Raw genomic sequence first — 258,025 nt, 5'->3', positions numbered from 1 at the left:
ACTACCAACAAAGGAGTCTAGAAATTTTCATAAATTTAGATAGGCTATTTTTGATCAATTTTCGCTGTCTTCTCAACACTTAGAAATAAATTCAGAAATAAAAAAAAGATAAATTCATAATCTTAGAAAAAATCCAATTCAGATGACGGGTTTAGGGTTTAAAGCGTTTAAGTATGGAAACTATGGCACCCTGAAGATACAGAGAAATTGAATCGGTGACTTGATTCGCTACCACAAAACAAAACGCTGGAGCATTCTATGAAAAATACTCTCACCCACTTAAAAATTATTTTTTGAAATATACAAAGGAGCAGAGAATAATCGACAAAATTGATGAATTAGCAGTTCATCGCTATTATTATCACTATTGTGAGTGGACTCACTAAAATAGATGCCTTCTTGTTTTCATTACCGTTTTAAATTTTTGGCCAACTGGGTAATTAGGTAGTGATGGGCTGATTCCAAAATCATACCACCATTTTAATTATAATGAGGATTTCACCTTGATGTCTTGGTTCTATTACTATTTCGATTTCAAAAATACTTTTTTTTACAATATCGATAACAACTACAGATTTTAGGCAGCCACGTTACTTACTCAATTTCGCAATAAAAATGTTTGTGATGCATTATTTGAATACAAATACTTTGCTGCTTCCTTACTCCGGGTTTAAAAACTAATGGAAAAAAACAACCAAAACTTCACCCAGTGCCTGGAAGTCGAAGTTCCTTTTCATTATTGGTAGAGCTAGGAAACCACGAACAAATTACTCTGATCCTCAAAAGGGCTGTATTTTTGGTATATTTTTTGACAGCAAATTTACTAGCTTATTGCGCTGAAATGGGATGTGCCTGTAGGCCTGTCAATAGTTTATATTTTGTATTTTTTGATAGTATTGATTCAAACTATAAACTAATTGTATTTCAAGCATACTGAAGGAGTATACTGGAGAAGATAAGGCAACAATTCCTTCAAAGATGAATAATTTGTAGAATAGTTCGTAAAGTTAAGTTTCATAGTCCAGGAGCTAGAAAATCAGAATCATCTTTTGTACCAGTCAAGGTACAAAAGATCCCTAGCTTGCCCTTGATCGTCATAAATCAAATAATGGGAAAGGTCAAGAATGCCAAGCTCCATATAAATAACAAGGTAGGCACTGCTCCTAGAGTGTAGATTTTAATTTAAAAAAAAAACAAAATGGTGCTCAGGTATTCACCGACGAAGTATTATAAAATGCCTCATTAAGATTTTCTTTTATGCTTTATAAATTTACTTCCTTTGAGTAACTCAATTTCTTTAAAGGTTTGAATCTTCTTTTGTCCAATAAATCTCAAAGACTGAATAAATCTCAAGAACCTGAGATGGTTCTTGATGGTTCCATCAAGAACCATCTCAGAACGAGAACCATCAACCATCTCTACCATCAATAACGAGAAAGCAAGATAAGTTAGTTCCCGTTAAAGCAAGAATAAACCGATATGTTAATTCTTTCGTCCCGGTTTTCTTCAAAATGTATAATAAGAGTTAATATTTATAGTTTGATTTATATTTACAAGCGTAGTTTGATTTTGTATATGTTGTAAAGAAACACAAATCAGTGATAGCTGTCAAGTTTCTGATATTAAACCTGTCTACTACTACTACTAAAGGGAAATCAAACTTACTCCGATTTCGTAGAAAACCAGTATATTTGAATGTCCTAAGAAACTGCAACACTAGATAAACAAGTAAAAAAAAACTACCATAGATGGAAAGGTAGAGATTTGCTAGAATTGAGCAGGAAGGACGGAACAAGTCGTAATGAGAAGAAACAAAGCTAAGAACCAAGACGAATATGAGGAAATCTTAGAAAAATAAAGGTTGTTCGTTTGTCAAGTTTAAGATAATAGGAGGAGGACTTCTGGTGAGTGCCTATTCTTTAAAATATGTGGATATCTTTTGAGGAACCACACCTTTGGCTGACTAGAGCAGTAAAACTCTTTAAAAACGCTTGTAAAACGCAGATAAATTGAATTCCCTCTAGGAAAAGGACACCGGCAGAAATTGTTCCAGGGGGGGGGCAGACACCAAAAAAGCAGTGGTGGTTGGGTGACAATGAAAATATTTCAGGATATTTTTTTCGTAGGATTAAGTTTATTTAAAATACGTTTAGTAAAAATTTCTCAAATAAAAAGAGCAATTAAATTGCATGCAAAACGAAATAAAATAATGTAAATTGTTAACGACAATGATTCCTGGAAAAGGGACCAATTTATTTAATCAATAATATATTTAATTATTGTGCATTTAATCTTAAAAGGAAATCAAACTCAAACCAAAATTACAGAAAGGTTTATTGTTTCCGCAGATTATAACAGATGTAGACTTGCCCTTATGCAATTTCCTACGCCTTATAATAGTTTACAGAAGGAGTAGAGATACTCAAAAATCATCCTGTCTGTAGAGATAACATGCTTTGATTCAACAACGGCCATGTAAAGTGGACAAGTTTGATAACAGGACAATTCTTCTCCTCGAACGTAAATCTCTTATATATTTAGAATTTCAATAAAATAGAATAGCGAAAGAAAAAACAAAATTTAAATTTACTATCTCGCTGTCAAATTGACCCTCTTTTTTATTGTCCTATTACAATGAATAAAAACCCCAAGAGGAAAAAAAATTCGTCACAAGAAAATATTATCAAATAGTTTGTAATAAGAAACTGGAAGTAAAAAGTGACTTGGACCAATATTCATCAAAACTAGAAATGGAATTCTCATAGAAATTACTACACCGCTACCCTTCATAGGTAGCGGTAGACAAACTGCTTACTCTTCATGAGGCTTCAGATAAATGTTGAAAGAGGTAAGGGGAGTATGAATTAATTAAAATGCTTTTCTATACAATTGAAATGTTACATTCCCGTATTAACCGCCATAGAGGTGGAAAAGGAAAGGCAGGTTATCATCAGCCCCGTCAGGAAATCTCTTTGGGACGGCAAATACTGCAAGGATCTTAGTTTTTAGTAATTTTTAATGGTAATATTTTTCTTTTTCTGTTTATATGAAGCACTTCAAAGTATTTAAATAAACGTGTTTGATCCAAATTTAAAAATTTTGAAAAGTATTTAAACTAGTCCAGTTCTGAGCTAGTTTTCAAAGTGACAACATATGAACTAATCGGATTATTTGTTACATTGTTCATGATCAGGGCTAGTTACTGCTTTGAATTAAATGTGTTGTTGTAAAGGATCTTTTAATTACTTAAATAAGTTTTGCAAAATAAGATTGAAGTTATTTTCATTTTGACGATTATTTGATTGTGAAGTTGGCAAATTGTAGGCCCTGTTTTTTAACGTGCACTGTTCAGTGATATGCAGGAAAGTGTTTTGGGCTGACGTCATACAGGTCGGATTGGAATCCACTTGTATGCATTTGTGAGGCTCGGCCCTCACTCAAAGATACGTCTTTTTATTCTGTTTATCCATATCTATTTATAAGATACTGTTAATTTGGCGGTGTCTCAAGTAGTTTGATTTTGCGGTGGCTAAATTCAAGAACTACCTATGGCCCGTGAGAGTTGTGCAAATAGGACAGGATTCAAGCGGAAAGACGACTTGTCTGGTATTTTCTTGTGATAATCGCGATTAATTTAGGCTAATAGATACGAATATTCAAGAGTACAACCCCAAGAAGACAGACTCATCCACGCTTGCTGAAAAAAACATTTTTGGAGCTTTCTAATACCCCTGAAATTTACTAAGCTCTCTCTAAGACTTTTTATCCCTGAAAGTAAGTGATAAATTAGGGTCTAACTCGGTTTCTTCAAGTATCGCCTCGATTTACGAACAATTAAATGCAACTGAAGCCCAGCTGGAAAAGACGAAATTGATCTGCTGGGAAATTTAATAAAGAAAGTGACCGAAATCTACAATGACGCAAGGTCACTGAAAGAGGCTACTGAACATATAGTCAGCCAGGTTTATAGCTCTGTCACGCTCGAGTTTAATCCAAAGTTTGCAAAAATTGAGCAGGCACTAAGTAGTCTGAGAACTCAAATTGAAAATTTGGACGAGAGAATTGGTCGAACAGAAAGAAAACTTAATGATTATGATCAAGACTCCTTGCATAATATTTTTGTATTATCATGGGGTAAAGCAGTTACCTTGTGTAGACACTCGTACGACAATATCTTGCATTATAAATAGCAAAATATATGTGACTGACATCTCGTCTTTTGATTTGATTAATGTATACCTTCTCCGCTTGAGTAATCCGTGTACACACCATAGAAGAGAGTTTTACTAGAGTTACTCCGATCATTGTTAAATTTTCTAGCAAAGATGTTCCCCGAAAAGTGTTTAAAGCAAAAGCTATTTTTACTTCAACGGGTGTTTTTGTATCAGAGTCTCTAATATTTTGAACGCAGTGAAAGAGAAGTATGGTCAGCGAAATCCATGGTCAGATCAGGGTCGGATTTGACAAAGCCCAGTGTTGGGTCAGCAGTCAAGAAATTCCGCTCTATTGCCGACTTCTTTAGTCTCAGATGTTATGATTAGTGTTTTTTCATTTGTTTATTTTTTGCTTTGTTTTTGTTATTTTTGGCTTTTATTTATTTTTTTCTTTTCTTTTTTTCTTTTATGCGTATTTTCTTTTTTACTGGTAAGAAATGGTCGGGTCTGAAGTTGAAACATTTAGCCTGGAGGATTGTTCATGTCCAGGAATCACCCATGATGACGGTTTCTCTATACCCCAGTTAAATAAATAAAAAATAACAGTGTGAATTTTGGTCAATACAGAATGACCAATGTTTGTATTTATGTTCTTGGAATATCCATATGATATGAAGTTACCTAGATATACTCCAGTTACTAGATGGTTTTTCTTCCCAGTTTGATATCGTAGGGCTGTTTGGAAGTTTTTTGTGCGTAAATCAGTCTCTTTTGCTTTATTCATTTCCAGGGTTCAACCTACATATCAAAAATCTTACTTCACAAGGCCGTGATTGAATTACAATTTTGGTGAAGGAAGAGATCAGGAGTGGTATAGGGGAGGATCAAAGTATATGGAGAGAAGGTAAGATGGAAATTTTTTTAGTATATTTTGAATTTAAAAAATTCTATCAAACAGTTCGTGGTAACGAACTGTAGTAAGGAGCGACCCAGCTCAATAGTAACCAAAACTCTAAAAAATAGAATTTTGATGCCAATACATACATCAAAAGAATCGCATTTTAATGCTGATTTTAAATATATAAGTTTCATCAAGTTTAATCTTACCCATCAAAAGTTACGAGCCCGAGAAAATTTCAGTTATTTTAGAAAATAGGGGGAAACGCCCCCTAGAAGTCATAGATTCTTTACGAAAATAGCACCATCAGATTCACCGTATCAGAGAACCCTACTGTAGAAGTTTCAAGCTCCTATCTACAAAAATGTGGAATTTTGTATTTTTTGCCAGAAGGCAGATCACGGATGCGTGTTTATTTGTTTTTTTGTTTTTTTGGTTTTTTTTCTTTTTCCCAGGGGTGATCGTATCGACCCAGTTGTCCTAGAATGTTGCAGGAGGGCTCATTTTAACGGAAATGAAAAGTTCTAGTGCCCTTTTTAAGTGACCAAAAAAATTGGAGGGCACCTAGGCCCCCTCCCAAGCTAATTATTTTACCAAAGTCAACAAATCAAAATTCTGAGATAGCCATTTTATTCATCGTAGTCGAAAAACCTTATAACTATGTCTTTGGGGAAGACTTACTCCCCCACAGTCCCAGTGGAAGGGCCCGCAAGTTGCAAACTTTGACTAGTGTTTACATATGCTAATAATTATTGGGAAGTGTACAGACGTTTTCAGGGGGATTTTTCTGGTTGGGGGAGGGGTTGAGAAGAGGGGGATATGCTGGGGGAACTTTAGATCGATAGTTTGTCATGGCGGAAGAAAATCTCCATGAAGGGAGCGCAGGATTTACTAGCATTATTTAAAAAAAAATGAAAAAATAAATATGAAAAAGTTCTTTCAGCTGGAAGTAAGGAGCAGCATTAAAACTTAAAACAAACAGAAATTATTACCCATTTGAGGGGCTCACCTCCTCCTAATACCTCGCTCTTTACGCTAAAGTATTTTTAGTAATTTCAACTATTTATTCTACAGCTTTTGTGATTCTGGGGTCATTCTTAATGAATTGGGACAAAATTTAAGCTTTAATGTAAAGAGCGAGGATCTGACAAGGGAGGAACCCCCTCATATATGTAATAAAAATATGAGAATACAAAAGTTCTTTACTTAAGCTAATTTATAAGTTACGTAAATATTTTACTAATAAAAATATTCGTAAAAAATCAAAAATTCTAGTTGCCTTTTTAATTAACCAAAAAACCGGAGGGCAACTAGGCTTCCTCCCCCGCTCTTTTTTTCTCAAAATCATTCGATCAAAATTATGAGAAAGCCATTTAGCCAAAAAAAAAAAATGCAAATTTTGTTTTAATTATTCCTCTGCGGAGAGCCAAAATCAAAAGATGCATTGATTCAAAAACGTCCAGAAATTAAATAAAAAAACAAGTTTTTTTAACTGAAAGTAAGGAGCGACATTAAAACTTAAAACGACCAGAAATTACTTCGTATATGAAAGAGGCTGCTTCCTCATCAACACCCCGCTCTTTACGCTAAAGTTTTTTACTGTTTGAAAAAGATGAATTGAGAGAAAGAGTCAAACTTTAGCGTAAAGAGCGAGGCGTTGATGAGGAAGCAGCCTCTTTCATATACGAAGTAATTTCTGGTCGTTTTAAGTTTTAATGTCGCTCCTTACTTTCAGTTAAAAGAACTTGTTTTTTTTTTATTTAATTTAGTATGAATGAATGAATGAATGACTGTATTTAAAGCCATTTTTCAGGCCGTATATATAGATATACAACTACAAAGAAACTAAATCATGTAACACTCGACTTTTGAATAATAAGACCCTTTCGGACAAAATTTCTCACTGCTACTATATTTATTTTCGACGTCGACTTCAAAGTTCCAAGAAAGGGCTCACGACCACCCCCAAGAAGAAGGTTCCCTCTTAGCTCATTTAGCCCCTGACACCTGAAAAGAAAATAGTCCAGCCCATCAAGATCACCACAAATCGGGCAAGTATACTGTATTTCCGGGTGACACCTATTTTTCCAAACACTATAAAGAGGGAGACAAGGCCTCGGGGATTCTTTTGGAATCCCTAATTTAAAATGTAACTCTTCGCCATAATTTTCTTTCACCTTGTAGTAAAAACTTAAGTTTTCCGACTGGCTACGATTGTTCCACCATTTCTAAATTTCTTGGTCTTCTAGCCTTGTTTGGATCTCTGACAGAAAGACTATGTGATCTGAGATTGTGCCATCTCCTCTATCCCATGCATACGATAAACCTGTGGTGTCCAAGAGTTTTTTTGATATGGAAAAGCCATGAAGATCCTTGTCCCAAGATAAGCAATTCATCATACGCTGCACTGATGAGTCTTGAGGAAGGACATTGCAGTATTTTCAGCTAAAACTCAATTAATTGGATCTGTCTATGTTTTCTCACGGAGAAAAGTCCCAAATCTCCATTGATGAAAAGTGTATGGGTTGTGGCGTGCAGACATTGCATTCGTTTATAATATTGTAGCTGTAGAGTTTCTAATGAATTTGCCACTTCTAAGCCCCATACTTCTCCTCCATAGTGGAGGATTGGCCTTATTTTTGAGTTGAGCACGTTTTTGTGCATCTTTAAGTCACCTGTTCTCGTTCCTGAATAGCGTTGCCATTGCTGCTTTTCCTCGATTTGCCATCTTCGAAATATGATTGATCCATCTTCCGTTCGATGTTAAATGAAATCCTAAATATACTGCCTGAGAAACAACCTTTCACGGCTTCACCATTCAAATAAAAACTTTCTTCATCTTTATTTCCTGTTGATTGTCTACGGCAAAAAATCATCACCTCTGTCTTTTTTGTGTTAATTTCCATTTTCTTTTCCTCTAAATATTCAGCTGTGGAATCTAACAGACTTTGTAGCTCCGAACTGGACCTGGCGAACAAGGCACTATCATCGTCAAATAATAGCAATGACAATACTTTATTTCCAAGGTGTACAACTGGTGCCCTTCTATTTTCAAGGTATTCGGCAAGATCATTTATAAAAATAACAAAAAGTTTCGGTGATAGGGTACAACCCTGTCTTACACCTTTTACATTAAAAAAAACTCTAGATATACTGCTTCCTGCTATCTTTACCACATTTCTGGTCAAACAATACATCGAAAGAAGAACCCTTAAAAAGGGTGGCGGAATTCCTGTTCCTAAAAGCGTTCTAAACAGAATTATACGGTCAACATTGTCAAATGCTCATACTTAAATCAAGAAAAGCCACGTACAACTATCTGTTTCCCTTGCAATACTTACTAATCAATGCACTTAGAACAAACATTCAATCAGATGGTGAGTACCCTTTACGGAAACCGGCTTGCTCTTCTCTAAGAATTTGCCTCTCATCCAGTCATAATTCCAGCCGTTTATTTAAGATTTTGTCCAAAATTTTTCCAAGACAGTTTCCTAAGCTGATTGGTCGGTAATTCTCGCACGAACTTGCATCACCTTTCTTAAATATGGGGATAACTACAGATATCTTCCAAGTATCAGGCCACTTTAATAAAACTAAATAAAACTGCTTGTAGTACATCCAAAGCCGTTACTGGAATTCCATCTGGTCCTGGCGCAGACCCACCTAAAGTTTGTTTTATGGCATCTTCTACTTCTTCGCGCTGGATTTGGCGACAAAGGGTTAATCGTCTTCCAGTAGGGGGTATTCAGTGTCGTCACAAGAGGGGGATCCGACTTCTTCTGCCAGTTTTTCGAAATCGTTTGGGGGCTGTTGTGTGCCAGATGCTGTACCTGCTTCTAGTATTTCAAAGAAGGGGGACACTGGTCCACCGGCGGAATGCATTTGGGAGCAGTCATTTTTTTCTTATGAATATAACCTCAAATTATATTTTCGTTAAGCTTGGGTATGATTTGGAAAACAACCAAAAATTAGATAAAAAAAGAGCATTTAAACTGAAAGCAAGAAGCAGGTTTGAAACCTGTTTGAATTATTTGTATGAAGAGGACTGTCTCCTTCTTAGCTCCTTAACCTTTACTGTGAGGTTTGGCTTTTTTCCAATTTTTTAAGGAAACTTGTAATTAAAGTAACAGAGTTCAAAATAGGGATGATACCTTTTTATTGACAGTGAATAGATATGATGTTAATGGGATAAGGCTATTGCATTGCTTTGAGGTTATCTTCACATTGATATATACCCTCTAATGATAGATGTATAGTTAAATTTATTTGATAGATTTTCTCCAGTTCCTAGAATTGGTCTTTCTCTCTGGGTATTTTTATTAGTGTCATCTTTTTTCTCAAGTAGACTGGCCCGCCATCTATATTGCGAAATTCATAGAGTGCCATCTTTGTTTCTATTTCATTAAAGTGCTGATTTTTTCTCAGAACAACCCCCCTGAAGTGCCGTACTGTACCCGCCTGTATTCAGTTACCCGTAAATTGCGGCGAATAGGTGAAGGGGTCCATACGCTTCCCTTGTTCCTGGGTGATTTCAGTAACTTGCTTCAAGCATGGGGGATACTATAATACTAAATCCTGTGTTGAACTACATATCGCGTTCAATGAATAACGGGATAAAGAAGGAAGTATTTTTGAAACGAGCTGTGGAGTTTTTTTATAAGAGACTCAATCGAAAAGGCCAAAGAATTGTTGACTAAGGAGGCCAAAACTGGTGATCGATTTTCGAAATGCGTCCAAGATGAGGACAATTTAATGGATATTGCTAAGTTTTTGCAAGATGCGCTAAAGAAAGAATAGAACTTCCCAAGTTCGTCATATTTGATCCTCAAGAAGTACCGGCCATTGGAGCAGAAGTAGGCACATGTGTCATATCGACAGTGAATGAAATGCGACGGCAGTTCTCGGGTTTTCTCGAGCGCTACAACCAAGTCCCAATCCCATGGCCTTCCAGCAAATCTGTAAGTGACGGAAACCAACCCAATCCTGCACCAGATAGACTTTCTCCATTACCCTATTCCGTAGTTTTGAAGAACCCACCCCCCACTACCACGCCAGAGGAACGAAAACAATTTTTGATGAGTATGTGTGGAGAAGACCTGTCAGTCGATGATGTTGAATTGAAAAGAAGTCGATCTGAATGGCGGCTTGTAGTTAAAACGAAGGTCAAGGCAAACAGCATTGCTTCTTCTATCAACCAGAAGTCGCAAAGTGCAGAAGCTAGGGTAAAATCCCCAGTTTTTATAGGCGTGATCAAAAACATTCCAACTACATATGATGCCGATAAGGTGAAGAACTGCGTTTCAGGCTGCGAAAGGGTAGAGCAGTGTGGTAGAAGTCGAACCTATAAGTTGTACTTTTCTTCCCACTATCAGCTTGGTCTGGCCATGAAAAGTCCGCCAAAACTAGAGTTTGAACGTTTTCCGATTGAAGAGTTTGTGTACCTTCCAAAACGATGCTATAACTGCCAGAAATTCGTGTCACATTTCAGCGGTGTGTTCCTCTCCCCAGTTTTGTCCCCGTTGCGGTGTCCTTGGCCATACGTCCAATGCTACTACCCCCTGCACGAATCCAATTGGCTGTGCAGCATGTAAATCGACAAAACATACCTGTCAGTCATTCCAATGTCCTGAGATGAAAAAGAAAATTGGAAAGCAAAAATGCTCCGATGAATGAACAGCATGCAAGTACTAAGATCGTGTCGTGGAACATGAACGGAGGTGTGTCTCACAGAATCCCCTTAATTGAAGAATTATGCCGGCGAGGCAATAGTCTATGCATCCAAGAACATCTGCTGACAAGTCATAGTCTCAGCCTGCTCAAGTTTTCAGACAATCATACATTTTATTTTGTCCCAGCAAAGTCTCGTCAACGTGGAAGACCCTCTGGCGGACTATCGACCGTATATAACTCTGCAGTTAATTCCGAGAGTCTTCATACAGCTGAAAACTTTATGGTTATAAGAGCTGGGAATCTTGTGACCGTCAATGTCTACTTCCCCACAAACTACAGCGACGAAGAATCAGATAACCGACTTTCAAACGCAGTGCGTGCTCTTGCAAAGTGCCTCAAGAAAATTATGCTGTCCAAACTGGAATGCGTTATAATCGGAGACTACAACTGTGATCTAGCCGACGACTCGTCTCCTCGGTCCCAGTTGATCCTAAGCATATTGGAAAATCGGTATCGTGTGCTTCCAAAAGACAATGATTTTACTTTCGTACACACTAGTGGTTCAGTCTCAAATATAGACCATGTCGCATGCACATTAAACGTGAGTGGCACAGTTAGCGTGCTAATGGGAAGTCACTCCACCGACCATATCCCCATTGAAGCATGTGTTAATGTGTGTATTCCTAAGGAAAAAAGTTCTTCACAGTGGTACGAAATAAAGGACTGGTTAAAGGCCGACTTTACTCTTTACCAGACAGTGCTCGACAAGACGCTGCAGAAGATCAATGTACCATATAATCTCCTACAAGCCAACTTGCAAAGGAATAACCAAGAAACTAAAACACAGGTCAATAACTTTTGTGCTGAAATCACCCATGCACTACTAACTGCAGAAAAGGCTGCTGTTCCCGTTAGGAAAATTCGTAAACATACTGAAATCCCTGGGTTCTCAAAAAATCGAGAGCTAGTGAAAGCGTGTCAAGATGCTAAGTTTTGGTTCTCGGTATGGAGGGAAGGCGGTCGTCCAAAATCCTGCGTTTTGAATTGTCTCCGTAAACACACAAAACGTAAATTTGATAAAGCCCTCAAGCAGTATCGTACAAATGTGAAACATGAATATACAGAGAGAATAATAAACGATCCAAGTCGTCTATGGAAAGATCGCGTGAAAGACCGCCAAGAAACGCCTAAATCCATGCCTTGTGACCCAAGCGACTGGCAATCCTACTATACGAGCGAATTTGGTGCCCCAGATCCCAGTGTAGCAAGGCCATATATCGAGCAACTTGAATCTGTGTTATCAAATTCGAGTTTTCTGGACTTTACCGTAACTGTTTCAGATGTAACTGCAAATGTCTTTAAATTAAAAAAGAAAAAATCGTGTGGATTTGACGGTTTGTGTGCACTTCACCTTGTGAATGGTACTCGTCTTTTATATGAAATGTTAACATTATTGTACCAGACCATATTCGTAGTCGGTATTTTGCCCGATGTTTTCTGTAGAGGACAACTTACGCCCATCCTGAAAAAAGGGAAGCCAGCTAATATATGCTCTTCCTATCGCCCAATTACTGTGTCGCCAGTTTTATGTAAGCTTTTTGAAATGCCTATATTGCCGAATGTTAGAAACTGTTGCCAAATGCCAAACTACCAGTTTGGCTTTACGGTAGGTTTTGGTTGCGCTGATGCTCTGTTCGCCCTTGCAAGTATTTTGTCCGATTCTGAGGCAACGGGTGACCCATTAGTTATTAGCTCTTTTGATGTAAGCCGGGCGTTTGACTCGTCGGTGCATGCGCAGATCCTTTTAGCAGCGTATAAACAAGGGCTAAATCTGTGTATTGTCAGAGCTATGTATTATATGTACAGTAACCTTAGAGCGCAAATTAGAATACCCTCATGTCCGACTGAATTGACAGGTCTGCCGATCGACTATCGAAGAATTTTGATGTTTTGAGTAGGAAATATAATAAAATAGGTTTATCATTTAATGTGTCTAAATCGGCCGTACTGTTCTTCAACGCGGGTTATTATGAGAATGAAATTCCTTTAGGTGATTCAGCTGTTAAGCCATGTGAGAGCATTACCTACCTTGGTTTACCAATCGGTCGAAGCCTCTACTCGACAGGAACGTTGCTTTTACGACACGTAGAGGCGAAAATCCGGATTGCTTACGGATCAATCATTGGTAACAGACATCGATTCTGCCGTAGATTTCTTACGTCGCTGTATAATGCCATCGCCCTCCCACATGTACTGTTTATAGCACCTTTTTGGAATTATTTGTCTTCCGCCCAATGTACAAAAGTGAGAGTTCTGTTTTTTCGATTCGCGAAGCTCCTTCTGAGACTTCCTCCGTGGACAAAGAACTCGCATATCATGCGTAAATATGGAGTGTCCGATCCAACAGTTTGCGTTTGCACGAACCCGTGGCTAGCTGTCATGTGTCAGTAGTTTTGTTAGTGTACATAGTGTGTGTTTACTTATGGTTATGTTCGTAGTGTGATTTTCTTTTTTTTTTCCATTCGTACTCCGATGTAATTCTAGTGAATTTTCGGGTAATAAAAGTACTTACTTACTTACTTACAGTGTTCATCATCAGCAGTAAAAATGTATATGTGTTCGAAATACCCAGTTAAACAATTTTATATCTATTCACTGTCAATAAAAAGGTATCATCCCTGTTTTGAACTGTTTTACTTTCGTCATGGAAAGGCAGTGTGGTCTTCGAAGTTATCTAAAACTTGTAATTAAAAAAGAGAAAAGATTTTACAAAGCGCTAAAAAACTTTTGTTTAATGAGCAAGGTGTTCAGAGGAGAGCAGTTCCTCTTATCTGCAGAATAATTTATATTTGTCTTAAGTTAAAACTTGCTCCTTACTTTAGTTGAAAAGCCTTTTCTATTTGTCTGATTATATTTAATGAAAAAGTATAGTTCTATGAAAACAACACTTTTGGTAATGTAGAAAAAATGATCAATATTTCAATGATCTCTGTTTGCATTTGCATGGGTAATCAAACAGTTCGTGGTAACAAACCGTAAGTAAGGAGCGACCCGGCTCAATAGTAAACGAAACTGTAAAAAATAAAATTTTGATAAAAATTAATATATCAAAAGAATTGGCTTACTATGCTGATTCCAAATATATAAGTTTGATTGTGTTTAATTTTACCCATCAAAAGCTACGAGCCTGAGAAAATTTGTCTTATTTTCGAAAAAAAAGGGGAAAGACCCCTTGAAGTCATAGGATTTTCATGAAAATGACATCACCAGATGTAGCGTATTCAGGAACGCTCATGAAGATGTTTCAAGCAAATATCTGCACAAATGTGGAATTTTGTAATTTTTGCCAGAAGAAAGATCATGGATGCATGTTTATTTGTTTTTTTGTTTTCCCAGGGGCGAGCCTAGAACATCGGGAGAGGGCTCGTTCTAGTTAAAATGAGAAGCTATAGTGCCTTTTTAAGTGAACAAAAAATTGGAGGGCTACTCGACCCCCTCCACGCCACTTTTTTCCAAATTCGTCGATTAAAATTTTGAGATAGCTTACTTTTGTTCAGTATAGTTGAAAGGCCCATAACTATGTCTTTGGAGATAAAATTACCTCCTTCAGCCCCTGGAGAAAGTTTTTTAAGCCATACGAATTTTCCCATCGTTTCACTAGTTATTGGGAAGCATGCATTCATTTTTTGCGTGGGGAGGGGAGGACGAATTTTCTGCTGGTAGGATTTTTCACGGAGAGAATCGTCAATGGAGAGGGAATTTTCCAAGGGGTTAACTTTTCAGGGGTAATTTTAAACTGGGGAGACTTACCAGAATTCCTATTCGAAATTTCTTTATATGTGTTACTTCCTCTTTTCCGATTCAAGTAGTTTCAAGCTTTTTTTTTCATATTCCTTTTTTTTGTCGTTTTGTCTGTATTCTCCGTCTCTGTTTACTTTGTATTGTATGACGGGTTAGAAATACAATAAATAAATAATAAATATCCGCACAAATGTGGAATTTTGTAATTTTGCCAGAAGAAAGATCATGGATGCATGTTTATTTGTTTTTTTGTTTTCCCAGGGGCGAGCCTAGAACATCGGGAGAGGGCTCATTCTTGTAGAAATGAGAAGCTAAAGTGCCTTTTCAAGTGAACAAAAGGCTGGAGGGCTAATCGACCCCCTCCATGCCACTTTTTTCCAAAGTCGTCGATCAAAATTTTGAGATAGCTTTTTTTGTTCAATATAGTTGAAAGACCAAATAACTATATCTTTGGAGATAAAATTACCTCCTACAGCCCCTGGAGAAACGTTTTTAAGCTTTAAAAATTTTCCCATTGTTTTATTAGTTATTGGGAAGCTTGCATACATTTTTGGATGGGGAGGGTAGTACGAATTTTCTGCTGATAGGATTTTTCACGGAGAGAATCGTCAATGGAGAGGGAATTTTCCAAGGGGTTAACTTTTCAGGGGTAATTTTAAACTGGGGAGACTTACCAGAATTCCTATTCGAAATTTCTTTATATGTGTTACTTCCCATTTTCCGATTCAATTTTACTCGTGGAGATGTTAAGGATAATTATCGGTGGTAAATTTTCGCCAGAATTGAACTATTCAGAGTATATTTTGAAGGGGAGGGGATTTATTGTGGAGGTGGAGCCAATTATCTCGGTTTTATTAAAAAAACAATGATCAAAAATTAAATTAAAAAAAAAAGTTCTTTCAACTGAAAGTAAGGAGCAACATTAAAACTTAAAACGAACAGAAATTATTAAGTATATGGCGGGGGTTGCCTCCTCCTCAACACCTCGCTCTTTACGCTAAAGTTTAAATTTTGTCCCAATTCTTTAAAAACCACTCTTAAAACACAAGAGTCGTTTAATTAGAACTATAAATAAGTTTTTTTAACGTGCCAAAAAACTATAGTGTGAAGAGCGGGATGTTGAGAAAGGGGGCAGACCCTTTCATATACGTAATAATTTCTGTCCGTTTTAAGTTTTAGTTCTGATCCTTACTCTCAGTTGAAAAAACTTGTTTTTTTTTATTTATTTATTTTTTTATTTAATAAAGTTTATAGAGAAACATTTTTCTAAAGGCAATAGAAAAAGTATGTCAATTAAAGTAAAAGTATTTAAAACTTGTAATTACAAAAAAAAAATACACAGAACAATAGCCCACTTACTGAAACTAAGATACTAACTCCCAGCATTCAGTTCTGTTTCGCAATGCCGAAGTGTAGGAAGGACATTTCTTAAACAATATCGACAGTTTTGAACTCAAGCACCAAAATACTTAATGTCTTTAGTACGAGAAAAAACTGGATTATAATGATTCTTTGCAATCTTGTGTTTTTTTCTTTTACCTTTGAAAACAAGAGCTAAGAGCTCATATGGCACTTGTGACGAGGTCGGAAGAGCCGAGAGCTCATATGGTACGAGGTCGGAAGAGCCAAGAGCTCATTTGGACGAGGTCGGAAGAGCCGAGAGCTCATATGGTACGAGGTCGGAAGAGCCAAGAGCCAAGAGCTCATTTGGCACTTGTGAGAAGGTCAGAACCTAAAGTTAAACTTTATAGCACAAGATCCTTCTAAATATCAAATTTCATTAAGATCTGGTCACCCTTTCGTAAGTTACAAATACCTCAATTTTCAAAATTACCTCCCCCCTCCCAATTCCACCAAAGAGAGCAGATCCGGTCCAGTTATGTCAGTCACGTATCTTAGACAGGTTTCTATTCTTCCCATCCAGTTTCATCCTGATCTCACCGCTTTAAGTATTTTCTAAGATTTCCGGTCCCCCCAACTGCCCCCCCCCCAATTACGTTTGATCCGGTTGAGATTTAAAATAAGATATCAGAGTTACGAGGTCCTTCTAAATATGAAGTTTCATGAAGATCCGATCACTCCTTCGTAAGTTAAAAATACGTTATTTTTCTTATTTTTCAGAATTACCCCCCCCCCCCCCGCAATTGAGCGGATCCGTTCCAATTATGTAAATTACGTATGCAAGACTTTTGCTTATTTTTCCAACCAAGTTTCATCCCAATCCCTCCAATCTAAGCGTTTCCCATCATTTTAGGTCTCCCCACCCCAAACTTCCCCCAATGTCACCAGATCTGGTCAGGATTTAAAATAAGAGCTTTGAGCCACGATATCCTTCTAAAAATCAAATTTCATGGAGATCCAATCACCCGTTCGTAAGTTAAAAATACCTCATTTTTTCTAATTTTTCAGAATTAACCCCCCCCCCCAACTACCCCAAAGAGAGCGGATCCGTTCCGTTTATGTCAATCATCTATCTAGGACTTGTGTTTATTTTTCCCACCATGTTTCATCCCGATCCTCCACTCTAAGTGTTTTCCAAGTTTTAGGTTCCCCCTCCCAACTCCCCGCCCCCATCACAAGATCTGGTCGGGATTTAAAATAAGAGCTCTAAGACACGATATCCTTCTAAACATCAAATTTCATTGAGATCCGATCACCCGTTCGCAAGTTGAAAATACCTCATTTTTCTAATTTTTAAGACTTACTCCCCCCCCCCCCAACTACCCCAAAGAGAACAAATAAGTTCCGATTATGTCAATCATGTATCTAGGACTTGCGCTTATTTTTCCCATCAAGTTTCATCCCGATCCCTCTACTCTAAGTGTTTTCCAAGATTTTAGGTTTCCCCCCTCCACCTCCCCCCAATGTCATCAGACCCAGTCGGGATTTAAAATAAGAGCTCTGAGACACAATATCATTCCAAACATCAAATTTCATTAAGATCCAATCACCCGCTCATAAGTTAAAAATACTTCATTTTTTCTATTTTTCCGAATTAACCGGCCCCTACTCCCCCCCCCCAGATGGTCAAATCGGGAAAACGACTATTTCTAAATTTAATCTGGTCCGGTCCCTGATACGCTTGCCAAATTTCATCGTCCTAGCTTACCTGGAAGTGCCTAAAGTAGCAAAACCGGGACTTTAGGTTTTCCCCCTCCGACTCCCCCCAATGTCATCAGATCCGGTCGGGATTTAAAATAAGAGCTCTAAGACACAATATCATTCCAAACATGAAATTTCATTAAGATCCAAATACCCGCTGATAAGTTAAAAATACTTCATTTTTTCTATTTTTTGCGAATTAACCGGGCCCCCACTCCCCCCCAGATGGTCAAATCGGGAAAACGACTATTTCTAATTTAATCTGGTGCGGTCCCTGATACGCTTGCCAAATTTCATCGTCCTAGCTTACCTGGAAGTGCCTAAAGTAGCAAAACCGGGACAGACCGACAGACCGACAGACAGACAGACAGACAGACAGACCGACAGAATTGGCGACTGCTATATGTCACTTGGTTAATACCAAGTGCCATAAAAAACTAATAATTAAAGTGAGGGAGGCTGTAAAAATGCCTTATTATACTCTTTTCTCTTTTTCTCTTTTTATTTATCTGTTTATTCATTTATCTTTCTCTTTTTAATTTATCGATTTCTCTATTTATGCTTAATAAATTTAATTCCTTAGGCTGCTTCCTCATCAACGCCCCGCTCTTTACGCTAAAGTTTGACTCTGTCTATCAATTCTTCTTTTTAAAACAGTAAAAAACTTTAGCGTAAAGAGCGGGGCGTTGATGAGGAAGCAGCCTCTTTCATATACGAAGTAATTTCTGTTCGTTTTAAGTTTTAATGTCGCTCCTTACTTTCAGTTATAAAAACTTGTTTTTTTTTTATTTAATTTCTGAATGTTTTTGAATCAATGCATGTTTTGATTTTGGCTCTCCGCAGAGGAATAATTAAAGCGAAATTTGCATTTTTTTTTTTTTTTTGGCTAAATGGCTTTCTCATAATTGTGATCGAATGATTTTGAGAAAAAAAGAGCGGGGGAGGAAGCCTAGTTGCCCTCCGATTTTTTGGTTAATTAAAAAGGCAACTAGAACTTTTAATTTTTTACGAATATTTTATTAGTAAGAGATTTACGTAACTTATAAATTAGCTTACGTAAAGAACTTTTGTATTCTCATATTTTTATTACATATATGAGGGGGTTCGCCCCCTTGTCAGATCCTCGCTCTTTACACTAAAGCTTAAATTTTGTCGTAATTCATTAAGAATGACCCCAGAATCACAAAAGCCGTAGAATAAATAGTTGAAATTACTAAAAATTCTTTAACGTAAAGAGCGAGGTATTAGGAGGAGGTGAGCCCCTCAAATGGGTAATAATTTCTGTTTGTTTTAAGTTTCAATGCTGTTCCTTACTTCCAGCTGAAAGTACTTTTTCATATTTATTTTTTCATTGTGTTTTTAAATAATGCTAGTAAATCCTGCGCTCCCTTCATGAAGAATTTCATCCCCCATGACAAATTATCGATGGAAAGTTCCCCCAGCATATACCCCTCTTCTCAACCCCTCCCCCAACCAAAAAAATCCTCCTGAAAACGCCTTTACACTTCCCAATAACCATTACTATATGTAAGCATTGGTCAAAGTTTGTAACTTGTTGCCCCTCCCATGGGGACTATGGGGGAGTAAGTCGTCCCTAAAGACATAGTTATAAGGTTTTTCGACTACGCTGAATAAAATGGCTATCTCAGAATTTTGATCCGTTGACTTTGGTAAAATAATTAGCGTGGGAGGGGGCCTAGGTGCCCTCCAGCTTTTTTGGTCACTTAAAAAGGGCACTAGAACTTTTCATTTCCGTTAGAATGAGCCCTCTTGCAACATTCTAGGACAACTGGGTCGATACGATCACCCCTGGGAAAAAAACAAAAAAAAACAAAAAAACAAAAAAACAAATAAACACGCATCCGTGATCTGCCTTCTGGCAAAAAATACAAAATTCCACATTTTTGTAGATAGGAGCTTGAAACTTCTACAGTAGGGTTCTCTGATACGCTGAATCTGATGGTGTGATTTTCGTTAAGATTATATGACTTCTAGGGGGCGTTTCCCCCTATTTTCTAAAATAACGCAAATTTTCTCAGGCTCGTAACTTTTGATGGGTAAGACTAAACTTGATGAAACTTATATATTTAAAATCAGCATTAAAATGCGATTCTTTTGATGTAGGTATTTGTATCAAAATTCCATTTTTTAGAGTTTTGGTTACTATTGAGCCGGGTCGCTCCTTACTACAGTTCGTTACCACGAACTGTTTGACTCAATTTCTGCAAAGGCTGAATCTTCTTTTGTCCATTAAATGTCAATTCATCAGAAATTAAAATCAACCCAACTATTCAAATACCTTAACTTAAAAATACTTTCGGATTGGATATGGACAAGTTGTGAATTGTAGTGACATCTTTTTGATTCAGAGAATAGCAAGCACTGAATGTCACAACACATTGGAACCATAGTAAATAACGAGAAATATAACTTAGTCCAATTTCTTATAAAACTAGAATATTTGAATGTCGTAAGATAAACCGATAATATTTAGATAAAGAGATAAAAAACTACTACTAACAGAAAGTTACGATTGGCTAGATTTTATTATGAAGGACGGAACAAGTCATAATTAAACGAGTCAGAGTTATGAACCAAAATATCATACTTGGATGTGTTGATTATTCGTAGCACAGATAAACTTAATTTTAGTATTTACAGAAAACCAACACAAAACAATAGATATCTTCATTTTAAATCCAATCACCCTCCAAAAGTTAAAAGAGCTGTCGTAATCTATTGCGTCGATCGTGCCGTAAACATTTGTTCTGATTCCCCCATCACAGCAGAACTAAATTTTATCAGGGATGTACTTTTGGAAAAGGGTATCTCATTTTACTTATTAATAATACAATTAACCATAGACTAAAAAGTGATTTTACGTGATTTTACTCCCGTAAAATCAATCATATTTTACCATGTGAGAATCCTATTTACAAAAAATTTCAAAGTCATGAATTTCCTAAATTATGGTGAAGATAAAACCCCAGTTACTCGCCGAAGAAGGGTCTATCAAATACCATATGACTGTGGCAAATACTATGTAGATAGAGCTCACCAGTTTTTAGAGAAACGCCTACAACAGCATAAAGATCATTTCACTAAAGCTCTAAATTCTAATATTGCCAAGGTTTTTTTTTATTGCAGCCACGTATTTGAAATCCCCAGCCAAAAAAATACTTTTCAAAGAATCCGCCCTTATTCGCAATGACCTAGGCATAAGGCAAGTTGTTCGATAAGCAATTAGAATTACACTTAAAAGTAATAATAATATTTCCTTAAATAGGGACTTGGGTGAATATTCACTATTTAATCTATATAGAAATTTAATGAAAAAGGATCTTCCAAAATATATTAAAAAACCAGTAGACATTATTAAAGAACCAGTTTTAAGTACGAAGTTAGTTGCTGAAATTCTTTAAATATCTTCGGAAACCAACTGTCTTCTCTCAATTTCTCTAGATTTACAGTTAAAATAATATTATAGTGCCTTTTCATCACTTTTTCAAACCGAGACATCCAAAAATTTTGTGTTTGAGCTGAATTGTCAATTAAAGACTTTTGAACTTCCTATTCGTTTTGGCCCTCTTGGCCCTAATTTTAGTTAGAGTCGTATCTTCCCTTTTGAGAACCCACACTATTGGTTGATTAAAGCAATAAAACTCTCAGATAAACCAAAGTCCCTTTTGGATCTACTCTGATTTAGTCAGGTACTCTAATTCCTTTTATTAAAGTATTTTCAGTCTATAAGGCTCTCTCCTGCTTATGGAAAACTGTGATTTTCTTTTAAAAAATTCGCGATCCCTCTTAGATTTGACTTTAATCCGGTTGCGTGTTTTTTTTCCTTTTCTCCCTTTTTTTTAGTTATAATGCTGAGTCAGTCAATTTATGGCCATAGTGAAACATAAATCAATCTGAAATTTGATTAATCTTATGATTTTTCCCTTTCTTTAAACGAGCATTAATGAATCCATTGGTTTCTTTCACAGAAACTAAAGTTATTATTAATTGTACAATAGTGAGAATTAACTCAGAATAACCAGTCATTAAAGAGATGGGTAACTTGCAACAAGGAAGCGCAGGCTGAAGAAACTTTTTTCTCCTTAACCTAATGACTGTTGGAACTTCAAGCTCAGTCTTTATATCTCAGTCTGACACATATAGTTGAATTCTCTTAGATTGTATTTTTCTGTATACCTCTTCTAGTCAGCCACTGTTGTCAATACGGTGGAGTTTGAACCTTGAAGAGGGTTCTGTGTCCCCATCCCCCCAGCTCACTCTTTAACCTACCCAATTTTTTTTTCTGCGGTCTGTACAGCTAGGCTATTCGTTTTGCCTTTACAAAAGGGCAAGGGAGGGACAAGTGTTATTAGTTGAGCTAGAGGTATGCTAGGGAATCTAAAATTCCATCCACATAATAGGGAAATCCAGTCAAAAGTATCTTCTTTGTTCAAGTTATAGTTTACCTAAGGTTCAATGGGCACTTGTACTCGTTAAGTGAAGTAATTGGTAAATACGTTTTTCGAGTGTAGTTGAAAAATTTGATTCCAATCATTTTTTGGTTGTTCCAAATGTCATAGCTCCCTTTCGAAACCTCTTTCCTTTCCTTTATCTCATTTTACTTTAAATACTTCTGAATAGTCAAATAATGCTTGAAATAGTAGTGCCCCCACTCTCAATTAGTTGGTAGATTTTACCGTACCAGACAAATTGGATTAAAAGATTCTAGTACCTCCAGACTCTGACCTTTCTGACCTTAATCTTCCGTATATCTCAAAAATCACAACGAAATTAAAAATTGTTTGCACAGAAAATACGCTGTATGTAGTTTTCTCTAATAATTTTAAAATCGTTAATTTCTTAAACTCCGGTGAGGATAAAACCACGGTTACTCGCCAAAGAGGGGCCTATCAAATACCCTGCGAATGTGAAAATTACTATGTTGGCAAGACCCGTCAGAATCTAGAAAAAGGGCTAAGACATAGACAAGGCCTTAATTTCAAATAGTTCTAATAACCCCTTTGATTTTGCTTTAGATTGGCATATATTTAATAGTCCCTCACAGACGATATTTTTTGAAAAATCTTCACTCATTGATTTGGGGATAAAAAAAAGGTGGTTCGGGAATCAAAATATCAAAATATTTGACTAAGCCAACTTATAATAATATTGAGCCAGTTACAAAAGCCCTTTGAGGCAAGATGCCAAAAACCTAAGATTAGCTTTGAAAACTTGCATTGAATCATTTTGTTCTGTTTTGTTTGAATGAATTTATCATCTCACTTCATTGTGTTTATCAGTCCTGGTTGAACTTGGTTGAAGTAAGGATGCTAAGGCTGTTTTTTTTTTTAAGTTTAAAAAAAAACACCATTAGTTTGAATTCTCTCATTTCAATGTAAGTTTATATATAAATGTTTATATAAATATATATATATATATATATATATATATATATATATATATATATATATATATATATATATATATATATACATATATATATATATGTATTATATATATATATATATATATATATATATATATATATATATATATATATATATATATATATATATATATGTATTATATACATATATATATATATATATATATATATATATATATATATATATATATATATATATATATATATATATATATATATATATATATATATATATATATATATATATATGTATATATATATATATTCTCTCGTATTGTGCGGAAGACAACCCTTGGATATTGGGCCGAAATACCCACTGAATTGAATTCCACTGACTTGAGAAAAATTTCCCTATTGTTTCTACTTTGTGTTTCTTTGAAAATTCATACTTAGTAAAAAGGATTTCTTTTATTTCTCTCTTGAAAAAAGAAATATCACTATTATTTCTAAAACTCTGATCTAGATCATTCCAACTTCTAATCCCCCTATGGAGCACAGAAAACGTCGACCGGGTCGAAACAATCATGGAATAATTTCACACTCAGCGAAGGTCGAAATGTCTGGAGGGAATTCTACGGGGTGTTATTTTATATAAGAGAAACTGTCTACAGAGAAGCATCTCGTAAAGGGAGGGAATTTTTCATGGAGGCGAGCCAGATTTACCGGCATTATTTGAAAAACGATCAGAAATTAAATTGAATTTTTTTTCAAATGAAAGTAAGGAGTAACATTAAAACTTAAACGAACAGAAATTATTCAGTATATGACAAGGTTGCCCCCCTTCTCAATAACTTGCTCCTTATCCAAAAGTTTGATTTTTTGTCCTAATTTTTAAGAGTGACTCTTGAAATACAAGGGCTGTTTAATTACATTAAGAAGCTTCTTAACTTTAAAAATTTTTAAAATTTAAAAATTTTAACTTAAAAAATATTAAATTTAACTTTTAAAAATTTTAAAATTTACCGTCAAGAGCAAGGTATCGAGGAGGGGGAAAAACCCCTCAAATACATAATAATTTCCGTTCAGTTTGAGTTTTAATATTGCTCCCTGCTTTAAATTGAAAAAGCTTGTTTTTATTTAATTTCCAAAAAGGAATGACAATTTTTCTTCAAAGCTTTGAACTTGTATCAGTAACTAATTAAGTGAAGGAAAGCCTTATGCAAAGAAAAAGGTTGAAAAAAAATGTTTTGAACAAGAGCTGGCCCATTTTTACATTAGCCTATGATTCAAAATAATACTTTTTGTTCAGCCCAATTCCTTGACTTCTATTGTTTTTTATTATTCCAGATGAAAAGACTAAATGGGGATGGGGAAGTAGCTTGCGCAGCTGTGTTGGTCTATAGTAGCCTTGTGCTGCAACTAGCTTTTAGCAGTAGTTCTTCCTAAGTATGTCTTCCTTAGTTCAAAGGATGATTTGCTTTCTGTGACCCAAATTTCTAATAGCACTACTAATAAAGGAGAAAAGTATAAGCTCCATTTTCCTTAATAATAGTGGAATCCCTAGATTTGGTTCAAAACATTTTGCCAATTTTCTCTTGGACAAACCTACTAGAACATGTGTCCCCCCACCCTAAAATGTATGCATACATTCCAGTAAAAAGTACGCGCAAAGAATGGGAAAATTTTTCAACTTAAAGACCTGTTGTTGGGTCTGCGGGGGGGGGGAGGGTCACGTTATACCCAAAGGCAAAGTTATTGGACCTTTCAATTATGATGAACCAATTGGCTATCTCAAAATTTTGATCAGACGATTTCTGGAAAAAAGGGGCGGGGGAGGGGGCCTAGTTGCCCTCCAATTATTTGGTCACTTAAAAATGGATCTAGAAATTTTAATCTCCATTTGAATGAGCCCTTTTCCGATATTCTAGGACCACTGGGTCGATACGATCACCCCAGGGAAAAAAACACGCATCCGTGACATTTGTTCTGGCAAAAACTACAAAATTCCCCATTTTTACCGATAGGAGCTTTAAACCTATGCAGTATGGTTCTCTGATAGGCTGAATCTGATGGTGTGGTTTTCATTAAGGTCACTTGACTTCTAGTGGGTGTTTCTCCCCCTTTTTTTGAAAATCAAGAAAATATTCTTAGGCTCGTAACCCTTGATGGATAAGACTAACTTAATGAAATTTACATGTTTGAAATCAGCATAATTAGGTAATTCCTTTAATAGATAGATAGATAGATAGATAAGTGTATTTCAAAAACCCGTGGGCCATATACACAAAAAAATAAATAAATAACAAACAAGCAAGGAAATTAACAACAGTACGAACACGCACAAAAAAACAGAATTCAACGCAAAAGTACCTAATCTAACTACAAAAGAAATTAATCATATAAAACTTTTTCTTCTTATTAAAGATTTATCTATATATACTCCCACTCGAAATATTGTGGTTGGGTTACTATTTTGTAGAATACCCGGAAGCATCAAATTAATCCCATGCAAATAAATTTCCAAGAGCACCGGGCATTTCCGGAGAAAATGGTCCAAGTTTTCATCATCATCTTTACAAAGGGGACAAACATACCGCCTATCAGGACCAACTATCATTTTATTTTTGTCGAACGTTTTTTGCCTGTTCTGGATTGGAAGACAATTTGCCCTAAACTGAATCCAACGACGTAGAATCATAGCCGGTAAGTTAAATTCCTTTAATATATTTATTGGTATCAAATTTCCGTTTTTTAGAGTTTCAGTTACTGTTGAGCCGGGTCGCTCCTTACTAGCTATGTGCCTCGACCTAACAAATACCTTTTTTTAACTTTCTTTTAAACAATCTCAGGGGCTGAGCCGCCTAGTTACTTAATGTTAACACATAAGGTTTTTATGAAAAAGATTTTTGTATGAACTTGGGGGGGGGTATGCTCATTCGACTGGAAATCAAAAGTTCCAGTGGACTTTTTAAGAGTTAAAAGTGATCGCAGGGGTTTCACCCCCATTCTCTTTTTTCCCCAAATACATCTGATCGACAATTCTGAGATGACTATGTTATTTAAAACAGTTCAATGATTAAATAACTATGCCTCCAGGGCTCATAACCTCTAGCCCCTGGTGCAACGGCTGTACGTTATGCAAGTTACCTATTGTTAACATACAGGGTGTTTTTTAAATGAAGAAAAGAGGACAGGTTTGATCTTACAAATAAAAAAAACATGGATCATTAAGGTCAAACCTTAGGGAAATGTCAAAAAGAATGCCAAAAAAAGTAAAAAAACACTTTTCCATTTGTGAAAAGGAAATACCAACATATTTACAATGGCTGATGGTATCAGCCGTCCCATCTTTCGAAAAATGCTTAGGAGCATCTTCAACTAAATTAAGAGGTACTTAGTGCTTACAGTTTTAAAAACAACGTAATTGCAATGTGAGGAGAACAGCTGAGGGTATGTATCTGAGCGTATGAAGTTTCAACTTCATAAGCACAAAGTACCTCTTGCCAGAGTATGTTGAAGGAATGTTAAAAAAGGCTGGAGTACAACCAGTCCCCCTGCCATATTCTTTTTAGATGCACGACTGCCTGTCCATGGACCATCCTTTGTGGTTGAATGTATATGGCTATGTTGTTTGATCTATGTAATTGGATGGTGAGTAGGGTTAAGGCCTCGGGTATGTCGTTTGCTTTTTTTCTATGATCGTGCTGTTCCATTGAAGATTTCTTTTTTCACTATACATATGTTGATTATTTAACACCCAGAAAGGTCTGATTCATCTGAAAAAAGGGAAATAAATCACCTTTAATGGTTTGTGACATAAGATCTTCTTTTTTTCTTGCAAAAATAAAACAAAGCTTTTTTATGAATGACCTTTACAGGCGTTCATATCATGACTTTAAGAAAAAAACAATTCCAACAAGGTTATACATATAAGAATTCTAGCTTGTGCTTTGCCCAATGATATTGCCTCATATTTTTGGAATACTGGAAACCTGAGTTCAGTGTTTCAGTTGCACGATAATTCAGTTACACGAGGGCTCAGTTGCAAGGCGGTTCAGTTGCACGAAGCTTCATTTACACGGGAGTTCAGTTAAATGGAGTTGAGTTGCAAGGGGGTTTAGTTGCACGAGGGTTTAGTTAAATAGTTTACAGTTACCCGGTGGTTCAGGTACACGAGTTTTCAGTTGCACTGGGCTTTGATTATAGAGGGGTTGAGTTGCCCGGTGGCTCATTTGCACAGATGTTCAGTTACACGGTGGTTCAGTTACAGAGGTTTAGGTGCTTATGGTCCAGTTACTCGGCGGTTCAGTTATACGCACACCGCAATTTTTCTGTAAATTCTAAATATATTCAAATTCTTCAAAATAAAACCATGCGTTTTATTGTTGGGTACGTTGAAGGTGTGGATAATACTGCAGCTTGTTTCAACAAGACGCAAGTGCTTGATGTAGGTCAGCCTCAGGAAGTTTGTTGTGTATATCAAGTTTGAATTTTTGCCTGTCATTGTTGGTATCTCTTAAGTCTTGCGTTCTTTCTCATTATTTTTAGTGACAAAAGGTCTTCCCATCATTATGAAACTTGTCATACTAGTGATTCCATCATCCCAAGTCGACGTATAGCCAGGACCTGCTTTCCTATTAGATTTTCATGGCCTGGTGTGTGAGACTCTATTCCAGAGAGTATTTAGGTGGTTTAGCAGCCTCTTCATATACGAAGTAATTTCTGTTTGTTTTAAGTTTTAATGTCGCTCCTTACTTTCAGTTAAAAAAACTTGTTTTTTTATTTAATTTCTGAACGTTTTTGAATCAATGCATGTTTTGATTTTGGCTCTCCGCAGAGGAATAATTAAAACGAAATTTGCCTTTTTTTTTGGCTAAATGGCTTTCTCATAATTTTGATCGAATGATTTTGAGAAAAAAGAGCGGGGGAGGAAGCCTAGTTGCCCTCCGATTTTTTGGTTAATTAAAAAGGCAACTAGAACTTTTAATTTTTTACGAATTTTTTTTATTAGTAAAAGAATTACGTTACTTATAAATTAGCTTACGTAAAGAACTTTTGTATTATAATATTTTTATTACATATATGAGGGGGTTCGCCCCCTCGTCAGTACCTTGCTCTTTATGCTAAAGCTTAAATTGTGTCCCAATTCATTAAGAATGACCCCTGAATCACAAAAGCCGTAGAATAAATAGTTGAAATTACTAAAAATATTTTAGCGTAAAGAGCGAGGTATTAGGAGGAGGTGAGCCCCTCGTATGGGTAATAATTTCTGTTTGTTTTAAGTTTTAATGCTGTTCCTTACTTCCAGCTGAAAGAACTTTTTCATATTCAGTTTTTCATTGTTTTTTTTTTAAATAATGCTAGTAAATCCTGCGCTCCCTTCATGGAGATTTTCTTCCCCCATAACAAATTATCGATGGAAAGTTCCCCCGGCATATCCCCATCTTCTCGACCCCTCCCCCCAACCAAAAAAATCCTCCTGAAAACGCCTGTACACTTCCCAATAACCATTACTATATGTAAGCACTGGTCAAAGTTTGTAACTTGTTGCCCCTCCCACGGGGACTGTGTGGGAGTAAGTCGTCCCCAAAGACATAGCTATAGGTTTTTCGACTATGGTGAATAAAATGGCTATCTCAGAATTTTGATCCGTTGACTTTGGTAAAATAATTAGCGTGGGAGGGTGCCTAGGTGCCCTCCAATTTTTTTTCCATTTAAAAAGGGCACTAGAACTTTTCATTTCCGTTAGAATGAGCCCTCTTGCGAAATTCTAGGACCACTTGGTAGATACGATGATCCCTGGGAAAAAAACAACAAATAAACACGCATCCGTGATCTGCCTTCTGGCAAAAAATACAAAATTCCACATCTTTGTAGATAGGAGCTTGAAACTTCTACAGTAGGGTTCTCTGATACGCTGAAATTTCCAAGACAAAAATTCCCCTGAAAACGTCTGTACACTTCCCAAAACCATTACTAAATGTAAACATTGGTCAAAGTTTGTAACTTGTAGCCCCTTCCCCGGGGACTGTGAAGGAGTAAGTCGTTCCCAAAGACATAGTTATTAGGTTTTTCGACTATGCTGAGCAAAAAACCTCAAGGCCTCGCTCTTTACGCTAAAGTTTTTACTGTTTTAAAAAGTAATATTGAGAGAAAAAGTCTCACTTTAGCGCAAAGAGTGGGGCTTTATATATATATATATATATATATATATATATATATATATATATATATATATATATATATATATATATATATATATATATATATATATATACATATTATATATATATATACCAAAAACATGCATATGATATTTTAATTAAGAAGGTCTCTACTGAGCCTGTACAGCTGCTGCTTTAACCAAGAAGACAACATGAAATGGAAAGTGAGCTATTTATGATAATTACTGATTGCGCAATAGAGAACCTGAAAAATGTCTTCGTGACCATTCCGTAGTATGAAAAACCCCTGTATTCCCAGACTCCCCCACGTATTAAGTTCAATAAACTCTGAAATAAATGTAATACCGGGTTTCAATTTAGCACAAATAATAGATCTGAATTCGAGAAGTCTCTAAATTGCATAATGTGAAATTTCTCGTGGTATTTTTTGGTACCTTGTTAAAACTTCGGGTTTTCACTAGTCCGAATTTTGTAATCCATCTGTGTAAGTTACATATAAAAAGTTCTACTACTTGATTCTCACAAAATATGAAATTCACAATCACAATATATTTTCAGCATCGAGATTGAAATTGCTACAATCTTGACGAACACTTCACGTGTGGCAAATTTGTATAGACGACCAAACGTTATTTTTCAGCTTTCCACACATTTGGTCTTTAAAACACCAAACTATCGTTTTCAAACCCCGCCAACCTGAAACCGAGAATTAGAAGTAAAACTTCTTTCGGTTTGCTTAAGAACTTTCCGCAGATTAGTGTGTTGGATGGAAGAAAATGGAGTATATTTCACTTTTTTCTTGTTCTAGCAGAATAAAACCTGTTGTATACACCGTATTCATGAACAGGGAATAAAAGCTTACAGCAACAAAGAGATTTTATACAGCGGCTTTGGACTGGAACAACTTGATTCTATTACGTTTTGAGTTAGCAGAAACAAATTATATCAGGTAATTTTATTTCGTTCTCGTTATAAATTGTGTCTTATCAAAAGAGTGTATTCGTCTCCTTTATATCATTTGTACTTTGTTCATTCCCCCCTCCCTGCAGCATTTGCAATTAGTTTCGACTTCCTGTATTTTATAGTCATGTTTTGTATTTCCCACCAGTTCCAAACGATTAGTGCAACGAGGAGAAAAATTACGTTCTTTCTTATCGGAGAAAGTCCCAGGTGTCACCAAAGCTCCCAGGAAGTCTTGCGCAAAGAACTTTTAGTGTTTTTCCGAAAGAAAAATCGCTTCTTTTCCAGCCGTTTTTTTTTTCTATTTCCATAAAAAAAAGTTGTCTGGAGAAAGGCAAAGATCCTCATCAAGCCAAAAGTGAGCAAACATTAAGTCAAATAATAATTCAAGCTTAAACCAAAGATAAATAACTATCAACGAATAAATGAAACCCAGACAGAACAAAATCATAATAGAAAACAAAGCCAAAATTAAAAGGAACAGAAATTAACACAAACGGGAGTAGGGTAACGTCCCTTAAGCCTTCTAAAGAAGAGAACGTCATTTTGCAGAATGATGCCATCAACTGAGCTGTCAACTTTTCCTGAAAGCTTTAACTTAACATCCTTAACCACTTCTTAGGTATTGCCGATACGTCATTTTGACAACCTTTGCACGATTGGGGCATTTTTATTTAATTTAATATTTCACCTCACATTCCCTGAAATTGTCAACTTAATACCTTAGGAATTCCTTAGATATTGCAAAAGTGTCCTTTTGACAACCTGGATGCACACAGTGTCTTTTGACTTAGTTCAATATCCCCTTAAAGACGGTGTGTTTTATTTATTTTGGCATGCACTGAAAGTTTACACCCTATGTGTTCCTAAAATGTTGTATATTGGCCTTTTTGACAACAAGAATGCACGTGGCGTCTTTTAATTTAGTTGAATAGATAGGTCCTTTGGCCGCCTTTTTGCACATAGTGTCTTTTTATTCAGTTTAAAATCCCCTTGCCTTTGACTGAGGTTTCAACTTAATACCCTATACCGTTCCTGAAATATTGTATCTATGCCATTTGACAACCTAGATGCATATAAACTCTTGGGTTTAATTCACTATTCCTCTCAATTTTCCCCTTAAATTTCATCTTATTACACTTAGCTGGTCCTGAGATATTATAGATATGCCCTTTTGATAACCTGGATTTACCTAGCGTCTTAATACCCTTAGCCATTCCTTAAATTTTGTAGATAGAATTTGCAGATAAAAGTTTACACTTACTTTTCTTAGCCACTATCAAAATTTTGCAAATACGCCATTTTGACACCCTGGATGCACACAGTGTCTTCAAGTTTAGTTCAACATCCTCCTCAACATTCGCTTAAAGTTTCAACTAAATACCTTCTGTTATTCCTGATAAATTGCAAATGTATCATTTTGACAATGTGACTGTACATAATGTCCTTTGATTTTGTTTAGTATACCCTGAAAGGTTCCCCTTTCAGAGGAGTTGGAATTGCAGATGCGCGGTTTTGAAAACATCGATGCGTATAGTGTCTTTTACTTCAGTTCAATAGCCCCCAGATCATGCACTGATAGTTGCAATTTCATGCCTTTGGCCCTTCCTTAGATTTTGCAGATATGCATTTTTGACAGCATTGAAGATAGTATTGTCAATTGATCCAATTTTACCGTTACCGCAATATGCCATTGAGATATCTCAAATGTGCCTTTTTGACATCAGTGGATGCACTTAGTGTCTTTTGGTTTGATCCGCATCCCCTTCAAAACAAAGTTTCAACTCAATACCCTTAGCCGTTCCTGAGATATAACAGATACACCCTTTTGTCAACCTGAATGCAGATATTGCCTGTTGATTAAGTTCAACATCTTCCTCAATATTTTCTTAAAAAAAAAAACACTAATATTTTCATTTTTAATCGAAAGAGCCCCTCTAAAGTTTTTACGACAATTCCTTCCATGCGAAGTGGCCTGCTGAAAATAAAATAAGTAGAAAATACTTTGAAGCCATATCCCTCTTTCAAATAGTTCGTGGTAACGAACTGTAGTAAGGAGCGACCCTGCTCAAAAGTAACTAAAACTCTAAAAAATGGAATTTTGATACCAATACCTACATCAATAGAATCGCATTTTAATGCTAATTTTAAATATATAAGCTTCATCAAGTTTAGTCTTACGCATCAAAAGTTACGAGCCTGAGAAAATTTGCGTTATTTTAGAAAATAGGGGGAAACACCCCCTAGAAGTCATAGAATCTTAACGAAAATCACACCATAAGATTCAGCGTATCAGAGAACCCTACTGTAGAAGTTTCAAGCTCCTATCTACAAAAATGTGGAATTTTGTATTTTTTGCCAGAAGGCAGATCACGGATGCGTGTTTATTTGTTGTTGTTTTTTTTTTCCAGGGGTGATCGTATCGACTCAGTTGTCCTAGAATGTTGCAAGAGGGCTCATTCTAACGGAAATGAAAAGTTCTAGTGCCCTTTTTAAATGAAAAAAAATTGGAGGGCACCTAGGCACCCTCCCACGCTAATTATTTTACCAAAGTCAACGGATCAAAATTCTGAGATAGCCATTTTATTCACCATAGTCGAAAAACCTACAGCTATGTCTTTGGGGACGACTTACTCCCCCACAGTCCCCGTGGGAGGGGCAACAAGTTACAAACTTTGACCAGTGCTTACATATAGGAATGGTTATTGGGAAGTGTACAGGCGTTTTCAGGAGGTTTTTTTGGGGGGAGGGGTCGAGAAGATGGGGATATGCTGGGGGAACTTTCCATCGATAATTTGTTATGGGGGAAGAAAATCTCCATGAAGGGAGCGCAGGATTTACTAGCATTATTTAAAAAAAAAACAATGAAAAACTGAATATGAAAAAGTTCTTTCAGCTGGAAGTAAGGAACAGCATTAAAACTTAAAACAAACAGAAATTATTACCCATATGAGGGGCTCACCTCCTCCTAATACCTCGCTCTTTACGCTAAAATATTTTTAGTAATTTCAACTATTTATTCTACGGCTTTTGTGATTCAGGGGTCATTCTTAATGAATTGGGACAAAATTTAAGCTTTAGTATAAAGAGCAAGGTACTGACGAGGGGGCGAACCCCCTCATATATGTAATAAAAATATGAGAATACAAAAGTTCTTTACGTAAGCTAATTTATAAGTTACGCAATACTTTTACTAATAAAAAAATTCGTAAAAAATTAAAAGTTCTAGTTGCCTTTTTTATTAACCAAAAAATCGGAGGGCAACTAGGCTTCCTCCCCCGCTCTTTTTTTCTCAAAATCATTCGATCAAAATTATGAGAAAGCCACTTAGCCAAAAAAAAAAAAAAAAAATGCAAATTTCGTTTTAATTATTCCTCTGCGGAGAGCCAAAATCAAAACATGCATTGATTCAAAAACGTTCAGAAATTAAATAAAAAACAAGTTTTTTTAACTGAAAGTAAGGAGCGACATTAAAACTTAAAACGAACAGAAATTACTTCGTATATGAAAGAGGCTGCTTCCTCATCAACGCCCCGCTCTTTACGCTAAAGTTTTTTTACTGTTTTAAAAAGAAGAATTGAGAGAAAGAGTCAAACTTTAGCGTAAAGAGCGGGGCGTTGATGAGGAAGTAGTCCCTTTCATATACGAAGTAATTTCTGTTCGTTTTAAGTTTTAATGTCGCTCCTTACTTTCAGTTAAAAAAACTTGTTACGAAAGCTTTATTGGGCTGCCTGTGATAAAAGTAGCCAGAAATTACGAAAAGGCGAAAGTTGACTACAATTTAGCTAACTTTTAGGTTGCTTTGTTCGTCTGCTTTTGATAAAATTAAAAAAAGAAGAGTTTTTTTTTCGACTGAGAGTAAGGAGCAATATCAAACCTAAAAAGAAACCGAAATTATTAATTATATGCCTCCTTATCAATACATCGGTCTTTACACTAAAGTTTTTGTGAACCTTAAAAAAAGCATATTATTCTAACTAAACGGCCATTGTGTTTCAGGTGTCGTTCTTAAAGAATCGGGACAAAAAGTCAAACTTTAGCATAAAGAGCAAGGTAAGGAGAAGGGTACAGCTACCTCATATAATTAATAATTTCGATTCGTTTAAGTTTTGATTTTGCTCCTTATTTTCAGATGAAAAAAACTTTTTTTTCCAACTTAATTTTTGATCTTTTCTAAATAATGCCAGGAAATCTGGCTCCCCACCTATGGAAATTCCTTCTCCCCAAGTTATTCCTATGTAAAATTCCACCAGGAAAATTTATCCTAGACAATTCTATTTTAGCTAAAAATTCCTCCGGAAAAATTCTTGCGGACTGTTTCAGGTTAATTTTTTTCTTATCATACTTTGACTTGGAAAAAGATTTTTTTTTTTTATCATTCCATAAGCCTCCTCCTCCGTGGAAAAGTTTTCCAGCAAATACCCCGCCCCTTATTAGAAAGTTACTTCCGCAGAAAATTCCCTCTGGAGAGTTTACCCCGTGGAAAACTCTCCCGCGGTGAACTCCCCCCATGAAAAATCTCCCCTCTTACGACAGATGCTCAAGACAACACCAACCCGGTAAAAAGTTTCCTCCAAACAATTCTCTTTAACATTTCCACATGTAAAATTGAGTCGGCAAAAAGAAAGTAATACTAATAAAAAGAAATTCGAATAGCAAATCTGGCAAATTCCCCAATGTAAAACTTCACCTGTAAAGTGCACCCCCCGGAAGCTTCCTTCCCCATGGAAAATTTTCTCCGTGGGAAATCCCCCTAGAAAAAAATTCAACTCCCCTCCTTGCTCCCAAAAATGTATGCATACTTCCCAATAACAAATACTATACGTAAACAATGGGCAATTTTTTTTTTTACTTTACTCACCATTCCCAGGGGATGTGCGGTCATGTTATCTCCAAATGCATAGTTATTGGACCTTTCACCTATGCTAACAAAGTGGCTATCTCAAAGATTTGATCAGACGACTTTGAGGAAAAAATGGTGATGGGAGGGGGGTCTAGTTGACCTCCAATTTTTCTCGGCCTATTAAAAAGACCACTAGAACTTTTTATTTCTGTTTGAATGAGCCCTTTCTCGATATTGCAGGATTATTGGTTCGATGCGATCACTCATGGGAAAAAATAAATAAAAAAATAAACACGTATCCGTGATCTTTCTTCTGGCAAAAAATGCATAATTTCCACATTTTTTCAGATGGGAACTTGAAACTTCAACAATAGGGTTTTTTGATCCGCTGGATCTGATCATGGCATTTTTATTATGATCTCCTGACTGTTGGGGGCGTTTCTCCTCTTTTTTTGAAAATCAGGCAAATTTTCTCAGGCACGTAGCTTTTGATGGGTAGCATTAAACTTAATGAATTGTATATTTTTGGAATAATTATAGCAAGCCAATTCTTTTGATATATCTTTGATATCGAAGTTGCGGTTTTTAGAGTTTTGGTTACTATTCACATAAGAGGATTATTCAGTAGAGGTCTATTTTAAACACCGTCAAATATTGAATATGTTTAGGTTTACCAACAAACCAAGATAAACAAAGCTCACTTTAAATTGTTTTATTTGTAACGGTACGTCTGTATTAGTTTAGGACAGAGCTTCTTAAACTTTTTTCATTCACGACCCCATTTATGATTCTGAGTTTCCTGGTGACCCCATATAGATATATAGAGCCATATAGAGCCAATAATTTAGTGCAGTTCAAACAAAGTGGTTGTTCCTAACCCTTACAGTTTTGAAATATAAAGCCAAATCAAACACTTCGTGGTAACGAACTGTAGTAAGGAGCGACCCGGCTCAATAGCAACCAAAACTCTTAAAAATGGGGTTTTGATATCAATAGCTACATCAAAAGAATCGCATTTTAATGCTGATTTTAAATATATAAGTTTAATCAAGTTTAGTCTTACCCATCAAAAGTTACGAGCCTGAGAAAATTTGCCTTATTTTAAAAAATAGGGGGAAACACCCCCTAAAAGTCATAGAATCTTAACGAAAATCACACCATCAGTTTCAGCGTGTTAGGGAATCCTATTGTAGAAGTTTTAAGCTCCTATCTACAAAAATGTGGAATTTCGTATTTTTTGCCAGAAGACAAATCACGGGTGCGTGTTTATTTGTTTGTTTTTTTGTTGTTGTTTTTTTTTCCCAGGGATCATCGTATCTACCAAGTGGTCCTAGAATTTCGCAAGAGGGCTCATTCTAACGGAAATGAAAAGTTCTAGTGCCCTTTTTAAGTGACCAAAAAATTGGAGGGCACCTAGGCCCCCTCCCACGCTCATTTTTTCTCCAAAGTCAACGGATAAAAATTTTGAGATAGCTATTTTGTTCCGCATAGTCAAAAACCATAATAACTATGTCTTTGGGAATGACTTACTCCCCCACAGTCCCTGGGGGAGGGGTTGCAAGTTACAAACTTCAGCCAGTGCTTACATATCATAATGGTTACTGGGAAGTGTACAGCGTTTTCAGGGGATTTTTTTTGGTTTTGGGGATGGGGTTGAGGGGAGGGAGCTATGTGGGAGGATATTTCCTTGGAGAAATATGTCATGGGGGAACAGAAATTCAATGAAAAGGGCGCAGGATTTTCTAAAATTACTATAAAAAAAACAATGAAAAAATAAACATGGAAAAGTTTTTTCAATTGAAAGTAAGGAGTAGCATTGGAACTTAAAACGAACAGAGATTATTACGCATATGAGGGGTTCTAAAACTACTTTAGCATAAAGAGCGAGGTATTTAGGAGGAGATAAATACCTCGCTCTTTATGCTATAGTATTTTTAGTAATTTCAACTATTTATTCTACGGCCTTTCGGATTCAGGGGTCATTCTTAAAGAATTGGGACAAAACTTACGTAAAATATACAGGCTTTTCAGTGCGTACACAAGGGGGAGTTTTCAGTCCTGTACCCCTCTCAGTAAATATGTGCCCTCTGAAACAATTATTTTTATTTGTCTACTGAATACGGTACATATTTTTTTTTTAATACTTCAATTTCGTCCAAGACTTTAAAGTCAATTTTAATTCTAAGAAATAGTTTAATTTGGAACTGACTTGGGACAAACGACTGAACATATTATCAATGACTTCAGTTAATGGAAATAGTAGGCCTAGTGTATGAGCCTCGGAAGGGACAAGGATGGAATCAGCTACCCTGGTAGAATTATGGATGAATTGGAAAACTGTACAGATGAGTGAAGTCAGTCATTTGAAGAGGCTATGGTTCAAAAAACCTTTCTACATAGCTTTGTCGATAGACAGGACCTGTTGAGGATTGCAACCCTAATTCGGTCTCAGAAATATCCAGCTCATTTTTATTGGGTGGACGGAGGGTATTTACGGAGAGTTTTTTCCTCTACAAGAAAACAAGAAGTCTCTCGCTCAACTTCTGACCCAGATATACTGTCATAAACTCCCAGCCAGGACTCCCATTACCCAAATCGCGGGTCACACTGCTCCCACCATTCAATATAATAAACTAATTTATAAGCCGTGTCAAAGCCAAAAATCCGGTTCCAAGGCCAAGGTTGACATATGACTGGTCGGAGGCAAAAAAGAGAGCATTTTCTTTTTCTTTTCTTTTTTAAAATACAAGGAGATAATTTTCAATTTCAACCTCATAAGCGAGTCCTCGTAAAACAAGCCTTAATTCGAGTCTTTATGTGCTAATCTTGGTGGACATCAAATATAGCTTTATGAATTGTTCGTTTAATCTATTTTTCTTTCGAATAATTTTGGAGCTTCAAAATAAAAGATTTCTGCAATGGTGCATATCGAAAATCATTTCAAAGTGTCGACTAAGGGAGGTTTGTGTGAGTATTTACTCCCTACCTATCTGTAGAGATGGGAACATCATCTTCTAACTCTGGTGAAAATCAAAAACCAAATTATTTCCTTTCCTTTGCATCAGTCTTTTTTGCCCCAAAAACTTATAATTTTGAATTAAGATGTAATCGGAAAATAAGTTCTATTTTTGAATGGCTAGGACTCAGGAGTGTAGGTGTTCCCTCACCCCATCGCCATTCTTTTTACCATTTTGTTTAAGAATTAACGACGCTTCTTGACTACTATGGTCCCTGCGTCGGCCCTGCAGTGCATTCCTGCAGCGTGATTCGATCTCTGGGCCCGTATTACCAATCTAAGGTCAAATCCACTGCGCCACCACAGGACTTCTTTTTACCATTCTTTTTACCTTTGTGCAATTTCGAATATTATTTCAGTTATTTTTTTGAAGGAGGAATATTTGATTACGATGACATTTAGGTCAACAGCTTTGTGGCTTAGAATGCAAGGAGAAATAAAAGAAAGACAAAAAGAATGCAAAAACAGATAAACAATAAAAGAAAATAAAAAACACAACATACACTAAATCACTGGTTATTAGAAATGAAATACAACATAAACCCTGTAATTATGGTTACGGTAATATTTAAGTAAATGGCTTTATGGCCGGGAATGCAGGGAGAAATAAAATAAAAACAAAAAAGCAAAAAAGGAGAAAGAAGAAAAACAGCATACACAAAGTAACCCGTTATTAGAAACTAAAAACTATATGAACCCTTAGTTCTGGTTACGACGATATTTGAGTCAATTGCCCTATGGCCGGGAATGCAGGGAGAAATACAAGAAAAACAAAAAAAATACAAAAAAGCAGAAAGAAGAAAAAATATTTAGAAAACAGCCTACAGAAAATAACCTGTTATTAGAAAGTAAAAACGATGAAGCCTTTGGTTATGGTTACGACGACATTTAAGTCAGTGGCTATGAAGAAATAGAAACTTTATCTGTGGTGATGGCAGGTATATAACCTGCGATTAGCTTTACATAGGAGTGTCGATGCTATCCCTCTAATGTTGGAATGACCTTCAAACTGCCTTAGATTATACAAAGTTTTTTTTTTTACGCAAGGCAATAAAAATTCCTTGAGACGACTTCAGGTTTTTTACTAGGCTTGTTTTCTGCTTAAGCGTACCATACTCAAGGCCTGCGTATTAGCATTGTAATGAAACACATCCGTCAATGACCCGTGATTTTTTGAAGGAGGAATATCCCACGTAATTCATCTATTTTTCGCGTTCATTTAAATTTAACCTTTCTGCCGAGTTTTGACTTTACCCCCCCCCCCCCCACAGAACATACATATAAATCCTGGGTATATCACACGGTTTATGGCTAAGATGAAGCAATTCGATTTATTGCCATTTTCAAAGTAATAAATTCGCAACCCTTCTAAAACTGTATTAGTGTCTGCTCCTATGGAAAAAATGAAAATTCTCTTAACCAGTAATATAACCCAAAAACCCAACTTCAGGTGCACCCAATTTTGGGGAGCCTTTATCGTTGTGATCAGTGTGAATGTGCATATTTCTTGGGTATGCATTGGATTATTATATTCAAAATGGTATCCTTAATTTCGGCTGTCTCATGCAAAATTTTGACTTTATATTACCTTCAAAAGTTAAAATATTGCAAAAATTGGCATAGAGTTCGGGAAAAAACATGCACATGTAACGTCTGACGTGATTTGGATTTAATTCCTTTTTTTGAAATGATGCAAGGAGTGGTACTAAAACTTTGAAAAAACAGTTTTTGCCCTATATATGAGGGCAGATAAGAGGGTAAGAAGTTCAGAGTTTGAAAATATTGCAGCAAACTCTAGTCTGTCGTCCATCGACAGTCTATCATTCTGTAGAAACTAAAAATATTTAATTTTATCTTAAAGCAGCAAACGCTAACCAATAAGCTATTTTGTTCTCGAAGCATTGTAACGAAAATCTTCCTTTACCTCTTATCATATTTTGCTCTTGTATATGAGAATTTATTCTTCAAGCAGTGAGAACAAAAAAGCCGCACTTTAACGTAAAGAAAGGTCTGTTTGATCAATTTCCAAAATTTAAACTAAGAATATTTCCGCTTGTACCATATGACTTGCACCCTCCCCTCGTACCCTTTGACTCCTTATAAATAATTTAAAGTAGAGTGATAGTAATTAAGTACGAGTGGGAGGGGGTCCTGCAGCCATGAGGTTTCCTAGACTGTTATGATATAAATAACCCCCTGCAAATTCAATCAATGCATGGAAACCTCTTAAAGAGCTTTTAGGAGCCTAATAGATAAATAGATAGAATCATATTTATTCATAAACAATCAACAAACAATAGTAAACAAATGGAGCGTGCGCAACATCAAATAGCAAGGCTCTGTAACCGGAAATGCAGAGATAAATATAGGAAAAGACTAAAAAAGCAAAAAAGGAGAAAAGAGAAAACGAAAGAACAGAAAAACAGCATACGCAAAAAGCCTCGATATAAACCATGCGGTTCTGGTTGTGACGATATTTAAGTCAATGGCTCTATGGCCGGGAATGCAGGGAAAAATAAGAAGAAAAAACGAAAGAAACAAAATAGGAGAAAGAAAAAAATAAAAAAACACAGCATACACTAAAAAACCCGTTATTAGGAAATCAATACGATATAAGCCATGTAGTTATGATTACGACGACATTTAGGTCAACGGCTCTATAGCCAAGAATGCGGGGAGAAATAAAAGAAAAACAAAAAGAAAGCAAAAACGGAGAAACAAAAATAGAAAAGAAAAAACACAGCATACACTAAATAACCGGGTATTAGAAAATAAATACAATATAAACCCTGTAGTTATGGTTACGGCAATATTTAAGTAAATGGCTTTATGACCGGGAATGAAGGGAGAAATAAAAGAAAAATAAAAAAAAGCAAAAAAAGAGAAAAAAGGAAAAAAACTCTTAAAGAAACAGCATACACAAAATAACCCGTTATTATTAAGTAAAAACGATATAAACCATGTGGTTCTGGTTGTGACGATATTTAAGTCAATGGCCATATGGCTGGGAATGCAGGGAGAAATAAAAGAAAAAATACAAGAAAAAAGAAAAAACACTTAAAAAACAGCATACACAAAATAACCTGTTATTAGAAAGTAAAAACGATATATACCCTTTAGTTCTGGTTACGACGATGTTTAAGTCAATGGCTCTATGGTCGGGAATGCAGGGAGAAATTAAATAAAAACAAAAAAGCAAAAAAGGAGAAAGACAGTTAAAAAAAACAAAGAAAAAACACTTAAAACACTTAAAAAATAGTTAAAGACACAAAAAACTTAAAAAACAGCATACACAAAATAACCCGTTATTATTAAGTAAAAACGATATAAACCATGTGGTTCTGGTTGTGACAATATTTAAGTCAATGGCCATATGGCTGGGAATGCAGGAAGAAATAAAAGAAAAACAAGAAAGAAGAAAAAAACACTTAAAAACAGCAGACACAAAATAACCCGTTATTAGAAAGTAAAAACGATGAACCCTCTAGTTCTAGTTACGACGATATTTAAGTCAATGGCTATGAAGAAATCGAAACTTTATCTGTGGTGTCGGCAGCTACATAATCCGCGATTAGCTTTACATGGGAGTGCCGACGCTATCCCTTTAATGTTGGAATGACCTTCAAACTGCCTTAGATTATACAACGGCTTTTTTTACGCAAGCCAATAAAAATTCCTTGAGACGACTTCAGGTTGTTTGTTGGGCTTGTTTCCTGCTTAAGCGTACCATACTCAAGGCCTGCGTATTAGCACAGTAATTAAACACATCGGTCAATGACCGGTAATTTGTGTCTCCATATTTATTACAAAATCATGGGTTGTAAAATGCATACTTAAACAATGACCAGGCACCATGCGTAATTTTTTATTAACAAGTGTCAATTTCCTTGGTACTAATTAATATATCGTAAGCTGGTATTTTGTTCTTCCTAAAAATAAGAAAAAATGGTTGCTCTTTTCCAGTCATCGGCCTATAGTTGTTTTCAAAGAGACCTCTTGCTTGGTTTTCTCTCTTTTTCAAACAGTTTGTGGTAACAAACTTATGGAAAAAGCGACCCGTGCCAATAGCAACCGATGCTTTAAAAAATCAATTTTTAAAGCAAAATATACATCAAAAGAATCTATTTTTACTTCTGACTAGAAAAAAAGCTCAAGATAACACTAAAAAATTATGAGCTTGTGGCAATTTGCGTAATTTCAAATAAAGGGGAAACACCCATCAAAATTAAAATCGGTCAGATGAAAATTAAACAGTCCGATTCAGCATATTTGAAGACCCTAAAGCTGACACTCCAAGTCCCTATTTTCAAATATCAGAGTTTTTTTTTTCTCGAGATGAATGCATGTTGACAGATGATAGGAAAATTTAAGATTTGGATGGATTCGTCGGTTTTTGTTTTTTTTTTTTTTTTTTTTTCTTCAGTGTGGGTTCTTTGATCGGAAATATTTTATCAGGGCCCATTTAAACGGGAATTGACTGTACCCTTTTTATATAATAATATAAAAAAAAATTCCGAAATAATAAGTTTTCAAAAAAAGGTAAAAAAAAACGAATTTAAACCTAAAACAAGAAGAGACAAAGTCAAATAACACCGCAAATTTAGAAATGAACAGAAATTACTACGCATGAACTGATAGAAATGAAAAGGAACAGAAACTAAAATGAAGAGTCTCTCAAACATAAAGAAACCAGATACTGTAATGGATGAAGAGATAAATGCAAAACGGAACACAAGTCAAAATGATAAGCAATTCAAAACAAAAATGAACAAAAATTGCCGTGAATAAGACTAAGGCTGCCTCCCCTAAAACTTCTAAAGGCTAGAACGTGATTTGCACTTTGCTGAAGACGATTTTTGTTTTGAGAATTATTTCTTTGTATCTATTATAGCATCAAAAACAACATAACAACAATATAATATGACAGTTCCATTGCAGCTGAACCACCATGTAACTGAACCCCAAGCAACAAAACCACTATAACTGAAGCACAATGCAGCTGAACCATCGTGCAACTGAACTCCATTGTAACTGAAAAGTCGTGTAACTGAACCCTTGTACAACTGAATCCCATTTAACTGAGCCCTCGTGTAATTCAACCCCGTAAAACTCAACCCCATTCAACTAAGCCCCCGTGCAACTGAGCCCCCTCTCAGCCGCATCACTATGCATCCGGACCACCGTGCAACTCAACCACTCTGCAACTGAACCCATGTATAACTGAACTCTCGTGCCACTCAACCACCGAACGTACATCGGGTAAAGCACAAGTTAGAATCTTTACATGTTCACCCTTGTTGGAATTGATTGCTTTTTAAAGCCAAGATATAAATGATTGTCAAGATGGTAAATAAAAAAGTTCTGTTTTGTTTACCTCCCTCCCATGGAAAAACCCTCCCCTCGAAAATACACCCTCGCAAAAAATATGGTTTTCCGAATTTGAATATTTTATTTGAGTTCTGTTATTTTTTACATTAGTTGAGAAGTCTTAAGGAAAGTGGAAAAGAAGAACTTCTGTGTAAGTCCTGCCCCCCCCCCCCCGTTACAAACATTCTTCTCGTGGAAAACACTCCACCCCCCCTACCCCTCAGAATATTCCCACGTGAAAAATGTTCTTATGTTTCTAAATAACGAACACTACATGTAAGCAATGAACAAATTACAAAACTTGAAAAGATACTTAAACTTCTACGATGGGGTTATCTGATTATTTTGTAGCTAGGGAGAGAGGGACCCTATATACCTCAAAGGGTGCATTTTAATGTCAAGACGTCTCAGCTCTCATTGAGCCTTCGAATAAACACAGAATCAGCTCTAAGGAAGAGACGAGAGGAGGATTGAGGTAGAAATTGTTCTTATAATTTCCAGGCAGTTCTAGTCTTCTTTTGTAAGTCAAAAGTGATTGGATACCAACCAACCGCAAGGAATATTTTTCGGGGGGGGATTTTTCACGGAGAGGTATTTTGCAGGGAGAGGGGGGTGCATTTTCTGCAAGGAGGTATTTCCCAGAGGTATTTTCCACAGAAAGTGCTATCGCCGGGGGGGGGGGGGCTGGCTGCCCTCCAATCACGATTGACTTTTAAATAGGGCGCTAAAAATTTTAATTTCCAATCGAATAATAAAAAGTTATTAATAAACGTGATAAAACGAAAAAAACGAGAGCCCTTGGGGCAAGGGCTGTAGGTTATTGCGGGTCACTCCTTGTTAAAATTTATGGTTCTTATAGAAGGAATAGTCATACAAATTTTGGAGAAGGCTCATTCGATTGGAAATTGAAATTTCAAATTCAATTTTAAAGAAGCAAAGGTAATCAAAGGACAATCAGTATCTCCCTCTTAATCGCCACCCCCCCCCCCCCCCCAAACATATCCAATCAAAATTATAAAAAAAAATCATTTGTTCAAAATAGTCTAAAGGTCAAACAACCATGCCTCTGGGGTTGAGAATCCCACCAGCAGCTCCTGGAGCAAGGGCTGTAAGTTAAGCTAGCTACTCAATGTTAACACATAAGGTTTTTATGGAAAAATTTTTTGTATGAACTTGGGGGGGGGGTACTCATTCGATTGGAAATCAAAAGCTCCAGAGCACTTTTAAGAGTTAAAGGTGATCAAAGGGCTTCCACCCCACCCTTTCTTTTCCCCAAATACATCCGATCGATAATTTTGAGATGACTATATTATTTAAAACAGTTCAAAGGTTAATAACTATACCTCCAGGGCTCTCAACCCTTAGCCCCTGGCGCAAGGGCTATAAGTTATGCAAGATACCTATTGTTAACATACAAGGCGTTTTTTCATCAAAAAAAGAGGACATGTTTGATCCTACAAATAAAAAAAAAAAGCATGGACCATTAAGGTCAAACCTTAGGGAAATGTCAACAAAAATACCAAACACATTAAATTTTTTTCCTTTATTAGTTGTGAAAAGGAAATACCAGTAATATCTACAATGGATGATGATATCAGCCGTCACTTCGTTCGGTAAATGTTTAGGATCATCTTCAACTAAATCAAGAGGGACTACATGCATACAGTTTTACAAGACGACGCATCTGCAATGTGTCAAGAACAGCTGAGGGTATAAGCCTGAGTGTATGAAGTTTCAACTTTCAGGGCATGTTGAAGGAATGTTGAAAAAAGGCTGGAGTGCAACCATTTCTCCTTCCATATCATTTTTAGCAGCAATCTCCTCAAACATTTATGATTAAAATTCGCTATTTAGAGTCACAAAGGTCAAATATTTTCAACACATATGTTGATTACTTAACGTCCAGAAGGATCTGATTCATCTGAAAAAAAGGAAATACAATCAGCTTTAATAGAGAGAAAGAAGCTTGAATAATTTCACATCAACAAAATCAATTAACAAACATAGCCACTACTAGAAGGTTAAATATCCTCTACGTAGTGACTCAATTATTTAATTAAATGACGTTATCAATAACATATAAATAAATATACAAAAAAAACTAATAATAATCATAAAAAGAAGAAAGAGAGAGAAAAAACAACTAATACCTCACAAGAGAACCGCTCTCACCTTGCATCTCGACCAAGTAGGAACTTTTTGACTTGTGATTTAAATGGAGAAACTGATTCAGAGTCCATAATGCTGTCCGGGAGGCTATTCCAGAGGCTTACACTCACATGACGAAACACATGAGCTGATCTCACTGTATTTCTTATCTCAAATACTAGCTTATCCACATTTCTAGTATGATACGAATGATATTCAGAATTAGTAGGAAAAAATATCCACAAAACAAACTGGTGAAACACCATTTAAACATTTTTATACCAGTGTTAATAACTGGTGATCACGTAACTGACCAATATCCAAAATTTTAAAATGGGAATAACAAATATGTGTATAATTAAAATTAGAACATTCCCCCAAAAGACGAACTGCTTTATTCTGAATTGTCTGGATTCTTCTATAATTAGCATAAAAATTGCTTGCCCAAAGGGCACACCCATATGCAATATAAGGTTGAATAATCGCACCATAAATAATCTTTAAAACAGAAATTGCGAAAAAATTGCGGAAACGACGAAGTAAACCTAGGCCCCTTGCTGCCTTGGACGATACAATTTCACTGTGTTTTTTCCAATTCAAATTACAGTCAACAAAAAATCCCAAATACTTTGTTTCAAAAACTTGATTGATTATTGTATCACCAAAGTAAATACTATTCAAAGAATTTATAACAACACCAGTACCGCTAAAAATCATATAATTAGTTTTACTAACATTAATACATAAAGAACTCAGACTAGTAAATACATTTAGGTACTGCAGGACATCATTTGCGCGAACTACGAGATCTAAAAGTTTTGCCTCTGCAATTGTTATTGCTGTATCGTCTACTTATGCTGTAAGAACTGCACCAGGAAGATAAAATCTTAGCGTATCAACATATACTAGAAATAAAAGTGGTCCCAAAACAGATTCTTGTGGAACTCCACAATATACTTGTGATGCAGTGCTTGTACTATCATTAATCACAACTCACACTGATCTTCCATGCAAATAGGATCTATACAACTGAAGACAATTATCCCTCATACCCAAATCACTAAGTCTATGCAACAATAATTCAAATTCAGCCGTATCGAAAGCCTTTTTAAAATCAATAAAAATTGTTAACAGAATCTTTCCACTTTCAAATACAATGTTGACATTATCAACCAAATGATGCATCACATGACCCTTTGAGTGGCCCTTTCTAAATTCAAACTGAGTATTACATAACGATATTTATATAGTCGTCCATGCATGATTTTCTGAAAAATTAAAAAAATAAAGGTAGGATTGATATTGATCTCCAAATAGTCATCTCTTGCTTATTTCCACCTTTGTGCAGTGGCATGACTCTTGCCTTCTTTAGAGCATCCGGAAATTGGCCTTTCTCCATTGAAAGATTAATCAAAAGTAGCAGAAATGGTAATAAATAGCATTCTACAGCTTTAAAGCCTTAAGACTTAAGCCATCTATCCCGGCAGAATTCGACTTATTTGTCTTAGTAATATTTTTAAGTTCATGTGTAGTACAGGGCTCAACAACCATTGCGTTTCCAGACCCTCTTTCATCAATGAAGCCTTCACCCACAATTACATCACTAGACTGAGCAATATCACTTTTAATTAAAGTCTCAAACTTTGAAAAATATTTAACAAACTCATCAGCAATATGCTTTGGCTCAGTCACTCGTTTTCCTTCCACTAAAACTTCATCAATTCTGCAAATCTTACATTCACCCTTCAATACGTCATTTGTAGTTTTCTAGGTACCTTTCATATCACCGGCATTTTCTCTAAACTTTTCAGAATAATAATTTCTGGCACAGGACCTCCTTAGAGAATTCACTAAGTTCCTGGCTCGCTTGAAATTTTTTAAGTTTTCTTGCGTACTAAATTCCAAATGCAAACGGTAAAGATAGTTTCTTTCTTCAATACTTCCTGTTATTGCAGCATTAATCCATGGTTGTCTTGGCTCTCTTTTACTTCTCTTCAAAATTTTTATCGGGCAATAAGAATCATAAATCGGTAAAAGGACATCTAAAAAATTGTCAAAAGCAACTGAAACATCGTCTTTTTCTTCTAAAACTTCATCCCATGATGCACAACTAATGGCCTCTTTAAATATTATCAAATTGGCCGAATTAAGTTGCCTTACCTTCACTTCATCTTGACTCCCAGACTTTCCTCTATTCAAAGACTTGAATGAACAAATTATAGGGAGATGATCAGATCCTGGTATAATCACAACATCGCAAACGCATTTAGAAATCAAACCACCAGGCACAAAAATATTGTCAATTAGAGTTGCTAAATGATCAGTTATTCTAGTTGGAATTCCAGATGTGGGAAATAATTATACGAAACCTTCAAATTAAAAAATCAAGATTCACCCCACTAAGATTTAATCGGTAAAAATTAAAATCCCCCGCACAAATGCAATCTAAATTACTCGCTCTTATTCGTGACGTAAAACTTTCAAAACCCTCAAAGAATTCCTCCGAAACAGCACCAGGAGGCCGGTACACCAGGCAAAACAGAATCTTCCTGTTTTCAAGATGCACCTCTACCGCAACAGTTTCAATCTTACCTTCAATCCGACAAGTCAAATCGTCCCGCTCCCTATACCTTAGCCGATGTTTTTCTTTCTTACGAACGATATCAAAATTCGTACAAAAGCATTTACACTCGAACGACACAAGCGGGATAGCTTTCAGTACACCAAATGCTTTTATCCTATTCTTAAATATAAGGGAGACATGAAAAACCCAATTTTTGAGCCAGTAGTTGAACTCGTTGGACGTCTGACCATGAACTGGAAGGTCAAAATACAATGATATTTCAATTATTTATTGCTAGTAGCACATTTTTAGACTTTCAACCCATTTTCCGAGCATTGAATGAATTAATGAAGGGTAGAAAAATGGCGAACACGAACAAATAAAAGGAGCTATTAATACTCCATTTGCGTAGAAGGGAGGTAAAATGATAATAAATAAGAGGCATGGTTGTGGCAACAACCGAAACCTAGTATCTAGTAACTAGTTAACTTTGGTTTGTAGTAATCGGTAATTAAACAAGCGCTAAGAGCTCATATGGCACTTGTGACGAGGCGAGAAGAGCTAAGAGCCAAGAGATCATATAGTATGAGCTCTAACAAAATTCTATGAATCAATAGATTGATTTAAAAAGGAAAATAATAGGCTTAATGCCGGTCAGGATTTAAAATAAGAACTCTGAGTCACAATGTCCTTCTAAATATCAAAATTCATTAAGATCTGATCACCTGCTCGTAAGTTACAAATACCAAATTTTTTCTAATTTTTCCTCTCCCTTTAGCCCCCCCAGATGGTCGAATCTGGGAAAACGACTTTACAAAGTCAAATTTTGCAGCTCCCTGACACGCCTACCAATTTTCATCGTCCTAGCACGTCCAGAAGCACCAAACTCGCCAAATCACTGAACCCCTCCCCCCAAGTCCTCCAAAGAGAGCGAATCCAGTACGATTCTGTCAATCACGTATCAAGGACATTTGTTTATTCTATCCAGCACGCTTCATCCCGATTCCTCCACTCCAAGTGTTTTTCAAAGATTTCCCCTTCCAACTCCCCCCAATGTCAAAAGATCTGGTCAGGATTTGAAGTAAGAGCTCTGAGACATGGATTACTTCTAAAAATCAAATTTCATTAAGATCCGATCATCTATTCATAAGATAAAAATACCCCAATTTTCACGTCTTCCAAGAATTCCGGTTTCCCCCTCCAACTCCCCCCAATGTCACAGGATCTGGTCGGAATTTAAAACTAGAACTTTAAAGCACAAGATTCTTCTTAATATCAAATTTCATTAAGATCTGGTCACCCTTTCGTAAGTTACAAATACCTCAATTTTCAAAATTACCCCCCCCCCCAATTCCACCAAAGAGAGCAGATTCGGTCCGGTTATGTCAGTCACGTATCTTAGACAGGTTTCTATTCTTCCCATCCAGTTTCATCCTGATCTCACCGCTTTAAGTATTTTCTAAGACTTCCGGTCCCCCCCAACTGCCCCCCTCCCAAATTACGCTTGATCCGGTTGAGATTTAACATAAGAGATCTGAGTTACGAGGATCTTCTAAATATGAAGTTTCATGAAGATCCGATCACTCCTTCGTAAGTTAAAAATACGTAATTTTTCTTATTTTTCAAAATTAGCCCCCCCCCCCAATAGACCGAATCCGTTCCAATTATTTAAATTACATATGTAAGACTTCTGCTTATTTTTCCCAACAAGTTTCATCCCGATCCCTCCAATCTAAACGTTTTCCATGATTTTAGGTTTTCCCACCCCAAACTTCCCCCAATGTCACCAGATCCGGTCAGGATTTAAAATAAGAGCTTTGAGACACGATATCCTTCTAAATATCAAATTTCATCGAGATCCGATCACCCGTTCGTAAGTTAAAAATACCTCATTTTTTCTAATTTTTCAGAATTAACCCCTCCCCAAACTACCCCAAAGAGAGCGGATCCGTTCCGGTTATGTCAATCATGTATCTAGGACTTGTGCTTATCTTTCCCACCAAGTTTCATCCCGATCCCTCCACTCTAAGTGTTTTCCAAGTTTTAGGTTCCCCCTCCCAACTCCCCCCCAATGTCACCAGATCCGGTCGGGATTTAAAATAAGAGCTCTGAGACACGATATCCTTCTAAATATCCAATTTAATTTGAGATCCGATCACCCGTTCGTAAGTTAAAAATACCTCATTTTTTCTAATTTTTCAGAAATAACCCCCCCCCAACTACCCCAAAGAGAGCGGATCCGTTCCGTTTATGTCAATCATGTATCTAGGACTTGTGTTTATTTTTCCCGCCAAGTTTCATCCCGATCCCTCCACTCTAAGTGTTTTCCAAGTTTTAGGTTTCCCCTCCCAAATCCACTCCCCCCAGTGTCACCAGATCCGGTCGGTATTTAAAATAAGAGCTCTAAGACACGATATCCTTCTAAACATTAAATTTCATTGAAATCCGATCACCCGTTCGTAAGTTAAAAATACCTCATTTTTTCTAATTTTTCAGAATTACCTCCCTCCCTAGTTACCCCAAAGAGAGCCGATCCGTTCCGATTATGTCAATCATGTATCGGGGACTTGTGCTTATATTTCCCATCAAGTTTCATCCCGATCCCTCCACTCTAAGTGTTTTCCAAGATTTTAGGTTCCCCCCTCCAACTCCCTCCAATGTCATCAGATCCGGTCGGGATTTACAATACGAGCTCTGAGACACAATATCATTCCAAACATCAAATTTCATTAAGATCCCATCACCCACTCATAATTTAAAAATACTTCATTTTTTCTATTTTTTCCAAATTAACCGGACCCCCACTCCCCTCAGATGGTCAAATCGGGAAAACGACTATTTCTAATTTAATCTGGTCCGGTCCCTGATATGTTTGCCAAATTTCATCGTCCTAGCTTACCTGGAAGTGCCAAAAGTAGCAAAACCGGGACCGACAGACAGACCGACAGACCGATAGAATTTGCGATTGCTATATGTCACTTGGTTAATACCAAATGCCATAAAAACTTGTTTTTAAAATATTTTTGGTAAGGTTGTAGTTGAGGGGCTTCTTACTATCTCGGAAAGGGGTTGGATTAGGTGAATGAAACTGTCAGGAATGAATCCAGAGCTGAAATATACCCTTTGTAAGCATTGCCAAGCCACTATTTCTACCCTTTTCTGATCACTAAGGCTTAGCAGATTGCATACGTGGCAGTCCTATCCTACCTAACTCTCTAAACTCATCCAAAACCTGAATAAAAAGCGTAACCTGTTTATAAAATAGTTTTGGTAAAACTGTAGTATTGAGGGGTTCCTTACTATCTTGGATAGGGGTTAGTATTGATTCATCCTTGGAACTGAGAGGATATCAACTGGTTTTATAATTGACATCTAATTAATTTATAATTACACATCAAGTGAAATTGTACACTTGAAAAGCTATGAACGACTTTGCCGGTGTTCGCCTTTGGTGCCAATTGGTATTGAAATAGACTGGCTACTAGTGGATTATATATTGTGGAATCTTGGGAGCACTGTTTCAACCAAATATATCATTGAGGTTCTTACCTTATATAAAGATAAGTTTCTCTCACTTTAGTCCTCTCCTTAATTGAAAAGCCTGCATTTCAAGAGTTTGATATTGCGTTAGCTAACTTCAAAAATTATCCTTGTTGGCCAGTAAAGATACTAAAAGTGTCCAAGGATAGCAAAGGAAGGCCATCTTATTTGATTTTTTGCTATGGGACACACGATGAATATAGACTTGTTGAAGCCAACTTGTCAGAGCATAATGCTAGTGTTAGTCGAAATTCAATAAAACCAGCTGCAGGTGTTAAGGCTGCATTTGAGGAATTGAGAAATTTACCCGATATTTATAAATCGTTTTCCAAGATCTATGATGCATTAACAACTAAGGAATCTAATACAGGAGAATGTGCCTCGTTCAATGATAAAGTCAATTCTACAGAACCCGACCTAGAAAAAAACTAAATATATGACGCGATTTCGCTTTATTATCACCAAGTTTGAAAAAATCGAAAATTCGCTGAAAACTCTTCGCAACCGAATTATTAATCAAGTAGAGAAAAAAGTGAAAATTGAGATGAAATTAAATGCATTCGAATAAGAGTCGCTTCTTGATTCGCTAATTTTGCATGGTGTTAGGCATCAGCCAGGATCTGACCTCGAATCAACAATCCTGAAAGTTTTCGTAACCGAAAAGAACCTGACTGAATAAATATTGATCAGGAATATCTACAGGTTCAGAATATCTCCTGCTCTAACCGATACCTCCCGAAACAACAAAACCCCTCCTGTTTTAGTTAAATTTGTGAATAGGGATATAGCGAGGAAAGTCTTCAAAGCAAAAGCCAGATTGGCTTTAAGTGAAATTTTCGTATCGGAATCATTGACAAAGAAGCGGCGTGAGATCCTGAATGCCGTAAAGGATAAATTATGCCATAGAAGTGTCTGGACTGATGGTGGGCAGAATTTCGTAAAGCCTAACGGTGAAAGTGTCATTAGAAAAATTCGTACTTTAGCCGATTGTGTTTGAAATAGGTTTTTTTTTCTTTCTTTTTTTATTCTCTAAGTGATTATTTTTAGGTATGTTTGGTATCTCGTCATTCATATATTTAGTGCATTTTATACTTTTTCTCTCTCTCTTTGTGTGATTAAATAAAAAAAAAAACTGATTTTTTTAGCTGAAAGTAAGGAGCGACATTAAAACTTAAAACGAACAGAAATTACTCTGTATATGAAATGGGTTGTCCCCTCCGCAATCCCTCGCTCTTTACGCTAAAGCTTTTAATTGTTTTAAAAAGTAGAATTGTGGCAAAGAGTCAAACTTTAGCGTAAAGAGCGAGGGATTGCGGAGGGGACAACCCATTTCATATACAGAGTAATTTCTGTTCATTTTAAGTTTTAATGTCGCTCCTTACTTTCAGCTAAAAAAATCAGTTTTTTTTATTTCATTTCTGAACGTTTTTGAATTAATGCATGTTTGGTTTTGGCTCTCCGCACATAAATTATTAAAATGAAATTTGTATATTGATTCTTTTTTTGGCTAAATGGCTTTCTCTTAGTTTTGATCAGACGATTTTGAAAAATAAGGGGTGGAGAAGGAGGTCTAGTTGCCCTCCAATTTTCGGTTACTAAAAAGGCAACTAGAACTTTTAATTTTTAACGAACGTTTTTATTAGTACAAAATATACGTAACTTAAGAATTCACTTACGTAACAAACTTTCATAATCTTATATTTTTATTATGTATACGAGGGGGTTTGTACCCTCGTTAATACCTCGCTCTTTACACTAAATCGTAAGTTTTGTCCCAATTCTTTAAGACTGACCCCTGAATCAGAAAGGCCGTAGAATAAATAGTTGAAATTACTAAAAATACTTTAGCATAAAGAGCGAGGTATTTATCTCCTCCTAAATACCTCGCTCTTTATGCTAAAGTATTTTTAGAACCCCTCATATGCGTAATAATTTCTGTTCGTTTTAAGTTTCAATGCTACTCCTTCCTTTCATTTGAAAAAACGTTTTCATGTTTATTTTTCATTGTTTTCTTATAGTAATGCTAGAAAATCCTACGCCATTTTCATTGAATTTTTCTTCCCCCGTGACCGATTCCTCCAAGGAAAGATCCTCCAACATAGCCCCCTCCCCTCAGCCCCACCCCCAAACAAAATAAATCCCCCTGAAAACGTCTGTACACTTCCCAATAACCATTACTATATGTAAACACTAGTCAAAGTGTGTAACTCACAGCCCCTCCCCTAGGGATTGTGGGGGAGTAAGTCATCCCCAAAGACATAGTTATTATGGTTTTCGACTATGCTGAACAAAATGGCTATCTCAAAATTTTGATCCGTTGACTTTGGGAAAAAAATGAGCGTGGGAGAGGGCCTAGATGCCCTCCAATTTTTTTTGTAACTTAAAAAGGGCACTAGAAATTTTCATTTCCGTTAGAATGAGTCCTCTTGCGACATCCTAGGACCACTTGGTCGATACGATGACCCCTGGGAAAAAAAAAAACAAACAAATAAACACCCACCCGTGATTTGTCTTCTGGCAAAAAAATACAAAACTCCACATTTTTGTAGATAGGAGCTTGAAACTTCTACAGTAGGGTTCTCTGATACGCTGAATTTGATGGTGTCATTTTCGTTAAGATTCTACGACTTTTAGGGGGTGTTTTCCCCTATTTTCTTAAATAATGCAAATTTTCTCAGGCTCGTAACTTTTGATGGGTAAAACTAAACTTAATGAAACTTATATATTTAAAATCAGCATTAAAATGCGATTCTTTTGATGTAGCTATTGATATCAAAATTCAATTTTTCGGAATTTTGGTTACTATTGAGCCGGGTCGCTCCTTACCACAGTTCGTTACCACGAACTGTTTGATTCTGTTTAAGGATATACTTACGTTCCAATTAACTTCAATGAAAGTTATGGATTGTAATAATTATTCTTTTTTGCTACTTACCTGTTCTCACGAGTCATTGCATCATCGGAGCGTTGAAGAGGGAACAGCCCCTTTCATATACGAAGTAATTTCAGTTTTTTTAAAGTTTTGATGTCGCTCCTTACTTTCAGTTGAAAAAAACTTGTTTTTTTTATTTAATTTCCGAACATTTTGAATTAATGCATGCTTTGGTTTTGGCGCTCCGAACATGAATAATTAAAATGAAATTTGCATACTAATTTTTTTTTTTGGCTAAATGGCTTTCTCATAGTTTTGATCGGGCGATTTTGAGGCAAAAAGGAGTGGGGGAGGAGACCTAGTTGTCGTCCAATTTTTTGGTTACTTAATAATGCATCTAGAAATTTTAATTTTTACGAACGTTTTTGTTAGTAAAAAATACACGTAACTTACGAATTAATTTACGTAACGAACTTCTATATTCGTATGTTTTTATTACATATATGAGGGGGTTAGCCCTCAATGCCTCGCTCTTTACACTAAAGCTTAAGTTTTGTCCCAAATCGCTAAGAAAGACCCCTGAATCACAAAGGCCGTAGAATAGATAGTTCAAATTACTAAACATATTTATAGCGTAAAGAGCGAGGTATTAGGAAGAGGTGAACCCCTTATATGCTCAATAATTTCTGTTCGTTTTAAGTTTTAATGCTGCTCCTTACTTTCAGTTGGAAAAACTTTTTCATCTTTATTTTGTCATTGTTTTTTTAAATAATGCTAGAAAATCCTGCGTCCCCTTAATGGATATGCTCTTCCCCCAAGACAAATTCCATAACAAATGAGCGTGGGAGGGGCCCTAGGTGCCCTCCATTTTTTTGGTCACTTAAAAAGGGCACTAGAACTTTTAATTTCCGTCAGAATGAGACCTCTTATGACATTCTTGGACCACTGTGTGGTCCTAGAATGGGGGAAGATAAGGGGGGAGGTACCTCAAATACCTTGCCAAGGGATCATAAGGGATCTGGCTCCTTTCCTGAGAGTTTCATTCATCTAACTCTACTACTTTCCAAGATCAATAAAAGCCCCTTATTTAAATTTTTGCCACTCTTTTTATTGTTGAAAAATGTTTCACTTACTGACTTGAAAAAGGTAACTATTATTCAGGTTCGAGTCAAATCCAAAAAAAAAGTTTTAAAAAATTTGAAAGAGTTTGAAATCCCTCAAGAATTATGGTGAGTCAAATACAAGCGTATCATTAAAAATTTCATGGCCCAAAATTTTTGACCGCAGATTAATCTTGAATACCAAGGAAAATAACATTTTGGCATGAGCAGCACTGCTATGTCTTGTTTTTATTTTATTTTTTTTCCTTCTTTATTGTATACTTTGAACGTGAATTTGAAAGTAACTGCGTCCCTTTTAAGTGGCATAACAAATCGCGGCAAAACAAAGTTGCCATTCTCCCGTTCAATAAAATTTTGACTGAAATGAATCCTATCAAAAATTAAAGATTTTGTGCCGTAAAACAGATATCTTGGCTTCTATAGAACCAAATTGCCAATTTAATTTTTATAATATGATGACATTTTTCAGGGGGGGATCGTATCAAACTAATGGGCACGGAAAATACAAAGAATAACTTTCGATGTTTTGACAATTTATTATGGATTGAAGTCATTGTATGTAAGACATTGTTTTTCGTTTAAGCTTTACTATGGAGACATCTTTTGACAGTATTGCAGTAAAGCCTTCATGCACAAGAAGGTCTTGGGATCTATAACTACTCCCCTTCCAAAGATCTGCTATTTCTAAAATTTTCCATACACCTCGCCTGTTTGAACAGAACGGTATTTACCTTAGACATGATTGTGGTATTTTAAAACTGGAAGTTGCAGAGTGTAAGCAGATTAACCAATTAAATGCAGTGAAACGAAACCTGCGAATTAAAGTATGCCTTGTAGTTGGTTAGAAACTAGCCTCGAAATATCCTTAGATAAAGAATCAGACAAAACCATAATTAAATTTCTGCAAATTGCGTTAGCCTACCTACCAAGACACTTTGTTTGCCCTTGACATACTTTTGCAGATCAGCCTCGGGGGGCATGGCTACTTCATTTCTGGTTTTCCTAGCTTTACTCAAGTTCCCCCAATTGTATGTTTTTTTTCTCTTTCTCGATTGCGGGTCAACGCTCGGGTTTTCATTGACAACTAGAAGAAAGTTGTACCTGTTGTATTACGGCAACCTCTTCCTTACTTTTATATAGTTTTTTTTACCAAGAAGCACACACATCCCTGAATGTAAGGTATGAAGGCGGGACTAAAGTGGATGGAAAAGTTACAAGAGTAGAAAGTGGCGCGAGTATCGAAATGGAAAATAGCCATCTATCGTTTGGCGACTATGCTCCTTTTTTAGTTTACTCTTAAATATTAAACACTTGTCTTCCCGGGTACTTTGAAATGTAGGGGAGGGTAATGAAAGCAAAATTTTGTGACCAGTAGACCCACTAGTTAGTTTAAGCTCAATTATTGTACTTGACTAGTAATTTTTTTTCCAGCTAACATGCAGACTGGATTTTGACCTAAGATAATTCACGAAAAAAAGCAGATAAATTATCATTTACAGAGAATACATATTTAATCCTATAAAATTGAAAATATATCATATCAATTATCTAATTCTCTTTAAAAATTCTCATCTTTTATAATGAAATTGCCAGACGCTGCACTGTCTGTTGCTAGATGTTATTCATTTCTCTCTTTCCATGTTAATTTGCCGAAGATTCAAACATGTGTAAGTTTTCATTTTCTACCGGAACATAAGGTTAGACAGTCACAAATAGCAGGCATTCATACTCTAGCAGAAGTGCCATGGTTCACCTGTCCCTGAAATTCCTAACCTTTTCTTTAATTTTTGTTGGTAATCCAAATTAATTGTTGTATGATTAGCTTTTTTTGCTGTATTTGTGAATTCCCCCCCCCCTAAAAAAATAAACACCCTTTTCCCACAGAAAATCGACTGTGTATGTCTCGTAAGAAGTCTGATTGAAGCAGGAAGTAACACCCATGTTAAAAGATAATGTGAAAACAAACATTAAAATTAGATTGTTTGTACAATATACTCGCTAGAGGTTTGTTTTTATTATCGTTATTTTAGAACTTCAGTGGAAGACGGTAAGCGTTGAGAAAAACTGGACGGTCTTAGTTCTACTAAAAAAAAGAAGCTTTTCCACAGTCTGAGCTTGGTATGTTTTGTTATAAAATGCTTGATTGTGAGGGTACGTGCGACATCCGGTGCGGTAAGTTAAGATAGTTTCCTGTCTCTTGGACATGTCAACTGAGTACATGTTGTCAGGGTATCTAAGCCTCGTTTGATTTATTATCTCTGTCGACACGGTAAGGAAATTTGCCGTTTAATTTGATCTTCTATCGACACACAGCGGGCGTTCGATTTGTATAGAAATTACAAATTAAAGTGGCAAAATAAAATGGAAGGTGAATTGATGACATTTTTTTTCTAAATGGTGGTTGTTTAGGCATAAGAAATTAAGGAACATTATGAACAGTTAATACACTGAATAAAATTTGACAAGTGTTTAATTCATTATTCAATAGCAGTAAACAATTTGATTTGAAATTACCGCCAAAAGAAATCGGCTATACATAATCACACATCAAACGCCAAAGAGAAAAAGGTCGACATGATATCAATCGTCTCTTGAACTGTAAGATTTAGTGTGAAACAGCTTTATGAAAATGTTACATTTGATTGTAATGTTTTGAAGCAACAATGTTTTAGTATCTCAGTAGGCTATAGACTCGCATTACAATAATCAAACGGTTCTTGGTAACGAATTATAAGTAAGGAGCAACCCGGCTCAATAGTAACCGAAACTCTAAAAACTGAATTTTGATACTAATTGATACATCAAAAGAATCGGATTTTTATGCTGATTTTAAATATACAAGTTTCATCGAGTTTAGTCTTACCGATCAAAAGGTACGAACCTGAGGAAATTTGCCTTATTTTTGAAAAAAGGGAGAAACCTCCCCTAAAAGACACGGAATCTTAATAAAAATCACAGTATCAGATTCAGGGTATTGGAGAATCCTACTGTAGAGGTTTTAAACTCGTATCTGCACAAATATGGAATTTTATAGTTTTGCCAGAAGAAAGATCACGGATGCGTGTTTATTTGTTTTTTTCCCCAAGGGTGATCGTTTCGACCCAGGGGTCCTATAATTTCACGAGAGGGCTCATTCAAATGGAAACTAAAAGTTTTAGTGCCCTTTTTAAGTGACCAAAAATATTGGAGAGCAATTGGTGTACTGTCAGTGATTCCGCTTGTGTCGTTCGAATGTACATTGATTTAGTAAGAAAGAAAACCATGGAAGATTGATTCACATACCAATAACAAAAAAAGCGTATCAGACACTCTCGAAAATCGGTGGTTGTGTTTCGAAAATTTCCCTTGTGGGCTGCATTTGGAGCACTTGGAGGTATATTTCAGCCCGTGTTTTGATTTTTTACATATATTTGAAAGTATCTGAAAACAATGAACAGAAAAAAAGCAATGTCTGATGTTTCTACTTTTCTACACAATTCTGATAATTCTTGTTTACCAAGTGATTTATTGAAGAGGAATAAAAACATATGAATGTTCCGTGGTTAGGTTATTCAAAGAAAAGATTTTGTCCCGACCAGCTCTAGAAACATTAATTTCCCTCTCTTTAAAAATGTTGAAATGTCAGTTGGGAGTTTTTACTTTTAGGCATAGGGCCTCTTGTTCTTAATTTCTTGGAATTCAACACTAGACTATGTGCATCTAAACCTTTTTACAATCTTTTCTTTTGCAATTCAGGTTTTGAGAATTCTAATTCTTTTGAGAGAAATTTTAGTTTTTGGGAAATATTTCAGGGGACACAAAACTACCCTCCCCGCAAATTTTTTTGTTAACTATAAAATATGTGTATTTTCTATTTAGAAGGAAGCAAAAATGGTACTTATGTATTATACCAACACACTCAAGAAGTGAAGTTAGGTGAATCATACTGAAATATACCAAAACAATATAAATTGAGCTATATATTTTCACATAAGGGGGGAGGGGATAAAGTAACTTAACCTTGCCCACCCCCTAATGCGTAAAAATATAGCCCAAATTATACAAGTCTAATGCATTCTGTCACCCATCATTTGTCTTTGTGGCTATGAAAACGGTTTTCTCAGATCTTACATTCAGTAAGCTTCTTGACTGTATTTGGTATAATACACAAGTACCGCAAAAAAATATTTAAAATCTTCATCTTAACAAGAGGTTTTTGAAGAAAAGGCCCTATTAATGTAGCAACGAGAAGAAACCGAGCCAAATAATAATAATCCAAACTCAGAATGAACAGAGATCATTACGATATCAGTAAATAATTGAAACCCAAAACGAACAAAAATGACAATGAATGATCAAGTCAAACCTAAAACGAATAATAATTACTACAAACAGATGTATCTCTGTTCATTGCGTAAAAGTAACTCTATTTTCATTGCGCAAACGACCCTACTGCGTTTAGAAAGGCTAACTCATATTTTTGTTTGTAGTGATTTCTGTTGGTTTCAGTAATAAAAACATGAGAATAAAAAGTTCTTTACGCAAGCTAATTTATAAGTTACGTATATCTTTTACTTATAAAAAGATTCGCAAAAAATTAAAATTTCTAGTTGCCTTTTTAATTAACCAAAAAACTGGAGGCAACTAGGCTTAATCCCCCGCTCTTTTTTTCTCAAAATCAGTCGGTCACAATTATGAGAAAGCCATTTAGCCAAAATAAAATAAATATGCATATTTCGTTTAAATTATTCCTCTGCGGAGAGCCAAAATCAAAACATGCATCGATTCAAAAACGTTCAGAAATTAAATAAAAAAAAAACACGTTTTGAAAGTAAGGAGCGACATTAAAACTTAAAGCGAACAGAAATTGCTTCGTATATGAAAGGGGCTGCTTTCTCATCAACGCCCCGCTGTTTACGCTAAAATTTTTTTACTGTTTTTAAAAGAAGAGTTGAGAAAAAGAGTCAAACTTTAGCGTGAAGAGCGGGGCGTTGATGAGGAAGCAGCCCCTTTCATATACGAAGCAATTTCTGTTCGTTTTAAGTTTTAATGTCGCTCCTTACTTTCAGTTGAAAAAATTTGTTTTTTTATTTAATCTGAGAAGAAAGATCGTTAGCGGGTGTTTATTTATTAATTTTTTTTACCAGAGGTGATCGCATCGAACCAATGGCCATAGTAGATCAGGAGAGGGCTAATTCAAACAGAAACAAAAGCTCTACTACTCTTACTAAGTGATCAAGAAGATTGAAGGGCAACTAAACCCTCCAATTCCCACGCCCCTTATCCCCCAAAGACATCCGATCAAAACTGAGATAATCATTTCACTCAGCATAGTTGAACGGTTAAATAACTACGCCACTGGGTATGTCATGACCCCCACAGTCCCATTGAAAAGGGCTGTAAGTTGAGCAATTTGCCCTTTTTTACTAATCAAAGCCTTTTTCTATCCCGATAAATACGTAATTTTTTTGGGGGGGGATTTTCCTTAGAGAGAAATTTCTGTTGGGAAAAAACGTTTGTGGGGGAATTTTCAATGGAAAATTTTATACGAGAGAAAGGAGATTTCTTGGCATTATTTGAAAAGTAGTCAGAATTTAAATAATAAAATGTGTATTTTTCAACTGAAAGCAAGGCGCAGCATTACAAATCAAAATGAACAGAAATTGTTCAATACATGAAGGAGCTAACTCCTCCTCATCCCTTGCTACTTACGCTAAAGTTTGACTTAATGTACCAATTCTATCTGAACGACTCCTGAAAAACAAGGGCCGCTAAACTTGAAAGAGAAGTCTTTTTCAACAAAATTTAAGGCCTTAGGTAAAGGATGAGGCGTGAGAAAAGGGCATCCCCCCTCCTCTACGGAAAAACTTCTGTTGGTTTAAATTTTTAATGTTGGTCTTTACTATCAGGTGAAAAACTGTTTTTTGTTGTTGTTTATTTAAAAATACATCCAATGAAAAAGAGATTGAATACTCTAAACTAAGGTTAATCGTTTTATTCAGATTTTGAATGAGTTTAAGAGAATTAGGTAGCATAGTACTGTCATGTATGCAATCTAGTAAGCCTTAGTAATAAGAAAAGGATAAACATAGTGGCTTGGCAAAGCTTACAAAGGGTATATTTCAGGCTCTGGATTCATTCCTGACAGTTTTATTCACCTAATTCAACCCCTTTCCAAGATAGTAAAAGCCCCTCAACTACAACCTTACCAAAACTATTTTAAAAACAGGTTTCTATGGCACTTGGTATTAACCAAGTGACATATAGCGATCGCAAATTCTGTCGGTCTGTCGGTCTGTCTGTCCTGTTTTTGCTACTTTAGGCACTTCCAGGTAAGCTAGGACGATGAAATTTGGCAGGCGTATCAGGGACCAGGCCAGATTAAAATTAGAAATAGTCGTTTTTGTGATTTGACCATCTGGGGGGGGGGGGGGTAGTGGGGGCCGGTTAATTCGGAAAAAATAGAAAAAATGAAGTATTTTTAACTTACGAACAGATGATGGGATCTTAATGAAATTTGATGTTTAGAAGGATATCGTGTCTCAGAGCTCTTATTTTAAATCCCGACCAGATCCTGTAGCATTGGGGAGAGTTGGAGGGGGAACCTAAAATCTTGGAAAACGCTTAGAATGGAGGGATCGGGATGATTCTTGGTGGGAAAAATAAGCAGAAGTCCTAGATACGTGATTGACATAACTGGAACGGATCTGCTCTGTTTGGGGGAGTTGGGGGGGGGGGGTAATTCTGAAAACTAGAAAAAATGAGGTATTTTTAACTTACGAAGGAGTGATCGAATCTTAATGAAATTTGAAATTTGGAAGAATATCGTATCTAAGAGCTCTTATTTTAAATCCCGACTGGATCTGGTGACATTGGAGGGAATTGAGGGGGAGGAACCTAAAATCTCGGAAAACGCTTAGAGTTGAGGGATCGGGATGAAACTTGGTGGGAAAAATAAGAACAAGTCCTAGATACGTGATTGACATAGCCGGAACGGATCCGCTCTCTTTGGGGGAGTTGGGGGGGGGGGGGGTTAATTCTAAACTTAGAAAAAATGAGGTATTTTTAACTTACGAAGGAGTGATCGGATCTTAATGAAACTTGATGTTTTGAAGAATATCGTGTCTCAGAGCTCTTATTTTAAATTCCGACCAGATCCGGTGAAGGGGAAGTTGGGGGGGCTAAAATCTTGGAAAACGCCTAGAGTGGAGGGATTGGGATGAAACATGGTGGGAGAAATAAGCACTAGTCCTAGATACGGGATTGACATAACCGGAATGGATCTGCTCTCTTTGGGGGAGTTGAGGGGAGGGTTAATTCTAAAAAGTTAGAAAACATGAGGAATTTTTGACTTACGAAAGAGTGATCGTTTCTTAATGAAATTTCATATATAAAAGGACTTTGAAACTCAGATCTCTTATTTTAAATTGCAACCGGGTTCAGTGTCATTAGGGAGGGGGGGACCGGAAATCTTGGAAAACGCTTAAAGCGGAGAGATCAGAATGAAACTTGGTGGAAAGAATAAGCAGAAGTCCAAGATAGGTGACTGACACAATCGGACCGGATCCACTTTCTTTGGTGGAGTTGGGGGGGGGGGGGGTAATAATTCGGAAAAATTAGAAAAAAAGAAATATTTTTAACTTACGAACGGGTCATCAGATCTTAATTACATTTGATATCTTGAAGGATCTTGTGCTTTAGAGCTCTCATTTTAAATCTCGACCAGATCCGGTGACATTGAAGGAATTGGAGGGGGAAACAGAAATTCTTGGAAAACGTGGAAATCGAGGTATCTTACAAATGGGTGATCAGATCTTAATGAAACTTGATATGTAGAAGAATCTTGTGTTTCAGATGCTCCATTTTCAATTCGAATCGGATCCGGGGACATAGAGGGAAGAATAATGGGAAGAATAAGCACAAGGTATAGTTACGAGATTGACATAATTGGTACGGATTCGTTCTCTTTGAGGGAGCTGGGGGTTGTTAATTTGGAAAAATCAGAAAAATTGTGGTATTTTTAACTTAAGAACGTGTGACCAGATCTTAATGAAATTTGATATTTAGAAGGAACTCATGTCTCAGAGCTCTTATTTCAAATCCCGACCAGATCCATCGACATTAGGGGGAGTTGGAGGGGGAAACTGGAAATCTTGGAAAACGCTTATAAATGTCGTAGATACGTGATTGACTTAACCGGACTGGATCCGCTCTCTTTGGTGGAGTTAGGTGGTGGGGTTCAGTGTTTTGGCAAGTTTGGTGCTTCTGGACGTGCTAGGACGATGAAAATTGGTAGGCGTGTCAGGGAGCTGCACAAATTGACTTGATAAAGTCGTTTTCCCCTATTCGACCATCTGGGGGGCTGAAGGGAGAGGGAAAATTATACAAATTAAGGTATTTTTTACTTACGAGTGGGTGATCGGATCTTAATGAAATTTGATATTTAGAAGGACCTCGTGACTCAGAGCTCTTACTTTAAATCCCGACCGGCATTAACCCTCTGATTTTCCTTTTAAAGCAATGTATTGATTCTTAGAATTTTGCTAGAGCTCATACCATATGAGCTCTTGGCTCATCCGACCTCGTTACAAGTGCCATATGAGCTCTTAGCTCTTTTTTAATTATCGATTACTACGAGCCAAAGTTAGCTTAGTTACTAGATATTAGGTTTCGGTTGTTGCTGCAACCATTCCTCTTATTTACTACTATTTTACCTCTCTTATACGCAAATGGAGTATTAATAGCTCCTTTTACCTGACCGTGTTCGCCAGTTTTCTACCCTTCATTGATTCATTCAATTCTTGGAAAATGGGTTGAAAGTCTAAAAATGTACTACTAGTAACAAATAATTGAAACATCGTTGTATTTTAGCCTTTCAGACCAGTTCATGGTCAGACGTCCAACAAGTTCAACTAGTGGCTTAAAATTGAGTTTTTTATGTCTCCTGTAGATTTAAGAATAGGGTAAAAGTAATTGGTGTACTTTAAGTGGCCCCGCTTTTGTGTTCGAGTTAACATACTTATGCACGAATTTAGATATCGCCCGTAAGAAAGAAAAAACATGGAAGATCGATTCACACACCAATAACAAAAAAGTGTATCGAAAACTTTTGAAAATCAAAGGTTGTGTTTCTAAGAATTCCCTTGTGAGCTGCAGTTGGAAACAGTGAAAAGTGCCTATCTGAAAACAGTGAACAGAAAAAAGGCCATATCTGAAGTTTCTACTTTTCTATACACTTCTGATAATTCTTGTTTACCAAGCGATTTAGTTAAGAGGAATAAAAATATTTCGTGGTTAGGTTGTCAAAAAAAAATGTTGTCCCGAGCAGCTTCAGAAACAGTATTTTTTCTCTCTTTTAAAATGTTGAAATGTCAGTTGGGAGTTTTTACTTTTAGGCATAGGGCCTCTTGTTCTTATTTTCAACTCTTTTTTTTGCAATTCAGGTTTTGAGAATTGTAATTCTTTTGAGAAAAATTTTACTCCTTAGGAAATATTTCAGGGGACATAAAACTACCCTCCCCAGAAAAAATCTTTTTTTAATTATAAATGCTGTACATTTTTTGTTTAAAAGCAAGCAAAAAGGTTCTTATGTATTATACCAACACACTTAAGAAGTGAAGTTAGGTTAATCATAATGAAATATACCCCAACAGAATGAAAATATAATACTTCGATTTATATAATCATATAGTTTGAGCTATAAACTTGCACATTAAAGAGGGAGGGGGGGGGTAAAGTAACCTTACCCCCCTCAAATGATTAATATATAACCCAAATTATGCAAGTCGAATGCATTCTGTCCCCGTTATTTCTCTTTGTGGCTATGAAACCGGTTTTTCAGATTTCACATTCAGAAACCTTCTTGACTGTTTGGTATAATACAGGTGCCGCAAAAATAAAGTCAAAGAAAACTATTGTGCAGCTAATCAACTTCTTATCGTCAGGATGAGTAAACCAAAAAGAGAATATATCTATGGCACTTCAGGTGGCTGAGCACCTACACTGATACGTGACAGGTATATCCAAATAGATATGCCTATCAGGTATATCTCAACGTCTAAATAGCAGCATTGTCAGTTTATTTTGGCCTGGCGAGGTAGCTTGAATGAAAAATTAGTTTTTTGGGTAAAACTGAACCAGACTAAAACTTGTACAGGGTCGTGTGGTGCAGCAATCCAAAAATTTGAAATACAAATTTTGCGGTGAGACCACTATAAACAGAATTATATCTTCGATTTTGTGTCTTATCGAGTCGATATTGGTAAATTGATCTTTATTGCCACCACAGCTAATTCCTTAAGGGAGAATTCAGATAATATTTGGAACCTTTTTCATTTCCTGAAAGGGGTGTCTTTTCTGTTCCCTGAAAAGCTAAAAAAAGATGTTTAATGAAAACTCGAAGAATATAGTGATTACATAAAAAACTTGAAGAATATAGAGATTACAAAAAAAAGTACACGAACAAGGACTTGTTTGGAGATCACATTTGGGAAGGGGGAAACTCTTCAAAAGAAAAACACTGTTAAATTAAGCAAAAAGGCAGGAAGTACGTGTGGAAAGTCATAAAAATCATTATATTTTCAAAGGCTTGAATGTGGGCAAGTGTCGATTGTCGTTATGTTCAAAACCAATTTTTTCTTCCGTAGAACTTATTAGAAATTAGATAATTAGAGAAGTAAATAGCATTGTCGGCCATTGGTTTTGTTAAAAAAAATCTGAGCAATAATTTACATGTTTTTTGTGCATCAAAAGTGGCTGGAAAATCCCTAGTCTCCGATAAATGCAGATTCTTATAACATAGATGAATTGTATAAAATGCAGCTGAAATTGACTGTCATTGCAAAGAAAAAGCTCTGACGAGCGAAAATTGCTATTATAATCGGAACCTTGATTTAGAGCCCCAGTCAGTAAAATTGGTAAAAAACACATCTGGGGAAGTTGTTCCAGCTACTAAAAATTAAAGATATACTCTTGACTTTCCTAACCTACGTTTGCAATTTGTAACGCATCAACGCTTACTTCTTTTATTTTATATGAATAGTTTAATAGTTTCCTTTGCAGAGGATATGCTAACCCAAACTGAATGAACCTACGACAAAGAGCTGCACATGTTTGGTGTGAATGAACTGCTGCAATCATGGCACCAGCTAGGTCTAGGTAGTCCTGTAAGGTAGTAAATAAGAAAAACAAGTTTTTTCAACTGAAAGAAAGGAGCAACACCAAAAATGAAAACGAACAGAAAATTTTCCGTATATGAAATTCTCCTCAATACCTTGTTCTTCACGCTGAAGTTTATAGCACTCTTAAAAAAGCTTCCTATTCTAATTAAACGGCCCATGTGTTTCAAGAGTCATTCTTAAAAAATTGGGACAAACATTCAAACTTTTGCTTACAGAGCAAGGTATTGAGGAGGGGGCAACCCCTTCTTATGCTGAATAACTTCTGTTCATTTTGAATTTTAATGTTACTCCTTAGTTTCAGTTAAAAAAAAAAAAACTTCGGTTTTTGTTCAATTACTGATCGTACTTCAAATAAATCCGGTAAATCTGGCTCACCCTCCATGATATTGTCCCTCCTCTCGTGAGAAACCTCTCCGTGGAAAGTTGCTCGCACGTAAAATATATCCCCCTTGAATTTTCTCCGGGCAATCCCATCCTCACTGTAAAGTCTCCCCCTCCCCGTAAAATATCTGCGGACAATTCAGCCTGAAAATTTCTCCTAGCATGCTTTCATTTGAAAAATAATTTAATTGCTAATCGTTTTTCCGATCACTTCGGAAATGTCCCCTTCCGTGGGTATTTTTTCTCGGAAATCCAAACCCGCTGAAAATTTTCTCTGGACAATTCCCTCGGAACATTTCCAAGTGCAAAATTGAGTCGGCAACGGCAAAGTAAGACAAATAAAAAGAATTTGTATAGAAATTCTGTCAAATCCCCACAGTAAAGATTTCCTGTGGAGGGTTCACCATCGGAAATTCCCCCCCCCCCCTCCCCAAAGAAAACTCCACATGGATCCCAAGCAAAGACAACCCCCCCCAAAAAAAAATGACTGCATACTTTCCAATAACATACAATGGGCATTATTAACATTCCCACTAATATTCTGCATACTAAACAATGGACAAATTTTATAACTTAAACACATATCTCCTATGGGGGTCAAGTTATCTTCAATGGCATAGTTTCTGGACCTTTATCTATCCTGAACAAAATTTCTATCTCAAAATTTTGGTTGGACGATTTTGGGAAAAGGAGCGAGGGAGGGGGGTTAGTTGCCCTCCAATTTGGTCACTTAAAAAGGGCACTAAAAATATTAGTTCTCGTTCGAATGAACCCTTTCATAATGTACTAGGACTATCAGTTCGACATTATCACTTTTTGGGAAAAAATAATAATAAACACGCATCCGTGATCTTTCTTCTGGCAAAAAATACGAAACTCTACATTTTTTGCCGATAGGAGCTTGAAACCTCTACAGTAGGGTTTTCTGATACGCTAAATCTGGTGGTGTAATCTTTACAAGGAGTGTTTGACTATTGGGGGGTATTTTCCCCCTTTTCCAAAAATCGAACAAATTTTTTCAGGCTCGTAACCATTGATCAGTGACACTAAACTTAATAAATCGTGTATATTTGGAATCAGAATAATCAGACTCTTATGATTCATTTATTGATACCAAAATTCTGTTTTTTAAGAGTATCAGTCGCCATTCAGCCGTGTCGCTCCTTACTTACAGTTTGTTACCACGAACTGTTTGACACTAGAAACCATGTATCTACTGTAGCCTTGGGAAGGCATGACATAGCAAACTTTTATTTTGCTCGAATCAATGGATTAATCGATCAATAGATTTATAAACTATGGTCCAATTTTTGCCTTTTTTCAATCTTTTGGATAAAAACATCATATTTCTACTCATAGTTCAACAAGCTGGACGATTAAAACAGGAAGCCACTGAAGGGTTACAAATGAAATAGGTCCGAAAGCAATAAACAAGCGAAACTTTAAAGGCAGGAATGTCTCTCTCCGTGGGTACAGTCACGTTCTAGAATTGACCTTTATTATCAATATATAAATATTATGATAATATCAAAATAGTAAAATGGGCATGATTAAGAAACAAAATCCTTTAAAACCTAATTATAATATTAAAATTTTAAATCATATCAAAACCTAACAAAAAACTAGAATTACTATTCCAAGTTCGTAATGTGTTTATAATCCGCCAGAAATCCGCTTCTATAAGTCCAGTGTCCGTAAATAGTTGCTTATACTATGCAGTACACACCACCATATTCCAGGTTAATGAGTTACTAGGGACCCTAGTGAAAATTTACTGTTGGGAATTTATAAAGATTCATTATATAAAGAGCGAAACTTCAACTACGTGTCGAAAAACAACTTTCACTACCTGTGGTCTCCCACGATATACAGGCCCAAAACACCTTGAGTAAGCATTTAAAGGCTTAATATTTTTTGAATGAACTAGGATTTTTTATTCAAAAGTCATTGACTTGATACAAGTTGTGTTTAAAATTTGCTGTCTTTTAGGTCGGACCGCAAGCCACATACCTTACGGAAAATGACCTTTCCTATTTGTGACGTAGCAGGAATTTTTACTCGAGTCTGATGGTGACGAACTCGTATCTGTTCTACTCCGTGAGGAATCAAGAACTCTTGAGATACGAATTAGCTAGATACAAGGGAGTATAAGAGAAATCCTCCTTTTTTACTTGACCTTGGTGAAAATTCGTTTGAAGTTTTCGACTCACATACTGTTTCGACATAGTTTAATCGCTCACGATGATCCGTCGTGTCTTTATCGCATTTATTGCCTGTGCGGCAGGTGTTGAGTGTATTAAGTATGTAGTGCAGTTGATAAAGGTGTACCATAAGGTGAAACGGATACCCGGACCAAAAGCTTATCCAATTATTGGCAATTTATTAGACGTTATTGCCAATCTAAGAGGTTAGTTTTTACTCTTTTATCTTGTTTGAATTATTTTGTTTTATTATTTTACTTAAACAGCATTGAGCAAAGCAGTAGCCATTTTAGGCCTCATAATCTGGGTGGGGGAAAGGTATACCATTAAAAATATAAAATGAAATGAAATTAATGTCAGAAAAACTGGGGACAGCTGCCTCCCTGCCCAGGTCTTGAACCTCCACTGGAGAGGAGTGGACTTTTTATTCTCTTATGGAGTTTTAACTTCTACAGGATTCAAGCTTGGGGCTTCTAGGCTTTGTTCCTTATCCTGGTTTTTGCGTTTGGTAAACATATAGTAGAGCATTGTAAACAAATAAAAATAGTACCATTAGATGACTTTTTTTTATAGTATTTCCAATATTTTGGTTCCTTTTCTGACATTGCATCCCACCCACCCCTCTCCCCGATGGTTCTAGATGTAGCCCTAGGAATTTATAAGAAGCTAAAAAAAGCTTCTTCTTTTATTTGTTTAGCATATTTCCTTCAGCAGTCGCCAACCAAAATATATTTACCTTGCGTTTTTTTGCATAATCTTTTGTTGAATTTTGCACAATTTTCTTCCTTTTTTTATTATAATGCACCCTTAAAAACATTCCTCCTACTGGTAAAATAGTCTGATATCATTATGTCAACGAAGCAATTTTGAAATCCCAGTTTACGTGTCTTATTATAGTACCAATCTAGACTTTGGAGAATGACCAATTCTAAAAGAAACATTAAAAAATTCTGAAAACTACTGTCAAACATTCTTAAATACTTATATCCCTCCTAAAGGTGGCTTTGCTTCTGTCCCTCCCCCCTAACGGACAATTATATGGCCAGAACTGAATATACTATTCGTATCTACATAAGCGCGAATCATTGCTTCTTAACTATTTAGCGGCAAATGATAAACCAGTGGCGGAAGAAGAGTCGCATACTCGCATTATTGAAAATACAATGAGTATATATATTTTGGGCTGTATATTTTGTTGTTATGGGAGCGGGGGTATAAAGTGAGGAAAGTGACATTTATGAATTATATAAGTAAGTATTTTAGAATGTTTAAAATAGTTTTCAGAAGCAGTCATGCAGTAGACCCATACCATCTTTACTAAAATGCAAGAACCTGGGTTGTAAATAACTGGCTAAGATCTGACAAATCCATGATGCACTATCGTGACAAATATTTGTTTTTGGAGATTTTAATTTCTATGCTAATTCGCGACAGATTTTGGTTAGAATTTATATTTTTAACCAAAAATATTGCACCTCCTGATTTGATCCGGTACTTGTGTCTTAAAGCCACCACACTAAAGTTCTCTCGAGATATTGTATCGCGAACAAGAGACAATAACCGGTTTTCTTGGTCCTTATACCAAACAATACTAGTTTTGACTCGGTGGGAAACTACATTGTAGCTATGTTTTAATTAAATATTTAGTTGGTATTTTGGTTAGGTTAGGTAAGATTAGTTTAGGTCGTATTTAATATAATGCCGTCAGGGCGCCCCCCACTCCGTAATTCTTTGTTGTAGTTTCCATAATTTTTGCTACTAAACTATTATGTTTTCATCATATTTTGGCATAGTTCATTATGATTAACCCAACTTCACTTCTTGAGTGTGGTGACTATAAGATGCGAGTACCCTTGATCCTTTTGGCTTAAGTAAGAATGCTTGCTTGTAAGATCTTTGTCACACCGAAAATCCTTAATAGCTCGACAAGCTCATAAAAATTTGTATTAATTGTGGTTCTCAATTGTACTGCAGCTGTGGTTAGTGTGTATGGTAGAATTACTTTATGCTAGATACAACTGAATAAAAAAAGCGCATGGCTAACCCGTGTAACAGCATAACCATCATAGATTATCATTTACTAAAGTCTATTGTGTCGTAATACTCTGTATCTTGTCCATGTGACCCAAGCCCGTATTTAGGGGTGATGTTAGGGGGTTTGAGTTCTCGCCCGAAATCTTTGTCCGACTCGAAAAACGTAACAAAAATGCAGACAAACAAGATGGGCTCTTTTAGTATCCCCCCCCTCCACCCCTGAAAAAAAAGCCTGGATACGGCCCAGTAGCGACCCGATACAAATATTATACATTTTCTCAGACAAGAAGGTAAATATATCGTAATAGAGTACTTTTTGGGAGTAATGTAAATTTAGAAAAAAAAAATAATGAACAGTATAATGATTTTATCATCAGATTCCAAAAATTGTGTTTCCTCATGGCATAGGCCTATTACTCCCTTTCTTGCTATAATCAATTTTCAAGCTACCATTGAGAGAAAATTTACTTTTTAGCGGCATAATTTTGTCGACTCCGTAGTAACAGAAATTTTTCAAGATTTTTCGCGTTAAGATTTTTCCAAATTTGGTCATTTCTTAATCCGATGGCACAGCTAAGTGTATTAGGCGTCTAAGCCAATTCTTCTACAGTTGTTAACCGCGAAATTAATTTATTGCATTTATGCTATTTATTAAACTAATGTTGCAACACCGTAAAAACATCTACGTAAATACAAATATCTTTAGAGGCCATATTAATAAAGCGTGTATTACGTCTATGTTTATTGTGGACATCTTTTCCCAAAGAACATTTCAGCTGCCACATTTGCATGTCTGTGATACATTTCGAGCACGCAAATGAAGACTTATCGTTCAAGATGTCTGCAAGGATCGTCTTACACGATACTCCCTATGCTGATAGCATAATGAGACACCTCTTTTGCATGTGTAAATTCAACGTTCGCCGCATGAAATACCAATTTGCAACGAAACTTGCTTACAAAAAAATCCATTTCATAATATGATTTATTTGTTTCTCAAAGAAAGAAATTAGTTTATGCATAGACCACCAGATAAACATTTATGTCCCAATAAAATTTGATTGAACTTGGCAACAGATACGCAACATTTTATGCTATATATAGTTTTTACTATTGAGCTGTAATGACAGTGGTTAGAAGCTAGCAAACTCATATTTTTGCGGGCAAACAACAACAAAAAACAGATATTATTACAGCATTGAAAGCGTCTTTTGAAGCGGAATTACCCAAATGTGAAAGATTTCAGTCAGTCAAACTGCTTATGGTAATAAACGGAAAGTAAAGAATACACCCTGGCAATAAAAAGTGCAATTCTAAAAAGCAAACTGTTAAAACAGTGGACTTGAAAAAAGAATTCTATTTTTTGGGCTGATTTTACTAGCTGCAAAGCTGCTTACCAAAAAGCCACTAGCAGAACCCAAGGCTAATTTGAACGAAAATTCTAGTACCAGGGCTTTAAAAAGAAAAGAGGTGAGACCACTGCAAGATGTTGTTGTCGGCAATTCTTCACCTCAAGATAGCAATTTTTGCTGGTTTCGTGTTCGCCGTGTGATTCTTCTATTCTTAATTACTCTTTCAGGAAATCATGCCTTACCTCAAAACAAAATATGAATAGTTTTATGGTATGTTTTAGATAATACCAAAGCCAGGGGGGTTGAATTACTGTATCTTAGTGCGATTGTTAGGCATTTCTTTTGCCCCTAAGGCTCCTTTCACGAAATAACACTTTAGTTGAAGCATGAAATGATCCTAACTTGAGCTCAGATAGCTCAACACTTAACGCGTTTAAACGCAATTACTGTAATGTGCGACTCCAGCCTACTGAGATAATAACCATAATGACTCGGTATTTTATTGTTGCTTTAAAACGTTACAATCTAATGTAACATTTTCATAAAGCTGCTTTAGACTAAAACAGATCAAGTGACAATTGACATCATGTCGACCTTTTCTTCTTTGGCGTTGGATGTGTAGCTATCTTTATATAGCCGATTTCTTTCGGCGGTAATTTCAATTAAAAAGTTTACTGCTATTGAATAATGAATTAACCACTTGTCAGATTCAAATTTCCTTATCGTGTTGACAGAGATACTAAATCAAACGAGGCTTAGATACCATGTCAACATGCACTCAATTGACAAAAGACAGGAAAGTGTACCCCACCGGGTGTCGCGCGTACAGACATACCGCACCGGGTGTCACACGTACCCTCATAATCAAGCTTCTTATAACAAAACAGATCAAGCTCAGAGCATGGAAAAGTTTTTTTTTGGTTTTTAGGAGAACGAAGACCATCCAGTTAAGATGTCCAAAAGACAGAAAACTATCTTAACTTACCGCACCGGATATCGCACGTACCCTCACAATCAAGCATTTTATAACAAAACATACCAAGCTCAGACTATGGAAAAGCTTTTTTTTGGTTTTTAGGAGAACTAAGACCGTCCAGTTTTTCTCAACGCTTACCGTCTTACACTGAAGTTTTAAAATAGCGATAATAAAAAAACATTAAAAAAACATTAAAATTTATTAATTTATTAAATAATAAATAATTTATTAAAACATTAATTAAACATTGACATTATAATAACGATAATAAAAAAAAACATTACAATTTTAATGTTTGTTTTCACAATATCTTTTAACATGGGTGTTACTTCCTGCTTCAATCAGACTTCTTACGAGACATACACAGTAGTTTTTCTGGGGGGATAGGGTGTTTATTTTTTAGGGGGGGAATTCACAAATACAGCATAAAAAGCAAATCATACAGCAATTAAAAGAAAAGGTTGCAACTTTCAGGGACAGGTGGGCCAAGGTATCTGTGCTAGAGTATGAATGCCTGCTAGATGTGATGGTCTAACCTTATGTTCTGGTAGAAAATGAAAAACTTACAAAGGTTGGAATTTTCGGAGAATTAACGTGAAAAGATAGAAATTAATAACTTCCAGCAACAGACACAGTGCGGTGTCTGACGATTTCATTATAAAAGTAGAAAATTTTAAAGAAAATTATATAATTTATATGGTTTATTTTCAATTTAAAGGATTAAACATGCATTCTCTATAAATGATAATTGACCTGATTTTTTAGTGAATTATATTAGGTCAAAATCCAGTCTACATGTTAGCTTGAAAAAAAATTTACAATTCAAGTACAATAATTGAGCTTAAACTAACTAGTGGTTCTACTGGTCATAAAATTCTGCTTTCATCACCCTCCCCTACATTTCAAAGTACCTGGGAAGACAAGTGTTTGATATTTAAAGGGTAGACTAAAAGAGAAGCATAGTCGCTAAACGGTAGATGGTGATTTTCCTTTTCTATACTCGCGGGAGTTTCTACTCTAGCATCTTTCCCACCCACTTTGGCCCCGTTTTCATACCTTACATTCAGGGATGTATGTGCTTCTTGATAAAACAAAAACTATATAAAAGTAAGGAAGAGGTTGCCGTAATACAACAGGTACAACTTTCTTCTAGTTGTCAATGAAAACCCGAACGTTGACCCGCAATCGAGATAGAAAAAAACGTTTGCGGAACTTGGATAAAGCTAGAAAAACAAGAAATTAAGTAGCCATGGTCCCCGAGGCTGATCTGAAAAAGTGTGTCAAGGGCAAACAAAGTGTCTTAGTAGGTAGGGTATTGCAATTTACAGAAAATTTAATTATATATTTTTTTTCTGATTCTTTATCTAGGGATATTTCAAGGCTAATTTTGAACCAGCTACAAGACACACTTTAATTCACAGGTTTCATTTCTCTACATTTAATGGATTAATCTCCTTAGATAAGATAAGATTTATTCGTCACGATACACACATACAATATTACATTTTACTATTCCCCTAAATACTATTTGGCCTGTAAAACAGAAGGGAAATAAACAAGTCACTTACTCAGAGAAGAAGAAAAAAAATTTAAATAATCACTTACTCACAGAGAGAAGAGCAAAAAGGAGAAGAAAAGAAAATACGAATAAAATAAACACTATAGAAAACAAAACTAAATAGACTAATAGATTGAATAGACTAAATTAATTATGTAGAAATAATAAGGAAATACATATACATATACATACATACACGCATATACACGTATAAAAATAGATAAATAATTTCTAAGAAGCCGGGCAACTTGTTCATTACAATATGACTCGCAATTAAAGGATTAAAGTCTGACCTTCCACGATGAGTAAAAGGAACTTGAATATGATTTTCGGTATTGCGAAGATTATAATTAATCCGATCAGAGGTGAAAGACGGCGGAACACTTAGGGGATGGGGAAGGTCACAATGAAGTTGAGAAAAAGTAAAACATGCACACGAAAGAATATACAGTGACTCGAGATCAAGTAATGGGATAACTCTTAAACGGTTAGTTTCCTTAACGAGGTTTCTAGCTTTATTATAAACCTTAGGAAGTGGTTTTAACAGTGAAGGAAAGGTTGACATCCATACTATTGGACAGTAGGAAACGTAAGATTGGATCAAGGAGTGAAAAATGATTTCCAAAATTGATCCAGGGAAAATATGTTTAAGTTTCCTTAAAATACCAGGACTCCTGCATATCTTCATTTTAATCAAATCAACGTGACGCTTGAAAGACAAGTTTTCATCAACAAGAATGTCCAAAAAACGAACATATCGATCTTTAGATCTATGAATTATCCTATTTGGCTGATAAATGTCTGATAACTTGGGATAAATCTGAGAAACATGCGAAAATATCAAAAAACTGGACTTGGAATAATTTAGGGTAAAATAATTGTCATCAATCCATAAAATTACTCTCTCAAACAAGTATTCCAAATTTAATCGAAGCTCGGATTCACAGTTTCCCGATGTGCCAAGTGTGCTATTATCAGCAAAACAAACAAGGACATCAGAAGATGGCGAACTATAGCTGGCACTATGGGCAAGGGAAGGTTTAGGATGACAGAGTCTACAACAATTAATAAGTTTCTGCTGTTTTACTGCGTAAAAAAGATCATTACATAAATTAAAAATAGCACTGGCCCTAAAACTGATCCCTGAGGAACACCAAAATTCACTTGTGAGGGTGAACGGAAAAGTGGATCGACAGAAATTAACCTATCATTCAAATAAGATTAAAACCAAGAAAATACATTACCCCTAATTCCAAAATGAGACATCTTCGATAGAAGAATTTCATTGGTTAAGGAATCGAATGCCTTGCGAATATCCAGAAATATAGCAGCCGGAATTAGTCCCGAATCCAATGCAGAATGTATAAAATTCAAAAGGGTCATACAGGCATGCTCAGTGGAGTGCTTCATTCGGAAACCAAATTGAAAATCATGAAGAAACTTTTTAGATTTTAGAAATTTAAGGAGACGAGAAAGCATAGCCTTTTCGAAGATTTTACTAAATACTGATAAAATTGAAATCGGTCGATAATTTGCTGGATCATTTCTTGGTCCACCTTCATACAGAACAATAATCCGAGCACGCTTGAGAGCATCCGGAAAAATGCCATATTTAAATGAAAGATTAACAAGTTTTGTTAGAGGCACACCTATTGAAGGGAGAATAGATTTAACTACCTTAGTAGGAATAGAATCTGACCCAGATGAGGACGAGTTTTTCAGGCCATTAACAATTTTAGTAATTTCACTTTCTCTTACTGACTCTAGAAACATAGACTTAACAAATGACTGTCCGAGGTAAGATCTAAAGTCCGAAATAGACCGAGATAAAGTAGCTGTGGAAGCAATATTTTTACCAATACTAGCGAAGAATGAAGTGAATGCTTCTTGGACATTAAGCTCACCCTCTACAGTTTCATCACCAATGACCAGACTCTTAGGTAAAGAGCTAGATTGAGAACCAGGTTTAAGGACAGAATTTATTACCTTTAAGTTTTATGAATATTCTTGTCACACGCAGCAAAATTATTTAGATAATAGAGAGATTTGGCTTTCCTACACAAGAAATTATATATATTCCGGTAAATCTTGAATTGACAATGACGAATAGCATCGCTGAAAGTGTAGCGCATTTATAAGACCTCCAGAGATTATTTTTCCTTCTCCAGCTTTTGAGAAGTCCGGATGTCATCCATGGGTTTAGAGGAACACTCTTTTTAGACCTGCGATTAGAAGGTGGTACTTTACAAATTCTAAGAATAGCCTCTTTTATGTTTCCAAAAAACGACTCAAATAAACAAGAAAAATTCTTATCAATATCAAATAGGCTCCATGAAATTTTCGCTAATTTAGAACCAAGAAGAGATAACTCATTCTCACCAAACCTAATAGAATAGGAATCAAACACTTGAGCCTGGTTATTCTTTCCCCGATTAAAACTAAACCAAGAATATATGGAAAAATGATCGGAGATATCAGTATCTAAAATTGAGTTTCCCTTCAAGCTAAGCGTAGAGAAGATATTGTCAATCAAAGAAGCTGTAACATTAGTTACTTGTGTGTGGATGGATGTAGTTGGTAGAGTTCCTGCGGTAAGCATGGTTGAAAGAAAATCAACTGAAGCCGAAGAATTTGAATCTATAAAATTTATATCAAAGTGACCCCTTATGACTAACTGACACGGACGTTTCAATATTATGTCAAGTATATCCTCAAGATTCCGAAGAAACAACGAAACGCACCACTAGGAGAATGATAAATATGGCACATCATTATATCAATACCATTAAAGAGGGTAAAATACCACAATCATGTCTAAGGTAAATACCGTTCTGTTCAAACAGGCGAGGTGTATGAAAAACATTAGAAATCTCAGATCTTTTGTAGGGGAGTAGTTTCCGGTCCCAAGATCTTCTTGTGCATGCACCTGGGTCCATAGGCCATACTGCAATATTATCAAAAGATGTTTTCCATAGTGAAGCTTAAACGAAAAACTATGTCTTAGATTCAATGACTTCAATCCGTAATAAATTGAGGAAAGATCAGGAGTAGTTTCATCAGGATGAGGAGGGGGTTACTCCTCCAAAACACCTAACTCATTACGCTAAAGTTTTTTAATACTTTTAAAAAAGCTTCTTATTGTTCTAATCAAACGCACTTAGTGTTTCAGGAGTCGTTCTTAAAGTATTGGGACTGAATTTAAACCTTAGCGTAATAGGTGGGTATTTTGGAAGAGCAATCCCATCATATGCGTAATAATTTCTGTTCGTTTCAAGTTTTAACATTGCTCCTTACTTTCAGTTGAAGAAACTTGTTTTTTTAAATGTGATTTCTGATCGTTTTTAAATAATTCCAGGAAATCTGGCCACTCCTCCAGGGAAAAATCCCTCGTCCCCAAAAACTTATTCTCTAGACAATTCAATCCTAGTGAAAATTTACCCCGGACAAATACTCTTAATATCTCGACGCGTAAAATTGAGTCGCCAAGGAAAAAGCAAGACGAAAGAAGAATTTCGTATAGGAATTCCGGCAAATTCCCCAGGTATAAAATTTCCCCTGAAAAATTCAACCCATGAAAACCTCCCTCCCCATGGAAAATTATCAACTTGGAAAATGCTACAAGCAGAAAATTCCTCCCCCTCGTAAAATGTATGCATACTTCTCAATAACAAATACTATATGTAAACAATGGGTAAATTTTGTAACTTAAAGTTCTTTTCCCAGGGGCTGTGGGAGGTTCATGATATGCCCAAATATATAGTCATCCGGCCTTTCAACTATGCTGAACAAAATGACTACCTCAAAATTTTGATCGGACGATTTCGACAAAAATGAGCGTGGGAGGGGGCCTAGTTGCCCTCCAACTTTTTTGGTTACTTAAAACAGCTACTAGAACTTTTAATTTCCGTTCGAATGAACCTTATCACGATATTCTAGGATCACTAGGTCGATAAAATCACCCTTGGGAAAAAACACTTATCCTGGCAAAATCTACAAAATTCCACATTTTTTTTTTTGAAACCTCTACAGTAGGGCTCGCTGACATGCTGATCCTGATGTTGTGATTTTCATTAAGATTCTATGACTTTTAGGGGGTGTTTCCCCTTTTTTCAAAAATCAGGCAAATTTTATCAGGCTCGTAACCTTGATGGATAAGATTAAACTTAGTAAAACTTATATATTTGAAATCAGAATAAACCTCAAATAGTTTTGGTATGTCTATTGGTATAAAATTCCGTTTTTTAGAGTTTCGGTTACTATTGAGCTGGATCGCTCCTTACGACCACTAACTGTTTGATCTATGAAACTGACGAGATCTGTTTCTGCCACCAAATCCTGAAGCCTAGCTTGGGCTTCTCAAGGACCGAATTTACACATTAGTTGAATAGAGTTGGAAGAGAGAACGCGGCCTAGTTTTACTCCAAACGTAACCAAAAATTATTTTCGCTATTCGTCTTAGACCCACACTTGGCTGAGTTATTGGTCGTGAAATGCCTTAATGAGCTGGAGAAAGTAAACTAGCATTTCGTCATTATCTAGAACTATCCACAGTTTCTGACGAGTAATTCAGTCAAGTCAATAATGTTAAACTATGAAAAAAGTACCTTTCAAATTGCAGATTGATGAGCCAAAGTGCAAGGTTTTTGCCAGGATAGCCCCCACCTAGCAGAAACCAGCTTAGTTATCCTGGGTTCTTCGTTTTCCTTGCCTCCTCGAAGCAGTTTAGCTGTATTATGCCAAATATTTTTTTTTCTATTGGATTTTTCGCACGGTTATTTCTGCTTTCATCCCTTTTTTATAGACAGATATCCAAATACTGGATATCTTACTGAATTTATACTAGATTTATTGGAATGAGATCCAAATTGTAATAACAGGTTACATTTGAGATAGTATAATTATCATTAAAATTTATGCATTTAGTACGTATACACGCTTTAAAGCTGATCCTTGTCGTTGAAAAAACCGTTTTAGGACACGTAATTATCCTTATCCAAACCCTTTTCCGCTTTCTTCTTTCCTTTTGATATTGTATGTGTCTAACGAAGAAATATTCACATACTTGGGGGTTAATCCGATTCTCAGAGAATATGAAGTTTTTTATAGAATTTGAGGTTCTCCCCTAAATTGTTTCGTATATGCATTCAGTAAGTCAGGATATGTACAACAAAGCTTTGCTGAGTCTAATTTTATTGGGTCGAAAAAAATTGATAATAATCAAGGTAAAATTCAGTATAAGCTCTCGGCCAACATCATTTTAAATTCATTGCCAAGTACGGGTTCTTTTTTTGGTCTTTAAATTTCTTTTTCATTTGGAAGTCTCGTGATTAAGCGCAGGGTATACCGCTCTTCGCAACATGATTAAAAGATCTGGATTCATGGTTCGATGACAATTGTATTATAAACCATGACCAAATGCAGCAATATTTGTAATGACCATTTCTTTATGCTGAAAATAAAGTACGGCTCAGCAAATGCTCAATTGACGGTACATCCTTTTTTACTCGCATTTACAAAAACTTGTACTTTTGTATACTTTCTCTTTTCTGCTCCCTAATTATTGTATGACTTGTTTTTTTTTTCAAGACCTTCAAAAAAAGATAGGTTGTATGGGCAAAAAAAGAAAAGTTTGATACTTGAATTTTGTAGAAAAAACGGCATTGTGAAATTCTTAAAGGCGCAACCCTTGACTATTTACAAAGGCGTCTCTCCCAAAAGAATCGATGTATTCTGCAGGGAGTCATCCTGCAGACCTCATAATATATCAAATTTTAGTAATAGTGACATTAAGCTGCTAAACAAAAGTATATTGACTCAAATATCCTTTGAGTCAAAAGAATAGTCAATTCGTCTTCAAACCGAAACAGAACTAATTATGTAACTGGCTTGCTTTCAGCAGGTGTAACCAAGATTTGGCTCTAGAAATGGCCAACAACAGTGATATGACTATGCGAAAATAGTTTATATAATTACCAAATTTAAAATAGAAAGGTCAAAAAGTCGTATAGGGCCAATTCATAGTTTCTGAACATTGAAAGAGCTATTTTCAGGTCATTAAAATAAAAATAAATTTTTGTTCAGAGATTTATCAAGGAACCTCTCCAATACAAAATGAACATTTCTCAATAACTTCCGGCCCTTACCCCAGGGGCTGCATAAGATGTACTATCTTCGCATAGATTTTTTATATACTGTGATATTTATGATTAACGTGCCTACCTTAAAATTTGGATAAAATATGGTTTTGGCTGCGAAGGACTACGGGGACAAAACCTGGCGTTTGTGGGGACATCGTTGCCCTCCTATCCCTTTTAACTCGTGAAAAAGGTGCTAGGACCCGCAGTCTCTGTTTGAAAGAAGCCCTGTAAGAAATTTCTACGACCAACGGCTTGTTACAGTCAAAAAAGGAAAAACAGCAATAAAACGCACCTACAACACGTTAAAAAACAAAATTTGCAAATTCATAGCTATAGAATTGAAAATTCCGTTAAACAGTTCTTTAGCAGACAAAATATGGCGGTTTGATTTTTACGAAGAGCATATTATTCTTGGGCGGGAGAGGAGGTGCGTTCTTTACTTTTTCTTAAATTTGTCAAATGTATTTATGCTAATAGTCTTTAAAGAATACCTCAAACAAAGAAATATTTTAAAAAAATTTCTATGAAAAGTCATGAGTAAATCTAAAACTAAACAGAAATTATGGTAGAAAGGAATTTGATTATAGAGTATGTCAAACCTCAAAAGAGCAGAAATCACTAAGAATGAGAGGGTGATTTTAAATGAACTGACATTTCTGTGAAAAATAAGTTAAAACTTACGACTATCATAAATTGGCAAAAAACGAATATTCGACTTTCCCGGATGAGGTAGCTTTTGGTGTACTGACCACATAAAGGCCGACCAGCTCATGAATGAGCTTTTGAAAACGCCAAAGGTGCGCCTGAGCGTTTCACCTTTCCATTCATTGTCATGAGTGTCACCACTGTTTGTCAAGCAAACAAAAGTCATTGGTTACGACCTGGCGGGTTTTTGGTAGGTGTAGAACGGCACGGTACCGAGTGACTTCATCTCATCCCCACTTACTTCTTTTCTTGGCACTGAAAGCTCCGTTGCCGGTAACTCAGGTGTAGATTCTTCAATAAGTCCCATTCCATGAAAGCTATTCACGCCGTCGATAGTAGCAATATCATGATCGACGTTGTCTCCTACATACTGAAAAAATTGTGCTTTCTCTTCGGACTCTCCCAACAGCGTTAGATTTACTGCTGCACATTTCTCAAATTTTTTTTTACCTCTGAGTACGAAGAGCAGAAGCCAAGATTGTGCAGTGTGTCAATTAAAAATAGGGATGAGAAATGGTGATGCAGCTGCGAAGCCAGTCCTATTTGTACAGGAGACATTAAACCACGTGGTCTGCATGCCTGCATTATAACCTGTCCGATAGAAGATATTAGACGAGGCGTGTCGACCCCTATCGATGAAAGCAGTAGACAAAGAGATGGGTACACGAAGTTCAAACAGTTCTTTACTGACGATATCTTGTTAAGAAATTTGTAGGAATCCTTCCTTGTCGTAATGGATTTGATTTTCACTTCTTATCTTTCCAACGACTTTGATGAGCTGATCCCTTTCTCCGTTTTCACTACCTGTTTTTTTCTCTTGGTGAAATTCTCGTAATACCCTGTCAACCGTGTCTCTAAATATTACGAGTGTCTCTTTCCCATTTGAATCGGACACAACCACTTGTCCGCCATACTCACTGACTAGCCAATCTTGGCTTGACGAAAGCTGTAGGCCAAACTATCACAGTCAGTTTCAGAGAGAATATGAGCCTTTTTCCTTAAAATGATTGTCAGAGGTACATATTCTTCACTGTTGGCATAGCACCGAAGCGCTTCTTCAAGAGGGGCTTTCCTTGCACTATCGCAGGGTCTTCCCTTCCGTTCCTTTGGTGGAGGCATGTCACTCACTTCTTCTTGACCATAGAATTTTTGTGGAATCTCTTTTCCTGTCCTGAAGTTCACTGAGCATATTTGATGATAAACGACATCCTCTGCATGAGGGTCAGAAGTCTTTGAATTTATCCGACCAAGCACTGTCATGGCCCACTGATCGTCCAAGCTCTTACACATTTCACTAATCAAGTAGTCGAAGCTATGAGTTCGTACTGCAAAGCTTCAGCGAATTCACGACTTGTGATCTTGCATAATTTCACTGCTTGACCACAGAATAGGCAGTTCTTCGAAAAATCAAAGCGTGGAACTGAAGATCTGTTCGGGGGGCGGAGGCTGCAACCGGTTCTTTCCGCTCAAGTTTCCTTTGAGCGTTCTTTTCTCTGTCGATCCGACGTCTGTCACAGAAGTTACGACGACACACGGTGTGGACTTCATTTCCAGTCGTCAAAGCTATGCTACTACCTCTTTCTTTGCTTGCGTTATTCACGGCATCGGCTCCTTTCCCGGATAATGCGGCAGTGTTTTCACCGGGTTTGATGCTGCTTTGGCATATCGGGCAGACCATGTTCTCTTCATTGACGCTTCTAGAAGAAAAAGAGACTGATTATTTCATGCAACTTGTTTGTTCAGTAAATCCAGGCACAATCCAATCGGAATTCAACCCATCGCCAACTAGAAGAACAAATTCAGCTTGAATGATACACAGTAGATGGCATTGCACAAATGAAGTTGAAAAGTAGAAATGAATATCCACTCTTTTCCAAAATCAGAAGCATAATCTTAAACACTATCTCACTAAATATTTATAATCAACGCTTGCGGATCCCAGTTTATTATTTTGTCTTTTCTTTGCGGAAGTAAATAAAACGGCAAACACCTTGTATATAGCCATGAACACGCCGATCATCTAGCAAGTACTATGGTAGATGGATCTACTGATTAGATCAACTAAAGAATGACACTAAGGAATGGAAACCGCAAACTGGAAGGGGAGTTTGGAATGCTGGTTTGAAATTAGACTGTTCGAGACTCATATTCTAAGGCGCCATTCCTAGCTTGATAGGAAATGGTGAATCAACCGACAAATGATTAAAATAACTAGTTCACGTAGGTCAACTTTCACAGCGGATTTAGGTAACTTGATTTAGGTACTTGATCACGTAAAATCAAGTTTTTAGCTTCATTTTCGAATTCACTGTCATTGATTCCAAAAGAAACGGCCAAATAATGCAACAACCTCTTGATTTGGAGTTGTGCCCCCCCTCCGCTCTTTAAGGGTGGAAATGGGCATTAGGGTATGGAAAAAGGAAAATCTGAATTCAGATTTGGAGTCGGCATACTTGATTTGATAGGAAACGACTATTTATACTCAAAAATATTTATAAACACAAAAGTCCGATTCTTCCCCTTATTTTTCCCCTTCAAGGGCAGATTTGGGATACTTGTGCAAGGGGGATTCGGGAGGATTTTTTTTTGTGTGATTAAACTGATTTTTCTGAGCATTTTGGTGTAAAAAAAAAATTCTGTTGCAATTTCCCCGAGGTTTGACCATTTTTATCCGTATCTTTCCTCCACTACTAGAGAATTGAGAGACAGAAGGCTACCCTAACTTGAATTTTGAACATCGATGTTTTTAAGTTCACTTAATCACGACCTTAATATTTACTCTGTTTTTTTCTTCTTTTTTAGATACCATTCCTCCGTTTTTCATTGAGTATCCAAAAAAATATGGAAGGTTGTACAGAATGTGGCTTGGGCCTCAGGCGAGGATCGCCATATGTGGTGCAAAATATGCAGAGGTAAGATAATTTGTCTTCCCTTTCTAATATTAAGTAAAAAAAAAAGATTTTATGAACTGGAAGTACGAATCAACATTAAAACTCAAAACGAACAGAAATTATTCGGTATATGAAGAGGTTGTCCCCCTCCCCAATACCTAATTCTTTACGCTAAAGTTTTCATCAATTTAATAAAAAGCCTCCTATTCTAATTAAATAACCCTTGTTCTTCAGGAGTCGTTCTCGAGCAATTACGACAAACAGTCATACTTTAGCGTAAAGAGCAAGGTATTGAGGAGGGGCAATCCCTCCATATACAGAATAGCTTCTTTTCGTTTTGAGTTTTAATGTCGCTTCTCTCTTTCAGTTGAAAAAATTTATTTCTTAAAAATTAATTTCTGATTCTTTTCCAAATAATTCCGGTAAATTTGGCTCACCTTCTCTGAAAAATTTCCTCCCCGTACAAAAGGAGGAGAGGTGGGCACATTTTGAGCCGCACTGGGAAAATTTTGTGGGGGGGGGGTGTTAAGTGCCATCAGGAGCAAAGATTTAAATGGGAACATTTCATATTTTATTATCTTTAACCATTTTAGGGTCTGCTTATTTCCCAAGGTAGGGAAGCATTACCCATTGACCCCCCTGCCGGCATCCATGGGGCAACTGTGAAAACGGAAATCATTTTTAATAGGTCAGACCCCTTATCCTAAGAAATGTACAAACAGGCGCAATTTTTCTTATGTATGATTATCATTCTCAGCGCATTGCTACACCAATAATAAACTTGAATGCACAGAAAGGGATTAAAGGAGGGAGTGGTAATCTCCCTTTAGCTTAAGAAATCCCTAAATCAAACATTTCAAATAGCAAACAGTATATAAATAGCGACCCTTGTCAACAGAAACCAAAACTTTTAAAAACGAAGTTTTGATTGTGCAACAACAAAATCTGAAATTCATGCTTTTTCTACGTATGCACAAATTTATTAGTTTAAGCTGGCCATCAAAAGCTACAGGTAGATAAAAATCTGTATAAACTAAGATATAGGGATTAAAACTCCCTCTAAAAGGGTTTAAATATTAGGAAAATTTAGGGGGAAACTGGAAATCTTGGAAAACGCTTAGAGTGGAGAGATCGTAATGAAACTTGGTGGGAAGAAATTCTTAACTCTTGGCTTTTCCGCCCTCATCACATGTGCCATATGAACTCTTGGCTCTTGTTTTTTTTTTCAAGTGTGGTCATATATTTTTCCAATTGTTTTTTTTTTCCAAGTGTCGTCAATGAAAATTATCGCTTAATAGCACTTGTCCCTGCTTTAAGTAAGGTTTTGAGAAAATATTAGATACCAGGCTTTCCAATTGGTTAAATAAAAATAATTTAATACATGAGGAACAAGAAGGTTTCAGGACAGGGTATGGGACGACAGATAGTGTGTTTATTTTAAAGGCATTAATAGATAAATATGGAAAGGGTAAAACTTGTCTTTATGTGGGATTTCTGGATCTCCATAAGGCTTTTGATAGTGTCGACAGAGAGTTATTGAAGGATGCCATGCTAAATATTGGCCTTCCCCATTCATTTGTTAGATTGATAGTGAGCATGTATACTTGTGTGAGTGGAATCATTCAAGTTGGTAATAGGTTTTCGAAGCTTTTTGATATTAAGCGGGGAGTAAAACAGGGCAGCACCCTTTCACCTAAGTTGTTTAATATTTTTATTAATGATGTTGTTAATTTTCTAGAGAATAGATGGGCTCCGAAAGTTAGCCTAGGGACTCAAAAACTATCTCTCTTATTATTTGCAGATGATATTGCTTTGGTGGCTAATAAACCGCAAGATCTACAGACTCTTTTGAATCTCATAGAAGAATATTTGCATATAAAAAAGTTAAGGCTGAATACTGAAAAGAGCGAAGTTGTTATTTAAAAAAAAGGAAGAACGATGAAAAATATACATTTAAATTTAATAATAAGGAACTATTTATAAGTAAAAGAATAAAATATTTAGGCTTTATCTTATCGGAAAATGGAAGCCTAAGGAGTCATGTTGATGAAATAATTAAGAGAGGTAGGGTGGCCATGTCAGCATTATTTAGAAACCCGACGATAATGGGGATCAAAAACCTAAAAATGCATAAAAGAATATTTAACACAAAAATTTTACCCGTGATAGAATATGGAGCAGAGATATGGGGTGGAGAAACGGTGCAGCAACTGGAGTCCCTTCAGCTCCAGTATTATAAAAGAGTGTTTGGTCTACATCAGACAACTCATTCACAGATTCTGAAAGGTGATATGGGCCTGTTTTCTTTAAAGCTACGTAGGTATATTTTAATGCTTAGGTTCTGGTTGAAGTTAACTAAGAGTAATGAAGATAGACTAGTAAGAGCGGCATATGAAGAGATGTTGAAATGTGGTTTAAAAACCTCGTGGCCATCCCAAATTAAATCATTACTAGAAAAAGTAGGAATGCCTTATTTATGGAATAATGGTCTTTGCTCTCGTGATGTACCAACAAATTTAGAAAGCCAGGTACGATTTATATTTAGAGAGTCAGGAAATTCAGCATTGGCAAGGGCTGGTTTTTGGTTCTACAACCCTGCAACATTATAATCAGGCAAAACCTAGTTTTGGGGAGGAAGTTTATTTTAAATTTAACTTACCGGCTATGATTCTACGTCGTTGGATTCAGCTTAGGGCAAATTGTCTTCCAATCCAGAACAGGCAAAAAACGTTCGACAAAAATAAAATGATAGTTGGTCCTGATAGGCGGTATGTTTGTCCCCTTAGTAAAGATGATGATGAAGACTTGGATCATTTTCTCCGGAAATGCCCGGTGCTCTTGGATTTACGGGAAATTTATTTGCATGGGGTTAATTTGATGCTTCCGGGTATTCTACAAAATAGTAACCCAACCACAATATTTCGAGTGGGAGTATATATAGATAAATCTTTAATAAGAAGAAAAAGTTTTATATGATTAATTTCTTTTGTAGTTAGATTAGGTACTTTTTGCGTTGAATTCTGTTTTTTTGTGCGTGTTCGTACTGTTGTTAATTTCCTTGCTTATTTGTTATTTATTTATATTTTTGTGTATATGGCCCACGGGTTTTTGAAATACACTTATCTATCTATCTATCTATCTATAAACCACTAAATGCTGTTTACTGAAAGTTTTCATTCGAATGGATATTTAAAGGTCTAGTGCCGTTTTTCAGTAACAAAAGAGATCGCACCAAAGTAAACTGCCACATTCTAGTATTTTTCACTAGTAAACATAAATTTTGGTCTAAACGGGGCAAAAAGATATGGACCGAAAATTCTGAGAACTATTGTTACTGCATTTATATAGCTTCAAAATCTCGGAGACCAAAATGATGTGCGGCATACCATTCGAATGAACACTTTCAATAATCAGAGTTTAGTGGTTTATATGACCACACTTGGAAAAAAACAAGAGCCAAGAGCTCATACGATACTTATGATGAGGGTGGAAGAGCCAAGAGCTAAGAGCTTCTTTCCACCAAGTTTCCTTAGGATCTCTCCATTCTAAGCTTTTTCCAAGATTTCCAGTTTTCCCCTCAAAATCCCCCCCAATGTCACCAGATCCAGTCGGGATTTAGAATAAGGGTTCTGAGACACGAGGTCCTTCTAAATATCAAATTTCATTAAGGTCTGATAACCCGTTCGTAAGTTAAAAATACCTAATTTCTTCTAATTTTTCCGTATTAACCGTCCTTCCACCCCCTCCCCCCAGACGGTCAAATCGGGGAAGCGACTATTTCCAATATAATCTTGACCCGACTAGAATATTATATCCCCGCAAAAAATGTATGGGAGATAAATTCCTCTCTACCAAGTTAACGCTGTCATGTTCACAATGACAAGTAAAATTTAACCTGCATAATCACCTGCTTAAGAACGAGACGCAGTGTCACCTTGAAAACTACTTTATTCTTTTAAGGCTTTTGTTTGTTTTGGACCGATTTTTTTTTGGTTTGTTTTCTTTTTGGCCCTATTTGGGACAGAAAAATGGAAAACGGCTGTTCATTGTCGTGTAATTTTTGCCACCTAAAAGGGCACTAGAACCAAAGAGTTCGAATATGTCGTCTTCCCGTTTTAGTAAGAGTATTTCAGGTTTGTTGAGGCAGGTTCTTGAACTGAAGCTGGTTTCCAATGAAAAAAAAAATGACCGTGGATTGTCAGTTTAATTGACACATACTGACATTTCTTACTTAAGGTTTTGATATTCTTTTATTTATGAAACTAAGGAAGGTGAAAACATTTCAAACGTATTTTGTCAAACAGTTCGTGGTAACGAACTGTAATAAGGAGCGACCCGGCTCAATAGAAACCAAAACTCTAAAAATGGAATTTTGATACCAATAGCTACATCAAAAGAATCGCATTTTAATGCTGATTTTAAATATATAGTTTCATCAAGTTTAGTCTTACGCACCAAAAGTTACGAGCCTGAGAAAATTTCTGTTATTTTAGAAAATAGGGGGAAACACCCCCCTAAAAGTAATAGAATCTTAACAAAATTACACCATCAGATTCAGCGTATCAGAGAACCCTACTATAGAAGTTTCAAGCTCCTATCTACAAAACTGTGGAATTTTGTATTTTTTGCCAGAAAGCAGAACACGGATGCGTGTTTATTTGTTTGTTTGTTTGTTTGTTTTTTTTTTCTTTTTTCTTTTTCCCAGGATTGATCATATCGACCCAGTTGTCCTAGAATGTTGCGAGAGGGCTCATTCTAACGGAAATGAAAAGTTCTAGTGCCCTTTTTAAGTGACCAAAAAAATTGGAGGGCACCTAGGCCCCCTCCCACGCTAATTATTTTCCCAAAGTCAACGGATCAAAATTTTGAGATATCCATATTCAGCGTAGTCAAAAAACCTTATAACTATGTTTTTGGAAACGACTTACTCCTCCACAGTCCCCGTGGGAGGGGCTACAATTTACAAACTTTGACCAGTGCTTCCATATAGTAATGGTTATTGGGAAGTGTACAGGTGTTTTCAGGAGGATTTTTTTTGGTTGGGGGGAGGGGTTGAGAATAGGGGGATATTCTGGGGGAACTTTCCATCGAGGAATTTGTCATGGGGGAAGAAAATTTCCATGAAGGGAGCGCAGGATTTACTAGCATTATTTAAAAAAAAACAATGAAAAAATAAATATGAAAAAGTTTATTTCAGCTGGAAGTAAGGAGCAGCATTAAAACTTAAAACGAACAGAAATTATTACCCATATGAGGGGCTCACCTCCTCCTAATACCTCGCTCTTTACGCTAAAGCATTTTTAGTAATGTCAACTATTTATTCTACGGCTTTTGTGATTCAGGGGTCATTCTTAATGAATTGGGACAAAATTTAAGAATTAGTGTAAAGAGAGAGGTACTGACGAGGGGGGCGAACCCTCTCATATGTGTAATAAAAACATGAGAATAAAAAATTCTTTTCGTAAGCTAGTTTATAAGTTACGTATATCTTTTACTAATAAAAAGATTCGTAAAAAATTAAAGGTTCTAGTTGCCTTTTTATTAACCAAAAAATTGGAGGGCAACTAGGCTTCCTCCCCCGCTCTTTTTTCTCAAAATCATTCGATCAAAATTATGAGAAAGCCATTTAGCCAAAAAAAAATATGCAAATTTCGTTTTAATTATTTCTCTGCAGAGAGCCAAAATCAAAACATGCATTGATTCAAAAACGTTCAGAAATTAAATAAAAAAAACAAGTTTTTTCAACTGAAAGTAAGGAGCGACATTAAAACTTAAAACGAACAGAAATTACTTCGTATATGAAAGGGGCTGCTTTCTCATCAACGCCCCGCTCTTTACGCTAAAGTTTTTTACTGTTTTAAAAAGAAGAGTTGAGAGAAAGAGTCAAACTTTAGCGTAAAGAGCGGGGCGTTGACGAGGAAGCAGCCCCTTTCATATACGAAGTAATTTCTGTTCGTTTTAAGTTTTAATGTCGCTCCTTACTTTCAGTTGAAAAAACTTGTTTTTTTTATTTAATTCTCAGTAAAGCACAAATTGTATTCTGGTCTTGAGAAGACATGGGAGCTATCAGCCCTACTCATGTTAATTTTTGCTCCTTTTGAGTCTGACTCGGCTATTTATTGTAATTTCTGTTTGTTTGGAGTTTCATTTATTAATTGATAGTGATTTGTGGTAATTTTACGACTGGAAGATTATTTGACTTTGTCCTTGCTCATTCTTGGCTTAATGGAGCTCTTTACTTTTCTTTGAAAAACCTTTCTTTTGGAGAAAGTCTTTTTTAATTAGTTTCTGTTCGTTCATTATTGACATAGGGTTCTTCTTGGAAAAAGTAATATTGTATATTATTTCAGTTTTTTCTATAACAATCTATTGTAGGTTGCTATTTGTATGTTGGAGAAAATTTTTCAACAATTTTTATCCTGACAAAAACAATTTTTTTTTTATTTACTTTTTTTAGCTTCTGACGTTGACCTGAAAAAATAAAACTCAATATCATTCCCAAAACATTCTATCTATGCTCTTTGACAACCTGGATACACTTAAACTCTTTTATTTATTTCAATTGTTAGAGCAGAAGTAGTAGTAGTTGTATCCCCAAAAGTTTCAACATAATACCCTAGTCGTTCTCGATATATTGCTGGGATGCCTTACTGGCAACCATTAACACAATGCCTTTGGTTTATTTTAAAGCGAAATTTAGTTTTAAAGCATAATCGACCAATTGTATAATTTTTGAGGGTTAACATGCCTATTGTCTCTAAAGACATAGTTGTTGGACCGTTCTACTATACTGGACAAAATGGCTGTCACGAAATTTTTACTGTATGTGTTTGGAAAATGAATGGACTTGAGGGATGGGCTGCATGCCCTCCAATCTCTTGTTACCCTTAAAAAGGATACTAAACACTCACGCTGTAATTGGAGTGCAAGAGGAGGACTTCTCCTTTCACATATCCAGTAAAAACATTTTAAACAAGTAAAATAAAGTGAAAACATTTAAAATCCATTTTGGTTTCAGAAAAGTTCAAATTATGTTCTGGTCTTGAGAAGGCATTTTGTCTTAACGTTTTAAATGTTTTAATTGTTTATGTTTTAATGTTTTAACTTTAATAAATAAAAAGTTATTAAAATTTAAGGAATATAGGCCTACATCAGTATATGTATACTAAACTGACAGTCCACAGCCATTTTTTTCAGTATTAGATAAAAAAAAACAAGTTTTTTAACTGAAAGTAAGGAGCGACATTAAAACTTACAACGAACAGAAATTATTCCGTATATGAAAGAGGATGTCCGCTCCTCAACGCCCCGCTCTTTACGCTAATTTGTTTATTGTTTTAAAAAGTAGAGTTGTGAGAAAGAGTCAATGTGAGAAATGACTGTGAAAAATAACCAATATAATGAGCCCCCTCCGAATATTATACGATCATCCTTTCTATGTAAACCTTATACCGTCGGGGCATATCCTGCAACCCTAGCGCTGAGGGCTTAGGAAGGGGGAGGGTGTCATCCTATAAGACGACATAACTTACAATCTTTGCCCTGAGAACTGTGTGGAGGGGTTATCCTCCTCAAAGAAATAATTTCTGGACCTTTCAATTACATTGAACAGAATGGCTATCCCAAAATTATTATTGAATGTGTTTGAGTAAATGGTGGGCATGGGAGGGGAGTTAGTTGCCCTCCAATCACTTTCGACTATTGAAAAGGGCACTAGTCCTTTCAATCTCTAATCTAATGAGCTCTTTTTACTGTTTCTAAGAAAAAAATTGCCATCTCAAAATTTCTGTCAGTTGCATTTCGAGAAAATGTGAGATGTGAGGGGGGGGATCCAACCTCTGATACCTCTGATTCTTAAAAAGGGTACTACAACTTCTGATTACCAATCCAATGAGCCCCCTTCAAATTTTATACGATCACTCTTTCTATAAATACCTTGTATGCCCCCAGGGCATAACTTACCACCTTTGCCTTGAGGACTGCGCGGGGGTTGTCATCCTTAAATACATAATTTCTGGATATTGTTACTACGTTGAACAAAATGGCTATCTCAAAATTGTGATTGGATGTGTTCGGGGAAATGATGGGCGTGGGAAGGGGGTTAGTTGCCCTCCAATCACTTTCGACTATTAAAAAGGGCACTGGTCCTTTTCATCCCCAATCTAATGAGCTCTTTTTACAGTTTCTAAGAAAACAAATGGCCATCTCAAAATTTCTCTCAGTTGTATTTCGAGAAAATATGAGGTGTGAGGGGGCGGATCCACTCTCTGATCACTCCGACTCTTAAAAAGGGTACTAGAACTTATAATTATCAATCCAATGAGCCCCCTTCAAATTTTATACGATCACTCTTTCTATAAACACCTTGTATGCCCCCAGGGCATTATTTACAATTTTTGCCTTGAGGGCTGCGCAGGGGTTGTTATCCTCCAATACATAATTTCCGGATCTTTCTGCTACGTTGAACAAAAAGGCTATCTCAAAACTTTGATTGAAATGTGTTTAGTGAAATGATGGGCTTAGGAGGGGATTAGTTGCCCTCCAATCACTTTCAACTATTAAAAATGGCACTAGCCCCTTCAACTTTCAATTGAATGGTATCTTTTTGAAGTTTCTACGACAACTAAAAAAAATTATAATAAATAATACATTGTGCCCAAATCGCTCTTTACTTAGGCAGCGCTATTGCACTGCCTAATATTCAGGGGATATGTACCCGAGTTTAGCATCATTTAGCAATTTCTCTTAGTAGAGAAAAGCTTTTTAGTCGTTTTCAGTCCACCCTTAATCAACATTTGCTAGATAAAGTATGGAAATTTAGGATTAAAAATTTTCCTTAGTCAGTTCTTAATTTAACTTTTTTGTAGTTTTCATCGAACAAACATAAGCCAATCCTAAATGATGATAATCATTTTTTTGCCTCTTCTTAATTTACTTGTTTGACGAAACTTAATCTGTGGACACATTTACGTGAAAGTATTTAATTTCTCTACCATTGAATTTGGGTTGAAATGACCTCAGGATGGTCTTCTCAAATTTCTTTAATGAGACATTTACAATGACAAGCAGTTTTTCACTGTACTCTCCTGTAATCAAACTTTTAACTCTCTGGGTTATCGAATTTTCAAAGGACTACAAAAAAAGTTATCACTTCAAAATTTGAATGCTTTTTTTTAAGACAAATGGCAATTTATATCATTCTGGTGCCTGCGTACACTACTACTGAATGCTGGTGACGCATTAATAGCATATTACCACAGTCAAATCATTGAAATTGTAACAGGCAGGTGCGCACAAATTTTTACTCGGGGGAAGTCTGAAGCCTTGAAGTAGAAGTGTTACGCTGGCCCCAACCCTTCTATAGTCAAAACGGCTAAGCCTGGGAAACACAGGAAATTTTGGGGAAAATTGTGAAGAAGTGGAAAGTCGAGGGGGAAGCCTGATTTATATTCCGACACCTATAAATTAGACATATATATTCTAGTATGTAAAATTGAACAATCTTGGACAATTAAGAGGGTTTTGACATATACCTTAATATGACTTAGTTGAGGTACATTTGAGGTTTGGGGTAAAACACTGCAAATATTCTGAGACCATGTAAAATAGACCTTCATCTCCAAGATAACAGCTATTTGATTTTGTCTACTAACATGAGTGCTAACAAGAGGTGGAGGGAGATTTCCCTGCTTGTAAGGTAAATTGTTATAAGAAAATCGTTAAATATGGTAGCTTTCGGCAAAATGTAAACAGTAAATTTAACATACACCCCCCTCTCCCTCTACACAATTGAAAATTTCTACAGTTTGCCCATAAGAAGGTTCCAATCGAGCTAATTTCACATAACGCGTATTCAAAAATATAAAAAATAAACATAAAATAGATTTTGCACATCCATCTTCAGTAAAATGGAATTAAAAAAGGAGGTATTCAGAATCTTCTAGGAGGTACTGAGTGCATTTCATATCCTAGAGAACAAGTATCTTGGTACCTTTCATTCCGCGGGCTAGGAACTTTCGTGGGTGTGTTTTGAATAATTCTAAGTTCAGAACTCCACACAAAGAAGAAAAATTCAATAGTTTTAGTTTTAACTATTGGAAACAGCAAGACCTTCAAGGCTGTGCGAAAGCTTCATGTGGTATCTATATAAATTAAGCGCATCTAATATATAGAACTCGATTCTAGGCGTTTACCCCCCCTCCCCCGAGAAAATACCCCCGAAAAAGTCTCCCCCCAGAAAGTACCCCCGGAGAAGACTACCCCAGAAAATACTCCCTAAGAAAATATCCCCCGGAAAATATACCCTCGGGAAATACCCTCCTGCGGAAAATACCCTCACTTCGAAAATACCAATGCAGAAAATACCCCCGCGGAAAATACCCCCCGAAAAATATCCCCGTCTCTACCCCCGTGGAAACTAAAAGAATTTGAGAATTTCACTTGATTTTTTTTTGTTTTAAGTTTTGTTGAAAAGTGCTAAGGAACGGGAAAAAGAGCAATTTAGGCTACACACCGTAAGTATCTTAAAAACTTGAAAAGACTTCCGTGTGAACTTCTGCAATCTCTGGCAGTAGCGGGCGCCAAATTAAAAAAAAAAAATGAAGAAGAAAAAATGATGGCGAACAATCATTAAAATTAAGCTAAAAAAATATGTCACCACAAACTTTAAGAAGGTTTAGCTCTCCTTTGAAAGGATTGCTGGCTTTGGAAACCAACAGTCTTATTGTTTAAGTTTTCATGGACGAAAGCGTTTCCAAATTCTACAAGTTTGCTTTTCTTTTCTTCCAAGTGTAAAACTACCACAAATCACCATTAAAAAATAAATGAAACTCACAACAAACAGAAATTACAATAGATGACCTAGTCAAACTCAAAATGAGCTAAAATAAAGAGGAGTGGGGCTGACAACACCAATGTCTTCTCAAGACCAGAACATAATTTGCACTTTACTAAAAAAAAGTGTGTTGTCAGTTTAATATTCATATTCTGATATTTATTCCTTATAGTCGTAATATTTCTTTATCTATTAAAGTCAAAAAAGTGAAAACATTTAAAATGTATTTCGTTTTCAATCAAGTGCAAATTATGGGTCTTGGGAACGGGCGGGTTTCTTCAGCCCTTCTCATGTTAATTTTTGCTCGTTTTGAGTTTGAATCGGTTATTTACTGTAATTCCTGTTCGTTTTGGATTTAATTCATTTATTGATAGTGATTTGTGGTAGTTTTACTCTTGGAAAATTATTTTAATTTATTTCTACTCATTTTTGGCTTAATATGGTTCTTTACTGTTCTTTGATAAACTTGCTTTGTGGAAAAAATGTTTTAAATTATTTTCTGTTCATTTTTTATTGACATATTCTCTCTCATAGAAATTTACATCTTTTTTTTCTATTAGACTCCATACTTTTTACTTCGAAGGTTATTTGACCTTATTTCTGCTCACTTTTGGTTTAATGAGGCATTTTACTTAAAAAAAAACTTGTTTCGTGCGTTTCCCATTAGCAAATACTATCTATAAATATATAAATAAAAAACTTGTTTTTCAACTGAAAGTAAGTCGCAACATCAAACCTTAAACGAACAGAAATTACTACGTATATGAAAGGGGTTGCCTCCTTCTCAAGACCTCGCTCTTTACGCTAAAGTGTTTTTTAGAGAATTTTAAAACAAAGCTTATTACTATCTTAGTTCTATAACTATCTACCTTAGTTCTTGTGCCCTAGGAATGACAAATGGACGGATAATAGATATACCTATCTATTATCAAATGAACTAACATCATTTTTACACAATCCTAATAAGGGGGGCTAATGCCAGATTTGCCTCGCACTCAATCGGACTATTTGTCTTAGCTTTTTCTGCGATTAGTCATGGCTTGATGCCCACAACTATTCGATTTTCAAACAGTTAGTGGTAACGAACTGTAGTAAGGAGCGACCCGGCTCAATGGTAACCAAAACTCTAAAAAATCAAATTTTGATACCAATAGCTACATCAAAGGAATTGCATTTTAATGCTGATTTTAAATATATAAGTTTTATCAAGTTTAGTCTTACCCATCAAAAGTTACGAGCCTGAGAAAATTTGCGTTTTTTAGAAAATAGGGGAAAACACCCCATAAAAGTCATAGAATCTTAACGAAAATCACACCAGCAGTTTCAGCGTATCAGAGAACCCTACTGTAGAAGTTTCAAGCTCCTATCTACAAAAATGTGGAATTTTGTATTTTTTGCCAGAAGGCAGATCACGGATGTGTGTTTATTTGTTTGTTTGTTTTGTTTTTTTTCCCAGGGGTGATCGTATAGACCCAGTTGCCCTAGAATGTTGCGAGAGGGTTCATTCTAACGGAAATGAAAAGTTCTAGTGCTCTTTTTTAAGTGACCAAAAAAATTGGTGGGCACCTAGGCCCCCTCCCACGCTAATTATTTTCCCAGAGTCAACGGATCAAAATTCTGAGATAGCCATTTTATTCAGCGTAGTTGAACAGCCTTATAACTATGTCTTTTAGGACGGCTTACTCCCCCAGAGTCCCCGTGGGAGGGGCAACAAGTTACAAACTTTGACCAGTGCTTACATATAGTAATGGTTATTGGGAAGTGTAGAGGCATTTTCATGAGGATTTTTTTGGTTGGGGGAGGGGTTGAGAAGAGCGGGATATGCTGGGGGAACTTTCCATCAAGAATTTGTCATGGGGGAAGAAAATTCCATGAAGGGAGCGCAGGATTTACTAGCATTATTTAAAAAAAAACAATGAAAAAATAAATATGAAAAAGTTTTTTTAAGCTGGAATTAAGGAGCAGCATTAAAACTTAAAACGAACAGAGATTATTACCCATATGAGGGGCTCATGTCCTCCAATTACCTCGCTCTTTACGCTAAAGTATTTTTAGTAATTGCAACTATTTATTCTACGGCTTTTGAGATTCAGGGGTCATTCTTAATGAATTGGGACAAAATTTAAGCTTTAGTGTAAAGAGCGAGGTACTGACGAGGGGGCGAACCCCCTCATATATGTAATAAAAACATGAGAATACAAAAGTTCTTTACGTAAGCTAATTTATAAGTTACGTAAATCTTTTACTAATAAAAAGATTCGTAAAAAATTAAAAGTTCTAGTTGCCTTTTTAATTAACCAAAAAATCGGAGGGCAACTAGGCTTCCTTCCCCGCTCTTTTTTCTCAAAATCATTCGATCAAAATTATGAGAAAGCCATTTAGTCGAAAAAAAAAATATGCAAATTTCGTTTTAATTATTCCTCTGTGGAGAGCCAAAATCAAAACATGCATTAGTTTACAAACGTTCAGAAATTAAATTTAATTTTAATTTTAACTGAAAGTAAGGAGCGACGCTAAAACTTAAAACGTGTAGAAATTACTTCGTATATGAAAGGGGCTGTTTCCTCACTCTTTACGCTAAAGTTTATTACTGTTTTAAAAAGAAGAATTGAGAGAAAGTCAAACTCCTTACTTTCAGTTTAAAAAACTTGTTTTTTTTTATTTAATAATTCAAAAGAGCATGGTCTTGTGGAAGGGAAACTCATTTCGTATACGTAATAATTTCTGTTTGTTTTATGTTTGAGTTTGCTCCATACTTTCAGTTGAAAAAACTTGTTTTTTAAAACTAATTTTTGATCATTTTTGGTAAATAATACCGGGAAATACGGCTCTCTCTCCATGAAGAATTCCAGTACTTGTGCATTATACGCCACTCACTCAAGTTTACGCTGTATAAAAGTCGAGAACAAACCAGTTTCTTCGTTAGTTTCTTCGTTACTTTAGAAACAGATTTAGGCTATATATTTGCACATTAGGGGGTGGGGTTAAAGTTTAACGGGTCTGATTATAAAGTAAGAATTATTTTCTGATTTCAAATTGTACACAAGTACCAAAATTCCTTCCCTCTATGAAAAAAAAAAATTAAACTCAAATAAGATTCTCAAATTTCGAAAAGCTCATTTTTCACGGGGTAAGGGGGATATTTTCCACAGGATATTTTCTTGGGGAGTACTTTCCACCGGGGGAATATTTTCCGCGGGGGCATTTTTCGTGGGGGGGGGGACGCTGCCCACTGTAGAACTCGTTCTTAAACTGTATTTTCAAAGAAAACTTTGTATAGATTCAAGCAAAATACACATAGCCATCATTTTTTGGCATAAATATACACATTTAGGTAGAAGTCTTTTAAGTCAATTTTTTACTCATGGCTTCAAAACGAGCAAGTTTGAAAAAGTGGAAGGGGCTTGTGGGGTCTTGAGACTCAGTATAGTATGGAACAAAATACATAGGCCTATAGCCACCGTTTCTTGTTCAAATACATAGTTTTTGGTAAACCTCTTCTAAACTGGATTCTTTTAATTTGTCCGTTTAATTTGTCTATGTTTGGTACTTTTTTAAGTTTCCCTCCCCCCTCCAGCGAAAAAACTGCCGCCATGCCTGCGTTCAAGGGTAGCTTCGAACAAAATGGCTTTTCGGGTTAAAATGTCCTAAACTTATCTAAAAGGCGCTGAAATATGAATATAACTTAATGGTAATCAATATAGGATTTTCAGAATACAATTGATCAGTTAATATAGTTGTTTAATTAGACCCGATTAATATAGTTAGTAGAGTTATCTATTCAACGGATTTGAAGATTTAAATGACTTTGTGCAACTAAATAGGCCCGTTTTTCTGCTTATCAGTCTGCAAAGATGTCACACAGTGTGACAGAAAACGATGTTCTTAAGAAAAGCTGAGGACTATGATATTAATTTTCAGGCCGTTTTTATTTTCTCAGAAAATAAAAATTCATTCGGCTCAGATAAGCGATCCAGGGTAGTTTTGGGCGATATCGGATATCAATATGTCGATATATCGAACCGAATATCGATGTCGAATATCGAAACATAAATATCGATATCGGAAACGATATAATTTCGGCTTTTCCCGGTATCTACCAGTGGATGTCTAGCAGAAAAGATCTAACATAGAAATTTGTTTCGCAAAGAGCCGAGAGAAGATTAATCCATTCAGTATACTGACTCATATAAGAAGATGCACAGCATGCACAACTATATCCATAAGATGGCATTGCCTGTTCTCAAACTACGTTAAGTGAGGGTGGGCTCTCAGATGTTGCTGAGAATCTCCAAAAGGCTAGGCTAGATAAAATACCTTCTAAGCATATAGGCCTTGTTCAAATCACACTCTCTATAAATTGCATATTACCCCTGACGATCTTCTCCAAGTTGAGAATAAAATAGCAAAATATATGGATTGGGAATATGTACAGTTGGGAATCTGTATCAGTGGATACAAATGCAGAATTAAGAATCAAGACAGTTTGTGGGGATCACATGATGAAATTTCATTATTCAATGCAAGGCAAACTTCGTCAGCAGCTGCATCTGTCACGGGTCTCTAGATTGTCAGTAGGAAGTCTTTAGTTTCAAGAAAAACTGATCCACTCAGGTCGTAGAAGTCTTGTAATAGGGGGCTCAGAAATACTTGTGCAAAGTTTTCATAAAATTATTGTCCATGTCCGCCACCAATGTCCTTTCTGAGTGTGAATCCCAAGCCTGATTAGCTAATCAAATAGTTCATGCCAACATACTGTAAGTAAAGAGCAACTCAGAAACTGTAAAACACAAAATTTTTATAACACTAGATATATCAACTGAGTTTGATTTTTTTATGCCGACTCCAAATATATAAAATTCATGAAGTTTTATGTTGCCCATCAAAAGGTAAAAGCCTGAGAAAGCTTGTATGATTTTTGAGAAAGGGCGGGTTACCCTTAAAAATTCAATTTGTCTTAAAAAAAAATTACAGATTCGGCTTATCAGAGAACCATACTATAACCCTGGGTTCCCATTAATGCGTGACCCGTCAAATTTCTTCCGTTTCTACTGCAAGTTTATAAGCCACAACGGTTCAATGGCTGCATTTAAATATTTCTACTGAGCCGTTGAAAATCGCATCCGTTATTCTGAATTGATGATAGCTTTGTATACCCAAAAATTGCAAGTAACGGAGAAACTAATCAAATTTATCTGAAGTTTTCCGTTAATATTTGACAAAACATTTAGCCCTTCACAGTTTAGCCCTTTGAATGTTCTTCTTGGTTTCTAGACCTTGATTTAGCATATTACTGTGCATTTAAAAGGTAAAAAGGTAAAGGATACGGTATTAGACTTTACAGTCCGTACCGGCGGTGCTGATCTCCGTTTCTTGGCCATTCAGCCAGGAAGTGCAATGGGGGGTTGGGGGCCAGCCATCCTGTGCTTTCACACACCCTTCCTGTTTACCTTCCCCAGATTTCTCCAGGTACCCGTTTAGAGCTGGGTCGACTCTGGCTAAGCTTACAGAGTCACGCCACTGACCCCCGTCCCAAACTGAAGAATTGGGTACACTGGGACTCGAACCCGCGTCCTCTCAGACAATGGATTTTGAATCCTGTGCACCAACCCACTCGGCCAGGACGAGCATTTACCTTTTAAATATCTTGTAATATTGTTTGCCGTTCAACGGCCGCAGTTAACTGTTTCCGTGTGAACATTTTTTGCGATTTTCTGACATCCGCTGTCCGCAAGCCGTTTTTCATTAAAAACAATCGCATCAATGGGAACCAAAGAAAATATTTCCAAAGGAAAGATTTTCCATCTGAGGATATGTGAAATTTTTGTAAGTTTTGAAGAAAGATCACGGACGAGTATTTAATTGTTCTGTTTTATTATTTTTTTTTTTTTGCCAGGCAGATTGTACCGAACTAATAGTCAACTAAAATCGGGAGAGGGCTCGCTCGAAAGGAAATTACAGTTCTAGTTTCCCAATTCACGAACAAACTGATTGGTGGGCAACTAGATTCCCCTCCCTCCTATGGTGCTTTTTTACCCAAGTCATCGGATCAATATTTCGAGATAGCCATTTTGATCAGCATAGTTGAAAAGTCTAGTATCATGCCTTGGGTATGACACGACCCTGCAAGTCCGTGGAGAAAATGGTTATAAGCTATGAAATTTGTCTAGTGTTTACATATGGTTTTGTTATTGAAAAGTGAACAGACATTTTTGGGGAGAGTGAATTTTATGTGGGGAATTTCCTGTGGGGGGATTTTCCAAGGGGAGAATTTTCCATAGGGAGGGAAGTTTCCGAGGGACAACTTTCAAAGGGAAACTATACACGGGGGAATTTATCAGAATTCTTATACAAAATTCTATTTTATACAAAATTCATTTGATTTACTTTCTTTTTTGCAAATTTAATTTCAAATGTGGGGATATTCCAGGAATATTGCCTCGAGAAAATTTTCAAAGGAGTTGCGATTGTCTGGGGGATTTTTTCGTGGGGAGGTGAGATATTCTTCGGGAGAGATTCTCCGTGGGGGAATTTCACGGGGACAAATTTTCCATTGAAGAAATTAGGAGAAGAAAATTTCCAGGGAAAATTTTTTACAAAGGAATTATTTCTGGCATATTTTGAAAAACGGTTAGAAATTAGAAGAAAAACAAGTCTTTTTTCAAACGAAATTAGGCTAAAAATTACTTTTCTGATGGAACTGTCTGCAACAATTTCTGTTATTGTAAGTTTTAGTGTTGCTCCTTACTTTCAGTTGAAAAATTTTCATTTATTTAATCATTGAAAGCCTGAACCAATTTTCAGAAGAAAATATTGACAAGTTACTGATTTGAATAACCAAAAATAGCCAGTAGCTTATTTTCTTTGTCCTGAGTCCTAGGAATTCCAAATCAAGGTTTTTGTAATATTTGTTCATGTAATAGAAGTTCTTCTGTATTTTGTTCAAAAGTTGGAAAAATATTGTGCAAAATTCTCATTTTGTTACTGAATTCCTTTGTTATTGAATTTTGCCAAGCCCTAAAGGTAATCTGAGTAAAAAAAAAGAATAAAAAACATCGAAATCGATATATTGATTATCAAATATCGAAGTAAAAATATAGATGTATTGATATATCATTTAATCAAATTATCTCCCAACACTAATCCAGAGACTTTGATGAGAATAGCAACAAAATGCTCTCTTCAGTGTCCTATTAGATAAAAAAAAATTCAGTGAGCCTAAAATTTATCCTTGCAGTACGGGAAATTCTACTTAAAGCTAAAATAAAGGGAAGCGAAATGTTTTCTTCCGGAATAATTTATCTTCCTTGTTAGGTTTTGGGCTCGTCAACAAATTGTGAGTCACTTGGAGATCCGTGCTCCGTATGCAGCTAGGTCTAAACTGGGTTCATTTGATTCTAAGACACAATTTACCCTCTGCTATGTATGATTAAATAAAAATAAAAAAGTATTTTCAACTGAAAGTAAGGAGCGTCAAAAAATCTTAAACCGAACAGAAATTATTCCGTATATGAAAGGGGTTATCCCCTCCTCGACGCCTCGCTATTTACGCTAATATTTTTTATTGTTTTAAAAAGTAGAGTTGTGATTTGGTTATTCCGTATATGAAAGGGGTTGCCCCATTCTCTATGCCCCCTCTTTACGTAAAGTTTTACTCTTTCTCACAACTCTACTTTTTAAAACAATAAAAAACTTTAGCGTAAAGAGCGAGGTATCGAGAAGGGGACATTCCTTTTCATATATGGAATAATTTCTGTTTTTTTAAGTTTTAATGACGCTCCTTACTTTCAGTTGAAGAAACTTGTTTTTTTATTTAATTTCTGAACGTTTTTGAATTAATGCATGTTTTGATTTTGGTTCGTCGTAAATGAATAATTAAAACAAAATTGTGTATTACTTTTTTTTGGCTAAATGGCTTTCTCATAGTTTGGATCGGACGATTTTGATAAAAAGAAGGGGTGGAGGAGGAGGTCTAGTTGCCCTCCAGTTTTCGGTTATTTAAAAAGGTAACTAGAACTTTTAATTTTTTTACGAACGTTTTTATAAGTAAAAATATACATAACTTACGAATTAAATTATGTAATGAAATTCTATAGTTGTGTATTTTTATTATGTATATGAGGGGGTTCGTTCCCTCGTCAATACCTCGCTCTTTACACTAAGGCTTAAGTTTTGTTCCAATTTTTTTTTAACAATGACCCCTGAATAAGGTCGTAGAATAAATAGTTGAAATTGCTAAAAATACTTTAGCGTAAAGAGTGAAGTATTGAGGAGTAGAACCCCTTATATACGTAATAAATTCTGTTCGTTTTAAGTTTTAATGCTGTTCCTTACTTGCAGTTACAAAAACTTTTTTTTATTTTCTCTTTTTTTTTAAATAATGCTAGAAAATCCTGCGCCCTCTTCATGGAAATTCTCTTCCCTCGTGATAGATTCATCCATGGAAAGATCCTCCCACGCAACCCCATCCCCCGACCCCCCACCGCGAAAAAGTCCCCCTGAAAACGTCTGTACACTTCCCAATAACCATTACTATATGTAAACAATTGCCAAAGTTTGTAACTTGCAACCCCTCCCCCGGGGGCTGTGGGGGATTATGTCGTCCCCAAATACATAGTTATTAGGTTTTTCGACTATGTTGAATGAATTGGTTATCTCAAAATTTTAATCTGGTGACTTTGGGAAAAAATGAGCGTGGGAGGGGGCCCAGGTGCACTCCAATTTTTCGGTCACTTAAAAAGGGCATTATAACTCTTAATTTTCGTTAGAATGAACCCTCTCGCAACAGTTTAGGACCACAAGGTCGATACGATCACCCCTGGAAAAAAAAGAAAAAAGAAAAAACACACATCCGTTATCGGTCTTCTCGCAAAAAATACAAAATTCCACATTTTTGTAGATGAGAGCTTGAAACTTCCTCAGTATGGTTCTCTGATGCGCTGAATCTTATGGTGTGATTTTTTAAAGATTCAATTACTTTTAGGGGGTGTATTGGTATCAAAAGCTATTGGTATCAAAATTCTATTTTTTGATATAAAAAAATTATTGATATAAAAAAACTATAGCTATCAACACACATCCGTGATCGGTCTTCTCGAAAAAAATACAAAATTTCACAAATTTGTAGATGAGAGCTTGAAACTTCCATAGAAGGGTTCTCTGATACGTTGAATCTTATGATGTGATTTTTGTTAAGATTCGATTACTTTTAGGGAGTGTATTGGTATCAAAAACTATTGGTATCAAAATTCCGTTTTTTAGAGTTTCGGTTACTATTGAGCCGGGTCGCTCCTTACTACAGTTCATTACGACGAACTGTTTGAGAAACAACACCAAGTTCTCACTAAGAGTACAAGGTAAAATCCCTTGCAATTGCAAATAATTTAATGTGCCAAATAAGCTGGTCATTGGATAGGTTTTTTTTTTTTTTCTTTTTTTTTCCTGAATTGAAAACTAGTCTAGCCGGACTTGTAACCATTATATTATTCCAGATGCTGCATACCTTCCTGTCAAGAAAAAAGATATGTTAGCTAGTTTTAAAACAACCTAGGAGCTTTCTAGTAGGCACTCCTTTATTCACTACAAGATCGTAAAAACAAGTTTGTCATTATAATAAAGGGCAATTTCAACAATTTGAGTGAACAAATAATACCCTGTGTAACATCATTCACACGGGACGGTTGTTAATGCCGTTCAAAGGGGACGAGGACGATCTGGGCAGGATGAGCTGAGGGTATCTTCGCCCCATTTTCCAGTAGCTCTAGGAACAGCCCTGGGGGCCATCCTCTTCATATGCCCTAGAATGCAATCAGAGCCATTAACAGTGTAAGTGGCAAATCTTTCATAAAATATAGGGCATATGTATTTTTTGAATTGAGCTCAAATCGATGCAGTACTCGGGGATAAGTGTATCCCTTTGCCCCCTTGCTGCGCCACTGCCTTTTTTTAGGAATTCAATAAAAAAACAAGTTTTTTCAACTGAAAGTAAGGAGCGACATTAAAACTTAAAACGAACAGAAATTACTTCGTATATAAAAGGGGCTGCTTCCTGATCAACGCCCCGCTCTTTACGCTAAAGTTTGACTCTTTCTCTCAACTCTTCTTTTCAAAACAGTAAAAACTTTAGCTTAAAGAGCGGGGCGTTGATGAGGAAGCGGCCCCTTTTATATACGAAGTAATTTCTGTTCGTTTTAAGTTTTAATGTCGCTCCTTACTTTCAGTTGAAAAAACTTGTTTTTTTATTTAATTTCTGAACGTTTTTGAATAAATGCATGTTTTGATTTTGGCTTTCCGCACATAAATAATTAAAACGAAATTTGCATATATTTTTTTCTTTTTTTGGCTAAATGGCTTTCTCATAATTTTGATCGAATGATTTTGAGAAAAAAGAGCGGGGGAGGAAGCCTAGTTGCCCTCCAATTTTTTGGTTAATAAAAAGGCAACTAGAACTTTTAATTTTTTACGAATCTTTTTATTAGTAAAAGATATACGTAACTTATAAACTAGCTTACGTAAAGAATTTTTTATTCTCATGTTTTTATTACACATATGAGAGGGTTCGCCTCCTCGTCAGTACCTCTCTCTTTACACTAAATCTTAAATTTTGGCCCAATTCATTAAGAATGACCCCTGAATACAAAAGCCGTAGAATAAATAGTTGACATTACTAAAAATACTTTAGCGTAAAGAGCGAGGTATTAAGAGGAGGTGAGCCCCTCATATGGGTAATAATTTCTGTTCGTTTTAAGTTTTAATGCTGCCCCTTACTTCCGGCTGAAAAAACTTTTTCATATTTATTTTTTCATTGTTTTTTTTTAAATAATGCTAGTAAATCCTGCGCTCCCTTCATGGAAATTTTCTTTCCCCATGACAAATTCCTCGATGGAAAGTTCCCCCAGTATATCCCTCTCTTTTCAACCCCTCCCCCCAACCAAAAAATCCTCCTGAAAACACCTGTACACTTCCCAATAACCATTATTATATGTAAGCGCTGGTCAAAGTTTGTAACTTGTAGCCCCTCCCACGGGGGTGGTGGAGGAAGTCGTCCCCAAAGACATAGTTATAAGGTTTTTCGACTATGCTGAATAAAATGGCTATCTCAGAATTTTGATCCGTTGACTTTGGGAAAATAATTAGCGTGGGAGGGGGCCTAGGTGCCCTCCAATTTTTTTGGTCACTTAAAAAGGGCACTAGAACTTTTCATTTCCGTTAGAATGAGCCCTCTCGCAACATTCTAGGACAACTGGGTCGATACGATCACCCCTGGGAAAAAAAAAAACAAAAAAAAACAAACAAATAAAAACGCATCCGTGATCTGCCTTCTGGCAAAAAATATAAAATTCCACATTTTTGTAGATAGGAGCTTTAAACCTCTACAGTAGGGTTCTCTGATACGCTGAATCTGATGGTGTAATTTTCGTTAAGATTCTATGACTTTTAGGGGGTGTTTCCCCCTATTTTCTAAAATAACACAAATTTTCTCAGGCTCGTAACTTTTGGTGCGTAAGACTAAACGTGATGAAACTTATATATTTAAAATCAGCATTAAAATGCGATTCTTTTGATGTAGCTATTGGTATCAAAATTCCATTTTTTAGAGTTTTGGTTTCTATTGAGCCGGGTCGCTCCTTACTACAGTTCGTTACCACGAACTGTTTGATTGATTCGAAAATGACTCCTATGCTGAAATTATTTAGGCTGCAAAAATGTTCTAGTGACAACTTTGTTCCTCAGGTTTCACATTTTTTCGAGAGTCCTTGTATGTTCAAAGTTAGCTAGCATGCTTAATGACAAGACTAATCAAACTTGACTTTTGATTGCTTACTCAGACAGATTTGGTTGCTGAGCCTTCAGAAGGCTGAGCCTTTTTTTAAATTGACAGTTGATAAAATAAAATAAAGATTAAATCAGGAAATGATTACAAGATACAACAGGAATTCTCAAACATTTGAATTTTGTGGCAGGATTTTTGCTTGAAACATAAAGGCTTGGTTACCCTTATGGTGGGTGATTAATCCTCACTCTTTAAAACTGAATATTATACCAACTAAAGAATTAATTATGGTACTTGTATGATATACTCCCAACCTAATATTAATCTGGTATGTTTCTCTGACGCTCAATCCTAATGAAATATACCTAAGTATGATAAAAAATATAATACTTTAGGAACACATTTGGGCTATATATGTGCACATTAAGGGGGATGGGCTGGGAGTAGAGTATAGCGGGTCTGCATGCATGACGTGTTAGGTACAATTATTTTGCATATTATGCAGTACTAATTGTTTTCTAATTTCAAACTGTCCAAATACTTTACTACCCCCCCCCCCTTCATGTGTAAATATAAAGCCCACATTATATATTTTCCTATATCTATTCTGTCACTTTTCTATGTCTTGTAGTCTCACGCTAAGCTAAAAGAAACTAGCGAAAAAACCGATTCTGCAATGCTTCAATGAACGAACAACTTGAGCGGTTGGGGGTTTACCATATAAGTACCTTAATTACATGTATTTTGAAACCTATTCAAAAAGAAAGCCCCAAATTTTCAGATTCTAGTTAATTTTTGTGTGAATCAAATGTTATATCTTAAGTTTAAACCACTAAAAAATACGTTATTTATGCTTTGTCTCACAATTTACTTTTAGCATCTTTCTTTTGTTATATGCTGTTTTATTTCTTTGCACACAATATTCTACCAAAAACATCTTAGGTATTTACGAATTTGAATTGGAGCCCAACTAACGAGATTGCTTCACCTACAAGAGAAAGTCTTGACGACTTACGTCTAAAGATAATTATGGATTAATTATTGCGGTGTAGGCCAGTACAACTACCTATTAATAAAATCGGGATTTTCAAGGACAAAGAAATACAAACTTTTGCATAACACTTGTAATACACATACATATGTTGTGGTTAAATATATCTGAATGCTGTAAAAATATCAAGGCTTAGGCTTATAGTCTCACTGTTCAAGCCTGAAATACATACAAACAAGACGTACCAACATTTAAAAATTAATAGCCTGCACTATGTACTAATTTTTAATAAGACATCGTCCATTCCGTGTGCTGATTCGTCATTCACTCAGTTAATGAAGTCGTTATTCAGTTAAATTATTCAGTTATTCAGTTAAATTATTCTAAAATTAAGTCTTAATTCATCGAAATTCATTTTTCTAATATTCGTTCATTTCAACGCTGATTCAGAAACGCTATGACCCTTAGATAATCTAGTGAAACCGAACGGAAAATCTTTAATTGCTGAGAATTTTCATTGACAATATGAGCTCAAATAAGCATTTACAAGCTGGCGCTTTTAGGGCTTGTATTTCCTATGTAAGGTTTTTGTCCCATCTCGAGGACGTGCTTCCTTTCTTTGCTCTTCATGAAGTCCCTGGCTGCACAAAAAATTGATTCCAATCTTACACGCAACTGGAACGACCTTCAAGTTTCAATTGAACAAACAGTCTTAATTAAGCATGGACATTTTCCACTTTCCTTATGGTCGCTGGACTTTGAGCATGATTTATTGTAGTATAGGCACTCCTTTTTAATATTCTTGAGAGCTTGTTTGGTAAGCAAGTAAATTTGCGAAAGAGAAATGGAGAGAAAATATGACGTAAGTCCAGATGTACTGCCCACTGTGCAAAACGTCTGTGTATTATTGGTAAGAAGAATTAGCTGTCAATATTGGCTTTCTGAAGCTTTTGTTCAAGAAATCTTTCAACAAAATAGCCGTCTTCCCACTATAAGCATTTTCTTAAAAGCTGACTAGCCAGAAAACTGGGATTGCTGGATTTTTTCTAAGAACTAAAATTATATTAGTAAATTTACCAATATCATGGCCGGTGAAAACTTAATGAAAACGTTTTATTTAGTCTCGTGTTCTCTTCAGGCTACTCAAAAACTTTCTAGTTGTAAGAGAATATTTTTTTGGGGTGAATTTTTTGTTTTTAGGAAAGCACTACTTTTTTGAATTCTGCTGAAAAAGGGGAATATTAGGAGTCAGTTTATTTGAGCAATTTTTTTTGTACACATATGCTGTATAAACTGTGAAACATTAATTTTTGTCCGTTTTAAGTTTCAACTTTACTGCTAATTCTATTTTTTTCAACTTAATTTTTTTTAAATCTTAAAAGCCTTAGGATTGGGATAGATAGCCTTAGATTGGAATAGCCTTAGGATAGGATACATTGGAATTACATTAACTTCTTTCTAATTAGCTAATCTAAGATCAATGTAAGAACTGAATTGTGTTTCTCTAGCACGAGACACCCAGGGGGGGGGGTGCAGGGTTTGAACCTCCCCTTGAAGTTTTTGTCCGACTCGTAAAAACGTAATAAAAATACAAATCAACAAATTTTTCATTTGTTTTTTGAAGTCTCATTGTGACCCCCTCCCCTTTCCAAATATAAACCCTGGATGCGCCACTGTGTGTGGCAATGTTTATTATTGTTTAGTCCCATCATAATTAATCTCTCAGTGTTACCAACGCATCGAAGGAAACTTAACCAGTTCAAAACAGTTCGTGACAACGAACTGTAAGGAGCGACACGGCTTAATAGTAACCGAAACTCTAAAAAACGAGATCTCGATATCAATAGAAATATCCAAAGGATAGGCTTATTATGCCGATTTTAAATATATAGGATTCATTAAGCTTAATTCTACCCATACAAAACAAAGTGCTTGAGAAAATTTGCCTGATTTTCGAAAAAGGGGCGAAACAGAAAGACTTTCCTTTGACTTTCCCTGAAAGTCAAAGAATTCTGATGAAAATCACACCATCAGATCCAGAGTATCAGAAAAACCTACTGTACAGGGGAAATTTTCAGCGTGTTTTGATTTCTGGGAAAAATTTCCATGGAACCGGAAATTTTGGAAAAGGCTTACAGCGGAGAGATCAGGATGAAACTTGGTGGGAAGAATAAGCACAAGTTCAAGATCCGACTGACATAACCGGACCGGATCCGCTCTCTTTAGGGGAGCTGGGGGGGGGGATTCGAAAAAAATAGAAAAAATGAGGTGTTTGTAACTTACGAATGGGTGATCAGATCTTAATGAAATGTGATATTTAGAAGGATCTTGTGCTTCACAGCTGTTATTAGAAATCCCGACCAGATCCGGTGACATTGGGGGGAGTTGGAAGGAGAAACCGGAAAATTTTGGAAAACGTGAAAATTGAGGTATCTTTATCTTACGGATGGGTGATCGGATCTTAATGAAACTTGACATACAGAAAGATTTTATGTCTCAGATGCTCTATTTTCAATTCGAATCGGATCCGGAGACATAGGGGTTGGAGAGGGGGAAACAGAAATCTTGAAAACGGGAAATCTTGGAAAACGCTTAGAGTAAAGAGATCGGGATGAAACTTGATGGGAAGAATAAGCACAAGTTCTAGTTACGTGATTTACATGATTGGAACGGATCTGCTCTCTTTGGGGTAGTTGTGGGGAGGCATTAATTCTGAAAAATTAGAAAAATTGAGGAATTTTTAACTGAAGAACAGGTGACCAGATCTCAATGAAATTTGATATTTAGAAGGAACTTATTTCTCAGAGCTCTTATTTTTAAATCCTGACCAGGTCTGGTAACATTGGGGGGAGTTGGAGGGGGAAACCGGAAATCTTGGAAAGCGCTTAGTGTGGAGAGATTGGGATGAAACTTGGTGGGTAGAATAAGCACATGTCATAGATACGTGATTGACGTAACCCGACTGGATCCAATCTCTTTGGGGGAGGGCCTCTCTTAGGCGTGTCAGGGACCTGCACAAATTGACTTGATAAAGTCGTTTTCCACGATTCGACAATCTGGGAGGGGGCTGAAGGAAGAGGGAAAATGAGAAAAAATGAGGTATTTTTAACTTACGAGTGGCTGATCGGATTTTGATGAATTTTGATATTTAGAAGGACCTCGTGTCTCAGAGTTCTCATTTTAAATCCCGACAGGCATTAAGCCTCTGATTTTCTTTTGAAATCAATCCATTGATTCTTAGAATTTCGATAGAGCTCATACCATATGAGCTCTTGGCTCTTTGCTCTTACGGCCTCGTCACAAGTGCCGTATGAGCTCTTAGCTCTTGTTTTTTCACACTGGGTAATATTTTGAGTCAGTAGTCTTAGAAATTACGAAAATTAGAGGGATGTGTGCTCGAAACGAAAACTGGAAACTCTTTTGCCTTTTTAAAGCGGAAAAAGCGATCGTGCCACTTTCAAATGCCCAATCAGCAGGACATGGTTGAAAAGCAGTATGCCATACTTACCATTTTCTGAGCACATGTCAAATGGTTTGTGCATCCCAGACATAATTAAATGCTTTTGTAGGCGATCATTTGGCAATTGATTAGTTCGGTTCATTTGGGACTTCAGTCATTTGTACGCATCAATGCAGTAGTGAAACACTAATTGTAAGAGCTGGGGAGTAGCTATTTAAACTAGAGGAACTGGTGCCTGAAGTCTTAGGTAGTGCTATTTTAAATCAGAATTCCCATCTTTTTGGGAGAGGTTTTTCAGGAAGTGACTATTCTCTGCCTGCATTTGGCATCCGGGCAATTTTCGCTTACATTTATACGAAGGTGACGAGCCAAAAAAAGTTATAAAAGTGTCAAAATAATTTTGTAAACACACACTTAAAAGTCACAATTCTAATACCTTACAAATTCCCCCCCTGCAAATTAATTAAGCATTAAAAAACTTTAAGAGTGGGGCGGTGTAGCACTTTTGGAATCTAGGGTAGTCCAATTCTGATTATTTAGATCCGTACTTCTTATCGAAAGAACGCACTTGAGACCCCGCCTACCTCTCCAAAAAAGCCAATAGCCATAGCTACTTCTTGCATCATGAATGCCATATTATAAACGCGTCTTTGGTTTTTTAATTTTCTGAAGATTTGGTCTTTGGAAATTTGATACTTTGTTTCTAGACAGGCAAAGTTAAAAAACAAGTTTTAATAATGAATCTACTTATGTATCATGAGTAACTTCAAGTAGCTCAACTAATTTCATGCAGTCTCTTAGTGTGGCTTAGCTGCATAAATTAATATTTATAAGTAGTGTGAGAATAAATTAATCTTGTAATATCTGCAAGCTTGTTGCTTTATAACAGTTACATGCAAGTTTCCTTACCCACCGTCAACGGTTTGTATGCTTCCCTACCTACCTAGAGCATAGTAGAATGTCGTAATTTTGTCCTGCCTTTAGCGGCAGAAAAGAAAAATATATCTTTAAAAAAAAAAAAAAAATAGAATTTCAACCACCATACCATACAAGCTTCTTTGTCTTAGATTTGTGAAAGAATGTATCTTTGTTAATGTTCCAAAAAATTTTATTTTCAGACCATATTCAGCAGTCAGAAATATATGGAAAAAAGTAAGGATTACGACCTTTTGAGACCGTGGCTTGGAGATGGTTTGCTTCTGTCTTCAGGTGAGTCCTTGGCGCTTTCGACCTTAATATTGTTTTAATTATAAAAAAGGCATTCAAGTAGTTCGAGGAACAACTACGATGATTCCAGGGGCACCCATAAGTGGGGCAGGGGGCACCAGCCCCCCTGGCTGAATGACGCTGCCTCATATTTTTATATTTTTGTTTTGAGATTTCTATTATACAAATAAACTCCGGCGCCGTGCCGATAAGGGAATATAATCGTCACTTTCAATGTTAGATATCGGCCTCGGCTTGGCAGCGGCGGTTGCATCGAATGCCTTCAACGAGAGGCCCAGTCGACTGCCAACAAAGTTTCGTAACATTGCCGGCACACCACCATGAGCCCAGGTGGTGGCGTTCCACTGACTTTGAATTAATTTGAGTCAATTCTTCATTGAATCAACTGCAAGGTTGCTTTTCTTTAAACGTATGGTTAGAGATTTCGATTTTCTACTTAGAAATAAAGTGTGGTTTTCAAAGATTAAACAAATAAGTGCTCGCAAGAATAGCAGCAGCGGCACACCGCTGGCACGATCATTGTTGACCGCAAACATTTTGTTTTCATTACTCTTTTTCAAATCCCAGCTTTAATTTACATCAGATTTGGGCCTATTCATGAGTTAGAAACTTAGCGAGTCGCTGGCTGGACGCTGGTCTTCTTCGTTATTACATAAAAAAAACTTGTTTTTTTAACTGAAAGTAAGGAGCGACATTAAAACTTAAAACGAACAGAAATTACTCCGTATATGAAATGGGTTGTCCCCTCCGCAATCCCTCGCTCTTTACGCTAAAGCTTTTAATTGTTTTAAAAAGCAGAATTGTGGCAAAGAGTCAAACTTTAGCGTAAAGAGCGAGGGATTGCGGAGGGGACAACCCATTTCATATACGGAGTAATTTCTGTTCGTTTTAAGTTTTAATGTCGCCCCTTACTTTCAGTTAAAAAAACTAGTTTGTTTATGTAATTTCTGAACGTTTTTGAATTAATGCATGTTTGATTTTAGCTCTCCACACATAAATTATTAAAATGAAATTGGCCATATTAATTCCTTTTTTGGCTAAATGGCTTTCTCTTAGTTTTGATCAGACGATTTTGAGAAATAAGGGATGGGGAAAGAGGCCTAGTTGCCATGCAATTTTTTCGATTACATAAAAAGGCAACTATAAATTTTAATTTTTAACCAATTTTTTTATTAGTAAAAAATATACGTAACTTAAGAATTAACTTACGTAACAAACTTTTATATTCTTTAATTTTTATTATGTATATGAGAGGGTTTGTACCCTCGTTAATACCTCGTTCTTTACACTAAATCGTAAGTTTTGTCCCAATTCTTTAAGAATCACCCCTGAATCAGAAAGGCCGTAGAATAAATAGTTGAAATTACTAGAAAATACTATAGCATAAAGAGCGAGGTATTTATCTCCTCCTAAATACCTCACTCTTTATGCTAAAGTATTTTTAGAACCCCTCATATGCGTAATAATCTCTGTTCGTTTTAAGTTTCAATGCTACTCTTTACTTTCAATTGAAAAAACTTTTCCATGTTTATTTTTTCATTGGTTTTTTTTATAGTAATTTTAGAAAATTCTACGCCCTTTTCATTGAATTTCAGTTCCCTCATGACATATTTCTCCAAGGAAAGATCCTCCCACATAGCCCCCTCCCCTCAACCACACCCCCAAAACCAAAAAAAAAATCCCCTGAAAACGACTGTACACTTGCCAATAACCATTATTATATGTAAACACTGGTCGAAGTTTGTAACTTGCAGCCCCTCCCCCAGGGACTGTGGGGGAGTAAGTCATTCCCAAAGACATAGTTATTATGGTTTTTGACAATGCGGAACAAAATGTCTATCTCAAAATTTTGATCTGTTGACTTTGGAGAAAAAATGAGCGTGGGAGGGGGCGTAGGTGCCCTCCAATTTTTTCGGTCACTTAAAAAGGGCACTAGAACTTTTCATTTCCGTTATAATGAGCCCTCTTGCGACATTCTAGGACCAGTTGGTCGATACGATGACCCCTGGGAAAAAAACAAACAAATAAACACGCACCCGTGATTTGTCTTCTGGCAAAAAATACGAAATTCCACATTTTTGTAGATAGGAGCTTGAAAATGTTGCTATAGGGTTCTCTGATACGCCGAATGCGATGGTGTGATTTTCGTTAAGATTCTATGACTTTTAGGGGGTGTTTTCCCCTATTTTCTAAAATAAGGCAAATTTTTCCAGGCTCGTAACTTTTGATGACAAAGACTAAATTTGATGAAACTTATATATTTAAAATCAGCATGAAAATTTGATTCTTTTGATGTATATTTTAGCATCAAAATTCCGTTTTTTAGAGTTTCGTTTACTATTGAGCCGGGTCGCTCCTTACTACAGTTCGTTACCACGAACTGTTTGATTGATCAAGAAGTGCAAAAATCTGTTAGAAACGAAATGGCTGTGATATTCAAAACTCTTGAATAATAGTTGAAATATGTAACAGCTATGTATACCTAACAGAATTAAGTCATTTTAAAATTAGAAGCATTTTTTTTCCATTGACAACCGTCACCATCGAGAAGAACTGTAACCATTTATATCACAGTTGGGTTAATAGGAAAATCTTCCCCCTTGGCTTTCATGCCATCAAACATCCAGAAGGGATTTGGAAGGTGTATCCCCTTTCAATCTAGATTATTTTGATAATGAAGATCTCTGCTAGTAAATACAGACCAGCAAAATGTTTTTTAGCGCATGAAACTAGTGACAAATTACCAAGCCTATCAGAGGTTCTAACTCCAAGCCTATCAGAGGTTCTAACTCCAACCCCATCCTCACCTGTACAGTCATCCTCTCACCAAATGTTCTCAGTAAGCTCTGTGTTTTTGCAGCCAATCTGAAATAGGATAGTCACAACTGAACAAGTCATCCCAGAACAACGACATCCCAGCACCAACAAAAAAAATGCTTCAAGGGAGAAAGGAGGGCAGAACAAACGTGCTCACTGATACATCAGTGGAAGCCAAGACTGAAGCTGCCTTTGCTACAAGGAAGGCAAAGAAGAGATGGAAAAGAACAAAATGGAGAAACAAAAGCAAGAAAAATACAGAAGCAGGCTGTGAAGAGATTTGGTGAGAAGGCAGCACTGAGGATGAAAATTAAACTGAAAATATTCAGACAGTGACTGTTGATGACAGCTCAGACAGTTCTCTTGGGCAATATAGTAAAAAAGAATGTGAACTTAGTTTTGATTTGGATTACAGTTGGCAGCTTTGTAAAAGTCATTTATGAGGGCCATTAGGGATAAGGTAGAACCTACTGCAGAGCTCAATGTGACAACTATGAGCGGTGGGAGAGGTAACGTGTGAAAGTTGCTAGAACAGCTAGATCGTATTTACTACATGAAAGAGGATTTAGGTTTGAAACCCAGTGCTTGGACAATTTTTGATCTTGGACAAATGTTTGGACCTGATGCAGATAGAAAGGATTTGCTGACCACAGTCTTATAGCCAAGCCTATTTAAATATGATTACTCTTTTTCAAAACACATGGCAGTGATCGAATCCATCCATGACTAGATAATTCAAATTAGATCCTTTGTTCAAGATTGGGCAGTAGCTTATTTTCTAAGATTAGAGTCAAGCTATACATTTGCAATTGAAATTAGGTATCTACTATTAACTGTCTGTTTATTTAAAATAGTTACCATAGTATATGGTTGAGACATTAAAACTAATGAAATACTTATTAAGAAAACTTAGAGAAAGATTTAGTAGAGAAAAATTAATTTCCCAGGTGGAATGATAGATATAACTATTCAGATGTTGATTAGGGAGACTTGCATTTGTAGTTTCCTTCTATTCATTTCTATCGATGTCTGACATAGGTCCCCGCCCTGTCATTAGACACCTCCTAGTCTGCTCCTAGTTATTACACTTCCAGTGGTGTAACGACAAATAAGGAAATACATTAGTGGTCTTCGATGTTAAATTCAGAGTTTAACAGTTTGGAATTTGAGACTTTTCATAGCCCACCGTTTCAAATAACGCTGCTATATCACGGAATCAAAACCTCAATATTTGTAAACACTTGCCTATTGCAGGGATTCAAAAAATATTGATTCTCTGCTTAATCAAGGTGTCTTGAAATAGATGAATGTTTAAATATCAAGTTAGTACCTGGAATTTAATCTGGTGTCTGTTTGAAAGACAATTGTCTATTCAATAGAAGTGCTACAAGAACTAGTGCTGAAGAAAAACTCACCCTTGAAGCACAAGGACATTTGTGTGCGCACTTATTTGTTTAATTTTGAAAACCACACTTGATTCTAAGCAAGAAAATCGAAATCCTTAACAATACGTAAAAAGAAAAGCTCCAACATTGCGGTTGACGCAATAAAGAATTGACTCAAATTAATTCAAAGTCAGTAGAACGCCACCACCTGGGTTGGCGGTGGCATGCCGGCAGTGTTATGACAGTTCGTTGGCAGTCGACCGGGCCTCTCGTTGGAGGCATTTGATGCATTCGCCGGTGCGGTGCCGAGACAGGTATCTAACATTGGAAATGCCGATTAGACCAGGCAAGCCCCCCCCCCCCTGAAATTCAGCTTATGGGCGCCCATGAATCATAATATTTGATGAAGGACAGTCCAAGAACCATGCGTATTCTTGCTTCTGTTACAGCTCTAGCCAACCCTGAAATCTAGGATGACTCGAAGTCGAAAGGAAAGCTGTGAATATTCTACCGTTACCCAAATAAGCAAGTTAATTTTAAAAAATCAGGAGAAGTAGGAGCTTTTTCGTAATTTTTAATGTAAAATAGCTACTCTGTTATCAGTTTTTGTGCCGTGGGTGATTTTAGATTTCATTTCGATTTTAAATATAGTTAACGCCATTCAAAAATTGATCACGTCCAAGAGACCGTGCCAAAGCATGACAAATATGCATGAATTCAAATTATTAACGACAAATATGATTAAAAAAATAAAATAAAAATTTATATTGCAGTTTCAAGTTCTTAGCACACTTTGCTCTCCATTAATCCATACAATAGTTCCAAAGCACGTAAATACCTACATATAATGCATAGCACACGATTCCATTTTACACGTTAATGAGCCACCAGAAAATATTCTGGAAGGAATTTCTTAGGAATAATTCGGTACAAACTTCAACTATGAGTCAGAATACCGTTTTTATAATTTATAGTTTTCTTCTACGTACAAGCCCAGAATGCCTTCAGTAATCTTTTAAGCAAATGAGCTGTGTTGGCAGCATTATTCATCTACAATTTTTGTGTTGGTGATGACCTTAAATTTCGTTTTGATTTTGCTTATAAGTAAAAATGGTCAATGCTCCATATGTCAAGGGATTTTCCCACAGTCGCACTTGCAAGGACCTTTTGTAAAGTGACCAAAATCATAACTCACGATTTTGTTTGGTTTTAGTTAAGACTCTTCTTTGCAACTCTGAGATTTCGTTTTCACTTCTTTGCAATTATGAATCTTTTATAGAATTGTCATGCAATAATAAGCTGTGCACAAGAAACTCCTTTGTTAATATATGTGAATAGTGCCCGTTATTTTCTTTTTTTAGTAACTGGCAAATAGTTACATTTAACTGCTGGTAACTAACATATTTAATTGCCAAATAATATATTATGCAGTGTATTTCTGTGTCTTCCCTGGCTGCGACTACCTGGCTGTTTCAAGTGTAAACCGGCCTTTGGAGTTTATGGTCCCCCATACGAGAAGACCTGTCCCAAATATCTCCACCTTGGAAATCTGACAATGTCGTATTTGGTGACCAGTGCAGTGTGACCTTCTGTGTTGAATCCTGTTCGGAGGCACGAGTTTTCAAAAGCCGGGAATCTCCTGTCTTGTTCTTGATTTAGGGGCCATGTTTCAGGGGCATAAAGTATTATTGACATAATATGGTAGTAAAAGGGCTTAGCTTTAGGTGCAGTCAAAATTTCTGAGTTTTCCCTACTTAACATAGTTTATTGAGCTTGTCAGTTTGCTTGTCCTATTCTGGTGAGCGCTTTCGTCACTGTTGAGCAAGCGTTCTCGATGATAGTTCACAGAAGTTTGAACTAAACAACTTCTCCAACCTCTTAGTTGCTGCGTTCAGTGGGCCAAGAAGAGTCGCTTGTTGCCATGCATTTGGTTTCTACTGCATTCACCTGCAGGCCAAGAGGGTTGACCTTTACCCCGGAAGAAATGAGTTTGACCCTCTGGTGTCTTGACGCAACATTCGATATCTCAAACATGGAGATTATAATCGTAACTATTCAGGGGTTTCATAATGGATGAAAATACTCCATAGACTTTTATGATCTACACAGTTGAAGCCTTCTTGAAGTCCATAAATATCATACACATCTTCGAACACCATTCCCTGCTTTCGTCAGGTAGAGGCCTAAGCGTGAATATATGGTCCATCCAACAGAGGATTGGACAGAAGTTCACTGTTCATCTTTGAGGTGTTGATCAAGTTGGCTTCCTCTGTAGGATAAAGTGAGAGAGCTTCTTAGGTGTTGACAGTAGACTTGTACCCCATCAGTTGCAGTCATGGTAGCGTCTCCTTTTTTGAATATCCTGGTGAGCGTGCTACGCTTCCAGTTCTCTTAACTTTGCTAAAAACCGGATTGAAGAGCAAAGACCAAAGGGAGATGAATGAGGATACTGATATCTTAATTATCTTTATAGATATGTGGTCAGGTCCCGATGAGTTTCTGTTTTTCGGATTCTTTTCTGCTTCTCTGATCTCCTTTGTAGAAGCTGGATCCGTGCTGAAGTTTGGAGAGGATATGGATATCTCAAACGTCCTTGGGCGCTTCTGGTAGTGGTCTATTCAGTAAATCTTTTGAAATTATTTGCCCATTTTTCACTGACCGCAATCTGTTCAGTCAGTAGCACTCCGATAAATCTCTTGCAGAGCTGTCTCTATTTTTCGTCAGTTCCCCATGATATCATTGGTGACTGTACAAGGTTCTAGAGCCTCTTCTTTCTGCTGCTTATTCTGCCCTTAGTGCTGTACGCTCTAGAAGCTTTCGTTTATCATCTATGGTGCTTTTCTTGACAGCTTTGTCAAGTGCTCTATGCTACTCATTTTGGACTTGCTGCTAGAGGACATACGCTCTATTTTTTCTTTCATCTATTAAATTCCACGTTTGTTCTGACAGCCACTGGTCTTCTGTGCTCCTACGAGAGCGTGATGTTGATTCAGCTGTTTTATGGCAGCATTCCTTCGTGGTTTCCCATACTATTTCACATTCAGCTTCATCTGGTATGAATCAAGGATTTAAATCTGTTGCTTTGCTCTATTTTAAAAGTTTGTTATAATTTCACGTCTTGGAATTTTTAAGAGTCGAAAACAGGATTGGGAAGTGTCCTTTTGTTGCACATCTTCTATTGTAGACAAAATTTTTCAGACCAAAAAACATTGGTCATCGCTTTCTGCTTATGAGGCAGCGGTCAATTTGACTTTTGTTTGTTTAATCTGGTAAAATCCACGAGTGTTTGTGTACATATCTGTGGGGGAACAAAGATCCACCAATTGCAACATCATTCGTTAGAGTAATATTTATCAGAAGCACACAACGTCAAAAATTGGTATGTCTTTGGCTATGGCTTGAAGTTATCTGTAGAACTTGTCTTTTTTTTCAGCAGCGGCTGAATACTCACTTATAGAGGCGTAGTAGACACCGACTCATAGTTTATTACATGTTCCCGGGAATCTTGCTGCTAATATTTTTGAGGACACAGATATAGATTTCTGGAGCGATTTATGGGTCTGCTTTGGCGTTATTACGGCTACTCCAGCTTTTTGCTTGTTTACTAGTCCGCTGTATATTATGGTAAGGTCAGCATCTAACTCCTTTATTGCTGAACCAGTCTACTGCCCTGTCGATGATGCTATTAAACATAGTTAGTAATGTCCAATCTTTCCTGTACTTTCTCAATTTTAGACAGTTCATACATTCCAAAAACCAAAATTCATGTCGTCTCCCGCTTTTATAAATCATGTCCTTCAGCGTGCTGTTATTGCCATCGTTAAGATTTTCTATCTGAGGTTCACTCTTGAGATTTTAGTTGCGACTGTTTTTCCCTGAGGAATCGTTCAAGGTCCTGAGTTTGGGCTGCAGGCCCACTGCTCAACCCTCCTCCTTTTTCGTGCTTGGGACTGGCTATCTTGTGCTTTTAGCACTTCGGCAGGCTTGGTTAGCACTTCGGCAGGCGTAGTTATTACTTCGGCAGGTTCGACAGGTAAAACCTTTAACGATAAGCGTCTTTTCAAACCTTTAAAACCGTTTGCACGATAAGAGAAAGCTTTCTGCGTTCTGGTGAGAATAACAAAAACCAAATAATATAAAAATGAAAAACAATAAAAATACACTGAAAAAATTGACTTCGGCAGGCACAATTCGAATGAACTTTGGGTTTAAGTGGAAGGGGTCTGGAAATAAAAAGAAATCAGTACTACTTCTGACTGATAGCAGAGAAATTTCTTATTTTATCTTTATGTGCGTGCAGATACGAATAATGCCTCTTAATGTAGGTTCATTAACTACGTTGATCTAACCTCTATCTTTCTCGGTCTCTCCTTTCACATCTTTGCTTTCTCCTCTCTCTCTCTGTCTCTCTCTCTTTCTTTCTCTCTTCTTGTCTTATATGAAAGAGTTTAAAAATGAAATGGCCTAGAAGTCCAACATTATAAATGAATAGACTGGGTAATAATTGTAACAAATGGCCCAGCTTTATGCAAAACGAAAAACAAATTATTTTCTTCCAGGTCTTCGATTACACTTTAGTCCATGGCTTCCCAACCAGGGCGTACGCACTCCCTCGCAGCCAGAAAGGGAGCAGAGGATATTCGAAAAGGATTTAGAAAGCATTTGTTTAGAGTTAAACTATACAGTTATCTTACAGTTATCTGTATAAACTTCTTTGGTTTATGGATAGAATTGAATCTCAGCATTTACTGCCAATTTAGCTACCAGGTTTTCACCGTTGAAACTATGAATTGAAAATCCTGTTATTCAACTATTGCACAATATCAAGTGTTCATGGTTGTCAAAAATTTTTGTTCTTGATACCATAGCTTTCTCGTTCTTCCTTGTTATCATCACCACAACAATGTTACCAGACACATATACAAAATAATAGCTAATAGTATCAGTCCTCAATGTTGACACCTATCTAGCAGACTCTTTTGTAATCAGTAGATGTTGTTTATTAAATTTCTATTTATCAAATTCTTATACTTACCAATATGTTGGTAAAACGACTTTGATTCAGAATCCCAAGATTTTCTGCAATTATTCCTTTCTTAATCCCAACGCTTCATGATTAAATGCTCTACCACGAGAACTTATTAAATGTTTAGCTTTGCTACCACAAAACAAAATAAGGCTGGCAATTTAGTACCATTTGCTAACTCAGTTGGCTATAGAGGCCAATAGAGCTAGAGTGGGAGTCAGTACCTCTACGATTCCCAGTAATGGGTGTGTGGTAAAACTTAAAAAACGGTACACTCGCTGGTCAGAACTTCGGTTTTAGAACTTAATGTAAGTACAAACTAGGCAACTTTATCTTAGCGAAGAGAGAATAAAAGTCAGATATAGCTTGAAGTAACTTATCAAACTTCACTAGAAATTTCAGAGCTTTGGAGACAAAGTTGATTGAATGAACAGCAGGAGCGTGTGACTTGAGCCTTGTAAAAATGCTTAAGAAGTTTGAATCGCTGCAATTGACTTGGAACTTTCACCACCACCAATACTACGTCTACTTATTTGATTCGGTGTTTGATACTCATCTTTACCTCTGACTCTGCTACTTGTGCCAAACATGCTAGTTCACAGCAACATTATGGATGTACCTCTACAGAGTTATCACCAGTAACAAACTGCGATGATTTATCTTGATTGTCCTTACTAGTAGAAATAACAACACGGTACATGTGAACTAGGTCTCCAGTACAAGCCCCTGTGGAGTGCTACATCAACCGTGACTCATGGGTCACACCTGCGAAGCAACACCTGCTGCCATATTTTACCTGTTAGAAGGTAAAATTCTAGTTAATTGACTTCTTGCTATCTCGGAAAGGGTTTAGGTTAGGAAAATAAAACTTTCAGGGATGAATCTACAGACTAAAGTATGTCCTGGGAAGGTATTTTGAAGTAACTACCTCCACTCCTTCTGCCTCTAGAGTGCCTTGACCTTTGATGACCTTTAAAAATATGTATGTTATAAAATTGAAACCTTGCAAAATAGATCTTCTGCTTAATTGAAGTACAACAAAATTGTTTTCAGCTTCATAACTTTGCTTAATTCCATTTTATAAGGTTTTAAAGATATACAAATACATTTCCTAAATTTGGAAAAAAAAACATTGATATGGCTCAAAATTCTACTCAAATAACAGGAATTGCATTTTCAGAACTAAAGGCAGAGAAAAAGCAACTAGTAACTGAAAATTAAGGTAAAATGTTGTTTTGTCAAAATTTCAATAGGTATAGACCTGTCATGTAGGCAATTTTCATGGCCCTCTAGAGGGAGAAGGAGTGGATGTGGGTATTTTAAAATCACTTCCCGGGACATACTTTAGCCTGTTGACCCATCCCTGAAAGTTTCATTTCCCTAACCTATACCCTTTCCGAGATAGCAAGAAGTCAATTAACTAGAATTTTACCGAAGTGAGTATTTTTGTAATGAGAATTAGACCGCGTATTTGTACGCGTAATTAAGAATCTACCTAAATAATTTCTACGAAGTAAAGGGTCTCCGGGTCTACGAAGTAATCGTCCAGCTTTCAGAATTGTTTTGTTTTTACCTGTGTTAAGACCTTAAGACTGTCTATCCGCGTCGAAATTAAAAATTCTACCTTGTCTAGAAAAACAGTTTTCTTCGGGATTTCAAAGAAATCGATGCACGATGCAAACTTGGACTCTTTCTCACAGCTCTATTTTTTCAACAATAAAAAACTTTAGCGTAAAGAGAGAGGGGTTGAGGAGGGGGCAGCCCCTTTCATATACGGAGTAATTTCTGTTCGTTTTAAGTTTTAATGTCGTTCCTTACTTTCAGTAGAAAAAACTTGTTTGTTTTATTTAATTGTCACTTATATTTTATGTTCATCGTCTTTAGGCTATATTAGTATTATCTTTGTTGTCCTCTTGTCATTGTTAATTTAAAACCGAAGTTTTTGTGGGAATTAAAGAGCGAAGTTGAAACTTAAAACGAACAAAAATTATTGCTATACAGTCTATCTAACATATATCAATAAAGCTAGTACAAGTAAACCAAATAGTCATATTTTCCTATGTTTGTAGGCTTATAGAAAACTAGCGCTTTACTCAAAACACAGAAACCAAGCATAAAAAAACAAGAATGTTGATTTATTAGTTAAAGGTGAGTGCGTAGCCTGACTACAACAAACTAGTCTATAAAGCTTTTCATAGTCTTACACTAGCTGTGATATCAGCAACTTCCAGTATACAATTAAAAATATCTTAAAAACGTAAGCACAAAAATAAATACTTTTTTAAATACTTCAAAGTCACTAAAGAGCATACAGAAATATTGGATTGATTTATCAGGTAACATTTTGGTTTCACCAGCTATAATACCAATAGTGAGTAATAAAATTAGTATCTTAAATGGTAAGAAATACACTTTAGTATTGCTAAAAAGAAATACTTTATTTGTATACTGTAAAAAGTGGCCTTAATCGGTTTACTTTTATTGTACAAAAACTCCTATATTGTTTTGTGTTTTCAGTAGTAAAGTTTAACCAAAAAAGGGGGTTGAAGGAGGGTATTGTAAACCCTACTTCACATATATAGAAGCTTTAGATTAAACAGCTCGCAGTAACAAACTGTATGGAGAGATCGGCCCTTTTCACTAGAAACCAAAATTTTAAAAAAGCAAAGCTTTTATCCAATGAAATTTATTATTCGTACCTGATCTTAATACGCAAAATGTATTAACTTTAAAGTTACTCTAGCATAAACAGCGGGGCCGTGGGGGGGTATCTCCCCTCATATATTGATTTCTTTTCATTCTAAATTCAATCTCTTTTCACTTTCTTTTGTGAAAACTTGTTTTTATGAATGAATGTGCAATTAAGACTGTTCATTTCTTTTTCTTACACTAGCAATGATTTCAGATGTGTCGAAATCATTTTTCGATATGATTTTGAATAAATTAAAACATAGAATTAATTCAAATTATTTGTTTAGTATTTAGTAATGCTTCACTAACACTCTGGCCTTATGCAGGTCAGATGGGATGGTATCTCCACACTTATTTGGGGTAATTTTTGTTTGTTTAAGGCTGCTGTTGTGTCAATTATCGAGAAGTAAGGGGGGAGACATTTGCACTTTCAAAATCTGGAGAGAAACGAATTTATCGCTGATTTTCAATTTTTCAGTGTAACTGCCAAAGAGAGACATTTAACGAAAAATATCCAAAAAACGGCATTTTCCAAAATATAGGGGGGGGGGGATCTAGAGGGAACAAGTATCTCCGCTTCTCTCAATTTGACGCTACTGTGCAGCTTCAATATTCGCTGTAATTTCTATTCGTTTTAGATTTAAATTCGTCATTCGTAGAAATTGCACGAATCATAACGTACGTATCCAATAACATATTTCTACATGCACAGAGTTTTAGATTTCCCTTTTACTTTTCATGGAAAATTATTTCTAAAAATATGTTCTTTAAATTCTCTATTCTGTAAGATCTTATATAGGCTAGTAGTTTTTAAGGAAATGTGTCATGTTACACGTTCCTTAGCATGTGATGAAGTTCTTAATGCCAATTTAGATACCAGTTTTTCGCCAAAGAGAACTCTTAATTATGAATCCTGTTCTACAACTGTTACTCAACAACCGGTGTTCCGTCTTTGCCCAGAATAGTTCTATTTCAAGTATTAGTTATCCTAGGTTCTGCTAACTACATGTCCTTGACTTCTTGACACTGAAAGTCGCTATACCAAGTTTGAGATAGGAAATGCATTGATCGATTATTATTAATGAATACCAGCAATATTATTTTAGCCAACAATTGTTTAGCCATCATTTAGAAGCTAACCGAGATTAGGTACTTGTGTATTATTCAGAACACAGTCGACAGAATTATTTTTGTGGTTCTGGTTAGGTTAGGTTAAACGTAGGAACAGAAGGAACAAAAATGTTCCTTCTCCTAAGAGTATAAAGTCATTTTGTGTCCATGGACGCACTTTTTGTTATGGGCAACAACCCCTTATCATGGGAAAATATAATTGCCTCTTTTTCAGTCTTTGGCAAATCCCAAATCTTCATTTCAAAATCAATGTTCAGACACTATCTTCTATCCCTATACATAGTAAACTAAATTGAGTTTTGTCTTGGCGGCTATGAAACCAGTTTTTCTCATAAAATCTACCTGTATCGTAGTTTTCTTTCACGAAAGAACCTAACTTCACTTATTGAGTGTGTTCTCAATAATACACACAGAGACGCCATTTGGGGGGGGGGGGGTCAGGGGTGGGCATAGCCCACCCAAGATTTTCCAGGGGGCCCAAGCTTCCACCACAAAGGGCCCTTTGCCGGCCACAATAATCCATTATGTCCAACATAATCCATTCTGTCCAATTGATTTGAAATTACTGCACGCCTATTAACAAAAGAGCGTAATTACTTGACGACTCTTGGGGTAATTACGCTATTTGCTATTAATTATTGTAAACTTTGAAAGTAGGTAAGATACATAATAAAATTCTTGAGTTCTGTTAAATGCCCATTTCCTAGATGGTTACGCGAGACGAAGTGAGTCGGGGGGGCCCAAGATGGAGTTTATGCCCACCCCAAGATTTGGTCCAAATGGCGCCTCTGAATACACAAGTACCCAAGATTGTTATTATTGGTAATTTCGGCTGACAAAAGCGTCTCCACACACCACAAGTAACTCTTGTTGACAACCTGATAAGCAAACCTTAATCAGCTGTACATTTATTTGTTAAATATTTAGCAGACAAGAGTTTCCGAACAAATCGAACGACTGTCCATAATGAATATTAAGTGACAACCATGCTTATTCATATTCTTTGGACCATCATATAAACACTGCTCACAGACATGCTTCCATAGTAACGCTGTACTAATCACCATAGATAGTAATATCGATCCCCAGTGTGACACCTAATTAGCAGTCTCTTTCATAATCGTGAATGTATTTAACTAATCCCTTTTAGATTTTATCCAACGTAAAGGGAATGACTTAAATCTGAAATCAAAAGATTTTGGCTATTTTTCCTCTCTTAGTCTCAGTGCCTGAATAAAATAAATCGCAAGGCAAGGAATTACAATAATAGCAATTTTAACTGGCTATATTTGTAGCGTACTCAAATGCTTTCACGAAATTACTACTAAAAGTTTGGAATGCAGAATAGCGAATGAAAGGGGTAGCAATAAGCTATTATCTTACGTATAGGATAGTTTCTAACCTCTTATTTTTTTTGTGATACCCTTTCTTCTTTAAACTTTTTATATTTAATTTCTATTCAATTTAACGTATTACACAGTGTAATCTTGAGTATGAGGGCAGCTGCCGTTCCTGAATCACCCGCCTTTTTACGATAAAGTCTTAATATCTATAAAAAATGTTTCTAGAATGAAAAAGGCTGTTTTAGGTGTTTTACACAATAAAATTAAAATGTTTCCTGAGAGTAAGGAAGGCTGCACGCTCCTCACAGCTACACTCTTCAAGCTGAAGCTTAACTTTTACGCTATTAAAAAAAACAAGTTTTTTTAAATGAAAGTAAGGAGCGACATTAAAACTTAAAACGAATAGAAATTACTCCGTATATGAAAGGGGCTTTTCCTCCTCAACGCCCCGCTCTTTACGCTAAAGTTTGACTCTTTCTCTTAACTCTATATTTTAAAACAGGTAAAAACTTTAGCGTAAAGAGCGGGGCGTTGAGGAGGAAAAGCCCATTTCATATACGGAGCAAGGTAAAACAGGTAAAAACTTCTGTATAGATGATGGTAGCCTTGCTTAGGAAGTATCTTATTTTTCTCGCAGCTTTATTTTTTTACATTTTTAAATATTTACATTTTGATAATAAATTCAGAGTGTAAGAAGGTAGACTACTCTTATACATAAATCTATTTCTCCTTTTGTACTTTCTAAACAAAAACACCATAAAAAATTTTGATTTATTTTCTTTTTTCAATGCAGTTAAGATGACAGGTTTGATCTTTAACGTGGAGGACATCCCCGTATTGGTTAAGAAAAATAATTTACGAAAAAAGCTTATAAAGTAAATAGTGTCTCGTAGTGTTATAAAATATAACAGTTCAAAATAGGGATGAAACCTTATCTACGTAGAAGGTATCTACGTGAAGTTATCTACGTAGTGTTATAGCGTTGCTTGGAACAAATGAGTATTTATGAATCAAAGATTTTCATTCAATGGAATAATTGAGAATGTGCTGTTTTTAGTAAAGCAAGGGCAAGTCCAGGGAATGGGGCTGGGAGAGTGACTGCCCCGTTTGTCGCAGGTGCAATGTATTTTCTTGTAGTTTTCATTCAAGCTTATACGAGTATGTTGAACAAAGCTAATAAAGTAACATAAACTACAATAATTTCACAGATAAGAATTTAAAATTCAAATTAAGTTCTAGCCCCGCTATAGACTTGCCAAGCAAAATATAAGGTCATAGAAGTTTCAATCACCGGAAATGAATATTAAAAAGTTAAAGTCTAGATTTTAGCCCTTCCCCCCCCCCCACGAATCTTTTGGGCTAGAAAGGGAAAGAATAAAAAAGTTAACAAAATACTACGTCTGTAAATATGGACTAGAGATACTAAAGACTTTTGTATTTAAGCCCTTTTAGATAAAATTTTCACCAGTTTGATATAGTCAAAGAAAGCAAAATCGAATAACACTCGTAAATTCAAGAGCAGATTTAAAACAAGCCTTGGATTTTTATGAAAATTTTTAGATTTTTCTTAGATTCTTAGGCAACATAGATTAGATTTCAGACAAGCTTTGGATAAAAAGAAACACTTTTTTTTTAATGCGTTTGGATTTTGGTAAGCTGGACTTTTAAATGTAATATCTGTTTTATAATAATTTCCCCCCAAAAAGTATTTGTATTTTCAAAAATCAAGCGTTTCGGTTGCTAAAGTGACTAATATAAACATCATTTTCAGGAAACAAGTGGAGATCTAGGAGGCGATTGCTGACTCCTGCATTTCACTTCCGAACTCTTGATGTCTTTCTTCCAACATTTCTTGAAAATTCTAGTATATTTGTTGATATGCTCGAAAAGCATTCTGCACATGGCGCAGCAATTGATATATTTCATTTGGCTGGACTTTGTACTTTGGATATAATTTGTGGTAAGTACGTATTGCAAACAGGTACTTTAGGTGCTTACATTTTGGGCAAACTTTGTCGAAAATGGGAAGTTCGAAACTTAAAACGTATTTTGGACCAGATTTTTTTTTTTTTTACATATTTTCAAGAAGGAAAATCCTTTAAAATTATCACCTGTGGAAACTTGTAAGGTGCTATGTGATGTATATGTGAAGACTGTCATGTCTGACAACGACATGGCCAAAAAGGCACGATCGGAGCTCGTGAAAGATGCAGAGGAATATTTTCCGAAATAGTTTTTGCTTCTCCTGAACATTTTGGAAAATGTCAAAGTCTTTAGTATTTCCACAGCCGTTATGTTGGCGTTATTCGTTTCCTTGTTTTTCCCCTCCCTCTCTTATTCCACAAATACTCTCTTGTTCCTCTCTTATTCCTTGCTTTGTCTTATTCCTCTATTATCTTATCCTATTTCTATAATGGGTACTTGGGTGTTATAAAGACCACACTCTGTTCGCGATCTGTAATGAAACCAGTTTTCTATGTCCACCTGGAGATAATCAGCTTAGACTGAGTGAGATAAAATACTATACAGGTATATTTCAGTTAAATATTTAATATACAGTGGTGGTTAGGTATTTAATAAAAGGTGTTCTGGGCGGCCTGCTTTCCATAATTCTCTGTTGAATTTTCCATAATTTTGTTACTAAAGTATTTTATAATACTTTGGCATATTTCATTAGAATTAACCTAACTTCACTTCTTTGGTGTGGTCACTATAACACGTAAGCACCCTATAATGTATTTTTTGCTCTTTTTGCTCTTAATGAAAGATACATTAGCGTCTCATCATAAATGTGCGCAAGAATTTCTTTTATTTGTGGGGGAACACAGGTTTAAAGGAATTCTTTTAAAAAAACTGACGACTTTTGTCAATATTACAGTGATTTACGGAGAAAAAATTAGTAAATTTCTAGGTCTATTGGAGGGAACAAGGGTATAAAGGCCAGCTCCTATTTCAAACAGTTCTTGGTAACGAACTGTAGTAAGGAGCGACCCGGCTCAATAGTAAAGGAAACTCTAAAAACGGAATTCTGATACTAAAAGATTCATAAAAATAGTCGGATTTTTATGCTAATTTTAAATATATAAGTTTCATCAAATTTAGTCTTACTCATCAAAAGTTACCAGCCTGAGAAAATTTGCCTTTGGAAAATAGGGGGAAACATCCACTAAAAGTCATAGAATCTTAACCAAAATTACACCGCTGTGTTCAGCGTATCAGAGAACCCTTTCGTAAAAGTTTCAAGCTCCTATCTACAAGAATCTGGAACTTCGTATTTTTTGCCAGAAGACTGATTACTGCGTATTTATTTATTTATTTGTTTTTTCTCCAGAGGTCATCGTATCGACCAAGCGGTCCTAGAATGTGGCAAGAGGGCTTATTCTAACGGAAATGAAAAGTTCTAGTGCCCTTTTTAAGTGACCAAAAAAATTGGAGGGCACCTTAGGCCCCCTCCCAGTATTAAAACTTAAGACGAACAGAGATTATTACGCATATGACGGGTTCTTCTCCTCCTAAATACCTCGCTCTTTACGCTAAAGTACTTTTAGTAATTTCAACTATTTATTCTACGGCCTTTCTGATTCAGGGGTCATTCTTAAAGAATTGGGACAAAATTCAAGCTTTAGTGTAAAGAGCGAGATATTAACGAGGGGGCAAACCCCCTCATATACATAATACAAATGTACGAATATAGAAGTTCGTTACGTAAGTTAATTCTTAAGTTACGTATATTTTTTACTAATAAAAACATTCGTTAAAAATTAAAAGTTCTAGTTGCCTTTTTAAGTAACCGAAAAATTGGAGGGCAACTATGCCTCCTCCCCCACCCCTTTTTCTCAAAATAAAAAAAAAACTAGTGTTTTTATTTAATATATGTAAATACGTGTCTATGTGTGCTTTCTTCCTTTTGTTTGTTGCTCGGTTTGTTATGGTTGTCATTTTGACAACGAAATATCATCTCCTGCTACTGGGCTTCTGATTTTTATCATTGTAAAACAAGGATGTTATGTGAACTCTGTTAATCATTTTATCAAACAGTTCGTGGTAACGAACTGTAGTAAGGAGCGACCCGGCTCAAAAGTAACCAAAACTCTAAAAAATGGAATTTTGATACCAATAGCTATATCAAAAGAATCGCATTTCAATGTTGGTTTTAAATATATAAGTTTCATCAAGTTTAGTCTTACCCATCAAAAGTTACGAGCCTGAGAAAATTTGCGTTATTTTAGAAAATAGGGGGAAACGCCCCCTAAAAGTCATAGAATCTTAACAAAAATCACGCCATCAGATTCAGCGTATCAGAGAACCCTATTCTAGAAGTTTCGAGCTCCTATCTACAAAAATGTGGAATTTTGCATTTTTTGCCAGAAGGCAGATCACGGATGCGTGTTTATTTGTTTTTTTGTTTTTTTGTTTTTTTGTTTTGTTTTTTTTTCCCAGGGGTGATCGTATCGACCCAGTTGTCCTAGAATGTTGCAAGAGGGCTCATTCTAACGGAAATGAAAAGTTCTAGTGCCCTTTTTAAGTGACCAAAAAAATTGGAGGGCACCTAGGCCCCCTCCCACGCTAATTATTTTCCCAAAGTCAACGGATCAAAATTCTGAGATAGCCATTTTATTCAGCGTAGTCGAAAAACCTTATAACTATGTCTTTGGGGACGACTTACTCCCCCACAGTCCCCGTGGGAGGGGCAACAAGTTACAAACTTTGACCTGTGCTTACATATAGTAATGGTTATTGGGAAGTATACAGGCGTTTTCAGGAGGATTTTTTTGGTTTGGGGGAGGGGTTGAGAAGAGGGGGATATGCTGGGGGAACTTTCCTTCGAGAATTTGTAATGGGAGAAGAAAATTTCCATGAAGGGAGAGCAGGATTTACTAGCATTATTTAAAAAAAAAAACAATTAAAAAATAAAAGTGAAAAAGCTTTTTCAGCTGGAAGTAAGGAACAGCAATAAAACTTAAAACAAACAGAAATTATTACCCATATGAGGGGCTCACCTCCTTCTAATACCTCGCTCTTTACGCTAAAGTATTTTCGGTAATTTCAACTACTTATTCTACGGCTTTTGTGATTCAGGGGGTCATTCTTAATGAATTGGGATAAAATTTAAGCTTTAGTGTAAAGAGCGAGGTACTGACGATGGGGCGAATCCCCTCATATATGTAATAAAAACATGAGAATACAAAAGTTCTTTACGTAAGCTAATTTATAAGTTACGTAAATCTTTTACCAATAAAAAGATTCGTAAAAAATTAAAAGTTCTAGTTGCCTTTTTAATTAACCAAAAAATCAGAGGGCAACTAGGCTTCGCCCCCCCTCTTTTTTTTCTCAAAATCATTCGATCAAAATTATGAGAAAGCCATTTAGCCCCCCCCCAAAAAAAAATGCAAATTTCGTTTTGATTATTCCTCTGCGGAGAGCCAAAATCAAAACATGCATTGATTCAAAAACGTTCAGAAATTAAATAAAAAAAAACGAGTTTTTTTAACTGAAAGTAAGGAGCGACATTAAAACTTAAAACGCACAGAAATTACTTCGTATATGAAAGAGGCTGCTTCCTCATCAACGCCCCGCTCTTTACGCTAAAGTTTGACTCTTTCTCTCAATTCTTCTTTCTAAAACAGTAAAAAACTTTAGCGTAAAGAGCGGGGCGTTGATGAGGAAGCAGCCTCTTTCATATACGAAGTAATTTCTGTGCGTTTTAAGTTTTAATGTCGCTCCTTACTTTCAGTTAAAAAAACTCGTTTTTTTTATTTAATTCATGAAAAAGAAATTAGTTCAAATGAAAGTAGTTAGTGACGTCAAAACTGAACAAAATTCCGAATTATCCTTTACATGAGGTGATCTGCTGACCTACTCAGTCCTGCAATCTCTGATAAAATGCTTTCCATTTAGCTCTAGTTAAACTTTAGCATAAAGACTAGGGAAAGGTTGAGACAGGTGGCAGCCCCCCTCAAATACAAGAGAAACTACGTTTGATCTGAATTTTAATGTCACTCTTGGATTTCACTTAAACCAACTGTTTTTCAATTCAACACTGACAAAAGTGAAAACGCGCACGTCACCTTTCAGAAGATCTTCAGTGACTCTTGACGCCTTCAGTAGGATTAAAGAAAGAAGAAAAAACTTTCTCTATCTGGAAAAGAACTAGTGACAGATTGGGACACCTATTGTATTGTAATGACATCCCTAACCTTTAGATTTGTACAGCTTCTTTAGACTAATTACAAACACACGAAGCATTTCAAAATTTTTATTGACTCAGCATTGCTTGCTCGAACCGAGTGAGCGCCCACTTTATGCAACCTGTTGTACAGCTCAGAAATCCATGTGTGCCGTATAGTTTTGCCGCGCTTGGCACGGTTTTCACCACACATGGCACAGTTTCCGCCACGCTTGACACACTTAGCCACGCTTGGTATGAGCCACCTGATGTTCATGATTTATAAAATTGGGTACCCCTTTGCTAGAACAGAATCGTATTCTTTTACAAAATAAAAAAAGGCCTAACAAAAATGTAGATAAAACAATTTTTACTAATAAGCACTATTTATTCAAAGAGTAAGGACGTAACCAACACCAACATGCTAAACATCTGGCTTTTTTTTTAAACTTGGTCGCAGATTGATCTCATCAATCCGTTCATCGTAATGGACAGTAAGAAAATAGCAACCCTTGCTAATAGTAATCGAAACTCTATACGTGATTCTCCATGCGAAAGCTACCTTAGCTGTGTCTCTTGCAAGTTGAATAGCCATAACTGCTATTTACTTCGCTGCCGTGAAAATAAGAAATTGTTGTCCGAGATAACCCATAACAGTGTAGCTGACTCTGCAAGAAATTGACAGCAGTGGGAGCATTTCAACTGTATCATGGAACATAAACGGTGGGGTATGTGAGAGGCTCCCTCTTCTGGAGTTGCTGGTAGAGCAATTCGGTACCCTATATCATCAAGAAAATTTTCTTTCCTGTGACTGGTTGCCCCTTATAGGCCTACTCAACGCTCTTTTTACAGTGTCTTCAGCAGCATTTCGCCACAGAACCAAGGTCGCCCCAGCAGAGGCCTCGCATCGCTAAGCATATATCCACTCCAAACCCTAGAGGTTAGTGAACGCTTTGTCGCCGTAGCTTTTGATGTTCTTGCTGTCATAAATGTGTACCTAACTACTAACTATGGTGCCTAAGCCTCCGAGGCCGGTTTCGCCTCCGCTTGTCAGAGGTTAGCATAGTTTGTTAAGAAAACCATCCGTTCTTTTCATAGATGTTTTATCATAGGTGATTTTAATTGTGATCTAACCCGTTCTGATTGCCTGCGTTCTGAAACTGTTATGAGTATCCTGCCTCCCTCATTCTTATTACTTAGAATGAACCAGGACTTTACATACACATCACAGGCTAGCACTACGTCAAACCTGGACTATGTGCTGTATTCAGGCAGCCCAGTCCAATGTGTTACAGCAATGGACGATCAGACCCCCATCAACCATCTCCCTATATGTGTCTTGAGACCCGTTGTGGGAACCAAAGCTGATGACTCTCAACCCAAGTGGTTCTTGAAGAAGATGTGGAGTAAGAGTATACCAGTCCATCGATTTCAATCTGCATGATTTAAGGCAAAAAGTGGGTCCTACGCCCCTCCAGCAACACGTTCCACGCCTCTCTCAATGCCAAATTAGCACAACGATAAGCATATTGGTCTTGTTTGAACCGGAATTATACATTGCAAAACCACAAAATGTTTCAGCAAAAAAATGCATGTTGCAACTGTTTTGAAGCAGAATTTCAATCCTATGGCTAGAGGCACAAATTTTACCCATAGCTGCTCCAATAATCCCCTCTTCTACCACAAAACTCCCAGAAAAAAAGGTAGGGAGGCTGTATTTTCCACTGATTGGCCTGAAATCCGTAGCACAAATACCTGGAACTAGTGGGGCATGAGAATGATTTTAGTAGGTATTTTTCCCTTCTCTTAACCTTGCATGGGAATGTTTTTATCAGTTATGGTTTGAATCAGTAAAACAATAAGCTACGTCCTGACTTAGTACAAAAAGAGCTAATTTCTAGCCTTTTGCAGTATTACTGCGGACAGACCTGGGACAAAATGAGCAAAGGCCTGACTCAATGCCGAAATGAACGAATCTAGACTCGTTGCAAAAAAAGCTAATTCTTGATTTTGGGCAAAAGAAGCTAAATTCGTGCTCCGGAATTTTGCAGTGTTGCTAAAAGCTGTCTGTGGTATGAAAACCAGCCAAGTCCAGTCTACAGAATTTCATTGTATTAGTGCCAATCGACTCGGTGCAACCGCAACTTGTGTTGATTCGGTGTAGAAACCAGCAAACTCGTAACAGTGAAAAAACAAACCAAGTCCAAGCTACTAGATGTTTTCATCGGATGTTTCCAATGAGGATGATTGCATCCTCAAATTTCACGATGACTTAAATTGCATTCCATCATTGTTATTTTTGTGCAAAAACATCTGAATAAATCACATTATAAATAATTTTACAACTAACATATATTATGGGTAAAAAGAATATGAGGCCAATCTTCAAAAAACGTAAAAAATAATTTTTTAAGGAAGATAAAGGGTAATATGAATGAACGACTGTATTTAAAGCCATTTTTCAGGCTGAATCCCTAATTGAAAATAAAACTCTTCATCATATTTTTCTTTCAGTTTATAGTAAGAACTTAAGCTTTCCGACTGGCTAAGGTCACTCCACCATTTCTAGATTTCTTGACCATCCAGCCTTAATTGGATCTCTGACATAAAAACTTTGTGATCTGACATTGGGCCATCACCTCCATTCCACGCATACGATAAACCTGTGCTGTCCAGGAGTTTTTTGACATGGAAAAGCCATGAAGATTTTTGTCTCAGGACAAGTAATTCATCATACGCTGCTCTGATGAGTCTTGAGGAGGGACATTGCAGTATTTTCAGCCAAAACTTATTTAATTGGGTCTGTCTATGTTTTCTCATGGAGAAAAGTCCCAAATCTCCCTTGATAAAAAGTGTATGGGTTGTAGCGTGCGGACCTAGCATTCGTTTATAATATTGTAGCTGTAGAGCTTCTAATGAATTTGCCACTTCTAGGCCCCATACTTCTCCTCCACAATGCAGGATTGGCCTGATTTTTGAGTTGAACATATTTTTGTGCATGTTTAAGTCACCTATTCCATTCAAATTACTGTTCCTAAACAGCGTTGTCATTGCTGCTTTTCCCTGATTTGACATCTTCGAAATATGATTTACTCCATCTTCCGTTCGATGTTAGATGGGATCCTAAATATCTTGCCTGAGACACAACCTTCACAAGTTCACCATTCAAATTAAGACTCTCTTCATCTTTATTTCCTGTCAATTGTCAACGGCAAAAAATCTTCACCAGTCTTTTTTGTGTTAATTTCCAGTTTCTTTTCCTCCAAATATTCAGCTGTCAAATCCAACAGAGTTTGCAGCTCCGAACGGGGTCCGGCGACCAGGGCAATATCATCGGCAAGTAATAGTAATGTTAATGCTTTATGTCCAAGGTGTACTATTAAACTCTAAAAGGAGCCAAATAAAGACAGATAATCCGCCAGTCTTACATTGAAGAAAAATGATAGTGAATGAATAAAGAAGACATATAACGAGCAGAAATTCGAATAAGAAGTCGAGAGAAACTTAGAATAAACATAAATAATTGAATATAAGAATTGGACTGGCCCCTCCCCTCAAACCCCTGTATAGGTATGAGTGCCATTTGTGCTTTATTGAGAACAATATACATATTGAACAGCTGTTTTTTACCATGGCCATTATAATCCAATAGAAAAAGAAAAATGCAAATCAAGCTTATAGATAAGAACTGTCACATTCACTCCTAAAGATAATATCTTGTATTTTTATACCTTTGAAAGAATTGCTGAAAACTGCTTCTAACTTCTTCCCAAAGAGAAGAGATCAACAAGGTATGGGAGATCAAAGTGTAAGTGAACACAAACAAACGTTGCTCTGCTTATCTTCATTTTTAGAGCAGCTTAGCAAACGGTTTTCGGTAATTATTTAGGTAAAAAAAAGGTACCATCCTGTGCTTTTGCACACCCTTCCAGTTTACCTTCCCCAGATTTCTCCAGGTACACATTTAGAACTGGGTCGACTCTGGCTCAGCGTACAGAGTCACGGCACTGACCCCTGTCCGAAACTAAATAACGGGTACACTAGGATTCGAACCCTCGTCCTCTCAGACAAAGGATCCTAATTCCAGCGCAACAAACCACTCAGATTATTTAGAAGTTAGAAAATGTCATATGCTGCTTTTACGCCTGACAACGATATTTGCCACTATCAATTAAGTCCTAGTGTTGTAAAAAGATTTCCAGAATACATTTTCCCCCATGGGCCAGTTTTACCTATTGACGGCCCTGCATTAAGGAGTGAACGATTATTTTCTTTATGAGACTTATTGGCAAGATCACAAAATAGTTCTGCCATTTTCAATCTCCATTTTAATGGTCCTGGGTCAATCCGATTGTTGTTTTGAACCAGCTTTTTCCCATTGTTGACTAAAGAGGTGGAATCCTATTTTTGGTTAAAAGTAACCCTTGAATCCTTACCTTACCGTAGATCTTCCTGTGCCACCAGAGGCACCCAAGCCGCCTAAGAAGAGTCTCCGATCGTCTCTGTAGCTGGCGGAAGCGATAATGTCTTCCCACTCTGGTTGTAGCGAGACATGAAGTTGGCGCAGGCCGCTGTTGAAGGTACGACGGAGTGTGTTTTTGGGTTGTCTACTGCGGCGGGTGCCGGGTAGCCAAAAGAATGCTTGCTTGGGGATTCTGGTGTCGTCCATGCGTAGTACGTGACCTAGGTAGCTCCATCTGCGTCTTCGTATGGTTTCGGTGAGGGAACCAGGCAAGTCAAATGCTACTTGTCTCCTTAGTTACTTCTTCTATCCAGGAAGAGGCTGGCAGTGGAAGGCCTTTTTAATTTGCGTCTCAGATGGTTGGCATTGGATGCCTGTGCCACGGTAAACTGTGTTTCTTGATAATAGCGTTGATCACATGGATTAGCCTAGCAGTATTTTTATTCCCCAAAAGACCACCTTTAAACTCCTTCTAGATGAGTTCCTGTCTCATTAAGATGCTAACTATCGAGATGGCATTCCGCATAAATACCCCTCTCCCTAAACGTGTATGACGTATGTACAAACTTGCCCCGTAATTTCTTATGCCAAGTCTAGCGTCACGTCATTTTCAGTGCGCCCCTGATCTCACATTTAGAATGTGTGTAATTTTTTTTTTTTTTTGTGTCTTCACTTTTATATTGTCTATGCCAGCAACTCATCCCTAAAAGAATGTCAGCATGCATAGAATTAATTTCAACACACAAGTTTGCTGTCAGGTAGTAGGCATGCCTTAGCATAATGCCACTAATAACTACAAAGTCAATATGATAACATCAATTTTAATCTGTTCAAACTGGACTTACGGCACTGAGTACTATGCTAATTTTTTTTATTCTTGGATTGTCTCCTACATTGAATTTATGTTTGTTAATACGAATTTTCGAGAGGTTGATTTTTGAAAACCTTTCAAAAATTGACAAAAAACTAACAAAAAGACAGCTCCAGAAGCGGAAATACGGTGAATAATTGGGTAGACAATATATGCCACGAAGTTATTCTTGGCATTTTTCCGAAAAAATAACTTAAGAAGTACTGATTATTGTTTACTCGCAGGTTGCATGTCAGCACTTAAGAACCATATTCATCTACTCAGACATAGGTGGGGTCATAAACAATATTCATTTCGCTTCCTATTATTATTGCTTAGTTAAAACTAGCTAATGAAAAATAATTTCTTTTACACTGTAAATATGCATTCATCCTACTCGTTAAGTCGAGCTAAAACTATTTTACTCAAATATTTGTTATGAAATTATATGAAATCATGGGATTTAAACACAGTTCTTCAGTTTAAATTATTTTTTAAATATGGAAAAAAATGTATAATAAATGCGTTAAAGAGAAGTCTCCTTGAGAGAAATTGCCATTGATTGCCTTCGTTAAGTTGTTGTGACATCGCTTATGATTGATATTGCAATTTTTCAAGTCTGTTTTTTTTCCATTTCTGAAAAATCAAGAAGTTCGGCCCTTCCGGCCCGCCCTGGAAAGATATCTCTGCGGGGAAGGCTTGAGCTAATAAACAATGTATCTAAAAAAAAAATTGTTCGTGAAATTCTTTTGTATCTTAAAAAAAATTAAACTAAAATTAAATTCCTTAAAATTACAAGCCGAATTTATTTTACAATAAATTAATTTTACAAGCCAAGCAGGCTTTTTTTGAAAATTAAAGTAGTCTTTTTTTTTATTATTATTATTTCTCCTGCTTTACGTCTGAGTTACCCAGGCACGCCGGGAAAGATCCTTCAGGCTTTTGTCCCAGTCTAAATCTTATGATTTTTATGGTTCTCCTCGTGACAAATTTTTTTCTTTTTTTCTTCAAATACCCCCTCTCTGCTTGTTTTGCACCATCCGAAACAGATTCCTACGCTTGCAAGTGTCCAGAGTGAGATATTTTATTTTCACGTTAATCTTGCTCGTATTTCGCTATAATTGCTTGGTCTCAAAACTCTGATTTTGAATTTTGGGTATGATCTGTAACCATGCTCTAGTTTCTGCAATTTCAAAGTTACCTCATATAAAAACATGACAACTTGAACTATTTGAATTTTGATCATCAATAGATTTCAGATAATTCCCAAAGTTCCGATTCAGAATTATAAGACAAATTATTTATTAGCCTTGTAAATAGGCTCTAGTTTGGGAAAATGGAAAGGTATCACAAATAAAAACATACCACTAACTACTTGAATTTTGATCATCGATTGCTAGCAGATTACCCCCCTCCATATCATATAGAATCGTATAGAAGGCACAGAACCATGATAAAAAAAAACACCCGATACCGATACGCCCGATAATGATATGCGCAATGTCGATGAGCCCGATACCGATACTTCCGATATAATTTACAGGGACCATGTAAAGTCACATCAACAATAAGCATTATTATTGGACGTTTGAATTATGCTGAACAAAATGGCTATCTCGAAATTTTGATCTGATGACTTTGGGGGAAGGTGGGAGGGAGAAGGGGGCCAGCTGCACTCCTATCTTTTTGATCACTTAACAAGGGCACGAAATTTTTTTATTTTTATTCGAATGAGTCATCTCCCAATACTCTAGACCATTTGTTCTATACGATCTTCCCTGGGGAAAACATCCAAAAAACAAATTAACACACATCCGTAGTCTTTCTTTTGTAGAAAAAAGCAAAACTCCGCATTATTAAGACGGGAGCTTAAAACCTCAACAGTAGGGTTCTCTGATACGTTGAATTTGATGGCGTGATTTTCCTTAAGATTGATGATTTTTATTAAGTGATTAAACCTTTACAAGTATTTCACTGCTAAATGTCTACAAACTAACACTAAAAAAGAAAGAAAAAGAATGAAAGAAAAACTAGAATAAAATTAACATCAAACCAGTCTTCTAGTTGAATACAAAAATCTGTTCAAACATTTCCTTAATACTTTATTAGAAATTACTGAACTAGGACAAGATTGGAAATTCATTCCTAAAGAAGATTCCACATTTTCAACAGTCTTTGCACATAATTTAAGCAATAGTTTGATTGTCTTTCATTTAGTTTCGTGCTCTTCTCACACTGCAAATAGTCGTTTATGATTGGAGTGAGATCCATTTAGCAGTTGAAATTAAACTAATGACGCTAGAAAAAAAAAAACAACGTCAAAACGGCATTCTTTAATGCCAGTTCTCCAGGGAAAAAGAAAAAAATCGAGAAAACTGGGTTTTCTAACAGCCAATCCCCCATTGCACTTCCTGGCTGAAGGGCCAAGAAACGGAGATCAGCACCGCCGGTAGGGACTGTAAAGTCTAATGCCGTATCCTTTACCTTTTTACCTTTTTTTTCTAACAGCCGTCTATCGTCCTCTACAAGTGCAGAGTGTGCTTAAAAACCATTAATAGATCATTACTTTGATTCTTGGATTATTCAAAGTAGTTTAGCTAGGTTTTTCAAAAGAAGCTGATGTTTGGACAAAATAAGTCAGTAAATCAATCATTTATTATTGATAAATAATTTAACAAAACAGATACAACGAAAATGTGAGGCTCAGAAGCAAAATTTGATTGAGCCAACTATTTAAAATTGAACCTTAATCAAGCAGTTCGTGGCAGCGAACTGTAACTAAGGAGCGAATCGGCCTAATAGTAACCCACACAAAAAATGGAATTTCGATAACAATGGATATATCAAAATATTTGTCTTTTTTTTATTCCAAATATATAAAATTCACTTAGTTTAATGCTATTTAGTTTAGTTTATTTAGTTAACATTATTATTAACATTGTTATTAGTTGTCATTTATTTAACATTAAACTAAACTAAATTGCCATTTAGTTTAGTTTAGTTTTATGTTATCCATCAAGTCACAAGTCTGGAAAAATTCACCTGATTTCTGAAAAAGGGGGAAAACAGCCAGAAAAAGTCAAGGGACTTAATGAAAATAACACCATCAGATGCAGCATATGAGAGAACACTACCGTTGATGTTTCAAGATTCTGTCTATTCTAAGGTAGAATTTTATATTTAGAACTCTACAGTTGGGTTGTCTAATATGCAGCACCTGATCGTTTCATTTTCATCAAGATTACTTGACTTTTTGGGGGTGTTTCTCCTCTTTTCGAAAATCGAGCATATTTTCTCATGCTCATTGGGGTAAATATACGAATTTATATACGAATTGTATATTTTTGGAATCAGCATAAAAGCCAGTTCTCTTGATGTATCTGATGTTACCAAAATAATTTTTTTTTAGTTTCGATTCCTATTGGACGGAGTTCTGCTTACTTACAGTTCGTTACCACAAACTCTTTGATGCAGCATTTGTTATTGAGAAATATACAGGATTTTTTTGGGAGGAGAGGTATTTGGGGGTGGATTTTCCACTGGGAGAACTTTCTGTGGGGAAGAAAGTTTTTGGAAGGAATCTTCCTACGCAAATTTTACACGGGGGAGGGGGGTTGTTTCCTGCCATGATTTCTAAAGCGGTCCGAAATTAAATAATAAAATATGTTTTTTCAGCTGAAAGTAAGTAGTAACAATAAAATGAACATATATTATTCGGAATATGAGGGGGACTGCCCCTCTCTCCTACCTCGCTCTTTACCCTAAAGTTTGACTTTTATCCTAGTTCTTTAAGAAGGACTCCTGAAACACAAGGACCATTGAATTGGAATGGAAAGTATTTTGAAGAAATTTAGTGTAAAGAGCGAGGGCTGAGAAAGGGGACAGCCCTCCTCATATACGGAATAATTTATGTTTGTTTTGAATATTACTGTTGCTCCTTACTTTCAGTTGAAAAAAACTTTTATTTATTTTATACAAATAAGAGCTATCGTAAACAAAGACGTGCCTACCCCCACCTCAAGCACTTTATAAGACTAGCGTCGTTTTTGTTTTTCTGGAAATGACTTGTATTTCCAATACTGTGGTTTTCATTTTTCCAAATATGTGCAACCTAAGAAGAAAATCACAATCCTAATCAAGATTACAAAAAATTCTTGTAATAATCCCACTCCTGACAATCAATTTAATTTTAATATTCTAAAAGAAAACTTTTTTTTGTCACAATCTGTATTTGTAAAAGAAGATACTATTATGATTCAGACGCTGGACATCTTCTGTTAGTTGGTGTACCTATTATTTACTTTCGATGTACTTGGGGATACGAAAATTTTGTTCCATCTCCGCTATGGACAAGGACGTTCCAGTAAGTGTAGGTTGCTAGAGGGCGGTTATTCTCAAGACTAATGCTTTAGAGACTTTTGCAAATTAGTTTACCCTGTTTTGGTGTCCTGGCCAGATTTGGGATTGGTTCCCAGTGTTTATTTAGATACTTGTGTATTATACGCCACTCACTCAAGTTTACGCTGCGTAAAACTCGAGAACTAACCGGTTTCTTCGTTTGTGTCTTTCAGCTTAGCATGAGACAAGATCAAGAAAAGGGACAGAATAGATAGGAAATACATAATTTGGGCTATATATTTGCACATAAGGGAGGGGTGTAAAGTATTTCGAGAGTTTGAAGTTAGAAAGCAATTCTTACTTCATAATATGCAGAACAATTGTACCTAACACATTTTGTATGCAGTCCTGCTATAATTTACCCCCCACCCCCTAATGTGCAAATATATGCCCAAATTTGTTTCTAAAGTATTATATTTTCTTCATATTTTGGGATATTTCATGAGGATTAAGCGTCAAAGAAACAGGTTCTAATGTAGCACTTGAGTGAGTGGCTTATCAAACAGTTCGTGGTAACGAACTGTAGTAAGGTGCGACCCGGCTCAATAGTAACCGACAGTCTAAAAAATAGAATTTTGATACCAATAGTAACATCAAAAGAATCGCATTTTAATGCAGATTTTAAATATATAAGTTTCATCAAGATCAGTTTCACCCATCAAAAGTTACGAGCCTGAGAAAATTTGCCTCATTTTAGAAAATAGGGTTAACACCCCCTAAAAGTCATACAATCTTAACGAAAATCACACCATAAGATTCAACGTATCAGAGAACCTTGTTGTAAAATTTTCAAGCTCCTATCTACAAAAATGTGGAATTTCGTATTTTTTGCCACAGGACAGATCACGGATGCGTGTTTATTTGTTTTTTTGTTTTGTTTTTTTCCCCAGGGGTGATCGTATCGACTCAGTGGTCCTAGAATGTCTCGAGAGGGTTCATTCTAACGGAAATTAAAAGTTCTAGTGCCCTTTTTAAGTGACAAAAAAATGGAGGGCCCTTAGGCCCCCTCCCACGCTCATTTTTCCCCAAAGTCACCTGATCAAAATTCTGAGATACTCATTTTATTCACCATTGTCGAAAAATCTAATAACTATGTCCTTAGGGACGACTTACTCCCCCGCAGTCCCCGTGGGAGGGATTGCAACTTACAAACTCTGACCTGTGTTTACATATAATAATGGTTACTGGGAAGTGTACAAACGTTTTCAGGGGGATTTTTTTGGTTTAGGGAGAGAGTTGAGGGGGGGGGAGAGGTTACGTGGGAGGATATTTCCATGGAAAAACTTCTCATGGGCGAAGAGAATTCCAATGAAGGGGGCGCAGGGTTTTCTAGCATTATTTGAAAAAAAAAATATGAAAAGCTTTTTCTACTGAAAGCAAGAAGCAGCATTAAAGCTTAAAACAAACAAAAATTAGTACGTATATGAGGGGTTTACCTCCTCGTTATACCTCACTCTTTACGCTAAAGTATTTTTAGTAATTTCAACTATTTATTCTACGGCCTTTGTGATTCAGTGGTCATTCTTAAGGAATTGGGACAAAATTTAAGCTTTAGTGTAAAGAGCAAGGTATCGACGAGGGTTGTACCCCCTCATATATGCAATAAAAATATATGAATATAAAAGTTCGTTACGTAAGTTAATTCTTAAGTTACGTATATTTTTTACCAATGAAAACGTTTGTAAAAAATTAAAAGTTCTAGTTGCTTTATTAAGTAATCAAAAAAATTGGAGGGCAACTAGGCCTCCTCCCTCACTCATTTTTTCTCAAAACTTCCGATTAATTGCAATTAATCAATATGCAAATTTCGTTTTAATTATTTATGTGCGGAGAGCCATGATTAAAACATGCATTAATTCAAAAACGTCCAAAAATTAAATACAAAAACAAGTTTTTTTAAAATGAAAGTAAGGAGCATCATTAGAGCTTAAAACGAACAGAAATTACTCCGTATATGAAAGGGGCTTTTCCTCCTCAACGCCCCGCTCTTTACGCTAAAGTTTCTTACTGTTTTAAAAATAGAGTTAAAAGAAAGAGTCAAACTTTAGCGTAAAGAGCGGGGCGTTGAGGAGGAAAAGCTCATTTCATATACGGAGTAATTTTTATTTAAGGCCTCCTCCCTCGCTCATTTTTTCTCAGAATCTTCCGATTAATTGCAATTAATTAATATACAAATTTCGTTTTAATTATTTATGTGCGGAAAGCCAAGATCAAAACATGCATTAATTCAAAAACGTCCAGGAATTAAATAAATAAAAAAAAAATTTTAAATGAAAGTAAGGGGCAACATTAAAACTTAAAACGAACAGAAATTACTCCGTATATGAAAGGGGCTTTTCCTCCTCAATGCCCCGCTCTTTACGCTAAAGTTTCTTACTGTTTTAAAAATAGAGTTAAGAGAAATAGTCAAACTTTAGCGTAAAGAGCGGGGTGTTGACGAGGAAAAGCCCCTTCCATATACGGAGTAATTTCTGTTAGTTTTAAGTTTTAATGTTGCTCCTTACTCTCATTTAAAAAAAAGTTGTTTTTTTAAAACAAGTTTTTTAAATAACAACTTTTTTAAAACAACTTGTTTTTTTTTAACTTGTTTTTTTTATTTAATAATGCACAAGTACCTGCAGTTATTTTCTTTTTCTACGAATTATGTGATTTTAGGTTTGCTAGTTTGTTTTGTAGTTTTTTTGTTTTGTATATAGTTTTTTTTTTAATAAGTGTCTCTGGTTTAACTCCGAAACAAACTATCCATGGATTTTTACTGATGGCTTGTCATCATTGTGAACTTTTGACCCTAGACACACCAAACAAAATTTTATTCCCTGTAATATTTCTTTATTTAATAAGGAATAACTGTACACAGTTATATACAACATAAAAACACAATACAATTCACCATGCGACAATTCCTCAGGGGGACATTACGCTATGGTGATAATTACATAAAAAACTAGTTTTTTTAACTGAAAGTAAGGAGCGACAATAAAACTTAAAACGAACAGAAATTACTCCGTATATGAAATGGGTTGTCCCCTCCGCAATCCTTTGCTCTTTACGCTAAAGCTTTTAATTGTTTTAAAAAGCAGAATTGTGGCAAAGAGTCAAACTTTAGCGTAAAGAGCGAAGGATTGCGGAGGGGACAACCCATTTCATATACGGAATAATTTCTGTTCGTTTTAAGTTTTAATGTCGCTCCTTACTTTCAGTTAAAAAAACTAGTTTTTTTTATGTAATTTCTGAACGTTTTTGAATTAATGTATGTTTGATTTTGGCTCTCCACACATAAATTATTAAAATGAAATTTGCATATTAATTCCTTTTTTGGCTAAATGGCTTTCTCTTAGTTTTGATCAGACGATTTTGAGAAATAAGGGGTGGGGAAGGAGGCCTAGTTGCCCTGCAATTTTTTGGTTACATAAAAAGGCAACTATAAATTTTAATTTGTAACGAATGTTTTTATTAGTAAAAAATATACGTAACTTAAGAATTAACTTACGTAACAAACTTTTATATTCTTAAATTTTTATTATGTATATGAGGGGGTTTGTACCCTCGTTAATACCTCGCTCTTTACACTAAATCGTAAGTTTTGTCCCAATTCTTTAAGAATGACCCCTGAATCAGAAACGCCGTGGAATAAATAGTTGAAATTACTAAAAATACTATAGCATAAAGAGCGAGGTATTTATCTCCTCCTAAATACCTCGCTCTTTATGCTAAAGTATTTTAGAACCCCTCATATGCGTAATAATCTCTGTTTGTTTTAAATTTCAATGCTACTTCTTACTTCCAATTGAAAAAACTTTTCCATGTTTATTTTTTCATTGTTTTTTTTATAGTAATTTTAGAAAATCCTATGCCTTTTCATTGAATTTCTGTTCCCCCATGACATGTTTCTCCAAGGAAAGATCCTCCACATAGCCCCCTCCCCTCAACCCTACCCCCAACACCAAAAAAATCCCCTGAAAACGTCTGTACACTTCCCAATAACCATTATTATATGTAAACACTGGTCGAAGTTTGTAACTTGCAGCCCCTCCCCCAGGGACTGTAGGGGAGTAAGTCATTCCCAAAGACATAGTTATTATGGTTTTCGACTATGCGGAACAAAATGGCTATCTCAAAATTTTGATCCGCTGACTTTGAAGAGAAAATGAGCGTGGGAGGGGGCCTAGGTGCCCTCCAATTTTTTGGTCACTTAAAAAGGGCACTATGACTTTTCATTCCCGTTAGAATGAGCCCTCTTGCGACATTTTAGGACCACTTGGTCGATACGATGACCCCTGGGGAAAAGAAGAAGAAAAAAAAAAAACAAATAAACACGCACCCGTGATTTGTCTTCTGGCAAAAAATACGAAATTCCACATTTTTGTAGATAGGAGCTTGAAATTTTTGCTGTAGGGTTCTCTAATACGCTGAATGCGATGGTGTGATTTTCGTTAAGATTCTATGACTTTTAGGGGGTGTTACCCCCTCATTTCCAAAATAAGGCAAATTTTCTCAGGCTCGTAACTTTTGATAGCAAAGACTAAATTTGATGAAACTTATATATTTAAAATCAACATGAAAATTCGATTCTTTTGATGTATATTTTAGAATCAAAATTCCGTTTTTTAGAGTTTCGTTTACTATCGAGCCGGGTCGCTCCTTACTACAGTTCGTTACCACGAACTGTTTGACCATAACTTGCTGCGAGGAATTAGAGTAACTACTGGTCATTAGTTCATTGACATATTAATGGACGAACGTGAACGGTGAGAGAGAAGGGATTTAGTGAGATAGTGAGAAGGGAAATGGGGTCGTTGACAGCGATATCATTAAAGATTGCGGATCACTGCGTGGTAATTTTTTCCTGGCAGTCCTATATTGATTCGGGTGAGGATTGGCTACAAATTAAAAAGAATAGCAAATATAAATAAAATAAGGTTTATTGTATACGAAGCGCGAGGAACTAGCCATAAAAATGCAAGGCAGCAAAAAAGTCTTCGGTACTTGATATATTATACCAAACACACGAAGTTTGTCGAATGTAGGATCTGAGGAAATCGGTTTCATAGCCACAAATACAAATGACGGGTGACAAAATGCATTGGCCTTGTATAATTTGGGCTATATATTCGCACATTAGGGGTGGGGGTAAGGTTACTTTACCCCCCTCCCCCTAATGTGCAAATATATAGCCCTTATCGTGTTATCATATAAACTAAAGTATTATATTTTTATCATATTTTCGTATACTTCATTATGATAACCTAACTTCACTTCTTTAGTGTGTTTTGTGTAATATATATAAGTACCAAGTCTTCATCTCAGATAATTGGCCCGTGGATGAGAGAACAAGTGTGTGTGTGTGAGAGAGAAAGAGAAAAAACAGAAGGGAGACTAAAACTGAAAAAAACAAACAAACAAAACAGAGTGCTGAGACGATTATAATGGGCGGGCACTTTTAAGGCCTTGGACTTAATTCAAACGGTGCCTAAAATAAGCTTTTTCATGTCCTTAAGCCGGATAGGTTGAAGATCACCCAAAATAAGAAGGAGTATCATGGTTTGGACCCTAAGAATATATTTTACATCATCTGAAAGAAAAGAAATGCCGATCAAGGTTTTAGTCTGAATGGTTTAGTCATCCATTCAAGGCATATGATAAAAACAATAAATAAATAAATAAAACAAATAGCCATACATTTATATGCTTGAATCATATGGCCAAAAATCTTAAAACCATAAAAATTTCTTGAACTGTCAGTACTTTTTCATGATTTCTTTTTCTTCTTCTAGACATGATATAAGTATAAATTAAATATTTTTTAGAATGCGCAATGGGAGTAAAAGTCAATGCTCAAGAAGAAGACGACTCTGAATATGTTGTTGCTGTAAAAAAGTAAGTATTTTATCACCTTTTCAACAGTTTTGACCATGTTTTAAGAAAAAGATGAAAAATACAAGTAATTCGGCCTTCTCAACAAACAAAAAGTGTACCTTTGTTATTTTATGATCTAAGTGTTTGGAAATAGTTGACAGCACGACGGCTCTAAAAAAAAAACAAAGGGCAGCACAGAGTCATCTACGAATCTCCTTACTCTTATAAACAAAAGAAATCGGGACCAACAGAACTTTCCCTCTTGACTTTATTTTATAACATTTGGTATAGTTTCTTATCGCTTTTCTCTCTTTTTTGATCATAAAGCTATTTTAAGTGGAATTTTCAATTCCGGTAATCCCAACAGTCCGTGTTAACGAACTTTAAGTATGGAGTGACTCGGCCCAATCTACAAAAAAGCAAAAAAAAGACTGAAAATCCGAAAAAGGTAATTTAATAACAGCTAATACATGAAAATGATGTGCTCTTTATTGTGATTCCAAATATATCAAATTCTTTAAGTTTAATGTTACCAATTAAAAGCTACAAGCCTGAGAAAATTTGTCTGATTATCGAAAAAGAGGACCCCCCCCCCTCCCAAAAAGGTCAAGCGATCATAATATAAATCATGTCATCAGATTCATCATTTCAGGGAACAAGGTCGAGGTTTGGCCGAAAGCCAAACCGAGACGGAGCCCATTCATTTTTGAAAACAATGATGGTTTCTATTCCAATAATGAGAACGTTCAAAGTTCCTGTCTGCAAAAATGTGGAATTTTTTATTTTTGCCTAGAAGACAGATCAGAGATGCGTGTTATTATTTGTTGTTTTTTTTATTTGTTCTTTTGTTGTTCAAGTGTAGTCGTAGAAGATCGGGGAAAGGGTTCCTTCGAACGGAATTCGAAAGTTCTAGTACGCTTTTTAAGCGATCCAAAAGATTAGAGGGAAGCAGGCCCCCCTTCCACGCTCTATTTCCCCCAAAGACATCCACTCCCAATGTGATATCCATTTAGTTCACCATAGTTGAAAGGTCTAATAACTATGCATCTGGGATGGCATGACCTCCCACAGGCCTTGGAGAAAGGGATATAATTTACACACTTTCCTATTGTTTACAAATGATATTTTTTATAATGAGATATACGAAATTTTTGTGGGCAGGGGGAATTTTCCAAGGCAAGAATTATCCTAGGGAGGGATTGCTCAGGAGGAACTTTCCAGGGAAAATTTTAAACAGAAGGGTGTGGATTCCCCACAAAAAACTTGAAAAACGAACAGAAAGCATTCCTCACCAGAGATGAACAGCCCCTCCACAGTCTCTCGCTTGGTACGTGAAATTTGTTAGTGCTTTAAAGAAGCCTCATATTTTACAAGTATGAAGGCCCCTGTGTTCCATTACCTTTTCTTGAAGAATTTTGGCAATAGGTCAAACTTGAGTATAAAGAAGGAGGAATTGAGGAGAGGACAGCCCCCCTGAATAATTTATGTTTTTTTAAGTTTCAATGCTGTTCCTTATTTTCAGTTGAAAAAAAAATTAATCTTGTTTAGACTAGTTTTGCTCACTTTACCTTTGAATTATTGAAGATCTATTGGTGTTTGATCTAAATCAAAATTTGAGCTTCTGATTTCCCCGTCGAAGGCAAAATCAAATAAAAGTGATAATATATAACAATACTTGCGAACGAAGAATGGTTTTTTGTATTATAAAAAACAATTTTTTTTCAAAAGGTCCGTAAATAACAACAATAAACCTTAAAACGAACCGAAACTGTTTCTTATTGGAGGGGGCCTTCCCTTCCTCTTTGCGCTAACTTTTTAAAGTGCTTTAAAAAATTTTCTTGTTTCGATTCAATGGTTCTATGTTGGGTCAGTCGTTCTTAAGGATATATGAAAACAAGCCAAAGTTTAACATTAAGAGTAGGGAGTTGAGGAGGGGGCAGACCCCCTATATAAGGTATAATATCTCTTCATCGTAAGTTTTAGTGCCCCTTTTTACTTTCATTTGAAATAAAGCTCGTTTTTATTTAATTTCTGTTCATTCTTGATAACGTACCCAGGATTACCCTAAATATACAGTGGTCTATACCCCCCCCCCACCATCCAGCCCTAGTCATAAAGTAAAAATTCTACTTTGGCACAGTAATGTTTCGAGATCAAGAACTCATTTAGTGTATTTGATCTTCCGAAAAAAAATATAATTGTCCATAATAAAATATCGTCTTCACAACGGGGGGGGGGGGGCTTTCATAATATCAGCACTCATACTCCTAGCTCTGATACGTGTTGAATAATATAAGTTCTTACAAGTTTAATAATAAGTTTTTATAGGTTTTCACATGTTAGTAGCAATGATGAGTGACTTTGAAATTAACATATTTTTAATATTTAAAATCAGCTTGAATAATGAATTTTTATGCAGCATAAATTGTATTTAAAATTCCTGTTTTTAGAGTTCCGGTTTCTATCGACAGGAGTTGCTCTTTGCTTAAAATTTATGACTACGGGCTGTTTGATCGAAGGCTCTCTCGGATGCACAAGAGACTACTACACCTCTTTCAATCCCCGTTTTTCACAGTCAAGTTTATTGCTTGTATAACAGTGCTTTGGGTTCGAAATATCAAAATTTGATTAAAAGATCATGATTTCCACGGTTTTCTTGGCGAGATCTTCGAGAAAATCTTTTTCATAAGGGGGCTCCCCATGGACGCTGTCAGGTTGGCCAGGGGATCAACCTCCCTGTGAAAAAAAAGACATCAAACTCGATGACATTACACTCATGAAAATATCGATGAAAATAAATCTTTGCATCAGACTTAGAGGATCTTTCCCCTCCTATACAAAGATCTACCGGCCCTCATCCATAATGGCTATATCGCAGTTACACATCACTGCACATACTTTTATCAGATCTCAAATGAATCAACGTAATTAAATGAAACTTTAAAATAAATGTATATACTAAACGTTTATTTTGTATGGACGACGCATATCAAACAGTTCGTGGTAACGAACCGTTTAGGGGAAATCTCCTAAAAGTTAAAGAATCTCAATAATATCACACCATATTAAGCGTACTTTTTGTATTTTGTCAGAAGAAAGATCACGAATGCGTAATTATTTGCTCTGTTTTGGTTTTTTCCCAGGGATGATCATGTCGAACCAATGATGCTAGAACATTGGAAGGGGGCTCATTTGAACGGAAATTAAAAGTCCAAGTGCCTTTTTTAAGCGACCCAAACTATTGGAGGGCAACTAGTCCCCACCCATGCCCCCTTTTTCACCAAAGTCGTCTGATCAAAATTTTGAGATAGCCATTTTGTTCAGCATAGTTGAGAAATTCTAAAACTATTCCTGTGTAGATAACATGCCCCCTTCCCTAACTCCTAGAGATGGATTTTTAATTTATAAAATTTGCCCATTGTTTACCTATAGTGTCTATTTATCTATTTATTGGGAAGAATAGAGACATTTTTCGGGAAGGATATTTTGGACTTGGGATGGGTTTGCATGAGGATAATTTTGAGTGTGAAGGGAAATTTCTAGGGGTGGAATGTTCAAGCAAAACTTTACGCTGGGGAGATTTGACAGAATTCCTATGAGAAATTATTTTTATTTGTCTAACTTTCTCCTTGATCACTCAATAGGGGAATTTTTGAATTCCATTTTGAGTTCCTGGGAATTGCCCGGCATAAATTTTTCAGCGTGCTTGGATTTCTAGGAAATCATTTTCACGGAAGGGGGATCTCCGAAGTAATCGGAAAAATGATTAGAACTTAGTCTTTTTCAAATGAAAGTATGCTAAGGAGACTTTTTCAAGCTGAATCTCCTGCAAGGAATTATACGGAGTGGGGGGGGGGGTATTTTATGTGGGAGAACTTTTTACGGAGAAATTTCCAATGAGGGGAGGGAATCTTTCATGGAGGGTGAGCTAAATTTACCAGCATTATTCGAAAGACGATCAGCAATTAATTTAAGAAAAAGAAAGGTTTTTTCAACTGAAAGTAACGAGCGACATCAAAACTCAAAAATGAACAGAAATTAATTGTATATGAAGGGGTTGCGCCCCTCCTTAATACCCCGCTTTTCACGATAAAGTTTAAATGTTTGTCCCAATTTCTGAAGAAGTCTGTCATGAGTGAAAAGGGGGATGAACAGGGGGTATATAAATGACGACGGGGGCACAGGGAAGCACAGGGAATGTTCGATTAGCAATCACCATCAACAAGCTCAAGGGCAATCATTAGAATAATGAGGTATAGATCTGAATACGGATTGTTTTTCCCATGGACAATTTTATGTTGCATGTGTTTATGTTGCATGTGTTGTATATTCGCAAGTTTTACGTAGTTAAAAGCATATATATATATATATATATATATCTATCTATATTCACAGGTGGGACACAGGGACACAACTACAACGGCGCGTAACTAATATGGCGCGTAACGACTTACGCGCGCGGGGGAGCCTGGAGGGCGCGAAGCGTCCTTACCAACTAGGTGTTGGGGTGGCGCGAAGCGCCACCCCAACAGCTAGTACATATATATATATATATATATATATATATATATATATATATATATATATATATATATATATATATATATATATATATATATATATATATATATATATATATATATATATATATATATATATATATATATATATATATATATATATATATATATATATATATATATATAAAATAAAGTATAGTATATATTTAGCAGCAATTGCGTTTTTATTTTGTTATTATATTTTATCTAAAGGATCGCTGAAATCGTTGTGGACCGTGGTTTCCGGCCTCATTTATATCCTGATTTCATCTTTAATCTAACTTCTATGGCAAGGGAGCAACAGAAATGCTTAAAAATTTTACATAAATTTACTCAAGACGTTATTCGGAAACGGAGAGAAGATATTCTTGCTGGTGACTTGGAAGACGAAGGTATGTTTTGCAATTTCATGGCACAGAGCTGCAAGTTAAAAGTACAAGGAAAAGGCTATTTCTAAAATCATCCCCTCTTCTCTTAAGCCACTTTTAAGCAAAATCAAGCCTTTATTCCTTGGTTTGTATTTGTTGTTGATTTGTGTTTTTATTAGGTTCTTTTCTCTTTTTTAATGCTTCTCACTCCCAAATAACATTATTTTCCAAAAAGAAATACAACTCGTCCACTTACGAAACTGTTACTTTTACTCTCTTAGTTAATAATTGGGCAGCTTCAGAATTAATTTTTAAAGCGTGCAATAGGTCTTTGTCGTTAATTTTGGAGCAAGAGCTTTCACTTTCATCATAACAAAAATTAACCATGGTATGGCTTGGGGTACCTTAAATAAATAGAAGATATAAACACTGCTAAATCAGTTCATAAACTGAATCCATTTGATATAAGTATATTAGGTATTAAAAATCATTTCCTATTCATAAAAGACAAATTTATCATATTTTGTTTAGGGAGGAGAAGGGGTTTGTCCAGTTACATAATGTACAACTGTAAGATTATAAAGAAAATTTCTAGGTATTTACGTATGAGACCAAAAGCAACCTAGAATTCGAATCTGCGAAAAACATGTTTATCTCTCTATATTCGGTACAGTTAAATTGTCTCAGGGACATGAACTATGAGGTAGGTATATTTATATTAAATAGTTAATGTATATAGTTTGTATTTTGATTAGATTTTTTGTTGTAGTTTCCATTACTTCTTACTACAATTTATATTTCCATTATATTTTATTATATTTCTTTGTGATTTACCTTCATTCACTTTTTGAATGTGTTTGGTGCAATGCGTATCAGCCGCTAAATAAATTGAAAATACATTACCATTGAATTTACGGTAGCCATTTTTCTTTTAATTTTCCCCCGAAAAGCACTATCTAAAACTATCAACGTCTATTCTTGAAATGAGTTGGATATGGCTGAGGGCGAAGATCTTTTCTTTCATTCATTCATTCAATTTCACAACATTATTATAAAACGATTAGCTATTTCTTAAATTCATATGTTTTTTTTCTTTAAGTAAAGTGTAACATTAAAAGTTAATACGAAAATAAAAAAATACGAATTTAATGGGCCTGCCCCTCGTCAATAGCTCGCTCTTACGCTATTTTTTTTTTTTTTTTTTTTTGGCATATTAAAGGAGATTACTTTATTATTGGAATAGGTTAATTAATTACTTTTAGGACATGGTGATCGTTCTTCAAAAGGCAAGGACCTCTAGGAATTCAACTTGGGGGCTAGGGAGGGCAGTCAAGTAATTATTTTTATTAATACACATTATACACTTATAAAATGACTCTCTTACATTGCGATATTCTGTCTATATTAATAGTTTTACTCACATTATTAAAACAGTTTACATTTTCAAGCAGTTCGTGATAAAGAACTATAGTAAGGAGCGACCAGCCTCAATAGTAACCAATACTTTAAAAACGGAATTTTGATACCAATACATCGAAAGTATTTCCATATTAATGCTGATGTTAAATATATAAGTATCATTAATTATGCTTACACATCAAAAGTTAAGAGCCTGAGAAAATGCGCCACATTTTAGAAAATAGTGAAAACACCCCCTAAAATCATAGAATCTTAAAGAGTCATAGAAATCGTACCATCATATTCAACATATCAGAGAACCCTACTGTACAAGTTTCAAGCTCCTATCTACAAAACTGTGGAATTTTGTATATTTTGCCAAAAGACAGATCACGGAGTTGTGTATATTTGTTGTTTTTTTTTATCATCCTACTGCTCTTTTTAAGTGACCAAAAAATGTAGTGGGCACATTTTTTAACCAAAGTCACTTTTGTCGAAATTTTGAGATATCCATTCTGTTCACGTTAGTCACAAACCTAATAACTATATATTTGGGGACGACGTAATCCCCCACAGTCCCCGGTGAAGGGGTTACAAGTTACGAACTGACCATTGTTTATATATAGTGATGGTTATTATGAAGTGTACAGACATTTTCAGGGGGACTTCTGTGCGTTTGGTTGGGAGAGGGTTACGTGGGAGGTTCTTTCTATGGAAGAAAAGGGTTCATGGGGGAGGGGAATTTGTAATAAGGGGCCCAGGATTTCCTAGCATTATTATAAACAAATAAAAATAAATAATTTTTTTTTAACTGGCAGTAATGAGCATCATTAAATCATTATATGAATATAAAACGTGACGTATATATAGGGTTCGTGTCCACCACAATACCTTGCTGTTTAGGCTAAAGTTTTTTTTTTGTCATTTAAACTATATATATTACGGCCTTAGTGATTCAGGGGTCATTCTTAAATATTTGAAACAAAATTCAAGCTATAGTGTAAAGAGCAAGGTATTGAAGAGGGGACGACTCCCATCATATACGTAATCAAATTACACAAATATATAATTTCATTACGTAAGTTAATTCGTATGGAATATATGATTATTACTACCTAAAACGTTCGTAAAAAAAAAATAGTTACATTTTTATGTAACCAACATTGGAGGGCAACTAGGCCTCCTCCTCCATCCCTTTCTTATCAAAATCGTCCGATCAAAGCTATGAGAAAGCCATTTAGCAAAAAAAAAATTATGCAATAATTCAAAAACGCTCATAAATTAAATATTTTTTTTTTTTACTTCAAGTAAGGAGTGACATTAAAACAAAACGGGCAGAAATTATTCCGTATATGAAAGGGGCTGTTACGTCTTTGACGCCCCACTCTTTACACTAAATTTTTTTAGTGTTATAACAATTAGAGTTGTGAGAAAGGGTTTAACCTTAGCATAAAGAGACCGGCGTCGAGGAGGGAACAGCCCCATTTATATACGGAACAAACTTTTTTTTTCATAAAATGAACTACATATGTATTATATAATTTTTAACTATAGATAATTAAAAAATTATATACACATATTATTGAAAGATAAATTCTAAAATTGAAAGGGCAATCGTAAGATTTGAAGCCAGGGATAAGGCAACGAAGCATTAACTTCTACTTTGGTACCTTAGATAAACGGAAAATATGAACAATGCTACAACAGTTCATAAACTACATTCATTTTATTTTAAAATTTAGGTTTTTACTGTGATAACAGATAAATTTACAATTTTTTTTGGAATTTTTGTTGCCAGTTAAAGAACGTACAACTGTAACATGATAAAGAAAATTTCAAATTTTTACTTACTATGAAAAGCTCATTAGATATTTACGTATTAGACCAGACACAATCCAAAAGCCGAATGTGCGATAAGATATGTTTACTTTTCTGTATTAGGTACACTTCACGTCTCAAAGACATGAATAACAAGGTAGGTATATTTTAATTAAATAGTTAATGTACAGAGTTAGTATTTTGATTAGGTTTTTTGTTGTAGTTTCCATTATTTTCTTACTACAATTTATATTTTCATCATATTTTTATATATATTTTTCCCATTAATATTTATTCACTTCTTGAATGTGTTTCGTGTAATACGTCTATGCCACTCAATAAATTGAAAATACATTACCATTGTATTGAAGGTAGCCATTTTTTTTTCACCCGAAGAGCACTATCTTTACTTATTAACGTCTATTCTTGAAATGAGTTGGATATGGCTGAGGGCGAAGATATTTTCTTTCGTTCATTCATTCAATTGAGAATTGTTCAATTTATGCATTACGAGTACATATAACAAATTTCTACCTCTTTCGCGTTCTGTTACTATGCCTTGCAAAATTAATTCTGCAAATACTACGCACTTCAGTTACGTGATAGAATCTTTCAGTAGAGAAATATCCTGTGGGAAAATGAAATTTTCCTCGGAGTGGGAGATGGGTTTAACAACATTATTTAAAAAACGATCAGTTGTTTCATAAAAATATAGTTCTTTCTTAACTTTACTTAAGGAGTAACATTAAAACTTAATACAAACAGTTAATAATACGTATTTAAAAGGGCTGCCTCTCCTCAATAGCTCGCTTATACGCTATTTTTTTTAATTTAAAGATAGTCATTTTATTATTGGAAGAGGTCAATTAGTTCTATTTAGGACTTGATAATCTTTCTTCAAAATGCAAAATCATACGTCAGGTCCTGCAGGAATTCGACTTGGGAGTTGGGGTTACGTGGGGGGATCTTTCTATGGGGGAATTTTGTACGAGGGAAGAGAATTTCCATGAAGGGGGGAGGCGTATTTTCTAGCAATATTTTATAAAAAAAAGTGAGAAATTTTTTTTTCAACTGAAAGTCATGAGCAGTATTAAAACTTAGATGAACATAAAAGATTACGTATAAAAGGGGGTTCGTCTCCTCCACACTACCTTGCTCTTTACGCTAAAGTATTTTTTTGTTGTTTCGACTAGTTTTTCTACGTCCTTTGTGATTCAGGGATCATTCTTAAACATTTGGTACAAAATTCAAGCTTTAGTGTAAAGAGAGAAATATTGACGAAGGGGGCGAACCGCGTCATATACGTAATAAAAATATACACATATAGATGTTCGTTACATAAGTTAATTCGTAATTTACGTATATTTATTACTAACAATTAATAATTAATTGTTCATGAATTAATTATTGCCGAGAGACAAAATAAAACATGTATTAATTCAAAAACGTTCAGAAATTAAATAAAAAAAAATTCTTAAACGGAAAGTAAGGAGCGACATTAAAACTTAAAACGAACAAAATTACTCCGAAGATGAAAGAGGTTGTCCCCTGCGCAACTCCTCGCTCTTTACGCTAAAGTTTATTTTATTGTTTCAAAAAGTAGAGCTGGAAAATAAAAACATGCATTAATTCAAAAACGTTCAGAAATTAAATAAAAAAAAACAAGTTTTTTAAACTGCAAGTAAGGAGCGACAGTAAAACTTAAAACGAACAGAAATTACTCCGTATATGAAAGGGGCTTTTCCTCCTCAACACCCCGCTCTTTACGCTAAAGTATGACCCTTTCTCTTAACTCTACTTTTTAAAACAGTAAGAAACTTTAGCGTAAAGATCGGGGCGTTGAGGAGGAAAAGCTCCTTTCATATACGGAGTAATTTCTGTTCATTTTAAGTTTTACTGTCGCTCCTTACTTGCAGTTTAAAAAACTTTTTTTTTATTTAATCATAACAAAAATTAACTATGGTATGCCTAATAATTTTTTTTATTATATTCATTTTGTGAAATGATCTGTGTTCTTTTTATAATATACGAGACAGCGAAAATCTATGGTGAAGATGAACCTTTAGAGAAAATGATAATGATGAAAAGAGGGGTTTTGGCCTTATACTGCAGCGCTGCCTATTATATCGGCACTTTAATCACAAAAATTTTAGATACAATAGTTTCATTACAAAAAAGGAGAACGAACCTGTGGTTAGAGAAACCCAAGTAATTTCAATATTTTTCATATGCATGGGTTCAAATTGATAGAGCTGCTGAAACATACCTCCCTACACGAGGCACAGTGGCTAAATCATGCCGAAACATCACTAAATTCTCTAAAAATGACAGAAATTGTGTTACAATTCGCTAGAAAACTGATATATTTTAATCTGGAAAATACATGAACGCCAAGTAAAATAAACATTATAATATTGCTATTCCAAGAAAAGATATGGAATTTTGTGGGGTAAAAGCAAATATTTTTTTTTCAGTTTTGGTATCTATGCATCCTAGGTTTTGTTTAAAAATTTGTCATTAAATATTTACCCATCGATACCACCACTACATTATTACCTTAAATTAAAATTACCTTAAATCGCATTGTCCAGCGAAACAAGGATTAAATCCTGTAGAACCGCTGGTTAGTGATGACGATGGTTGGACGTCTCAACGGCATCCCACTCAGTTCGCCTCAGTTTTGATGACCATTCTCCATCAACGGCTCTTTTAAAGGCAGTAGTACTGGGGGTAGTGACTGCTTTTTCGGTGAGAGAGTTCCACAAATTCACTATTCTGTAAGTGAAGAAGTTATTACGTAGTCTAGTGGCAGCTCTCTTCTGATATAGTTTCCGACTATGCCCCATAGTTCTGGCAGACTGGTCAAGTTGAAATAGCTTATTTAATGGAGAGTTATAATTCAGGAGCTTATGCGTCATAATAATATCACCCCTTTTACGTCTGTTGACAAGAGTGGGGAGTTTCAGCCTCTTCAGACGGGATGAGTAGTTTAAGTATTTGCATCCCTCAATTGCTTTCGCAGCCCGTCTCTGAACTGTTTCTAACTTCTTCTGGTCACCTTTGTTGAGGGGGCTAGCAACACACATGCCAGACTCCAAATTAGGCCTGTCCAATGCCTTATATAATTTAGTCATCACCAAAGGTGACCTACTAGTGATTGTTCTTTTTATAATGCCCAGTGTTTGGAGTGCTTTGGCTACAGCTGTCTGTTCGTGTATAGTGAATTTTAATTCTTTATCGACTATGACCCCCAAGTCTCTCTCTGCTTCAGACGAGATAATAGTCTGTCTCGATCCATCCATCCCTAACATATGATAAGGGCATTTCTAATTTTTCTTTCCAAAGTGGATTGTTCGATATTTATTTACATTGAATTCTAGCCTCCACAAAGTTTCCCAATGGGAAAGTACCCACAGGTCGTTCTGCATAGAGGCTCTCTTATCGGGTGTATCGACAGGTCCAATGAGTTTGAAGTCATCAGCATAAAGACTTATTTTATTTTTGACTGTGATTGGTGCATCATTAATATAAATGTTGAATAAAGTTGGTCCCAAGATGGTTCCCTGGGGCACTCCACTTAATACTTCCATCCCTTCTGAAAAGAATACCTGTCCATTTTTTCCAAATATTTTCATCCTATGCTTTCTCCCGGAAAGAAACTGGAGCACCCACTTTACGATTTCATTATGTATTCCAATTGCAAATAACTTGGTCCTTAGTCAACTGTGACATACTTTATCGAAGGCTTTCGCAAAATCCAACAGAACCAAGTCGACAGGGATTGCTTGATCTAGATGTTCAGTAACATAATCATACGCATCAATCAAATTACTTTCAACCGAGCGTCCATGTCTAAAGCCATGCTGACTATCATTGAGCAGCTCATTGGTGTTCAAGTGTTCGACAATGTGAGTATTCACGATTCCTTCTAAGATTTTACCAGCTACAGTTGTAAAACTAATGGGTCGATAATTGGAAACGCTGTTGTGGCTATCCCCTTTGTGTACAGGTATAACGTTAGCATTCCGCCAGTCTTGAGGAATCTGCTTAGGATCAAGAGACTTCTGAAACATGTTCGTAAGGGGAAGGGCTATTTCCACATGACTTTCTTTCAATACTCGTGGGTAAACTTCATCAGGGCCAACTGATTTGTTAGGATTAAGCAGCTTCAGACGCCTCTCCACACCAGAGGCAACCACAGTTATCTTTTGTATAGGTTCCTCAATAGAATATTCTGGTGCCTCTGGTAAAGGGGCATCGTCTGGAGGCGTGAACTCTGACTTAAATTGTCTACTCAATTCAGCTGCTATATCATTTAGGGTACTAACTATATTGTCATTCACAAGTAGTTCCGTAACTGAGTGTCTCCTCGGATTCTGAGCTGAAGCATACTTCCAAAATCTCTTAGGATTAGATGCTGAATCCAATGCCAATCCCTCTTCATATTCTGTTGTAAGCTTTCTCGTGAGATACCTAACTTCATTCAGGGTCTGTTTAAATTTCTCATAGTTTTCATGGGAGGGGTTAGTTTTATATTTGCTCCAATGCTTCTTCTTTTTACGTACAGCTTGCTTGACATCGCGAATGATAAATGGCAGGGTTTTGGGCCCTCTTTTCCGGGAAATTACTGCATGTTTTTCTGTTGCTTTAATTAAAACCCTTTTCATTTCAAGCCAAGCCTCCTCCATATTCTTATCATCAATGAATGGCCAATCCTGGTGTGCCAACTCTTGTCTGACCCGGTTGTAATTTGTGTACATATGCTTAATCCAGTTATCCTTTTGTGGGTACAACCTAAGCCTACAAGTAATTGCAACATGGTCACTCGTTCCAAATGGTGGTTCCAAGTCAACACTAATGAGCGTCTCATGGTCATTAATAAACAAAAGGTCTATTAGGGTTAGGTTCTGCCCACTTCTATACCTGGTCGGAAAATCAATCGCTTGATATAGCGAATGTTCATGAATGCGCTATAGAAGTGGGCAATTTGAGTTTTCAACCCCTTCTGCAACAGCAAACCCATCAATCCACTGTAGTTCCGGTAAATTAAAATCTCCAACAATAAGAACGTTCTTATAATATTGCTTCATGACATTAATAATATAATATGTAATTGATAGAAGGGAACTTGTCTGACAAGGGGAGCTGGGACTTCTATAAAAACAGCCTATGACTACAGGGAGACTTCGCTGCAGAATCGTTATCCATATTTGCTCAACCCAAGGTTCGTAATCTGAATTTACTGTAAGAGCTCTTACCTGGAGTGGAGATCTGGCATACACTGCTATCCCTCTACCATTTGGCTTTGACAGATTGGTGAGTAGCTCAAATCCAGGCACTTGAATGTGTGTATCAGTAAGAGCAAATGCAGTATGTTTAGGTTTCACCTCAGTGAAGGCAAAAACGCTTACTTCATGCCTCGTTGACATCACCTACTTAATTTCGTTCATTTTTGTGGTAATACAGTCTACATTGCTATGTAGCACCATAAGTCCTTCAATAATAGTATTGTCGTCATTACCTTCGCTTGATCCAAAATCACATGATTTAAAAGAGATGGTATCCGATATGGGTTCATAATTTCTGGTATCCGATCTAGCACTAACATACGATTCAGTCTCTGTATATTTCGTAGAACCAACTTCACTAGTACTATCTTAAATGGAAACACTACTTATAGAACTATTTACAAGTCTTAAAGGGGTACCAGATATATCTATGATTCCATGACATTCTCCTGCGACGGTGACTGACGCGTCACAAGGGTCTGGCAGTTTTTTGACACAATCTTATTTCCTCTGATTACTATGTCCACTTCCCATTCAATCTTCTCTTATGCAGTTCTTCATATAATCTTTGTCTTTTTTCGCGATCATGCTTTGACACGTCATTTCTAAATTGAATGGCACCCTTTCTTTCGAAAGATTTCAGAAGGATTAGTTTCTTTAGTTTGAAATTTTCCACTGAGAAGATAATCGGGATAGGACGTTGAGTACTGGGTCCTGGCGCGGTTGTTATGTTTCCTAGTCTGCTAACATTCAGGACAGTAGCACTAGGGATTCCATAATCGTTAGCCAAATAATCACGTACGAATTGGGCATCATCAGTTTTTGGAGGAACTCCGAAGACCAATATATTAAGCTTTCTTTTTTGTCTTTCACGATCCTCGGCGATCATTGCCTTTATGCGATTTTCGAACTCTTCATCTAAAGGTTCTCTCAATATAGCTACTTTAGCGGTCACTAAATCTTTTAAGGCGTTATTATCCTTTGCCATTCCTGAGGATTGCTCAAGAGCATGAATCCTATCTTCTATTGCCTTAAACTGAGTGTCAATTTCCGATTAAAGTTCATCTTTAAAGCTAGCAAAAGAGTCCTTAACTGCCTCCTTAATCTTAACATTTAGGGGCATTACTGCATTCTCAAAACCACTAAGAGAGTTCTTAATAGACGCGTCAACAACTCGTGGAATCTCAGAGGCATTAACATTGCTCGCTTGGGTGTTTCCCTTGCACATTGGACATTTCCATTGACAACCCATACGACGAGTCATTTTTGTAAGTAAGATGTAGTCTGGTTCCGAGTGGTCAAGACATTCGATACATAACCAGTAATCGCAATCATCACAATTCATAGCGCTTGATTCCCCGCTTAAATTAATTGCACAAGACAAACATTTGTCCTGTCCTTTCACTGGGCTAGAACGTGCCCGTTTGTTACCAGCCATAACTCTTGGAAAAATAGGCAAATTTTCAGTGGTAAGTCACGGACAAATAACAAAGCACAAAATTTAAAAACGACCTGTGTCGGGGCCCACTGAAAAAAGGCTTCACGGTTCACTTAATGTCTATAAACAACTTAAGTAAATCTCTAATATTTATTGTTCAACAGATTAATCTTGGGGGTTAATTTAATGTTCATAAAACCCACTAGTTATAATAAATTTCACAGAGCAGAATTTCACATATGTGGAGATTTTGGCATCACCGGAGAATTTTTGAATTCACCCATTACTCACCCCCTTCTTCCCTAAAATTTTTGCTATTCTTAATTTTGAACCTATGTTATGCGTTTATATCAGGATCTATTGAATTGTTTTTCAGAGCTTATTATCCGTCGTCTCTCCTGCTTTCCAAAGCAAATTATTACCGTGTTGCTATTTAGCCTTTAGCTTAATGATCATATTTTGCAGTGTAGAAATTGTGTATTATGCAATCGTATATTATGTAATACATTATACAGTTTCTAGAGAATAAGAAAGTTTGGCACATTTCTACAGCAGTTTGGACTTTGCTGTAATTATTATTATACAGGAAGGTCTTTCTTGTTTCTGAAATAGCAGAGCTTAGATTCAACTCGATTTTTTTATAAAATTAAATAAAAAAACAAGTTTTTTTAACTGAAAGTAAGGAGCGACATTAAAACTTAGAACGCACAGAAATTACTTCGTATATGAAAGAGGCTGATTCCTCATCAACGCCCCGCGCTTTACGCTAAAGTTTGACTCTTTCTCTCAATTCTTCTTTTTAAAATAGTAAAAAACTTTAGCGTAAAGAGCGGGGCGTTGATGAGGAAGCAGCCTCTTTCATATACGAAGTAATTTCTGTGCGTTCTAAGTTTTAATGTCGCTCCTTACTTTCAGTTAAAAAAACTTGTTTTTTTATTTAATTTCTGAACGTTTTTGAATCAATGCATGTTTTGATTTTGGCTCTCCGCAGAGGAATAATCAAAACGAAATTTGCATATTTTTTTTTGGCTTAATGGCTTTCTCATAATTTTGACCGAATGATTTTGAGAAAAAAAGAGCGGGGGACGAAACCTAGTTGCCCCCCGATTTTTTGGTTAATTAAAAAGGCAACTAGAACTTTTAATTTTTTACGAATCTTTTTATTGGCAAAAGATTTACGTAACTTATAAATCAGCTTACGTAAAGAACTTTTGTATTCTCATGTTTTTATTACATATATGAGGGGATTCGCCCCATCGTCAGTACCTCGCTCTTTACACTAAAGCTTAAATATTATCCCAATTCATTAAGAATGACCCCCTGAATCACAAAAGCCGTAGAATAAGTAGTTGAAATTACTGAAAATACTTTAGCGTAAAGAGCGAGGTATTAGAAGGAGGTGAGCCCCTCATATGGGTAATAATTTCTGTTTGTTTTAAATTTTATTGCTGTTCCTTACTTCCAGCTGAAAAAGCTTTTTCACTTTTATTTTTTAATTTTTTTTTTAAATAATGCTAGTAGCCTGTATCCTGCTCTCCCTTCATGGAAAATTTCTTCTCCCATTACACATTCTCTAAGAAAAGTTCCCCCAGCATATCCCCCTCTTCCCCACCCCTCCCCCAAACCAAAAAAATCCTCCTGAAAACGCCTGTATACTTCCCAATAACCATTACTATATGTAAGCACAGGTCAAAGTTTGTAACTTGTTGCCCCTCCCACGGGGACTGTGGGGGAGTAAGTCGTCCCCAAAGACATAGTTATAAGGTTTTTCGACTACGCTGAATAAAATGGCTATCTCAGAATTTTGATCCGTTGACTTTAGGAAAATAATTACCGTGGGAGGGGGCCTAGGTGCCCTCCAATTTTTTTGGTCACTTAAAAAAGGGCACTAGAACTTTTCATTTCCGTTAGAATGAGCCCTCTTGCAACATTCTAGGACAACTGGGTCGATACGATCACCCCTGGGAAAAAGAAAAAAAAAAACAAAACAAAAAAACAAATAAACACGCATCCGTGATCTGCCTTCTGGCAAAAAATGCAAAATTCCACATTTTTGTAGATAGGAGCTCGAAACTTCTACAGTAGGGTTCTCTGATACGCTGAATCTGATGGTGTGATTTTCGTTAAGACTCTATGACTTTTAGGGGGCGTTTCCCCCTATTTTCTAAAATAACGCAAATTTTCTCAGGCTCGTAACTTTTGATGGGTAAGACTAAACTTGATGAAACTTATATATTTAAAACCAGCATTAAAATGCGATTCTTTTGATGTAGCTATTGGTATCAAAGTTCCATTTTTTAGAGTTTTGGTTACTATTGAGCCGGGTCGCTCCTTACTACAGTTCGTTACCACGAACTGTTTGATAAAACTCAGTTGTTGTTCATGCTATACTGCGAATTTTGGAACTATGAATTAAGTCAGAGCTCGAGAGAAAAATTATTTCCGTAACAAATTCTGAGACCATACCATTTTTCCGTAATAAAACTTAAATTAAAAAGATGTTATCTCAGATTTAATATAAACAAATTATAAAATATGAAATGGGGAATTGCAAAGTGCCAGAGTGGAACACTTTCCTGTGGCGTGGTTTCTTTTTTACTTAGAAAAGGTACTGGATCTTTGATTTTTTTTTTCATTCGATTTAACCGTGTTTTAATAGCCTACACGTTTCTTACAATGGTTTTGTAATATCAAAAATGGTATATTCAGTTGTCATTTTTACAGTTTTCAATGTGAGTTTTCGAAACAAATCTTTGTATAGGGATGTCCCCTAGAAGTTTCCCCCTTGGGAAACTAGAAGACCTTAAGAAATGTACATACATAGGAGACCGGTAAAAGTTCAAATTTATATCTTGGCAAAAAATAAGCTCTTGATAAATACTTGCCCCTCATTAGAAATTTTTTGGTGACACTAAGAGTGCCCTCCCCCTACCTCTCCTCCTTTTTATCCGATGCTATGTAATCTTGTATGCTATTCAAAAAATGTGTTTCTGGAGAAAGAGGGAAAGTATTACCCCGTCAGAACCCATATTCCAGGCTCTGTCTAAAAATGTTCCTGGGAATGAAAGGAGATTAAACTAGTTTCTAACCCTCCCCCGAAAACGTTCTGTATTTATCTGAATTTTAATGAAAGTTGGAAATTTCAGACGTAAAAGCGCACTTTTTGAGATTACAGGCAATTTCCTCCGCCCACAATACTAAGATCCATCGGACCTCTTCCATGACAGTTGATATACAATTATACAACTAAAAATAATTTTAAAAACTTCAGTTGATTCAACTTAGTTAAATACATTTTTGTTATAGTTTTCTCAATTAGCTATCTATTTTCCAGGGACTGTGCGCCACAGTCCATCTCATAGGAATGAGTATGCCATGGCTTGAAATTGCTGTTTCTGAGCCTGGGAAGTTAAATATATGTTTATTTTTTCTATACATTTTTTTCTAGTTTAAGTCGATTGGCTATCAAAATTTTCCTTTGAAAGCGTTTTCGCCCTCTTTGGGCTAAAATATTTTAAGCTATAATTCTATTTTTTGACTGGAGTCTTCTCCCGACATTCTAGGACCATTATTTCAACACGATCACCCCTGGTAAACACAAAGAGAAATAAACAAATAAACACACCCCATCGCTATAGGTAGGGGCTTGGAATTTGAACAATGGGATCTTGGATATGCTGAATTTGATCGCGTAATTTTCAAAAAAAAACTCACTCGCCCTTTTAGTGCTTCCCCTTTTTTTTTAGCAAATCAGGTAAATTTTCTCTGGTTCATAAATTTTGGTGGATATTCTTAAACTTGATCAAACATATATTCATGGAATTATCGTAAAAAGCTGGTTTCTTTTTATGCATCAATATATACTGCTATCAAAACTGCTTTCTTTTAAAGATCCGGCTACTTTAAGCTTGAGTCACTCCTTACTTATGGTTTGTTACCCCAAGCTGTTTGATAAAAATTAGGAAATATAATGGTATATTTTCATTTCCACAGTAGAGTACAGCCTTTTCTGTAAACGAATACTAAATGAAACATGGAAAAGTCCATGAGTTGGTCTCGAAAAAGTTTTGATATGCAATGATGAAAACAAGTTTTTTTTAATAAAAACAGAAAATAAATAGCAAAGGCTAGCAAAAGCAAAAAATAAATAGAAACAATCCTGTATCAGAGGCGCCAATTGGGGGGGTCAGGGGTGGGTAAATGCCCACCCCAGATTTTCCAGGGGGGCTCAAGTTTCCACCACAAAGGGCCCTTTTCCGGCCATAATTATCCATTATGTCCAACATAATCCATTCTGTTCAAATGATTTGAACTAACTGCACGCCTATTAGCCAAAGAGTGTAATTACCTGACGATCCTTGGGGTAATTACGCTATTTGCTATTAATCATTCTAAACTTTGAAAGTAGGTTAGATTCATAATAAAAGTCTGAAGTTCTGTCAAATGCCCCATGCCCACCCCAAGATTTGGCCCAAATGGCGCCTCTGCCCTGCATATCTGCCACCTTTTTCAATTTCCCATTCCTTACGCCATTGTTGAACTAGTACTTAGCAGATAGTGTTTGAGCACCAAAAATATAACCAGTTGTGATCGCAAGTGTTTTATTTACCGATTGCGTTTCAAAACTTTCACACCAAAAATTGTACGACTTACTATCACAACCCTCTCTTGTAAAAGCCTTTGTTCTTATACTGTTCAGTAAAAAGTCTAACCATAGCTTAAAGAATAAAGGGGGAAGTGGGGGGGGAGTCCTCGTATTCGTAATGATCTGTATTCGTTTTAAGTTATGATATGCCTTCTTTACTTTCATTAAAAAAAATTACATTCATTAAGATATTTAAAGTAAAATAAAATAATGGTAAAAATAAATAAAATGGTAAATGGTAAGGTAAAAATAAAATAAAAAAATAATAAAAAAGTAAAATAATAGTTTATAAAAATATAGAATAATTAGTATTTAATTTGTTCATTAAAATGTTTAAGGAGCTCGTATCCAGAAAGAAATTTTGCATACTTTAGTCCTAATGAGAATAAAATTTGTTTTTTTTTTTGTTTTTTTCCATTTGTTTCTCGTCTGTTTTCTTTATTGGCTGGTTTTATACATCTTTGATTTGCTCCGTCTGTTTAAACTGGACCTGAAGTGGTCCTGTGAAATGGGCTCTGATTTATGTTTGTTTCGTTAACCGTCGAAATAAAGTATCCTGTTTTTTTTTCTCTGAATTTCGAATTAAATTTTGGGCCAAGTTATACTTCAATAGGGATTATAAATAAATAAATAAGTTAAGATATATTTTCCAACAAAACAACACGAATCTGAAATAAATATGATGTACTCTTCCCACAAAGGCTCCATGTCCTGTGATGGTGGGGAAAGTACAAACAGAATTTGAACACTAACTATAAAAAGTGAAGAAGAAAAAAAAGAGGGTTGGGAAAAAGGGGGTAGAAAGAGGAAGAGAGAGAGAAAGATAGAGGGAAAGTTCTAGCAGCTCACAAGAACTTGTTCTGGTCGCTCAGCAAATTTAGCAAAAACTAGACCTGCGAACAATGGCCAAAAATCAATCAGAAACTAAAAAAGTTTTTATAAGTCTTTTGAAGATGCCAAACGAGTAGCATTTTCGATTTGAATCAGGAAGGGTTTTCTCCCCTTATGAGGTCTTTTTTTTCTAATATCTGCTCCAACATCTGTAGCCTAAACATACGAGATTGTGCAAAAAAGGAAAAAAAAAGAAAGTTAAAACACAAATTGAAGGGGTAGTGTTTACACCTTTTACCTAACTAACTTTGAACCAGCTTTAAAGGAGAATTTCTTCTAGATTCTGTAAAGAATTTTTTGGATCTTTTAATTATGGCGCAGCTAAAAGGCACTGCTATCAGTGATGCCGGAATTCAAGAAGAAGTTGACACGTTCATGTTCGAAGGCCATGACACGACGGCAACTGCTATTGCTTGGTGCTTATATCTTTTGGGCCAGAATCCAGATGTTCAGGTTAGTTAGTTTGTTTTTAACATAGCTTTCAGCTCAGCAAGAAGTTAGAATAAGCAGGGAAACTAACTCAGGATTAGCAATATCTCTGATTCTGCTGTTGAATTTGCTGCTTATACCAGTTATTTCTATTTTAGAAGGATTTTCACAAGAAAGAATTAGACACCAGTTTCTGCTCGCGAATTTTTATTTTTTGTATCTAACAACATTTCACTCTTTTTTGGAAAAAGTTTTTGTTTTATTTCAATTTATTAGTGACGATTTTTAATAATAAGATCATAACTGGGGCTGATTTGCTGTTTATCTCGCTGCAGGTCATTTCTTGTCAATAGAGACCAAAGCTCTAAAAAAATGAAGTTTTCATTACAATGTATGCAACCTTAAAATCTATTATTTATCCCAATTCTATATAAGTAATGTATTAATTTTAAAGTTGCTCATTAAAAGCTATTAGTAGATGAAAATTTGCATAAATTTAGAAACAGGAATTAAATTTCCGAAAAATTTGTACAATCTTGATGGAAATTGTGCAATGAAATTTAACATGTATGAGAACCCTGAAGACACTATCTATAAAATATGAAATTACTCATTTTTCTTATGAAGCGAATGAGTATCAAGATGATTACGGTTTTAATTATTGATATCTCTTCAATAGAATGGATATACATATTCATTGGATTATAAATATATATATATATATATATATATATATATATATATATATATATATATATATATATATATATATATATATATATATATATATATATATATACTAGCTGTTGCGGTGGCGCTTCGCGCCACCCCAACACCTAGTTGGTGGGGGCGCTTCGCGCCCCCCCCCCAAGCCCCCCCGCGCGCGTAAGTCGTTACGCGCCATATTAGTTACGCGCCATTGTAGTTGTGTCCCTATGTCCCACCTGTGAATATAGATATATATATATATATATATATATATATATATATATATATATATATATATATATATATATATATATATATATATATATATATATATATATATATATATATATATATATATATATATATATATATATATATATATATATATATATATATATATATATATATATATATATATATATATATATATATATATATATATATATATATGTTTTTAACTACGTAAAACTTGCGAATATACAACATTCTTTGCTGTCCCATTGTCTGTGTATATAAATAGATTTTCAGGTTTACCGACTCTTGAACATGCAACATATAATGGTCCATGGGAAAGCAATCCGTATTCAGATCTATACCTCATGATTCTAATGATTGCCCTTGAGCTTTGTTGATGGTGATTGCTAATCGACCATTCCCTGAGTCGCCATCGTCATTTATATATCCCCCTGTGCACCCCGGCGTCCCCTTTGTAGTTATGTCCCTGTGTCCCGGTCGTCATTTATATTCCCTGTGTCCCGGTCGTCATTTGTGTCCCGGTGTTCCAGTCTGTGATTTCTCTTTGAGTGTCCCGGGCGTCATTTATATTCCTTGTGTCCCGGTGTCCCGGTCGTCATTTATATCCCCCTGTGCCCCCCGGCGTCCCCATTGTAGTTGTGTCCCTGTGTCCCGGTCGTCATTTATATTCCCTGTGTCCCGGTCGTCATTTGTATCCCGGTGTCCCGGTCTGTATATACATTCGTTTTTTAGTTTTGTTTTTCTCCTTTATTTTTTTCCTTTTTTCTTTTTTTTCTTTTTTAGTTTATTTAGATTTTTAGATTTTTTAGTTTTTTTATTAGTTTTTAGTTTTTTTGTAGTTTTTACCATTTTTTTAGTTTTTTTAGTTTTTTTTTTTTACTTATGTCCTGGTCGTCATTTATACTCCCTGTGTCCCGGTCGTCATTTGTGTCTCGGTGCTTTGTTGATTGCTAATTTATATTATATTTATATTTATATTTTTTATATTTATTAATATTTTTTTAGTTTTCTTTTTCTCTTATTTTTCAGTTTTTTCCTTTTTTTTAGTTTTTTCTTTTTTAGTTTTTAGTTTTTTTTGTTTTTTACCTTTTTTTAGTTTTTTTAGTTTTTTAAGCTTTTTTAGTTTTTTTATTAGTTTTTAGTTTTTTTTTTTAGTTTTTGCCTTTTTTTAGTTTTTTCAGTTTTTTTTAGTTTTTAGTTTTTTACCTTTTTTTAGTTTTTTTTAGTTTTTTAGCTTTTTTAGTTTTTTTTCTTTTTAGTTTTTTTTGTAGTTTTTACCTTTTTTAGTTTTTTTTCTTCTTTTGTATTAGTGTGAAATAATTCAGACGTCATATGCGGACAAACACGACGTCACTCGACAGACCTGGTCGTCATTTATACTCCTGGTCGTCTTTTATATACCAGGAAGACTTATGTCCTGGTCGTCATTTATACTCCCTGTGTCCCGGTCGTCATTTGTGTCTCGGTGCTTTGTTGATTGCTAATTTATATTATATTTATATTTATATTTTTTATATTTATTAATATTTTTTTAGTTTTCTTTTTCTCTTATTTTTCAGTTTTTTCCTTTTTTTTAGTTTTTTCTTTTTTAGTTTTTAGTTTTTTTTTGTTTTTTACCTTTTTTTAGTTTTTTTAGTTTTTTAAGCTTTTTTAGTTTTTTTATTAGTTTTTAGCTTTTTAGCTAAAAAGCTTAGTTTTTTAGCTTTTTTAGTTTTTTTTTAGTTTTTGCCTTTTTTTAGTTTTTTCAGTTTTTTTTAGTTTTTAGTTTTTTACCTTTTTTTAGTTTTTTTTAGTTTTTTAGCTTTTTTAGTTTTTTTTCTTTTTAGTTTTTTTTGTAGTTTTTACCTTTTTTAGTTTTTTTTCTTCTTTTGTATTAGTGTGAAATAATTCAGACGTCATATGCGGACAAACACGACGTCACTCGACAGACAGACAGACAGACATAACCCACAAACAACTTATTTTTATATATATTTATTCATATTTTTTTAGTTTTCTTTTTCTCTTTTATTTTTCAGTTTTTTCCTTTTTTTTTAGTTTTTTTCTTTTTTAGTTTTTAGTTTTTTTTTAGTTTTTTACCTTTTTTTAGTTTTTTTTAGTTTTTTTAGTTTTTTAGCTTTTTTAGTTTTTTATTAGTTTTTATTTTTTTTGTAGTTTTTGCCTTTTTTTATTTTTTTCAGTTTTTTTTTAGTTATTAGATTTTTACCTTTTTTTAGTTTTTTTTAGTTTTTTAGCTTTTTTAGTTTTTTTCTTTTTAGTTTTTTTTGTAGTTTTTACCTTTTTTAGTTTTTTTCTTCTTTTGCATTAGTGTGAAATAATTCAGACGTCATATGCGGACAAACATGACGTCACCTGATCCACAGATCCACACACAGACAACTTATTTTTATATATATAGATATATATATATATATATATATATATATATATATATATATATATATATATATATATATATATATATATATATATATATATATATATATATATATATATATATATATCTATATATATAAAAATAAGTTGTCTGTCTGTGGATCAGGTGACGTCATGTTTCTGTGTTGACTGACGTCATGAAATTAGTTGTCGTCATTTTTGCTTTGACGGTGACGTCATTCAAGATATTTAAGACATATGTTCACGTAGAAATCTATTAATGTTTAAGTTTACAATGACTGATGAACTTACCATGGCAAAAGCCGATGAAGATGCTCAAAGAGTCTATGCCAAAAAACCTGCTGCTGATAGAGAAAGTCAGAAACGAAAGCGTGCCGAGGAATCAAAAGAACAGCAAGGAAACAGGCTTGAGGCTGATAGAGAAAGAAAGAACAGAAAGCGTGTCGAGGAATCAAAAGAACAGCAAGGAAACAGGCTTGAGGCTGATAGAGAAAGAAAGAACAGAAAGCGTGCCGAGGAATCAAAAGAACAGCAAGGAAACAGGCTTGAGGCTGATAGAGAAAAAAAGAACAGAAAGCGTGCCGAGGAACTACCAGAGCAACGCGGAAGCAGACTTGCTGCTAAAAGAGAAAGTGAAAAAAGAAGGCGTGCCGAGGAATTACAAGAACAGCAAGAAATCAGGCTTGCTGCTGATAGAGAAAGTAAGAAAAGAAAGCCTGCCGAGGAATCACAAGAACAGCAAGAAATCAGGCTTGCTGCTGATAGAGAAAGTAAGAAAAGAAAGCGTGCCGAGGAATCAGAGCAACCTGAAAGTTATCGCCTGGCATTCAGGTACAACCCAGTCGATGATTATAGCTTGAGTAGATGTGTTCAAATCGGGACAATGTCTAAAATTTGTCCCTATTGCAAGGCCTTGAAATTCAATGGTGAAACAATGGGAATGTGTTGCGCCTCAGGAAAAGTTAAACTTCCTCCATTGGCTGCACCACCAGAGCCATTGAAGACGAATGAATGCTTGCCTGAAAAATTCTAATTTATGGGCACACGTAAAAATATTAAAATTAACTACAAATATGCGTGTCCGATTGCAAAACGATGACTCTGGTCAAACATTTTCAGATCAATTGCTGACAATTGGAAACGGAAAGCTCCCAGTAGACTCAATTTCAGGACGTATACAACTACCTGCTGATTTCTGTAATTTAGTGACGTCCAAAAATGAATTGATTGAAAAAGTATTTCCGAATATTCTAAAAAATTATAAAAATAATAAATGGCTAAGTGAAAGAGCGATTCTCGCACCCAAAAATATAGACGTCCACGAAATCAACAATATTGTTTTGACCAAGATTCGAGGCCAGGCAGTCCTTTACAAGTCAGTCGACACAGTTTTGGAACCAAATGAAGCGGTTAATTATCCATCTGAATTTTTAAATTCCATAGATCTTTCAGGGTTTCCACCACACATGCTACAACTAAAAATAGGCGTACCAATAATACTTTTAAGAAATATAAACCCACCAAAGCTTTGCAATGGCACTCGACTTGCCGTAAAAAAAAAAACAATGGAAAACCTAATAGAGGCCACAATCTTGACAGGGCCTTTTGAGGGTGAGGCTGTTCTTATTCCTCGCATTCCCATGATTCCAACGGATCTGCCTTTTCAATTTAAAAGATTGCAATTCCCAATTCGATTAGCATTTGCAATCACCATTAACAAAGCTCAAGGTCAATCATTAGAAAAATGTGGTATAGATCTTAATACTGATTGTTTTTCCCATGGACAATTGTACGTTGCATGTTCGAGGGTCGGTAAACCTGACAATCTATTTATATGCAGCGACAATTGGACAGCGAAGAATGTTGTATATTCGCAAGTTTTACGCAGTTAATTTGTATTGTATCTATCTATCTATCTATCTATATAAAAACGAGATGTGTGTATGCATGTTTGTTTGTTTGTAAAAAGAGCGTTTGCATATGATGTCATTATTAGTACATACGGCTTTGTATATGCAGAGACAATGGGAAAGCCAAGAATGTTGTATATTCGCAATTTTTACGTAATTTAATTCCTGCAGACGAAATGAAACCTAATAGAGGCCACAATCTTGACAGGGCCTTATGAGGGTGAGGCTGTTCTTATTCCTCGCATTCCCATGATTCCAACGGATCTGCTTTTTCAATTTAAAAGATTGCAATTCCCAATTCGATTAGTATTTGCAATCACCATTAACAAAGCTCAAGGTCAATCATTAGAAAAATGTGGTATAGATCTTAATACTGATTGTTTTTCCCATGGACAATTGTACGTTGCATGTTCGAGGGTCGGTAAACCTGACAATGTATTTATATGCAGCGACAATTGGACAGCGAAGAATGTTGTATATTCGCAAGTTTTACGCAGTTAATTTGTATTGTATCTATCTATCTATCTATCTCTCTATATAAAAACGAGTTGTGTGGTTGCATGTTTGTTTGTTTGTAAAAAGAGAGTTTGCATATGACGTCATTATTAGTACATACGGCTTTGTATATGCACAGACAATGGGAAAGCCAAGAATGTTGTTTATTCGCAATTTTTACGTAGTTTGAAACACATATATAAATCTATCTATATTCACGGGTGGGACAAAGGGACACAACTACAGTGGCGCATAACTAATATGGCGCGTAACGACTTACGCGCGCGGGGGGGCTTGGGGGGGCGCGAAGCGCCCCACCAACTAGGTGTTGGGGTTGCGCGAAGCACCACCCCAACAGCTAGTATATCTATATATATAAAAATAAGTTGTCTGTCTGTGGATCTGTCAGGTGACGTCATGTTTATGTGTCGACTGACGTCATGTTTTCGACTGACGAAATTACAGACCGGGACATCGGGACACAAATGAACTACAAAAAAAACTAAAAAGAAAAAAAACTAAAAACTAATAAAAAACTAAAAAAGCTAAAAAGCTAAAAAAAACTAAAAAAGAAAATAAAATGAAAAAGGAAAAAAAATGAAAAATAAAGTAGAAAAACAAAACTAAAAAAAAGAAAAAAAAACTAAAAACAGGTAAAAAACTAAAACCTAAAAAAAGACCAATTCAAAAATGAATGTATATACAGACCGGGACACAAATGACGACCGGGACACCGGGACTTGACGACCGGGACACAGGGACACAACTACAACAGGGACGCCGGGGGGCTCAGGGGGATATATAAATGAAGATGGCGACACAGGGAATCGTCGATTAGCAATCACCATCAACAAAGCTCAAGGGCAATCATTAGAATCATGAGGTATAGATCTGAATACGGATTGTTTTCCCATGGACCATTATATGTTGCATGTTCAAGAGTCGTTAAACCTGACATTCTATTTATATGCACAGACAATGGGAAGAGCGACTGCTCAAACACAAGGGCAGTTGAATTGGAATATGCAGTACTTTTGAAGCACTATAATATTTTACCGTAAAGAACAAGGGGTTGAGGCTGAGCAGCCTCATCATGTATGGAAATTTCCATTTGTTCTAAGTTGTAAAGTTGCTCTTTATTTTCATTTGAAAAAAACTGCTTTATTTATTTAGTAGCAATTAGTAGCTAGGGCCAGAGGTGCTAGTTGCCAAAATGTTCAGGTGAGGGATAATGGAGTCTACCCAATCGCTGATAATTTTTGCAAACTAATTTGGTCGGTATTGCTATTAAAATTACGTCCATATTTTGTTTCTTTTATTGTCAAATACAGATCTTCTTTCATTGATTTTACTTCATATATTTCATCGGTCAATTTACCTAAAAAAAACAACGAACAAACATGTGAGCCAGTAAAATAGGGTTGTTTTGTGCCATTATTTTGCCTACTCAATAACAAACATCAAAAACCAGAAGAACAATATGGAATACTTTTCACAAGACAGTGGAAATCTACTTTGAATGAATACTTCGGCCCTATGTCCTAGGGCCGTCCTCAGCAAAACATAAATAAATAGAAGAAGAACAATTAACAAAAATATACTATCAATAGAACTCAACTGAAAATTTTTAAAACAGTCCCAGCATCCTTACTTCAGCGATTATCAACCAGGACTGATAAATAAAGTGAGATAAAACTAGACAATTCATTGAAATGGAAGAAGAAAAACATGTTTTAAGTGCTAATCTTGCTTCTTTGGCAGCTGACCTAAAAGGTCTATTTGTGACTGGTTCTGTGTTAATGTCTACTGGTTGAGAGCATTTAGTGAATATTCCCCCAAGTACATACTTAAGGAAATATTATTATTAATCTTAAGCCTGACTTCAATTCAATTGACCTGATTTTAATAGTCTAATTTAAGTCTGATTTCAATTGACCCCTCTTTGGCGTGTAACTGCGGTTTTACCTTTGCCGGAATTTAGAAAATTCATGATTTTGAAATTATTGGTAAATTCAGCACACAGATTATTTTGTGTGTAGATTTTTTGAAGATTTGTAGAGATTTTTGGAATGTAAATTATGTTTGAAAGATTATCGGGATTCTCACATGGTAAACTGCCATTGATTTTACGGGAGTCTTAAAATTTTTTTAAAAAAAAATTCATTTTAGCTCTTATTGTATGTTATTGTAAATTTTTCTTCTTCTATGTACTTATGTTTTGCCGAGGACGGCCCTTGGACATAGAGCCAAAATATTCATTCAAATTAGATTTCCACTGTCTTACAAAAAGAATTCTCTATTGTTCTTCTTGCTTTTAATGTTTTTGACGAAAGAACAGTGTGGTCTTCGTCACTATTTACCTACTCAATTTTTATCTCCGATTGGCTGAAAACATTGAGAGCGTCCTTGTATACGTGAATCCCCTGGCTAGGACTTTTGTTGCCAGTTTGAAAGGTTTGAGCCCAAACGGATAGATACTCCATTTTTTGTTGCTTCACAACCAAACCACGTGTGGCAGATTTACTGCAACTCCTTACAGGACGCTGGCACCAGAAATCTAGTTAATGTAAATAAAAGGTGCTTTAAAACCGAATGACTGGAGGCTTTATTTTATTTTCCTTCTTCATTTAGTTTTCTTTCTTTATTTTTTTTTATGTGTATTTATTTTTGATCGGGTCTATCATAGCATTGTTAGAAAACCTATCATAACTACTACTACTACTACTACTAATAACTCACTGCATCACAAAGCCGCCTGAGGCCAACACAGCTACGCACGCTCCACCTCCAACCTAATCTATTCAAGGCCTCCCTCTTTATACCTTCCCAGGAAGTTCCCATTTCCTTTAAATCTTTATTTATGACATCCTGCCACCCCGGACGAGAACGACCTGCTTTCCGTGTAGCCCCAGTTGGTTGGCCAAAAAGGACAATCTTCGGCAATCTGTCATCCTTCATCCGCTGAACGTGGCCTAGCAATCTCTATCTTTCTTTCACTGTAGCCCTAGAAAGCGGGATTGAACCACTTTTTTCGTACAACCTACTGTTTGAAATACGGTCAGTTAGCCAGGTACCCAGAACAATATGTAGGCAATTTATCTGGAAACTAGTCAAAATTTTAGGCCCAGAATTCAGAAATTGTATTTCCGCTAGTTTCAAGGCCTTACATTTGCATTTCTCAGATTTGATTTCGCAACTATGAAAGAGAACCCTTCAAGTTTCTTATTTTATAGTTTTGGCAAATTGTCCGAGAGAATCTAGATTTAGCCTTTAGTATACAAATGATATGTAGCTTTCTGTATGATGGATGCCAATATGATCGAACAAACATATATAAGCTATATTGAGTTCTCAGTTTGGTTGAAATTCCATCATATATGTTAGCCGTAGAAAAAAATTCAAGAGGCCAGGGATCTTGAGCCACCAACTGAAATAGTTGCTGCGTTTAGACTGGGTTCCATATAGAAAAAATAAGCACATAATATTCTAGTTTTTCCAAAGATGTTCCTTTATGAATAACAAGTATTTTCTAAATCCAAAAATGTTAGTCCCATCTCCCTTCCGGCTGGCACCCATAATGTAGATTGTTTGCAAAAATCTTTAAACAAAAAAGAAAAAAAAACAGTGGGCGTTAGCACAATCAGTGTAAACTAGGAACATTAAGTTTCGCTATTGGTAAATTTTATAACCCATAAAAAGTGATAATGTTTCAGTTACAAGGTTTGCTTTTCGTATGCAGTCTTTTTTCTTTTGAAGTCACGATTTAAACATAAAATCAATTAATGCGAATAATTTTATCCGTATTTACATGGAAAATAAGTAAGTTGCTAATTATTTCCTGTTAAAAAGTCTATTTTTCTTCAATTTCTTCTATGCAGCGAATCCTCCCCTACTTTAACATTTACAAATATAAAAGAAGTTTAAAGAATTACAAAGCGAAATTTTGCATATGACTGTGGTGGTCTCCTCTGAGGGCTGATCAATCGACGGACTGAAGAAATATGTAATAGATATGCCATACCTCTATCAAGGAGGCACACTCGTGCCTCTATAAAGAGGCGACCCACGACAATGTTAAGCGATCTTCGGTTCCAGTAGTCGCAGAGGGATGGGGAGGGATGCATTTCGTAGCCCGTTCTCCAACTAAGAAACCTGCAAAATTTCATCCCCCTCCAATTTTTCCTTCATGGGGAAAATCTGGCCGAAAGTTTCGACCCGTCAACCCCAGCCCCCCTTTAACGTTGTCCGATCGGGCTGAAATTCACAAGTTAAGGTCCCCTAGGGCCCAGGAGCTTATCCGCGAAATTAGGAGCTCGATCTGATAACTCCTTCCCTGTTTTCCAGAAACCACGCATAGCCACTTAAAATTCATTTTCTTTTTTTTTCTAGACGCCTACAGGTCACATCCGACATCGGATCTGGGTGTACGAAGACTCATTCGATGCGGAATTCTCCGAGTAATTTTTCTGGAAAGTTTCGTAGGAAAATCTTAACCCCCCGAAAGTTTCGACCTCCCAACCCCACCCCCCTTTTAACGTTGTCCGATCGGGCTGAAATTCACAAGTTAAGGTCCCCTACGGCCCAGGAGCTCATCCGCGAAATTTCAGCTCGATCCGATAACTCCTTCCCTGTTTTCCAGAAACCACGCATTAGCTACTTAATTAACGCATTTCTCTCCATAAGAGCCCATGTTAATTTGAAATTTTTAAAAGTTATTGAGAAGTTATATTTACACACATGCAAGTGATTAGCTCAAGTCGGTAGAGCGTGGGACTTTTAATTCTTGGGTCAAGGGTTTAAGTTCCCTACGGGCGGTTTTTTTTTTCACAACATCAAAAAAAAATTTTATAACACCTGGACAGCTTATCATTTGAGAGATAACAGAATATTAGCTTCTTATGAGCAAAAGAAACATTTCGGTCATTCTATCTATTTTGTTTTCTATTTTATACAATGATTTAAAAGCGGGGGGGGGGTTCCTCTCCTAATTCCTGTACGAGGAGTACAGGAATTATTAAATTACATCCACAATGGATTGTAGAAAAACGTACAGAAATAATATGAAAAAAAATTAAACCTGTACAAAAGAGTCTTTAAAAGCGGGGGGTTTGTCTCTCCTAATAGTCTTCTTATAGTCCTAATAGTCTAATAGTCCCATGTTAATTTTTGAAATTCTTAAAAGTTACGAATATCAACATTCAAGTACATCAAAATAATCAGCTCAGCACGGCGAGAATGACTGCAAGCATCATAAAAATCCAGCTCCATTCCAGAAATGCACGAGTTGACTGGAGCTGTAAGATACATGTCCAAAAGAACTGACTTTTGACCCTGTTGGGGACTTTGCAACTGGGGCAATCCTCAGCGATGTCCGAAATAAGTGTGATATAAATGTGCTTTAAGTATATATTTTATAGCCTTTAAGTGCTCATTGCCAATTTTTAGGTGAATTTTCAAATGTTTTGAAGAAGTTTAAGTTTTTCTCGATTTAATGAAACGTGGATATTTACTTATTTTATATAAATAGTTGCTAAATAAGATAAATATATATAATTTACTATAATTACCTAAAGATGTTTCCTATATGAGAAGGCATTTTTAGAATAAATTCTTTATTATAGGCTTTTGGACGTAGCGATCAAAATAAAAGTGTATAATTTTGTTAACACCTGGACTGCTTATCATTTGAGAGATAACAGAATATTAGCTTCTTATGAGCAAAATAAACATTTCGGTCATTCTATCCATTTTTTTCTATTTTATACAATGATTTAAAAGCGGGGGGGGGGGGGGTTGGGGGGCGTCAGCCACCCAACTTCCTCTCCTAATTCCTCTACGAGGAGTACAGGAATTATTAAATTACATCCACCATGGATTATAGAAAAACGTACAGAAATGATATGAAAAAAACTTCGTTTTCTTAAAAAGTTAAAGAGGCTGCGTCCCAAAGTCGAACCTTAGAAGAGGCAGTTGGGGGGCTGCCGCCCCCCAAACCCCTCGCTTTTAAAGACTCTTTTGTACAGTTTTTTTTTCTGGGGCTACTTCATTGTTACTAATTACTAGTTTCTGCGCAATGGTTCTCCTGTCCTCTTGTGTTTAACATTTTTCGAAGTTATTCCATTATTCATTCATTTCAATTTTTTGTTAATTAAAAGCGGGCCTTTCCGAAGCCAAGAGCGGGGGGTTAGCAAAAAAACAAAAAAACCTGTACAAAAGAGTCTTTAAAAGCGGGGGATTTGGGGGGCGGCAGCCCCCCAACTGCCTCTTCTAATTCCTGTACGTTTTAAGGTTCGACTTTGGGACGCAGCCTCTTTAACTCTTTAAGAAAACGAAGTTTTTTTCATATTATCATCAGTATAGACCCACCCACTCATATAGCGATTTCGCATCCTTTTTATTATCTGATTTGAGTTTAAGCTTAAAAATCAACATAGATTTATTTTATTAGACCTTTGGGGTAGCCATTATTTTTCTCAGTAATTCAAAAGAAAAACTGATGTGTAATAGAAGTTGAATTCGCATGCATGAAATGTTTTATATTCATGTTTTGAATATCCAAACGTTTTTTGAGTATTTACCTGTTCCCATATTTTTTTTTTTTACGTTTATCTTATGAATAACCTCTTTTTGCAGTTTTGACGTATTTACTTAGCCAAACAAAACCTTTTAATATAAATTCAAGAAACAAGGTTTTTCTTTCAAGATCAGTATTTAGCATAATCAAAATATAAAACTTAATTTGGTAAAAATTACAATAAATGAAGAAATGTAAGCCAAAAACCAAGGGAAATAACATTAAACAGTCAAACCAGACTTAAAACGAGCAGAAATTACGACATATATGTTTGCCATCCCTAAAAACCCTTCAAAATCCTAGTGTATCATTTTTGCTTAACCGAAGACTGAATAGATAACTTAAATCGAAAATTTTAGCTAGAGATTGATTTGAAAGGAATATTTAGGTAGATGAATTGACCTAGTGAAACTGTGGGATTTGAACGGTTTTTGATTTCGCTTTTATTGGTGTTGTGAAAGCGCAGAAATCGCCATAAATATATCTAATGAAACAAACACAAATAAATATTTTTTTGAGATGAATTTAAAAAGAGTGCATTGAAACATAGACAACGTGACTTATCACGTGTATAAGAGAAGATACCCCAACGGCAAAAAAGTAAAACGACCATAAATTAACTTAAATTAACCCAAAATCCGACCATAAATTAACCTTAACATTAACATTTTCTGGCTCGAAAAAGCGATCTAGATAGGTTACGAGTTTAAGGGATTTCGTATAGAGCCTTAGTTTTTAGAAAACAATTCATATGAGTGATGTGATATCTATATACATTTCAAGAACATAAATTACATAATTTTCCTCCCTGGGGTGGTCGTATCGTTTGTTTTTTTTGTATCTATGATGCATGTGAAATTACATAAAATGACAAATTACTCTGAACAGCTAAAGAAAAAGGCATAGAACAAGAAATAGCAAAAATCACGTTGAATTGCCAAGGGAAACGTTGCACAACGAAATTTGATGTCAGATGACTAAGCAAAATTAAGGCATGGAAGAATAAAAAGCAAAAATCACATGAAATTTTAAACGAAAAGCATTTCAAGAGCATAAATTTCATTATTTTCTCCCCCCCCCCCCGGAGTGGTAGTACCGTTTTTAGTATATATGATGCATGAAAAATTACACACGATGGAAGATGACTGAATAGCTAAAGAAAAAGGCATGGAGCAAGAAACATAAAAGATCACATTAAATTTAAAGGAAAATATTGCACAAAGAAATGTGCAGTTATAAGACAAAGTATAATTTCAACAGAATGTAGGAACGTGTTAGTTTAGAGTGTATGAGTCCGTGAAGGAGGAATCGGTTTTTAGTATCAATGACACGTGCAACATTACAGAAAATGACAAAGGACTGTATGACGTCATGAAATGGCGTTCATGATATGAACGTATATGACGTCATGCGAAATTACGCATGGTTTTGAATGAATTTGTACTGCTAAAGGCATGGGGAAATGTTTGAAGTAATTATGCACGAAAATGAATCGTAATGGGATACGCGGCTAGAAGACATGTAAAAATAGCCATCACAATGATTCCCAAAGGAAAATAATGGACAAAGAAAAATGTAGTTAGAAGAAAAGGGAGAGGGATGATCACATTGAATGGTAAACGAAATCTGCGGTTAAAAGTGAAGCAACAGAGAGAATCAAAATGAGTCTCAGTAGAAAACAAATGCTATAGAATGGATGATTCCTTGATGCAATTTCTTAATTGCAATTTCTTAATTAATCCCAATTTCTTAATTCGATTGTAATTGCTGATTTGACACCTCATGACTTAAGACTAAAGAAAAAAACAATAATTATGCTAATCCATAATTAGAAAATCAAATATATGCAAGCCTGCCGCGTGCCAAGTGCCGCAGACTGAGCGAAGTCCCAGCTCCCAGCTTTTTTTTCTTAGCTTAACTTTTTTTCTGCCAGATTTACTAGTGAAAATGTAAGCAAAAACTACTCCAAATTATGATAGGGAATCGCTCTTCTGAGTCTGAAAACTTTTACAAATCCACTCTTAGTTTTGTTCTACAAAAATACACTAGTATTAGAAATAAAATTTGTACAAATGATTCGGATATATTTCAGACCAGGCAAGTAAGCTTAAAAAGGCATTCAGCCCTATCCTGCCCACCTGAAATATCTTAATGAAAAGTTCTTGAGTCTTGGCTGAACTTTTCGTTCAGAAGTAATAATGCCTAGCTATTTTAAAAAATGGATTTTTAACCAAGAACTTTTATTGTAAGTGTGTTATTGCTTATTATTTTCTTTGCTGAAGACGGCCGTTAGATATAGGGCCTAAATATTCAAATAGTTTTTGTTTGTTCACGGTCTTGGGAAAAAAAAGTTCTCATTATTCTCTCTTCTGCATTTGTATTTCTCAACATATTTATAATGTATAATGTTGGTGTCTAAAAAGATTACCTCTCATATCCTATGGCTATCCTTTTGGAAAAAAAAACAATTGGTCTGAACCAGCTGTTTCAGTTTTCAAATTGCTTATTTACGACCCTTTAGAAGAAAACCTCCAATATATTAATTTTTATTATAGGAAAAGCTGAGGGACGAGATTGAAATGGTTCTTGGAACAAATAATAACTATGAATACGAACTGCAGGATTTTAGCAAGTTAAAGTACTTAGAATGCTGCATTAAGGAAACGTTGAGGCTATATCCAAGTGTACCAGCAATTTTTAGAAATGTCCCAGTGGATACTGCGTTGGGTATTTTGTTTTAATTTTATTATTTTCATAGTATTTTCTCCTTTTTTTATCCCTTTGGTTTTCTATCTTTTTTTCTTCTTTATTTATATCCTAATATTAACGGCCAAATTTAAACCTAAAACAAATGTGTAAGAGAAACAGATTATGATAATCTAAGAAAAGCAGAAACTCAAGCTCATCCCCGAGAAAAAAAATAGTTATTGACACTTGATGATACACACCAAAACCATGAATGGAACAATACAAATTTAAAACAAGATACTACTTGTTTATGCCTTGAAAACACGTCGTAATAAAAGAGGACAGAGCGTTGACAAAACGCAAAAGCAAAGAGCAAAATACGCGACTCGAAATACAGGCCTCTCCAGTGCCTTCTCAGTCTACTAGGGTTTTACATCTTTTGACAGAAAACGATTTTTTTTTTTTATAGAAAACCTGAGAACACTAATCCTACATAATAAAAAAAAAATGGAAATGCATTTTGCTCTGATCATTAGTCTAAGTACTTTGATTTAAAATAATAAAGTTTCCTGATGGAAGTAAATAGCGAAGTTGAAACTAAAAAAGAACAAAAATCATTACTTCGAAGTCTATACTACATATATCAATAGAAAGTAGTCCCAACAGACCAACATTTCCTGATTTTCTTTCCGGATGTATGAAGGAATATGCAAAGCTAGCGCCTTACTAAAACACAAAGTCTGCACATAAGAAACAGGAATGTTTTATTTTTGTACAAAAAAAAAATATATTATGAAGTAGCCTGTGTCTCCAATGTGAAAAAAATCTATGTTGATTTGTGTTTCCAGTAAAGTGTCTGTCATATGCTATACATATGTTGATTTGTGTTTCCAGTAAAGTGTCTGTCATATGCTATACATGGATAATTTCGATATTTACTCATATAAAAGCCTCTCGGGCCATGGCAAAGAAAAAACCAATTATGGACACAATAAAAACGTACCTAACAATAAAATGTCATAACATACTAGTAAAACAGCAATAACAATAGCAAAAACAAAAACACACATAATAAACCACATAATATCATAGTGATAAAACAACAAAGTAGCACTTAATACTCGCATACAAAATAATAATATATAGATGGATGGTTAGATAGATATTTGATGCTTTAAAGCCACCTGGGCTATGGCTACAAAAAAGAAAAATAACAAACAAAGAAAACAGCTCATAAACATTCTACAATACTTCTAGCAATCTCCCCCCCCCTTAAAAATCACTTTCCATGGATCATTCCCATTTTAATATATTTTGCAATCTCTTTTATTGTCCCATAATATTTTGATTCCCTTACTGAGACCAACCACTCACTTGACCCCAAACTACAAGAAAATAATTATTTTCCTATATCCTAGAATTCAAGACAAAGAGCAATGAAGTGAAGTAGATCCTCGCCATTATCCCCGCATATGGGCACGAATAAGAACCATCCAATACCTATACCCTCCCTAAGTACTTCCTCCTTTCTACAAGTGCTAGAAAATTGCCCCTTCCTGACAAATACTACTCAATTTCTTCACTATTTAAACCTACTTTAAAATAAATATCATGTCCTCAGACCTCCTTCCATTGCGGTAAGCTCCAAGAGACGCCGAGGCTGCGACTTCACACTGCCATTTCTTAATCTCCTGATCTTCCAACACACCTTTTACTAATTTTGCTGTATTTTCCTTCTTCAGTCCAATCCCTTATCTTTCATTCCAAATTCCTGATAACCTGCAACTATTTGAAAATTAATCTTACCTGGGAAGCCCATGAACTTTTCTTTCTATCCTGCAGCGCCTTCAGGTAAGCTGCCTTTACTAATCTATTATTTGGTAAGCCAATAACTTTTTCCCAGTATCCAATCATCCTAACCAGTCTTTTGACCCTTAGTGAAAACAATCGTATCTTACCCTTTAACACCAAGTTGTTAAATTTCCCGCTTAACCCTAAAAGTCTCTTAAAATATGCTAAATATATTTTTTTCTATATTTCCCCTTTTTCAAAGCCCAAACCTCCCCATCGTAACTCACAGCTCGTATCAAAAATCTCTTTTGTAGCTTAATATCTGCTGGTCCTAGATGCCGAAGGGGATTCCCCGATATCGCTCATTTCGACCATATCGCTCATTACGCTTATCTGATCTTTCTTACTTGCAATTTGCACTTGGTCAATCCACCTCCCTGAGCTTGAAAACTTACATCCCTACTAAATACAATAGTTAACAAATATTTCCCTTTTATTTCTTTCCCTTTAAGATAAATGCATTCTTTTCCCTTTCTTCTTTTCCAAAAACTGATATGACGGATTTATAAGTGTTTAAAATTATATGTAAGTTTATATAAAAGCTATAATGTTAGTTAGGTTAGTTAAAACTGTTTTAGTTGTTTGTTGTTTTGTCAAATGTGTCTTTGGTAATACGTAGCTTAACAATGTCCGATATTACAACTATGGCGGTTTAGTCAAAAATCTTGCTCGGAATAAAGGGAGGTTAGATACTAGATCGTTCATCTTCCATATTTGATTGGAGAACATCTTTCCCAAATTTGGGGAAATTTAGTCAAGTTGGAATTTGGACAAGATATGATCAAGGGGAATGCGGTGCATTGTCACGGTAGCAACCATTATATTCGAAAAAGGGTTTTGACAAAGGAATTGGACGGTACTACCTTTTTGTTACCATAGTAATTTCTTTAGAATAGAGCATAGACTAGAATGCTACCACAACATTTTTATTCAATTTCGTCTTTATCCACTGACCACATTTGCAGAGACGTAGATATTCGATAGAGGGTATGAAAAATTAGGCGAGGCTGGGAAATTCGGTTTTAGCATGTCCGGTTCGAAAACTGTTTTTTACTTTATATGCCAAACTGAAGCTACATAATTCAGCCACGAACTTCAGACAATATAATCAGAAAACAGTAAACCTCTCTATTATGTTCCAAAAGGGATGTCTCAAATTCAATATGGCTGAAAAACACAGAACAGCGATCCCGAGCCCTTGTTTTTTGTTCTTTTTCTTACTGAAGCGGGCGCTTAAAAAACGTAAAAGATTTCTTATTTTCCAGGAGAAGTAGACTTAAGATAACCAAAGGTTTAGTTCCAAGCTGCTTATAAATACTTGAAAAATTATCCCTTAAAGCATTAGATTAAATATTCATTCAGGAAAAGGGCTCAATTTTTTTGTCTGTTACTTGGTTAATACGTTTTTTGTCTCCTTACTTTGGTCCATTTATCCTAGTCTAGAACTTTGCATATCTTGTATAAAAATTTAAATGTATCAAAAAGTTATTTATAAATACATTTTCCAATATTTGGAAACCGGTTGGCAAGAGGAATGCATATTTACCTCCATCTTCCGATGATTTATGAAGGAAGAGTGAGACTAATGCTACAGTTTTCATGCAGGCTATTTTCATCCCTGCCCTTCCATTCCTCGTTACGCCCATATTTAGAACGTTTTAATATTAATGATTCTTTCATTTGAGAGTAAAATTTCAGGTGAGTATGTAGTACCTGCTGGAACACAAGTGGCACTGCTTTTATATGCAATTCATCGAGATCCAGAGCATTACCATGAACCTGAAAAATTCATACCAGAACGATTCTTTTCTGATGAAGTTTCGAAAAGACATCCATATGCCTATGTCCCATTCAGTGCTGGAGCTAGGAATTGTATAGGTAAGCTTTCTATTATAATTACTTTTTCGTGGTTAAAAACTGTTACGCATAAAGACATAATTTGAATTTTCCAAGCAATTCTTATAAATGTTCAACGAAAGGTACTTTTAACAAACAAAGATTTCTTGGTTGGACATTATCGACGGTAGCTTGTGGTGAAAAATTTACGCAATGGCTTACTGCATTGCATTCAAGATAAAATATCAAAATCCAAGCCCAGCATTGCGAAAAAGCAGTTCGAAATGCAAGCTTGATAATAAGTATGCACACAAATTTTAAACATCTACGAAGACATTACGAAAAAGTTAACAGGCACTGAAAAATGGAAAATACTTTACTTTTGTACTTGCTATGTTCCCTGATTTAAGGTACCATTTAAATTTTTTGAAGGTACTTCTTTTTAAATAATATCTTATCGAGTTTTAAAAATAATAAATTTGTTATTATTATTTTGCAAATACCTCTAGAACATGTTGGCTGGAACATTTAAGAGTTAGTTTGAAAAGGAGTGCTGAAGAAAAATCCATGGTGTGCATACCAGTGCGTGCTCATTTTAGCTTGTGACAATGCAGTGGATGGAGATGCGGCTAGAAACTTTTTGAATATGTTCGATTTTGCCTGCGCCGAGAAAAATCTAAATTGGAAATAAATGATGTTTTTATAGTTTTTATTTCTTTTAGCTAATATTACATATCCTTTCTAATATATGTGCGATACTCTGTATATCATTAATCATATTTTCTAGGTCATTTTGACCTAGAGTTTATCATATTTTCTAGGTCATTTTGACCTAGAGTTTATCATATTTTCTAGGTCATTTTGGCTGCCGTAAATCAAAAGGTGATATATATTTTATTTTGCCAAATTGAAATTTATACACTGATCTTCTATGCTAACCAAGCTGCAGCGATTGTTTCAATTTATGGGGTCTCATTTGGCTTTTAAAATATTTAAATGTTTTTATTTTTTCAAAGACGAAATGCTTCCTTTTTTCACTTAGTGATTCAGTCCAAACGTTATACGCGAACTCAAAACTAGTTCACATAACGCATTCCTTCAGAGGGTACCCAGATCAGCGTATTGCCATAGTTTCCTGTCATCTGTCTCAAAATCAATGGTACTAATTAAACTAAAAAAAATTATTTGTTTCAAGATTTAAGATCATGCCATTAGGCTTGCCTCTCTTTGTATTCTCTGAATATTCGCATAATGTTCAGACGATATTTTACCTCCATCTTTTTCATCCACGTTTCCAAGCTTTAATAAGTTTCTTCTTGCCTCTACATTTTTTCACATAACACGTTCTCTAATTTCTTCAGAGGGTACCCAGATCAGCATATTGCCATAGTTTCCTGTCATCTGTCTCAAAATCAATGGTACTAATTAAACTAAAAAAAGTATTTGTTTCAAGATTTAAGATCATGCCATTAGGCTTGCCTCTCTTTGTATTCTCTGAATATTCGCATAATGTTCAGACGATATTTTACCTCCATCTTTTACATCCACCATGCCTCGTTTCCAAGCTACGAGTTTCCAAGCTAAGTTTCTTCTTGCCTCTACCTTTTTTCACATAATGTGTTCTCTAAATCCTTCAGAGGGTACCCAGATCAGCATATTGCCATAGTTTCCTGTCATCTGTTTAAAAATCAACGGTACTAATTAAACCAGAAGAAAGTATTTGACCTTGAAACATTCAAGGTCATGCCATTAGGCTTGCCTCTTTTTGAATTAAATTTAAAAAAAGAAGTTTTTTTAACTGAAAGTAAGGAGCGACATTAAAACTTAAAACACACAGAAATTATTCCATATTTGAAAGGGACTGTCCCCTCCTCAAGGCCCCGCTCTTTAAGCTAAGGTTTGACTCTTTCTCACAACTCTGATTTAAAAAAAACAATACTTTAGCGTAAAGAGCGGGGCGTTGAGGAGGGGACAGTTCCATTCATATACGGAATAATTTCTGTTCATTTAATTTTTAATCTTGCTCCTTACTTTCAGTTAAAAAAAAGTTGTTTTTTTTTATTTAATTTCTGAACGTTTTTGAATTAATGCATGTTTTGATTTTGGCTTATCTTTCAAGAATAATTAAAACGAAATTTGCATATTAATTTTACCTTTTTTGGCCAATGGCTTTCTCAAAGTTTTGATCGGACGATTTTGAGAAAAAACGGGAGGGGGAGGGGGCCTAGTTGCCCTTCCGAGTTTCCACGTTTCCGAGCTTACATAAATTGTTTCTTGTCTCTAGATTTTTCAATAAATAATTTTCTATTTTGCAAGCCGACTGAGTTAAATTAAATAACAAAGACTTGGCTTATTTATGAAAATCTATTGCACGTGAGGCAAAGTTGTGCAATTATGGCAGCATTCTTGCGTTTCAGTACTAAACTGCATTGCAACTACCAGAAAAAAAATCAGACAGGCCTTAAAGCAACTTTTAACAGAAACTCTAATACTGAAGAAAAATGAGCTTGGTGAAATTTGTAAAGTCTCCTCTAAAAGAGAATTAAGTTTTTTTTAACTCCATATCTCCTCCCGCTTCTGATTCAGATCCTCTTAAGAAATATAATCCATCTTAAACTTTTCAATTGGTCTGAACTTTCTATTGCCTCTGAGAGTGAAACCTATGATGAGTATCACAAGATACTGTAATGACGTCCATAAAAGTCATGATTGTGTCTTGCATGGTTGGATTTTTATCAGTTTAATTGTATTGTGGCTTAGCAAAGCGTGACAGTCGTAATTTACTGTTTGCAAGTGACTCTGTGTCATTATTAAATGACAGAGCTTGCTGGGTAACAATGTCGGTGTCTTGCAAATGGCAGACCTACTTAATATTTTTGACACGCAGAGTCAGAGTGTAATATTTCATATTGTACTCGAATTTTTACATGGGTTAATTTTTTGTTACAATGTCGACGCATTGTATGGGGATTACAAACACGTCTGTTTAGAGACTTGTTGACTCCCCCTCCCTCTCTCTCTCTCTCTCTCTCTCTCTCTCTCTCTCTCTCTCTCTCTCTCTCTCTCTCTCTCTCTCTCTCTCTCTCTCTCTCTATCTCTCTCTCTCTCTTTCTTTTAGTCTTTTGGGACTATTTGCTAAAGAATCCTTGAAAGATCAAGAGTAAAAAAGCACAACATCTTTTTTTGCGAAAATCGGGAAAGAGGGGGCTTTGACCCAATGGAGCCAGCTGGAGCCCTCAAAGTATGCATGCATAGGATGTTTGTCCTCTTCTGTCTTCAATAGCACATAACATGACAACCTTTGTATTGAAATGTATCTGTAAAGCCTCTCTCTCATTATTGTCCATTTACATAGTTTAAAAACTTCATTTGTGAAGTTAGCTTCATTAGCTTCAGATGTGTCACTAGCGACGTTTCTGGAATACTTGCCTTGCTTTTTTTTCGGACTCCAAAATCGCATTATTACCCTTGTACACAATAAGCTAGAAATTCTTGGATGTTAACTAGCGGAAATAGAAAATTTGAAAAATATAACCTCGTATTATATTTCGTTAAAGTCCACTCATATTACAATTTCAACCTCACATTTTGAAATTGGTAATTTCGAAAACCCTTAAAAGCTTTGACGAAAACCAATTATCATTTTTGAGTATACTTATCTCGGCATCTATAATGGTGCATTAGACTCAGATTTGCAATCAACAGGCTAAAAAATCTTTAGATACGCTGTACGCTGCACATTGGGTTTCGTTCGGACACACTCTATGTAACGACTTTAGCAGTTTGGGACTTTAAAACTCTTAAATATTGTCTTTGGTGAAAATCAGACACCATTTGTGGAATGTATATTTACTCTACTTAGGTTGTGACGTTCATATTGCAAAATTAAGAACCTTTGTTATTAAGAATTGATTGATTTGGACAGTTCCCAAAGTGATCCCTAAGCCGAAACTGGTGCAACGTGCCTATATGAATGAAGGAGGATGGGACTAGGGCCCATGGACCGTACTGTGCTGGGAAAAGTAACCAGGAAGGTGTGCAAATGCACAGGATGGCTGCCCCCCCCCCCCCTATTGAACTTCCTGGCTGATCGGCTATGAAACAGATATCAGCACCGCCCATAGTGATTGTAAAATCCAACGCCGTATTCTTTATCTTTTTATCTTTTAAAACAAGGGCCATAGTCAGTATCCTAGGATCATTTAGATAACGAATATGTTACGTGTTGTGTTTCATTTTAGGGCACCAGTGCTGCAATTTCAGACCCTTATCTCTAATTAATATTTTGGAGAAAAACTTATCTAACCGGTTTTGATTGAAATAAAACATCATGGTTTTTAGATTAGGTTTGAATTAATTTATTACAAACAAATATTTTGACTTTTATGGTAAATAGCCATGTATGAGAGGCCACAAAATATTCTTAAGCTTGAAGTACCGTTGAGCCCAACTCCTTTATACTTTCATAGATAAAATTATTAAATGACGCTCGGTTGTCAGCTTGTTTGAGAAGGCATAGGAGGTCACTTCCGGAGCTGTCTTGCCATCTCTTCTTAGGTCCTCGTCTTCCATGTTGGCGGCTACCGTGGCGGTGACTAGCGTGACTTTTCCAATTTTTTTTGTGACCCAGCCACCTGAGTTGCTGTAATCACAATTTCTGAAGAATTGTAGTTTCCCACTTCACTTACCTCCGAGGGTCTTCGTTGGAGATTCTGTCTAGATACGTCACATCAGCTATACACCGGAGGCATTTAGTCTCAGGCCAAAATTCCAACAGGGATGATTAGCGAAGAGTTGGAGCTTTAATGGTATTGATAGGTGCTTATTTTTGAAGAGGGGGAGCATTCTCTTGAAGCTCGCACTTCCCAGGACGAGGTTTTGCTTTATTTCATCGAAACAGTTGTTATCTGGTGATAGTAGACTCTTAGGTACATGAAGCTGGTTACCAATTCGATTTCTTCGCCACTTACCACAATGTGAATGGGGGGTGTGTTTGGGTCTTTTATGATACACATAACTTTTGTCTTCTTTGGGTTTATCTGCATACAGAAGGTATTAAATGCAAATTCAAGTTTGGAGGCTTAGGCCTCTTGGCTAGACTCGGTTTTTGCTAGCTTGTTGAGGTCGTTGCCAAAAGCTTAGTGTTAACTCCATTAATGATTACTTCTACATGGTTCTCGATAATGGACACTGTGGCATGAAAAAGGAGGTTGGCAAGTTTTGCAGAAAGAATTCAACCTTGCAACATACTAAAGTTGTTTCAAACTCTTCTGTTTGGCCTTCTTTGGTCTGGCACAGCTGCAGTATTTGTCCTACATGTTTGTCCTACATGTTTTTGATTACGTTCTCTATATTATTGGGAACACCGTAGTGGGCCAGTATATGCCCCAAACCATCTCTCCATACTAGATCGAAGGCCTCATTGAAATCAATAAATATCTGGAGGATTTCTTCGTCATACTCTAGGTACTTTTCTGTGAGTTGCCTTACTACAAAAATCAGATCAGTGGTAGACCGTCCAGGGAAGAAACCAGCCTGATAGTTGCTGATGGTATGATCTGTTATGGCCCTGATATGGTTTTGAAGAATTACGATTTTGGCTGTGTGATTTGTAAGGCTTATGAGCCGTTTGTTTTCATAGTTATTTTTAGGGCCTTTTTTGTGGAGGGGTATAATAATCGCCTTCGTCCATGTTTTCGGGGAATCACCTGTCGACCACACGGTGTCAGTTACTTTTTGTAGTATATTCTCTAGCAAAGGGAGATCCATCTTTGAATAGTTTGGCAGAGATGCCATCAGGGCCAGGAGCTCTATTTTTCTTAAGACTGCGAACAGCCTCTTTACTTCACTTAGTAAAGGCTTGGGAAATCTGGCTTGGGAAATGCTGATGTCACAATAGGGTTGCACATAAGTAGCAGATTCAATTTCTGTTCAAAGTGATTATTTCATATTTCTTTAATAGCCCCCCTGTCACTGGGAAGGCTACCATCCTTGACCAGGACTGATTTAAAGTCATTCTCGCAGGATGCGCATTTCTCCATCGTTTAATCTTTTAAGGCTGCTCAGATCTTTTTATTTACCATCTGTTGTATCCACTTATACATGTCCCTGCAAGGGCAACGTGTCTCTTGATACCGCGCATTCGTCGTATATATTCACGTTTGATATACAATCACCAAGGTATATCCTACGCAGACAGATATGCTCAAACACCTTTAGTGTATTTTCATGTAGTTCCTGCACTGACCAAGTTTTGCTTACCTCAAGAAGGATTGTTCGAACCAAAGCCAGGTAGATTTAGACTTTAGTGCGTACACCAGTTACACTGTGGTAAAAATAGCGACGAAGACCACACTGCCTTTCCATAACAAACAAATACAACGTAGAAACAATAGGGAAAGTTTTTTCAAGACAATGGAAATTATTTATGTAGATATTTCGGCCCTATGTCCAAGGGCCGTCTTCAGCACAATACAACACTATATATATATATAAAAGAACTTACATCAAATTGTGAGAATTAAAACTGAATATAAAAACACTTATTAAAACAATTTTTTTTTAAAAATATAGCCCTAGCATCCTTACTTCAGCGAAGTTCAACCAGGACTCTTTTTTTTTTTTTTTTTTTTTTTTTTTTTTAAACTGAATATAAAAACACTTATTAAAACAATTTTTTTTAAAAATATAGCCCTAGCATCCTTACTTCAGCGAAGTTCAACCAGGACTGGCGAAAAGAATGAAATGAAGAAATATAAACTCATTCAAACTAAAGAGAATAAAATGATTAGATGCAATTTCTTAAAGCTAATCTTGCTTGTTTAGCAGCCTGTCTCAAAGGCCTTTTCGTAGTTGGTTCAGTACTATTATAAATTGGTTTAGTAAAATATTTTGTTAGATCATTTTTAATTAAATTTGAGTATAAAGAATTTAATGAGTATTCCCCCAAGTCCCTGTTCAAAGAAATATTTTTATTTATTTTGAGATTAATTTCAATTGATTCTCGAACCACCTGTTTTATTCCCAAATCATTACTAATGAGTGAAGAGTTTTCAAAAAGTATCATGTGGGACGGATTATTAAATATATGCCAACCTAGAGCAGAATCAAAGGAATTGTTGGAACCATTTGAAATTAAGGCCTTGTCTATGTCATTTTTATGCTGTTGTAACCTTTTGTCTAGATTCTGATGGGTCCTGCCGACATAGTATTTTCCGCAATCACAGGGTATTTGATAGACCCCTCTTTGGCGAGTAACTGGGGTCTTATCTTTACCCGAATTTAAGAAATTGATGATTTTAAAATTATTAATAAAAACTACGTACAGATTATTTTTTGTGCAAATATTTTTTAATTTTGTTGTAATCTTTGGGATATACGGAAGATAGACAATATTTGAGGGCTTATCAATAGCCTCACATTGTGAAGTATCTTCTTCGATTTTACAAGAATGTCTTTTTATTCTGCGGCTAATTATTTTATTTACAAAAGGAATGGGGTATCCATTACCAAAAAGAATATCTCTGATAAAATTTATTTCTGCATTTATATATGAATGGGAGCAAATATTTAGGGCCCGATCAATGAGGGAAATTACAACTGCTCTTTTAACTTGTGGGGGGTGATTTGAATTAAAGTGAAGATATCTATTGTTTTGTGTTGGCTTTCGATATATAGTAAAATCCAGTTTATCAGCATTACGAATAATTAATACATCTAAAAACGGTAGTTTATTTTCAATTTCAACTTCAAGGGTGAACTGCAAATTTCGGTCATAAGTGTTAAGATGATCTAAGAAGCCCCGAAGTTCAGCTTCCCCATAATTCCAAAGTGAAATTACGTCATCCATATAACGACCCCAATAGACATGTTTTAGAAAATAAGAATTCAATGCCCAATTCTCAAGATTCTCGACATAAATATTTGCTAGTAGCCCGGATAAAGGTGCCCCCATGGGTAATCCATTTTTTTGCTGATAAAAAGAATCGCGAAATTGAAAATACATAGAAAACTTATTACAAATTTTAACAAGAGTCATTAAAACTTCACAATCAATTCCTGTCGCTGAAGTCTCGATCAAGTGGTAATTTTCTTCTATTTTGTTTTTTAATAATTCCTCTGAAATAGTTACATCTATATTTGTATACATGGAAACAATGTCGAAACTACTAACTATTGTGTTTTCTGAAATACTTGTGTTGCTAAGTTTTTTAATCAAATCTGCCGAGTTATGAATATAGGAATTTTGAGAATACAATAAAGGTTTGAAAGCTGCACAAAGCCATTTTCCAATATTGGCAGCGGGAGCTTTAGTACAAGCTACAATAGGTCTTAAGGGAATACCCTGTTTATGTATTTTTGGTAAACCGTAGAGTTTAGGACAGAAACTACCTCGGGGAAAAAATTTATTGTATAGTTGTGGGGTGATTTTACCATTTTGTTTTAGCTGCTTTAATTCATTTATAATATTATTAGTGAACTGATCAGTAGGATCATGAGTTATTGTTTGATATGTAATTGTGTCATTTAAATGCGAAAAAATTTTGTTGTCATAGTCTGTTGTATTCATGACAACAAGTGAATTGCTTTTGTCTGCTTTAGTTATTATAATAGAAGGATCTTTTCGGAGATTAGATAGTATTTTTATGTCATGCAAATTTTCCGGTGTGGAATTAGTAGGAGGCTTAAACTTTTTTTTTTTGGCTATTATAGAGGGTTGAACTTCGCTGAAGTAAGGATGCTAGGGCTATATTTAAAAAAAAAAAAAAAAAAAAAATTGTTTTAATAAGTGTTTTTATATTCAGTTTTAATTCTCACAATTTGATGTAAGTTCTTTTATATATATATATAGTGTTGTATTGTGCTGAAGACGGCCCTTGGACATAGGGCCGAAATATCTACATAAATAATTTCCATTGTCTTGAAAAAACTTTCCCTATTGTTTCTACGTTGTATTTGTTTGTTACACTGTGGTATTCTGAGGAAGCAAAGGATGTCTGGGCTTTCTACAATCGCTGTTCGATATCGGCGCTTGACGATCCATCAATAAAAACTGGGAGCCAAGGTATGTGAAGCTGTTGACCTGACCAAACTTTACTTTATTTACAGTTAGCGAAAGAGGATCAGCGTCATTTATTGCCATAAATTTTGCATTCCCTGTACTGAATTTCAAGCCAATGCGATCTGCCCGTGTCACCACATCATTGAGCATGGTTTGGACTGTCTCTGGGTTTGCGAGGATTTCGGCATCATCCGCGTAGTTACGGTATTCAAGTGAAAGGTTATGTCCAATCAATACAGTAGTTGAACAGAGTCAGAGACAGGACGCAGTCACGCTTAACTCCTCAACCAGGAATTCTTCGGTGGTATTAATTAAATGACACCAAAGACCAGACCAATGACAATAATGTCATTAATTAACAGAAATTAATGACATTAGGCTAACTTACAACTACGAGGGGACAGCCTCAACTAAAAAAAAAAAAACAAAGTGTGTAATTTCAGCTTTCCTTGAAAAAGTGAATATATGAAGCGAAATATTAGTTGGCGTAAATGTTCCCAGTTTTCAAACTTGTCACAGATAAATTGTCTTGATGATAATATTCACGACTAAATTTGATTGCCCTGAATGATGACTTCAAAATCAGACTTGAATATATTGTGACATTGGAAATATCACTATGCATCATAAATCCATTTAGTGAAACAAGTAAGTGAATAATGTAATACTACGAAAGGAGATACTCGCCCAGCACTAATTAAATATTTTTTTTAACTAAAAATAAGGAGAGACATTAAAACTTAAAACAAAAAGACATTATTCCGTATACGAAAGGAGCTGTCCCCTCCTCAGCGCCTCGCTCTTTACGCTAAAGTTTTTAATTATTTTGGAAAGTACAAGGAGTCAAACTTTAGTGTAAAGAGCGAGGCGTTGGGGAGGTTACAACCCCTCCTTTTAATACGACTTGTAATGGACAGTCCTTCACGTTGCAATTTGACTATCGTGACATAAAATATTATTTTTGTTACATGAAAAAGGATATGTCAATAAAAAACGTACAGAATTTAATTTAAAAAAATTTCTCTACAAAACAAGTTTTTCAAAGAAAAGTAAAGAGCTCCACTAACACAAAAATAAGCAGAAATAAAGTCAAATAGCAAATGCAACTCAAAACGAACAGCAATTACAATAAACAACCGAGTCAGACTCGAAACGAACAAAAATCAATGTGAATAGGGCTTACAACCCCTGTGCCTTCTCAAGACTAGAACTTAATTTGTACTTTACTAAAAAAAAATGAAAGAAAAAATAACAACAAATGATTGTGGGTTGTCCGTTTCCCTCCATTTTTGACTATTAGAAGGGGCAATAGAAATTACAATTGCCAAACGAATGAGCCCCTTTTGAATTTGAATTTTCTACGACAACTTCTTTTATACGGAATGTCCTGTTCTAAAAAACAAACAAAAACAAAACAAAAGAAAAATAATACATTGTGCCAACATCGCTCTTTACTTAGACAACGCTTTTGCGCTGTCTATGATTAACGGTATAGGATATCTAATTGAGAATTTATATATCCTGGGATTAACGAAAGAAGTAGATACGTTTGGAATCTCCAAAAGCCAAAGAACGAGGCTGAAACAACTCAGACTTCTCCCAAGTATAATTACTCGGTTTTTTTTTAACATGCCATAATGCAATAGTTTTAACTACTAAAAGTTTTAAATTTAAAATATTCAAGAAAAATAAAGTTTCAGTCTCCAGGATTTTGAAGTAATAATGGTCATTGTAAAAAAAAAATTCCAAGTATTATTTGAAGTATCTGTAATGGTTCTGTGTGCGTCCAAATGTTTTGAATGGTTCGAACCATTCGAATGGTTTTAAGATTCTACATTATGGATCTCATGCTCACAAACCTTTAACTCATAGAATAACATTTTTTTGATTGGTTCGTTTTAAACGACTGGAGATTAACCGATTTAACTAAACTTGTAGAAAAAAAAAAATTAATTTTGAATCAGTGTTGACGAGTTCTTCGCTGTAACAGACACAGCTGTCATCTGTAAATATAACTGCAAGACTATTATTCACCTGGAAGTATCACGAAACGTCATTAATATATGTTACCGTGAATGTCCGCAAATGTCGAAATCCACCGGTGAATGTCCGAAATACCTTTTCTCCTTAGTAAAGTAAGTAAGTAAGTAAGACGGCACTAGACTCTTAAGTTCCGAACGGGCGGTGCTGATCTCCTTTTCATGGCCCTTCATCTAGGAAGTGCAATGGGAGGCTGGGGGCCAACCATCCTGTGCTTTCGCACACCCTTCCTGCTTACCTTCCCCAGATTTCTCCAGGTACCCATTTAGAGCTGGGTCGACTATGGCTGAGCTTACAGAGTCACGCCACTGACCCCCGTCCCAAAATAAATAACTGGTCACAACTGGGATTGAACCCGCGCCCCTTGGACACAGAATTCCCACGCCAGCGCGCCGACCACTCAGCCAAGACGGTACCTTTTCTCCTTGGATTTAGTCAGTACTTCCAGTCAACTTATTCAATTTAATGCAAGGTTTGATGATAATAGGTTTAGGTTAGAATAGATTAGGTTTGGTTTGGTTAAGTTTTTAACCCATTTCTTTAGAACCAATTTTAACCTAATCCAACCTAAACTGACATCTAACCTAACTTTTACTTTTACCATCATAGTTTGTATAAGACTGAAAAAGCTGATTCGCAAAGCTAATTGAATCGAAGCAGAGAAAAAGGAATTTTGAACATTCACCGGTGAATGTCGACATTAACCAGATTTCGGACATTCACAGTAACAACTGTATTAAGAATAGAGGCAGACTTGATATAGATCAAATAAAAAACAAGTTTTCATAACTGAAAGTAAGGAGCGACATTAAAACTTAAAATGAAATCCCCCTCCTCAGTGGCCCCCTCCTCAGTGCCCCACTCTTTACACTAAAGTGTTTAATTATTTTAAAAAGTAGAGGTGTGAGGAAGTCAAACTTTAGCGTAAAGAGCGGGGCGTTGAGGAGGGACAGCCCCTTTCATATACAGAATAATTTCTGTTCGTTTTAAGTTTTAATGTCACTCCTTACTTTCAGTTAAAACACATGTTTGCTTTTATTTAATTTCTGAACGTTTTTGAATTAATGCAGGTTTTGATTTTGGCTCAATGTAAACGAAAATTAAGACGACGTTTGTATGAATTGTGATTGTTTTCGGCTAAATGGCTTTCCCAAAGTTTTGATCGGACGATTTTGAGGAAAAGAGGGGCGAGGGAGGGGTCTAGTTGCCCTCCAAGTTTGGTGACTATTTAAAAATTAACAGTGAAGACGGTGAAAATCTCGACCGAACATTCAAATTTCACCCGAAATTGAATCGCTATTCAACATTTAAGTTCTTATTCAGAAAAACCTAAAAAATCTACAGTTTATACATTGTAAATCTGTGCCGTTTAAAAAAACTAAAGATATTAATTATAAAAAGTATTTTCTAAAATCTAAAGAAAAGTAGAGTAATATGCAGACCTAAAACGAGCAGAAATAAAGTCGTATAATACGTAGGTCAGACATTAAGCAAAAAGATGTTACTGTATCTGAAAAAACTGAAACCCAAAATGAACATAAATTAGAATGAACAACCATGTCAAACTTAAAACAGAAATTATCACCAATGCGAGTAGTTTACCACCCATTCAAATGCCCTAAAACAACTTTACTTAAAGCGATATACATTTTGAACAGTGTGTTTTTATTTGTCATAACATGTAAAAAAAAAAAAATCAAAGAACCAATCAATTTTAAGGTAAAATTACTATCAATTTCTGAAAATGAATACATCTATGAATGGCAACTTTCTTGTATCATTTTAAGAGGAGACTTTTTGAATCGGTTATAAATTATATTGACTCCGAAGCCAGACATTTTCAATGTACCGACTCCAACTCTGACTTCTGAAACTTTAAACATAATTGCTGCAACTCCGAGCTGTAAGACTTCCCTCTTCGTAAAAGTACATAGTTGTATCAAAAACTTTTCTAAATATAATATTAACAACCTTGTTAATAGCTAATGTAATCTTATAAGTTTAATATTCTGTATTGCCAGAATTGCTGTAGACTGTTGTAGACTTTGTCAATCTATTAAACGCTTTCTATCTTTTTGCATTTTATATGTGATGTATTTGCAAATATTATGTTTATTTCTCAATAGTAATACAAACAATTGAATAAATTGTTTCTGTGCTAGTGCTGTAGTACTATGGTGCAAAAAAATCCTACTCACTATAATTAGCCAAAAATATTAATTTCATTTATTATTGCCACTTTTTAGAAGTATATAAGTGTACCTGGCTTGACTCCCGTCTTTATGTGTTTCCATAACTCCGGCTCCAACTCCCACTCCATAGGTTTTACATTATTTCTTTTTTCCCGACTCTGACTCGATTCAGCAAAAATTTACTAAAACTGACTCCACGACTCCGACTCGAAAGCTCTGTTCTTTTGTCCGTATTTTTGATTTAATTTCATTTCATTTAATATTATAGAAAATTGATATCGAAATAAAGCCATTAAACTGTTAATCATTACACTTTGAAGCAATCTTTTAATTTTGCTGAAGCAGTATTCCAAATTATTGAATCAACAGAGGAATTGCCAACTGATTTTCTATATATTTAAAAGGAGGTAAGGTACTATTGATAAAATATATTACATGTTATGCTGATGAAATTGTTTTTTTGTTTTGTTTTCAAAAATGGTTATATTAAAAAGTGAACTCTTTGAATTTTCTGCAGTATTTAATATGGGTGTTATGTGAAAAAAGAAAAACCCTGTGAGATATAATTTTTTTCCAGTGGAACTTAAATAGGGCCAACTTTTAGAGGGTTTGAAGGGGTATAAAACTTATTCTTATTTGTCGGAGTTTTTGTGTGTTCGTTAACTTTATTATTCATTCTAATTTATCTTTGTTTTATGAATCAATTATTAGTTCAATGTTATTTTTTGTTCTTTTTAAGTTTGACCCAATTATTTGTTTTTGTTTCTGTTAGTTTGGGTTTCAATTGGTGTTCATTGCAGTTTTTGGTCCTTTCAAGTTTCATTTATCATCAAACTTAATTTCTGCTGGTTTTAGGTTTAAATATCTCTATTCGGCCATCTAAATTTTATTTTGTAAATGTTGTTTTTTATTAATTGTAAAAAAAATATAATGTGCACACCTTTCTGCTAAAATTCATCTATGGAGCTTTTGCCTGATTAAGGTGGCTCTGGGGGGCTCTGGTCAAGAGGGGCTCTGGGATTGCATGGTGCTATAAAGACCACTTAAACAGCAATTAGATTCCTTCTGATCGATTTTTTCCCTTGAAAGTGACATTAAATATTTGAATCTATTATCGATATGAGCTAAGACGTAGACAAAAATTAGAAATACTAATCTTCAAGGCCATATTCAGGGGGGCTAAGGGTTTTAATGCCCCGAAATGTTTGCTTGACTCGTAAAAGCCTAAGGAAAATGAATATAAACCAATTTGTGATGCGTTACTCAATGTTTTTGTAAGCATCCCCCCCGAACACAATTTTCATAAACTCCCCCCCCCCACGAGAAAAGTCCTGGATACGGCCCTTTTAGTATTGCTCAATTTCCTCCGTCCAAATGATCATTTCTTTAAGAAACTCTGGCTTTTTTGCAGTACCTAAACGCCCTTAAAAACATATAAGACATACCAAAGAACTTTTTTAAGCTTTTGTTTATATTATTCTGATTGTTTTAATTCCCAACTAGTCACTTTAGAATCTACTTAAATAGAATTTTTATACATTTATAACTTATGTTTGTGCACTATTTATATTTAGTCGATTACAAATTAATTTTCCAATTTCTGATCAATGTGTTCAAAACTCCTTCTTCTGACCAATGTCTTTAAGACTGCTTTCGAAAGACTATTCTATAGTGCAAAGATGGACTTTTCGTGGTTAAATTAACACGATACCAAGCTTTGTCTTTACAGAAACTGTGAGTTACATGGATCGATTGAAAGTTAGTTGATACCATAAAACCAAGATGGCACCAGCCACCTTCACTTTCCACTACCAAGTTGGATTCTATCTCAAAATTGAGAAAGTTTCTCAAAAGGTGATAATATTGGTTTCTTGGGGTTACACTGGATACAAATTGATATTTCACAATAAGATATGATTTGTTGAAGTACTGTAAGAACCTTTAAGCTATTTAATTGCGTTTTATACTAATTGTATACTAATTGCGTTTGTTTTTTAGGTCAGAAATTTGCTTTCTTGGTACAGAAAGCAGTCATTTCGACGGTTGTGCGACATTTTGATATTGTATCTGTGGACAAAATTGAAGATACTAAGCCTAAGGCTTTACTTGTTATTAAACCTCTAAACGGACTAAATATCTTGCTAAAGCGGCGTCACTGATATTTATTCACCTCAGGCTTTGCAGTGAAAGTAAAGCAACTACTGGCTACTTTTTTTTCTTTTTTTCCCATTTAATATCTATTAAGTGGGCTAAAATGCAAGATCTGTAGTGTAAAAACTCCACTAAGTGATAAGTGCGAAGATTTGTTTCTGAACAGACCGGTTGGAAAGACTGCTTTGGCTAGAAGTGAGAGATATGGCAACTATTCAGCCACCAGCTAGGGGGACATGTTTGACATGGTAGTCCTTTGAGACTGAACTCATCTTATTACAAAGTGATTTAAGAACTTTCTTGGGCGATTGCTTACGCACTAAGGAATAAAGAATAGAAGAAATGAGATCCTTAAAATTATTTTTTTTGCTAGTTAATAAGATACCATGTGCGCCAATGTTCTATCTTTGATTATGATGTTTTTGGAACAAGAAGTTGATAATTGTATCTTTGATGTTTCTAGTACAAATTTGTGATTGTGCTAATTGGAATCCTCCCCCCCCCCTCTTTTTCTGCGTTCTAGGATTTTTGTAAAGACAGCTCTTGTAACAGAGAAGCATTGTTAAAGGTATGCATTGATATTACAATTTAATGCTAAAAAACACTATGATCCGTTTTAATCCTTTCACTGCAACCTTTAATTAAGTAACCTAGTATTCACTAGAAAATGATGCTTAAAAATCCTATTGTTTCTTTTTGTTTCGTGGAAAAGAAAAACTAAACCTACATAAAAGTGTCGTATTTTCTACGTGAAACTTTTTATCTTAATGACATAAAAAGTAATTTTTATCTGCTATTAGCAGAATTCTAAATTTTTTTTTCCTATTTATAAAAGGAATACACAACATCTAATGCCGTATAAACCAGAGTGTTTGTATTTCAAATCCGTTCCTATGAGAAGTGACGTTTCAAGTTCATCGTTTTTTGTTGTCAGAGCTTTTGGTCCTTAAAAGCAAGGACCACGAGTTTAGAACTAAGGACAATCGACGAACAATTCTTTGGAAATCGTTATACATAATTATAATTTCAAACATACTGCAGTCAGATACTTGAAAAAGCAATAACCAATGAAAAAGAACTATCTTGCCATCTATTCCTGGTGAATCAGTAGACGTCTTTTGATTTGATGTCTTCTTGCTTTCAGTTCCCGGTAATTTATTACTAATGTTAATTTATCTTTCTTTTTATCTTTTCTTTTATAGGACCCATTAGATTTTTTCCTTCTTTGTTTGTACTCATGTTGTGTTTGCTTGCTTTTTCTTGTTGGGTTTAAATATCTCACAATTCATATGTTTTATAATAATATGAATGTAATTTCAAGGTAAGGTTATCTTAAGCAAGATTTATATTTGAACTTTTGTGTGTTGTGATGTCAGGCTAGAAAACAAAACGATAGTTTTGAGAAGGCTTTGGCTTAGTAATATGATTTTTAAAGTGGACATTTAAAGTGCGAATTTTTTAATTTAATTTTCTATTAAAGATTTTGAAAGGTCTCTAAACAGAAGCTTTCTTTTATTGATCTGATAGTGCTTATACTTTATAAATAGCATTGAATGACGTGGGAGAGGAACTTATTTGTACTCACTTGTACTTGGAGAAGAAACAAAGAACTTTCTTTAAAAGAAGAAAATTCTTCGTCTGATAGTTAAAAGAAGAGAGAAGGCCTAGACAAATGGTAATTGCATGAATAAACTTCGTATTTTGATTTATATGTCTAAATATATTTTAAGCAGGATTATTTATCAAAACCTCAAAAGACTGAGTTTAGCCCATCTATTGAATTCTGTAAGAGTTGAAACAATAAGTATTAGAAGCGTGAAATTGTTGTAAATCAAACTTCCGACCATGAATGTTCCAGTAGGGTGTAGAAATTGAAAAGAAACCTGAAAAGTAACTAGTAAATATTTTATGGAATGGGGCCATAAATATTGACTTCTGCTCTAAAACGTACCAAGTCTAAATTCACCCTAACTGTTTAACTCAAATATTTTAGATAGAGGTATGAAGCAAGGGGTCAACTTCAAATTTAAAATGATAGTCCCAGTAAATATTTTACTTAATTAGAGCTGAAAATGAATAATATTAGCAAAAAAAGATTTTTGAATAATGATCTTGAGTTAATAAGTCTTCAAGCTCTGGAATATCTGGGATTAAAGAAAGTTAAGCCTTAGAAACCCAAAAACAAAGTAAATGCAACTTGAATTAAACATTGTTTTGAACACGTTTGTCAAATAAAAAGGCAAAACAAAAGACAGCGCATTTAACAAAGTAAAAGTAGGCCTCTTTATAAAAACATTGTAAAAAGTTTTTAAGCAACATGACTTTGGCCCCAAGATCGATATACAATGTTTGAGTAGTTAATTTTATTAACTGCTAAAGTACATTGTGGGTTAAGGCATCGATCCAACGATAAAAAAATTATGATGTTAATATTTCACATGAGGATACGTTAAACAACTTGACTTTGAAGGCTACCCATCCACTTAGGACAAGCTCAAATTTTCAACAATAATCTAGTCAAAATGTTATATATTTGGAACATGTGAGTAAAAAGTAACTTTTTTATTTAAAAGTTTTTTTGGAAAACGCTTGAGTCGAAAGATGTAGCTTCATTTTAGTTAAACTCTTTTCGTAAAAATAAATTATAATACCAACACAACATACCATATACCGAGTAAGTTTAAGTTGAAGAAGAAGCTAAAAATCATTCGAACGTTAAAGTAAATCATTACTAAAAATCCAGTTAAGACAATAATTGAAATCAAATCTGATTAAATACAGGTTTGAGCATTTTTAGTGTTGTGAAAACACGGATAAACACCCAAAATAAATATATCAAGTAAATTATAACAAAATATACTGACAATAACGCAATTAAGATTTAAACACTTTACCCGTAATTTTGTTATTGCTTCCAAGACATCAATATCTAAATTTTCGCTTAGTTTTTAGTGCTTAATATCACAACTACCTGTTTTGTTTGGGTTTTTTATGGCACTTGGTATTAACCAAGTGACATATAGCAATCGCAAATTCTGCGGTCTGTCTGTCGGTCTGTTGGTCTTTCGGTCCCGGTTTTGCTACTTTAGGCACTTCCAGGTAAAAATAGAAATAGTAGAAGTAGAAGTAGAAATAGTAGAATAGAAAAAGTAGAAATAGTCGTATTCCCGATTTGACCATCTGGGATCAAATCTCAATGAAATTTGATGTTTGGAAGCATATCTTGTCTCAGAGTTGTTATTTTAAATCCCGACCGGATCTGGTGACATTGGGGGGGGAGTTGGGAGGGGAGAACCTAAAATCTTGGAAAACACTTAGAGTGTCGGGATCGGGATGAAACTTGGTGGGAAAAATAAGCACAAGTCCTAGATAAATGATTGATATAACCGGAACGGATCCGCTCTCTTTCGGGTAGTTGGGGGGGGGGGGGTAATTCTGAAAATTAGAAAAAATGAGGTATTTTTAACTTATGAACGGGTTATCGGATCTCAATGAAATTTGATATTTAAAAGGATATCGTGTCTCAAAGCTCTTATTTTAAATTCCGACCGGATCTGGTGACATTGGGGAGATTTTGGGGTGGGGGAACCTAAAATCATGGAAAACGCTTAGATTGGAGGAATCGGGATGAAACTTGGTGGGAAAAATAAGCAGAAGTCTTAGATACGTGATTCACATAATTGGAACGGATCCGCTCTATTTTTTGGGGGGGGTTAATTCTGAAAAATTAGAAAAAACGACGTATTTTTAACTTACGAAGGAGTGACCGGATCTTCATGAAACTTTTGGGGGAGACTGGAAATCTTAGAATATACTTAAAGCGGAGAGATCAGGATGAAACTGTATGGGAAGAATGAAAACATGTCTAAGATAAGTGACTGACATAACCGGACCAGATCTGCTCTCTTTGGTGGAGTTGGGAGGAGGGGGTAATTTGGAAAAATGAAGTATTTGTAACTTACGAAAGGATGACCGGATCTTAATGAAATTTGATATTTAGAAGGATCTTGTGCTTTAAAGCTCTAATTTTAAATTTCGACTAGATCCTGTGACATTGGGGAGAGTTGGAGGGGGAAACCGAATTCTTGGAAAACGTGAAAATTGGGTTATTTTTATCTTACGAATAGGTAATCGGATCTTAATGAAATTTGATATTTAGAAGGAATTCATGTCTCAGAGCTCTTATTTCAAGTCCCGACCAGATCTTTTGACATTGGGGGGGGGGAGCTGGAGGGGGAAATCTTGGAAAACACTTGGAGTGGAGGAATTGGGATGAAGCTTGGTGGATAGAACAAGCAAATGTCCTTGATACATGATTGACGTAACCGTACTGGATTTGCTCTCTTTGGGGGAGTTGGGGGAAGGGGTTCAGCGATTTGGCAAGTTTGGTGCTTATGGACGTGCTAGGACGATGAAAACTGGTAGGCGTGTCAGGGAGCTGCACAAATTGACTTAATAAAGTCGTTTTCCCTGATTCAACCATCTGGGGGGCTAAAGGGAGATGTCCTTCTAAATTTAGAAGGACATCGTGACTCAGAGCTCTTATTTTAAATCCTGATCGGGATTAAGCCTCTGATTTTCCTTTTAAATCAATCTATTGATTCTTAGAATTTGTTAGAGCTCATACGATATGAGCTCTTGGCTGTTAGCTCTTCTTGCCTCGTCACAAGTGCCATATGAGCTCTTAGCTCTCGTTTTCTTTTAATATTACACAATAGAATCTTTACATGGAAGAATGCCACCGCCTATAAGATAAAGTCTATTTAAAGTAAAAAATAAGCTTATGTACACAAAAAAAGCAAAAAATCATATAAACATACACCAGCGATCTCTACTCTTCCAATGCTACATAGAAAGCACTTCTATTAATCACTAAACTAAGATTTGCTTTTAATAAACACACTTTCCAAATGGCTCGCTACTCTACAGATAGATTGTAAAGACGTACTTTTCAAAACACGAGGAAGTAGCTACCCTTTTGTCCTAAATATACCTGTCCTTATTGTAAAAAGCCCTTGGCACCAGCTAGAGTAATGCACCAAATCATCCTCCTCATCTTTTCAAAGCGGACAAGCATACCTTTCTTCTTTACAACTTTTTCTTCTCTAAATGTTTTAAATTGGGATCTAATTGGAGGCCATTTTGCTCTGCGCTGCATCCAATAAGTAATATATCTGGATGGTAAATTGTGCTTAAAGAACAACTCCTGCCCCATATATTCAGTTTAAATTGGACAATAAATACACAGTTTTCTCGTGATTTGATCAATTGGCTATTTTTTACTGCCGTTTTATATTGTATGTACTTAGTATGCTACTTGTTCGTAATATTTAACTACCACTGAATCTTGGCACCTGTAACTGTTAGCTTGGTCACGATGTCAAACAATAAAATTGGTTTAAAAACTGAGGAAGTCAATTACTCACTGACGTCAGCTGGTATTCCCCTTATTTTGTCTTCAATCTGCCCTTTTATGGGCTTATTGCAAATTATTTATTGCTGTTCAACCATCCACTTACAATTAAGAGGGTTTTATTTTATTTTACATGAAACCTGAAAAGAATAGAAACTAAAATTAAAGATTCCGTAAAATTTTAGGTAGATTTGGTAAATTCTTGGGTAAGTTAATATATATGAATTAATAAAACTTAGAACGAATAGAGAATGAAGGAAAACAGTTAAGTCAAAGCCTCTACTAATAGAAAATACCAAATATAGTAATTAGGCTGCCAACCGTTAGTCTTCCTAAGGACCAATGAGTTATTTGTGCTTACTAAGGAAGAAATATACTTCAAAATACTTTCCTTGTAATAATACTAAAAATCAAATTTTCCCCAAACCTTCGGGAATCCTTTTCAGTACCAATTTTTTATGCTTTTCAATCGAATGGAATCAAGGGAAACATAGGTGTAAAAAAAGGTAACTCCTTTTGCTAGCTAAAATGTATGTGTGACCGGCTAATTATATAATTTGGACCGCTACTTTTTGAAATTGCTAGACCTTGTCCACCATACAGTCACATTTGTTAAACTTTTTCAGTGTTGTTAGTCAAATGGTTATCACAATTGGTGCCCAATTTTTTGGGGAGGATAAAGAGGGGTCTTAACAAAATGGTACAGAAAGAGAATAGAGATGTTCCGTCAATCCTCCAGTCTCCTTCTTTAATCCCAACGTCAACACTCCGATCTTTATTGATATCTCTTCAATAATTGATTTTTTTAATCTTAACATATCTTAATAATATCTTAATTAAATATCTTATTAAATATCTTAATAAAATAATTAATATATTATTAGATATTAATATAATATAATATAAAAGATATTAATATAATTAAATATCTTAATGTATCCTTGGCCAAAGGAATAATCCCGTGGCCCAAGAGGCTGTGCGGATTGTCCCATACCTGGAGGTATATTTCCTTCGTCTTTCGACGAGTTCGAGTAATGCGATACGTGGAAAAAAGGGTAGATCTTGTTTTCCATAATTTCACTGACTCGCCTATTATAATCAAATAATCGTACTTCAAATTAAATGCAAAACAATGGTTTATTCTGCGACACATAGAAGAAGTTCAGACAGGACTTAATCTTATAGAAATATTTAATTTTGACCTTGTTTAAAGACATTAAAACATAATAAATGACGTTTCTGATGGATTTTTATAATGGCTTAAATATGCGTTTATTTAAAAACATTAATAGTTACAAAAAAATAAGATATGACTTGCTTATAATGTCCAAAGGACGGGGTAAGGATAGATTTGTCAGGACTTTCGCTTATTTTATGGGGGTCCATCTTGCTCCTTCCGCTCAATTCTGTTCGTATATTAGGCACCCCTTTCCTCGGGAATTTGTGGATGCAAGCTCAAACGATCCAGAGATAAAAAATTTTTTGGTTTATTGCCTGGGTCCCTTAAGCCCTCTTTCTCTCCCCAAAATCTTAATGTATCCTTGGCCAAAGGAATAATCCCGTGGCCGAAGAGGCTGTGCGGATTGTCCCATACCTGGAGGTATATTTCCTTCGTCTTTCGACGAGTTCGAGTAATGCGATACTTCAAAACTTTGTAACTTCAAAACTTTGTAACGTGGAAAAAAGGGTACGACAGAGTTCTGGTTCCTCTTTAATTGGTCTCACCCCTCAAATTGACTCTTCGACTTTCAGTTTCCGGTCAAGTGAGCCCACTCTAGATTTTTACGATTGATCTTCCGTTTAAAGTGGCCGAGGGAGAAATAAACAAAAAGCAACTTTGATTTCTATCACCTCGAGTTGTGATACTGAAAAAGATTAAAATGATTTTCCTGTGTGTTATGTGCTAAATTATATTATAATCCAAAACTCTGTGATAAACATGCTGTAGAACGATTTGATTATCCTAATCGCTGCCTTATGTTTCTGTATATCCAATCATAATTGACTGATGATGATGTAAGAATTGGCTGATGATAATGTAATAGAAAAACTACCTTTATATACTTTGTGGAAAAAAAAATTCTTAAGATAGGAACAAATGATATTTTAGCTAGAATTTATTGTCAAAATTATTTATTTTTAAGAAGTCTAAGTTTACATTTCTATCATAATTGATTCCTAAAAGTAACAAAAAACTCAAAATGTATAAAATAATCAGCATTAAATTGACGTTAATTTATAAAATTACAATATAACCTTAAAGTTAGTAAACTTTGAATGTTATTTTTTGCCTCATATAGCATATAGATATAAACTATCCTTTAATATAAGTTATAGTACATTGTTTATTATGAAAAAAATCTGTTTTGATCCTCCTACAAAAGTAAAAATACGGTAACAGTGTATTAATAAAGTTGAGCAGGATGAAAAATGGCACCTTTCTATTTTCAACACCTAGGAGTCAAAGCCCAAATACTTTCTCCTTAGGAACACTTTGTACAAGACAAAGTGTATTAGATTTTATAACACCAATCTGAAACACACAGTATGCCATTAATATATGGCCTGAAGGGATTTTTTTTTGAAAATGCAGCATAAAGAAATAAGGTCTTTTTTGTTAATAGAGTAATAAGACTCAGCAATAGCTCAGTACACAATTTAAAGCTGGTCACCCTTTTCCCAGTTTATTTTGAAATAGAAGATGACCCAGACACCGATTTGAATTGAGATTTTCAATCAAGTGCAAGAAAAGAGCCTCGAGAAGAAAATTTATTAAAACATATCATATTTCCCTCAAAGATTTCTGATAAACCTAACAAATAGAAAATATTTACTGCATCCATTTTACAAGCCAGAATAATTATCAGCAGCAAATCAATAAATAAAGTCTAAGAATCAAATTTATAAGTTAAAATTTGTCTTACGATAAAAATTATCAATTTATATAATTCTTGTACCCCTTATAGCCAAAATTTTCTTAATTTATTGCGCTATTTTTTCATATTTGTTAATTTGTTATCTTCGGAAATTATTATATCTCTGCTGCATAAAGGTTGTTTGTGATAGCTGAGTTTACATCCCGTTCATTGGAAGCAAAACTACAAAAGTATATCAATTTTTCTATTAAATTCAGAATTTAGCTTATTACTTTGTTTCTAATGTTACTTATGGTTTAGGTATACCACACCAGGGATGAAGCTGTGATTTTAATTTTCTTTTTTTTGGGGGGGGATATAAAGAATGTGCCGACAAAATCGTCCAGTGTACCGACAAATAAGGCCACAAGCTAAATTAAGACGCCTAAAGTTCCATGTTGTCAGTATTGTGTTTTAACGCCTTGGAACTTGAGGGTGGAGTCACCCCTCTTCCTCTTTAGCTTCGCCCTTGACCCCTCCATCCCCTTGTTCACGAATATAGTATGAGGTTCCGTCCAAAAATGAATTTTTGGCTCTTTTAATCAAATTTGCACTATGAACTAAATGTTGGTGAAAAATAATAACAAAAAAAAAATCCAAAGTTTCATACAGTCTAGGGCTATATGCAGTCATTAAGGGGGTAGAGGAATGGGATGGAGTTAAACTGGAAAGTAGCTATTAAAAATGATTTGAATACAAATTTTCTTAAGACGATGGAGTAATAATTTTGTCATAGTAATAATTTGTAGAGTTTTTAGTATAGATCTGGACATGAATTAAGCAACTAGCTATTTTTCTTTCCTTTCTCAATGCATTGGGCGATCATGGACTTGCTAAAAATCTTGTTGACTAGCATAATCATTGTTTGTAATAAAATCATTCGTCACATCAACTGCCATCTATTTACTATTATAAAAGTCAATCTCCAAGCCTTCTTAATTGGTTAGAAAAATGCGGTTTAAAAGGGGCCGAAATAACTGACATTTTTGTGTACCCTACTATCAATTTAAAGATGCTTGTTCAAGAACCTGTACAGGTATGTATGAACTAGTTATTCCTAGTCTTCTTCAGGAAGTATTCTTTTCAGACTACTTAATTTGTTTAATGACCCAGAATTCAGTAGGCTTTGGCTATCAGCCTCTTTTAACTATAGCCTATGTAATATGTAACTTAAGGTAAGCGCGGATACAGGGGGGAGGGGCGATCGCCCCCCTAAACGAATTTTGTAAGAATCCCTCCAATTTTACTAGTGAGAACTGTATTCTTGAAATAAGAAATTTTTGAAATAAGAAATTTTAGAAATAAGGAGAATTGATTGTTTTCTGAAATAGCTTAAAAACAATAAAACATATCAGTGCCATGAAATTCTGCAAAGATGGTAGGTGTTATAAATGCAAGATTAAAACATCCCTCCGTTGTTGGGGAAAGCTCAAGGGAGTACAGACCCAGGACAAGAAGAGTAGACAGTGACAGTGCTGTGGCATGTAGCCTGAGCCTATATGCATGTAAAGGTTGGTATCCCTTATCACTGCTCCCTGGAGACTGAGACACAGATAAAGTGTATATAACACATAGCCTATGTCTAAATATAGTAATTTGAAAAAACTTGAAAAAATCCAAGATTCCATAATCAACTCTTCTGCCTTATTTGGTGGCACTTAAATAGTTTACAGATTTTGTGAAGATACTGGCTTGTCATCTATGACAGGGGTCAATGTGGTATCTTTCTTTGTTCTGACTGGCCTTGAATCCTTCTGTAAAAAGATTTAAGAAGCTTGGGTAAAATTCTAGTTGAGTGACTTCTTGCTATCTCAGAAAGGGCTTAGGTTAGAAAAATAAAACTTTCAGGGATAGGTCTAAAGGCTAAAGTATATTGTGGAAGGTATTTTAAAGTACCCACCTCCACTCCTTCTCCTTCTTGAGAGCCCTGAAATTCACCTACATGACAGGTCTATACCTATTGAAATTTGACAAAATTTTACCTTAATTTTCAGTTACCAGTTGCTTTTTCTCTGCCTTTAGTTCTGAAAATGCAATTCCTATCATTTGAGTAGAATTCTGAGCCATATCAATATTTTTTTTCTTCTAAATTTAGGAAATGTATTTGCACATCTTTAAACTTTATAAAATGGAATTGAGCAAAGTTATGAAGCTGAAAACAATTGTGTTGTACTTCATTCAAGCAGAAGATCTATTTCAAAAGATTTCACTTTTATAACACTCATATTTTTGAAGGTCATCAAAGGTCAGGGCCCCCTAGAGAGAGAAGGAGTGGAGGTAGGTAGGCCTACTTCAAAATACCTTCTCAGAACATACTTTGGTAAAATTCTAGTTAATTGACTTCTTGCTATCTTGGAAAGGGTTTAGGTTAGGAAAATAAAACTTTTAGTGATGGATCTACAGGCTAAAGTATGTCCTGGGAAGGTATTTTGAAGTAACTACCTCCACTCCTTCTCCCTCTAGAGAACCCTGACCTCTGATGACCTTAAAAATGTGTTTGTTATAAAAGTTAAACCTTGCAAAATAGATCTTCTGCTTAATTGAAGTACAACAAAATTGTTTTCAGCTTCATAACTTTGCTCAATTCTGTTTTATAAGGTTTTAAAGATATGCAAATACATTTCCTAAATTTTGAAAAAAAAACATTGATATGGCTCAGAATTCTACTCAAATGACAGGAATTGCATTTTCAGAACTAAAAGCAGAGAAAAAGCAACTAGTAGCTGAAAATTAAGGTAAAATGTTGTTTTGTCAAAATTTCAAAAATTTCATGTAGGCAAATTTCAGGGCCCTCTAGATGGAGAAGCAGTGGAGGTAGGTACTTCAAAATACCTTCCCAGGACATACTTTAGCCTGTAGACCCATCCCTGAAAGTTTCATTTTCCTACCCTAAACCCTTTCTGAGATAGCAAGAAGTCAATTAACTAAAATTTTACCCATACTCTAGCCTGTAGACCCATCCCTGAAAGTTTTATTCCCCTAACCTAACCCCTTTCTGAGATAGCAAGATGTCAATCAATTAGAATTTTACTGAAGCTTGTATCACCTCATAACAAACTGCAGTCAAGATTTTGCTTCTCAGTTTCTTCAGCTAAGTCTATGTCAATAGTTAAAATCACATCTTGTATGACGATATAAGGTAACTCAATTACTCAATCAAGGGATACTCAATAGCTTGTACTGTCACCATTGAATCTTTTTTACCAGAAAAAGTCAAGTGATAGGCCTAGGTGTAGCCTAGCCTATTTAATTTCTATCCCAGAAAAATTCAAAAGGTGCTGTAGTGAGAAGCCATATATGAAGCTATGATAAATTCCAGCCAGGCTACTTTTTGCTATCTTTGATAGGGGTTAGGTTAGGAAAGTGAAACTTTCAGGAATGGATCTACAGACTAAAGTAGGCTAAGGCTATTTACTGTGAATGTATTTGAAGTACCTCAATCCACTCCTTCTCACTCTAGAAGGCACTGACCTTTGGTACCTTTAAAAATCATTGTGTTATAAAAGTGAAACCTTGCAAAATAGATTTTCTCCTTATATTAAGCACAAGAGAAGCATTTCCAGCTTTAAAACTTTGTGTAATCCCAATTTATGAGGCATCAATGATAAACAGATATGTTTCCTAAATTTGGATCCATTGACATGACTTAAAATCCTGTTCAAATGACAAAAATTACATTTTCAAAACTAAAACCAGAGAAAAAGACACTGTCAAATAGGCAAATTACTAAGGCTTAGAAATCAGAAGAGGGTTGACATAGTTGCTTGGCAATACCTTCCCAGAGTATTTTTGACCCTGGATTCATTACTGAAGGTTTCATTTTCCTAGCCTAACCCCTTTCCAAAATAGGCAAAAGGAGCTTGCCAATAATTTTACCAAAGCTACTCATAAAGACACTAACCAGAAATAAAATAAAGCTGTTTAGAAATATTGTCTGCTATTCAGTCTGTACAACTGTGTACAGATGTAATTCTACAATTTTGAAATAACTTGGCCTACATCACAGCATTTGGGTTTTTCCTAGAATCTACTGATGTGATGGATACAGCTTGGCTGACTATTTTTGTAAGAATTATTTTTGATGATTTCCTAGCAAAAGAAGAGCTGGTAGAAAAAGATTTATAACCTCAAGGGCACTAAAGGACATGGCCTATATTCTGCTTTTAAAAAGCTTGTTAACTTTGAAAATAGTCCTGTACAAAAGCAGATGGCTCTGGCATAAAATGGAGCTTCTGTAATGGCAGGGGGTGAGAAAGAATTCAGTGCTTATGTTGTAAAAACAATGGCTTTCCAAAATCTCTGTCTTAGAATTGAATGGTACACCAAAAGTCATTATTTTGGCAGGCTATTGAGTATGAGCAATTTGATGAAAACAGTCATTAAAGTCTTAAATAAAGTAAAAGCTCATGCACCTTAGGGACTTATATTTTAGAACTCTGACTGAAGAGTCACAATGCTGCTGTTGGTATCTATTGCTATGTATATGAGCTCATTGGTTTAGCAGAGGCAGGATTCTGCAATATTCAAAACAGTTACTTCATGTTTTGGTGAAGTTTTTGAAAGACTGAGGTGAATCATTCCCTGTGCTAGAAGATCTGGTTTTACTGTGAGATCTTACTTTCCTGCAGACACAAACAAAAAGCTAAATACCATTAAATTTTGTCTTAAAGGCAAAGATAATGCTATTAGTGGAATCATTTCAGATATGGTTGTTTTCTAAAAAAACTGAAACTGTGTCAAAAAAATCTTACTCAGGGTGAATACAAACTCTTAGCTTGTTTGAAGCAGACCCTTGACAAGCAAGGACCTTCTAATCTTCCTTATAACAACAAGAGTATATTGCAATTCTTCCAGAAAAAATCAATACTGTCAAGATTTTAAAAATATTTCAATTATAACACACCTCATTGCATCTCGTTTGTAGAGATTGATGTTGAAGAATTTTTCAGATGTACCATGTAACATTTTGAAGAAAATAGCCCTACACCAGATATAGAACTGACAGATTGTCATAGTAACCACTCATTAAAATCAATCCATTTAATGCAATGGAAATATTTGGCCTTTTGTTCCTAAGCCAAAACATCGTATGTAGGATCTGGTTGGTTTTCACTTGAAGGTAAGATTCAGCCAACATGTGTGCAGAAAATTTCATTTTACAAATGGTTTCGCTATGAAATTCAGTTTAAGCAGAATTGCTCCCTTCTAGATTAAAAAAAAATACATTTTGCCTTCCTCATCCCTACATTTTTGTTAATTGACAGCCCTACAATTAGGGCTTCAGAGTTCTAGCAAATATCAGGCTATCTTTCCAATTTTTTTTCCACTTCTTCAATTCTTGTATATCAATACAATTGTATCAGCAAATGTCAGAAATAACTTCTGTGCATTTTACAAGCAAAATTGCTCAGAAGACATTAAAATGGGCAAATAAAGTACCCCCTGGAAAAAGGTTTTTGCATTAAATTCACCATCTAAAGAAATCTCATCTAGTATATAAATCAGTGAAACCATGAGACCTATCCTTTTTTTATTGTTATTTGCTACATATTCGCAGCAGGACCAAGCGTTTTCCACCACACCAGGCATCTGAAATTCAGATACTAAATGAGAATTTATTGGCTATAATTGTAAGCTCCCCGGATTCACGTTAGGTATCTAGGAGTACACTGAGACAAATGTTTAGTAAGTACTGTAGTTGTCATGTTAATATAGTTTATCATGAAGTATCAATTACTTAGTATGATAAACTGTATTGTTAAATACAAAATTAAACTCAATTAATTATAGTAGCAAATATAAAAGTTAAGCAAACCTCCTGTTTTTTCTAATTAATGCTATTCCAATGTACTAACTGTAACAGGTTTCTGAGAAACTTGGCAATTATTCCTGTCAATAAGATGCCCAGAATCTGTTGAATTATTGCTACATAAAATGTTTATTAGGCTAGTGTTTCTATTGGCTTTTTACCCAACATAGATGCATTTTTTTTTTTTTTTTTTTTTATTTTTTTTTTTTTATTATTGTGAATTGTGGTGAGATTATTATACTTTCTTTTAGGACAAAGAAATGTAGCATAGTAAAAAGTTACTCGCCAGAATGTCAGTTGGGAACTGATGGACAAGAAAGTTAAGAAGAAACCTCAACATGTGTACACATTTTGTTGTCACTGTAGAACAGGGCTAACTTTCTTTAACTTCAGCTGTAAATAGTCATTTTTAATGTCAATTGATAGGCGGAATGTAAATAGATCAAGTCCAGTTACAAGTTTGTTAGTATCTGAAAGGTAGCTTTCTGCCAAGTAAAGTTAATGCTCACTGATCTCAGTCAATAGGGCACAAAGGCAAATTTCCCTGCCAAATAGGTTGATAAATAGAGAACAAGTCAGTTATTCCTTTTCGTTTCATTCTTCTATCCCCTTTTTTAAGGAAAAATTATTAAAGTCCAAAATGAGAAAATATTCTTCTTCTTTGTAAGCTATAAAAATGTGCTTATGAATTTTAACTTGTGAAACTACATGTAACATCCTAGGTTTGTGCCATAGTGGTTTAGATTTAGTTAACTAAGACAATTTTTGTTCTAGGCAACTATATGGCATGCATTAAACCATTACAGCTATAAAAGTGCACTTTTTCTTGCCGAAAGACTACACTGTGAAGGTAAAGCACATCAATTTATTTTTTCTTCTTTTTTTATTCTTTCTAAGGAGAACTTGGAATTTGACTACTTAATGAGTAAACTTTTTTACAATCCTTGAGAAACTCGAATGTTGATACAAGAATACTTACAGCCATATACACAGACGGTCTTCAGGAAATCTTGGGTTTAACCATGAAAACAGGCATGTGTAGGCCTAATATATACATGTACACAGACAGTCAAAAGTTTGAATTTAAGCCTGAAAATATTAATTTAAAGCTTGTTTTTATGCCTTTCTCTTCAGGCACTTTTTCTGTAAACGTCTCACTGCTTCTGCTCGTTTGTCTATTTTATTATTTTGTTTATAACATCTACTGTGGATCAGAACATAACTTCATGCTTTTTTTCATGGTATTTAGCTAGAAATGAATATTGTTGTCTATTGAAAAGTCAATTCCAAAGAAAACTTGGATTAAACCTTTCCCACATTCAACTGAGCCTGTGTCAAATGATTCAAGGATTTGACAACTTTACTAAAAATAATTCATGCCAGCTTGACAACCTTACAAACAAAGCACAAATATGCTTGGAAAACACAACCAGTACACATTTACTAAATTATACAACTAACCAAATCATCACTGAAATAAACACAAATAAAGAGCAATAAGAAAAAGAGATAATAATTGTAATAATTAAATAAAAAAATATAATAGTATGGGAAAAAACGATTATATTAATAGCAGAAGAAAAATCAAAATTATTTAATTTATCCTCTCTTGTCTTCCAGCCCCACACTCACCAACCATCCGCAAGGAGATGCTTCTTTAACTGGTTTTTAAATTGCGGCACACTGTCTGCTTCCCAAAGTGAGCCTGGAAAGGTATTCCAGACCATCGGACCCAAGTGCCTTACCACATGGCTAGAACAAACCATACTTCTTGACTCACTGCATGTTCAACATTTCTTCTAGCCTATCCATGATAAAATGAGGTAAAAAAAATTAAAAACATCAGGCATGAAACCATTCAAACTCTGAAACACAAAAATGCCAATCTAAAAATCTCTTATGTAACCCACATTCAGAATCCTAAAATTCCTAAAAATTGACTCGGTGCTTAAAACTCCTGTATTATACTTACCAATTAACCTCACTGCTTTATTTTGCTGTATCTGCACTCATTTAAAATTGCATTTAAAATTGCATTTAAAATTACTTGCCCAAATCATAAATCCATAATTTATATACAGTACAATCAAAGAATGACATTAAAGGACCAAAATATGAGGAGGATAAAGAAGTTGAAAACGTCTTAAAATCCCAAGGCTATGCACTATCTTACATGCAACCGCATCAGCGTGTCTTCTCCAGCTGAGTTTCTGATTGAAAATGAATTCTAGGTGCTGCATTTTCTCAACCCGCTTTAGTAAAGAACCACACTATTTCACTGGGAAGATTTGGAGATACAACAGTCGGATTAAACAGAATATAGTTATTCTTTGCTGCGTTAATGCTAAGTAAGCTAATCTGTGGAAATCTCACTCAACCCTTGCAGAGCTTTGTTTGCTTTCTGGACCAATTCTTCAAGAGTCTTTGCTGCCACAACAAATGCTGTATTGTCAGCAAAAGATGTCATAGACACCCAGGAATGAAGAACCGCATACTGTCAACACACAGTAAATACAACAGGGGTCCTAAGATGGAATCCTACGAATCTGTTTAAAGTGAGCATTATCTTCCTCCTTTGGAGATCTCGGATAGTTCTGTAGTGTACTGTCCCGCTGTTCAAATAAGTTAACTAGCTTTTCTTGGCACATTTGGTCTCTGTCTGGTGTGTTCAGCAGACAAGTTTTAAATACCAACGGAGACTACATTGCCTTTCCTTCAAAAACATTAAGAACAAGAAGAACAATAGGCAATTCTTTTTGCAAGACAGTGGAATTCTATATTTGAATGAATATTTTGACCCTATGTCCAAGGGCTGTCCTTAGCAAAACATAAACATATAAAAGAAAAGAGTCTTACAATAATATACAACCAGTAAAACTAAAATGAAAAAATTAAAACAAATTTAATTTAAATATAAATCATATAATTTAATTAAAAATGATTCTACAAGATGTATTAAAAAACCAGTAGACAGTAACACAAAACCAGCTACAAAAAGACCTTCGAAGTTAGCTGCCAAAAAGGCAAGATAAGCAGTGAGAGCGTTTAATTTTTTTTTCTTTCATTTCAATGAATTGCCTTGTTTCATCTTACTTTATTTGTCAGTCCTGGTTGAACTTCGCTGAAGTAAGGATCCTGGGACTGTTAAAAAAAAATATTTAGTTTTAGTGGTTGCATGTTATTGCAAGTCTGACCTGAAAAATAAAAGACGAGAGAGGACTATCCTGACTCAAAAACGTTTCACAAAGGGCTATAACATGGAGATTCCAACAATTCGAAAGAAAATCAAATATCTCATCATACGAAGAAGTAGGATGTCAGCTCCACGAACATGCATTAAAAAAAGCGTCTTGTATCGTTCCAAGATACGAGGAATCACAATATTTACTAAACTGCACCTCACTCAGACTCCTCATTTAACTACTTCACTAAACTACCTCACTGTAGACTCTTCATTTGCCAAATCCGAAAGTAAATAACTATCAGTGTCAAACAGGCAATTTTTTTAATCGGTTCAACCTTGATGTGGTACCGACTGGTACATCAGACATATTTATGTCTAATAAACACTCTCATAGCTCTCATTGAAAAAAAAGACAAGGAAAAGGTGCAGTTGAGCTCTTGGAACAGATAAATGATAATAAGACTAACAAATGAAAAGAGAGCAAAATATTGATAGACAATACACCAAAACAACGAAATAAACACAAGCAACTAAAAGCAATCGGCCAGTGACCCAATCCTGCGAGCAATGGTGTCTGTTGGGAGATTTGCGAGAATTAGCCCACGATCAGACCAGACATTTCGCACTCCAAAACTATCCCTTGCCATATTCTCTATGTCTTACCGGCGTTTCTTTAGGGCCTCTGACACGAAAATACTCCACTTAGCAAGATTAGTTTTGCTATTGAAAATTTTCCTTGTCATTTTGCTGTTCCTCAATTTCACAATCACCGGTGCGACATCTTTTTGGTCTTGTAGAGTAAAGTTATCTTGACGGTATTGGTCAATACTCTGAATGTAATTTTGTAAAAACTGGTGACTCCCATTTTCTGTGTTATGATATTCGTAGTTGTTGCTTTCAAATCTTCACTGGTAACTGCTTCATACCGTTGAAAACTAGGCTATCTAGGAGCATTTCTTGTTCAAAATGATCTATTCTACTTTCCATGTGTGCTACGCGATTTTCCAGCCCTTGAATTTCTGCTTTCAAACTTTTGTAAGATTTTAATATGCTGTGAAACTTTCTGTAAACTCAAGGGACACTGAGATATAGATATCACTAATTATTGTCTTGTATGATTGCTTTAGGGAATCCCCACTTTCCTGTTGTTTATCCCCGCACTTTTCAAAGACTCTGTAATTTTTTCCATCATTGATTTTTGGGTTCTTGCAATCTCATCTCGCTAGCAATAATTCTCTCCAACAGCTGAGATGACGAGCTCGCTGATTTGCGCGCAGCGTACCATTTGCTTTGTTTGTAGATTTCGGGAGAGTTTTTAGCTTCTTCAAAAGCAACCTTTACTCCTTTTTTGTTTTTTGCGACGCTTCCTGTATATTAACTTCATACAATACCAAACTTTTTTCACTGAGTCTTATTTTCTTGTGATCTCCGTGGCAGAAAACAATGAAGTTTTCTCGGCCTTTGCTATCCTTAACGATCTGCAGGACTCCAAGGGGCCAAAACGGGAATCCTTGAAAATGAGCTAGGGCTAAATAAAACTGTTTAAAGCACATCTTAAAGAAAAGACGAGAAAAAATAAAAAAAATCAATTGTTTTTAGTGAGTAGACCCACGGATGGCATTGGCAATTACCTTCATGGTGGGTGGTCCGATGGACCGTGGAGGCCGGCAAACGTTTATTCAATTGTGCTCTGGTATTCACAGCCACGGTTATAATATTATCCAAATCTAATTGTTCACAGCGCTACACAATAGCTTATTGAATATGCACCATTACTGTGCTCTATTGAATAAGGTCTTGTAAAAAAAAAAAAGAAGAAAATCCAACCCAATAGAACGTTTAAAACTACAAAGAAGATTTTATGCTTACCATATCCTGATATATAAATTTCCTAAGCATTTTCTGACTATAAAAAGTCGGACTGCAGCTTATTGAGATTTGAAAAACAATAAGAAAATAATAATTGTTATACAGTGTAATAAGCACTTTTTAATTGCAGTTTGTGAAATTTAATAACCTTACTGAAGATCCAGACAAACAAAAATTATTTGCATTAATGACTTTTGAATGCAGGGCCTATTGAATTGAAAAGAACAGAATTTTTTCTCAAGGAATGGTTCTTAAGAAGCAATAAGGTAGAAGATGATTGACTGATCAAAGTGAAAATGATAAAACGGTTTTTTGTAAAAAGTATATAGTTTCATCAATTTTCTTTTCCAAATATAATTTTAATAACTCTGTTAATAGCTAATATTTTTCTAAGAATTTTATATGCTTTATTACCAGAATTTCTGCAGGGTGCAAAAGAAGTGTATCTATTAATATTTTTCTATTAAATTTTCTATTAATATTCGATCTATGAAGTATTTTTCTATCTTTCTTCATTTTAAATCAAATGTTTTTGCAAATATACATATATTGTTCAAATGTGATCGAATAAATTGTTTCTGTTTTACCAAAGTTGTCCTATCAGGAAAAAATCCTATTCACTGTAATTAGTATACAATTTTGATTTTGTTTATTATTTTCACTTTTTAGTAGTATTTAAGGGTATTTGGCTTGGCTATAGCCTTTAAGTTTTTCCAAAACTCCGACTCCGCCTCTGATTCCGAACAGTCTTACAATATTTCTGCTGCTCTGACTCTATTCTTCGAAGTTCACTAAAAATCTGACTCCACGACTCTGACTCCTCCTCTGACTCCTCCTCTGATTCCGAACAATCTTACAATATTTCTGTTGCTCTGACTCCATTCTTCAAAGTTCAGTAAAAATCTGACTCCACGACTCCGACGCCAAAGCCGTGGTTTTTAGCAAAAGAATTATTCAGAGGTTCTGTTTAAATCCTTTTTCTGGTAAAACAACCCGGTTGATCTTTTTTGACCAGCCTCTTGAACCCACCGCTCAACTTGCTATGAAACTACGTTGTTCATGTTGAAAAAGAGAAGAAAGCAGGCATATAATGGAAGTTTGGTTTGTTAAGCATGTCATTAGATGAGGAATTTTTGGCTAATCAAACATTGTGATTTCCCAGCATTTTAGGTTGAACTTTTTTATCTATTTGTATAGACTATTGTTTTTTCTTGCTGTTCCCAATTGTTTAAAATTAAACTTTTTTTGCGCACGATCTTGAGTCAACATCAAGACTGTATCCAGGGGCAAGGGGCTCAGGGTTCGAACCCTGTCACCCTCTCCCCCCTTCGAAAAAAAAATCCAGGTTACGCCCTTCGTTGACATGCCTGCCAACATTCAGTAATAAAAACGCAACAAAGTTTGCCAAACAATCAAGGGTTTGGTAGCCATGATCAGTCACTGGCAGCAGAATACACTATGAGATTTGTTTTGAGAGTGTTTTACTGTACTTTGGAATCAGCCTCCGTTTGTTCATTGTATTTTTTTTTTTCAGTTGACTCAGACGAAACTTCCTTGTTACTAGCTACCTGCTACTTTAGAGCTGGCTTTCTAAGACGATGCTATCGACTTTTACTGTCAAAAACACTGGTCTCTCCAGAAGAAAAGTATTTACTCGCAAAATGCTGTATATCTATGAAAAGGTACTGTTAAATGTTTGGTTAAGATCATAGGAACATTGTACAATAAGGTTTACACGGTTGAAAATCTTTTGAAACAAAAATCTATGCTAAAAGCCATGCCATCTAACATCCTCGATTAAGAAAATGTATTAAAACTTCGCTAAAAACATAACTAGACTAAAGGATTGATACAATCCAAACAGGACTTGCTAAAGTTTAGAAAAATTGTTTCCCAATATTAGAAACAGTTTTAGAAAAATTGTTTCCCAATATTTGTATCTATCTTACGCTTGAAAGTTGATGAACTGTTTAAGCCAACTCTTGATTTTTGGCTTCGACTCCTTTAGTTTTGTGAGGCATGACACTGACTCTTGACTCTTTTGGATTTTGTACAAAAAAATCAGACTTGTGATTAATATTAATCTTTAGCGTTCTGAATAATGCTATTATTTATTCAAAGAAATAGATTATTATGGAGCAGTAATTAAGATAAAAGACAAAAAAGAGGAATTTCTTTTCTCTTTCTGTCCTTTTGTTTGAAGAAAGACTCGATGCTTTTTAAGAATGTATTTGGATAGTAAGTTTACTTTTCTATTCAGACCATCACTTTATTTGGGGAAAAAGTTTTGTAAGCACACTGAAAACCTATTTTTGTTTCACCTTAATATTTTTATTTTGTTTTGTAATTTGAGCATCTTTATTATCACTTTAAGTACTATATAGACATGTCTATTTGCACCCCCCCCCCAGAATACATTAAAAAGCTACACAAAACCTCTACCTTCGGCTGAATTGTTTTCCATTGAATATAAATGGGGTCTAACGCATCTATTTTAGAGTTTACCGTTAACCTTAATCTAAAACACTACCAAGAGAAATCTGCCGGAAATCAACTTGATTTGGATCTGACTTAATCCTCATTGCACTTACTAAAGGGTCGATTTTAACTGGGTGGATCACACACGAAATGTCAAACAGTCACTTCGTGCTTTGGAACAGTATTTGGGGATACAACTAAGAACCTTTTTTATTTTTAATTAAGACTTTTTTATATTGTTTTAGCTTAGTCGAAGCTGACGCTCTTCTTCGACCAGATAGAATAGCCTGTGAATATGGAGATACAGCTTGTTTTGCATGGGAGCTGCGGGGTGAGCTCTGTCTACTATTTGATAGTATCAACGAAGCTCTTGAAGCTTATAAGAAAGCTCTTGAGCTAAATCCTTTCCTATGGAGTTGCTATGAAGCTCTTTGTGACCTTGGTGAGAAGCCAGATCCTTCTCTTTATTTTCAGGTAAGACTGATCGAAATCATTAAAATAGAATCCGCAGGTTTTTCCGATTAAAAATGTCAGAGGCTGATTTTATTTTGTTTAGAATGGTGTCCTTGTAGCTTCAATTTTTTTTCTTAATCATTCAATTGAAGGAATATGAATGTTCTCAATATATAGTCGAAAATGCTGCATTACTTCCTTGTTCGATGGCATTTACTCAGTAACGTATTAATTTTTTTTTTGGGGGGGGGGGAGTATATTTATTCTAACATCTAATAAAATCTATGCTATGTGGAAACATTTGAAAGCTGTGAAAAATGAGAATTTTTAGGGACCTGTCCCCCCTCTCTCAGTATATTGCTAAATTTGACTGAAATAAAATTAGTTACTGTGTGTGGGGACGTTAGGGATTACAATTTTTTCTAAAATTGCCAGAGTCATGAATCTTTTTAATGAAGTGTTCTTTTGTAAGACTCATTGCTTTATTTTAGCGTGTCAGAAACCAGAGGAAAATCTAGGATCAGTGCAGGATCAGTATTGACCCGTATGCTCAAAGAATATTCTTCTGAAAAATTAAAAGTTGAGGGTGCTAATTAAGTACTTTGGGATTAAAATCTAAACAAAAGTACGAAATATCATAAACCGTGGCTTTGACTCTGAATATGTTAAATTAAGTAAGACTGAAGGTAATTTTAGAACATTAATAACTCTGGCTTTTTGAACTGAGGCATCATATGAGCGATTGGTACAAAATAAGAGGGTGGGGGAGAATGAATGCCAAATTGAAAGTTGCAAATAGGACTTAACTTTTAAAGGACGAATTTTTGCAGTGAAGTATCAATGTTCGATATATTCTTAATTCCTCGACTGTGCTCGAATCACTTTTTAGTATTCAACTAGATTATTCAAGAGTAGTCGTTCAGTAACCAATAAATATGAGTACGTGAGATCCTCGTGAGATAAATTCAAGACCCCCCCCCCCCCTCTACATTCAAATTTAATGTTCGACTTAAACCTTAATTGTAGAAACTGTAAAAAAGGGAAAAAATGTCATTCCCACAAACCGTTTAAAACCTTGTCAGTCATAAGGGTGGTTTAAAGCTTTGACGCTTCTAGGCCCAAGTGTTTTTGCCAGATTTTCGTGGAGATCCCGGAAAATTTGGGGAGTGGAAGCACTGAACAGAACACAACTGATGAGCTGAATGTAATGAAAGAGAGAAGCGGTACCGAGCTCTTGGCTGCCATTCTTGTGAGACATCTGACAGTTTATAAGTGGCCACAGAATTCCTGTGTTGTTTTAAATCACTCTTCTTTGAAAAGGAAGTGCGGTGACGGAGTCGGCCTTTGACGGTAAAATCCATCAGTCCGGTTTTTGTTCAGAAAAAATCACTCAGTGATAATATATTGCGCCCCTATGCCCGGGCCTAGTGGGTCGGTTGGCAAATCTGGGCCTTGCTGCCAGATCTTCTAACATTCAGACCTTAAAAAGTAGTTAATATATTTAACTGATTATACTTTAATTGCGTTCCTATATGAGGATATATGCAAGTCTAAGTTCGCTATTAATTATTATCTACAAGTATTCTGGTTTAGGAGACCAATTTCAAACCTCCCTTTTCTATTGTATTCTTGAAGTCTGATTGTCAATGGATAAACTAATAAAGTTTATTCTTTTAAATGCAGATAAACAACCTTAAAGATTTTGGTCAGTGTTGCGGACATAGTAAAGTACTCCAATTTACTACAGTGGGCGGAATTCCTATGCAGTGTCCTGATAAAGTTCTGAAAAGGTATGTCATAGTTTTGGTTTGTTCTTATGTATTTTTTTATTTATTTATTTTTTTTTTAAGTCACACTCTACCCCAATTTCAGATTACTATCATTCGTTTGGTTTATTGGATGGAAGCATTTATGAAAATAGATAATTAAAGATTTCAAAGATCACTCTGCACTTAGAGATACATTTTGAGAGACAAGACATAAATAATTGAGCCGAAACCAATGAGGATAAAGAAAATAGAGTTTAAATGCATGGTTTTGCCAAACGAAGTATAAAATAACACAAATATATATTTTAAATTAATTATATGAATTATATTTTAAAATAAATTGTTCTACCTCACCTTCCTCAGCTCTTTTATTTTAGATTATGCCGTGCTTGCTGGTTTCGTAAACTTTGATTATAGAAAACTGGTATTTGGCTGTTTTGACATAAAACATCTGTACTGTTTATCAATAACCTCTTGTTCAATTCATAAGAGAAAAAGCAACAAAAAAAAGGAAAAAACAGTTACTTTTTGTTGAAGTTGTTTTTTGTCAACGTGCTATTCGTAGTGACTGTTTTGGGATATTTTGTAACACCCTTTTTAAATTTTATACTATGCTATACGCTTGTACCGCACATCTTAGTAAAAACGAAATAAGAAAAAACAGCAAGTTCACTTGCTTGACGTAAAAACTGCGTTGCTAGAAGGGAGCCACTTTTCCAAAGTTCCATATTTTGATTTTTTGCCATTTTCTGAGAGTGAACTTAGTGTTTACCTTAGTGATGGTGTTAAAGAATGCAACGACCAGTGTGCTAAGCTTGTGGAAATGGTTGAAATAAGTAGTTGCAATTGGTTAGGAATCAGCCAAATAGCACTAGTCTTTGCTTGGGGGAATAAAATATTTTTCTACTTGAAAGTGGGTAATTTGTGAAAGAAAAAAGCAAAGTGGGATATCTACATAAATGAATAAAATGCATCTTAATATTCATCGCCTACACAGCATTGTACCATCGTTCTTTATTTGAACAAATGGTCCAATATTGCCTTTCTAATTGGCACAACTTCTTAGTCAATGATATTACCGGGAGGTTTTCAGTATTTCGTACTCTAGTAAAGAGAGTAAAAAGCTCCTCGTTTGTTCTGTTACGGGGAACTTTATTCAAAACACGAAAATACAAAAATCAATCTTGAGGCACAAGCTCCAAAGCCAATTAAAAGTAGATAACGCGCATTAAAATATTTTATGTTACTTTCTATCCAAATAGTGAAAAATAACCTTTGATATCCACTGGAAAGAAAATCAAAAATACAAACTAGATAGAAAAGGAGAAAAATAATTGAATTGTAAATGTTCATGTGTAAATGTTTTGTAAACCAAAGCATTTACACATGACAACGGGAGAAGTCCATCATGTCGAAAATTGGAGTCTATCGTAGGAAACATATCGTGAAAACTCTTTGTTGCGATGTCATGAACAAGATCAAATACGATGAAAAGCTTTTGAAAACTACAGGGTCCAGAAAAATGTATAATATCGACTGTATAGTTGTAACAATCTCATTGAAGCATGTAAACCAGTGCCATAATAGGTGTTCCTCCACCTGCAGTTTTTGACTGGTGCAGTAGGTCAATTAGTGGAATTCCAATTTGATTTCTGTGCCAATCTCAAGGTGAACTTCTGATTTTGGCCACAACTCTTGATAACAAGTTCGAAGATAGACAATAAAAACAGCACGCAACAAGTGACAGCTAATGTGAGACTGTAATTCTGGTAGCCAAACTTCCTGCAGAAACTTTAGTAGCGTATTTGATTGAATAAATTTTGGCAATATCTGTTGCTGTAAGACCTATTTTTCTATTGCTGGATGAATATAAGGATTGTATCAAAATTGCTGTTTGACTCATATCCTGTTTAATCGCGGACATCGTGACGGATATGGACTTGGTTTAGTTAAGCATCCCTCAACATTCTCTGAAATTTCCATCTTAATACCCTTAGTCTTAGTAGTAGCAGTTATAGTAGTAGCAGTAGCAATAGTATTAGCTGTAATAGTTTCTACTTAATACTCTCGCCACACATGGTTTGAGTTTATCTTCTTGGTAACTTTCATCGTTTCACTCTCTCTCTCTATCTCTAGTCTAAATATCTAAATATGATAAAGAAGCCTTAATTGGACTGTTTTAACCTGAGTTAACCGTGGTGCCATCTTTTTTTGCAAAACTCGTAGCATTAAATTTGCTCGGAAGAACACCAGATGACAGACCACCGCCCCAAGAGCTCCTGTCTAACCGTAAGAAGCGAAGTGATGCCGCAAGCGTGGCGGCAAACAAGGTCAGCTGATGATCCCAGTTATCGTTTCATTAAGATCAACTAGTCTTGCTCCGAAAACCTCACCCCATCAACGTATCCTTGTTAAGATAGACTGTTCTACATATGCCAATATGCCGTCTCTTATCCCTTTCAATCAAGCTCCGGTATGTTCGACTAGTAGTGATCAGCCTCCCCCCCCCTACTAAGGTCAGTGACTTTTAATTCGAAAAATAGAATGCCGAATTTTCTCGTTATAAACTGCCAGTCATTGTGTAACAAAATGGAAGAATTTGAAGTTATTGTCCGTCAAAATAGTATCCCAATTACCGCAGTTACGGTATCTTGATAGGTTGTCAGGTCATATGGCAGGCTACGAAATTTTCCTGAGCACACGTGCTGATCGAGGTGAGCATAGACTAGGTGGAAGTGTTGCCTTGTACATACGGAAGGACATCCATTGCAAATTATTATCGGAATTATTTAATCCAGCTCATGAAGCAATCTGGGCTATTTGCAAACCTAAATCTCTTCCCCGTCGCTTTTCTTGCATTATAGTCGCTTCAGTATATCACCCGGAAAGTGCCAGAAACCGGGGTGACTTGGTTTTCCACCTCCAAACGACTATTAATCACCTGAGAAGTATATACAGTAGCCCTGCTTTTACTATAGGAGGAGACTTAAACCAAACCAAGAAGAGTTGGTTATCATCTTGTTTGTCTTTAAAACAAGTAGTACACATACCCACCCACTCTTTGGGGGGCATATTGGACCTTATACTCACAAATTATGATGATTTTTACTCCCCTCCATTTTCTCTTGGTCCCGTTGGCATGTCAGACCACAACGAAATTCTTTGGAAAGCAAGAGAGTCATTACCAAAGCCCAAACTATCCCGTGTCACTGTTCGTCCTTGTACGGAGTCGGCCATCTGTGAATAGGGTCGATGGATTGGCACATATGACTTCCCCGAAGTGTATAATACCGGGCTCTTGGAAACTAAGGTATCCGATTTCAATGCCACGTTATACAGTCAATACCTAAAGATCTTTACAACAAAATCATTTGTTGTTAGTGAATACAACAAACCATGGATATCTCCAGCTATTAAATCACTAATAAAAGAGAGGTCTCGCCTCTACTCCCGTAGTGATATTATCAACGGCAAGAAATTGCGAAATCAAATAGTCTCTTTGGTAAAGAAAGCCAAAGCTCGCTATGGTCGTGAAACCATGCCCTCCCAATTACTTACTTCAGACCCCAAAAAGTGGCACAACGCTTTGAAAAAAGTGGCCGGCCAAGCTTTTGACAGCAGTGTAAAGATCAGCAATGATGATGGGTCCTTAATCAGTGCAAAAGAAGTGAGTGAATTCTTCCAAGATCTGCACTACCTATTCAACTATTACGGCTCATGAAAAGTCCACCATACTTGAAAAATGTGAGCCTGAGAACAACATAATAGTCAGTGAGTTTGACGTTTACACGGAATTACGGAAGATCAAACCGAATACATCTTCATACCCTGGGGAATTACCTGCCAAACTGCTACGTGAATATGCAGCCTTCATAGCATTACCACTGTCCAGCATCATTAACAAGTGTTTTGCTTGTGGCTATTTCCTGTCACAGTGGAAAAAGTCCTATATTAGAATTATTCCAAAAAAGCGCGCCCCTGGTGCATGCGACGATCTCCGCCCGATCTCACTTACACCTTGTTTGGCGAAAGTAACTGAGGCCTTTATACTCAAGTTTCTTCTGAAACAAATTCATGGGCGTATTGATAAATTCCAGTACGGTGGACTCCCCAAGTGTAGTACTACAATCTACCTTGTACGGATGTTTGACTGTGTCCTCCAATGGCCTGAAAAAGGTAGCTGTTTCGTCGACATTTCCGCAGTGGATTTCCGAAAGGCCTTTGACCTAATCCACCACCTGACTGCAGGCATGAATCTCCAGGAAAAGGGGGCCAAACGACGCACCCTTGGCCTTGTATTTGACTTCTTAACTGGTCGAAGACAAAAAGTCTTTGCACTCCATGAAAACAATTCGGATTCTTCATGGTCAGATACTTCTTGTGGGGCCCCACAAGGCACGAAATTAGCTGGAATAATTTTCCTGGCTGTAATTAATTCCCTGTTTAATCATCACGACGACCGTTACAAGTTTGTAGATGATCTGTCCATAGTGCTCGCTTACCTGGTCGAAAACGTTATCATAACAAAGCAGTTTTCAGACCAGTTACTTGATCAGCTAAAGACCGAATGCTCAAGTCATGATCTTACCATTAACTTAGCCAAGTCGAAGATAATTCGTTTCAACCCTCTGAAGCGGAATATAGATATGCCTCTAGTCCCTTTCCCGATTGTGAACGAAATAAAAATCTTAGGAGTAACTTTCACTAGTGACTGTAGTTTCAGTGCCCATATTGATTTAACCATCCACAAGGCTAATGCAAGCCTTCAGACACTTACCAAAATGAGGCGTTTTGGGTGTGATACTGAAAGTCTTCTCCATGCCTACATGTGTTATGTTCGGTCATTGCTCGAGTACGCGTGCCCGGTGTGAGGTCCATCTGCTATTCGCACTATTACACGACATAGAGTGCTTCCAGAAAAGAGCAACAAGGATTATACTCTGAAACCGTGACATACCCTATGATCAAGCCCTCGCTAAATTAAATTTATCTCCACTTAAAGTCCGGCTTGAACACCTTATTCAGCAATTTGGAAAATCCGTCCTAGCCAATAAGAGCCACCGATCAATACTACCCGGACCAGCCCCTCCCAATAGCCGAACTCGGTTACAAAATAAACTTGTACCCCCTAAAGTACGAACTAATCGTTACGCCAACTCATTTGTGCCTTTCTTCACATCAATTTTTAATGCTGAGTTGTAGTGTGTGATTTTTGTTTAAATGTATAATTTTTGTGAAAAAACTGAATTAAGCTATGCTACGATAGTTTTCAAATATACCAATCTCTCTCTCTCTCTCTCTCTCTCTCTCTCTCTCTCTCTCTCTCTCTCTCTCTCTCTCTCTCTCTCTCTCTCTCTCTCTCTCTCTCTCTCTTCCTCTCATATAGTTCGAATATAAGGCACTTTCTCGAAATAACTTGTTTTATATCTTTTTGGTCTTAGCATCCCGAACATTACCATGTCAACTTTATCTCATGACGTGACTGACTCAACGCCACCTCTGAAACTCCACATAACTTCAGAATTCAATTCGTCGGGCCCAGTTCTGCAGCAACCTAAGCAATTAGAAATCACACCTGAACACCAGTCAATCAGAATGATTCCACCTTCTGCACCAAGAACAAAAATGAAATCTACAAAGAGATTCGGAAATTTAGCCACACATGATTTGAGTTTGTCTCCAGGGTAACTTTTATTGTTTCAGATTCTCTCTCTCTTTCTCACTCTCATTATCTCTCTCTCACTCCCTTTCTCTCTCTTTCTCATTCTAATTATCTCTCTCACTTCCTCTCTCCTTCTCTCCGTCTCTCTCTTGTAATTACTCATCTCGTTTGTTTCTTTAACTTTGTACTGTCTTATTTAATGTCGTTTTTTATGGTTTTCATTTAAATATTTTGTTATCCTCTGAGGACAGTTATAGATATATAGCCAGTATATTCATATTGAATGGTTTGCCCGTCACTGTCTTATCAGGAAAAAACTCCCCTCTTCTCTATTAGTCTTCATTTCGTCTCTGTATATTTAGTTCTTATGCGATCGTAAGGCAGTGTTGTGCTCGCAGACTAACCAAGAAAAAAAAAAGTGAAAATCGCCAAGTTAAAACTACTTCCTTAATATGCATCTTATTTTAACGTATGAATCTTTTTAGCAAAGTTTATATGATGTTTCACACTACCCCGCCATTGAACAAACTGGCTGAAGATTTTGAGCTTGCTCCTGGTCTTACTCAAGGGATGTTTCCCTTTATTCTTATTATTGCTCTTTTTATGCTTCTCATTTAAAAATATTATATAGTATACCTTCTCATTTTCACACAGCTCTTAAATGTTTGAATTTTCTTATATTTATATGCGTTATTGTGCTTTAATTCTTGTAAATTTTATTGTTTTGTTCCCAACTTTCTTATAGATTTTTCTTATTTTTCAGTTTTGGAGTTTTACCTTTAGAGAGCTCATTTTCTGATTCTTCGTTTGGATCTCTTGGTATTTTAACGCCTAATGTACCAATCCCTAGTCCAGTGCAGCTTCAGTCGCGAAATCCTAGAAAGGTAAGCTATGCGGGAAAAGAAGTTGCTTTAACAATCGTAAGCCTCTCACGTGCATACGTCTCCCAATATTTGACTTTCTCTGATGGTAAGTACAAACATACCGCGAAAACTGTCTCCCTGCCTATAAAAATGGTCAAAGCAAAAGTTGTAGTATTAACACTTACACTATACAGACGAGATATCTTAAATCAGAATAGGATATGCCCTAGAGGCATTTGTACTCTATACTGTAAGAAGGGATTCTAGCCCTAGTGGAAGGTCTAGAATATTGCTCATCATATTTTTTTTTCTCTAGGTTTTTTTTTACATAACTTCAAAAATAAGCTAAAAAACGGCGAGACAGACTTTTTCCTTAAAAAAAAGAAACAAAGAATTAACAGTCATGTTCTTCCAGACTATTTATTAAAAATAAAATAAAATAACTACAGAAAATCTTTTGAGTTAGATGCACCATATAAGATTATCAGCTCATCATTACCAATTGATTATGTCATTGATTGCTATTTGTCTATTTAGCTATTGATTGCGTTTGAATGTTTGAATGAATTGAATGATATGGTATTTATTAATCCTGGAACTGACTCACTAGCTGGGTTGCCACCATGGTCAGTTCCTAAATTGCCAAAATTGCCCAAATTTACGTGTTACGCAGCGATTTTGGTGCTACAGTCAAAAAACTGATTGTAATAGTGCTAAAATAGCATTTTGTGTTACATTTGACAGCCCTGAGCACGTGCTACGGTGCTACACATAATAAAAAAGTTTTCTTTTGTGCTACTGGTGGCAGCCTTGCTCACTAACGGTATTATCCCACCAAAGCCATCACTTGATTCATTATATCGGAAATTTAGTTGATATATAAAATATGGTGATTAGATTTGATAGAGGGCAAGTGACATACTAGCTCTCGATTTGTTTTGTGCCGAAGAGTAGTATAGTAAAAATACATGCAAACTTAGTGATTTGCTCTTAGTGAGGGTCATCAAGCAAATTGAATTTTTCGTAAATTTTTCGATTATCATATTTATTTGGCTTTTTCTTTCACTCCGGGAAATGATCCGAATCGAGCGAACAGAACTTCGCTTACGAAAATAGTCATGCAAAAAAAAGAATGTCAAAACATGCTCAAATAAAATCCTTATAAGGGATAAAAATAATCATAGGCAGTGCAATAGCGCTGCCTAAGTAAAGAACGATGTTGGCACAATATATTTTTTTTTTCGTGTTTTCGGGTCTTTAGACCAGGGCACTTCGTATCGAAGGAGTTGTAGTAGAAACTTCACAAAGGGCACATTCAATTGCAAATTGAAACGGTTAGTGCCCTTTTTAATAGTCGAAAGTGATTGGAGGGCAACTAACCCCTCTCCCACGCGCACCCTTTCCCCAAACACATCCAATCAGAATTTGGAGATAGCCATTCTGTTCAACGTACTTGAAAAGTATAGAAATTATGTCTTTGAAGATGACCCCGTATAGCCCTCAGGACAAGGGTTGTAAGTTATGCCCTTGGGGCATATAAGGTTTTTATAGAAAGTGTTGACGTAGAAACTTCAAAAAGCGCTCATTCGATTAAAAATTGAGAGGACTAGGGCCTTTTTTATTAGTCGAAAGTGACCGGAGGGCAAATGCATAACTTGTAAGTTATGCCCTGGGGGCATACAAGGTTTTTGTAGAAAGCGTAGTCATATAAATTTCGAAGGGGGCTCATTGAATTGGTAAGCAGAACTTCTAGTGCCCTTTTTAAGAGTCAAGTGATCTGAGGGCAGCTATCACCTCCCCCCAACACGTCGTTTTCCAAATTACATCGAATTTTTGACAATCATTTTATTTAAAATAGTCCAAAGATCGTATAACAAGTCTTTTGGGGGTTAATACAAACCACCAGAGCCTGTGGGCGAGGGTTGTAAGTTATGCCCCGGGGCATTTAAGGTTTTTATGGTTATTTAACTTTAGAAGAGACTCATTTGGTTGAAAGTTGGAAGTTCTAGTTCCTTTTTAAGCGTCAAAAGTGATGGAGGGCATTTAGTCCCCCTTCCTTCCCCGACAACCCCTCTTTTCACCAAGCGCATCTGATTGAAATTATGAAATAGCGATTTTGTTCAAAATAGTCCAAAGAACACATAATAATGTCTCTAGAATTGACAACTCCCCTGCGCCCTGGGGATACGCTTGTAAGTTATGCCATGAGGGCATATAAAGTTTTTATGGAATGGGCGGTCGTATAAACTTCAGATGGGTCTCAGTTGATTTGAAATTTGGAAGTTATAGTGCCCTTTTTAAGAGTCAAAGTGATTTGTGAACAACTAGCCCCCCCCCTCCACGCTCATCATTTCCCTTAATACCTCCAATCAAAAATTTGGAGATAACAATTTTTTTCGTCGCAGTTGAAGGGTCCAGAAATTATGTCTGTGAGGAAGCCCTCCTCCCCTCCTACAGCTCTTATAGCAAGGGTTGTAAGTTATCCCCTGGGAACATATAAGGTTCTTATAGAAAGGGTGGTCGTGTATGCTTTGGAGGGGACTCAATGGATTAGTAACAGAAGTTTTAGTGCTCTTTTTAAGAGTCAAAGTGATCAGAGCGCAGCTAGTAACCAACACCCCCCCCTCCACCCCACACAGACACACAAACTCACAAACTCGTCATGTTTTCCCCAGATGCATCCTATAGATATTGTGAGACGAGCCTTTTATTCAAAATAGTCCAAAGATCATATAGCAAGGCTTTTGAGGTTGATAAAGACCACCAGAGCCTAAGGGCGAGGGTTGTAAGTTATGCCTCTGGGGCATTTAATGTTCTTATGGAAGGGATAGTTGTATAAACTTTAGATGTGGCTCATTTGGTTGAAATTGGATTTTCTAGTTCCCATTTAAGAGTCAATAGTGATAGAGGTCAATTAGCCCCCCCCCCCCCCGCCAACTACTCCTCTTTTCACCAAATCTATTTGATCGAAATTTTGCGATGGTAATTTTGTTTAATATAGTCCAAAGAACATATAACAACGTCTTCAGGGTTGGAACAGCCCCCAGAGCCCTGGAACAAATACTTTCAGCTATGCCCTGGGGCATATAAGGTAATTATGGAATGGGTGGTCGTGTTAAATTCAGATGGATCTCATTTGACTTTAAAGTGCAAGCTATAACGCCCATTTTAAGAGTCAAAGTGGTTTGAGACCCCCCCCCCCCCTTACACGCATTATTTGGAATAACAAACATCCAAACAAATTTTTTGAGGCATCCATTTTTTTCAGCATTGTTGAAAAGTTCAGTAATTATGTGTTTGGGGATGTCAACATCCCCCCACCCACCACCCACTTACCCGGAACCTCAGGGTAAGGGTTGCAAGCTATGCAATCTGTTCACTGTTACTGAGAAAATGCATGTATGTTTGACTTCTACTTTCCCAAAATACGAAGGGCATTAAGATAAGTCTTTCAGGGAATGTTGAGGGAAGTGTTGAACTAAACCACAACATGTTATGTGTATATGGGTTGTCAAAATGGTGTAAGTCAGAAATGACTGAGCATATCAATTAGGAATTTTCAGGAAGTGTTAGGGGAGATGATCGATTGACCAAAAAGGCAATATTGTACGCTACTACTACTACAACCACTACTGCTTCTACCGCTACCACAAGTGCTGTTACTGCTACCACTACTATCACTAAAACTAATACTTCTGTAGCGAGTACTACTAAGGCTGAGGATATTGGAAAAAATATCCGAGGAAACATTGTGGGGAAATTTGAACTAAATAAGAACATACTATGTTTATAAGATCGCTAACATGGGCGTATCAGCAATATTTTTGGAACTGCTTATCATACCAAGAGGAAACTTCAGGGGCATCATGATTGGGATGTTCAAGTAACCAAAAGGCAATGTGCACATGCTACTACTGCAAATAATACTGCTGCTACTACTGTTAATACAACCTTAACACTGCAACTACTTTTACTATCACCGATACTACTGTGGTAATATTACTATTAAGGCTAAGTCAATGAAGATAAAATTTGAGAGAATGTTGATGACAAATTCGAACTAACAAAAGAGACTATGTGCATTTAGATTGTCAAAATAGCGTATCTTAAGAATTGGTTTTGTATCACGTTGGAACTCTCAGAGATTACTTAAAGGGGAATATCAATTGACCAGAGTCAATATGTGCACAATACTGCTAATACTCCTGCTATTGCAACATTTACTAGTTCTACTACTGCTATTACTATTGCTTCAGTTACTACTTCTGTAGCAAATACTTGCAAGGTTAAGGGCATTAAGTGGAAAATATCAAAAAGTATACCGATATACATGTTAAGAAAGAGCAAATCGATAATATGATAGCAATGGCTAATTGTATTAAGTTGAGTAGTTAAACTACTACTGTGACTACTATTGCAACTATGCCTAAGGGTATGAAGGTGAAATTTCCAGTGAAAAATTTCTGTTATACGGAGGACAACCTGCCATCCATACACAGATTGTTAAATGCCTAAGGGCATGAAGGTGAAATTTCCAGAGAAAATTTCTTTTGTGCGGATCACAACCTGTCATCCGTACGCAGGTTGTCAAAAGGACATATCCGCAATATATTAGGAACAGTTTCATATGTGAAATAAAACTTACGATGCTTTTTGTGCGGGATTTTGTTGAACTAACCAAAAGACACTGTTTGCATCATAATACTACTGCTTTTACTCCTACAACTGCTACTACTGCTACTATTATTATTATTAGTAGTAGTAGTAGAACAATTTTATTAGAAATATTGCTACCACTACTACGGCTACTAAAGCTAAGACTACTACTATTATCTCTACTCCTACTATTACTACTATAGGTACTGGTGCTACTAATACTACTAATAAATCTAAGGGTATTAAGGCGAAAATTTTGGGAAATATCGTAACTGTATTGAAATACATCGATACAGACTCTGCCCACATAGATTGTCAAGAAGACGTACCAGCAATGCTTCAGGAATAGTTGATGGTGTTAAGTAAATAATTTCATCGTGTATTGAAGGGGGTGTTGAGAAAAAAGGTGTTATGTGCATACTATTACTAATGCTACTACTGCTACTACAGCTATTGCTACTACACAAGCTAAGGGTATTAAGGCGAAGCTTTCAAGGAATGTTTAGGCGGATGCTGAACTAAATCAAAATGAACTATGATCACGTAGATTGTCAACAGGGTGACAAAGCAATATCATAATAACGGCTTATATTATTAAGTTAGACCTTTCAGGGTAAGTTGTGACAGATTTTGAACTAGCCAGAAGACATTATGTGTATACTTTTGGTAATACTTCTGCGGTTACTGTGACTAATGGCACTTAAGGGCATTAAGTTGAAACGTTTTGGGGGAGTTTCAATTAAACGAAAAACTATACGCATGCAAGTATAAAAAGGGCATATAAGTAATATCATAGGCAGCGCTGCTCTGTCCATAACTAGTAATATCATTGATATTTTAAAGGAGCTAATTTGGTTGGAAATTTGAAGTTCTAGTACCCTTTTTAAGAGTTAAAAGTGAGTGGAGGGCAATCAGCCCTTCTCTTTAGCTCATAATTTTCCAAACACTTCCAATGAAAATTTAAGATATCCATTTTGTTCAACATAGCCTAACGGTCTTGTAACTGTAATCCTAGGGCTATTGTGTAGGTCAACCCCCCACTGTTCTGCAATTTGCCCATCATGTTTAAAACATAGATGTTGCCTTAAGATTAAATCAAAATGCATTGTGTCAATGCTAATTGCCATTAAGGCATCACAGCTGTATCCCAAGAACAACTACGGGCATTATGTTCATACTTTCGGGGCTACTTTTGCTCTTAAAATCTAACCATACCAAAAGAGTATTACGTGTATCCAAACTGTCAAAGAATATAGATAGATTTTTTTTTCTTTTTTTTTTTTACAAATGGCATCAAGTTTTCTATTTCAGGTCAACTAGAGGAGGTATAAAACTAAATTAAACACTACAAATAGCAGGCCAGACTATCATTTTTTAAGAAAAATCGAGAAGATTTAAACTATTATTTTCTTTTTCCCTGAAAAGACCATGTCAATTTAAACGAACAGAAATTAATTAAAAAAAACACTTTTTCCTCAAAATAAGTTTTTCAAAGAAAAGTAAAGAACTATTAAATCGAAAATGAGCAAAAATAAAATAATCTACCAAGCGTAAAATTACTACAAGTCAGCATCGATCAATAAATGAAACGCAAAACGAATAGAAATTACAATAAATAACCGAGTCAAACTCAAAACGAGCAGAAATTAACATTCCCATGCCCAGAACATAATTTGTGCTTTAATGAAAAAAATATATTTTAAATTTTTTCACTTTTATAATTCTAATAAATTAAATATTATTAATACTTTAATTAATTAATAGCAGTATATGCACATTAAACTGACAATGCACATTCATTTGCATTTTTTTTTCAGTGAATTGCGAATTATGTTCTGGCCTTGGAAAGGCATAGGCGTTTTGAACCCAACTCATGTTAATATCTGTTTGTTTTTAGTTTGACTCGGTTATTTATTGTAATTGTGTTGCGAGAGCAACACTTCGGTTTTGTCCCTTTTTTTTATGCCGCCGATGTCGGCTTATTCCTGGAATAATATGAAAAAAACTTCGTTTTCTTAAAGAGTTAAAGAGGCTGCATCCCAAAGTCGAACCTTAAAACGTACAGGAATTAGGAGAGGCAGCTGGGGGGCTGCTGCCCCCCAAATCCCCCGCTTATAAAGACTCTTTTGTACAGGTTTTTTGTTGTGGGGGGCTGCCGCTCTCCTAAGCCCCCGCTCTTGGCTTCGGAAAGGCCCTCTTTTAATTAACAAAACAAAAAACCTGTACAAAAGAGTCTTTAAAAGCGGGGGGTTTGGGGGGCGGCAGCCCCCCAACTGCCTCCCCTAATTCCTGTACGTTTTAAGGTTCGACTTTGGGACGCAGCCTCTTTAACTCTTTAAGAAAACGAAGTTTTTTTTCATATTATTTCTGTACGTTTTTCTACAATCCATGGTGGATGTAATTTAATAATTCCTGTACTCCTCGTACAGGAATTAGGACTGCCTCTCCTAATTCCTGTACGTTTTAAGGTTCGACTTTGGGACGCAGCCTCTTTAACTCTTTAAGAAAACGAAGTTTTTTTCATATTTTGTGAAAAAAACCACCCGATAAGGGCTTGAACCCTTGACCTTAGGATTAAAAGTCCCACGCTCTACCGACTGAGCTAACCGGGCATGTTTGAAGTCGAAATACCTGCATGTGTATAATATAACTTTTAAATAACAAGAATTTCAAAAATTAACATGGGCTCTTATGGGGAAATGGGTTTTTCTAAGCTAGAAAATCGGGGGGTTAAGATTTTCCGACGAAACTTTCCAGGAAAATTACTCGGAGAATTCCGCGTCGAATGAGTCTTCGTACACCCAGATCCGATGTCGGCTGTGACCTGTAGGCGTGGCGAAAAAAAAAGAACATGAACATTAAGTGGCTATGCGTGGTTTCTGGAAAACAGGGAAGGAGTTATCGGATCGAGCTGAAATTTCGCGGATAAGCTCCTGGGCCCTAGGGGACCTTAACTTGTGAATTTCAGCCCGATCGGACAACGTTAAAGGGGGGCTGGGGTTGGGGGGTTGAAACTTTCGGCCAGATTTTCCCCATGAAGGAAAAGTCGGAGGGGGATGAAATTTGGCAGGTTTCTTAGTTGGAGCTCGGGCTACGAAATGCATCCCTCTCCATCCCTCTGCGACCACTGGGACCGAAGATCGCTTAACATTGTCGTGGTTCGCCTCTTTAAAGAGGCACGAGTGTGCCTCCTTGAACTGGTAAGGGTCTAGCCTGTGTGGTTTTTATGGAAAGTGTGGACCTCACGCCGGATCGATGAATATGGTATTACATTTTGGAAAGCTCCGCAGAACTCTTGCCTGGGGCCAAAAAGGATGGTTTTTGCTTGTCCACGAGCCAGAACCTATGATGTGCGAAGTGAAGTGGAGTTATGTAGCCTATGTCAGAGAGGAGTGTCTGAAGTTGTGCAGCCAAGCTTTCGTTTCATCAAACCATGTTTCTGCTTTCGAATGGAAAGCTCGGTTCTAGCAGGCAAGCAGGCAGGCACCACTTTCAAATTGAAGATGGACTAAAATATATAGGTGTTAAATATATGCGGCAGTTACCCGGCCCCACAGCCAGTATATCTTCTTTGAGTGATAAATAGAAAAATTTACAGAAGCAAAAAAGCGGCATTTTCCCACGGGTCCGAAAGTGCTGCCGTGATTTCGGCTGGGTTTATCATTTGTTTTTTCGGACTTGGGATTGAGGTAGATAAATGTTATCAGATGTACCTCCTAAACTTTATAAGTTCTGTCATTGCTAAAGAAATTGGAGCTTATCCTTTGCTCCTTTCTAAGTGGTGACGTTAGAAAGTTAGCCTACGGCAAAAAAAAATCAATTTTGAACTAAGACAGATAAAAATTATTCTTTTCGACGGCAATCGATAACTCTTGATGAGCTGATCAAAGTATATGTCATCCATTTTTTGGTACAAAAATTCCTTCATGAGATATACTAGTTTGAAAGTTTCAAGGGGTTGAAAACTTCAGTAGTAGGGTACACACTGAAACCAAAAATAGGCCGATACCAATTGTGAGACATGTAGGGGACTTGTAAGGAAAGGTCGGCTGTTAGCTCATAATCATCTTTGGCAGTGAGGGGTTTGCAAATTTTGCTATTTGGTGTACTTATTATTTGTTTCCAGTGTATTTGATGGTAAGACCGAGTTGGTTCCAGTGGTAAGACATGTAGGGGACTTGTAAGTAATAATCGTCTGTTAGGCTACAATCATCTTTAGTGAAGAGGGGTTTGTAACTTTTGCTAGTTGGTGTAGCCTACCCATACTCACTCTAACCTAGAATTAAGTGTTTACGCAACGGGTACAAACGATAACGTAAAACAACGAGGCAGTTTCGTAATAATTAATAGAGTGTCATCTATGGTATTTTGGTCCTGAAAAGCTACGGATAGCTTTATAACACCAACTAGATCATATAAGATACTGTTTCAAGTTTTCATCTGTCACGATGTCTGCGATTGATAAGGATAACGTTCAACTGGCTGCAAAGTCAATTTAGTCCCTTCTTTCGGTATTATCGATAGCTCGTTATGAGCTGATAAAAAATATGTCATAGTAGTTTCTTTATAATTAATAGTGTCATTTATGGTATTTTGATCCTGAAAAGTTACAGATAGCTTTATAATACCAATTGGATTATATAACATATTGTTCCAAGCCTTCATCTATCATGATGGCTACGATCGAAAAGGATAAAGTTCAACTGGCTGCAAAGTCAATTTAGTCCCTTCTTTCGATATTCTTTTGTTATTGTTTTTTTCAACGCTGAGGAATAGCCTTTGATTATGTGATTACTGATTGCGTTCTTCTTTGAACATAACGTTTTAAAAGCTTCGATAGGCTGAAAACTTCAGCGTTTAACCGATAGCAAAGAAACAAAACCAAAGTGTTGCTCTCGCAACACTTTATTCGGCAAAGCCGGACAAAGGTTGCCGCAACACTTCACGTTGCTGAGGCAACTTAGGTCTAATTTCTGTTCGTTTTGGGTTTCATTTATCTATCGATGCTGACTTGTGGTAGTTTTACGCTTCGTAGATTATTTGATTTTATTTTTGCTCGTTTTTGGTTTAATGGAGTTCTTTACTTTTCGTTGAAAAACTTATTGTGTGGAAAAGTTTTTTTTTTTAAGTAATCTTAGAAAAGAGGCAAACTGTACAGCGGAAAAAGACTTGCTCTATGGAATAAAATAATGAACAAAATTATCTTTGGGGTGAAAGCAAAGTAGGTTTTGTTTGATTTTTTTTTCTCTGCAGTTCATAAACTCTTAGCTATTTTCGTTCGTTTAAAGTTTGACCAGTTATATGACTATTTCTGCTCGTTTTAAGCCTTAATATAACTGTTCTCTATTAATTAATGCTTACCACATCAACGACAATAATGCTGTAGGTCGTAGTTTCCTTTATTGATCGTGTCAGCCATCTATTTAGCATAATAAAATCAATAAGGTAGACTGTTGTAATATTTTGCAAATACCATTTTAACTTATGAGACATTGCATTTCAAATAATGTATTGCTCATTGTTTGGCTGTTATACCTACAAAATTATAGTCTATCTATCGCTTAACGTAATTGGCCTAAGTGTGGTCCAAACACCAAAGCCGTTGTGTTTACTTTATTTTGTATTTTACAGGTTTCATTGAGGAGTAGATTGGGAGGACCATTCAGTCAATCTGGAAACGTAAACAATACTCCCAGTTTATCTCCATCTCCACCACCTTACCCAACGGCTGTCAGACGGAGCACTCGTCTTGGTTCAAGTACTTCCTCTGTAAAGGTTAGTATATATTAGACTGTCGTGAATTAATGATCCAGTCATAATTAGTCTTCCTACCCTAGACGTTTTGATTGGATTCTTTTTAAGAGATTGTACATGTGTCGTTAATAGATAAGCGGAACTTATCACAACCTTAATCAATATCACAAAAAAATCAGTAAAAGAGTGTATAAATTTATTTGTAATCATCAACATTTTAACCTCAAAAATTGGAAGTATAAAGAAATTAAAAAGGCCACAGTTTGTTGTCAAAATACAAGATCTTTTTTGGTTCATTTTATTGCAGCTTTCATAGTGTTGGCAAAAGCCTCAACTAAATTACGCTATCTCTTACAACACAGGGAAAAAACGAAAAAAAAAGCATCAGTAGTGACATAAAACAAAGAAAAAAATTGCTGAAGCGATTCATTCTGCATCTTATTGGCTTGAACTTGTTCGGCTGTCGAGTATTGGCTCAAAAAAAAGCCTTGAACCTTAGATTGTCAGTTTAATTGACATGTACTGATATTTATTCCTTAAAGTTATGATAATTTTTTATTTATGAAAGTAAAAAAAAAGAAAACACTAGAATCTGTTTTTCTTTTAGTCAAGCGCAAATTTTGTTCTGGTTTTGAGAAGGCAGGGGGGCTATCAGCCCTACTCATTTAATTTCTGCTCGTTTTGAGTTTGATTCTGCTATTTATTGTAATTTCTGTCCGTTTTGAGTTTTATTTATTTATTGATAGTGGTTTGCGGCAATTTTACGCTTGGAAGATTCTTTGACTTTACTTCTAGTCATTTTTGGCTAAATAGAGCTCTTTACTTTTCTTTGAAAACCTTGTTTTGTGGAAAAAATTTTTAAATTAATTTCTTTTCGTTTTTTATTGACATATTTTTTTTGAAAAAAAAATTGTATCTTTTCAGTTTTTTTCTATGAGAATCCATAGTTAGGGTTGATATTTGTATGTTGAAGAAACTTTTTCTGCAATTTTTAGTCCAAATAACACTTAACATCATTCCCAAAAGATTCGATCTATGCTCTGAAAACCTGGTACACTTACACTCTTTTACTCCGGAAATTATGTCTTTGAGGATGACCCCCCCCCCCACAGCCCTCAGAATAAGGGCTGTAAGTTATGCCCTGGGGACATCGAGTTTTCATAGAAAGGTGGTCGTATGAACTTCGTAAGTGGCACATTGGATTGGTTATCAGAAGTTCTAGTACTCTTTTTAAGATTTAAAGTAGTCAGAGGGTGAATACCCCCCCCCCCCCAACACCTTGTATTTTCTCGAAATGTATTGGATAGAAATTTTGAGATAGCCATTTATTGTAGTAGAGACTTCAAAAAAGGATCATTCGATTGGAAGTTGAAAGGGCCTTTTTAATAGTCAAAAGTGATTGGAGGGCAACAAGTTCCTCCCCCCCACGCTCATCAATTCGCAAGACACATCTAACCAAAATTTTGAAATAGCCATTTTGTTCAACGTAGTCGAAAGGTTTGGAAATTATGTCTTTGAGGACGACACCCCCATCATAGTCCTCAGCGCAAGAGTTATAAGCTATACCTCGAGGGCATATAAGGTTCTTATGGAGAGGGTGGTCGTATAAACTCCGGAGGGGGCTCATTCGATTGGAAATCGAATGTTCTATTTCTCTTTTTAAGAGTCAAAATGATTGGGGGCAGCCGCACCCCCCCCCCCCCCCCGTTGTATTTTCCACAAATGTATCCGGTAAAAATTTGAGATAGCTATTTTTTCAAAAAGAATCTATAGATCATATAATAAGGCCTTTAGGGTGAAGAGAATCCCCCAGAATCTGGGGTAAGGGTTGTAAGCTATGCTCCTGGGGCATATAAGGATTTTCGAAATAGGTGTTCGTGTGAACTTTAAAGAGGCTCATTTGATTTGAAATGTATAGTTCTAGTGCCCTTTTAAGAGTCAAACATGATGGAGAGCAACTAGCCCTCTCCTTGAAATCTTTTTTTACCAAAACACATATCAGTTGATATTGTGAGATACCCATTTTATTACCAATAGTCCGAAAATCATTTAAAAATGTCTTTAGGGTGGACGCAATCCCCTAGAGCCTATGGGCAAGGGTTGTAATTATGCCCGGGGCATGTAAGGTTTTTATGGAACGGACAGTCGTATAAACTTTGTATCGGTTGGAGCTTATTTAATCAGAATTCGGAAGTTATAGTGCCGTTTTTAAGACTGAAAAGTGAAATGGAGGCAATCAGGCTCCCCACCAAGTCTTTCAGATCCCAAAGAATCTCTGATCAAAATTTTTAGAGAGCTATTTTGTTCAATATGTTGAAAGATCCAGTAATTATGTCTATGGGGATGTCAACCTCCCCACAGTCCTCAAGGCAAGAGCTGTAAGTTAGGCAATTCGTTCATTGTTTACACGTAGTATATGTTTTTGAGAAAGCTATGCATATTCGAATTTCACTTTTCAAGAAGACGATGGTATTCAGGTGAGCCTTTCAAAGAATGTTGAAAGGAGTATTGAACTAAATCAAAACCCGTTATGTGTATACGGATTGTCAAAAGGGTGCACATATAATTTCAGTACTTTTTGAATTCAACATTCGAATAGCAACCCATACTATGGATTCTTATAGAAACAAACTGAAAAGATGTAAAATCTTATTTTTCTCCCATGAAAGAGACTATGTTGATAAATAACGAACAGAAATTATTTTAAAAATTTTTCCGCAAAACAAGTTTTCAAAGAAAAGTAAGAGCTCTGTTAAGCCAAAAATGAGCAGAAATATAGTCAAATAGTCTTCCAAGCGTAAAACTACCACAAATCGTTATCAATAAATAAATGAAACTCAAAACGAACAGAAATTACAATAAATAGCCGAGTCAAACTCAAAACAAGCAAAAATTAACTTAAGTGGGGCTGATTACCCCCCAAGCCTTCTCAAGACCAGAACAGAATTTACGCTTTACTGAAAACAAAATACGTTTTAATGTTTCCACTTTTTTTTATTTTCATAAATAAAAAATTATTAAAAATTTAAGGAATAAATATCGGTATATATCAGTTAGAATGACAATCCACGGTCATTCGTTTTCTGTTTTTGTTTTTTTCAGTAAAGCGCAGATTATGTTCTTGTCTTCAAAAGGCATGGGGGCATTCTGTCCTACTCAGGTTAATTTTTGCTCGTTTTGAGTTTCACTAGTCTATTTATTGTAGTTTCGGTTCGTTTTAACATCGTTGATTTATTGATAGTGATTTGTGGTAGTTTTGTGGAAGACTATTGCATTTTCCTCTCATTAACTGAAGTGGTTACTTTTGTATGTTTCCAATTTGTGTATCTTCATAGTTTATAGTGGTACAGTGTTACATGGTTACAAAAGGACTATATATGAGGGGGGAGGAAGAGGGGTGAACCATGGGCCTGAAGCCTCGAAAGAGGCTTTAGACCCATGTTTTTTTTTTAAATTATGTTTTTTTAAATAAGTGCGAAACATCAATCTTGAGTGTTGATATAAAATAGGCTATTTCATTGTAGGAGTATTTGTTCGTAAAATAAAGGATCACATTGGTTCGGGAACCTGAATAAAGGTGGTGGAACGGATGGAGAAAATCCACCAGGAGCAGTAGTTCCAATGACTCACCTCCCTGAAAGACCTAATTACCATCCATTAAATCATTTTTTTTTACTTCAGACCCTTCTCTTTTAAAATAAAAAGGAATGACGTATTTTTGTTCAAGAGTTACTTTCATTTTTGAAGGACTATTATGTACGAAGTAAACTTTTGATTATAGAGCAGTGGGCTGAGGGGGTTTTAGCTCCCCTAAAGCTTAGGACGAAGAAAATGATAGTATAGCTAATTAGCATATATGATATGCTAAGACCTTAGCGTAATAAGTGAAGGGCTTAGGGGGTGGCTAACCCCTTAGGTGTAGGATAATTTTTGATTGCCTCAAAATTTAGCTTTGCGCTTAAATTTGATTTGAAATTAATTTGTCTCTTACAAATTAATAGAGACAGACTATTGTTTCATTTTCTAATTTTCTTTCGTTTCTACCGTTCTATAATCCGAGTTGTTTACTTTCATTTTCGAGGGACTGTTATGTACGAATTAAACTTTTGCTGAAAGAGCAGTTGGCTGAGGTGGTGTTAGCTCCCCTTAAATTTAGGACAAAGAAAATGATAGTATAGCTAACTGGCATTTATGGTATGTTAAGACCTTAGCATAGTGAGTGAAAGGAATAGGGGGTTGGCAAACCCCTTAGGTGTAGGATAATTTTTTATTGCCTGAAGATTTGAAATCAAGTTGTCTTTTATATATTAATAGAGGACAACTATTGTTTTTTTTCTGATTTTCTCTCGTTCCATATTACATTATATCATTTTTATTTATTTATGTATTTTTATTATATTATATTATATTCCGTATTATATTATACTATAATGGTTATTATATAATTCAGTCTGGTACCGCTACCTCCTTTTTGTAGTCGGATCCTCATAAACTAATGTTTTTGCAGGAAAATAGTAAGGCTCCTCCAAGTAAATCTCGTACTGCTGTACATAGATCCCCTCTTCGTAAATCTCGATCCTCACGTATATCCAAAATGGACACTTTGAATGAAAGAAACAAAATAGAAATTCATGAGAAAAGCTTCAGAAATGAAATCCTAATGGAGGAAAAGCCTGAGACGCCGGCTTCACTATCTCAACAGGAACTGCTGAAAGAAGCTGTGATAATTCAAAAGAAGACAGCAGGTAGGTTAAGAACAGTTATAGCGCTTCAAGTTTTAATCTATTCATTACCGCTACCAATCTCTTGTTGCTGTTTTGTTGCATTTTCTTGTATCTCTCCCAACCTGTCCTTTTTTGTCTGCTTTTATTTTCTTCTGGTATTTAACATTTTTAGTTCCTTAAAACTGTAGTAGTTACTTATAAATGGTTTTCAAAAATAAGCCAATAGATGCTTTAAAAAAAATTAATGAAAAGTGATGTTTTGCAGGCAAATGTGGAGTTCCAACTTGGTTAGCATTCTAAATGCATATCGGGAATGTCTTTTATTACTGACGACAATTGAATGGTCTCCAAACTTTCTAAATTATGCAATCTCTTCTTTTTCTCCGACTTGCTAGTTTTGCTTGTCTAAAAAGAAAACATATTTTAAATAGCATTTATTTCTTTTAAAGATTGCGAATTATTTATTGCTTCTGTTGCATCCAATTCAAAATATTGCCTCAGTGAAATAAAGGAAATTGATTCAAAAATTACCAATTGATGTTTTAGAAGTTTCAGTTAGGCACTACTTTTCTTTATATTGAATACAATGAAACTAAACAGACAAATAGTGACAAGAAAGTGTCGGTCTATTACAGCAAAACTAAATTAAAAGTGACAAATGTATTTATCCTATTAAATTGTTTGTTTATTTCCTGCTTTCTTTTTATAGTGAAAACACTCATAAAAAAATAGTGCAAATGACACCCAAGTGTTTAGGGGGGTTAACTGGGCAGTAACACGCATATCTAGGTAATTTCTGCTCGTTGAAATTTTGTCTATTTGTCATACCTTTTTTGCGTTTTAGGTTTTATTCAGTTTAAATTTGATTTGAGTGTGGGTTTCAGTTTCTCTTCATTTTAGGTTTTATCTGTTCATTCGTACTAATATTTGTTAATTTTATGTTTCATGTATTGTGTGACCATTTCTAATCCTTTTAATTTACACTTTCACCCTTTACTTCTTTTTAAACACTTTGTACAAAAAATTTAATTTTTTAGTTAATAACAGCCGCATACTTCATGGCCATAGTCCCTGTGCTTCGTCAGGAAGACTTATGGTACTATACTTTATATCGCCTAGTCATGCGAAAAAACTCCCTATTTTCCGATGAAAAAAACTAGTTTCAGGACTTGTTCTGGGACAATAAGAGTCGTTTTAACGACTGAACAAAATAGTCACAAAAACCTGTATGGACATAGAAATTGACGCTTTGCATGTCAGAAATTAATTTTTTTTTGTTTTTTTTTTACAATTCTGGCCTTTTAATTAGTATAGGCATCTTCTTAGCAGTAAGAAATTGGTAAAAAAAAGTAATAAACTACTTTCATGCATAGCACTGCAGAGTTAAACGCACTTATCTGGCATAATATATAGGCCTAAAATTGGGACCTTCTTTAAGCTCTTCTGTCTGCTGAATCAACTGCCTGTTCATGATCTCAGGATTAAGTAAATTCAAAAATATTAATCTAAGCATGAAAATTTGTCAGCATATCATCCCCCTATTCTAAAAACCATTTTTGCACAAACAACGTTGTGCTTCCCTTAAAACTTCATCTATAGAATATCCTAGTCTAATAGGTATTATATTGCTACAAAAAAGAGGTTTTCTACTAAAAAAAAAGATTTTATATTAGTCAACTTGCTCAAAAGGTAGGGGTTTTCCTTTCATATTTTTGAAGTGAATTTGGGCTTTGCAAGAAATTAGATTAAGGGACCGATAGATTTACTCTAAGAAACTCTTTTCTAAATTATCTAAGGGTAAATGGGAAAATTGAAAGTAAGTGGGACCAATTTTCATGTTGTCTACACGTTATGCAAAACAGTAAGTGTTTGCTCTACTTGTGTTTTTTCTGTCGTGACTCGTTGCTCCGATTTAAACCGAGATCTAGATTGGTTTTGTTTTTTTTTACTCGTCCAAAACACCAAATTATGCTTTTGTACAGATCATTTTATTATTTTAGAAGGACTTATGACACTTCTGAGATCAATTGGCAAGGCGTACCTGGAACTAGCCCATTACAATTGTGAAAAAGCCATGGATTTATTTGAACAGCTACCAGCACATCAAAGAATGACGCCCTGGGTCCTAGCCAGCATGGGAAAAGCCTATTTTGAGATGGGAAAGTATAAAGAAGCTGCTATGTTTTTCTCCATTGCGAAAGAAAAAGACATTGCGTCAACATATATGATGGAGTATTATAGCTCTGCACTTTGGCAACTTGGAAAAAACGTTGAACTCTCCGATCTCGCGCAGGTTAGAACTTAGTAAATTTAAATAGATATTACAAGTATAAGTAGTTCAGAAGCTAAGTAGGGATAAATCATCGTTAAAACAAAATGCCAGAGTGAATTTCAAACAAACGAGCCACTGAAACTGATCAAGTATATGTGTTTAAAGAAAACCTAAGGAAGAAATGAGAATAAAACTGGATACAATCTAGTAAAGAAGGTAATGGCCTAATGGAAATTAAAATTTTTAAATTAAAATTTGGGAAAATATGAGGAATGGAAAATATTGTAGAATACTTCTGAGTAAAATAAAGTAGCGGTCATTGCCATAAGTTGCATGCTTAAATTCTGCAGAAGGGGTAAAAAATTTGCCTAAATCTAAGAAGAGGTGGAAAAATCAAGGGGGGGGGGCTGGCCAGGATAAAATATTTTCTAGTAAATTTGTCTTGTTTGCAAACACTTGTTGTTGGGTTTTCAGACGAAAAAGTCGTAAATTGCCTAAAATCTAATTTTATTAGGATTAGATTAGGATTAGAATAAACCCTTTAAATATATATACACATATTTCCACCACCACCGCCCTTCCATTGGATTACTTCAATGCGAATAGCATTTTTATATTTTTCTTCCCCTAAATGAAGGAAAACGACCAGAAATAATAGGAAAAAACTACTCTTTTTCTATTTGAGCAGTGAAATTCTGATTAAACGTAAAATAACAAGAGTTAGGACGTGCAGAGCCTACCCAAGGCACTGAGTAGGCTCTAGCCTCTAAGAATTTTTTTTCTCCCTCTCTTAAATTGCGCACTTTACAGAAAACACGTAGAATCTGCATTCATACTACAATATATACCACAGCACAAGTATATACAAACAATAGCTAGTCCTATACTCTTCATTAAAGGTTTTTGAAACACATATGAAACCACAGAAGCTAAACCAATCCTCATGACACCACCTTCGTGCACGCGCAAGGACAAATGTTTAGCGCATTGCGACGAGAAACTATTGCTCTGATGATCTAGGAACTTTCCAAACTGCGCTCTCTTAATGTGTGTCATGTTTGGAGAAACTTTTTGCTTCTCTTCATAAAAAAAGTTGTCAAACAATTCTGCTGTCTTTAGTATTTAGTTCATAATTTTGCACAGCTTTGTTCTCAGAAGGCTACGTAAAAAAGGCAAATTCAAACATTTTATCCCAAAAAGTAAAGTGAAACCTTACTACATGGCACTTTACTTTTTTCAGACACATACGAGGTGATTTGTTTCGACGGAAGACACTAGTTAAAATTAAAATACTAAAAAATAGTCGAATTTTATAGGAAATATTAAAATATAAGGAAAATCGCAAAAATCTTGACGCCTCGGGTGAAGAGATTACGAGCCAAAAGCTCCTTGTTTACGTGTCTGGCCATGCTTTTCCTAATCTAATTCCATCTTTTAATCTTCAAGGCCAGAGTTATGAAAACTTGAAGCACATTGTCCAGTAAAGCGTGTAATTCATGACCTACATTATGCCTTGAGTATTTTTTAGGCGTTTTGTTTTGAATTTCGTTTTTTTACTACAAAAAAAGTATTTTTCTCTATAATAATTAGTAAAATAGGGTACTTAAGTTTTGTTGGAAGGCGAAATATGAGAAAAAATATCTTTACCATCTATTCCAGTTGTAAGCATAATAACTTTTCTCTTTAATTGTTAGTCCAGTGTTTACTCACCAGTCATTTGTACTATTGATTGTACTTTTAGAGTATGCTTGAAAACTGCCGTCTTTCGCCGTCTTCGTGGTGTGCATCAGGAAATTGCTTAGCCTTGGAAAGAGATCACGAAAGTGCAATCAAAATGTTCCAGCGAGCCATTCAGCTCGATGAGAGGTTCAGTTATGCCTACACTTTACTTGGCCTTGAGTATATGGCAATAGATGACTTGGAAAAAGCACAGGATGCATATAACAGAGCAACCGCCTTGAATCCAAGAGATTATAGAGCATGGTATGGGTCACTAAGTTTATATTCCGTTTCTTGTCCATTTTCTTTCAATGTTCGTCTGTATTAAACCAAATGCAATATTAGTTGAAGTTGTAGCGAAATAATTTACTTCAGTCTGATTTGAGTTTTATTCCACAAGTTTTTTACTGTTTAATAAAGTAGAATTGAGAGAAAGAGTCAAACTTTTGCGTAAAGAGCGGGGTGTTGAGAAGGGAACAGCCCATTTCCTACACGAAGTAATTTCTGTTCGTTTTAAGTTTTAAAGTCGGTCCTTACTTTCAGTTAAAAAAAACTACTTTTTTTATATTTAATATACCAATAAAACTACAGCGTGGCATGGGATCTTACGCTTCTTTGAGGACCTCAAGACCACGCAAAACAAACCAGTGTGAGTATTATCCCCTCTTTGGAATTCCCGACGAGATCTTAGGAAAAGTATATTTACTAAATAATACTGGCTATAAGTATTTCGTACTTTATATAATTGGTTAGCTTACGAACTTCCAGATATTCATAAATATGAAAACAACCACGTGATGCTATTACTTGAATATAATGATAGATATATACTTAGCTAGCCAAAGAACGTGTTGAAAGACAAGCATGAAATAAGAAACAAACATGGTGTACACTCTTTGTTAAGACTTCTCTCTCTTCTTAACAAAGAGTGTATCATTGAAAGGTTACTGGATCATCTGAAAGGTTTTTTTTTTAAGTCTGAAGGCAAGCAAGCATTGCATACAGTTAAAGATATCGTGTACAGTCGTAGCTTCCATTAAAAAGGGGGTGAGGGGGCTTATAGGTATGTGTTTGGGAGAAGGGGCAAAATATTGTTTCTCTCTCTCTCTATACTCTAATTCTCTCTCTAATTATAAGAGAGTATAGAGAGAGAAGAGTGTACATTCTTTGCTAAGAAGAGAGAGAAGTCTTAACAAAGAGTATTCTCGTTTGTTTCTTATTTCATGCTTGTCTTTCGACACGTTCTTTGGCTAGCTTAGCATATATCTATAATTATTTACTATCTTCGGATTTTTTTCTCCCCTCAGGGATGTTTTTAAAGTGAATCTTGGTATTTCCATTACTTCTTAGTGGATGCCCTCCAAGTGAGCTATATAAAACACTTCAACATTTAATGGCTTAAATGGATGTTATAATAGGTTGTCGATAACGACAATAGCAATATTTTTAAATAATGGTTTTATAAAATTGTAAATCAGCATATACCATATAAATTCTTAAAATCATTATTCAGTGCATTTCGGAGTTTATAACCTCCATAAGCTATGGAAGAGCTAGATGAGTTTGACTCCAGTTAGGAAGTATCGTTTTGACTATATAAAGTTCGAAAATGTAAAAGAATGGACTTCGTCTACAAAATCTCTTATATTCAAGCATAATGGTATCAGAAATCAAAAGAAATAGCTTGATTGAATTTCACATGAGATATTATATTTGTCAATTATATTTTATTGACAATATTTGTCAATTATATTTGTGGATTTGTGCGCTGGATTCAGGACCCTTTGTCTGAGAGGGTGAGGGTTCGAATCCTAGAGTACCCAATTATTTAGTTTGGGACGGCGGTCAGTGGTGTGACCATAAGTTTAGCCAGGGTCGACCCAGCTCTAAATGGGTGCCTGGAGAAATCTGGGGAAGGTAAACAGGAAGGGTGTGCGAAAGCACAGTATGGTTTGCTTCCAACCCCCATTTCACTTCCTGGCTGAAGGGCCAAGAAACGGAGATCAGCACCGCCGGTAGGGACTGTAAAGTCTAATGCCGTATTTTTTTTACCTTTTTTTAATAATTTTTGTTGGTAAAATTCTCTTTTTTTAGGTACGGGCTTGGAACGTTAAACTATAAAGCCGAAAAATATGGCAGCGCTGAAATATGTTTTAAACAAGCACTTAGCATAAATGGATCAAATCCGATTGTAGCATGTAATTTAGCTGTGGTAAGTACACTATGTATTGGTTACGGCTGTAATAGGGCTGTCAAAATAATTGCTATTAAAATAGTGAAACTTATTTTTGTTAAGAGCTGAATGTCACCTAAAGTTGCACGAGGAAAATGCCAAAAAAATATGATTTCAATTTTGTGAAGGGATAGCGAGGAACAGAAGGAAGAAAATAACGACATTTATTCTCAATTTAGGAAGAAAGTCACTTTGAACGTCATGGGAAGCACATCCATGCGTAATCGATTCTAAATTATTGGAGCAGTATACGGATAAATTGTGTTTAGAAAAATAAATGAATCATCATTACATAAGTTCGTTGTTCAAATGAAAAAGATTAGTTAGAATAAAACCCGTCAAAATAATCAAATAATTATCTTTGGTCAAATTGGAAATGGCACTTTTTTTCTCGCAGTTAGGGTAGGTAAAACCTAAGTCAAATCCCTCGGGCTGATTATATTGACAATTAGTTTGGTGGAATACTAGATAGAAAATCAAAATTTAAAATTTCTTAGCTTCGATGAAAGGTAGTTTCAGTAAATACACTATTTAAAAAGTATGTTATGAATATGATTGCTCTAACACGATTTAATAAATGGGCCTTGTCTGCCCTCTTCCTAAAGTAATTTTGCAAATACGCCTCCATAGCCAGATTTAAAGGAGAATAAAATTTTACAGAAAAGGAAGTTATATGTTTTTCTTTTAATAGTCTTCCATTCTATCTCAGTGATGAACACCTGTTCCAATATTTGCAGAAATTCCCGCAAATTTCACCTGAAACACCATTAGCAAGAAATGCTGCCTCATATGTGCTTCCACTTGACTTGTGCTAGGTCGTTTTTTTGTTCCATCTTTTTTAAGACGAATAGGTTTCAAACCACTAAAGACGTAATCCTTTAGATTAGTTTCATAATGGAAAACACCTCATTGTGAATGATCTTGTTAATATTTCAGTGAAAGCAAAAGAACAAGTATTGAATTTAAAATTACAAAAGTAATAATTTGAATTTTTATGTTTGTCATTCCTTCACGGCAAATGATTTATTGTTTTTATTATATATAAAAAAAAATACTTGTGTACCGCTCTAAAACCCAATAGGTCAAATCCATAAAGCAAACAAAAAAATAACATGGCGGGCTTAGATTATTATATGGCTGGTTATAAGCATCATGTGGGGAAAATGCTGTTCGTGTATTTTTTTTTAGGCATTGAAAATATATTCAAGCACGTTTTAGAGCGGACTTAGTCCAATTGTTATCCAAAAATGTTAAAGGTTTTTTTTTGTTGGGGGGGGCATACCAATACTAATTTTTAGGAAATTTCCGTGCGAGTATACAAACTTCAGATTTAACGCCAAAACTGAATTAACGGATTAACGCCAAAACTGAAAATACTTGAAAATATTTCTATAAATTTGGCTTTAATACCAATTCAATGAAATTAATATGACTATCTTATTCGATGTGCTATTTATAATCAAGCTAATGGCCCAAAATAGGAATTTTGGCCTAAGACTTAGAAATCAAAATTATTTCTTAAATTTGTCTGAATATTGGTCTTTAAGCTCATTAGATTAGAACAAGATTTTTAAGCTCACCTGGAGCTGTGATTTTTCAGCATCAGTTATTAAAGGGATATTTTGACCGATCTAGTTTTATTTCTGGTAATCAGGGACAGGTCTTTAACAGATCTCGCCACTGGCGCTTCTTAGGTCTTTGGAAGGTATTAAGCTCGCCTGCAGGATTGGAATTTTAGACATAAATTCTCCAGTTATGCGAGTTTCTGTCCATATCCCTGGCTTTTTGATATTGAGGCCATCAGACTATACCATATGTCTTAGATCCTTC

The 258,025-nt window shown here is 35.6% G+C and overlaps 2 protein-coding genes across 7 annotated transcripts in view; both read left to right on the top strand.

Moving 5' to 3' along the window:
* Nucleotides 1-22,874: 22,874 nt before the first annotated feature.
* LOC136033081 (cytochrome P450 4C1-like) lies at nucleotides 22,875-205,926 on the top strand. 6 transcript variants are annotated; one of them, XM_065713684.1, is made up of 13 exons: nucleotides 22,929-23,020; nucleotides 27,560-27,726; nucleotides 30,008-30,145; nucleotides 69,156-69,573; nucleotides 84,932-85,041; nucleotides 113,197-113,287; nucleotides 129,470-129,658; nucleotides 149,382-149,451; nucleotides 154,203-154,381; nucleotides 170,116-170,288; nucleotides 185,159-185,330; nucleotides 188,841-189,020; nucleotides 204,270-205,926. In XM_065713684.1, exons 4-13 carry the CDS (start codon nucleotides 69,408-69,410, stop codon nucleotides 204,428-204,430), a joined length of 1,491 nt encoding a protein of 496 aa, XP_065569756.1. In that variant the 5' UTR covers nucleotides 22,929-23,020; nucleotides 27,560-27,726; nucleotides 30,008-30,145; nucleotides 69,156-69,407; the 3' UTR covers nucleotides 204,431-205,926. The 6 variants fall into 6 exon arrangements, with proteins under 6 accessions (XP_065569755.1, XP_065569756.1, XP_065569754.1 ...); XM_065713683.1 differs by lacking the exon at nucleotides 27,560-27,726 and having other exon boundaries at nucleotides 22,875-23,020; nucleotides 30,005-30,145; XM_065713682.1 differs by lacking the exon at nucleotides 27,560-27,726.
* A 7,767-nt stretch (nucleotides 205,927-213,693) lies between these two features.
* Nucleotides 213,694-258,025, top strand: part of LOC136033080 (cell division cycle protein 27 homolog) — a 67,005-nt gene continuing 22,673 nt past the window's right edge. Inside the window, exons 1-12 of the mRNA XM_065713680.1 lie at nucleotides 213,694-213,786; nucleotides 219,334-219,409; nucleotides 225,147-225,294; nucleotides 226,336-226,564; nucleotides 228,227-228,333; nucleotides 233,754-233,996; nucleotides 234,738-234,858; nucleotides 245,125-245,268; nucleotides 249,755-249,992; nucleotides 251,972-252,264; nucleotides 253,985-254,226; nucleotides 256,057-256,174. Coding sequence (XP_065569752.1) covers nucleotides 213,763-213,786; nucleotides 219,334-219,409; nucleotides 225,147-225,294; nucleotides 226,336-226,564; nucleotides 228,227-228,333; nucleotides 233,754-233,996; nucleotides 234,738-234,858; nucleotides 245,125-245,268; nucleotides 249,755-249,992; nucleotides 251,972-252,264; nucleotides 253,985-254,226; nucleotides 256,057-256,174 — 1,983 coding nt within the window. The 5' untranslated portion in view covers nucleotides 213,694-213,762. The remainder of the gene's footprint in view (nucleotides 213,787-219,333; nucleotides 219,410-225,146; nucleotides 225,295-226,335; nucleotides 226,565-228,226; nucleotides 228,334-233,753; nucleotides 233,997-234,737; nucleotides 234,859-245,124; nucleotides 245,269-249,754; nucleotides 249,993-251,971; nucleotides 252,265-253,984; nucleotides 254,227-256,056; nucleotides 256,175-258,025) is intronic.

This window comes from Artemia franciscana, chromosome 11, assembly GCF_032884065.1.
Source record: "Artemia franciscana chromosome 11, ASM3288406v1, whole genome shotgun sequence".
Classification (NCBI taxonomy): Eukaryota; Metazoa; Arthropoda; class Branchiopoda; order Anostraca; family Artemiidae; genus Artemia; species Artemia franciscana.
This window is presented reverse-complemented; position numbering and strand designations above follow the sequence as displayed.

Coding starts and splice junctions, on each gene's coding strand:
- LOC136033081 (XM_065713683.1), top strand. CDS start 69,408: ATGATCCGTCGTGTCTTTATCGCATTTATTGCCTGTGCGGCAGGTGTT. Junction 113,288..129,469: donor TGGTTTGCTTCTGTCTTCAG/GTGAGTCCTTGG, acceptor CATCATTTTCAG/GAAACAAGTGGAGATCTAGG. Junction 149,452..154,202: donor TATGTTGTTGCTGTAAAAAA/GTAAGTATTTTA, acceptor TTTTATCTAAAG/GATCGCTGAAATCGTTGTGG.